This window comes from Heterocephalus glaber, unplaced genomic scaffold (genome assembly GCF_053883595.1).
Source record: "Heterocephalus glaber isolate CG9 unplaced genomic scaffold, H.glaber_assembly_v1.0 deba00001472, whole genome shotgun sequence".
In the NCBI taxonomy this organism is placed as follows: Eukaryota; Metazoa; Chordata; class Mammalia; order Rodentia; family Bathyergidae; genus Heterocephalus; species Heterocephalus glaber.
In genome coordinates, this window is record NW_028258315.1 from 85620228 (window position 1) to 85874396 (window position 254169).

At 43.1% G+C, this 254169-nt stretch overlaps 1 protein-coding gene and 2 long non-coding RNA genes across 7 annotated transcripts; 2 read left to right on the forward strand and 1 right to left on the reverse strand.

Moving 5' to 3' along the window:
* Positions 1-30897: 30897 nt before the first annotated feature.
* Positions 30898-232547, forward strand: Rftn1 (raftlin, lipid raft linker 1). 5 transcript variants are annotated; one of them, XM_004864258.3, is made up of 11 exons: positions 30898-31037; positions 43055-43238; positions 48393-48545; positions 108866-109052; positions 144757-144865; positions 175336-175711; positions 182794-182997; positions 193033-193148; positions 221729-221832; positions 223237-223318; positions 231222-232547. In XM_004864258.3, the coding sequence occupies exons 3-11, from the start codon at positions 48401-48403 to the stop codon at positions 231612-231614; spliced, it is 1716 nt and encodes a 571-aa protein (XP_004864315.1). In that variant the 5' UTR covers positions 30898-31037; positions 43055-43238; positions 48393-48400; the 3' UTR covers positions 231615-232547. The 5 variants fall into 5 exon arrangements, with proteins under 5 accessions (XP_004864315.1, XP_004864316.1, XP_021099652.1 ...); XM_021243992.2 differs by lacking the exon at positions 30898-31037 and adding an exon at positions 31265-31361; XM_004864259.4 differs by lacking the exon at positions 43055-43238 and having other exon boundaries at positions 30905-31037.
* Positions 68349-69235, reverse strand: LOC147826452 (uncharacterized). Its single transcript, XR_015439554.1, has 2 exons — positions 68690-69235; positions 68349-68516 (listed from the first exon to the last, which is right to left on the reverse strand). It is a non-coding gene; the product is annotated as an uncharacterized LOC147826452 (long non-coding RNA).
* On the forward strand, positions 183006-193026 carry LOC110345691 (uncharacterized). Its single transcript, XR_015439553.1, has 3 exons — positions 183006-187677; positions 188991-189077; positions 189290-193026. It is a non-coding gene; the product is annotated as an uncharacterized LOC110345691 (long non-coding RNA).
* Positions 232548-254169: the final 21622 nt, after the last annotated feature.

Here is a 254169-nt window from a genome sequence, read left to right on the forward strand (position 1 = left end):
ATAGAGTATCATGTCATCTGCAAATAATGACAATTTGACTTCTTCATTACCTATCTTTATTCTTTTTACTTCTTTCTCTTGTCTAATTGCCGTGGCTAATGTTTCCAAAACTATATTTAACAAGAGTTATGATAGTGGACATCCTTGTCTTGTTCTTGATTTTAGTGTGAAGGATTTCAGTTTTTGACCATTTAGTATGATATTGGCTGTTGGTTTTTCATAGATGGCTTCTATCAGTTTGAGATAGAGACCATCTATTCCAATTTTTTGGAGGGTTTTCAGCATAAATGCATGTTGGATTTTGTCAAATGCTTTTTCTGCGTCTATGGAGATAATCATATGGTTTTTGTCCTTGGCTCTATTGATATAGTGTATTACATTGATTGATTTGCATATGTTGAACCATCCCTGCATCCCTGGGATGAATCCCACTTGATCATGGTGTATGATCTTCTTGATGATCTTCTGCATTCTATTTGCCAGTATCTTATTAAGGATTTTTGCCTCTCTGTTCATTAGTGAGATTGGCCTATAGTTCTCCTTTTCGGTTGGATCTTTCTCTGCTTGGGGATCAAGGTGGTGCTTGCTTCCAGGAATGAATTTGGGAGTATTGCTTCCCTTTCAATTTCATTGAAGAGTTTAAACAGTAGCGGTAGCAGTTCCTCTCTAAATGTCTTGTAGAATTCAGCAGTGAAGCCATCAGGGCCCAGGCTTTTCTTAGTTGGTAAGTTTTTAATTACCTTTTCAATTTCATTGGTTGATATTGGGTTGTTCAGAATTTTTAGGTCTTCTTCGTTCAACTTTGGTAATTCATATGTATCTAGGAATCTGTCCATTTCTTCTGTGTTGTCCATCTTATTGGCGTATAGGTTCTGGAAGTAGGTACTGATGATCCTCTGGATTTCTTCTGGGTCTGTTGTGATTTCACCCTTTTCATTCCTAATTGCATGGATTTGGGCCTTTTCTTTCCTTTTCCTGACAAGGTTGGCTAAAGGTTTGTCAATTTTATTGATTCTTTCGAAGAACCAACTCTTGGCTTCATTGATTTTTTGTATTGTTCTCTTAGTCTCCATTGCATTGATGTCTCCTCTGATCTTTATAATTTCCTCCCTTGTATGAGCTCTGGGGTTGTCCTGCTTTTCTTTGCCTAGAAGCTTGAGGTTAAGCATCAGGTTGTTTAATTGGGCTCATTCTGTTTTCCTAACATGCGTACTCACTGCTATGAATTTCCCTTGTTAAGACCGCTTTTATTGTTTCCTATAGATTCCGATATGTTGTATTGTCATTGTCATTTAATTGAAGGAACTGTCTGATTTCTTCTTTAATTTCCTCTGTGACCCATTGGTTATTCAGAAGTGTGTTGTTCAACTTCCACATGTTTATGACATTTTTCCAGTTTCTTTTGCTATGGATCTCCAATTTCATCACACTATGATCTGATAATATACAGGGGATAACTTCAATTCCTTTGCACTTACTTAAACATGTTCTATGCGTGAGTATGTGGTCTATTTTGGAGAATGACCCATGTGCAGCTGAGAAGAATGTGTATGCTGATTTTGTGGGGTGGAAGACTCTGTAAACATCTGTTAAGTTCATTTGTTCAAGAGTTTGATTGAGCTCTAGTATTTCATTCCTTATTTTTAGTCTAGTTGATCTATCTCTTTGTGACAGTGGGGTGTTGAGGTCCCCCACTACAATTGTATTAGTGCATCTATGACTTTTCATGTCTGTTAGTATTTGTTTTATATAGTTGGGTGCACTAGTGTTTGGTGCATAGATATTTATGATTGTCATCTCTTCCGCTTGAATTCTTCCCTTTACAAGGATGTAGTGCCCTTCTTCATCTCTCTTAATCAGTGTTGGTTTGAAATCTACTTGATCTACAAAGAAGATAGCTACTCCTGCTTTTTTTCGGGTTCCTGTCGCATGGAGTATTATTTTCCACCCTTTAACTTTCAGTTTATGAGTTTCCTTTTGAATTAAGTGTATTTCTTGTATGCAGCATATTGTTGGATTTTGCTTCTTGACCCATTCTGCCAGTCTATTTCTTTTGATTGGTGAATTCAGACCATAAACATTGATGGTTATAACTGAAACGTATTGACTTGTCATTGCCATGACTTTTTCTTTTTGTTGGTTTCTCCTCCTTTCCATTTAATTTCTTGTCATGCCAGATGGGTTCATTCTGCTTTGCTTCCTGGGGTTGTGATCCTCAATGTCTGTTCCTAGGCTATTGTGTAAAATTCTTTGGAGTGCTGGTTTGGTATTCATGAAGTTCCTAAGGTGCTCTTTGTCATGAAAGTATCTTATTTCTCCATCCATTTTGAAAGATAGTTTTGCAGGGTACATCAATCTGGGTTGGAGGCTGTTTTCTTTTAGGGCTTGGAATATGTCACTCCAAGCCCTTCTTGCCTTGATGGTTTGTGTTGAGAAGTCTGCTGTGATTCTGATGGGCTTTCCTTTGTATGTGATTTGTTTCTTTTCTCTAACTGCTTGTAGAACTTTGTTCTTCTGTTGAGTTTCTGGAATCTTAACAATGATATGCCTATGTGTAGATTGTTTTTGATCAAGGCTATTTGGAGTCCTATATGCCTCACTTATCTGTATGTCAAGCTCTTTTCCCCTGCTTGGAAAGTTTTCTGCCATTATTTCTGTGAAGAGATTTTTTTATGTCATCTCCACTCTCTCCTGTTTCTTCATTGAGCCCAATCAGTCTTATGTTATTCTTTTTTGCATCATCTAGCAGCTGCTGGATTGATTTCTCATGTTCCCTTATAATTTTGAAGCAATTTTTCTTTTCCTGGTCACTAATTGCAATCTTATCATCTATATCTGAAATTCTGTCCTCACATTGGCTCATTCTGCTGTGTAGACTTTCAGCGGAGTTTTTCATGTCCTGAAAATCTATTTGCATCTGTTTTATGGATTCCATTTGTTTCTTATGTTGGGATTCCATCATGTTCCTGAGCTCCTCTCTAGATTTATTAATCATGTCTTGCACTAGGGGCACAATTTCTCCTGTTATCTGAGAAATTATTTCTAATTTCATTTTTTCCAGATCTTTTGTTGCCAGTTCAGTGGGTCCAGGTGGTTGAGTATCAGAGTGTTCCATCTCATTTCCCTTTGGGGTTGCTGTAGGTGATGTGGAAGTCTGCTTTTGAGACTTATTTACATGTTTTCTCATTTCAACTGGGGCGGGGGGCTGTTGGCACCTGCATGGATTACCTCCTCTGAGCTGGGAGAGGTGGGACAGGGGCCGGGAGCAGTGGTAGGGATGGTGACCCAAAAGCTCTTTCCTGTGGGCTGGGAGCAGCTGGAGGGATGGCGACCAGGAAGCCCCTTCCTCTGGACCAGGAGCAGTGGGATGGCAGCTCAGAAGCTCCTACCTCTGTGCCAGGAGCGGTGGGAGGGATGGTGGTCCAGAAGCCCCTTCCTCTGGGCCAAGAGCAGCAGGACAGAAGGTGGCCCAAAAGCCCTTTCCTCTGGCCTGGGAGCAGCCGGAGGGATGGTGGCTGGGAAGCCCCTTCCTCTGGACCAGGAGCAGTGGGAGGGCGGCTCAGAAGCCCCTACCTCTGGGCCAGGAGCAGCGGGACTCAGTACCGTGGTCTGGTGGTCTGGTGTCCTCTGCAACTTTGTAGTGTGGAACCAGGTGGCTGGCTGTCTGCAGCTGGGTGATTTGGTGTGTTCCGCGAGACTCGGGACCTCGGTAGGTCGTGGGCAGACCTGCCTGTCTGCAGCGGGGTGATTCAGCGTCTTCCGCGCGACTCCGCTGTATGATTCTTTTTAATTCTACGGGGAAGATACCCAGCAGGGGAATAGCTGGGTCCAATGGGACCTGTAGTCCTAGTTCTTTGAGGTATCTCCATAGTGACTTCCACAGTGGTTGCACCAGTCTGCACTCCCACCAGCAATGGAGAGGGGTTCCTTTCTCTCCACACCCCTGCCAGCATTTATTATTGGTTGATTTCTTGATATCAGCCATTCTTTCTGGGGTGAGGTGGAATCTCAGTGTTGTTTTCATCTGCATCTCTCGAATGTGTAGGTCACTTTTTTTAAGGGAAAGGAAAGAGTGTGTGTCAATGAGAAATAAAAAATAAAATGATATGATTTTTGAATGAAATTGTTCAGGCTGTAGTAGCTTCCTCAATGGGCAATTGGCCATGGATCACAGAGGGGAGTCTGTAATATTGGAAGCAAATAACAGCTCTATTAACCTCTGATCCAACGGATTGGCCATTGGGTTGACTTCCTCCAGAACCCCTGCCTGCCTACAGGAAAAGACTCATGCAAAACTTGGTTTATTTTGTATTCCCTGTGGTAAATAATGTATCACACATGCAGAAATTTATTGCTTGTACTCAGTTGAGGTTCAGATCTGTAAATGATGTGATTAGACTTGAAAGTTCTTGGATCTGTTTTGGAAATACATTCTTTGCAAAGCCAATGAAAATATCTTCATTCTCTGGAGAGAAGGTCTGGAGACTTATATTAGGCACCTCCCATATAACACACTATGCTCTGTGTTATTTCATTAGGTTTTTGCAATGTAACCAATTCCCATTTTACAGATGAAGAGATAAAGTCCTAGAAGGACAGAACTAGCCTTCTCTGTGTCCTCCATGCTTAGCATCCCTTTCCCTTTTTCTGGTGCCAACATCCTCGGTTTCTTTGAGGAAAATATCTTTCCCTGTGTTGATGGACAGATGCCAGAGGCCGCCCTCCTGGCATCCTGCTCTCCTCTGGACAGTTCTGTACTCTTCCCAAAGAATCCAAATCTTGGTGAAGCAACACACAGATGGAAATAGTTGAGATTGAAACATCCCTCTCGCAAAGTACCCACTATTACCATCGCTCTTCTTTCTGTCTGTGGCTCAGTTCTTCAACATGTCTCCTCATACTTCCTTTCAACTCCTTTGTCCAGAGTGGATTTCTGTTGCTTGCAGCCAGATAGTCCCAGCTGAACAAGAGATGAGTAGCTTGCCCATCTACACATTTTCTACTTCCAGTTCCTCACTTTTTCTGCTTAATCCCCTGTGCCTGTGGTTCTGATTGCCAGCCACTGAGTACTCGATGTATGCAGAGCCTCATACTTCTGAGAGGGCAGAGACGTGCATGCTCTGCTCTTGGGGCACAAGCAGTCCTGACCCAAGGCCTGGATTAGTATTTATCAGTGTAGCTATACTACACACCCATCTCAATGTGATTTGGAGGTGGTCAAATGCTCTAGTGGCCTCCAAAAATCCATTCCTTAAACTGCTTTTGTGTCTGAAGCTCTACCATGAAAGCTACTAAACTGTGGGATAATTTCTAGAAAGTTCTGGTTGAGTGGCATTAAGCTAGGGATTTGTTAATCCTTGAATATTAGTAGGTATGTATTTAGTATCTATTGATTATCTAATGCTTATGTAATGCCTTTTTTTTTTTGCAGTGCTAAGGATTGCACGCAGGGCTTTGTGCAGGCTAGGTAAGCATCCTATCACTTAGTTACATCACCAGCCCTCTAATGCTTTTTTAATTATTTTATTTATCATAACAGCATATACATATACATATATGTGTATATATGTTCATATATATGTATATATGTCCATATACACGTATATATGAAAAATAGAGGTACAGCCATGTGAGAGACATATAGGAGATTGAATCCCTAGAAAATAAAGCATACAGATAGATTTGAAGATCATCTGACAAAAACTCTGTGTTCCCCCATGAAGGCCTCCTGACCTATGGGTGGAAGCCATTGCATTAATCTGTACAGTATTCATTATCACATCAGAAGGATTCATTTGACAAAGAGCAGGGTTGGGGGACTTATCCCCAGAAAGACTTGTAGTGGCGGGGTACCCCTTTTCAAACTGACCCACAGAGAATGCCCACCCAGGGAGCTGGCCATGGGGTCTCCAGGTACCTGTGAGATGCTGTTTAACTTTGTGGGTGCTTTTAAAGACAAATTTTGTGCTTTATGTCTTTTGTTTATTTTGTCTTGTTTTGTGCCAACTGTTTTTCAAGAGTGAGAAATGGAAATGTAGGAAATGCAAGCCAAAACTGGACGTGGTGTGACATGCATGGAGTCTCGTACTCTTGGAAGCTCAGGCTGGAGGGTCACAAGTTTGAGCCCAGCCTGGGCACTTTAGTGACTTAAAAAGACCCTGTCTGAAAATTAAAAAAAAAAAAAAGAATTAAAAAGGGCTGCAGATGTAGCTCAGTGTGTGAAGGCCCTGGGTTAATTTCCCAGTGCAAAAAAAAATGCAAGCTGTGATTTTTAGGAACACCAGCTTTCTTGTTAAAACTCATGCTAGAAAACTCAGGCCTAGGGCTAGTGCTTGGCAGCCATGTGGGGCCTATTTGTTGCCTTCCAAGGTGCAGTTGAGTTGAATGCAGGAGGGATTTGTGTGAACATGGGTGACATCAGAGTGGAGAGCTTCCCGTACAAGAAGAAAAGGGGGTTTTGTTTAATTTTGTTTAGGGAGGGAGATTAGAAGAAATACGTTCCACAATGGAAGACAGGAAGCTATGGAAAAAGAAATAGCAGGTCTGACTGTAGGCCAGAGATGAAGGGTACACACTACCCCTTATTGATCATGAAGTGAGTGCCAGGCAGCGTGCATTCTCTAGCTCAGTTTGCCCTGCAACTCCATCATAGATATTACCACCATACCTGTTTTGGATGGGAAGAAACTGAGGTTTGTATGGTAAGCAATTTTCCCAGAGTCACATACACAAGATTCGTTGCTCATTGAAACCTGGCTTCCTGCCTACAGTGATGATGAAGTCTCCAGGGTTAACTTGCAAGGAGAGAGGCACTTACTTCCATGTCTGTGAGCAGAGCATAGCATGGCTCCAGGGCAGGGAGTGAAGCCTGAAGGGAATATTTTCTTGGCATTTCAACATTATTAGCTTTGGGAGGTGGGTGAATAAACTGCCTCAAGGGTGGAGCATTGTTCTCCTTGAGGAGCTAGTGCCCTCTGGCTGTGGAAACTCTGAGTCAGGTTTTTTGGTCTGTAAAGTAAGGATGGAAATATCTCATGTACCAAGATTGGATTCAGCTAGAATGACATAAAATAGAGTAACAGTCACTTAACAAAAAATATATATTTTTCTCTTATGCAAACTTTAAGATGTATAGTCTAGAACTTGTAAGGTAGCTCTGTGGTCATCAAGTATTTTTCTTTCGCTGTTCCCTCCACATTTCTTCCAGCTCATGATCCTAAACAGCTCTTCTAGCTCTAACCATTAAACCTGCACTGGTTCACCTATGAGGAGAAAAGAGCAAAGGAGGGAACACCTTCCTTTTAAGTCACTTGCATCCTGGAAGTTGTACACACTTCTAGTCATGTCCAATTGGTCAGAATTAAGTCACATGCCAAACCTAGCTATCAAAGAAGCAGCAGAAACCCTTACTCTGTGAGGTCCCATTTCTAGCTAAAAATCAGGAGGCTGGCTGTAATAAAGAAGGGAAAAGGGATATGGAGGTTGCTGGGAAGTGAGGGAAATGTACAAAAGTTATGTATCTAGATGTCTCCCAAAGCCTCATGCAGTCATAGCTGGGGCTTTTCAGAGGTGGCTGGATCTAGAGTGTGTGATGATGGAGTTAAGTGTGTGAGTGCTGCCCATCCTAAGGGCAGATAAAATATAAAAAGCCTAGATAAAATATAAGGGGCAGAAAGAGGGCTAGTGTGGTTGCTTGTCACTTGCTGCTTGCTGCCGTCTGCCTGCCTACTCTGTGATGCCCCTCTGCCATGCCATGGAGCAGCCAGCTATGGACTGAAGCCTCTACAAACTCTAAGCGGAAGTGCACCTTTCCTTCAACTTTGGGTGTTGACTATTTTGTTTCAGCAATGAGAAAAGTAACTAAGACAGTTAACCGAGCAGAGGGCTTCCCTGGCATTTGGTATGTACTAACTGTAAGTCTCTCCTTACTTCCTCTGGCACTTTTTCATTTGGTCTTAATATCTGCTTTATAAATGGACAAAAAGCTGATCAAGCACTTATCTTTTGGAAGTCTTATTATTTTTCTAGTATTTTACAATAAGAAAGCTTCTTTTTTACAATATGCCACTAGTTTGGTTTTTTTTCAAGTTTCTTGCTGTCTCTGAAGATTTCTTAGTAAATAAATTGCCTTTATTTCTAAAGTTGTAATCCTTGGCTATCCCTTGTTCTTTCATTATAATTAAGGCCACCACAGAAGACAAATAAAAATGATACCAGTATCATAATACATTGCGATAACCAAAACAAAAACAAAATATCATACTCATCTTCTATTAGTCTTGAGAATCAATATTATTCATGGCACTTTCCAGAAGGCAAAAATAGGGTCTTCTGTAGATAAGCTCTTGGATTTGGGACAAGTCAGTTTCTGTTTCTTAGCCTTAGTTTGCTCATCTAGAAAACCAACTGGTTGGGCTTGATGGAATGATTGATAGATGGAAAACTGAGTTTTTACCATATGTCTGAGATATTGTATGCCGTCCACAAAAGATAGCTCTTATTTATTGGTTATTTTTCTACCCACAAAGATATCAGGCTTAGCTGAAAATTTGTATTGAGGCTTCAAGTTCATGACATTTTGCTTTTGTTGTAACAAAAAATAGGACTTAACAAGATTGTTCCCAGCAGCTTTATTCATTATAGCCCCAAACTGGAAACAGCCCAGCCCATCAACAAAAGAATAGATAAACAAACTCTGGCCTATTTATACAAAAGAATACTGCTCAGCAGCCAAAAGAAATGATAACTAATATTTGCAACATGGATGAATCTCAAAACCATTATACTGAGTGAAAGAAGCCAGACACAAACGAACACATACTGTATGACTCCACATATTTAAAGTTGTATAACAGGCAAATTAATCTATGGCAGGAAAAAAAAATGTCAGAATAGTAATTGTCACTAAGGGTGGGGTATGGAATGATTGACAGTGGATCGGAAAGAAATTTCCAGAGTGATGGTCATGATCTGTGCCTAGGCTGAGTTTGAGCTGCATTTATCAGAGCTCCTGTGATGGTACACTTAGTATCTGTGCATTCATCATGTGTAAATTTTACCTTATAAGGTAAAAAGAGGCAAGGGACACTTAGTAGACATTGCTCCAAAGAAGCTATAAATGTGGTCAAAAGGCACATGAAAAGATGCTCAATATTACTAATCATGAGAGAAATACATAGCAAACCCACAACCAAACACTACCTTATAACCAGTAGGATGACTACTATGAAAAAAAAAATGTTAGGAAGATGTGAAGACACTGGACCTCTTGTCCATTGGTGGGAGTGTGAAATGGTGTAGCCACTGTGGAAAACAGTGTATTTTCCTCAAAAGCTGAAAATAGAACCACCCTATAATCCAATTCCATTTCTTGGTATAACTCAAAAGAAGTAAAAGCAGAGACTTGAACAGATATTTATACACTGGTGTTCAGAGGAGCATTATTCGCAATACGCAAAAGTGGAAGCAACCCAACTGACCATTAACAGATGAACAAAAACCCAAAATATGACATGTAAATAAAATGAAATATTATTGACTCTTTTGAAAGGAGGGATTTCTAACACCCATATAGCATTATGCTAAATAAAGTAACAAGCACAAAAGGATAAGAACTGTGTGTTTTTACTTATATGAGGTACCTGGAATAGTCAAACTCATAGTTACAGAAAGTAGAATGACCCTGTCCCTGGGTAGGCAGAACCAGTATTGTCAAAATGGCCACACTTCCAAAACTGATAAACAGATTTGATGCAATCCAATTAAAATACCCACAGAATTCTTCACAAAACTAGAGAAAACAATCATAATATTCATCTGGAACAAGAAGAGACTCAAGATACCAAAACCAATCCTGGTCAACAAGAGCAAAGCAGGAGGCATCACAGTTCTAGACTTCAAGTTATACTACAAAGCTACAGTGTTAACAACAGCATGGTATTCACACAAAAAGAGACATGTGGATCAGTGGAATAGAAAAGGGAATACAGAATAATTCCAACCACATTCACTTATCTGATCTTTGACAAAGGGGCCAACAACATATGCTGAATGAAAGACAGTCTCTTTCTCTTTTTTTTGGTACCAGGTATTTGATACTCAGGACCTTCTGCTTTCAAGGTAGGCAGTGGAACCACTGAGCTAAATCCCTGGCCCTAAAGATAGTCTCTTTAATAAATGGTGCTGGGAAAACTGGCCGTCCACATGCTGAAGATTGAATCTAGATCCTTATCCTTACCATGCACTAAACTAAAATCAAAATGGATCAAACATCTAATTTTAAAGCAGAAACATTTAATCTGCTGGAATATAAAATAGGTAAAACTCTTGAAGACATAGCCATAGGCAAAGACTTTCTGAACAGAACCATATTTTCTTTTACCACTGTAAAAGAAATAGTACCAAGAATCAACAAATGGAAGGACATCAAATTAAAAAGCTTCTGCACAGCAAAGAAAACAACCTTGAGAGTGAAAAAACAACAGAATGGGAAAACAATTTGCCAGCTATTCCTTGGACAGAGGATTAATATCTAAAATATGTAAAGAATTCAAAAAATATTAGACCCCCAAAATTAAAAAAAATCAAAAAATGGGCAACTGAAAAGAATAGACACTTCTCAAAAGAATAAGTACATACCAAAAAAAAAAAAAAAAAGAAAAGAAAAGAAAAAAGAAATACAAACAGCCAAGAAATACATGAAAAAATGTTCAACATCTCTGGCCACCAGAAAGATGCAAAGTAAAACAATACTCAGATTCCATCTCACTCCAGAAAGAATGGCTATCATCCAGAAATCAAATGATAACAAATGCTGGCGAGGCTGCAGGGTAAAAGGAACATTTCTACACTGTTGGTGGGAATGTAAACTAGTATAACCATTATGGAAATCAGGATGGAAACTCCTCAAAAAACTAAAGCTAGAAATTCCATTTGACCCAGCTATTCACCTCCTAGGCATCTTGCTAAAGAGTTAAAGACATCACATTACAGTAATACATGTATATCCATGTTTATAGCACCACAACTCACAACAGTTAACTCCTGGAAGTGGCCTATATGTCCATCAACAGATGACTGGATGAAAAATGTGACATTTATGCACAATGGAATACTGCTCTGCCATGAAGAAGCTCAGTCATTTGTAGGAAAATGGGCACCTTAAGATCATATTGTTAAGTGAAATAAATCAAATACACAAGCTTAAATATTGCGTGGTTTCTCTTATACGAGGAACCCAAAATATGAAGAGCAAAATAAAAGATAATGGGAAATAGGTAGCTAGGTCTTCTGCAAAAGGGAAGGGGACTGAGAGGTGGAAGAAGGGGGCAAGGGGAAGAGAAGGAGATAAAAAAGGGTTAAGATGTGTCATGCACACGGACCAACTCCCCACAAGAAATATAACCATTATGTACTGCAAACATGTACCCATAAAAAAAGAAAAGACCTTTAAAAAAGGAGTAGAATGGCAGTGTCCAGGGGCTAGGAAGGAGTTTTTGTTAAATTAGTAGAGAGTATCAGTTTTGCCAGATGAAAAGTGTTTTGGAGATGAATGGTGAAAACGTTTGCCCAAAAATGTGAATGTATTTAATGCCACTGACTGTATACTAAATAATGGTTAAGATCGTAAGTTTGATGTTATGTTTGTTGTTTTTTTTTTTTGGTATCAGAGATCGAACTCGGGACCTTGTGCTTTTAAGCTAGGCGGTGGCACCACTGAGCTAAATCCCCCGCCCTGATGTTCTGTATTTTGCCACGATGAAATACAAAAGATAAAGAGAGATACAAACAAATATTGGCCTCTAGGTAATGATGTGCATGCCGAAATGTTTCGGGGGAAGTGTATTTGCTTCAGCAACTTTACAGTGCACCAAACAATAAGACGGTGGATGGACTGGTGACAAGTAATGGTAAGCTTTAAAACGTCCACTGTAGGGGACAGTGTATGGCAATCACTATGTAACTCTGACATTTTCAGTGGGTTTGGAAATATTCATCATAAAATGATGGCAAACAACTCAGCACTTAAGTAGGACAAATGTCTTCTGAGCTGTGTAGTGGTTTCACTCATGCATTTGATGAAATTTCATTGCAGAGGAAAGATCTGTAACACAGCATCTCCGTCCCTTCTGAGGAAGTCCACACTGATGCCTAAAGGAAAGATGCCTGGACATGGGGAAAGCAGAAGTACTATTTTCCCTGAAAACTGCTCTGTCCCGTTGTCCCCTTTTCTGAGACTGCTTTGTCAGTGGGCTCTAGCCCCGCTGCCTCTCTCCTCTGCCCCGTTCGGTCCCACATCCACCAAAGCTCTGCTGTATTTCTACCTCCAAATAGCCCCTGAGCTGCTCCCGCCCGGGAAGGTCTGTCTTTCCCTCGAGTCTGCTTCTGAATGTTGACCACACCAGGGAGGCCCAGGCCAGGACTTGGAGTAGGAGTCCAAGACCTTGAGTGAATCTGAGTCTAGGAGGTTTTAGAGGCTACTGAGGCTTCCAGAAAGCAGAAACTCAAAAGCAACCAATGTCTGCATGAACTTGCATTATGTGGATTCCAAATAGCAGTATAAAAATATAGATAAAAATAAAATTATATGCAAGACACAAAATAACTCACCACCCTAAATTTAAAAGCTTGTCTAGAGGATCAGGTACTATTTCTGAGCTATAGGCTGAGTGAGTTAAAAGGTGGATTTATGCTGCTGGCACACGGAGGAGCCATTGCAGACATGAAACAGTTACACGTCCTCTTTTGGAAGATAGTTCTTGAATTACGTAAATCTTGAACTATTCCAGGTCTTCAGGGATGCATGACTCCTATAGCGTGCTGCCTCCCTGGAGGCTGAATCCAAACAACTGGACAGTGCTGCTGAAGCAATGGCTGCCAAGAGAGGGGAACGGAGGTGCTGGGGTTGGGAGAAAGAGACAGAGAGTATGAAAGAGTTCCTGGGGCGGGGGTGGGGGTGGGGGTGGGGGTGAGCACAGGCTCCCCCATGCGGGGCCCCAGCAGGGTGGTGCTTTTGCCTACCCTCCCTGCAGCAACTGCTTCTAAGCCGAGGGTCTGAACTCTGGTGAGTTGGTGAGTGGGAAGCATCCCTGTCACCTCCTGCCCCCACATAGGCTGCATCTCTAGGTTCTTCTGATGCAGCCTCTTCCGTCTCTCCCACTTGGCTGCTTTCTCCTAATGCCGCGTCATCTTTCCCCAGGACAAGTGCATTGTCAGCTACCCGGACACCCAGTTCCCTGCTTCCGATCGGTCCCCCAACCCACTCTCCATGAGTGAGCAGCACCCCCGGCACCTGCATGCTGAGGAAACGAAACCCCAGACACTCAGCAAACAGTTCCAAGGAGACTGGGAGTCCCTGTTTATCACACTGTGTTGGAAAATGGGACTGGATCGGTTTACTGGATCTACTTCCTTACTTTATGTATATATAAAACTGAAAAGGAGTCAAATAGAACAGAACAGGGTGCAAATACCAGGACTGATCACACAAAGTGAGGTTCGGTTTTGCTTCCTGCATACTAGGTTTCAGTATTTTTCCATATAGATACGTTTGGGCCAGGTTGTGGGGTAAAAATGTATTTCCTACTGTGGGTCATGGCCAAAACGGTTGGGAAAAGTCTGTGCTGTTCAGGATTTCTTTGGGATATATTTATCCTCATCAGACTGGGGGAGCAATGCTGAAAGAGTGATAGATTGTCCCAGAAGAACACTGCTTTAGCCCTCAGGCTGCTTGGAGATACAGGAGTTAAAGGCACGAAAGGCATTGTTTGCACTATCAAATCCATTGAACAAAGAATTTCCTGAACATGGTGGAACACAGAGTACCCTCTCCCTTTATTTTTAACCACGTACGCCTCTTTCCCAAGAGGTGACATCTGGGAGACAGTGACCAGGCTCACTCTCCAGCTCCATGGATTCCTCACTCCCTGCTCTGGTTAGTGTTACAAGGGGTGAGGGGGTGTCAGACATCACCTAAGCCTGACAACTTCTCCTTGGTGTTTGCCCACCTGCTCAATGATGTCTTTGTATGTCCCCTCCTGATCCACTCAGAGACCCACCACCACAGGGCATGGGTACCAAATGGATTTTTTTCCATTATGCCCCACTAGACCTCCAGGATGCATTTACACCCTGTCTCCTGGGCCTTCTGTGCCAAGTGCATGCATGTGCATGACAGCAGTCAGTCACTGGGGTAACTCCTGGGCCTAAGAGAGGGAAAAGAGTGACCCAGATGGGGACCAGACTTGCAGTGTGCTCATCCTTCATGCTTGGAAAAACGGATTTAGTCAGGAAGCTCTGCAATCAAAGAGGAAGTTCTAACAATCTAACAGAATCCAGCTTCCACCCATACTTAGCAAGGAAGTCAGTGTCACTCAGAGGACAGGTTGGAATCAGGAGGTCTTTGCTCGAGCCTGTGTTCTGGTTGTGTGATCTGAGAAGTCCCTGGGCCCTATGCACAAAGTCAGGGTATTAGTCTAAGTGATTGCACCAACACAGAACAGTAGAGGTGAAAGGGACCTCAGAAGATTTTAGGTCACACCTCCAGTGGAACAGGAGAAAAAACAGAAGCCCAGAGAGGCCAAGTGATTTGTGCCAGTCCACACAACCCTATAGTAGCATAGCACAGGTAAGGACTCAGTTATCTGTCTCCTATTTCAAGCCATTCCCGTCTGACCAGGCTGTCTCCCTAAGTCCTTTCCACAGCAAGATGTTCCAGGATGTAAAGTAAGGGCAGCAGTGGGGCAGCCAGCATATCCACTCATCCTAGAGCTCCTTAAATGATCTCTAAAGAAAGACAGGAAACAATTACAGAAATGTAATTGACTGCAGCACTTGCATACTGTGGTATTTCTAAGTGGTTAAAGAATCTTATTAGCTGGGAATAAATACATTAAGTATTTCCCTGGTTTCTCCTTGGAAAACTTTTTCCTTAATTTCAAATAAATAGCAGTTGTATGATTGGGTGTTTGTCTAACCTCTTACTTAACCAAAACTCTATCCATGCAGTGAATAGAAATCTAACAATACAAATTTGAGCAAGAAGGGGAATTTACAGCTTAAGTAGGTGGAAGTCCATTCACCACTGGATGCAGAAATTTAAAAGATTATCAAGATTGTAGTTCCTTCTCTTCCTCTTGCTCTACCACGCTCCCTAAAATTTACATGTCTGTGTGGCTGTGGCCTCACCATCTTCTTCTAAAGATATATCTTCTCCACATGGTGGGGAGATGTTGGCTACATAGGAGCTCCTGTTTTTAGATCTACCATCAAAAATAAGAAGAGCCATTTTTCTCTAAATCTAAGTAAAAAAAATCCTGGGGAAGAATATGTTTGGCCCCACTCAAGCCACCTGACCACCTGTACCTTAACCACTGAGACCAGGAAATTGGATTATTAGGAATGTTTCTGGGCCTACTTCCTGACCAGGACAACGTTCTTTTTTTTTTTTTTTGATACCAGGGATCGAACTCGGGACCTTGCGCTTGTGGGGCAAGCAGCAGAACCACTGAGCTAAATCCCCAGCTCCAGGACAATGTTCTTCTAGGATTCATAGTGTCACCTGAGTGTCATGATGAACCCTGGGGAGAAGAACTTCCCAAAACAACATAGAGAGCCAACTGTAAATGGTTCGTTAACTGGGAAAGCTGAGATGTGATCTGTGTAAATTCCAGGCATGACTATGGCAAATGTTTATTTGTCCACACCTTGTTCACAGGTAGGTATTTGCAGAGATAGTGTAGCTACTGTGAATTGGGTTGATCTAACCCCTATTCTCAATCTGTTGCCCATAGCTAACATTCAGCTGGAGATGGCCAGACTACATACTTCTGACCAATAAGACATAAATTCAGGTTCTTGGTCAGGCATATCGCTGATATCCCTGTTGTCTCTTTCCTCTTCCTTCTTCTTTCTTGTAATATCTGTAGTTCCAGTGGCCATCTTGCAACCCCAAGGGAGAACCCCAAAGCATCATGAACAGTAAATCAGGGCCAGTAGCTGTTGCCTTCAGACTTTTGTTAAATTAGAAAAGCAGCCCCTTATTTGTTTAAGCCACTGAAGTCTGGTCACTTACAATCAAAATATTACTAGCCATGTATACAGTAGATAAATCAGAATTGTTTGTAGCCAGAAATAAAATTTCAAAAGTTATGGAAGCTAGTTCAGGTCCCAGTCTCTCTATTTTTACTCTTAATGTTATCAGTTACCCATCCATTCAAACTTTGGAGAAGATGAAGAAGACACAATTCTTTTACCCAGAGGACTCTTACAATTAAATAGAGCTTAAAATTTAGGCCAATGTTGAGCAAAGAATTCCTTCTCATGTTTAATTCCCTAATGGTTCAATTAAGCTGATTTGCTTTTTATTTCATCCGCAGTAGAGCTCAAGAATGGCTAGTTACCATCTTTTTTTAATAGGGAAGATGACTTAATTAAAATACTCTTCCATTGCTGTTGTGTGGATGTGTATGTATCAGTTTGTTTCTCCTAGTTAATTAACAACCATTTCTTTGACTTTCTTCAGAGATCTCATTTCACAAACCTCTAATCTTTATAACAGATTTGATCAAACAAAAACTACCAGTAGAGTTTTAAAAATGCGTGTGCTTACTAAGGACCTTGTCTATTCTAGCTGGAGAATAAAATTGCAGTGAGTTTTTGGCTTGATTTCAAATCCTCCAGTCCCAAAGGCAGGGCCACACAACCTCTCATGGGCAATTTAAGTCTGCAGGGGCATGACTCTTGTTCCAAATTCTAGAATGAACATTTTCTCCTGACAAAAAAGTTGGAAGCAAATAAGACTCAGGAACATTTGACTCTGAATGGAATCATTTTTAACTTTTCAGGTCTACTTCACCAGTGACTGGATTCCTCACATGGTCATTAGTTTCCTTTGTTAGGAATAGTCTGGTCTTATACCACTTCTGGCAACTGCTGCCTGCTTTTCCTGTGACTTTGCTTCTCCTTTACACTTAATTCTTACAATTCTGGGAATTAAATTAAACTTTAGCCCTAAGAGTAGGCATGTGACCCAGGCCTGGCCAATTAGAGGATCACATCACATTAACTGCAGTGATTGGATCAGGGATAGCCATGTGACCAAGTCAGGCTAATCATAGCCAATGACACTCAACGGTGAGAATTTTATAAGTTTGATTGGGAAAGAAAAGTTTTTTTCTGAAAGAGCTTGCTTAGGAAAGAAAATATGAGCCTGGCATTACTGGCACTCATCTTGCCACCAAAAAGTGACCAGCCTCCTGGGAATGAAGAAAGGAGGGAGGGAGGGAGGCAGAGAGAGAGAGGGAGGGAGGGAGGGAGGGAGAGAGAGAGAGAGAATGAGAGACAAAGACAGAAAGAGACAGACATAGACACAGAGACATAGAGACAGAGACAGAGATAGAGATTCTGAAGATACAGTATTTTATATCCTGGATCCAGCTTGGATGATCACCTTCTATTGACTTCATTTCATGAGTCAATGTATTTTCCTTTTTGCTAAACCTAATTAAATGGATTTCCTGCCCTGGACCCCAAATGTCTTCAAATCCTATATGAGTTTGGATATATACGACACTTTGGATATGCCATGCATGTGCCTTCTCCTAACTCTTCAGTATCTTTTATCCTAAGTCCTGGTCTTACCTTGACACTCAGGTCCTTACCTGATAGTCACTATAGAGTTTAGCACTTGAATGTCACCTCATATCCTATTATAGCAGAGGCTCTTGGGGGTCACACTCAGATTTCCAGTGACTGTTTTTACTGATCACCAGTGAAGGCTCACTCAGCAAATCTTGCCTGAGAAGTGTCCTGGGACAGCTGGAGTTGCCTCTCTAAGAGATATCTGGGGGTTTCCTCTTCAATCTGGGGCTTCCCTAAGCTTCTGGCTGACTGATGTGGGTGTACAAAAGCCCTACTTCTCTGTATTGTGGAGTGACAGATACTTTGGGCAACACATGCTCTACTGCTTCCCAAAAGACCAGGCTGAGGGAGACTTCATTTGAAGCCACACCCTTGCTCAGCTGCTCCATTTATCCTCTTTCTTCATAAATGACACACCAGCATCTCTATTTCAACTTCTGCTTCTAGAGAACTTAACCTGTGGCAAATTCCATTTCCAAACATGGCGGCCACAAAACCTCTCGTTTCACATGCTCTTCTTACAATGTTATTCTTCCCGTTGGGTAGATATCTCTGTCCTCTTGAATCTTGGTGAGCTTGTTTTAACCAAGAGAGAATGGTGAAAGGGATGCCATGTGACTCCAAGGCTAGTCATAAAAGGTTGTGGACTATCCGCCTTGCTCATAGGAATACTTGCTACGGAACCTTTGGCCTCTGTATGAGTGCTCTGATTGGCCCATGCACGAAGACTACTTAGAGAGGCCTAGGAGTGAGGGAAGAGGGAGAGATTTGGCTTCCCTGGCTGCTCCAGCCTCACATTCTCAGCTCCAGCCACTGTCTGACAATAGCAACATGAGAGACCCTAAATGTAAACCACCCAGCTGAGCCCTTCCTGAGTTGCTGCTGGACAAAAACTATGCGTTGTTTTTTTTTAAATGGAAGTTGTTTTTTTAAGGTCAACATGTGCAGGAGGGATTTGTTATTCAGTGATAATACCTGAAATGTGACCTAAGACACCAAAACTAAGACTCTGTCAAATATGTATTTCAACCTGATCTTCCTTGGTCCTGCCTGGCACCCCGCAAAATCCAAAACAACAGCTGTTGATAGTCCCACTAGCAAATGCATGTGGAAGATCTGTGGCTCCCAGCATCTGGAAATGGAGTGACATGGACACTTGTGTGTGATCATTGTCATTCCAACTCCCAGGAAGTTGTGCATCAGGCATAGGCAGAGGTCGGCTTGCTGGGTGGTCAGGCAGATGAGTCAGGGCTGTATTTCCCCTCCCTGAACACATTTATTTCTAATGCTAAGAATGTATTCTGGGAAATTCCCAGATGCTGGGGCTTTGAAAATCCTGAAGCAGCTGCTAATTGTGTCTTGGTTTTGTTTAAGTAAAAAATGCTAATGACGGTTTCTTCTAAGTGTCATAATGAAAACCAAAAATAGGAACTTGAAGCCAAGATAAGACAGAGGTTTTCAAAAAGTAAAAGGAACAGTTTTTATCATTGTCCCTTTGTGGACCACAGGGCTCACTCTCTCTAAATGATTTGAGAGTTAATGAGTCTTAAGACAAGTCCTATGGAGCATGACTACATAAGTGTTTTAAAGGGCTTAGAGGTATTATTCTTGCATATTGCAATCAACATTTTTAAAACACAAAAATGAACACACACACACTCACAGGCCCTATCTTAGTTTGTTTTCTATTGCTGTAAGTGAATACCACAAACCAAGTAATTTATGAGGAAAAGAGGCTTATTCAGCTCATGATTCAGGCAGCTGCATCTGTGAGGTATTTCTTGCTGCTGAGGACTCTGCCACACAGGACATCTCATGGCAAGAGGCGCTGAGCGTCCTAGCTCTGGGCTTTCCTCTTCTTATCAGGACACAAATCCCATTGGATGAGGGACCCACTCTTATGGCCTCATTTAACCTTAATTACTGACTTCCCAGAGGTTTAACCTCCAAAAACCACAGTCAGATTAAATTTCCACCTTTTTAACGCCAATGGCTACTATAGATCCTCACTTTCGTAATAATAGAAATGAAAACTAAAGCAAAGTATGAATTTATAGGTAAAAGCTTTCATGGGAAGGTAAGAGAAGATAAGGAAAGGACTGCATCTTGAGGAGCAGTTGGAGGGGGCATACACTGATGATGAGCCTCAGACTGGTCTGTCCACAAGAGAGTGAAGAGCAATTTACTGGGGTTATGTGATAGGCTGGGGTCCTGTCAATCATGATCTCAGTCCTGGTTTCGTAGCTCCAAAGGAATCCTTATGAATGGAGGGGTAATTTCAGACATGTGAGGCTGTGCTGGAATCCAAGGTGATTGTAGGTTTAGGGCAATGGAGATTCTGCGAAGAGCCCACTGTCCCTGTAAATGTCTTCTCCTGGTGTCCTCAGTCTTAAAGGGTCATGAGATAGGCTGGATAAATTTGGGGCTAATAAATCTGTTTTGTCAGCTTTTAGACAGATACTCCCTAAATGACTAACATGCCTATATGCGGCATTGAGAGGGATTTGACCCAGAGGTTTACCAAATGAAGGTCAAGCCTCTTTAGTTACTTATTGGTCATTTGCAGGTACAAGTGAAGAGTCACAAGTTTTAGCAAAAACCACTTTTTTTAATTTTTAAATTTTTTTTGCAAAAACCACTTTTAAACCCACAAACCATGCTTTTAATGAGTAACAAGTTAGGAAGCCAGGAGTTTGTTTGTCCTTTGTCCCTCTAGTGGTTTCCATGTCATGATTATGTCATGAATACCTCAAAATGGGGATTAAATCTCAAAATGGGTGTCTACCCAGACAAAACATCACCTGATATCTTTGGCTTAGTTTTGGTGTATAGTGGGGACAAGTATGAATGGCAGTGGTGAAGAGTAGAGGAGAGACTCTTTGGGGGGATTTTTCCTTCTGATTAATTTTACCCTTAAGAAAACAATCTGAATTACAGATTTGTCGAGTGCACCTCCCTGGAGTTTCTATTATGAACGGCTTTTTGGCCTAGAAAGTGCCATCCAGGTCTGTGGCAAAGAAAGGGCCTGAAGTGTTCTGAAGGTTTAACTAATATTAACTTTATGTTAGAAACCTAAACTGACTTTCCAGAATGGTTCTACTGTCCGATATTTCAGAGTTTACAGTCATTGTTCATTTTCATATCTTTCTATGTAACCAGAGACTGGGCAGCATGAAGCCTGAGGTGGGGGGAATCAAGCTGATGGAAGGTTCTGTTTTAGCAAATTGTTTCTACTTTTTCTTACATTCCTTTGTTCCTGACTGTTCTGGTTGGCTATTACTGCATACTAGTGATCCCAAAACATTCTGCCTAAAGTAATATTAACAGTTTTATCATTTCTCATAAGTTTTATAAGTCAGGATCTGGGGAAAACTAGGGTGGGTGATTCTGGCTCAGGTCTCGCATATGGTTTAAGTCCATGAGGGGCGTATGGTTTAGGTCTGTCTGTCTGTCTGTCTCTCTCTCTGGTCTGGAGTCTTCTCTGTGTGGTCTCTGTATGGACGATTTGGCTTCCTCAAAACATGATGGTCTCCAGGAATTTGGACTGCTGGCATGAAGCTGAATGTTTCATGAGAAAATTCCAGCAATCTTAGTGGAATCTTCATTATTTTCTAGCCACAGAAGTTGCACAGTTTTACTTCATACAACACTGTATTTGTCACAGGAGTGTCACACACTGCCCTGATTCAGCAGAAGGGAATTGGAATCTACCTCCTGATGGAAGGATGGCAGGGCCCTCGAGAGCACAAAAGGCAGGAGACACTGTCATAGGTCATCTTTGGAAACACAGCCAGCCACCCTGCTCCAGCAGGGCTCCTCAGCATTCCCATTAATTCTATAAAGTACCTAAAAGGGTTTTTACTTTTTTACACTTAAAGTGACCAGGACCCATTTCTCTAGCATGCAGTGGGAACCCTGGCTGGCTCACTCACTCTTACTGGCTCACTCTTATAGTGAAATGTATTTACAGACTCCCACTCAGAATCTGGAACTGGGGTTAGAGAAAGGACAAGGGGAGAGGCAGTGTTTGGAGTCTGAGTTTCCCTCTTTAAGATAATCAGTACAACGATCTCAAGAGGAAAGGGGAGAAGAGAATAAGATCTTGTCTTGCTATGTCTTGACCACCAAAGTCCTGTCCTGCATGACTTAATCAGCTGCCTTTTCAAGAAATGGCAACACTTGTAAAATATTGATAATTCCTTAATAATAGCATTAGCAACAATGCTCGATACTAATGGCGGGAAAAGAAGCAGATGTTTGAGCCTGGGCTATTGCCATCCAGCTGTTCCTCAGCCGAGGCTGAGAGCCAAAACCAGGATTTTAGCCCTATTAGAAAGCCTCTTGTGTTCGTTCTCCTGACTGCCAGGGCTATCAGCCTGCTTCCACACATGGGCCTGGTACTCCAGGGCTGAGACAAAGGGCCTCAGCCATGACTGGCAGAGCACTGTCTTCCAACCCCCCCATTTCAGCTGAGTAGAAAGTCAGCCAGACAACGGGAGGGAGGACAGAGGGCTGGTGGCCATGAGCTCAGACCTTCTAAATGTCTGCAGAGAGGGCTGGGAGTGCAGGATGAGTCAGGAGGAGGGAAAGAGCAGACTTTGCAAGCAATGTTATTAACCCAGTAGAACAATACTGGCCCTGATAGGCGTGGTATTCACTTGCTCATTCCTTCGTTTATTAATTTATTCATCTTGCTATTTTATAAGCTAGGGCACTCTGTGCAATAGAGAGGTGACCAGATCAGGACCCTCATATGGACGGGGGAAATAGGAGAAGGATAAGTGGCTGTGCTGGCCAACCTGTTAACAAAACTTTGGAAGTCATATTGGAGCAGAGGAGGACCAGTATTGTGAGAAACTGTTCACATACACAGCCCGAACCACACGTTGACAGTTGAGGGGGAAACAAACTGGAGAGAATTTCTACGATACAAACCAGGAGTATAAGAGGAGGGCCTGATATCCGCTAATGGCCAGTGTTGATATTTAACTGTCTAACCTCCTCCCGTGGCTCAGACACACACATTTATCTCATAATAACATAATAGGTACTCAGATGTGCTAGGTAATGAAACTTGTTTTCTTTTTCTACACCCCGTGTCAGAGGACAGGAAAGGTGGGAGAAACTGACTTCCAGTCACTTCCAGGATTGGTCCCAGCTCCCTCAGAGCTGTAGGTGCGTTCTGGGACAAGGCACGAGCAGAATTACTGTCCTTGCTCTCTGTCATCCACATTCAGGATGGCACCCCTAGGGAGTCTGCATCCTCTGGTGTCTGCTGGCATTTCATTCTCTCTCTTCTGTGTTCTCCTTCGGGTCTGTCCCCAGGCCCCTGCTGGCCCATGTCTCTCAGTTAACTCCTGCTCCTTGCAGGACACGAGGGCATCTTGCTGCTTTTGTACCTTCAGTGACCATCGGAATCTTTGTGCCATTGGGCTGCTCAGGAGTCATCTATGTCTTCCCTGGTATATCAGGGCCCAGGGAACCTGGGGCTTCCTCAGGCCTCTCCAGTTAGCTGCTTTGGTTCCTCTAAACTCTGCCCTCTGATTCTGCAGCTGGAAAGACTGGGTTTCTATCAAGTTTTGGCCGAAGTTTGGTACTGAGTCCTCCCCTCAGGTGAAAAAGCCATTAAAAAGTGGGTAACTCTCCCCGTTTCCATTTGCCAGATGTCAATTCCTGGCTTGTTGTTGCTTTCTACTGCCTTCGGAGAGTTGCTTTTTAGACTTTTGCTTAGTTTGTCTGTAGGATAGTTGGTTCAATGCAAATTACCAAGTTGGTGTGAAATTGCTGTCCTTCCTCTTGAATAAACGGTAGGAGCAGGATATTGGCTCATCTTTTCTCAGGACCTACCCTGCCCTCATGACTGCTTCCCTTCACGGTTTTTGCTCTGCAATCTCGAGGGGCATGTCACCCCAGTCTGAGAGGATGGGGAGACTTTTTCTGCCTCTTTTTTTTTTTGTATTAAATTCTGAATCCCTTTGGACATTTGAAACTCAAGAGTCCAAGTTTTTCAAACCTCAAATGTTTCTTTTTTGCCTTTCTTCTGAAACAACCATTCCTTTAGATACACATACCACATAGTTTAGCTTGTTCCCAAATCAACAAAAAAAGGTGTGGGGGGATATAGCAGGAAATTATTACCTCAAATACTGGAATTATAATAGGTATCAATTAATATTTCAAAAATTATGCCTTCATATCAGGCATAATGCCTATCTTGAATGATGGTTTGGTGATGGTTAGGTATGACTGAGACTGAGTGCTTCTGATTTTTCAATCAATAGTTGTAATTATTCAAGCTTTCTCATTTCATTCATTCATTCATTCAAGCATGCTTTACTTGTTCAACAAACATTTAGAGAGTGCCTATTATTTGTCAGGTCTTGTTCTAGGTACTAATTATGGAATGAAAAGTTATCAGCAAACCTTAATGAAGGAGGCAAGGCAGGCTGGAATTACACTCTACCTACTCGGTAGAGCAAATTTGAGGCTATATTGGTGCTTTTATTTTAAGGTGGCTTGAAAGAATGAAGAAAGCACAAAACCTGGAACCAGAAAACTAAGTTCCAGTTGATTGTTTGCTAACAATTTCACCTTGGATAAGTCTCTCACTTTCTCTAGGCTGAATCTCACTTTCAGACAGTACATAACTGCAGATGTGGCTAGTCTGAAAGCTTGCTGAGAACAGGAACAGGGGCTGTCCTTCCCTGGCTGGATTGCCCGTTTCTAGCATAGTAATGGCACATGGCAGATCCACGATAGATATTTGTTAAATGAGTGACTAGATGAGCTCTGATTGCTTTTTGGATTGTAGGCTTGTCTTTTTTTTTTTGGTTACCGGGGATTGAACTCGGTTCCTTGCGCTTGCGCAGCAGGGGATGAAACCACTGAGCTAAATCCCTGGCCCTTAGGCTTGTCTTTTTTCTCTCCTGCCTCCCTTCCTTCTTTCCTTCTTCCCTCCCTCCTTCTTTCTTTCCTGGAGATTAAACCCAGAGGCTTTATGCTGAATTACATCCCCAGCCCTTTTTTATTTTTTTATTTTGAGACGGGGTCTTGATAAATTGCCCACATGGGACTCAAACTTATGATCCTCCTGTCTCAGGCTCCCAGAGTGCTGGGATTACAGATGTATGCTATTACACCTGGCTTGGATTACATGCTCTTCTGGTGGACACTTAGAGAATTACTAGGATTCTAGGTTAATGTGGGAAATGCTCTTCTAATTGGAACCCCTCCTCTGGTTGTACTGCTCCCATATATGTTCAGTTCATGACGCTTTGGAAAACATTCGATGGATTTTAGTAGGTTGTACTAGTTAGAGCAGGCAAAGTTACGCTGCAAAAACAAACAATTTGTAGTTTCAGTGGCTTAAAAACAAGTCATTTCTTGTTTATGTTACATACTTAGTACAAGACCGATGAAGGACTCAGCTTCCCACAATCCCTCAGGACCCCTGACTGATGGGCAGCCATCATATGGAACGGTGCTGATGGTCTTCCTAGAGGGAAGAGAGAGGGCAGGAGCTTATCCTGACAATTACTTCACTATTGGGGAAGTGATAGATACCACTTCTGCTCATAATTCATCATCAATAACTAGTCATATCATCTCCCAACCACAGGGAGCCAAGAAGAGAAATGATCACAGAGCCAGAAAAGGAGAACCAGAAATATTTGGGGAAACATCTGGGGGAACAACATGGATAATAATCACAGTACTGCCTTGTGAGGGAGGGCCTGAGCTGGTCCCTGAGGCTGTTCTAGGAAGTAGTGGGAGCATCTTGTCATGTACTTGGATTGTCTTTCTCACTGCTGCTTGGGGCTCCAGGGGCCTTCTCTCCATCTCAAGGGCTCATTGACATTTTAGGCTAATGAATGAAGGCTGAGCCCACGGAGTAGGAGTCAACCTTTCTAAGTGGTTCACAGGTTGCACTCTGGCTGCTGCTGGGACCAGGTCATTGCCCAACGACAGTGGGAAGGATGAAGAGCACATTTCCTTCCTCTGTGGACCATTTACAGTGCTCCCCCTGCACAAGTTCCAAGAGCTGAGAAGTTGTCCGTACGGATCCCAAGGGTTGGCGGGGTGATTTGCACTTGAGTGGAAGGTGGGAGGTTTCTGAATTCTGATTCTAGTCTGACCCTGAGTCCCAAGTCTTCCATACTGACATATCCCCTTTGTCTATCCTTGTTTCCTTTTCTCCAGCTGGGCAGGTATCTGGAAGGTATGTGTATGGGTTGGTGGGTGGGTAGCAAATGGAAAGGAGATATGGTGAGAGTAATGGTTCTGCTTGATTTTCTGTTTTTCCGTATCTTTTCATTTTATATTCGGACCTTGACTTTGGAAACATAAAGCCAGGACTTGACTTTTTTTCTGGTGTTTTTATGCTAACTCTCTCTTTTGACAACTATGTGTCCTTTACCTGTCTAAATTGGTGGCAAGAGGGTTGGTTAGTAGAGCACAGCCAGAAATATGGTGGGGAGAGGGAGGAGAGGTGGAAAGGAAATCATTCAATTAATTTATTAATTGATTAATTGAATCAATTAATATATCCAATAACATCCAGTCTTTTGTATAGTAATGTTCTCCCACAATCTCCCTTTTTTGACATCTGAGGAATCTGTCTGTCTGTCTATCTATCTATCAGGAGTGACCAGAATATATGGTGAATGTTTAAATTTTAAAAACTATCACTATAAAGGGCCAGGGATTTAGCTCAGTGGTTTCGCTGCCTGCTACACAAGCGTAAGGACCTGAGTTCGATCCCTGGTACCAAAAAAACCCACAAAAAACTATCACTATAAAAAAGACATTGCCACTAACCCCCTTCAATATACTCCCCACACTTTGAACACGCTTATCCCATCATTCTTGCCACTTTATAGAGCAGCTCTGAAAGTCCTCTTTCATGAGTGTCTTTACAAGGTGTAATGAAAAATACAGTGCATGCTGCTGTTAGGTGCCACCCCAATGAAAAGGCATTCTCATAAAAACATTATAGTGTGTCCTCATCTACCTTATTTACCAGATCTGGCACTGTGTTACTCCTGGCTCTTGTCCAGTGTTGAAATGACCATGAAAGGTGAATTTTTAAACTGATTTAGGACATCAAGGCAGCCACGACAGCACAACTAAAGACACACAAGAGGACTTTCAGAACTGCTTCAGAAAGTGACAAGAGCAATGGGATAAGTGTGTTCGAGGTGAGGGGGTACATTTTGAGGGAGATTAATGGCAATGTGTCTTTTACTGTAATAAATTTTATAATCTGAAAAATCTCCATATTTTTCAATCACATTGTTCCCTTGCCCCATCTCTGGTGATAAAGTTTTTACACAAACACAAGTCAACAAATGTGTCTCACAAACAAACCGACTAACCCATGAAGGCTTGTGGCTGTGGCTGGCTTTTGACAAAGCCAGGTGATTCCTCCAAAGATGTGAGGGAAAGGGGCTGCAAATTGTAGCATGCTTCACACAATATTCTGGAAATCCAGCCTCTAATGGCTCTGTGCTCCAGAGAGCAAATTTTATCTCAGCCACAGGAGGGCCCCTGCTCCCCTGAACTGCCTGTCTTCCTCAGACTGAATTCAGAGGGAAAATGAGGAGTGGATTCAGGAGCAGAATAACAATAATTTTTTTTTGTATGGGGGTGATGGAGTATTTGGCTCTTATCCAACATTTCTTCAAATCGGTGATGCCTGTGGGTGGCATTTTCAAAGTATTAGCTTGACTGTACTCTGGACAAAAGTCTCTGGCCGAGGCCATTAATGCATATGCAAAACATACCTAACAAGCTCCCTTCCCCCTCCCCAGTTCCCACTCCCACGCCACAGAGGGAGTCGGGGGCATGTTTTGACACTGGCACAAGTGTTGTTTCGCTCCAATGTGACCAGGGTGGAACCAGCTTTCCAGAATGGGGCCTGCAACAGTGAATGAAGGCAGAGGCTTCTCCCAAACCCCTAACCCCAGCCTCTGCCACCGTGTCTCATGGCAGGAACCCTTGCTACCCTCCCTGGGGCAGCTTCCTGTAACCATTTAGTACGATGCAGCAGCCAGACTGTGATCTCACTGTGACTGCACCCACTTAAAATATTAACTATGATGATAAAGAGCAATAATTCTTGCACCTCTGGGGCAAAGACGAGTTTACTTATCTCTTCCACCAGCCCTGAAATGCTGCCATTCAGCCGGTGGGTATAAGCTCTGTTTCTTAGTCCTGTAAATAAGCAACTTGGACAATAACACTTCAGGTTCCAAAGCTTTTGTTGGGTCCATTTTCTGCCAGAAGTTGTTACTGCATAATTTACAGAATAACTGGGACTGGGGACATTTTCAGCTCAGCCAGAAGCAGAGTGGGCCTGGGTGAGGTGAAATCGCGGGTTGGGGTGAGGCGAGGTGGGAGGAAGGTGCAGAATAGAAGTCGGACTGGGATTCTCCTTCCTTCCAAGCCTCAGAGTACTTGGGACGCAGCAAGACCGCTTCAGCGGGTGGCACCGATGGCCTCAGTCATCTTCAGAATGGGGGCAGGGTGCTGCCAAGGACAAGAAAGAATTATTCCAGCAGTGGGGTGATGGTGGTGGTGTTCCTTTAACTGAGCTTTTACACGCCTTGCACAGTCTGGCGGAGGCTGCTTCTTACACTTGCCTAGACTGGCTTAACTCTTCTTTCCACAGAGGGTGTGAGAAGAACCAGCTTCCCCATTAACTTGGGGCCTGCGTTTTATCAACTTCGATCACTCGGGACTCCAGTTCTGGGGACATCTGTGACCTATCGTGCAGTAATAGCTTGGTTTTCCCGTGTTCGGCTCCCTCCCCAAGTACTTAGTGTTAAATCATAGGGGGAGGAAGTGTGAGCAGAGGAAAAACAGCACTATTACATGACCCCCGATGAGACTGCTGTGATAGAATTAAAAGCTGCCGCCCTAGGACATTCTCACAGATGACATTGTGAGGTTGCCAAGGTAACCCACCAGGATACAGTTCCAGCATCTTTGGGGTTGATGCTGGGTAGATGAGGTCAGTTAGAGGTAAGGCCCAGCTGTCCAGGATCTCTCCCCTGGCTGGCCAGCCCATAGCAGGCAGGTGGAAAATCAACTTTCTATGCAACGTAAGTGATTCTAAAGTTTGGCTCCTCATTGGACAGCCCAGGTATAACATACTCTGGTTAATTGTTGAACGTAGGTTACAGGGAACTTTAAAAGATCTGGATGCTAATGTCGCAGTCATTCATTCTGTACCTATTCATTGAACACTTACTATGTGTCAAGTAGGAAAGGTCAAGAGTTCTAGAAAAACCTAAAAAATATGAATCCAAATAGAAAAAAAAATCATTGGAGACATTTACAAACCATTAGTTCTCAAAAAAATATTGAAGGGAAGAAAATGCAAACAATCAGAATAGCCTCAAGGACCTGTTTTTCTTTTTCTTTTTATAAACACACACCAAAACACAACTGTGTGCAAAAATTTTATAAGTGGAAATAATTTGCTTCAAAGAAATCAACTACTTCTTCAACTACCACCATGTTAAACTGCATCCCTTCCCCTGCCTTTTTTCTTTTAAACACCCTGTGGTTAAGTACCTGCTACCACCTATAAGTATCTTTTGCTTTCTCCACTGTAGTGGCCATCAAAGGATCAGAAAGATTTCACATGAGCCCTGACTCGCAGCAGCTCAAGGCCTGATCTGTAAGTAGCATAACGATTCCTCTCTTCGCCTTCCTAAAAGGGAGTTCAAAGCTATGGCCAGTGCCTCTGGACCTTTGTCCTCACACAGGACAAAGGACCTGGATTTGGCCTGTTCCCTGATCTTACTGTTTTCTCCCAGATGGCAAGCTCAAGTGTGGGAGGAAGGGAGAAAATCATGATCCATGATCGTGGTGGCGAGGGAAGGCAGAAAGTGGTGGGTGGAAAGGGAAAGGGGGAACTAAAATCAAACCAGTGATGGGAAGGGCTGGGGGCTGAACTGGGATGGCCACAGGGAAGAAAATGTCTGAGTAGCACTGGTAATAAGATGAGTTCCTGAAAACAAAATAGTGCTTCCTTACCCCCTAGGGTGTGTTATTAGTACCAGAAGGACCTCATTAAAACACTGGGGCCTAAACCAACCCTCCACCGCCCAGGGGCTCCAGCGCCTAAGGACTCCTCTGCCCAAGCAGAAAATGGAGATAATTGACTAAATTATTTCAGCCTTCTCTTTCCAGCTCCTCTTGTAACAATGATAATAATGATAATAGCTAAGTTACAGAGTGCTTCCTAAACACATTTAATAACGCCGAAGGAAGTGTTATATGCCAGATGAACGGGCCCAAAGTCCACCTACTTAACCGAGTGACACAGGAGTAAGGACAGAAACCAGGAAGCCAATTCTAACTATTTGGCTTTGCGTTCCCACTCTCAAGCTCTACACGGTCATTTTGCTTTGTTTAAACAGTTTCAAGGCGACAATCTTTTATGGGTCCACTGCCTCACATCTTCCCTCTGGTCAAGCAGTGCCGTTGTTCTAGCACTTCATGTAATTTTCTCTTTGGGCGACCTCAAGGTTTCAGGGTAGACGATTCCCCAAGTCTCAAATCTCAGAACACCTTATGTAGGTGGAATTCCAGGTGACAAGGGGACAGTGGCATTGTTCTTGTCATGAAGCGCTACTTCCCAAGAAATAACTTGGGCGACACCTGGAAGACGCATGGGGGGGGGGGGGAGCTCCTCCCACCTGTGGAACGGCGCCTAGGAAAGGTCCTCTCTCAAGGTCCCGGCCTCTCTCCCGCCCCCTCCCAACCAGCACCTCCATGGTGGTCACGCTTCCAGCATCTTGGCTCAAATCTTGGGGCATCCTAGTCTCCCACGCGCTCTCCTGACCGCACACAACCTGGTTAGGCGGATCGACAGGGAAGGTCGGTGAGCCTGGGGCGCCTAGATCGTGAGGTCACGAGGACTGCTCTCGGCTCGCCGCTCGGAAGTGGCGGCGCAGAACTAGAAGGGGCGCGGGGCGGGGGACGCTGGGCGGGCCCACGGCTCCCACTGCGGCTGTCACGGCCGCTCGGCTTCCCCTGAAGATGCAGCGCAGCATATTTTGCCCATGAGTTCAGAGGAAGAGGAAGTGTAGCCAGCGGACGCGCGGCGGCGGCGGCGGCTGCGGGGGCGCGTCGGGGCTGGAGCAGGAGCGCGCCGGGCGCAGGTCGCATCGAGCCGGAGCGCGGCGGCCGCGGGCTCTGGGGAGGGACACGCGCGGATCGCCCAAGGGACGGGCACGCGAGGACGCCGTGCCGCCACACTGCCCGCAGCCGCCGGCGCTCACGTTCTCCGCGTGCCGCCGCCGCTGTGTGGCACAAACTTTCCTCCCGGGACGCAGCACGCTGTCTCGAGCCCGCAGCCGCGCCTTCTGCTCCTCCGGTCCGGGAAGGTAGGTGGGGGCGCGGCAGGGCTCCGGGTGTCGGGGGCACGGGCACCTCCTTTTGGTCCTACAGACGAGGTCCCTGGCGAGCGGCGCGAGCCCGCCTGGCACCTCCCAGCAGGTTGCCCCGTGCGGGGGCTCCGGAGCTGCCACAAGAGCCCCTTGGCCTGGGTCCGATGGGGACGGGGGTGATCCTTTGGATGCCAGGGTATTGACCCAACTTCTTTTTAGGGGGAAAACACCCCTGGCGCGTTGGAGAGGCACTCGGAGCAGTACGTTGGGGGTCATGGGCTCTCCTAGGAAGGACTCGTTGGGGACGCTTTGAGGCCACAGGTGGGTCCAGGACACTCGCTACACGTTGTGCTCGGCGAAGGTCGGGCAGGATCCAGCCAGAGTCCAAGTTAGCCGGTGGGGTAGGGCGGAGCGGCGTCCGACGGCGACCGCCCCTCGGTGCGCTGCGAGGTGGGCTTGCTCTTGGCAGAGCTGCAGGGTTGGGACCGACCTGTCCAGCACTCAGAGGGGCGCCTCCCGCACTGGAGGCACAGAGAGTCGGGCATGGAGAGTCACCGCGATGAAAACGGGGACATCCCCTTTTGAAAAAGATTTTCTTCCCTTGCCTTAACCCCGTAAGCGCAAGGGACGCTAAGATGGGCATGGGACTGGGTAGGGAGGAGGAAGCCGGGTTGGCAGGCACGCGCGCCCAGTTCTGGGCCAGGCTGGTGCCCTTCACCTCGGCACTGTTTTTGGCAGGGAGAACCTCGTGGAGGCCAGGATCTGACCCTGCCTAGCTCCCAGCTGCCTGTCTGTCGCTCGAGCTCAGCTGCCCTGTGTGCCCGCGGGGGGTTAAAAAACAAACAACATATTTAGAAGTTTCTGTATGTGAGTGGCTGCCCTGGTTCCCAACAGCAGCTCTTCCTGCATCCATACAGCCGTTTGCAGATACTGGGCATATAGTTGGACCAGGCTCTTCCAACCCTTGCCATCCTGTGTCATCTCAGGATAAGGGAGGCCTTGCCAGGAAGGAAGCCGGTGTAATGTGAGCAACCTCTCGGGCTGTCTGTAGGGCCACCGTGGATCCCATGTGCTCCTGCCTGCCAGGATTCCTAATTTATACCTTTGAACAGCTGAATTCCGAGGAAATTCAAGTGACTCTGTGTTACCAACCCACAGAAGGGTTAAAGCAACAGGCTGTTGGGCACTTTGGTGCGGGTGTGCCAACCTCGGTGAAATCACTTTGACCTCAGGTGGAGCTCTGCATCCTCTTTTACCCCCAGTGGGTTTCTGGGCTGCCTCAGTGGGCCCCAGGGCTGGGCTGTCATCTCAGGCTCCGTTTGTGTAGCAGGTCATTAGGTTGCTTTTCTTTGTTCTGCTTTGGGCTGCATGGACATAGGGCAAATAGAAGTGAAGTACTGTACAGTGAGCTAACAGATTTGGTGCAGGAATTGAAATAGGATAAACTGGGAATACAATTCAGTGAGTTCTTTTTCTCCCTCTTGAGCAGGAATTTTTGGCTTACATTCAAATAATTGCTTTGTCTGTAGGGAAACAGGCAGAAAATCTTTGGCATGAGTGATGTGAGTTCCTGTAAAGCTACTTGTGCGCCTCAGATCTTTACTTTTTGTCACAATTGAAACTATGTGGTTCCATAGCTTGGTGGGCACGGGTGCCTTGCCAGATGTCTAACTTGGGCCAAGGAAAGGGCACTGTGACACTACTCCATCCCTTTTTTGAGGCAGAAGAGTTGCAGGAACAATAACCACCCAAATAGCCGTACCTGCAGTCTATAATGAGCATTTGTTGTGTTGATTTTATTATACATCTGTCCACTCATTCTGTTTTCCATCCAGCAGTCCAGCTTTTTTTTTTTTTTTTTTTTTTGGGTACTGGAAATCGAACTCGGGTCCTTGCGCTTGTGCAGCAGGTGGCGAAACCACTGAGCTAAATCCCCAGCCCAGTCGAGCTTTTTTTTAATGAATTTTGAAGTAAATTACAGACATCAGCAAAGGTCATGTGTAAATACTGTATTTCAGCACACACTTTATTAGAGTTCAATATGTTAATGGTTTTCTTGAGGTAAAATTTATGTATAGTAAAATACACAAATCCTTGGGAGTAGTGCTGTCTGTGCAGTGTTTCGCGTAGCAGTGACCTATGCATCTCTAGTCCCTATCAAGACAGGGAGCATTACCATCACCCAAGAAAGTTTCTTCATCCTTTCTGTCAGCTGGCCCCTGGCCCTGCCTTGTCAGTGGCAAATACTGCTGTTTCTTACCATTGGTTAATTTTTCCTTTCCTTGAATTTCATACAAATTGAATTCTGTGCTGTTGTATAAAGTTTCTTTCACTTCATATGTTTTTTCTAGATTCATGTGTGTTGTATATATCAGTAATTTTGACTTTTTTACTGCTGAGTTATATTCTGGAGGTATATTTATACCACATATTTTTTATATATTTCCTTGTCTATAAACACATGAGGTATGCCTGTTTTTTTGTTTTGTTATTGTGAGCAAAACTGCTAGGAACATTCATGTATAAGGCTTCCTAGGGACGTTATTTCCCCTTTCTCATGGATAAATACCGTGGAGTGAATTGCTGGGTCACAGAGGAGAGGTATATGTGAACCTTCTAAGAAATTGCCAGACCTTTTTCCAGACTGGTGATACCATTTTACACTCCCACCAGAAAAGGATACAAGTCTGAAATTCTGAGTACTTTATTACAAGCCTATTTTCCTATCCCAAAGTCAACACTGTGGTTTGATTAGTGTTCTCCTGGGACTAGAGGAACCCAGAAATTGGGACCCCCGGAGACAGTTTGGCACATGTTCTTTTTATAGGTAGGCTGTAGGAAGTCACTGACTCTGCCAGTAAATGGGTTTAAACTTAAATTATTATAGACGATTAGATGAATATTTTATCTTTAGAGATCTTCAGAGAAGGCAATTCCATCAGGGAAGATACCCTTGGTTGGTAAAGACTGATTGAGTACTTTCTATAAAAAGAAAAAATAAGCCCCAAGCCCCACAGAATTCCACTAAACTTCTGCTTAGAAACTCCAGTGGGGACTCCTGGCCTCTTGGTCTTGTTGATGTGAACTTGGTGGAGATTCCCCTTGGACTTCACCAGCCTGGGCAGCTGGCTGCTGAAAGGAGTTGTGTTTCCTTTGTGAAGCTGGTCAGCTTTGGCGTTTTGAAGACTCTTAGGATAGCTTTCCTGTGAAAGTGATTTGGCCTCTCTGCAAGGAACATGGCCTGTCAGCACCCCTCTTATTATCCTAGCTGAGAAAATGGCCCTGACCCCCTCAGGTCCCCTTCCACCTTAGTCCCCATCTGTGGGGCCAGCAACAGAAACCTAGCCCTTGTCCTGTTCAGGAAACAGGAAGTGAGCCTCTCTGCTTGGTGGAACCTAGGATGAAAGTTTTACATTTCCTCAGTGTGTCCCAGTGCTGACCAAGCTTTGCCAGGGATCAGATGACTGGTTGTGCAGTCCTGAGATACTCTACTGTGTTTTCGCACTGTTCCACTCATCCTAGCACAGTGAGTGTAGTACAGTGCCCGCCACAGGGTAGAGACACAATAAACATTAGCTGAATGACTTGGAGTACCCACCTGCTTCTCTGGGGGTTGACAGTGGTGCCAAGATGCCAAGGTTCTGGGATATGTTTTACTACAGAACCATTGCCCTAGCCAAGCAGACAGGCTCAGAGTGCTTGGACCTAGGAAACCTTTGCTGAATGTAAACTTTCATTGTCCTCAGCACCATCCTTTTTCACTACAGGTTTTACTTTTGTTATTAACAAAACAATTATAGCTACCAGATGCTAAGAGCTCATTACTCTTTGCCAAACACTGTTGGGCACTTTATATGCATTATCTGAATTTAATCTTCTTGAAAGTACTGATAATTATTTGTAGTTTAGCCTGGAGGAAACTGAAGTTTAGCAGGTTAATTTGCCTTAAATTCATATTTTCATATTTCCAAGACTCCTTTTGGGGGAGAGAGAACTGTGACATTTTGGTTTAGCAAAAGCAGAGACCAGATACAAGCACAGAATTCAAAACACAGCAAAGTCATAGGACAATAGAAATGTCAAATAGAAGAGCAAAGTTACAGGAAATGACACACCGGAGTCACTTTCTTTAGTAGGGTGTTCTGTTTTTCTCTTTCTGTTTTAAACTTGCAGTATGAGGTGCAGCCAGGGCCTGTACTGCTTTAGGTAATAATTTAAGATTTTTTTGATTGGTTAGGATTGTGATTTTATTGAAGAAAAAAAAATGCCAGCTGTTTGGTTTGAATGTGTCTCTGAGGTCTTCAATACAATAGCCACATGAATTAAAATTATGTGTAGGTATTAGTGAATTAAAATGAGATAAGATAAGCATGCAGCGCCTTAGTCTCGCTAACCACATTGCAAGTGGCCTGGAGCCACATGTGGCTGGTGGCTGCTAAACTGGTCAGCAGAGATGTGGAGTGTTTAGTTACTGTTGGAAGCTCTGTGTGACAGAGCTACTTTATAGTAGACATTTCCTTGTTTCCCTACAGTTAAGAATGAGCAACAGACGGTGGCAGAGGCTTAGGCTAGTTTTCACCGACGAAGAGATAAATTTAGCAGACATTTCCTTTTGTGTTTACCTTTTAAAGGTGTGTGTGTGTGCGTGTGTGATCTTTGCTCTTGTTCACATTTGGGTTTTGACGTCAGTTTGAGTTTTCCTCTTCTCCAGGGCCCCCAAAGAGGCTTTCATTATTACCATTGCATATTTCCTCAAGATGTGGTCTCATAAAGGATCAGGATAGCAGGTGAGCCATAGCCACGGCTTGATCCCTGTTAATTTCTTGTTCTCCAAATAAGAATTCGGTTCAGCTTTTAAGTATGCATTTGTGTGCCTTACTCCCTACCTGGGCTGAATTCAGGAAGAAAAATCGCTCTCAGCAGGCCACAGCCAAAGAGCTAGAAAATCAGCTCACATTCTATGGTGATGGCTACCTGCCAGGACCGAGATGGAAGAGACACCGTTTGGGGTACTCGAAGGCTCATTTGGGGTTTCCCTGGGTATGACCTGCCTCTGGGATGCAGGGAGTGGTGGAGAAGGCTAGCACTTTCGGTATCAGGGCTGTACTGTTTCACTTCCTGCCTCTGTGTGGGGCTCGCGACTCCAGATTCAGGGAGAGGGGAAGCCAATCCTCAGGTGTCAGCAGCCAGCCTGTACCAGGCAGAGGTGGAACATCAGCGCTGCTTTATGATCCTGTAAGGAGGCTTCTACACCTTTCAGCCAGGGAGCCAGGTGCCCTTCAGGACTAATTTTCCTTGGCTTTTACAACTGAAATGTCCCATTTTGTTGTACCATAGGCAGATCTGTGTGTGTGTGTGTGTACATGTGCACATTTTGAAACTACCCTACTTTGCACTTTACATTATCCTGAGGAATCCTATAGGCTTTATGGACTAGCTCCCAGATTCCTCAGATTTTGGGAAGCTGTGTAATAGATCTTATCCATAAAGTTGGAGAAGAAGAGATTTGATTAATCACAGCCTGGTTAGTGGAACATGAGCACATCATATATTAACAAATTTCTGAAATACACAGTACAAGAAATCATACTTTTCATTAATACTAATAAATGTGAGAAATTTTGGAAATTTTCTAGTGTCTTGTGCCATCTTAGAAATACTCATTTCAGTGTAATTATGGCTATGGGCCAGAGCAGGTTGAAAGCATCTTCATAATGGGTAACAAGTACTACTAATACAGCATTAAAATTGTAAACATTTGTACTGCTCATTCTACAGACCTGAGATCTTCTAATCCCTGTTTACTGTTAACATCGTATCTCTCCAAAGTGGCACGCTGGGTGGTTGCTAAGAAGAGCAGTGTGGGACAGAAAAGGAGAGTGGCGATGTCCAGTGTGATCTCAAGGTTTGAGAAGTAGTGTCCAGCTTCTAGTAAGTAATTGTGGTGCTTTAAGAAGGGAAGAAAAAATTTTTTTTCTTTCAATTTACGTGTACTATTTTTTTTTTCAAGAGGCTAAGTTATCAGGATATGAAAAGTTGTTTGAGCCTCACTATTTAATAAATGGAGCCTTAGGTGTTTGTGTGACCTAGACAGTGTCATAAAAATACACACTGAGAAGGTAAGGGCCACACACTGAGAAGATCTTGGAATCTCTTCTGTATGTCGTTCTCTGTCATGCATAGATGGTAAGTGTAAACGCAGGATAGAAGGACAGAGAGAAGGGGAAGGCATAGGGGTTGTGTCCACGCAGTTTTATTCATACAAAAAATGAAAGATGTGAAGCAGATAAGATAAAAAGTAAGCATTGGTTACACCCAGGTGGCAGGCACACGAATGTCTCATTTTCTGTACCTTCCATAGAGTTGAAGTGGTTTGTAATTGAAATAATTTTAGAAAAGTCAAACAGGAGAAGGCTGGGGATGAAACTTAGGGTGTGACTGTTTGGGAGGATGGCAGAGGAACCTGGGACCTGAAAGTGGTACCAGTGGTAGAAAAGATTCAAGAGAATGGGAATGGGGAAGCAGAGAGAGCTCTGGGCTGTGCTTCTCCGCCCAGGAGATCCTGTGCCTCCCTGAATCTTCCCTGACGGTCAGAAGATTGGACAGGGTTGGGAGTGGGAAGAAACTAAGTTTCCCAGTGCTGGCTGCATGCTAAGTCGCCTGGAAGGTTAGAAAAGTACTTGTGCTCGGTCCTTACCCCCATTGCCTGGATATCAGGACTTTTAAACAACTTTCCAGGATTCTTCCCAAGGACAGCCAAGATTGAGAACCACTGCTGCGGCCCAGAGCTTCTCAAACTTCGCCATGAGTCAAACTTTAATGAAGAACTGCTCATGAGAGTATAGATTCTGATTCAGCAGGTCTGGGCTGGGGCCTGGGAGCCTGCATTTCTAGTAAGCTTTCAGTACCTGCTGCTGGTGGTCGCAGGATTACAGTTGGGGTAGGGAGTTCTGAGGGGGAGCTATTTTTTAATGAGGGCTTTAGTGATGGAGAGAGCAGCTGAGACCATATGTACTGAGGAAGGGCCCCCCACGGAGATGGTGGTGGTTTGTGGGGTGGGGCTGGTCACGGGAGGCAAGTGTTTCCTTTTCACAATGTAAACACCACTTCTCTTGTTGTATAACAAATTACTCTAGAATTCTGCCCTGAAGAGTCTGTTCTCAACTCCTCTACAATCCCTCTGGGACAGGAGTAGACTTGGAATGTGAACAGCCTGTATCAATCACCTATGGATGTGTAACAAGTTACCCCAAAACTGAGAGACTTAGGATAACAACCAATCACTGTCTGCACGGTTTCCAGGAGTCTGGGCTCCAGAAGTGGCTAGCTGGGTGGTCCAAACTCAGCCTCTCCTGAGGTTGCAGTCACCGTGTCTGCTGGGGTGTAGCTCAGTGATGGAGTGCTTGGCTAGCATGCTGGGAGCTCTGGGTTTGAGCTCCAGCACCAGGGAAAAGAAAAATGTAGGCTAGGTAAGTCACTGTGGGACTAAGGGTGCCCCTCACATGTGGGCGTTGAATTAGTGCTGCCTTTTCAGGAGGCCTCTCATTCCCAGCCACGGCACTCAGGGAGCGATGGATAGAGTGACTTTACTGCATACTAGCTGGTTGCCCCCAGATCGAGTCATTCAAGAGGCCCCAAGGTGGAACCCATGTTGTCGCCTATAACCTAGCCTAGGAAATCACACTCTGTCATTTCGCAGTAGCCTATGGCAGCCCAGGTCAGCCCTGATCAGCATGGGAGGGGACACACAGAGTTCGAATTACCAGGAACACCCCTGAGGGACACCTTGGAGGCTGGCTATGTTCCCTTATTGTTTATAATCATGAAGATAATGTGTCCTCAACACAAGGAAACTTGAAAATATCTCCCATGAGCTCATGACCCAGAGGAAAATTCTGTTAACATGCAGTCTCTGTCCTATTTTAAAAAAATAATGTGGATTTTATATACAAACACATATGCACTTGAAAAGGTTGGTACCATATAATACTACTGTTTCATGTAGATTGTTTATTACACTTACCATTGGATTATAAATGCTTTTGATGGGTAAATTTTAGTTATTCTTGAGTTTCTTAAAGTATGTTTGTAGGATATCATAATTTGCCACCAACTGAATAGTTGTCTGATTTTTCAGGTTTTCATTTATGAAGTGTGATAAAAATACAGTGAATGTTTAAATTTAAAAAATTATTACACTAGGAGGAAAGTTAATCTCTTTAATAAATGGTGTTGGGAAAATTGAATATTCATAGGCAGAAGACCCATATATTTCATCATGTACTAAACTAAAATCAAAATGGATCAAAGAGCTAAATATTAAAACAAAAACAATCTGCTGAAAGTAGGTAAACTCTTGAAGACATAGGCACAGGCATAGGCATAGGCAAGGACTTACTGGACAGAACTCCAATTGCACAAGAAATAATACCAAGAATCAACAACTAGGATCATATTAGATTAAAAATCTTCTGCACAACAAAGGAAGCAGCTATCCCAGTGAAAAGATAACCCACAGAATGGTAAAAAAATTTTTGCCAGCTATTTCTCGGACAGAGGACTAACATCTAGACTATATAAAGAACTCAGAAAAACCAGACCCTTCCCAAATTAAAAGACCCAGTCAAAAAATGGGCAGCTGAAATAGAAAACGCTTCACAGAAGAAGTACAAATGGCCAAAAAATACATGAAAAATATTCATCATTGCTAGCTATTAGAGAAACGCAAATTAAAACAACACTGAGATTCCGTCTTACTTCAGAAAGAGTGGCTATCATCAGGAAATCAGATAACAGCATCCTGGCAAGGGTGCAGGGAAAAAGGAACACTTCTACATTGTTGGTGGGAATGTAAGCTAGTACAATCACTATGGAAATCAGTGTGGAGATTCCTCAAAAAACTAAAGCTAGAAATTACACTTGACCTAGCTAACCCCTTCTAGGTACCTTCCCGAAAGAGTTAAAAGACATATTACAAGAATACATGCATGCCCATGCTTATAGCATCACAGTTCAGAATAGCTGAATCTTGGAAGTGGACTACATGCCCATCAGCAGATGATTAGATAAAGAAAATGAGATATTTATACACAGTGGAGTACTATGGTGCCATAAAGAAAGATAAACTTGAGGCATTCATGGGTAAATGGATTCAACTTGACACCATAATGTTAAGTGAAATGAGTCAGACACACAAGCTTAAATATCACGTTTTCTCATATGTGAGAGAAAAAAATATAAATAAGGAACAAAGTAGAAAATAAATAGGAAATAGGGAGGTCTTTTACAAATGGTTGGGGGAACAAGACATGGAAAGAGAGTTGAGGGGAGGGAAAGGAATGGGAAAAAAGTGAAGAGAAAAATGATGAAAACAGAGCGCTTTTTCTTGGTACCGGGAATCAAACTCTGGACCTTGCGCTTACAAGGCAGGCGATAGCACCACTGAGCTAAATCCCCAGCCTGAAAACAGAGCTTTTGCAAATGGGAAAAGGACCAAGATTTGGAAGGAGCACGGAGGGAGGGATGGGGTAGGGGATTAAAAAAAAGGATTAAGGGCCAAGGATTTAGCTCAGTGGTTCTGCCGCCTGCCCTGCAAGCACAAGGACCGGAGTTCAATCCCCGGTACCAAAAAAAGAAAAAGAATTAAGATGTACAGTATTATGTATATGGGCCAATTCCCGGTGATAAATGCAATTATTTACTGCAAACATGTACTAATAAAAAATTATTACACCAGAAGACATATTGCCATTAATCTCCCTACAAATACTCCTTTTTCCTTTGAACACATTTATCCCATTGTTCTTGCCACTTTCTGACACAGTTCTGGAAGTCTTTTGTGAGTATCAGTTGTTGCACTGTCGAAGCTGCCTTGATGTCCTGAATCAATTAAAAACATTTGCCTTTCATAGTCATTTTGACTTTGGGGAAGAGCTAGAAGTCACAAGGTGCCAGATCAGGTGAATAAAGTGGATAAGGACACACTGTAATGTTTTTCTGAGCCTGCCTTTCCACTGGATGTCACTCAGAAGTAGCATTTACCATGTTTTTGATCACATCTCATAAAGACAGTCACAAAAGATTTCCAGAACCGCTCCAGAAAATGGCAAGAGTGATGGGATAAGTGTGTTAAAAGCGAGGGAAGTATTTTGAGAAGGATTAACGGCAGAATGTCTTTTACTGTCATAAAATTTTTAAATTTAAATATCACCATATATTTTGATCATCCCTTGTTTATTTCCGGATTGAGAGAGATGTTATTATGTAAGGACTTCCTAACTTGGATCACCAGATCTTTGAGTGACTGAATGATGTAATAAACACACTTAAGTCTTCAAATATGGAAAGTATTGAGTGTAGAAATAAGAGATGAGTTTGCCAGCTGACCCAGCGTCATTGCATGTAATTGCTCTTTCTCTGGTTGCTGGTCATGAGCTGTTGGCATTTGCTAAAATTAGCTTTACAGGCTGCCTCCGATTAGTGGCAAGTGTGGTAAGTGAGGGCTCACTCTTAATGAAACTCATTTATATTTGAAAATATAACTACATTTATTACCCCCATCATTTAAATGTGTGCATACTTACTTGACAGTAAAAATGAGCTTTTAAACTAAAGCTTTCATAAACTGTAACTGAATAGTTTTAGAAGGTGATCTTTTTGAAGTGGGTTTCCATTGTCTTATGGACATCTTTGGAAGCCTTTCAGACACAAATTAGAAATAACTTTTAAAATAGTGATTTCGACATTCAAAATGACAAAGGATATTATGTCCCATTGCTGTTCAGCTTTGTCTGGGGCCAAGTCTATGGTGATGTGCTCTGTAGCAGCGTTTTTCTCTGAATGCTCTGTGCTCTGTCCAGACTTCTAGAACAGCCAACCATACCACGCAGTGTATATCTACTCATTATCTTTGTGCTCCTTTCATCTGTGACCTTCATGAGGGCAGGGTCTGGCTTTCTGAGTTTTTCTGTTTGTTAATTGAGGGCCTGACTCTGAGAAGCCCTTGAGTAGATTTTGAATGGAGGGATGGATGAATTTTGGAACATGAGTTCTTCCCTTGTGAAGTTGACAGCTCCGATACAAAGTTGGTCCGCTGTGTACTGAAGATACACTGCACTTTAGCGTTGACTCGGGAGATGTTGATTTTCCAGGATGTCACCATTTGAGTGGTTTTCTGGCCATTTGCTATGTTTAACATCGTCTCCATGCAGTTGGTCTCAGAACCTTCCTCTGATTTCCTCCTTAAAAAGCATCTAGTTCTAATTACTCTTAGCCAATTTTTGCTGGAGAACTATATGCATATTTTGGCTGTTTTCACTTGTTTCACCACAAATGGGGAAATAGCTCTTCTCTTTCTTCTACTCTTTAGATCGTGTGGAAAGTTTCTCTTGGTCCCCTGATGCTCAGAAGGCTCATACACATAGCACAGGGATGGCTTTTGAGAAGAAAGAAAAAGAAAACCAAATGCCTATTCAACTGTCCATAAAAGTGGATGAAACAAACACCTCACACAAAATACATAGTCCAAGTTCCCTTTGAGGTGTCACTGTGAGGTAACTGTAGGGATTTGGAGGGGCAGACCTGCAGGAGCTCCATGGCAGATCTCAGGGTCCTTAGACGCTGGCCCGAGGTTTCTCAACCCCAGATAGGAAAGGATGTTGTAATGTTCCTTCCAGAACTCTCTAAGGGTCAAATTTGTATCCAGGACCATCTAGAAGCACAAGCGGCTGGCATTTGGGTCATAACTCAAGATGGTTCGTAAGTTAAAACTAAAATTCCTGTTGTAACCCAAGTTGTTTGTATGTAAGACCAGTCATGACTCGGGTCCACTGTACTTGTGTGTGTGAGGGGGAATCTCGTGAGACACAGGTGACTCTTATCATGTCTGCTTGGCCGTGCAGACATGGAGTGCGGACTGGGGAGATGACGTAGATCCACTGAACAGTGGGAGGAGTGTCTTGGATTTTGGAGCCACGTTTCAAAACCATCTCACTATTTACTTTCCACCTTACCAGACACCTTGACCCCTGAAGGAGCTATGCTTCTAGAGTGACAGTCCCTGAAAGTAGGTGAGGGGAGGTGCAGCCGTGCCTGGCGTCTTCTGCCTGGATGTGGAGTCCAGTTCCTTAGACTCTTCTCTGCTCCTCTCCCACTTCCCTCAAAGGACCAAACCCATCCAGCCTCTTGCAGGCTTCTAATGTGAGTATGCTTTTGGGTATTTGGCATAGTAGTGCTCAAGTTCCAAAACTCTGCAATGATGTAAAGCACTGTTGTATCTTATTTTTCTTCCTTTTTGTAACATAGATTTTTTGACTGTAATGGATATTTTTCGAATGATGTAAAAGTCTTTCCCATTTTGATGGGGTGAAGGTGGCTAGCAACTGCCCTGTGTGTCTCCCTTCTCAGAGAACACTGCTTTTAGAAAGCAGTTGCTTAAACAGGGTTGCACACACTCCAAGGAAATGAATCTCTAAAGTTTGAAACCCCAAAGATTCAGATATTAAAGGTCTTCTTTTGGCTAGTACTGTTTATTTTTTTCTGTGTTTGATCACATAGATGATTTGCCCAGAGTCCCTTTATATCCTCTGATATCAAGTACGTACCCCTTGGGTGAAACTTGAGCAGAGACTTCAAGTTTGGGACATTCTGTTGTGATTTGGAAATTTTTCTCATGCTTCTTGGTACCTGCCCCCTACCGTCCTCAGCTCTTTCTGAATGTATCTGACTCATCCTGATAACCATTTCCTTTCTGGTTTCAGGTGACTTAGCCTTCATGGAAGAAATTCAATTTTTAAATTAAAATTTTAAAATTAACTAGAAAATTATGGACAGAATTAAATCACACTAAAATGTTAGTGGCTACCAGGAGTCTTAATTTATTGCTCTTTCCATGGAGATGCTTTCGGTTTTGAAGGGCAACTCTTAGTTCACCGGAATAAGTCTCTAATGCTGGAATTTACAAAATAGAGTAGCAGAAATTGTTTCAGGAACAGGTATTTTCTTGGTGGTCCCCCAGTGCCCAGCCTTCTGGAGTGAGGCCTCACTGCTTCCCCTTGCTTGTCAACCTGTGCAACTTGGCCCATGTCCATTGTGTCCCAGCTTGGGCCCAGGATAAGCGTGCCTTGACACCATGCAGAAAACAGTCCTTCTCCTCCTAGCTCTGTGATGTACCTGCAAGTGACTACTGTGGACACTGACAGCAGATGAACATGCCTGCTGTAAACGGCGCTTTCAGTTTTCATTCAGAACTGAAACTCAGAATGTAAATTTTGTGTCTTCCTTTTATTCCAAGTTAGCATTATTGTTGGGCATATTTTTGTACAGCCATATGGCCACATATTATTGATGCATTTTTGAACATTTCAGTGAAATTTGAGTTTGGGGAAGTACATGAATCAGTAAGCAGTCTGCTCGATGGCTCAGTGATTGTCACAAAGCGAACACCTGCGTAACCTGAACCCAGGTCAAGGGGCAGCATGATGGGGACCCCAGAAGCCCCTCATACTTCCATGCAGTCACTGCCCCCCAGGGTGACCAGTACCCCAGCTTCTAATGCCACAGAGTGGTCTTGTCTGTTTTGGAACTCTACATAAAGGGAAAAGAAAGTATGCACGAAGAGCCCATATAGCAACATGGACAAGCGCCGACTCCTTTGTGGTTTGGGCCTTCACCCATGTTGTTATGTGTGCTCTTAGTTTCTGTATTTTCCTTGCCTCATAATATTTGGTTGTACGAACATGCCACACTTTATCTGTTCTACTGCAAGGCATTTATGAGGGGAGAGTCTAGCACTGAGCTTTTCTGAATAGTGATATTGGGAGCTTGCCTGCTTTCTTTTTCTCTTTCTTTCTTCCTTTCCTCTCCTTTTTTGTAGAGAAGCTTGACCCCAGGGCCTTTTCACTGAGCTACATTGCAACCAGCCCTTTTTGTTTTTTATTTTGCCAAGTCATAAATTGCCTAGGCTGTGCTTGAACTCATGATCCTGCTACCTCAGCCTCCCAGGGTGCTGGGATTACAGATGTGTACCACCACTCCTGGCTACCCTGAGCCTTCCAGTATGTACAACCTGACACATTTTTGTTGGCACATACAGTACCTAGGAGAGGAAGTTTGGGGGTCACCGGACACAAATAGGCCGTATTCGGTTTCCCCACACATTGCCAGTTTTCCACGGTGGTTGTACAAACTGCACCCTCAGGATCAGGGTAGGGGAGTTCCATTTGATTCACTCACCAGCACTTGGTACAGGCTGACTATCCCACATCTGAAGTGGTTGAGACCAGAAGTCTTTCAGATTTTGGAGCTTTTTGGATCTTGGAGTGTTTGCTTAGAATTTATCAGCTGAGCATCCCTCATCTGAAAATCTGAATCCCGTAATGCTGTGAAAGCTTGTTTTTGAGCATCATCTCTCAAAAAGTTTCGCATTTTGGAGCATTTCAGATTTTGGAATTTTGGATTGGGGATGCTTACCCTGTCCTGTCAGCTTTAAAAACACTTAAGTTGGGCTGGAGATTTAGCTCAGTGGTTCTGCCGCCTGCCTCTGCAAACTCAAGCACCTGACTTTGATCCCCAGTACCAAAAAAACATTTAAGCGGTTCTAGAGATAACGTACATGTGAAGCTTCATTGTGATTCTCCTTTCACTTCCCGGATGAGCAGTGACGTTGAGCTGCTTTTCATCTGTTCCTTGGTCATCTGCGTGCTTGTTCAGGCATTTTACAGATTCGCTTTCAGGTGTTCTGTCTTTTCCCTAACGGATTTGTGGGAGTCCTTTGATTGTGGTCACACTTGTGCTGGTGAGTGAATGCAGTGGTGCCAGGGTTCAGCTCATGCTGCTTGTGAGAGCTGAGCGTTGCATTTTAGCCTAACCCCGCTCCATGACGTCATGTCGGTAGCCTGAAGTCTGCACAGCAGGAGCGTTTATGCCACAGAACTTGGCTAACATTACCCATCAGAGCTTTCCCATTCTTGGAGAGCTGGTTGACCAGTTCACACCAGGTAAATGTATTGTGCTTTCACCCAGGCTCTGGATTGCCTTTTTACTCTTTAAAATGTGTTTTGAGGAACAAACATTTTTAATCTTTTTGGTACCAGGGATCGAACTCGGGTCCATGTGGTTGCGCAGCAGGTGTCAAAACCACTGAGCTAAATCCCCGGCCCCAGACATTTTTAATCTTAATCTATGCCACTCTATCAAGATTTTCCCTATTGAGGATGAGCTTTTGTGTCCTGTGTAAGAAAAATTTGATTTTACTGCCATGTTTCTTTATATGACTAGCTAATCATGATCAGTTTTGAAATGTATGCTTTGGGTAACTTTTCCCCTAGTGACGTGGCACTGTCATGAACTGTTGTACAGGTTGCTCACAGGGGGATGAGCAGGGCCCTAAATGTAGCCCTTGCTCTACTCTGTAAGCCACACCTGGGACAGGGCTGCGTTCCTTGGAGGAAAAACCACCACCTGCCTCCTTTTTTCATTCTCAGGAAGGCGCCCTATGGGTGAATGGTGGTGGCCCTGACTCCCTGACACCCGTACCCCCGGGGTGTCTTCCCGGCCTGCAGGACTACCCTGCCTCTCCCACCCCCGGTGCAGGCTTTCCTGCCTCCCTGCTTTTGTTCTTGGCTTCATCTCTACACAGTCACATTCCAAATTTGTGTGGCAAATCCTATCTGAAACTCCTCTCTGGGCTTCCGCCTCTCTTGTCTTGTCTTGTGTCGTAATTACGTGTCCTTCCTTGCTCACCAGCCTAACCTTGAGGGCGGTGGCCACACTGTCTGAATCCCTGATGGTGCTTTGCCCCTAACAGATGTGCAGGAGTCTGCCTGAATGAGCACTATGGCGAGATTCTGGCCTCTGCAGTCTTGTCCTGGTGGCAGTGGTGCCTTCTCACCCCAGCCGCCTATTCCCAGCACTCAGCAGCCTCCCTGTTCATTTCCTGTCTGCTTTGCCCTGGCTGATGCCAGTTGGCTTCATCTTCAACAGTTAAGTCTGCGGCCTCTGAACATCAGCTACTATATCTGCAGAACTCCAGAGTGTTTTACAAGTAATCAGTCCATGCAGACTGCCCATAAATCATGTCTGCTCGGGCCTTTGGACACTAATGTTCCCTTATTAAGGCGTAAGTAAGCCTTCCTGTTCCCATGCATTCTGTGAGACGCTTTTTTAATGACTGAAAAGTATGGCCTGTTTTCCACTTCACCACCCACCTCCTCCCACTCTCCCCGCCCCACACCCTCGATGCTTTTTTGAGGTTCAGTTTGTTTTTCTGCAGCTTGCCAAATTGCCTTAGGAAATTGGGTACCTTGTGAATGAATTGAGCAGAAGGAAATTCTTATCTCCAAGAGGAAGCAGTCACTGTGTTTCTATGTGTGATATTCTTGGCCAAATATATTAGATATTTTCGTGAGCTAGACCGATGGCGGTGGCACTGGGAGCTCATAGTCAGTTCACAACAGGAAAACACCTTCCCCCAAGTCTGGGGAGCAGATTAAAGGGCATCTCGTGAATGTCAGCCTGCCGAAATGAACAGAGAACTTGTGTTGTTTTGAATCCCATGAGAGAGTGGTAGCTCAGCTCACCCTACATGCACGTGATTTTAACGTTTTTCCATTTTCTTTTCAAACAGGAGCTACAGATCTTCCCTCTAATACATGTGAATTTCTGCTCCCAGTCTTTCTGGCCCTGCTATTAGTGTTCAGTTTTCATTTTGGTCTGAAATGACTCTAAGAGCGTAGTAGCATACTATTATGTCCTACAGATTGGTCTAAAAAAAGAAGAAAAGGGACTTTTAGACAAGGCCCATAAAAACACCGCCATCTACTTTTTAGAGATGTTTTATGAATATAAACTCTTGTCTAAATAATTATTGTCGAGGGTAGAAAGGACTCTAGAATTTAGAAATTGCAACAACAACTTATTATTCTCTCTTAGCAACCACAAGGAAGGTGACACAGCTCTTATTTTTCTAACAGACCAGCTGACACCGTAATGCACTGTATTGCTTTCTGGTCCCATTTTTTAAATCATGTATACGGATTATAGTGGAACCGAGGCACTCTGAGGTATTATTTTCCTCAGATGAAGAAACAAGGCATAAAACAGGTGTTGTTTTGTTGTCATTTAAAAACCACAGGATGGCTGGTAATGGTGTCCTAAGAGAAGGAGACAGCAGTCCGGGTCCTGCACATAGTGCTCTGGATTCAGGATCTATGCTAAGGGACACTCTTGAGCTCCTCTGGGCTGAGGCCCTCTGTGTATTCTTCAGGAGTTTTAGAGATCTTCTCTACTGTGGTGCTTAAAAACAAAATCTCTGAAAAAAAGTTTACCCCTTTTTTGTTTTCATTCTCCGGGCAGCTGCTGAAATGGGTTGTGGATTGAACAAGTTGGAGAAGCGCGACGAGAAACGGCCTGGGAATATCTACTCAACTTTGAAGAGGCCTCAGGTAGAAACTAAGGTAGACGTGGCCTATGAATACCGCTTCCTGGAGTTCACGACGCTGAGTGCCGGTGAGTACCGGCCAGCCAGCTCTGGCTTTCCTGGCGACCTAGCGCTTAGCCTTTCCACCATGCCACCCGCCTGTCTCTGTCTGGTCTCCTCTGGGGATAAGTGGAGAGGTGGTGGGCTTCAGACTGTGGGGTGCGGACTGTGAAGAACCGGGTGGGTGGGTCTGTCTAGGGGACAGCTTACAGAAATCCAGACTTTTACATAAAACCTCTGACTTTTTAAAAGACAGCAGCTAATTAAAATCATAACATACTAAAGCCATGTGTGAGCCAGGGAATACACATGGGTAGACCGAATCTGGCCTGTGGGCCGACAGTTTGGAGACCCTGGTAGCAAGACCTGAGGAAAAGGAAGGCTAGCCTTGTCTCCTTGTGTTCATCTGCCCATCTGCCCAAGTTCCCCTGCCCACTGTTGTCCTCTTATCTGTCTGGGCTTGTCTTTGTTATACTTGAGACAAAGGGAGTCAAGGTCACCTACTGTGGCCCAGAGTCCAGTGTCCGAGAGAGCAGGGAACGGCCATGGGGTGACAGGAAGTGATGGTCAAGGTTATCTTCCCCGAGTGTGTGCTGAGCCTCTGCTGGGTGCTGTGGTGAAGTCCTGACGCATGTCCTGGCTTCCTGTGGGAGAGAGAAGACTCAAAGGTGTGAAAACAGGAGCCCAGTGAGTTGGATGGTATATAAAATATGTATTTGGAAGAGAAAGATGGCACTCCTCCTTTTGGGTTTCAGGAAGTTAAGAGCAAAAACTGCACATTAGGGCCAGGGATTTAGCTCAGTGGTTCTAGTGCGTGCCTCGCAAGCGCAAGGTCCCAAGTTCGATCTCCGGTACCAAAAAAAACCAAACCAAAACAAACAAACAAAAAAAACTGCACATTAAGGCATCTTAAGTCACTTCCACCCTGGCTTCTGGTTTTAAGCTCCTCTGGACATAGAGGAGAATGAGTGGGAAGTGTCCCCATAGTTACGGATTTGAGTCCTGGCTACTGTGGAGTAACTGGGTAGGTCACCAAGCCTCTCAAGCCTGCAGCACCCCCACCTAGGTGGTTATGTAGATTGGAAGAGGGAATTCGTGTGAAGCTCTCTGCAGTCTGGCAGGGACCAGGGGCTTCTGGTACCCCCCCCCCCCTCCCCCTGCCTTCCTCCTTTCCTCCTCTTTCTCTCCCTGCTGCCATCATCCCTATGCTGAGACTTCACTGCTTCTTGAGCTCCGAGAGAGCTGGGCAGTCGGGCATCTCTGCAAGGACATCTTTATACCCTTCCGGGTCACTCAAACCAAACGCACCATCTTCCTCAGCCGGTCGCTTCCTTCTGGTGCCCTTTAAACGAGTGTCATCACCATCCTGTCACAGAGCCAGACCTGACTCATCTCAGTCATCGGTGACTCTGTCTTCTGTTTACCCACAGCTACTATTCTTTCATCTCAGCCCATGCAGACTGTGTCTGAAAATGCATCTCATGTAGCTCCTGTAACATAAAGAGGCTTGGAGCATTTGGCTAGGCATTTATTTGTTCAGTGACTGTTTGAGCGCCCATAATGTGCTGGGCACTGGAGAATGACTAAGGGAGGAATGAAGGCATATCTAGGAAAAAAGACTGGTGGGAAATGTTCCAAGATGTTAAATACCGATTGTTACGGTACAAGAGATTATGTACCTTTTTTTTCTCCTTTGCATAGTGTTTGGATCTTGGTTATGTTTCTTTTATCATTGAGAAGAGTAATTTTGCTTGTTATCAGGCTCCACGAACATATGCCATTCTGTTTCTCAGTGTTTCCGCCTTCATCTTTGGAATCACTTCTCCAACCTCCTTGTTTGTTTCCCTGGGCTCCTGTGGCAGCAGCCACATGGCTTCTCTGCGTTGTGCTGTCTTTGATTGCATTATCATTTGTTTTCTGATTGTAAACTGAATACATGGCCATTCTAAGGAGCTGGGGCAGCCCTGGGGAAGTCCCACCTGGCCCCCTGCTTCTGTTCTTGTTCTTCTGCAGATTATAGCTCTTCTGCTTCAAGCCCTCTGGGGCTCCCACCCACTTCTCCCAGAGGGGCTTCAGGCCCCACCCACCGCCTCACCTCCCTCCCTGTTGTCTTTCCTATTCTGCTGCTCTTTCTGGAAATCCCCCCACCCAGACCCTCTCAGGGCTTTTGGGCTGCCCAGCTCTCTGGCTGGAGATTCTCCCCAGAGATCCTCTAGCCTCATCTTCCTAACCCCTTCTCTCTGAAGCTTTTCCTGAGCACCTGTTTGAAATGTTTACCTTCCCCACAACTCTTCATCTTTCTCCTCTCTTGATTTTCGCTGTAGCGCTTCTTAAGAATCTAAGGAGCTGTATATTTTGCTTATTGACATTTGTTCCCTTTCTTGCTGTCTGCCTCCGTCATTAAGAGGTAGAATCCCTTCCCGTGGGGACAGGGTTGTGTCTGTTGTATTCTCCACTGTACCCTGGCACTTACAAGATAATCAATAAATATTTGTCAAATGAATACTCAACATATATTTTTGCATCCTGCTTTTTATTTTTGCAGCTTAACATTGTGGAGTGAGGCATGTACCCTGTCATCCATGTGCTGTGGAAGTATGATTTAATGGCCATGTATGTTTTAATCACTCAGCATACTGTAATTTATTCAGCAGTCCTCTTTTATTGGACGTTTAAGTTATTTTGGGCTCTGAGCTGTTATAAATAATATTGCAATAAGCAATGTTGTACATAAATCTTGGTGTACATTTCTGATGATTTCCTTGGGAATTGCCAAGTTGAGGGATGTCAATGTCAGGGCTCTTGATAAATTGCCAAATCACCCTCCAGATACAGTAGGACCTGTTTGTCTTAAGACCCACATCTGATCATGCTCAACTCTTTGGAGGTTCCCCGGGGCAAATGAAGTTGAGGTTCAAGCTGGTGCTCAGAGCTTTCTTTACCTTGGCCTTGCCCTTCATGAATTCTCCCCGGTCCGTCGCCTGGAGGACAATTGCTTTGGCTCCTTTACCAGCTTCCTCACTTCTTCACCAGCCCTCACCCCCTCATGCTTGCCAGGTCTCACCCACCTGGAATCAGTTCTTCTTGACATCTGTCCCATGGGAATTGCTCTCTTCTGCACGCCTGTAGGTTGTCAGTATCATCTGTATTGACACTCTTATTACATTACATTTTAAACCTATTTGTGTTCCCTTCAGGGCAAAGATTAAGCCCAGTTTATCATTTTGTTTATCTTCCTTGTTTGTGCTTTCTAGCTGAGAAGAGCCTGTCCTTACTAGTTGGGTCCCAGTAAATGTAAATGTGGGTGTACACGTTACACATTCAGACTCATTGCCCTGGCAGCTTCACCAGCTTCTCTGACGGGCTCGTTCACCATTCTCCAGCATGGAGCTCATGCTTGTTAAGTGCCTGCTGTGTACTCAACCCAGTGATGGGACATTATATTCCCAGCCTCAGTTTTGCCTACTTTTTCAGCTTTATCAAAGGCGGGGAGTACAGTACACTTGGACTCCACTGCATGTATTTGAAGTGTTCAAACCCATAAAGCCATCACCATGTTGAGATGCAAACATTTCCCTTGCTCCAAAGTTCTTCATGCCCCTTCCTCATCCTTCCTTTGTCCCAACCCTCCATCCTCAGGCAATTACTGAGTTGTTTTCTGTCCCTGATTTTAATGCCTAGAATTTTATATAAATGGAATTGCAAAGTAGAGATAAGGGGTAATCAAAAATACAGTGAATGTTTAAATTTTTAAAAATTTATTACAGTAAAGGACACATTGCCATTAATCCCCTTCAAAATACTCCCCTCACTTTGAACAAACTGAGCCCATCATTTTTGCCATTTTCTGAAGCAGTTCTGGAAGTCCTCTTTCTTAAGCGTCCTTATGAAGTGTGATCAAAAATACCGGTGAACACTCCTGCTGAATGCCATCCAATGGAAAAACAGGCTCAAAAAAAAAAAAAAATAAGGTGTGTCCTCATCGTCCTTATTCACTGGCTCTGCACCATGTGACTTCTGGTTCTTCGCCAAAGTTCAAATGGCCACGAAAGTAAATGTCTCAGCTGATTCAGCACATTGAGACAGCCATGACAGTGCAACTGAAGACACTCATGAAAGAGGACTTCCAGAACTGCATCAGAAAGTGGCAAGAACAATGGGATAAGTGTGTTTGAAGTAAGGGGGAGGAGGATCAATGGCAGTGTGTCTTTTATGGTGATAAATTCTTAAAAATTTAAATATACTCAGTATTTTTCAATCACACCTACTCTTTTTAGTCTAGCCTTTTTCACTCAGCTTACTCATTTGGAGGCTTATTTATGTTGTCTGTTTCCATCCCTATTGCATTGCTGAGTAGTATTTCATGGTATGGATGGACCAGTTTGTTTTTCTATTTGGCTGTGATGAACAGAGAGGTTGTTTCTAGTTTTTAACCATTACAAATTATGTTTCTATGAATATTCTTTGTGGGTTTCTTTGTGTGGGTTTCTTGTTTCATTTTTATCCTTACAATAACTTAGTAAGTTGTATGGGTATATTCAGACTTTGCAGATGAGGAAACAAATGTTCAGAGAGGTTAATAAGTAACTTTCCCAAAGATGCAGTGTCAGGAAATGACAGGGGTAGATCTCTTGGGCATCAAGGCTCTTGTAAACTATAAAACAAATAGCCATTGACACCAGTTAGAACGTTCTTGGTAGAAACTTGAGTTGTCATGTAAAAGGACATAAGAATACACTTCCTCCATAAAGTTTTGGCATAATCTTCCATAGATGATGTTAAAATGGCACTTGTCATGCTAATTTTTCATAGAGAAAATGCCCCTCTGACTCTTGGGCAAATACGAGTCAGGGAGCGGGTGTTGGCTTAGGCAGGAGGGGGACCATGTGCGCTTTTGTAAAAAATGGGACCAGAGTAATCACAGCTTTGTGTGTCCCTTCCACAAAGCTTGGTGCTGGTGTGGATGCTGTTGGAACCTGCGGCTTCACTTGTAGGGTTGGCAGAGGTGAAGAGCAGCGGGAATCTCACAGCAAAGCACAGAAGCTGCCAAAAATCTCAATTCTGGGTGATTTGATTGGGTCTTAAATTTTCAATTAAGTCTAGTCACCGAGGGATGAACCTGCCCTTTGATGGGCTTCATCGCAGACGGAAGCCCATAAAGCATCACAATTTCTGCAAAACGGTGCCTCATTATCCCTTTTATGTGTGTGTTTTGCCAGTCTCTCTGTGCCAGGCCACTCTGATACTACTTGAAAGCTACCTGTGTTGGCTCTGTGAGAATGGACTGTGTTTTATCCATTTGTTGCTGGGGACAGTTGGCGCAGCGAGCAATCTTATAACGAGCCCGCGCCCAGTGCTTGAGGCTTGCTTGAACTGTCTGATCCTGCACTGTCAAGTACAGGAGTCCCCAGCCAGATGGCTCTTTAAATGTAATCATTAATTAAAAGGAAATAAAACCAAGAATTCAGTTCCTCCGTCACACTAGGCACATTGCAAGGGCTCAGTAGTCACATGTCTTGATGGCTGCCTCATTGGGCAGTGTGGATAGGGCACATTACCATCCTTGCAGAGTACGTTGGGACAGCACTATTCTGCTCTATTTTCAAGGGACGAAAACTTGGCTTCAGGTCAGAATCTGCATTTCTAATTCAGAATAATGTACCATTTTATCATGAATGTTTTGCTCTTGGGTTCAGAGCAGCCGTAGGATGACGATTTATTAATTCCACAAATATGTACTGAATGTGGGTGGACCTTGGATCACGTGCTGAGTTCTGGAGACTTACAGGTGAACCAGACAGGAGACCTTCCTGATGCCTTGGTTGGCTTGGGCTGCTGTAACAGAATAACACAGACAGAGTGGCTTAAACAACGCACATTTGTCTTCTCATAGTTCTGGGAGGCTGGGAGTCTCTGCACTGGAGATGGGGCTGCTAGCTTGGTGGGTCCCATGAGGGCTTCCTTCCTGACTTGCGCACAGCAGTCTTCTCTCTCATGGGGCTGGGGCAGGCGGGGGAGAGAGCGCACCAGCACACATGCTTGTGTCTCATCTTACACGGACACTGATCCTGTTGAATTAGGACCCCAACTTTATGATCTCATTTGACCTTAATTACTTCCTTATTCCAAATACTGTACAAGTTACATTGGGAGTTAGGGTTCAACGTATGAATGTTGGGGGATACAGTTCAATCCATAGATTGGTCTTCTGCTACTCCGGATTGGTTCAAATTTTCTTACAGATGAAGAACCAGTGCTTGATGCTAAAGTGGTGGTAACAGAGCAGACTGTGGTCACCCCTTGTCTTGATGTAAGGGCGGAAGGACTGAGATCTGCATGTCTGTCTAGGGTTAGCCAGGTGAAAGATGATTGAAGTAAGAGGGTGAAAGGAGACGATCTTTCCAGGCAGAAGGAGCACCCTGTGGGAGGAAGCAAAACTAGAGATGATACTGTGTGGATGGAGAAATGGCAGGTGGCTCAGTCAGTTGGAGTGTGGCCTTTGGGAGAGGTAAGGGGTGGGGGAAATCACAAAAGGTCTTCTGTGTTAGGCTTTTTCAAGAGCACTGAAGGTTTTTAGAGTGGAGTTGCACGCTCAGAATCCCCTCTGGGTTGAGAATGAAGAATGGAAGGGGCAAAACTGAGGGAGGAAACTCATTTGGAAGCCATTGCAGTCGTCAGACAGTGAAGGTGGCCTGGCCCAGTGTGGTGGCAGCAGAGGTGAGAAGTGGGTGTCAGGAGAGATCAGGAGGTGGTCTTAGGCACTGGCAGCAGATGAGGCAGGGCGGGGAGTAGAGGAGGAGGGCTTGCTGGGCACCTGGGTGTATGGCATGAGGGTCATACACCAGACAATCTGATTCCCCTGTAAGCATTTTCAAACCGTGCTGTCACTCCATCACCCAAGTAGCCCAGAGAGGTGGAGGGAATCTCGATCTCTCTCTCCCACCTTGGGTGCCCCCCTCCCCAACTATGATCTTTTTGACACTATAGGTTTATTTGCTTCTTTTAAAAATAACGTATCAGGGCTGGGAGTTTAGCTCAGTGGTAGCATGCCTGCCTCGAAAGCACAAGGTCCTGAGTTTGATCCCCAGGACCAAAAAACAAAAACAAAAACATATCAATGGAATCATTCGGTATGTGTTCTTGTCTGGCTCCTTTAACCCTTTAACTCCACATGTTTTTGTGATTCATCTATGCTGTTGTGTGTATCAAGGGCCTTTTTGTTTCTGAGTAATAGTCCAGTGTTTGGATATATCACTGTTTGTTTAATCGCTTTCCCATTAACCATTTGGATATTTCTGGTCTGGGTCTGTTGTGAAAAACTTGTAGTGAGCACTTGTGAACAAGCCTATTTTTTTTTTTCTTTTTGGTACTGGGGATCGAACTTGGGACCTTGCGCTTTCAAGGCAGGCGCTGGAACCACTGAGCTAAATCCCTGGCCCTGAACAAGCTTTTTGTACATGTATGTTTTCATTTCTTTTGAACAAATAAAGTATGGTAGGAGTGGGATTGTTGGGTTGTTTGATAAATACCTTTATAAGACACTGCCTGTTTTTCAGAGTATTTGTACCATTTTACAGTTCCAACAAAAATGTATGTGAATTAGTAGCTTAAGTTTTTTACATACAATAATTAGAGCTACTGTTTATTAAGCACCTAGTGTTGTATTTACCTCTTTCAAATTAACAACAGTCATGTGAGGTAGGTGGAGTCACTTCCATGGTATAGAGAAATACACCGGGAGATGGAGTTTGGAGAGGTTATAAAAGTACCCTGCCATAGGCCACAAACATGTAGGAGGCTTCCAGAGCATACGATGGTCTTTCTGAGCAGCAGTTTCTCAGTCTTCTGTATGCTGTGGTGACACTGAACTAAAGCAAAGAACTTCAATGTGAAAAGTTCAAAAGTCTTTATGCTCCATTGCCTGTCTTTTCAAGCTTGTCTTCTTTTTCTCCTCCTAAATGTCTTGGGTATAAAACATTCCCATGATACGTATTGCAGTTTCTAGCATCAGGCCACATGGCCACATTTTTAAAATTCCCATCTTTGCGGTTTTCTTCTCCAAGGGGTCGTTAAGAGCTGACCTTTGGGTTGTTTTCTTCAACATTGCATTGACCACGCTCATACTTGGGTTTTGCCTGCCGGCATTTTGGGTGGTCGTGATAAGAACACAGGGTGACACTCAGGATTCAAAACATGCATATTGTGCAATGAATCATTTAGAAATCCATTTTTAATTTAACTTCCAGTCTGGGTAACATGAGCCCGCAACACAGCTACAGATGCAATTGACAGCCATTGTGAGTTGTCCTCTCACACTGCCTTCACAGCTGGAAAAAAGACTAAGCAGAAAAGATGGGCCACAATTTCTAAAAATTAAGAAATTGGGTTTTTTTTTTTAATTGCTAAGAGCTTGCTTGCCTCATGGTTAGTTATAAATCCTGGCACTTCTGATTTCATTGTTTGTGAAGTGAGGTGATAGGCCAGTTCCAAAGGAATCAGCCAAAATAATGTTAACCTGCAGGAAAGACTATAAGCAAGTTCAGCTCTAATCATTACTTGAACATGGTGGTTCTCAAACTTCAGTGTGCATTTGGTTCACCTGGAGAGATTGTTAACACCGAATGCCAGGCCCCAGTTTCAGAGTCTCTGACAGCTTTTCAGGTGCTACCAGTGCTGCTGGACTGGGCACCAGTTTGAGACCCTTCAAAGACTGTGAAATACAAATTTCTTTTACCTGAATGGACATGGTACAAATGATGATGAAGTTTGATCTTTTTTAGGATAAAATAAATTCAGTAAATACATCCCCACCTATATATTTATGATGAAGTTACAACTTATTTCCTTAAAGTGGCTTGTAATATATTTGGGAGGATAGGCCATGGTCACAGTCCTAAAAAAGAATAATAAAAGTTGACACAGTGATTCTGAAGCCTTGTTTAAAACTTGCCTGTGTCCAGGCTGCACACCAGACTCATTAAGTTAGTCTTGGGGAAAGGACCCAGATGTCAGTTGTTTGTGGCACTCCAGGTGATGTGACTGAGGTGAATTAGTTAATGGCGAGCGCTCTGGGTCAGTTGGTTGCTATGAGCATGGGCATCCCTAGGGTGACCCTCAGGTGGGTCACAGCGTGTGGAGATTTCACTTCCCTTCAGCCCTCAGGCTACTCAAACCTGCAGTGCCTCTGGTTCCTAGAAGCCTGGTCTTCTCCAGAGTGGCATGTGAGTGAATATTTGACCTGGCAGAGGTTGGGAGGCCCTGGTGTGGTGGAGTGAAAATTCACCATCTGTGTAGACGAGCCACCCCGAGGGCTGGGCTTTTATGGAGAGGCCTCCCAGAGGAGAGGAAGGTTTTCTTGGACCTTGAAGGAGGTGGGGGACACAGAGTAGCCTTGAAGTGGAGGAGGAGAGCCAGTCCTTCATGGGGAAGGGTGCAGCAGAGCAGAGGGGCAGGCATGTTGGTTCCGGGGGTAACTGCTGGGAGAGGACAGTGAAGAGAGAGTGGAGGAGGCTGGCTTTCCTGGTGGACAAGATGTAAGATGTCCTGGGTGGGTGGGTGTGCACTGGGGACAGCTGGGTTCCAGAGCAACTGAGATCCAGGGGACTCAGGTGAGGAGGATGTTCTTGACTGGTGGAGACTTTGTTCCCTATGGCCTGGCCCACTGGTTCTCCTGGTGTGGTCCCCCTAACAGCACCTGTGGACTTATAAGTACAAAATCTGGGCCCCTATTCCAGATCTGCTGGGCTGGAGACTAGGAATAGAGGTTCTGCAGTCTGTCTTTTGACAAGCCCACTGGGTTCTTCTGATGTTAAGTTAGAGAACAGCTAAGCTGGGGGTTCTGCCAGCCGCAGTGGAGGAACACATCCGGGAAGGGTGGGTGGGGGATACAAGAGCCTGAGTGGATGTGAATGAGCAAGGAGACTGCCAGGGCCCAGCTGAAGTTGGAGAGTTGGGTTAGGGACAGCTTCTTGCTGGCCTGTATGTAGGTTTGTAGCCTGGAGAAGCACGGAGTCTCAGCTCAAGGCAAGTGAATATCTGTACCCTTTGTCTTCCCCATGGGCAGGAGGGCATAGCTCAGGAGCAATATGAACTGTGGCTGTGCCCAGGATGCACTGGGCATGTTGACAGCCCGGCTGCATCCCATCTACACAGGTCATCTACTTCAGTTCCATGGCTCATCACACGAAACTCTAACTGCTTACTTCATAGCTTCTAGGCCTGCTTTTGTCAGCGAGACCTGCCTTCTCCTGGACTCTCTTTCTAGGGGTTTTTGCCTTAATTAGGTCCTCAGCACCTCTGTTCCCCCACTGCCTCCCTTGATACTCCTTTGCTTGCTGCCTGCCGGCGCGACCAGGCCCCACAGAAGTGTCCTGGGGTTGATGATACAGAACTAGGGCTGAAGGACTAAGCTTGTCTGTGAAGTGTCGGGGGGTTGCTGAGCTTGAAATCTGGGTTCAGTGCCTGCGGGTGTAGACCCCCTACCCCTTCACAGGGAAACCCCACAAAGAAAGCTAAGGAAATGAAGAGAGATAATGGGGGATGGGGAGTTATTTGCATTATAGGAGGATTCTTGGTTTAAAGTGGGTTTCACCATGGGGTTCCTTTAGATGGACCCTGAAGGACGCTGAAGTGTTTGTTTTGCCATCCCTTAATGAGATATTTATTACCTCTTTTAAATATCTTATCTGTAGCTTTAGAACACAACATATTCGGCGGTAATATTTGCAACTCTTCAGCAGAACTGAGCATAAAGGCATTGATGTTGATGGCATTTTTTTGTAGGTAAAAACACAAACAAATTTTGAGGTAGAATGTCAGAGGAGAGAAGGTAACCTGCAGGGGAGGCTCAAAGCATACTTTGATATTACACCGTAAGGCAGGAGGCCCTGCATTCTGACTTGGGCCTGTTGACATTTTATATCCTCCAAACCGTAAGCTCATCCCAGAGAGGGTCCTTCTGTGTGACAGCTCTTAATCTTATGGCACAAAGGCTGTTCTGCTCCACTGTCCCCTGGGCTTGTTGGGGACCCTTGCAGATGACTCATCCTCCTTGGCTTGGATGATGTGGTGATACTGTTGTTGACAGAAGAGCCCAGGTACTACACACCATGCTTAGTATAAATTAACCTCATAGGGATCCTGATCTTACAAAGTAAGACACAAGACTCACTGCAGTTATCCAATATGTCCACTGTTCTGCAGCAAATGTGTAATGGGCTGGGAGTCTGACTTGCTCTCTTTAAATCCTTTGCTCTTAAACTCTATGGACTGTGTCCAAGGTCTCCCAGCTATGGCTTTGAGATCTGGGAGACTTTGATCTGTCATTGGACAACTCCAGCAGTGATGGCTCTCCCTTTGATTTCGCACTGCCTTAGGGAGAACTTACTTTATCTGTGGGGGAATCACAGGTGGCGGGGATGTAAATAGGGACTGTGGCTGTCTCTTACACTTTGCTCAGATATCCTTACAGCTCCTGAGTTGCTGTTTCTAGCTGTGCGGGCTGGAGAGCAAGGCTCAGTTGCAGAGCTGCTGCCCGCACTGAGATCTGCCTCTGCATAGCCCATGTGTCTTACTGCTGCCTAGGGCCTCAGAGGGTTGGAAGCCAATTGAAAGGCCACATTGGCTGTCACCTATCGGGCACCACTTATGCCCAGGGTCATGAATGGAGGCATCACTGGAGCCTAGTGTTGGCCTCTCTTTATTGCTGGTTTTAAGTAGGGTTAGGTTTGACCTCTAGCTCAGATTTAGAAAGCTAAGTGTGAACTTGGGCATGTGTGGATGGCTGCCATTAGTCCCAGTTTTGTAAACGTGCCAAGCTCAGAGCTTATCCTATGTTGAATAAAGACTCCTCCTTTGCTAAAAATAGTACTGCAGTAGGGTAGGGAAACATTTTTCTTTCCTCGAAAATCGCTCTTTGGTCCTCTAGGTAGCATCGACTTCTGTGAAACCATCTGTTCCCTCCCATATTATTTCCAGACTATTAGATTAAACAGTTTCTTCTGACCCACTTTCGGCTTTTGTTTCTTTTCACTGTTCGTTAATAAATTGTGCAGCAGAGTTTTCCTGGAGATAATGTGTATATTTATTTAATTTCTGTTTGGGCAAAAGCAGTTGGTGGGTACCATGAACTTACTTAATTTCCTACCTGGGTTTCATTTTTGTTTCCAGTTTCTGTAATTGCTAAGGGTTGGTTTTTGTTCTTTTAAGACTCATGCAAGGACTGGGAGGTGTGCTAAAAACAGACCTTGTTTGAAACAGAATATGTAAAGAGTGGTAAGGCAATTAGTTCCCATAAGACATGTCTCACAGCAGATAAATATGCTCATACAGTTTGTAGGGCTTTTGTAAGATAAATGAGATAATGTGTGTGAGGTGGCCTTAAGGCTTCCTGAGCAAAGCTGCTATGTGTGTCTTCTGAATGGCTGCGTTTGATGTGGTAACCTCTTCTGCTATTAGTAGTAATGTTATTGTTACACCCTTACTAATGGGGTAATAAGATTAGATTTAAGGGAAGCCAGGCATTCTTTGCATTCCTCTCCTAATGTAAAAACTTTTCATGCCCTTTTCCCAGCTACTGTTATGTCCAGACCAAGAAGCAGCACTCAGTCTTGTGTGAAAATGGGCTGAAGGCTGCCTGTGTGTGTGTGTGTGTGTGTGTGTGTGTGTGTGTGTGTGTGTGTGTAAACCCAAGCTGTAAATTTCAGCAACTTAAGGCTGCCTTCAGTGAAATGAAATTCCTTGGTGGTGACTGTTATCTGTCAAAGCAAAGCCAAATTATTTTTCTGCAGGGATTCATAAAAGCAGCCCTGTGATGGTGGTAATTTTATCTAATTTGGTTAAAGCAGAACAGAAAATAAGCTAATGTTCTATGCACTCTGCTAATTATGACTATCTGTATTGCTTCAAAGAATTTTTATCCAAGAGGTTTTATCTAAGTTCAGTGGGGGTCCAGTATCATGTTACACCTTGGCCAGATTTCACTGATGCTTTAGAAAAAGGAGACTCATTAAATTTTATCTATGAATATTTTTAAGTGCAGTTCTGGTGTGACAAGGTAGATGAGTCTGGCTTCCAGGTGCATGTCACTGTCTTTAAGTCTAGAGGGTCATTTCCTCAGTTCTGTGTAATAAACACATTGTTCTTTGCAGGGCAGATCTCCTGATAAGTAAAAATAATGTAGGTGAGGAGGACTTTCTGTACTTAGGAGCAGCTGAATTTTTTTTTTTTCCATCCTGCTGTTTGAACAATCTTTTCAGATATATCTGTATGGCTTATCAGGGGGAGTATACATTATTTGAAGAGCCTCATTGGCTAGTCCTGTTAAGAGGAAGGGAACTGTTTCAATTAGGCATCATGTATGTAAATTAAGAATTAGTTCACGAGGCACCGGGGATTTAGCTCAGTGGTTTTCCCGCCTGCTGTGCAAGCACAAGGACCCGAGTTGGATCCCCGGTACAAAAAAAATAAAAAATAAAAATAAAGAATTAGTTCGCGAGCATGCATGCCGTATGGGACTATGAGGAATGCATGTTGCTTTTGACGAAAGATTGGTACATACTCCTAAAAGAGCTGGCATGCTTGTTGAGAGGACTTTCCTTACTGGAGGAAGCAGTCTTTCGACAAAATTTATTCATTATTTGCTGAAGACCTACTCTTTCTCAGGCTCTCTATTGAGCATTCGGGTGAACAACATGTTGCGATCTCTCAGTGCAGGAAGTAGAACCTAAAATATCCCACCAAATTCTGTTGTGATTAATGTCCTAATCCAGTGTCTGTTTTCTCATATTTGAAACCAGCCCAGCTTGGGCACAGCCCTAGGAGGATCTGTGTTATCTTGGAGAAGCATCTGCTTGCTCACTGTGGTTTATCTTTGACCTGGTGGGCTCTACATGCCTACAGATTTGTCTGTCTTCTCCTGGGTGAGTATAGGAAAGCCCAGGAAATCCTAAAGGAAGCCTAATCTTTGGGTCTTCCCAATTGTAGCTTAGAAACCCTCTAGGTTAGTCAGTCAAACCAGCTCTATCAAGTCAGCTTCCTGGGGGTTGGATGCTGATGCTGACAGACTGAGCTTTTGAGGTAATCCCTCAAAAAAGGCAAAAAAAAAGGCATCAAAGGCACCCCAGGCATGAACCTCCTGGGTCTTCAGTCCATCATGGCTTCCTGGATAAGAAATGGGCTTTCTGGCCAGAGTGAGATGAAACTTGTGAAAGAAAGTTACTGTGCTGCCTCTAACAGCCTGGGCTGAGATAATGCCAGAAAGATACACTAGGAATGAAGAGGAGAGCATTGAAATTTTTCTGGATTGCCTTGTTTTATTCAACAAAATGGTAGCCCAACGGCTTCTCTTCTTACTACCATTTCTGGCCAGTTTGTAAACTGTAAATGAAAACAAAAACTTATTCCCATTTCCTCTCAGTGGCTTCTCACTGTGGACTTCATATAAAAAGATTTGAACAAAACAGTTAAAATCCCAGAAAACATCTTTAAAGCAAGTGTTGGAAGACAGTGTCCCAGAGAGGTGAGCCATAAAGGTTTTGTCCTCCAAATGGGAAAGAATGTTGGAATTCTGTATCAAGCCAGGATTTGACAGCCAAGATAACTGAAAAAAAAAAGCAACTTTATGCTTTTGCTTATTAGTTGAGTGACAGTGGTGGACATCCACCGAGATGGCCGGCCCATTGATCTCTGATCTGGTATTCATGCCCTGGTGTGATCCCTTCCCCTTGAGCGTGGGCTAGATTTGGTGATTTGCTTCTAGTGAAAAGTGATGACTTGTTACTTCTGAGATTGGGTTACGGAAAGACTTTGGCTTCCATCTTGGTCTCTAGTTCTTTCTTGTTCAGCACCTCTGAGGGAAGCCTGCTGCCATGTTGTGAACTGTCCTATGAAGACCCATGTGGCAAAGCATTGAGGAGGCCTCCTGCTAATAGCTAGTGAGGAAAGGGGCCCTCAGTCCAGTATCCCTGGAGGAACTGAGTCCCACCAATAGCCCTGTGCCTGAGCTTGCAATTGGATCCTCCCCCAGGGAAGCCTTGAGATGACTTCAGCCCTGGCTGATCCCCTGAGGCAGCCTCGAGAGATCTTGAGCCAGAGGCACCAGTTAATCCGTACCTAAATTCCTGACTCACAGAAACTGAGATAATGAATGTAAGTTTTGTGGTAATTTGTTATACATCAATATATTAATACAGTCAGTTTATGTTAAAAGTATTGTTCCTCTCTGAGAGGCATCATGGACAATTGTTAGAAACACGTGCTCTTGAGCCAGACTGTATGATTTCAAATTCTGGCTTTGCCGCTTATTAGCTGTGTGTTTCTTGGGAAGATCACTCAACCTCTCCGTGCCTCAGTTTCCTCATGTATAAATGGGAAATACAGTTTTTGTCTTTCAGTCTTTATATTCCAGGAAGATTAGCTAGAAAGGGATAGAAATAGGTTTAAATTGACACAGTTCACAGTTTGTCACAGTGAGTATAAAGAAGAGGTGACATTAGTAGTGTTTTGTCTCTATCAAGCCTCAAGATTTCTCTTTGGCTGAGGATCATTTTCCAGAGGAAGCGGGTCCTTAGCAGCCAGCACACAGCACCTGGAAGACAGATGCACAGGTCCTTAAAGGCCATTAACAAGGGTGATCTCCACAGTGATTTTCTACTAGTCTGGAAGCACATGATCACTGTGTTCATTTTTCCATCCTCATCATTTCCTGGGTGCCATGGAGACACATCCGTAGCATCTGTAATTTCATGCCATAGGCCTGTGAAGCAGAGCTCATCTCTTCTCAAGACTAAATTACATGTTTAAGAAAAGGCTTCTGCTTGGACCACAGATTTTTGCCAGCCTGGCTGAAAGTTGCTAGCCTGGCTTCCATCTGCAGGAGTGAAGATTTGTGACATTTCAATATATTGACAAAATGCAAATGGCTTGCAGTTAGCCTTCTACAAGGCCCAGCACATAAATGTCATAAATAAACGACAGAGAAGTTGGAAGGGTGGGCAGTGTAGCCCTCCCTTGAACTTGGGAATTGTTCTTCACTGGATGCCAGCATCTGGTCACCACCGTCAGTAGTAACAAGGTTGGCTCTCCCCACAGGTGCTCAGTTCATTGTAGGCTGTTTACTGGTAGATAGGTACAACTAGGTTTTTTTTCTTTTCTTTCTAAAACTAGATTCTTTTAATTCTGTTTCCCTGTCTAAAAGAAATCAGTTTTTAATCTATAAAAATAAACACACATGCATATAAACACAAATAAGATAGCTCTCCTCAGTTTTTGAGTTTCTTGTATCTTCTTGCTATTTTTACTTTATCTGCTCTCTAGCAGGAAAATAAAATTGCCTTTGACTGACATGCTATCCTGCTGGGCACCCAAACGTATCCCAGTCTTTCCGTGTGTTCCTGGTCGCAATGAAATGGTGGAAAGTCCTTGGCAAACCTTAAATGAGGTAGGTGCTGGTCATTTATCCAGTATCAGAAGGAATGTCATAATTTACTCATTTTTCCCCATTAAAGGAACACCACATGAATTGAGGCAGCTGAAGCTGTGTGAACATGAGTCTGCTTTAATGGAGATGCCATTAATAATTTACCTTAATAGTGTAATAGTTGCCATTTTTGTGACCAAAAATTTGTTTCAACCACTGCTTTATGGATGAAAAGTAGGATCAATTAATATTGAGTGATGACAGCCTCCCTGTGGAGAGAAAATGGGAAATCTTGGTGTCGTCATCTGCCTTGTGACTAAGAAATAGCTTTTCTTAATTGTACGGAACACAGAAACCCAGGGGGATGTAATTCATTTCTCTCCAGCTTGCGATGCAAATTGAAAGTAAGGAAAAATAACCACATGCCAAAGTGGGGACATGAGCTCAGCCGTTGAGCCGTGGCTGACTGGAAATTGTGCTGCGAACAACCTTCCCAGCCCCATGATGGGGTCTCCTTTGACAGTGACATTGCTGCAAGTACGGCTTGTGTCATGTGACTAAGAGTGTTTCTTTGTAGTGGTGTCCTGTGCTTGGAAGGCTTTGTTCCAGGTCTTCCCATCCTCACAGACTTTGCTCAAATCACAAAACAACTTTCTCTTCCCACTCTGCCCCCAAACAGCCCCTCCTCTCTACCTATTCACCCTCCACTCCCTGCTTTATTTTTTTTTTTATGGAACTTGTCATCATCTGCGTTCTTACTATTTTGTCATTTAGCTGTTAATTATGGTGCCCTTGACTGTAATGTAAGCTCCACGAGGGCATGGCTTTGCCTTGTTCACTGCTAAGTCCTTAGACCCTCAGTGCTGAAATCATTTTTTGTGTGACTGAATGAGTAAAATGGTTAATGTTAAAATTCTGTAACACAGAATAATTTAAAATATCTTGCATGTCCACACCAACCTTCTTGAAAGACTTCAGATGACATTGTCTAAATTGGCTCTTTGAATGTTATTTGTTACCATTATCCTTATATATTTGTGTCCATGGCCAGAAATGCCAACATGTAACCATCTCATTGACATCATTCCCAGGCAGTGGGGCTTTGGACCAGACCTTCCACAACTGGCTATCTTGAGAATCTGTGGATGTCATGGTAGTGACTACTGTTCTTTATTTATTCAGTGTCTTTTTCATTTGCTGGGTTTTGAGTACCTTGAGGATAGAGGCCATTTCTGTCTCATTAACTGCTGTGCCCTCAGGATCGGCCAAGGAGTTAGGTGAGGTTATTCTGAGAGTGTCAGTGGATGTGAAGGTTGGCATCACCTGGGCTTCCAGGATGAAATGCTATAACAAATGCAGTCACGTCTCCTCTTCCCTGCCATCTTACCATCATCTCTACTGGAGGAGCCTAGTAGGGATTCAGCTGGCAAAGGAAGATTGCAGTTTGTGCAGCCCTAGCCCCACCATGCAAGTCAGCACCTAGAACGATGGATTTGGAACTGAAGATAGCAAACAACTGACCACACAACCTACCTGTCAGATTTGCAGGCTCTGAACATCCTTCTGACACTGTTTTGTTGTGATGTCAAGTTACCAATCTTGTTTCTCCCTGACATGATGCAACTGTGCTTCATACCTTCTCACTCTTATTAGGAGATGTAAAGTCCCCCTTGGCATGCTGTTTGTCTTTGGGTGGGGGCATGAATTATCTTCCCGTTCAGTTGGATGGATGGAATTAGCCTTGCTCAGATATGGAGACCACAAATGTTGGGACTTGCCTTTTGCTCTCAGCCAACCCTGTGCGTGGCTGTGGTTTTCTACCTGGTAGAATGATTGGAGGAACTAAGTATTCAGTGATTCTCTGTGCCTCATTTTGTCACTGTGTCTCAGTTGGTTTAGTTTTCTACCGATGGAGATGGAAGAAGAGACACTCCTGTAACTCTCTTGGGTCCAGGCGTACCATTTCTTGACCTGCTCCCCCACATTGCATGGCAGGAATCCAGCTTCCCCTTGGAAATTGGGATCACTGAGCTCAGCCAGTAGGGCAGTCATCTTCTTTGTCTTTTATTTCTGTAGCATTTGTAATCCACAGTGGCCAAGGGGCAGTCTCAGCTTCTAGCACCCTGAAATCATAGCTGTGTCTCCTAGAAGAAGCATTTTCCAGTAGCAGACTCAAAAATTGTGGGGCCAAGAAGCAAAATTCTAAGTACACTGTGCTTCAGAGGAGAGGTGGCATTCCTCCTCCTCCTCCTGCTGCATTGCTAGGCCTGTATAGTCTGGCAAGAGAAGAAATGGAACCTATTCAATTTATGTTCCTATCCTGTAAGAATGCACTTCAATTTGTTGGGATCTTGTCTCCTAACTGACTTCACAAGGAATGTTGGGTGGATAAATGATGCTTTGGTAAACAGTGTACAGAATTTTGCAAAAAGTGGTGGTAAAGCACTCTTGATTTTGATATTACATTGTGTGATAGATCAGTAATATAAGAATTGCATTGGATGGAAGCCTATTTTTCTTCTTTACCGCTCCTTGAGTGCTTTAAAGTGGCCATCAGACGCCCATAGATGTCCAGCCCTTTGTCTCAATGTCACTCATCATCAGAGTGTCGGCTGGCTTCCTAGGCCATGCTGGCATCTTTCTCATGGGCCCAGGACCAGCCTGGGTTTATCTTGGAGGAGGAGGGCAAATAGCAGCAGCATTAACTAATTAATCCGTAGCTATTTATCAGCCTGTCACCTTGCACGTCAGAAGGTAGAGCTGATGGAGTGATTAAAAGCATGAGCTCTGGTGTGCCACAGATCTGGCTTGAGCACTGCAGGCCTGGTGGGAGACGTGTTCCTTCTCTGCTGTGTGACCTTGGATGAGTTACTTGGTCCCTCTGTGTCTGTTTCTTATCTGAAATTCTTGGCATTAGAATTAAATAAATTCTTCCATCAGAAAAGACGTTGGCTAGGCCCACAGATAATTATCAGTAAGTGGTAGGTATTTTTATTACCCCCAATACAGGCAAGAGTTAAATTCCAGTATGGAATTTCCTGCCCAAGACAGGAATAAGTTAAATGATTCTTTGCACTGTCATTCTATCATCTGCAAAATGAGGGTGTTTGTACTATTCTACCTCTGTCCAGGTTCTCATCCACCTTTAGGATACTGACAAGTGACATCATTCTAGTGGCTGACAGCACCATAGAGTGGAATAGAATGGTCATCACCCATGTTGGTCAGGCTACAGGCATCAATCAGAGAAGTCAGTGTTGCCAGGCAAGGGCACCCCAGAGATGGAGGCCAGGAGGACAGGGCAGAATAGAGAAAAGTGGGGAGACTTCAGAGGAAGCTCTCTGCAGTAGGAGCCTGCAGGGTGGGGGAAAGTAGTAGGCTTTTATATTAACAGAGTGCTTACAAGAATCCAGAATGCTTTACGGGCCTTAGATTATTTAATCATCCAACAGTTAACTTTGAGTCTTGCTGCATTTGTCAGTAGGTGCAATACGAGGATCAGTTCTGGGATTTGGTGCTGGATAGCATTCCCAGTGACTCGATATCATGGCTTCTTGCCTGGTTGTTGGGTGGAGGGCGTGTCCTGTGAACAACAGAGTTGAATTATAGTGAAAGGACAGGAGATTGCAGTCTGAGATTATTATTTGCATGTGTATGTGTGTCCGTGTGCGTGCATGTGTTGATTGTGATGGTTGTGCAAGTTACTTCCTCAGAAAATCTAAATGAGAAATGGGTGTTATTGATGAGGAAACTTACGGACAACAGTGATTTCCTAGTAACCTTTAGAAGGAAGAGGAGCCTCTGCTCACCCCAGGCAAGGCCAAACTCTGCCGATGAGGAAACTGTAGCTATCGGCGTAGAAAGAATTTGCCCATGACCAGTCAGACTAGCTCAAGCTGCTGGGAGAATCCACAGAGTTCTTGGTGCCTCCTGGTGTCACCACGGCTCCACACTGACCTCTTTCCCCAGCTTTTGATAGTTTAACATCATATTAACATCTTTAGGCTCAGCAGTCCTTATTCCTGTGTAACTGGGAGACCAAAATGTAGGCCTGTGAATATCATCATGTGTCAAGACAAAGCCCGTCCATTTCAAACAGGAAATCACATTCACCTGGAGTTGGAAACATTATTGAGAATTCTCTTGGCTTTGCTGAGGTTCCATACCTAAGTCAGGGCGATTGTTCTTTGTAATTCCAGAATGTTCTAGCTAAATTCTCATCAGTGCCTCCTGGTCCAGTCCTCCTGCCATACACCTGTCAGAAGTTCCTGTGACCCTTTGGGCTCTCCAAGTTCTGTCCTCTTCCTGGCCTCAGTTGTTTAAGTGGGGTCTTGTTCCAAAAACCTGGTTCTTATTTCTTCTTACAAAACCAAGGACTGGGGCAGAGGTTCCTGGCTCAGATTTGTATCTACTTATTTAGATGTCTCTGTGGCTTCCTTATATTCAGGGCTTGATTAATACCTATTTCATTTCCAAGTCCTTTACTTGGTCAGAGGAGGAAAGGCTATGTGGAGAAGGACACGTCACCCCTGTCAGCAACTTCCTGTCCTAACACCTGGGTTTTTTTTTAAAGGCAAAGTCCCAAATTTTATAAACAATTAGAATACTCCTCACTGTGTGACTTTCCCTTCTAAACTCCTGAGGGAGTTTTTCATTTTTATTTTTGCTTAACTTTCTGTAATGCTGCTCTAGAAGCTGGGAAAATGAGAAGGAAGAGAAAAAGGTAAGTACAGGAACCATGTTCAGAAGCTGCTTGCCACAGATCGCATTGTCCCTAGCAAATGTTGCCACTAGAGTCTGTGATCTGAAGATGCTACGAGTATGTGTGAAGCGAACCCTCAGGTCCTGCGTAGGTGCCAGTGAAAGTGACTGGGGAAAAATAAAAAACTCATGTAAGTTTTCTAGGAGCATTTTTATAAAGGATAGTATCCTTCTGAACCACATCTTAAGATCTTTCAGACTCAAAGGAGTAGAAGTTTAAAATATTATAATTTTTATATGTAATTTTTGACCAAATATGTGCTATGACAGAATTATAATTTGTTTTTTACATGTTCAGTAATACTTAAGGAACCAAGAACAACCAATTGATAGTGCAATTGTGCCCACTTAAAGAACTGCTTGTTTAAATCCACGAAATGATTTACAATGGAAGAATGGATTCAGATTCTACTCCCAGGTCTATCATTGGCTACCGGTGCAAGCGGCCTCATGTCCTTGACTCCTTTTTCAGTGGCTCCTGTTTGTTGAGCAATGAGTGTGGACCAGGTTGGTACTTAGGCCTATATGTAAGTTGTCAGAACAATCTTGAGAAGCTGGTACTGTTTTCCACTAGGAATCTGAGGTGCATAGAGGATAAGTAACCCCTCAGGGAGACAGCTTTTATGCTGTGAGGCTGGGCTGACTTTGAAACCTATGATGGTAACCACTGTGCATACTCTCCCTTCTGGCAGCATAAAATAGACTGTGTCATGTGGGGCTCATTTCTGCTTTTTAACTGCAGAATGATTTATGGTGGTACATAGGCATGATAAGCTTTGATTTATAATAACATTATTATTTGTCTTTGTGATTTATTTAAAAACTAGGTTTTGGTCAGAAGTTCAGTTCTTGAGTATAACTTCTTTCTAGAAGTGTGATGCATATTAAAATGGTTTGCATTATTGTGCTGTTTCTGAGAACAGATATGAAGAGGGGGGAGCAGCTATCTATATTTTTTTCTGTGAGTACAGTGAAACTGTGCAGCATTGCTAAGCATTCTTTGCTTACCTGACCATATTTTAGCTTTGAACAACTCTGTGACATAGATTGGATAAATATCGAGAGTAGTTATAATAGCTGGGATAAAATCTTTGCCTGTGAATATTAACATTTAGGTAACCTGGAATCAGTCTTCAGGGATTGTCATTTTTCTGGAGTGTGGGGCATATTTTTTTGGATTATATCTTGGATGTTGTGATTGTTGTGGAAGTTCTGGATTCTGTTATATTCCTCGGATAGGCATTGATTTTGTTTGGGCAAATGAGAAGTTGGATTCCAGCTGCAAACTGTCCTTTGGGCGACACCAGAAATCTGTTTATTCTTTTAGCTTTAGATGGGTTGTTTGAACAGTGCCTTGGATATATGTGACTCAGGGATCACCCTGAGATCTCAGCAGAATTTATGCATATGATTTATGGTTTTTCCCTTTCGTATTTTAGCAGCTGAAGTAGTTGTGATGGTTACTCTTGACTGACAGCTTGATTGGCTTAAGAGATGCCTAGGAGATTAACAAATTACTCTTAGGATAACCTAGGAGACTATCTGGTCATTGGGCCTTTTCTCTCTGGCTCTTCCCTGGGACTCTGCTCTGCTCCTAGATGCCATGAGTTGAACAGCTTTTCCTCTGCTGTGTCTTTCCACCATTGATGGTTCTACCTAGGAAACAGCTGGCAGTGGACTGAAACCCTGAGCCAAATTAAACCTCTCTCGTTACTAGTGTCAGGTGTTCTGTCCCAGCAATGGAAAGCTGACTGATACAGTAGGCCTGTATCTGTTTTCGTCAAGCCAGTAAGACTGGGTTTCTCTCTGAGATTTTGCTTTGCCCCTGTGGTATAGGCTGAGGCTGTTCTTGGACCAAAAGCCCTCAGTAACAAAAACTCACCCATGCACACCTTTCTTCTAGGTATAAAAACTTCCCTCCAGTATCTGCCTGCCCAGTGGCTTCCTCCCTGTGCCCTCAAAAAGTTGATTTGGGGGAGGCGGGAGTGTCTGGACCTTATAGTTATCTGTAGGAGAGGTAATCTGGTAAGAGCATCCTTGGAAGAGGAGTGGAAGGGCTAATATTGCTGTCTCCATTTTAAAAATAGACAGATGAAGACCCTGTGAGATTGATTTCTGAGCTTGATGATGATGATGCAACACAGATTTCTGGTCTTCTCTTTTTCCGTATTGCTGTCCACCTACTCTCCATGCAAATGGTTTGGCTTAGCAGTTGTCCAAGGGAAATGTCTTCTCTACTTTGAGGCCATTGAGAATGTATCTGAGGTCCCCCCAGTCAATTCTGATAAAGTCTTTGCAAATCTCTTTGGAGGCAGGCACTGTGGTGGATGGTGCAGAGGCCATATTTTAGAGTCTGCCAGATCTAGGTTCAGATTTCCCTTCTGCTCCTTCTAACATGATCTTGAGTAAGATACTTCACCTTTGAATCTCCAGCCCCATGGACTGTTGTCAGAGTGAGTTGACTTATCTGGACTGCCTGGGCTGGGCAGGGAGAGCCTTTAGGAAATGTCTCCTGTCCACAAAGAGTATGCTTGGAATGTGTTTGCTGTGATGACTTGTTCTCTGTGGCCATGAGGCCAGCCTTGGCTCTATGTCCAGTCAGTACTGATGTGTGAGGAGGGGAAATGGAGCAACTTCGTGGTCAAGGCGAGCAAGCACAGGCAGAGATCATAGCCATCTCCCCAGAAACCTTGAGGAGCCTCAGACTTGGGCATCTGTCCCAAGCTCTTGCTCTTCCATCCTCTTCCCTTCCCTCCATGGAGCCCGGTCTCCCACATTCCTTGGTGTGGCGTCTTGGAGGTTTATGCTCCATGTCTCCAGCTCCTTCCTCCTTTGGTTGGATGCCATGCACCTGCCTTTGCCATGCCTCTTGGTATTGATCTGTTTTCTCTATTCCTGTGGCCAGTGACCCAGACTTGTCCTGCCTGGATGAGTGTGACAACTTAACAACTGCTTGCTGATGACAACTCTTGCTATTGTGGAGTACTTAATAATAATAACAACAATAGCTGTTCAGAACCTTCACATATATTAACTTTTGTAATCCTCATACCATTTGATGAAGTACATGCTATAATTACACCCACGTTGCAGATGAGAAAACAGCTAGGGAGTAGAGCACATTCAGGATGTGAACCTCAGTGTTAGACAGCTAACTCTGTTTGACATGTAACCAGGCGGGTACCTGTGGGGTAGAGATGCTGTCCTTTTTGCACTTATTTGGACCTGAGGTAGGTAAGGAACTCAGGGATTGTTGGTGGTTTTTTGCCAAAGGAAACCCCCCCTCAGTGGCCTGGTGCTGGAGGTGGTCCAGGCAGGCTGAGTGAGGGGGGAGCAGACCGGCCTTCTGCCAGGGTAGAGATGGCTTTATACCCGCCCTTACTGCTCAGCCACAGGAAGGGGAAGTGTACTCCTCTTTTCTGGCTTCATCTAATTGTGCACCTTTTTTTTTTTTTTTTGGTCACAGTTATAAAGATTTAATTGCTCCATTGTACTGGGGCATCAGGGCCTCTTATAAGTCACTTTTTATGATTGGTGATAATTGGCTCAGCTTGAATTGGCTTCAGCTAGTCACAGTTTCCTTCCCATTTTTAATTTAAGGTCTGATTTTAGCTTTATCTTTTTTTCTGAATAAAGTTTTTTTAAAAAAATTTAAACACTGGGTTGTATGTGAGGAAATAACTTTTTTCCTGACCCCATTGCTCTACTTGAACTGACTTATGCATCAAGTCAATCTAAAGACAGTGAAGATATGAAAAAACATCTTAAAGTGTTTCAGTGGCTTGCAACAGAAAATGCCACCAAATGGGGCAATGTGACCCTCACACTGTCGTGCTGTCAGGATCCAGTGCCTGATCGTGGGGTGAGGACACATCTGAATGTCTTGGGGTGCAGGCAGATAACCCGTAAGGGAGTCCTGCTTATCTGTGAGAAACTCGAGACGGAACTCAGTATATCAAAAATTTATGACAGCGAGGATTTGGCAAATCCTAAAGATAAGTTTCCAAATGAAAAAGGAAAAAATCCTGTCGCCTGAAAGGGAATGAGGTATGAGGCACATAAATTAAGCTGACAGAATTTCTAGAAAGTGAAAAGTGTGCCATGGCACCGCCAACTGTGGAATATAAATACATGTCACCCTGTTACCATTGTGGGGCTGTAGTCTCGGTATTGATGTTTGTGTTTTGAGTCAGCACTTCCTGAATGCTCCAGTCTTGGAGTCTGGCGGACTTGATTTATGAAGAAAAGATGACAGTAATGAATGGAAGGGTTTGCTGAGGAATTAATTTGGGGTGAGGCATAAGAGCCAGCCTGCATCCCCCTGCCTCTTTCCCCTAAGTGTAATCTGCATATGGGTGTTGCCAAGATGTCGCACAGTGCGAGTGAGGGACACAGGCTTTTACAGCTTCTTCCTTCTGTGGTCCGCTCCCTGCTGTCTGCCAGGACCCTTGGCTGTGAACAGCTGTCCTCCATCTCTCTCTCTTTCCTCCATCTGAATTTGTTTCCATTCACTTTTACCTGCCTAAAGCTTTCGATGTTCGTCCGCCACAGTTGGCTTCTGAACCCCTAGGTCCCATCTGTGATGCTGTTGTCCTCATCTCTTTTGGGGACTCATCTGGAAGTGCTTTCTCTGCTGCACCCCGAACTGTGAGCCTCCACCGAGGTTCAGGCCCTACCCTTCCCTTCCAGGGGACTCACTCTGGGGTGGGAACGTGATTCCCATGTGGAGGATCAGGACCTCTGGACCAGTATCTGGACCGGGAGAGGAAGGAGAGAGCCGTGGCCACAAGGTCAAAGGTAGCAGGGCCCATGGTAGGTGTGGGTCCTGTGAGCAGTGTGGGATTTCCTCTGAGGTCTCTGCCACTGATGCTGACCAGGTGTGGGGGGCTGTACTCTGCTCAGCTGGCTTTGTGAGCCACATGGCCTCTGCACATACTGTGCCGACCTTTTGCTCTTTGCTCCCTCAGACTGAAAGACAAAGATGCTACAATGTATTCTTCTTCTTTCCCACCATTTCTAGAATCATCATATCCACGTGGTTCTTTCCAGCATCTTTGTGTTCGTCCCTATATTTTACTCCTCCTCTGGCTCCCTGGCTCGGGCTGGAGCCTCAGGAGTACAATGTGGCAATAGCTTCCTTCTGCCAGAGACCCTCCCCTCTCTCAACACAAACACGCACACGCACACGCTGCTCACATGTTCTCCAGATCATCAAAGTAAGACTGACCTTGAGATCTGTCACACTGTCCCCCCCACCTGTCCTGGGTCTGTTTTCTCTTTGTGTTCTGCCTCCCTTTGCCTGTAAAATGATCACTGTGTCTTGGCTTGTTTTAGGCACTCATTGTCTAAAAGAACTTGGTACATATCATTTCAGTTATCTTTTGCTATGTCACCAACTACCCCAATGTTGAAACCATGCCTCATTTGCCAGATTCTGTGGCTTGGTCCGGCTTAGCAGGGTGGTTCTGTTCCATGTGTCAGCTGAGGCCATTTGTGGGGCTGTCTCAGCTGGGAGCTGGAATAGAAGACCCAGGGTGGCTCTGTCTGGCATACGTCTGGCAGCTGATCCTGGGCCATCTTGGTGCTCCTCCAGCTGGCCTCTCTTCTCATATATCTTATGTTCAGTAGTCTGGCCTGAGCTGGATCCCAAAGGGTAAAAGTAGAAGCTACCATGCTTTGAAGGGTCTGGGCCTGAAAGAGCATAGTATCTTTTGGCTACTTCTGTTGGCCAAAGAAAGTCACAAGGAAGGCTCTAGTTCAGCTGGATGGGAAATAGACCCTGCCTTCTGAAGGAAAGAGCACACAGGGATGGGGGAAGCTGCTGGTGACTAACTGCAGAAAAACAGACCTGTTGACAATATCAGCAGTTGTAGGACTAACAGAGGTTTGTTTTCATGCACTTACTCCAGGTTTGTTCGATGCTTGCCATGTCCCAGGAGGACTTGTGCAAAGGACAAGGCCTTTTTCTGAGATATCTTCCACAAAAACAAATGTGCTAGAGATTAATCTATAGGCCACAAGGCCCATTTCCCTGAGCCCTTTTCTCCCCAGGGTGGCATTTCTCTGACTGTAAGATTGAGCTCTTTTTTTAAAAAATCTGATTACTAATCACTTATATTTTTTAAAAATGGCTGGATTTTTTGGTCTTATTTTCTGTTAGGATGTGTGGATTTTGCTGACTGGTTTTTAAAGCTTTTTACATATTGAGGATTTTAACTTCTTCCTCTCATAACCATTGTTTAATATTTAAGATGCTCTTTCAAAGATATTTTAAAATGTTAGATTTCATGTTTTTCATGTTTTTGTTTTAATTCCTCAATTACATTCGTTTTTTGAGCTTAAGATACCATTATTATGCTTCACAATACTGTCTTGTGGTGCCTATGATTTCAGCTCAAAGTGTCTTTTTATGTGTCTCTGTGTCTCCTGTATATCTGTGAATGTGTGTGTGTGTGTATGTCTGTGTGTGTGTCTGTGTCTGTGTGTCTGTACACCTACATCAGTATGGTCCTTGCTTTATGAAGCTTTCATTCTTGTTTGGAGGTATGTCTTAATGGGTTATATTTAAATGTACCCCCAAAGCTTCATGTGGTCATAGGTGGGGCTTTTTGAAGGTGGCTGGATCTAGGGTGTGTGATACTGAGATTAAGGCTGTGATGCTGGGATTAAGGTGTGGCGCCGCCCAAAAGGCAAGTAGCCTGGAAGGGATGAAAGGGAGAGGCAGGCTGCTGCTTCTGCTGCTGCTGTTGCTTGCTGGTTGCTGCCTTCTGCCTGCCCTGCTTTGCCATGGACTGTTTTGCCTCCTTGGTGCCCCTCTGCCATGCCACCCTGCCTTGGAGCTAGCCAACTATGGACTGAAACCTCTACAAACTATGAGTCAAATGAACCTTTCCTCCTTTAACTTTGGGTGTTGGATATTTGTTTCAGTGATGAGAAGAGTTATTAAGACAGTATGCTTTTGAAATTCTCTAGAAACGGATTGGAAGAAACTCCTACCTATAAAGTGGGTTATTTTCTGAGGGTGGTTGATGTTTTCTTTGAAAATCAGGAGTGAGCCAGAGGGAGAGGGTGGGGAATGACTGGTTCTCTGACACTTCCTTCTTTGTGGTGTTTATCAGAGAGAACACGGAGTCCTCCTCTGCGTTCTTGTATGGGCATCATGAATCTCTGATTGGGGATTTAGAGTCAGTAATATCAGAGGTATCTTTGGGCTTTATAATTTAGTAATACTTACAATATTTTTACTGTCATAAGTAAATGGCTATAGAGAGTTTATTATACCTTTAAAGTAAAATGCTGTAACTTTTTCAAATGTAAAATTCTGTAGTAGGACTGCAGTCAAGTGTAATTATTCCTTTGCAAGTTGGGATCACAGATGATGCATTTAAAAAGTGTTCTTCATTGCAAGAACAGACCATTCAATCAGACAGTGTCTGGTAAAGGAGAATAATGAGAGACACAGGATTATGGAGCCCTGTATATGCCGTATTTAAGGGCGTGGACTCCAAAATTGGACGCTGGGGAGCTATTGAAGAATTCAGAGCATGAGAATGATATGGAGTGACAGGCATTTAATAGCTCATTCAAGGAAATGTGAGCTAAGTTTTACTTTTGTGCTTTGTCTTTAGTGAAGCTGAGCTCTGGGATAAACAACTATGGAATCTTGTCAGGGAGGCCTTGAGAACCTTTCCTTCCTTCCCTTCTCTACAGGAGTTATTTCTCTTTTAAGGGGATGATTTCTGTATTTTATAGTCTTGCTTTCATGTGTTGCTTTGCCCTACCAAGCCGTCCCTGGGAAGGTGGGGTTCCACAGTTGGCAGGACCTAGACACATCCTGCTAAGCCTTCTCCATAGGACGAAGTGAGAAAAGGAAGGCTGGCTGCTTCCAGGGTCTGTGTGCTTGGGATAATTTTGGTGATGTTATAATGCTGAGAATTTCGGCATCCATAATTGACATGGGGTGCTAAATTGCACCACTCATCAAATTGTACAGTTTTATTCAAAAGAAGCAAATTACCACGTACTGGTATTACGCAGAAGCAGGGCTGGGGGGCGGAAGATAAAACAACTGGCCTTTCTTTTAAATCATTGTTAAGTTTGAAACTGTATCAGATTCTTGAAAATTCTTTTCTTTAATCAGGCATGGCATGTTTGTGTGTGCGTGTGCGTGCGTGTGCCTGTGTGTGTGTGTGTGTGTGTGTGTGTGTGTGTGTGTGTGTGTGCATCCCCGAGCCACCATCCTCTGTTGGGAATGTTTCCCCTCAACTCAGAGAATTGCCTTGATGAAAGCTTTCAGCAATCACATGGGTAAAAATTGAACACATTTGTCAGGATTCTTCCCATTGTTCTGCCTTACGTCTTCATTTTCTGAATATCGACAACAAAAACCCCTATGAAATATTAAGATGTTCTTGCCTCAAAGTAGCATCGTTGAATAGTTGCCTTCTGTTATTTGCTTTAGCATATTCCCAAGGTGACTGTCAAAATCCCCAAAATATTCCAAAGAATTGTGTTCCCTGGGGCACAGTTTCTTCCTGCGACTATCTGCTCCAAACTCACCCCACCTTGTGGTACTAATCTTAAAAAATGGTAATAAATCATTGTGATAAGAAAATGAAGAGTAGGGAGGTGACTGGGATAAGAATTGGGGAACTTTGAACACAGTTGTCACTCTAAAGTTACCTTGCAAGTCACTGAATCTACCTCTGCTTCAGTTTATTCCATCGGAGACAGGACAAGGTGACAACTTTATTCCATGAAGAAAAAGAAATTTTAGGCTTTGTGGGCTGTGTGGTTTCTGTCAGAACTACTCAGCTGTATAAAATCTTTTGTAGTGCCAAAGCAGCCATTACAAAATATGGAAATGAATGGACATGGCTGTGTTCCAGTAAAACTTTACATACAAAAGAGGGCAGTGGGCTGAATGTGGCTGGCCCATGCCTAATCTAAATGATCAGGGTAAAAAAAATTGCCTTATTTTTTCTTTAGGTTTACAAAAGGAAATACTATAATGAAAGTGCTTTGAAAAATAACAGAGAAGGAATTTTTGCCTTTGGTTAGATTGGGTAGTTCGAGGCAGACTAGCGATCTCACAAAGAACAAGAAAGGCCATATACAAATTTTAGAGGTATGTTCAGAGGCATCTAAGAGATTGCAACAGTAAGGAATGAGGGGCTGAGATTTCCAGGAAGGAGGAAACTGGCAAGGTGAGTAGATGATCTGCAGCTCCTTTCTTCTGGGGGCTTTGATTTTGAGTGGCGGTAAGACACTGAATTCCTGTCTGCTACTCTGAGAAAAAGAAACCAAAAGAAAAGAAAAGAAAAAGATACCAGCAGAACTTTTGGTGATTTCATGGGATGATTGGAGAGACAAAATTGGAGTCTTTGGGCCCTCAAATATGCAGTTGGTTTTCTTTTCAAGGCAGTTGCTAAATTCAGAAGCTGCATGGGACATGGGGTTCTAAGTAGAAAGGCTGTAAAGAGCAGGATTGTTCAGCAGAGTCATGGTGCTTAGATGCTAAGGATTAGAGCTCAGAATCTGCCTGGGAGGATGGAGGGATAGGGAGGGGAATGGTGAACACCCTGGGTTGTTGATAGTCCTGAAGGGCCAAAGTCACAGCAAAAGGGATAAACCTGGAGTCTGAATCTAGTACCTGCCCTGATTGACTTAGGTGATCAGCCCTGACCATCATCCTCTGTTTTTCCTGCCTGGAGGAAGAAAGGGAGAGCCATTTCTTCATCAGAAATCTCTTCAGTTTTTTAATACATGGTGTCTAATATTCAATCATAAATTCCTGGGCCCGCCAGTGTGACCCCCAAAATGAGAGGAAAAAAACCAAACAAATGAGATTCGCAGATGATCTAGAAATAACTGAATCAGATTTGACAAAAAGGATTTTTAAATAACTGATTAAGCTGGGTGTGGTGGCACATATCTGTGATCTCTGCTCTCCAGGAGGCTGAGGCAGGAAGATTGCAAGTTTGAGGCCCGCTGGGGTGATTCAGCAAAACCTTGTTGCAAAATAAAAAATAAAAGAAGCCAGGGATGTAGCACAGCGGCAGAGTGCTCAGATCCTGAGTTCATTTCCCCAGTAACATACAAAACATCAACATTAACAAACTATGATTAATATACTTAGGAAAAAAATTAAAAATTGTTGAAATTTTCTATATTTTCATCTAAGAATTGGAATGTATATAGAATAACTATAAAGTCATTCTGTTATTAGGAAACATGTGAAATGAAGAACTCCATAGATGAGGGTTTGACAGAAGATTATATATAGCAGAAGAGGAGAGGGGTTAATGGAGACCATTCAAACTGAAGTGCAGAGAGCATACAGGAAAAAAACCTAGGAGACAAATTGGACACAATGAATAATCTAGTAAGATATGTATAATTGGAGAAGAGAGGGAGGTAATTTAAAGCAGTATTTGAAGAGATAATGGCTAAGAATTTCCCCAAATTTACAAGAAATATCAACCCATAGATTGAAGAAGTTGTATGAATTCCAAGCATAGTGAAGGCAAATACAAAGCATAGAGTGTTGAATGGAAAATACATTGGCATTTCGCTGTTGGTCATTCCACGTTGGCATTGTAGCTTTCTGTATCTGGTGGCTAAGATCCATTTCAGCGTGAACTTCCAGCCTCACGCTTAGTTCATTAAATTCTCTGGATCTTCTTTTTCAAACCTCATTGCCCCTTGCATTTTCCTGCTTCTTTACTTTTGTCAGGCTTGACGAAATAATTTCCACTTCCAGGCACTCTTCCTTTTGGCCTTGTCATTGTCATTGTCAACACCATCGTTACATGAATTAATGGTCCAATAAGAGGTGTGGCCACTAAGATGTATTAGTTTCAACCTGCTGCTATAACAAACCACCACAAACGCGGTGGTTTAAAGCAACAGAAATGTCTGTCACAGTTCTGGGGACCAGAAGGGGGAAGTCAGGGTGTCCCAGGACCACACACCATCTGGAGGGTAAAGTCATTCTTTGTTTCTTCCAGCTTCTGGTGCCGTCAGGATCCCATGGCCTATAGCTGTATCTCTTTTTGTTCTGCACACTGCCTTCTGCCATGTGTGCCTGTGTCCTCTTCTGTGTCTGTCTCTAAACTCCCTCTGCCTGTCTGTTAAAGGTTACATGCAATTGTACTTATGGTCCACCTGGATAATTCAAGATAATCTCTTCCCAAGATCCTTCACTTAATCGCCGCATGTGCCGTACGAAGTGATATTCACAGGTTAGGGGGCCAAAGGCATATCCTTTTGAGGGAAACCATTGAAGGTCATGAGTCTGTAGTAATAAAAGTAAGTGCTTAAACACAGTATCTGTGTGCCAGGAACTATGTTAAGTGCACCACATAGATTATCTCATTTAAATCTTGTGTCACCTGTGTAAATTGAGAATTCAGTATTACCACCATTGTACAAAAAGTCTCTGAGGCTCAGAGAAGTTAAGAAACTGGCTGAGGTCTTGTAGCTGGTAAGTGGCAGAGCTAGGATTTGAACCCAAAGTTTTGGGCTTTGGACTCCCTTCCCTTAATGGTGCAAGATTTCTGCTTGGGCTACTGCCAGTAGCTAGCTTTCAGATTTGAGTCCCTATTCAGTACTTTCTAGCTCAAAAATCCTATGGTCCTATGAGTTTTTGTCAGGAGGGGAAAAAAAAGAAAAAAACGAAAACTTCAAAACTGGATTATTAAGTGTATAATAAATTTTAATCTGTCCGATAATGGAGAAAATTTGCTTACACTGCTTGCAGACAAAGCTGATGTGAGTTTGCTGTTGTGCATTTTGATATTTGCTGATGGTAGAAGTGTTCTGGAAGGAAAAATTACTTCTAGACGCACAGGCCAAATCTATACTGTCTGAATGAATTGAGGTAATTGCTCAGATTATTTAGACCCTGCCTGCCAGATAATTGAGGTAAATGGGGTTATTAATTGAAGTAGCTAGGTAATTTGGTCTGCCTCCCTTTGATAATGTAAACATGGTCATATTGTGTAATTGTATAATTGGCTGAAAGGGCTCTATTCTTTCTCTTGAAGCATCTGCTATTGTCTAGGGCCTGGCCATTGGGTTATAGTGTGGTAAATTATTACAGACAAACCATAGGTACCTAGCTTGAGTTTCATAGTGGAAAATATATACACATATGTATATGTATTTTGGGGGTGTATATATATATATATATATATATTAAAAACAGAAATACAGGAGCATTTTAAAGTTTGATTATTGTTGGTAATTTGTGTAAGAGTTTTAAAGGACCGTGTACCTCCAATTTGAACTGCTTGAGAGTCTGCGCAAGGAGATTGGTGCCTTTGTAAAAGATTTTTGTTCCCTGAGTCCTGCTGTAAAGTCTGCATTTGAATCGCCTAGGAGACCCATTGCGGCAGAGCTTATTCCTCGTCCCAGATGGACAATTAGGTGCAGTTCATTAGCTTCTATGTATACCTTGCCTAATGGGGCCCATGTTGTGGTTATGCAGTTGGGTCACAAACGTTCAGCCTGACCTGTCTTACTCCCAGACCTGCTGGTGTTGTCTCTGCAGCTGTGCTGCCCTGAAGACCTCTGTGGCCCCTCCATTTCATGTTCCCAAATGAGTAACAGCAAGTTCTGAGACCCCTTCATTACGCTGGGGTCAAGCCTGCTTTGTTTGTTGTTTGAAAAGTCTGTCCATTGTGGAGTAGGGGACTGAGGTGTGTGTGTGGGAGAGATGGCTCATGTCACAGCTGTGGTGACCACATGTCTTAGATTTGCTGGTACCACCTGGTTCTAAAATATTCTTTATGGTTTTAGACTTTAAATCCTGAATTTTGGCTTGGAAAACGAAGCCCAAGAGACATGGGTTCACGTGTCTCTCACATTAGTTATCTGTATAACCAGCCTCTTATGTGGTATTTCTACCCTAGCCAAAAAAGGAAAAAACTGGGAAGATAATTCAGATTCAAAAAAAAAAAAAACATAGACTCTCCACCCAGCCTCTCACTGAAACGTGAAGTTTTTGGTCTTGAACAGTGGTATGGGATGTTGATATCATTGATCTAATTAGTCTGTTTCCCGCTTCACTTTGCTTGCCCAGATGTGGTCCCAAGAGAATGTAGGCTGTTCAGATAAAACCAGGCTCAGCAAATTCAGATGAAATGTCTACTCGAATCTCCTCAAGTCTCCTCTCTGGGCTGTGGGTTTATTTATAAGCCTATTAGTCCTTAGGGGAAGGAAAAAAGAGGAAAGGAGGAATTTGTTCCTAAAATGAAAGCCGAATTTACTTAATATGAAAGCTCCCCTTGGGCAACTCATTCTGCCAGCCCCCGATAAATGTACAAACATAAAAATAACACAATAAATAAAAGTTGTGTCAGAAGAGAGAAATTAAGACAATTCTGGTGTTTTGCAGGGCTAGAATTATCCACAGAATTTATTCCTTCTCCTGTGTTTGACCATGTTTTCCACTGTCTGACTTTACATAATATTCCTGTATAACTTCTGGATCAACTTTAAAACTCAAAAGTCCAGAACAAATGTGTATCCAGACAAAGTGTTGAAATAAGTCAATCATTTGGAAAATTGTTGCTCTCAAAAACATCTGTTACTTGAGAAGAAAAATCACATTTAATTTTCCATTTTAGTCTACAAATGTCTAAAATTTACAGGAACAAAAATAATGATAAAACTTTAAAAATCTGTTGTATATAAATTTTAGAATGTTTTCTAGCATTTCAGCAAATAACAATCACCAACACTTTTGTAAGTTCATTTTTCATCTTTTTCCTATCCAAGTTAACATTGGCTGTCATTTATTACAGATACAAGTGATAACTGTGTAAGCAAGTGAGCTCTGAGCATGGACTAGAATTTTTAAGACAAATTTAAAGAAAATTTCAAGTACAAAATTGAGTGTGGTTTTTAATTTTCAGTCTTTTGAGATGTGAGAAAATGAAAAATGGTCTTTGCTAGGGCAAGGACTTTTCATGTAGGAGTTAGATGTCTAAAATACTTCCTGGGCAGTAGTCCTTTCTGGTTGTGTTAAAACTAATTTCAGGAAACCTCGTAGCATTGACTTGTAACTTTAAAAGAATACATGAAGGTGAGTATCATATTTACAAATTACTCTGAGTTTTATACTTCTAATATGCTGAAAAAACCAGATGAGTAACTGTATGCATAAAATAATAACAGCTCTAGCCTAAGGGACTCTCCAAAGGGGACCAAAGTTTATGGAAAGTATTATGATTTTGACAATTACTTTGGCTTCTTGTTGTGTGGGCGGGTCTGGGTTTTTAGTAGCTGGAATTTGACATCTAAATAAGAGGCTGTTCCTAGGATATGTAAATAGAGTATGTGGGTCGAAATGCTTGTCATTATGGATGTTGAAAGGACAATTTACGATTTACAAAGATGGAAAAGCCCAATAAATATTCAGTATTGAAGAGCTGATGCAGAAGCAAAGCTGTAGACTTCTTGCTGATGAACAGAATTAATGACAAAGGAAAGGAACAATTCACTTCGCTGTCAGGAAGAGTGCTTTAACATAGCAGGACACATACTGTGACAACCTAGTCCTTGCCTTCCTGTGCTAGACTTTGTGTGACCCCTTGGCTAGACATCTTGTCTGTGTGGCTTTTTTAATCTTCCCGGAATATAGTATGTACTCAATAAATGTCTCTCTTGGTCCATTTTGTCCTGCTGTAACAAAATGCTGGAGACTGGGTTGTTTACAAAAACAGACTTATTTCTCTCAGTTCTGGGGGCTGGAAAGTCTGAGAACAAAGCATCTGTAAGTTTGAAGTCTGGTGAGGGCCTGACTTTGCTTCCACGATGGGGTCTTCCTGCTGTATCCTCTGGAGGGGAGGAATACTGTATCCCAACTTGGCAGAAAGCAGACAGGCAAGAGGACCAAGCTCTCTCTGCCAAGCCCTTTTGTAGTTGCATTAATCCATTTATAAAGGCTGAGCCTAAACACTTCTGAAACAGCCTCACCTCCCAGGACTCTTACATTGGGGATTAAGTTTCCAACAGGAATTTTGGGGCACATGTGCAGATCATAGCCTTGTTTCCTCGTTCTGCATGTAAGAATTACTATATACTCATTCCCCACCTCACAAGATTAGTAATTTCATTTTTGTTTCAGGGAGCATTTGCCATTTTCAATGAGGACTAAAACCAAAATTAAAATTTTATTACAGTTGTGTGCCACATAATGACATTTGAGGCAGTAGACTGCATATGGGACAATGGTCCCATGAGGTCATATTGCCTACTGTCTCTGTAGTCATCTTAGTCTGTGTAAGTACATTTTATGATGATTACATGGGAATCACCAGGTAGCTCATTTCTCAGAATATGTCCTTGTCATTAAGTGGTGCATGACTGTTTTTGAAATTTACAGAACTAAATATGTGGGTTTTTTTGTAGAAGTATAGTGGCAATTCTTCTGAAATTTGAGTGTACAGCTGTATTGAAACTTTTAGAATATCTTGTACATCACAGAAGAAGGTATGATGACAACTGCCAGTTTTTGAGTATTTATCATGTCTTAGGCATCTCTTTTGATTCCAGATAAATACTATTATTCTTCCTTTTTATCCTAGGAGGAAAGTAAGGCCCTGGGAGATCAGGTAACTGAGCCAGAGCCACTTGGCAAGTGACCAATCCAAGACTTGAACCCAGGAAGTCTAAAACCACAGGCTGTGCTCTGAACCACTAGTCTATAAAGTGCCTCTCACGGCTGCAGCTGTGTTGGTGCTTGTGTGAAGGAGTGCACTTGCCCACACAGGCTGCCCTGAGGCCGTCAAACACATGTGGTGGGCTGTAAAAGATGAAGGAGCCACTTTTCCTGTCAACTGCTGAAGATGGCATCTGTCATTTTAAAAAACTTTTTATTGCTAGTTAATACACTTAGTGGTTTTTGGAAGAGCTGACATCTCTGTATCACTAACGCATCCCTTGTCAACCAGACGGGTCTCCAGGCCACTGGTTCCGAAGGTCCAGATTGTTTTCAGAACAATATGTAGATCTTTGCTTTTTTTCGCTCTTCCTCTCTCAAACACACAGTGAAGTGTTCCAGAGGTTGAGTTACCTCTGATGGGGTCATCACTGATTAATTCTTGCTTGGATGTTCTTGTTTGTCTTAGTTTTAAATTTCCAAATATAATAAATACCTATAGACAAAAGCCACAGAAAGGAAAGCTCCTAGGGATTCCTCAAACATTTTTAAGAGTTAGAGGTGCTTCTGAGAGCTTGGTCAGTGGAGGGTGTTTATTATTGTTTTACAATGAGTTTATTCTTAGTATACCTGAGTTTCCAATCGTTTCGCGTCATGTGAAAGGTTGGGGGAGATGAAATGTACCTTAGAAAGAAAACTCATTCTCCTCTTTGGATCCTTGGCATCTTTTAGGATATTTCCTAAGCCCTGAGCAACTTAGTTTTTTAAAAGGGACTACATTCTTTTCAGTTCAGTTCCCTAAACATTTCTTCATTCTAACTAGCAGGGGATTTTTGTTTTTTCACAAGAAGAGCTCTGGTTACTGTAATTGTTAATAAGGCAGCCTGCTGAGTGCCGGGACCCATTTTTCTCTGTGATCAGAACTAAGCTCCTTTCTTCCTGACATTTCATCTACTCTGCTCCGTGGTTGTGGTTTTAAGATTAGCTGTGTGCGGATTAAGTGCTCTTAATCAGCTCATCTTACATTACAATGTAAAGTTTCTCTCTTGTTCGGAGAGATCTTGATTTTCATTTACTGTCCATGATCACAGGGTAGTAGTGGGCTCCCCGGAAATGTCATGAAGAGGAGTGATCATGCAGAGTGGGGAGGAGGGAGTGGGAAATGCTGAGCTACTTGATAAGTTTAGATTCTTCTCATTTCCATGAGGAACGGAGGAGCCCAGTTTGTGTTTCTCCTTCTTGGCATCGTATTTTCACAGATTGTCTGATGTTTTATATGATCTGAAAGAACAGGCGGTGCGTAATTCTGTCGAATAGGGTGTCTGTGGTGTTTCTGCCGTGTGCATTTATTCATGATGAGATTATTTTGACTCTATTAGTTGATTATCTGAGAGCTCGAGGAGTGAGTTAGATTGACAGTGCCCCTCTATCTGTCCTGAATTTTGAGTGCCACTGTCCTTTGAGCACAGTATACACCTCCTACCCAGTGCTAATGTACAAGACTTTGAGGACCAAAACCGACTGGTTTGATGACCTTTCCTAAGAAAACTTTGGGCAGAACTCCCTTTATTCAGAACTTTTCTAGTCTTTGCATATGGTTGACTGTCAACACTAACTCCTTACCGGGTTCCAGGGTTAATTTGCACCCTTGTCATTTTGGGGTTTTTGTTTTCCTGACCCCAACCTGTTTATGGAGTCTCTTCCCAGTGGATTTGCAAACTCCCGGCTACTGGTGTGAAGATTTCACATACACATGTGAAGTGGAGGTGAACAGATTGTGTTCATTTGCCAAGTAAGCCTCTTTGGTGTCTTCTACTCCCTAAAAATAACATCGTTCCTCCAAGTGATAGTTAAAACACCAGAGGGCAAGTTTTTCTCACAGATGCGCACCACCTAAATAAACTAGGATTTTCATGTGTGGCTGTTGCTGCAGCTGTTTGCTGATCCTAATAGTATCAGACATCTGTGAGCAGGAGTTTAGGGCCTGAAGGTCTCCATTGCAGGTGCCTGGAGAAGGCCTGACTGTAGGTGGATGCTGCTGGCTGCCGTCTTGGTTGATCAGCCTGCCTTTCTGCCATTGAAGGACCCAGATAATTACAGGCTGGCTTTTTATCTGGAAAGACTGTCCAGTGGGATTTTCAAAAATTGTGTAGGAGTTTGGATGTTTCATTGTGGGAGCAGTATCGTGCACGGTAGGTGTCTAGATTGTCTGGAACCTCAGTGATGACCTCCCAGTCACTGTGGTAGTTAATGCCCCCTAAGCTGGGCATGGTGATGCACACCTGCAATCCTGGCACGCTGGGAAGCTGAGGCAGAAGGATGGCAAGTTGGAGCCTAAGCTGGGTACTTTAGTGACTTAGCAAGATCCTACCTCGAAAAAAGGTGGCAGGGCTGGGGGTGTAGCTCAGTGCAAAGACCCAGTACTGGGTTCAATCCCCCATACTCCTAAAAGAATGAAAGAAGGAGGGGAGGGAGATAGGGCAGCTCAGGGGAGGGGCCAGGGAGAGCTGAGGATGTAGCTCAGTACGAAGGTTCTGGGCTCAATCCCTATTACCAAAATAAAGTGCCCCTAAGATTTCCAAAGCGTTTCCCAGGAGGCAGAACCATCCCCTGTGAGAATCACCAAGCTGGATGACAGGGTGGGAGTTTAGCAGGGGAGGGACAGGTGCCAGCCTTGTGTGTTAGCCAGCTCGCCCTCCTGCTTGTGCAGTCGTGTGCAGAGCAATGGCCCGGAGGTTGTCATGGGGAGTAGGGTGAGATGTGGCCCTGGAGAGGAAAGGGGACTTAGGAGAGCTCAAGAGGGAGACAGAATGGCATGCAACAATTAGTTGGATGTAGAGGCAGTTGTTTGCACTGTTTTCTGGATTTCAGGCTTGTGCTACTAATTGGCTGGCATGGTAGACACCAGGTGAAAATGCAGGAGGCGGAGGAAGTATTGGGAAGATGGCAGTGTTTTGTTTTGACTCTGTAGGATTTGGAGGTAGAGAATTTCTGAAACAGCTACAAATGTGGACCTGGAGCTCAAGAAGGTGGTCCCAGCAGGAGATGGAGGTTTAGGAGTAGGGGGCAAGTGGAATTGTCAGGAAAGGATGGTGGCTGGAGCCATGGCATGGATGAAATGTGGTTCAGGTTAGTAATTCACCCTAGGCCAGTGAGGAGAGGAGTGACAGGGACCATGACTCTATTGTCATCCTCTCCAGTGGTGCCCACATAGTATGAATCTAGGGAGCCTTGGTTTCTCCATGATGTAAAATGAGGGCTTGTTCTAACTCTGAATGTCCAATGCTATGTTTATTGAATTGCCAAAAAAAAATGTAACATTAGGCATGAACATAAGGAATTTTGTGATCCAAATTTAAATAGAGAAGGAAAAGAATCTGCTAATGCAGTAGCTTCAGAGGAAGGAAGAATCGATAGATATCTAGCTCGTTCTCTCATGGGGGTGCTAGCCCTGCTCAGGAATTGTGTCCCTAGACCTCAGCACATGAGCTCACCCTGCTCATCAGTGCTGCTCTGGAGGTCAAACTCAGGCTGTCCCCCCAGCGGAAACCTAGCTCCAAGCATTTATGTATCACCTTTAACTGCAGAGGCAGTTTTAAGTGTGAAGATACTTGTTCAGTCCTTTCCAGATATGCCCCATAACCCAGAACCCTCAAAGTTTTGACCAAATACAGATACCTACCTACCTACCTTCCTTCCTTCCTTCCTTCCTTCCTTCCTTCCTTCCTTCCTTCCTTCCTTCTTTCCTTCTTTCCTTCCTTCCTTCCTTTTCTTCCTTTTCTTCCTCCCTTTCCCTCCCCTCCCCTTTTGTGCTGGGGATCAAATCCAGGGCCTTGTGCATGCTAGGTAAGCACTCCACTACAATGCTGTATTCCCAGCCTTACCAACTTTTGTGTAATGGAAATACAAACGAAACTGAAATATGTGTAAAAGATAAAGAACTAATACCCATCTCACATAAAAAGTTACTACAAATCATTAAAAAAAGATAAGCCAGGTTATGGAAAAGTGGGTAGCCAGCACCTTAGATGGAGAATGAGACATATATAATGATCTATATGTACATATAGTATATATCCATATATAAAGAAGTATATGCAAGTGGAAGAAATATATGGACTAAGAAATATATAAAAGAGTCTCAGTTCATTACTAATTATAGAAATCAGATTAAAGCATTCTGGTCATTGTCACCTATTGGTTAGTAAAGTTGTGGGGAGACAGGCATGGTCCCACACCATAGAATGCACTGTGGAAAAGTAAGATTTGATGTAGGTAAATTCCTATCAAATCTTAAGCCTGCAAACATATATGGTCATAGGTTTTTAGAAAAATCATTGTTGTGATGGAAAACATTGGCCACTATGGAAATGATTACCACTGAGAGCAGTTTGGTTATTGAGGACACCTGGTCACAGTGGCTCCCCATTTCCTCTGAGGGGAGGCTCAGGCCAGGTCATGTGCACACTCTTTGTAGAGGTTTGGCCTGACACCCTGCTAACCTCTGGCTTTGACTTTTGTCTCCTATTTCTTCACTGTAGGGAGGAAGTCCAGGGACATAGAAGAGGTCAGTAATGTGCTATTTGCGTTTGCTCACCTGAATTACATCACTCCCTCTTCATGAATATCTTTGAATGTTAGTACTAAACTTCAGATTTGAAAATTGGATTTGCTTTTACACATTTGCTTTACTTTCTTGTGTCATACCCTGAGATTAAGCATATCTGGTTTACGGTGGTTATTTATAATCACTGTGTAGCTGTTTTTATTTTCTTGGCTTTCCCATTGTAGACTTCTGTGGCAGTAAACACGTGGCACACGTTCATACTTAATTTTTTCAAGCCATGATGACACTGCCAAACTCATTGAAGAAATAAACATATTGCTATGAAGGGCTTTCTTTTAGCTGTGGTCAGCTTTGCAAAGGAAACACTGAGCCCAAGCAGTTAGCTGACCATGGATGGAACCTAAGCCAAATGCAGAGCCTGGGAAGCAGCATTGGAGGCAGACAGCTGTGTAGAGGTATGGAGATGGCTCCCACTGCTTTTAGTTGACATTTTGTTTTACTCCTGCTGCCCTCATTAGTCTGTGGTACAGTACAAGGAGCCCAGAGATGGGAAGTCTAGAGTCTTCTGTAGTCCTGATTCTGCTGCTAACTATGTCCCTGTCGTCAATTATATGATCCCTCTGCATATCACTTTAGATCTGTAAAATGAAAAGATTGGTTTAGGTAGCTAGAGAAACTTCATAGGGTAGCAGTTAAGAGTATAGGCTCTACATGCCTAGGTTTGAATGTCAGGTCCTTTGCTTACTGATTGCACAACCATGGGAAAGTTACTCAACTTTGGTCCAGAGTTTCTTCCCCTTGAAGCTGAAATGATAATAGTACATAGCTGAGAGTTGTATGAGAATTAGATGAGATTGCCTATAAAGCACATTAAACAACGTTTAGAGTACAATACATGCTTACTGGAGGCTACTATTGTTATCATTGGTTTTTAATATTATTTCTGTAATACTGCTGTCATTGTCATCATCATCATCTTTAAGGGCTTTTTCAGCTATAAAATCTTTTGAAACCATCTGCTCAAAAAAGTAGATTAAAAAGCAGTAAATTCAAAAGCAAAAGAAGAAAAGATTTTGACAGTGGGGTAAGAAGAGTTAGTGTTATGGTTTAATCTAGATGCTCCCCCACCACCCTGGCCCCCTGTGCTCACAGGTGAGGCTTTGGGGAGGTGACTGGATCATGGTTGTAAGATAATCATCCGTGGATGAGTCCACTGAGGAATTCACAGCTAAATAATGATGTTGGGAGGTGAAGTCTGGTTGGAGAAGGTGGGTCACTGGGGGCGTGGGCTGGACGGGTCTGCCTGTCTCCCCTCCCTTGGTCCATCTCTGCTTCTCACTGCCGAGCCATGAGCTTATTCTCCCGGGCTGTGCCACCCTGCCATGCCACCCTCCCTTGGAGCCAGCGACTGTGGAATGAAACCTTTACAAACTGTGAGCCAAAAGAAGGCTTTTTTTTCTTTGAGTTGTGGGTGTCGGGTTTTGTGCCTCAGCAGTGAGAAAGTAACTAAGACGGGTAGTGAGGCTATCAGGCAGCAAGGTTGTCCCTTAGCTGTTGACTCCGTCCAGCCTGACTGCGCTGCATTCCTCCACTCCCAGCCGTCTGTCAGTCCCACACAGAGTTCCCATCCCTTCGCTTACTGAGCCGCTCCGCACACTGACTGCTCCTTCATTATAGCTGAGACCACGATTAGTCAGGAGATTCTAAAGAGTTGGTTGGCAATGGGGAATCATTTCGCATCCAGAAATGAATAGAAGTCACGCAAGCGTTTTAAAAGGGGTTGTAGGAAAGAGATGCAGGCCTGTGGCTCAGGCTGAGGAGTTAAGGTCCTGTATGCAAGTTAAAGAGCACTGGTGTAGCACTAGACTGATTCCAGACATAAAGATAACTTATGGGTGTGATGACCTATTAGGCTTGATAATTTGTGAGGTATTAGTTATTAATAATAGCAATGATAACTGTTTTAGCCCCTCTTATATAGAGAGAAGTTAGGGATTTCTGGCCAAGTTCTAGGGCTTTGTATGCATTATCTCTCTCATACCAGCCCAATGAGATAGGCATTATGTTTATCTGTAGAGGTGCTGAAGGGCTTATAACTCATCCAAAGTCAGGTAGCTAGTGTGAGATGGCTCTGAGATTTGAGCCCAGATGATCTGGCTTTAGAGTTGAATCTTGAGCCAGTACACTGCTCATCGCTCTGCTGTAGTCAGATTTGGTAAGTAACCAGCTTGCTTGTCCTACAATTCAAGCCCAGATGTCTGTTCTTTCTTTTGCATCTTTGTGTAGAACTGAGACAAATTGTGTCATAGTCATAACAAAAACAATAACTACTACTCCCATGTTAGAAATTTACGAGAGATCTGGATACTGTGAAGCTACTACCCACCCCCCTAAGGGACCTGGCAAGGAAGCTCTCGAAGGTGGAAAGCTATGTTAAGTTTAAGTTGAAATGTTAAAACCACAGATGCATTTATTAAGCATGTGAGGGAGAGGTTGCATTTCCGGAATGTCCCATAAATCATTTAGAAAATCCAGTATGAGCACTTCCAGGGACTCCACAAAGCAGACTGGAGGGGCCAGTCTAGCACTATTTCTGCTGTGCATAATCTCAGTGGGGACACAGGCCAGCTGACTGCCTCTAGCACTTTGGGCCCAGCTTTGATATGCAGTCCCGAGTGGGCCAAGAGATATGACTCAGGAGGATGTGTGGGACCTGGAAACAGGCCAGGGTCAAAAAAAGGTTGAGCCCAGATGCTCCTGAGAGGTAAACACTTTAAAAGCTGGTGTGATTGTGTTACTAGCGGTTCTTGAAGAGCGGGTATTTATAGGGCTTGGGAAGCAAAACATCAAACAGAAGCAGTAACAAGTTTTTGTTTTGTTTTTTTTTTCTCCAGTGTGGAATCGAGACAGCTAGTAAAAAGAAAAGATTTAATATGCTTGAAGGAAAGTTACTTATTTGAGCCCACCCTGTGAAGACTTTGGCAAGTTTTCACTGTTACTGGGTGTTACAGGTTTATTTGGGGAGAGAGAAGTGACCTTCTTCGTAGCTATAGCTGAAGGATGCTTAATAAGGAATTAAATTGGCACTGTTAAATATGTAGACAAAGGAGTTACGGGTTTTTTGTGGGGAGCCTGCAATAAAATGCATCCATTTAAAACAAAAGCAGACCTGTTAAATAGAAATAGAATATGGGCCACAGATGTCATTTAAAAATTTCTAATAGCCACATTAAAAAGGGAAATAGGCAAATTAATTTTAATGATATATTTAACCCAATATTAATCAAATGAATTAAAATTATTTTGATATGTAAATCAATATAAAGTTATTTTGAGATTTTTGCATTCTGTCTTTTGGTACTAAGTCTTTGAAACAATGAATATACGTATTTTGCACTTTCGGCTCATCTCCTTTCACACCTGCCACATGTGGCTGGTGGCCACTGGGGTCGAAGTGAAGACAGAAGAAACAAGGAGAGAGGAAGGGAGGGAAGAACAAGGTCGTGCACTCTCAAGATTCCCGTTAAGCACATGGATGTCTTTCGGCTACTCCTCGACAGTCTCAAAGGCCAAATTCCTCAGTGTTCCATTTCAATAAGTCGTCACCAGCAAGTTAGGGAAGTCCTTCCTCCTCCTCGGTTGAAATCCGTCCATCTTTGCCTTCTTGTGCCATCTGTTGATAGATTCCATTTGGGGGGTGTAAAGAGAAATGATTTTCTTCAAATTAATTTTGATTTATTCTGAAGATCTCCCTGGCCCTTGCTCTTGCTTCATTGTGCTCCTTGGTCTTATTCTCAGATGTCCCTGCTTTTCCACTGCAGTACATGAGAAGGCAGTGGGAAGGGACATCCAGACCTGTACAGACCCCAGACAGCATTAGGGACTCTTTTTATAGTGGGAATCAAAATGCCTCTTAAAAACTGGCTCCCAAGACAACATAGATGCCATCTCTTATATGGGCAAAAAATAAATCTGAGCGTGTTGATGACAATTTTATATGCAAATTGGTTAGTGGAGACGGAGCCACTCAACTTGTGTGTGTGATTTTCTATTTCCATGTATCAATTTGGGAGGTTTTGCATGACTGTGGTAATTGTTCATGCAAAGCTGAAAACTCAGGTGTGGAAGCCTTATTTAGAATGTGAGAACTGTCTGGTCCTGTTTGCACATGGCTGAGTTTTGTTGACTTTTTTTGTGTGTGTGACATTCTACATGGAAAAATATTATCTATTAAAATGCATTTACAATGAGTGGAGCTTTTGGTGAGTCTTATGAATGGCTTGTGTGACTGTGCTGCTAAATATGCAGTATGTTTCTACTCCAGTGAGAAAAAGATTCCACTTTGATAGGAATCAGTGGGTCTGATGGTGATCCTCTGAGCAGACCAAGTGGAGTCACCATGGGTAGAAGAGTGTTAAGCCCACAGAGAGTGGAAATTGTTCTGTCATTTATAAGCTTCTTGAAACTAGTGTTGTGTGTGGTGTGTTTTTATTTTTCCCAACCATTTCTAACATGCCTAATTGCATATTATTGAGAAAAGTTTGAAAATTCTCTTAGGTAAAGACTTTACTAAGAAGTCAGTGTGAATTTCTGTAACAGGTGAAATCCTGCTGATGGTAACTCAGGATAAAAAGAAAGAGTAATATTGCCTCGTGTCCCATGCGCATGCCAAACTCGAGTGCACTCCTACTTTCAGGCACCGTACTTTTTGGGACATTTCTTGTTTGCCATTTTCTGCTGTGTGGCTTAAGATTCTCAGTCACTTCTTTTGTACAACCATGGTCCTTGTCCTGTCATTATCTGGCCATCTCTGCACAGTATAGTTTTTCATTTCTTCCTTTGCTCTTGCTGTTGTACCAGACTTTGATTTTTCCAGGGGCACGTTGTGAATCGCTCCAACTCTAGGGAGCTTCTATATTTTGACTCTTAGCAGCTTTCTTTTTGCTACTCTCATCTCCTTCTTGTGTTAGTGGGCACAGAGAAAGGAAAGACGGTAAAATGAAGGTAAGGTGTGAAGTGGAGTGGCAGGTAAAGCTGAAAGGCTTCCTGGAGATAGGTAGAGGTGATGCTTGCACAGAAGTGTACTTAATGCCACATAAAAATGGTCAAATTGTACATTTTATATTATGTATTTTTACCATAATTTGTAAAAAGGTTTCCACTTTTCCTCTGAGGTTTTCACTGGGCTGGCTGACAGTTTTTTTTCTCTTCTGGCTGACAATTTTCTGTGAGTGATTATGTTGTTGTTTTAAATCTTAGACTCGTGGCCAGTCTACTTGGGACCCAGGGGGTGTGGGGACGTGAGATCACCATTCCCCCTGAATGACAGTGGGGGCCAGTTTAGGGTGGACTTTCTTTGATGGCCAAAGTGCTGAAGCAGTCCTGACTTGGGCCCCACCATGGCCTTATCAGCAGACCATATCTCCATTTAATGATGGCTGCTAATGAACCTTCTCTGGGTTGGCCAGCTTGTTGGCTAATAAACCCAGCGTGGGTCCTGGCCTGGTGGAATTTATTTATTGGAAAGACAGGAAAAAAAATCAGTGAATAATTTGTATAATTAAAAGATGTGATAGATGCTGTGAATCAAGTGACTGGTAAATACTGGTATAGAAAGATCAACAATATCCAATGGAAATACACTTCAAGCCACACATGTAAGTGTAAATTTGCCAGGAGCCACATTTTTAAAAGGCAGAAGAAGTAAAATGTAATTATTTAATCCCAGTATAGCCAAAATACTGTAATTTCAGCTTGTTACCATATGAAAAAAAATTAGTTTGCTTTCCTTTGTCCGTGGTAAGTCTTTGAAATTGTTTTATATTTTTATACTTTAGCACATCTAGTTTGGACTAGCCATGATTCACATTCTCAGCAGCTGCATGTGGCTACTGGCTATTGTCTTGGACAGCAGATGTAGGGAGCTCAGAAAAAGAGAGTTGTTAGGATAGTTAGCTGCTCATAAATAGCTGGTTATGAATTAAATTCTCTCTCCCTCCCTCTCTCTCTTCCTCTCTCCCCCTCCTCCCCCCAACCTTGAATTTTTCTTGGGGGGAGCCCATGAAATTTAGAGGATTATCCTGGTCCCTGAAATTGGCTGTTGAAAAACTTAGTGTTAATAGGGCTATAATAGTGTTACTAGGACTGTAATTGTCCTCTTAATCAGTTCTGTTTCATTAACATTATTTAGTTTTGTTGCTTTGAAGTGAAGCATTAAAAACAATTTTTAAAATGGTTGATCTTCGCGTGCTTCTGCCCCTGATTTAATGATGCTAACCTCCTAGTGGGTTTCCCTTCCTGCCTTCTGTGTCCTCCTGCAGGCCTAGACACATCTATGGGCTTTGGTTTGGTTTTGACAAAAATGGGTACTTGGAATGCATGTATTACTCGATCATACTTTTCTCAGTCTACACTAGATATCACTCAAGCTCAGCTCATTTTTATGATTTCCATTTGCAGTCTTTAGTAGGGATGAACTGTGGGATTTGCAGCCTTTCTACTGTGGAAGGGCTGTGCATTGTGTGAATGTGGGGAACTAAAACGATGCCTTGCTTTTCAGACTTTAAAAAATGCAGTGTCCCTTGTTTTTGAAAGAGCTAGTGGCCTTCCTAGCTCCTAGTGGCTCTTCCAGCCGATAGAAGAGTGAGAACATGTGTGGGCTGTGAGGGCCATGTGACTCCAGGGTCACAGTGGGCTTGGGACTCAGTATCTGCTGCCTGTGGGAGGCGCTCCATCAGCAGGATCTGTGACTTTCACACGCCTGCCTGAGATTCCTCGAAAACGCCATGCAAAGATGAATTATTTTTCTGAGATGGTGCCACAGTAGCATTATATTTTTGGTGCTGATTACATCTATACAAAGTCTTGAGACTTTGTCATAGAAATCCATATAGGGTCTCATTTACATTCTAAATAGTTTAATTTCCATATTGTTTGTACATATTCATTAGTGGCTGGTCTTTGATGCAATCAGTTTAATGTACTCTCAAAATCAAAAGAGAACTACCAAGAGTGTCAGCTATGGTGCTGTCGTACTTAATTTGAAAACCAGCATAAAATATTGATAACTGGCTTCCCTCTGACTTGTAAACTCTTCTTGGATTTGGTGTGGATGGGTCTGGTTAGCAATTATGAAGACTTGGTGATCTTTTGTGTCCTCCCTTCTCTCTCAGATATATTTTCAAGTGTATCAAACATTTTTATAAACATCCAATTTCAAGCTAGTTGTTTCTAATACTTGAGTACTCGCCACAAAATCTGAACAGCAGGGGCTTATTGTTTTTTAAAAAGGTTTATTAAAGAACCTTAGCCTGTTTGTTCTGTGACAAAATGGACCGGGGAGAGGAGCAATAATGTCATCTTTTGATTTTGATCAATGGGTACAGTCATGGGAATTACTCAGGTAGGCTGCTTTAGGCTCACAATGAAGCAATGAGGTTTTGACAGCCCAGTGTTGTCTGTAGTATATGTATGTGCATGGGTGTAATTCAGTGACTGTCTATGACCTTTTGGATTGACAAGCAAACCAATGGCTCCTTGACCCTCCCTCCTGCCACTCCCCCTCCTCCCCGTTGCCATGGCAGTCTGATGTTTTAACAGTCTTCTGTGATCTGCTGGGCTGCCTCTTAAGAACTCATTTGATGAGGCATCCGTAGCTTTGCCAATTACTCCCTGATTGACCTGCACAAACCTAGGTTTACAGAAGCTGAAAGAAGTGCTTTTAGTCTTACTGAGATTTCCCCTCTGTTCATCCATAATTTAGTTAAGGTATTAAGAATAGTGTCTTAGAACTTACACAGTTCAATATCAAAAAGCCAAATAGCCTGATTAAAATAATGAGCAACGTTATGAACCTGAATAGACATTTCTCCAAAGAAGACATACAAACACAGCCCACAGATACATGAAAGTGTGCTGATTAACATCCCTACTCATTGGGAAATGCAAATCAAAACCAGGATGAAATACTCTCTCTCACACCTGTTAGAATGGCTATCAGAAAGGCAGAAGACACGGAGTGTTGAGTGTGTTGAGGAAAAGGAGCCCTGCACACAGTTGGTGGAAATGAGTGTAGATCAGTGCAGTCACTGTAGAAAACAGCGTGGAGTTTCCCAGAGGGGGAAAAAAATAGAATGTATGACTCAGCAATCCCTCTCTGTATACGCACGAAGGCAATGAACTTGGCATCTCCTAAAGATATCTGCACACCATGTTTACAGTAGCTAAGATGTGGACACAACCCAAGTGTCAGTGGACAAATAGGTAAGAAAACTTATTTATATACAAGTAGAATATTATTTAGTATTAAAGAAGCAGTCCTAGAGGATATTGTGTTAAGTGAAAGAAACCAGAGAGAGAATGAAATGTACGTGATCTTGTTTATTTGTGGAATCTTAAAAAAAAAATACTACGTAGAAGTCACAGAACGGGGCCAGCTGAGAGTAGGGGAGGAAGAAATGTGGGTCAGAGGGAATAAAGTTGCACTTACCTGGGGTAAGGATGGAGATTTGTGCATAACAGGAAGACTTGCTAGTAGTATTTTATGCTGGGGATTTGCTAAGGGAATTGCTTTTAGGTTCTCTACACACAAAGGAAAGATACCTGTGTGAGATGATGGACATGTTAATTGGCTTGAGGGCGGAGATCACTAAGTACACATATGTCAGAATATGTCGTGTGCCTTCAATATATACAATAAAAAATTAGTTAAAATTAAAATACAAATAATGTCTTATGAAAGCATATTGGTAGTTATCAGAGGGGATGAGAAATAACTGCTTAGTGGATAAGGGTTTCTTTTCTGGGGTGAGAAAAATGTTTTAGGTCTAGATGAATTGATGATTTACAAGATTATAAGTGTGCTAACTGCCACCAAGTTGTTCATTTTATGATGGTTAAATTTATGTTCTTGGAACTCTGCTTCAATTTCAAAAACAATAGTGTTAGGATGATGTGGTCTCCCGAACCTGTGTGTCGTGTGTGTGTATGTGTGGTACTGGGGATTGAACTGGGCCATTGCCCTGAGCTGCATGTCCAGCTTTTTTGTTTTCCCCCGAGATAGGCCCTTGCTTGTTTGCCTCAGCCTCCTGCAGTGCTAGTATTACAGACGTGTGCCACCAGGCCCGCTTAGTTTGTCCTTTTAAGTTTTTGAAACTTGAATATAATTTAATGAGATGACCAAAACTTGAATTTTAAAAGCCCTAAAGTAAACGTTTGAATTTTTTCCACAGATTTAGAAGTGACACATATAAAACTTGGGCTGAAAATATTGTTTTAAAAATTGAATTCCTATGCCTTATCTATACATGAAAAAACTAAACATTAAAAAATGATTGATTTCAGTGTTTTGCTAAATTGGATCTAATACAAAGCCCAGGCAGATTGATGTTATAGAATTAGCAGTCTTTCAGGAATTAAAAAAAAAAGACTTGGTTGAACAGTATCATTATCAGCTTCACCTGTGAGGGAAATTACCAGAGGGGAGGTGGGTCTCTGTTGAGTTGTATTCCTTGGTATTGACAGATCCATTAGCAGATGTAATTAGAAAAGCAGAGTTGGACTTTGAATAATTAGGTTAAAGTCACAAATGATTCCTGGGCAAAATAATAGAAGTAGTTGCTGTGGCCTGCTGGATGGAGTTGGTTGCTGTGTGGGTTGCTGTCTGCCGTGTCTCTTTCTTTTGTTGGAGGCTGGTATGCTCCCAGTAATCGAGTCTGAAACAGTAAAGGCATTGCTCTTGCATAGATGTCTGAAGAGCTTGGTGTCCAGGGAAGAAATGGGGCTGCAGAATGTTTTTGCTAAACAAAACCTAGTCATAGCAAAAACAAAATTTATCCCAAGAGTGTTGAGAAATGTTTGGTTTTGTGTATTATGTTTTTCCCTGTTTTCATTCTTTTTTTTTAAACTCTTGAAATGGTGGCTTATTTACTTGGGGTTAATTTCTGAAAACAACAACAACACATTTATTCAAAAGACCTTTGGACTCTCATGCCCCCCAAAATGCATTTTCTTTTTATTTTATTCTTTTATTGGTACATTATAGGTATACAATACAGTTACATTCATCACTGGGAACTTGTACCTGTACATGATGTATCTTGGTTCTTAGTTTTTCCCCATTCCTAGCCCTCCCTTCACCCCCTCCACCCTTCCCTATTTACAAAGACTTTGTTTCCATTTTTTCCTTTTCTCATTTTTTCCTTTCCCTTCTTTCCTTTCCCCTACCCTTCCCACTTCCCCTACCCCTTTGGACTTTTTCTTCCTATTTAACATTATCAATTATTCGTTTTACACTTTCAGTTTCTCACACCAGAGAAACTATTCGGTATTTACACATGTGTGTCCTATTTATTTCACTTAAGAGCATGGCCTCAATATGCATCCATTTAGCTATAAATGTCTCTAGTTTGTCATTCTTTATGGCTGAGTAGTACTCCATTTTATAAAAAAAAAAACCACCACATCTTCTTTATCCAGTCTCCAGTTGATGGGCACTTGGGCTGTTTCCAAGCTTTAGCTATTACAAACTGTGCTGCTATGAACGTGGGTGCACATATATTGCTGTGGTATGATTCTTTTAATTCTTTGGGGAAGATACCCAGCAGGGGAATAGCTGGGTCAAATGGGACTTCCAGTCCTAGTTCTTTGAGGCATCTCCATACTGATTTGCACAGTGGTTGCACCAGTCGGCACTCCCACCAGCAACCCAAATGCATTTTCAACAGCAGTTTCAATATTTTGATTTTTTAAAAAAAACCTGTTGATGGTAGAGTCAAGAAAAGATTTCCAAGGGGCTCAAAATATAATTATGTGGTTCTAAACTCTTTGTTCACCTCAACACCAGTATAGATAAGGAAGGATTTAGGAAGTAGAGTCCAGTGCCATTGTCTGTCGTTTAGATGTGTCATTGATAGGCACACATTGATATGATATGCACCCTGTTGATATGGGAATGACAAGTCGGGCCTGCTCTTTAGTATGTGATTACTGATGCCCCTGCTGTGCCTTGCCAGTGTCAAAATGAAGGCAGGGAAGAGATGTGGGGTCTACATACTCCCGCGTTTCTCAAATGCCCCTTCTGCTCTACAGCCTGCCAGAACTCGGCATGGGCCTTATGGAGCTGAAAATTCAAAGATTGTGGAAATTAAGATTTGGGGCTTCTTAAAAGTAAGAATTAGAAGCTCTGGTGCCTTGGGCCCAAATGACCATTGAAGGTGACCAGGCTAGGACAAGACACTGCCGACTTGCTTCAGAGTTCCTTCTTTTCTTAGTGTCTGTTGTTTATTTTATCTGCGGGGCCCCTGGAGGGCTCAGCGTAGGCCTTGGAATCTGTACCAGGCCCTCTGACCCTCTAACTGTGTGCACTGTAGGCTATTTAGAAGCATTCTTGACATCTGCCCACTACCTGCTAATAGCAATTCTTCCCCAATTCCTGCAGATGTGACGATCAAAAATGTTCATAGGGGGCCGGGGATTTAGCTCAGTGGTTCCAGTGCCTGCCTCGCAAGCACAAGGTCCCGAGTTCAATCCCTGGTACCAAAAAAAAAATGTTAATAGACATTCTCAAATGTCCACTGATGAACAAAACTTGCCCCCAGTTGAGAACCATTGGGTTAGAGTTAAGGTGTGAGGTCGGGGGTCAAACTTTATTTTCTTCTATGTAGCTACATTTGTAAACAGTGTTTATTATATCAACATAACTTTGCCACTGAATGAAATGCCACTTTTATTAGAACGTGGATTTCCAAGGGATTCAGAATATAATTATGTGGTTCTACACTTTGTGCCTTAATCTATTCGTTATTCTTTATTCTTCCTTTGATTTATTTAATTTTTTGTGCCAAGGCCACCCTGTTTTGATGACAGTGAATTTGCAGTGTATGTATCTAGTGGTACATGAGGCTCTGCCGCTGCCCAGGAGGTGAGATAAGGCAACCAGAGAGCTGGTCTTTGCATTGCAGAGGCAGGGAAGGAAGGAAGACTTGTGGAGTAGGAGCACAGTGGGTGACCAAACTGGATGAGGCTTGTGATCTGATCACCAGACACAGGTTGTGGGGTGTGACGGATTCAGAAGCAGACTGTGTGATCAGCAACTAACGATGCTGCCCGCTCTGAGCAGAGTCACGTTCTCTTTCACTGGAGAGTAGCAGTGGCTAAGACAGTTTCATCCTCAGCATGTGAAATTCTAATTAGGAATAACTTGCTCCGCAGTGGTTTATGTGGTTTAGTCCCAAAGTGGGGTCCTGGTCAAAGTCCAGGAAGCCAAAGTAACTTCAGAAAAACTCACACCCTTTCCTGGTAACTCTCCTTCAAGATGAAGGGGACCCATCACCCCCAGGGATATTCCTGAAGCACCCCTTTCCTCCCCTCACTGCTCAGGCATCTCCCTCATTCCCGAGAAGTGCCCTGGAGAGCTCCCGCAGTGCCTCATGATGGTCACAGCTGCAGCATCCTCTCTAGTGCAGGGCAGGCAAGAGGTGGGTCCTTAGGTCAGCACCTTCCACCCCTCCCCCTTCTGCCAGCAGATACCATCCTGCCTCAGCCTACCTCCACCTCCCTCTTTTTTTACAGTACTGGATATGGAAACGCAGGGCTCAGTGCATGTTACGCAAGTGTTCCACTACTGAGCTAGTCCTTCATCCTTCTACCCACTGCGTATATATGTAATTGTCCCTTATTCTCCTTCTGGCCCTGATTTGGGAAACTGTTATAGTTGACATTGAAAACATTTGTGGTATTGTCCAATGTCATTTTTTAGACAGAAACCAATTCCTTAGTCTTCAAGTAGAAATAATAAAATTATTGCATTTTTAAAGTTGGAAGCTCCTTTTGCAACTGCCTATCTAGAGTCTTCATAAATAAAGGACCCCAGAGACGGGGAGGGAGTTATATGACTTATCCAAGGTTACATAATCTGTAAATGAAATCAGGCAACTATTATAAAACAAAGTAGTGGAGAGGTTTTTCTAATAGGAAGGGAGAGAAATAGACCAGCAGGCTACAGTTAGGATGTCCACCCAGACTTCTAGTAATAACACTAGGGATTGGTCACTTTATGAGAACTAGGTTTTTTGTATTTGTTATCATTTTCTTTTTTTTGGTACCAGGGATCAAACTCAGGATTTTGCGTCTGTAAGCCAGGCACAGAGCCACTGAGCTAAATCTTGACCCTTGTCTTTGTTATCTTTAAGGCTAAGGTTCAAATAGAAATATGAAATTAAGACTTTTAATCATATTTACAATATAGAAGCCTTTTTTATTATGATAAGGTTGTTGAGATTCATTTTTATTTATTTTTTTGACCGTGAAGCTAAACTTACTTTGACAGCATGCATACCAAAAATTAAAGTCATGAAACTACTGAGTTTTGACAGGAGATAAATCTTTAGATTTTAAGATAAAAATTTAAAAGGCATTATGTTTTATTCAGGAAGCAATTTACTATAAAGCAGCTGATTAATGTTTTTAGTGCACCGAGATGGGAGTATGGAGGCTAGGGATGTGGGAAGGAGTGGAGAATAACAAAGGCCCTGTCCCATACTGTCACCGTCATCCCCAAGCAGGCCTCTGCCAGGCATCCGCCCCCACACCGAGACACTGGCTCGGACTGTTCTGGGGCTTTGTCGAGTGTGTACGTTAGCCCTTCCCTCTCTCACAGCCACTCTATGGGCGGTAGACCGGCCAGAGCCACCTCAAGGCGTTTGCATGCCCAGACTAAGTGGCTGGTGAAGCATGCAGTTAATGTTAAGATCCTGTCTTCCAACCACATCCTCTGCTTTTATTCTTTATTACGGAGTGATGCATAAGACAAAACGAATATATAAATTATTGAAATCCGTGTAAAGGTTAACACATTTTTTAAAAAAGATTGAACTGTAGAAACAGATACACTGATGCCCTTTATGTGGAGTTTTATCAGAGAAGAGAGGGCCTTAGAGCTGCACAGTGTCTTTAGATTTGATGGGTGTTGTGAAACCGCCTCCCCGGAAACACTTCCTTCCACATCTGCCTGTGTACATTCAGTTTTCAGAGAAGCCAGCAGTGTCTCAGCCACACATGCTTAAACCCTTTTCAGTAGCTTTGTGTTCCGCTGAAAGCACATGCAGCCTGGCCCTGTCCTCCTTAAGGCCCCACCTAGCTTTTGCAAGATGACAGAAGGAGACCTTGGGGCCTGGCCAGCAGTAGGGTCAAGCGAGTGAGGCGAGGTTTTAAATAAATACAAGATAGGTAAATAGTGAGCTGTAATGATGCTTGAGTTGAAAAATCAGTGAGACTGATCCTGTCTCTGTTAGAAATTTTGATCCTTTGTTGATCGTGGATTTGGGGCATTTTTTAGTTTTTTACATATTGTATTAAATACTTATCTTACTCTTGGAGTTTTTGGTGCTCCCTAAATTCTGCACCTGTGATGAGTTTCTCCTGATGTGCTTTTAATCTCTGCCCTATCTTGAGACTAGGGGTGGACTGAGGAGAAAGCTTGCGTGGCCCTCAGAGAAGGCCCCATGTTGGTGGGGCAGGGAGTTCCAGGTGTGGACTGCATGAAGTGGGGCATGGTCGCGGGTGGACACACACCTCAGCTCCAGTGTCCTTGCCTGCGCAAAGGGTAGGTTGGAGGGGGCCCACGGCAAACTCCCAGGAGCAGTGGTTCTTGGCCCCCAAACTTCCGGGCAGGCTGGTGGGGATACAGATGGCTCAGTGAGTCTGTGGCCATGAGTCTTCATTTATGAATTCGTGGGGCCTGCTGCCGAACTGAGATGCATTCTCTGAGGACCCTGCTCTCAGATCCAAGGCAGGGGGTCCTCTTGCCTGAGTACAGTGAGCTGCTGGTGGGACATGTTGGCAGGTTTTTCATGCATGGGGAATGTGGAGGGGCTCAGCATTCTTTTTCTTTGTTTGGGGGGTAATGAGGATTGAACCCAGGACCTTGAACATACTAGGCAAGTGCTCTACCACTGAGGTACATCCCCAGCTCTTGCATTTATTAACAGACTAGCCTTTGGATTTTTTCTCTTTAGCGGCATATCCAAAACCTAGCATTCAAGGGAGAGAGAGATTGCTTACTTTTCTGCTTTCCTAGCCAGCCTTACATTTGTCATTATTATTAATGGAGGTTTCTTCAGGCTACTGGAACTTGATTTAGAGTGAATCATTGCTATGGATTCTTTTTCCTGTATATTTCTTGCATATGATCTGTGGAAATGAGAGCTATTGTGTCTTATGCTACATGGTATTTTTAAGTCTCTTAGATTTTTTTTAATTCATTTTAAAAAATAACACATTATTTTAAAAATACATTATAATATTTTTTACATATAAAGAAAAATGTAAAAGTGTCCTGTAAAGTTCTCACTGAAATGATCCCTATTTCTGGTAATAGTTTTGAAAATATAAAAACAACTTTTCCATTATTTTCTCCCTGTCCTAGTCTCGCCAATGTTTCTTTGTAATTTCCTCCAGAAAAAATATTTTTATTCATACCTATTTATCCTTTTAATTTTTAAAATATGAGTGGCCATACCATTAACAGGCTCCTTTAAAAAAAACCCTCAGTGATGTATCTCGGATACATTTTCATATTAACACGTAACAGATTTACCTTAACTTCCTTAATGTTTGTAGGACTCCTGATTGGGATATCCCAGTGTTAACTAGTCCTCACTCTTTGGTTCCAGATTTCTGCTATTAGAACAGCACTGTAGTGGATATCTCTGTGTGTATTTTAGTGTTAATTTTTCTGCAGTTTTTCTCCTTTAGGTAATTTCAGTCATTCCTAAACATCATGAAAGAATAGTGTAGTGTCATGCACTCCCACATTCCATCATTCAGGTCTAGTGCCTGTCCAGTCTCCCCTCCCAGGCTCATCCACCCACTCCCCTAGCAGCACATATTTAAAATGGATCTAGGATGTCTGTTCTTACCTGGGTCTGTGCATGTCTTCATATGCGTTTACTAAGTTGGGACTCTTTCATACATAATTACTGCACCATCATCACACCCGAGATATTACTGTAGCTCCTGAATTTCTAGCCAGTATTCCCATTTCCCCAGCTGCTGACCACTTTCTGAAACATTTAATCTGATAAGAAGCCAGGGGATTTTGTTGAGTGCTAGGTAAGAGGTAAAGCCAATGACTGCTGGGAGACACTCAAAGGGAGAGACACGAATCCCAGGTCTGCCAAGACAGATTGGGGGTGACTGTAAATAACAAGCAGAAAATGCATTCTATGTCAAGACTGACAATCCTGTCTCGGCTGGAGGTAGATGGACGCTATTCAAAGCCCTGTGCTTTAGAGAGACTGTCTGAAGGCAAAGAGGAGGCTGAAAAGAGGGACTTGATCCAGGTCAGCCTGAGGAACAGCCTGGGCCAGTGAGGAAAGACCTGCCAGGACGGCCACCCCAGTATCCATTGGGTATCCAACCATGTTGTTGTACAATGAGAAGTTGCCCCTCCTCCATCAAGAGTGGCTCTGTTCCAGCTGGAAACCCTGGTGGCCCAGTGGCTATGTGTATGGATGTGACGCTGCTGATTTCTCCACTTATCTTGAAAAACATTTGAGTCCAGCCATAGGATTAACATCAGTAATGGGATTTCTAGACAGAGGGTGGTTGAAGGCACCCTGCCCTCAGAGAGATTTGTTCCTACCAGCTGTGAGGAGTGTGCCTGCTTCCCCAGTGTAGGTCTTATAGAAGTAAAATAAAGAAAATCTATTCTAATAGAAATAAAATATAAAACAACGAGGAATACATTTGATAAATATGTAATATCCATGTGAAGAAAACTTTAATATGCTCCTGAGGGACCCAGTGGAAGACTTGAATAAATCAAAGTTATGCCATGTTCTCAGATAGGAGTGCTCAGCATGGTGAAAAATATTCATTCTCGCTCAGTTAAGCTATAATTTGAATATGATCTAATAAATATCTCAGCATTTGGGAGGAAGAGATGAGGGAATTTGATGAGCTGATTTGTAAAAACCATTTGGAAAAACAAATTAGACAAGAAAATTCAAAAAGTAAGTAGAAAGAGTCAAACAGCCTATCCAGATACAAAAATATATCGTGGAACTAACGTTGTTAAAAACAGTGCTATTAACACATAAATCATATATTTCAGTCTAAACTTAAATATATTAATACATGATAAAAGTTACATTTCAAATCAGTGGAAAAAATCTGTAATCTCTGGGGGATGTTGAATTCAAGCCTGACACAAGAGAGATTCCAAAAATATTCAAGATGTGCGTATAAAAAATATGTTCAAAATTGTTTTGTAGTCCCAGCTCTTTGTGCTGTGACATACATTTCAAAGCCATTGAGGACAGACAGGATTGATAAATTCAACTTTGTAAAAATTCATGGCAAAATCTACTTCATACGAAGTCAAAAGACAAGCAACAAATTGGGAAAAGTAACTGGTAGCAGAAGAACTAAATTGCCTAATATATAAAGAGTTCCTATAAACCAACATAAAAAGGGCCAATGATCCAATAGAAAACTCAGTAAATTATGCAGAGTTCACAAAAAAGGAAACACAGCATTTGAATATGAAATGTTTAATAAGATAAAATACTAACACCTAATAGAAATATAAATTGCTACCTCACAAGGGCCATATTTTTAAAATATGAGGTTATCCAGGTATGAGAAAAAAATATCATTGATGGGAGGAAAACCTGTACTACTTTATAGAGGAGAGATCACAATCTAACCCAGCAATTCCACATCTAGGAATGTATTGTTTAAATGTGCTATACATACACATGTGTGAAACCAGGTAGGAATGATATTTTTCATTAAAGTTTGATATTTTTAATTAAAGCCAAAATTTGTATAATCAATTATATGCCATGCAGTGGAACTGTTGAAAAATGAATGAGGAAGAGCTCTGTTAGTGCTATGGAATGGTTTGTAAGAAAAGGACATTGTTAACTGATAAAAATCCAGGTATGTGGTGTTATACTGCCGTATGTGTATAAGAAGGGGGAGGTATACAAGCCTATTTGCTTGTGTATGAATTCAGCAATTACCAGCATACATACAAAAATAGATAATCGTTGTCTCTAGAGAAAAAATTGGAAGGCAAAGGATAGGCTGGGATGTAGGCCTTTTACTTCATACACATTTGTATCATTGGACTTTTAAACCTGTGCTTCTTGCTGGGGATTTAGCTCAGTGGCACTGCACCTGCCTTGCAAGTCCAGGGTCCAGAGTTTGATCCCCGGCACCACAAAACCTGCAGTTCTCAAAGATAAGAAATCTAAATTTAAAAATAAGTTCAAGCTGGGAATTTAGCTCAGTGGCACTGTGCCTGCCTTGCAAGTGCAAGGTCCTGAGTTTGATCCCTGGTACTCCCTAAAATAAAAAATAATAAAAATAAGTTCAATAGGTAAAAAATACTATTTGTTTTGATGTGTGTTGTTCTGTTGAGTGTCTTTTCAAATAAAGAAATAAAGATTAGCCTGCATTTTTAGACACTTGCCTCTCCATACATTTTGAAGGTGGAATTGAAGGATAGTGGTTTCTTTGGAAATTAATCTCTCTTTTGTCTTACAAAAGTGTCATAGATACTTTGCTACACTTTGGTTTTTGACCTTCTTATGCTGTTTTTTTGCCACCTAGGACTTTTATATTTGTGTATAATCTTTTTCTTCTTTTCCCTCCTTCCCTTCCTGGGGGTGGAAATGACTCTTCTGTCGCGGTCCCTGAGAAGACTGGCTACAGCTGGAAGGCATCCAGTTATTGATGCCTCTGGATAAGTTGGAAGATGGTAGGCTGCTTATGAACTCTCCGAAGGCAGGAAAGGCAGGAATAAATACATATTTAGCAAGAAGTGCACCAGAAGGTCCTCCCCAAGGACAAGGCAGGAGGGACTTGGGTGGCATTCCGAGGTGATAATGGTGCGTCTCTGATGTCCTCTCTTCTCTCTCTCCACTCCCAGCGGAGCTCCCCAGGTCCTCAGCAGTGAGGCTGGCCTCCCTGCGGGACTTGCCGGCGCAGCTGCAGGAGCTGTACCAGCAGGGCTTCTCCCTGGCCGCCTTGCACCCCTTCGTGCAGCCCACGCACAAGCTGGAGAAGACGCCCCTCGAGCACATCTTCAGGGCCATCTTGGTGAAGAAAACTGACAGGTAAGGACTGTGTGCATTGGACGATGGCTAAAGTGTGTTGAATGGAGAAGTAAGGAGATGGGGATGAATTTGAGTGCTGATCCCAGAGCGTCTGCCCTCTGACAGGTAAGGCAACAGGTTAGAGTTTCCACAGCTTCCTGGGATGGAAAGCAAATGCCGTACCCAACTGCAAGTAGAGAGGTCTATTTTATATCTACTCCTTTAATTTATTGGATTAAACTCAGGTAGAAAAATGTGACCCCTGAAGAGGTGTACTTCCTGAATGATGCAGCTAGTAAAAGTATAATAATACTATTAATCTGAAAAGCACAGCTGGAAAACTCTATGATTTTATTAAAGGCTATATACAAACTTAATATCTTCCCCCAAGTCTAGAAATACTTTAAAAAAATTGAACTCAGCTATAAAGTTTTCTCAGTCACCTGAGAAGGAAAAAAACCCCACCCAAATAAAATATTGTCATTGGTTTTGTCTTGATTTTGATTTGTAGAGTGCTTGCTCTTATATTTTGATTGGACATAATTATGAAAAGAGGTGGAATTGGTCTTTCAAAAAGAGCAGTATTAATTTTCAGTGGTTGTTTTGGAATGATGAGGATGGAATGGAGAGCACAGTATGTTTTTGCTGCTTTTCGTAAAAGTAAATACTGGAATGAACTCCGGGAAAGGAAAACAGCATGTCCTTTGGCCAGCTCCCATGGAAGGAAGGACAACATGGACTCTATTTTAGAGTACAGTGTGACTGCTGATCTTTCTGTCTTTGTAAAAGTCGCTTTGTGGCAAGACAGTGACAGCTGTGTGGCATGAGGTTGCGTGAGAAAGACGGACTTTTCTTTATTTTTTCATGGCTGATTGGAGTCTGAGGCGCTTAGTCCATGTCAGCACATGTGAGGATTTGAAGTAAAAGGTGATGCATGTCTTTGTGGAGGGCCCAATCAGTTTTCTGTAGGTGAAGCTGCTCAGTGCCTGCATTTTTTGCGTATTGGTTTCTTTATGTCAGGTGGCATGCACCAATCTGTGTGTTGATCACAAGGGGAAATGATTGGGGGCCGTAGTGGTTTATGTTGCTGACACACAGGGGATGTGTAATGACTACAGCGCACAGTTACTGAGCACTGATTGTATGGCAGTATTATTCCATCGTTATCATCAGCCAATGAAATACGTGCTGTTTTTATTTCCATTTTAAAGGAGAGGGAACTGAGGCACAGATGTTACTTGTGCAGGTCATACAGGTGGCAGCAAGCAGAGCTCTGACCGGCTCCCAGGAAGCCTTACTCTAGTACCCGTGCAGACACCCCTTTAAGAAAAAGGTGAGGGAGAGCATCTTTGGTGTTAGGTGAGGTCAAACATTACTCAACCTGTCTCCCATTTTACAACTTAGCGGTGCTTGAATAAAACAATTTTGAACAGGAAAGAGAAGAAAACTGGCTTGCTGTATGGATCACGTAAGGCATGCACTAGGCACCAGTGATTCCCTTTCTTAGACCAGTCTTTTGGCCTTCGTGTTGAGAGGAGACAAGTCCACTAAGCTCAGGTCACAGGAACATCCTTCAGTGTGACTGCTAAAGGAGATGTTGTTGGGACCAGTGTGGGCATGAAGTCAGCACATATAATACATTGACTCAAAATGTGAAGCCGGGGCCAGGGATTTAGCTCAGTGAGTTTGCGGCCTGCTGCGCAAGCGCAAGGATCCGAGTTTGATCCCCAATACCAAAAAAAAAAAAAAAAAAAAAATGTGAAGCTATTTGTCTTCCCCTGTGTTGTGAGGAGCTCTCTCAAACTGTGATGGGCCTGTGGATCCTGGGTGTATTGTTTAAGAGCAGAGTCTGACTCAGAAGGTCTGGGTAAGGCCTGCATCTCCAGCACATTCACAGAAGATGCTGACACTGGGTCCAAGGACCACACTTCTGAATAGCAAGGTGTAGAGGACCCGACTGTTTCTTGTCTGGCTCCAGGCTTGGCACTAAGCAACATTATTGAGGATTACATTCTACTCCCAGGGAGCACTTTCAGTACTGGGGAAAGTGAGAAAGGTTGTAGGGCTCTTTGCCGGAGGGCTTGTGTTCCAGGCTGTACTTGGCTCCTAGTAAAGGGTGTGATCTAGGGGCACATCAGAGGGTTTTTCTGGGCTTCCCGTTCTCTAGTTGGTACAGTGATGGGTTTGGTGCCACTTGGTTCTTATGGGGTGAGATGAGCAGGTGAGGAAGCAGCTGTCTAGGAACAAGAACCCCAGCTTTGGGGTCCATTGCAAGCCAGCTGTGGAGCTGGGGTCAGGGGGCTAAATTGACATTCTTCAGTTAAACTGAAGACAAAGCATGAACTAGCGAACTGACTTCCAGAAGATAAAAATGGGTAAGAAAAATGAGAAAGGAGGATTTCAGGATAAGGAAGATGGCAGTCTCTGTGGGTTTTTAAAAAAATTTATGGGTATACTTTAGATATGCATAATGATCACATTTAGGGACTTTGTAGCTGTACATAATATACCTTGATAATTCTTTTTTCCCCAACTCCCTCCCCTCCCTCCATCCTCTCTTCCCATTCCATTTTCAAAAGCTTTCTATTTTTTTCCTTCTATTCTTTTTTCTTTCCTTTCCCCCTCCACCCTCCCTTGTTCTCCTTCCCATTTGAACATTTTTCCCATTTTCCAGTATCTATTAAACATTTTGATGCTTATTTACCCTTTTAGTTTCTCATACCAGAGAAACAGTGCAGTATTTAAACATGTGTGTCCAATTTGTTTCACTTAAGAGTATGGTCTCAAGGCGCATCCATTTACCTAGAAATGTCACAAGTTTGTCCTTCTTTATGGCAGACTCGTACTCCATTGTATGAAAAAATAAAGCCACATCTTCATTATCCATACATCCATTGATGAGCATTTGGGCTGTTGCCAATATTTAGCTATTACACATTGTGGTGCTATAAACGTGGGTGTACCTGTATCGCTATGGTATGTTGCTTTTAAGCCTTTTGGGAAAATACTAAGAAGGGAGACAGCTGAGTCAAATGGAACCTCTAGTTTTAGTGTTTTGAGGACTCTCCACACTGATTACCACAGTGTTTGCACCAGTCTGCAGTCCCCCAGCAGTGGAGCAGAGTTCCTTTTTCCTCATGTTCCCACCAGCATTTGTTATTAGTTGATTTCTTGCTAATAGCCATTTTTTCTGGAGTGAGATAGAATCTCAGTGTTTTAATTTGCATCTTTTGAATGACCAGTGATGTTGAACGTTTTTTCATATATTTAGTTGCCCTCTGTACTGCTTTGTCTGAGAAGTGTCTGTTCATTTCAGGTGCCCATTTTTAATTGAGTCTTTAAATTTGGGGGTCTGATTTTTTTTTTGTACTGGGGATCCAACTTGGGTCCTTGCACTTGTGCAGCAGGCAGCAAAACCACTGAGCTAAATCCCTGGCCCTGGGGGTCTGATTTTTAAAAATTATTTATATATTCTAGATATTAGGTCTTTGCAGAGCAGATGGTAAAAATTTTTCCCACACTGTGTTGTCTCTTCACACTGATGGTGGTTTCTTTTGCTATACAAAAGCTTTTTAACAAAATGAGATCCTATTTGTTGATTCTTTGTAATATTTCCTGTGCAACTGGGGTTTTATTCATAGTCTTTGCCTATACCTATGTCTTCAAGAGTTTTATCTATTCTGTCTTCCAGCAGATTTAGTTTCTCTTTCAGTATTTAGATCTCTGATCCATTTTGATTTTAGTTTACTGCATGGTGAGAGAGATGGGTCTAGCTTTAATCTTCAGCACGTGGAAAGCCAGTGTTTCCAGCACTGAGTTAGTAAGTAACCTCTTATTAAAGAAGCTATCTTTCTTCTAGTAAAGGTGTTTGGCCCCTTTGTCAAAGATAAGATGGTTAGTGCTGCTTCAGCAGCCCATATACTAAAATTGGAAAGATGAATGACTGAGTTTGTTTGGAGTTGTTTCTGCAACTTCTAATCCATTCCATGGATTCTTGGGTCTGTTTGACTGTACCATGCTGATTTTATCACGGTAGCTTTGTAGTATAATTTCAAGTCAGGGATTGTAATGCCCTCTGCCTTGCCTTTGTTGCACAGAACTGCTTTTGCTATTCTAGGTCTCTTCTGGTTCCAAATGAATTTTAGGATTGTTTTCTCTAATTCTGTGAGATACGCTATTGGTATTTTGATAGGGATTGCATTAAATCTATATAACAGTTTTGGAAGTATGGTCATTTTCACTATATTGGTTCTTCCTACCCAAGAACAAGAGATATCTTTTTATTTTCTGATATCCTCTACGATCTCCTTTTTCAGAGTACTGACCTTTCACCGTAAAGATCTTTTACTTCCTTCATTACATTGATACCTTAGGATTTTATTTTTTATGCTATTGTGAAAGGTGTGGTTTCCTTAATTTCTCAGTGAGTTTGTTATTTTTGTATGCTATTAATTTTTGAGTGTTAACTTTGTATCCAGCTACATTACTGAATTTGATTATTAAATATAGATGTCTTTTGGTGGAGTTTTGGGGGCCTTCTATGTAGAGTATCATGACATATGCAGATAATGATAATTTAATGTCTTTCTTTCCTATCCTTATCCTTTTTGTTTCTTTTTCTTAATTAATTTCTTTAGCTAATGTTCCAGAACTATTGAATAGAAGTGTTGATAGTGGAAGTCCTTGACTTGTTCCTGATTTTAGAGTGAAAGCGTTCAGTTTTTGACCACTTGGTATGCTGTTGGTTTGTCATAAATGGCTTTTATCAGATTGAGATAAAGGACATCTATTCCAATTTTCTGTAGGGTTTTTATCATGAATGGGTGTTGGACTTTGTCAAATGCTTTTTCTGCAGCTAGTGAGATGATTGTATGGTTTTTGTCCTTGGTTGTATTAATATGGTTTATTACATTCATTGATTTGTATATGTTGAACCAATCTGCATCCCTGGGATGAATCCTACATGGTCATGATGTGTAATCTTCTTGATGATTTGCTGGATTCTGTTTGCCAGGATCTTACTGAGGATTTTTGTGTCTGTGTTCATTAGGGAGATTGGCCTGTAGTTCTCTTTTTTTATTAGATCTCTCTTTGGTTTTGGTATCAGGGTAATGCTTGCTTCCAGGAATGAGTTTTGGAGTATTGCTTCCCTTTCAACTTCATTAAAGAATTTGAGGAGTAGTGGCATTAGATCTTCTCAAAATTTCTTGTAGAATTCAGCAGTGAATCCATCAGGAGCTGGGCTTTTTTTTGGTTGGTAGATTTTTTTTTTTTTTTTGGGTGCTAGGGATTGAACTCTGATCCTTGCGCTTGCAGGGCAGGTGGTGGAACCACTAAGCTAAATCCCTGGCCCTATGTTGGTAGATTTTTAATTACATCTTCAATTTCATTGACTGATACTGGGTTATTTAGAATTTTTATATCTTCTTGATTCAGCTTTGGTAGTTCATATGTATCTAGGAATCTATTTCTTCTGTGTTTTCCATCTTATTAGAATATAGGTTCTCGAAGTAGGTATTGATGATCTTCTGCAGGATCTATTGTGATTTCATCCTTTGCATTACTAATTGCATGGATTTGAGTCTTCCTTTTTTGGATAAGATTGGCTAAGGGTTTGTCAGTTTTATTTAATCTTTCAAAGAACCAACTCTTCAGTTCATTGAGTCTTTGTACTGTTTACTTAGTCTCAGTTGCATTAATTTCTGCTCTGATGTGCTCACTTCGGCAGCACAGATACTAAAAATTTCTGCTCTTTATGATTTCCTCCCTTGGATGAGCTTTGGGCTTGACTTGCTCTTTTTTTTTTTTTTTTTTTAAGAATCCTGAGGTTCAATGTTAGATTGTTTATTTGCAGTCGTTCTGTTTTTCTGATGTGGGAATTCACCAGTATAAATTTCCCTCATAGGAGTGCTTTCATTGTGTATCATAAGTTCTGGTATGTTGTGTTGGCATTATCATTCAATTATAGAAACTAATTTTGCTTCTTTAATTTCATCTATGACTCATTGATTGGTCAGGAGGGTGTTAATTTCCATGTATTTTTGTAGTTTTTATGGTTTCTTTTCCATTGATTTCCAGTATCATTGCACTATGGTCTCATACTATGCATGGGATAATTTAAATTCCTTTGTATTTACTTCAGTATGTTATATGAGCTCATATGTGGCCTGTTTTGGACAGTATCCCATGCACAGCTGAGAATGTGTATTCTTTTTTTTTTTGGTACCGGGGATCGAACTCAGGTCTTTGTACTTGTGCAGCAGGTGGCAAAACCACTGAGCTAAATCCCCGGCCCTGAGAATGTGTATTCTAATGTGAGGTGGAACACTGTATATATCCTATGTCCATTTGTTCTCAGGTTTGGTTCAGTTCTCATATTTCTTTGTTGTTTTTTTTTCATCTAGTTGATATATTTGTGACAGTGGGATATTTAGTCTTCTGTTACAATTGTATTAATGCTTATTTTTCATATGATTCGTATTTGTTTTATATAGTTGAATGTGCTGATATTTGGTGCATATATATTTATGGTTGTTATCTCTTCCTCTTGGATTGTGCCCTTAGTGAGTATTTAGTGACCTTCTTTGACTCTCTTGATCAGTCTTGACTTGAAATTTACTTTGTCTGCAGATATAATAGCTATTCCTGCTTTTTTCTGGGTTCGTGTCACATGGAATATTGCTTTCCATCCTTTGAGTTTCAATCTGTGAATTGCTTTTTGAATTAATATGTTTCTTGTATATAGCATATTGTTGAATCTTGTCTCTTGATCCATTCTGCCAGTCTGTTTCTTTTAATTGGTAAATTGAGACCATTTACATTGATGGTTATAACTGGTATGTATTGACTTATCTTTGTCATATGATTTTCTTATTGTTGGTTCCCTTCCTTTCCCCCCCTGTTTAATTACTTGCCTTTCCTGGTGGATTCATTCCATTGGGCTTTATAGAATTATAGTCTTCATTATCTCTTTCTATAATATCCTAAGTACATTTTGGAGTGCTGATTTGGTGGTCATGAATTACTTCAGGTGTTCTTTGTCATGGAAGTATTTCTCCATGAATTTTGAAGGATAGTTTTGCAGGGTTCATCAATCTGGGTTAGAGGTTGTTTTCTTTTAGGGCTTGAAACACTTCACTCCAAACTGTCTTTGACTTAAGGGTTTATGTTGAGAAGTCTGCTGTGATTCTGATGGGCTTTCCTTTATAGGTCGTTGTTTCTTTTCTGTAACAGCTTTTAATATTCTTTTCTTGTGTTGAACTTCTGAAATCTTGACTATTATATGCCTTAGTGTAGATGTGTTTTTTGATCATGACTAATTGGAGTTCAGTATGCTTCACTTATCTGTATATCAAATTCTTTTTCCCTGCTTGAGCAGTTTTCTGTCATTACTTTTGTGAACTGATTTTCTATGTAATTTGCACTATTTCCTGCTTTTTCATTGACTCTGATCAATCTTCTGCTATTCTTCTTTGTATTATCTAGCAGTTATTGGATTAATTCTTCATAGTCCTTTGCTGTTCTTAAGAAATTTTTTTTGTATGAAATTCTTTTATTGGTACATTGTAGGTATACAACACAATTACATTTCTCATTGGGAATTGTACCTTTACATAATGCATCTTGGTTCTTATTTTTTCCCCATTCCTAGCCCTCCCTTCACGCCCTCCACCCTTCCCTATTTACAAAGACTTTATTTCCATTTTTTCCATTTCTCATCATTTTTCCTCTCCCTTCTTTCCTTTCCCCTGCCCCTCCCACTACCCCTACCCCTTTGGACCTTTTCTTCCTATTTTACATTATCGATTATTCATTCTAATCATTGGTACATTTTAGCTATACAATATAATGACATTCGTCATTGGAAATTTGCACCTTTACATAGTCTCTCTTGGTTCTTATTTTTCATCCTTCCCCAGCCCTTCCTTCAACCCCTCCATCCCTCCCCATTTACAAAGATTTTGTTCCTGTTTTTCAATTTTCTCATATTAATCCCATTCCCTTCTTTCCTTTCCCCTCCCCCTCCCACTTCCATCACCTTTGTCCTTTTTCTTCCTATTTCACATTACCTATTATACATTTTAGTCCTTATTTACACTTTCAGTTTCTCACACCAGAGAAACTATTCCGTATTTACACATGTGTGTCCTATTTATTTCACTTAAGAGTATCATCTCAATGTGCATCCACTTAGCTATAAATGTCTCTAATTTCTCATTTTTTATGGCTGAGTAGTACTCCATTTTATAAAAAACCCACATTTTCTTTATCCAGTCTCCAGTTGATGGGCATTTGGGCTGTTTCCAAGTTTTAGCTATTACAAACTGTGCTGCTATGAACATGGGTGCACATATATCACTGTGGTATGATTCTTTTAATTCTTTGGGGAAGATCCCCAGCAGTGGAATAGTGGGGTCAAATGGGACTTCCAGTCCTAGTTCTTTGAGGCATCTCCATACTGATTTCCACAGTGGTTGCACCAGTCTACACTCCCACCAGCAGTGGAGCAGGGTTCCTCTTTCCCCACAGCCCCGCCAGCATTTGTTATTGGTTGATTTCATGATAGCAGCCATTCTTTCTGGAGTGAAGTGGAATCTCAGTGTTGTTTTCATTTACATCTCTTGAATGACCAGTGATATTGAACATTTTTTCATGTATTTATTTGCTATTTCTACTTCTTTGTCTGAGAAATGTCTTTTCATTTCAGATGCCCATTTTTGGATTGGGTCTTTAAATTTGGGAGGTCTGATCTTTTTAAGTTCCTTATAGATTCGAGATAGTAGACCTTTGTCTGAGGAAGAGCAGGTGAAGATTTTTTTCCCACATTGTGGGTTGTCTCTTCACACTGCTGGTGGTTTCTGTTGCTGTGCAGAAGCTTTTTAATAAGAAGAGATCCCATTTGTTGATTGTTTGTGCTAGTTCACGGGCAACTGAGGTTTTGTTCATAAAATCTTTTCCTACACTGATGTCTTCAAGAGTTCTACCTAACCTCTGTTCCAACTGGTTCAGAGTTTCTATTTTAATATTTAGATCTTTAATCCATTTTGATTTTAGTTTAGTGCGTGGTGAGAGATACAGGTCTAGTTTTAATCTTTGGCAAGTTGAAGCCCAATTTTTCCAGCACCATTTATTAACAAGGCTGTCTTTCCTCCAGTGAGGGTGTTTGGCTCCTTTGTCGAAGATGAGATGGCTGAGTTTGTCTGGTGTTGTTTCTGCATCTTCTAATCTGTTCCACTGGTCCTCAAGTCTGTTTCTTTGCCAGTACCATGCTGTTTGTATCACAGTAGCTTTGTAGTAGAATTGCAGGTTGAGGATTGTGATACCCCCTGCCATGTCTCTGTTCCCTAGAATTGCTTTTGCTATTCTGGGTCTCTTCTTGTTCCAAATGAATTTTTGGATTGTTTTCTCGAGGTCTATGAAGTATGCTGCTGGGATCTCAATTGGAATTGCATTAAATCTATACAGCAGTTTTGGAAGTATGGCCATTTTCACTCTATTAATCCTTCCTACCCAGGAGCAGGGGATGTCTGTCCATTTTCTGATATCATCTCCAATCTCTCTTTTCAGAGTACCACACTTTTCAGAGAAGAGGTCTTTGATTTCTTTCATTAGGATAATTCCTAGGTATTTCAGTTTTTTGGATGCTATTGTGAAAGGAATTATTTGCCCTGTTTCTCTCTCAGTGAGTCTGTCATTCATGTAGAGGAAAGCTATTGATTTTTGTGTGTTGACCTTGTAACCAGCTACTTGACTGAATTTGGTTATTAAGTCTAGAAGACTTTTGGTGGAGTTCTTGGGGTCTTCTATATAGAGTATCATGTCATCTGCAAATAATGACAGTTTGACTTCTTCATTTCCTATCTTTATTCCTTTTCTTTCTCTTGTCTAATTGCCGTGGCTAATGTTTCCAGAACTACATTGAACAAGAGTGGTGATAGCGGACATCTTTGTCTTGTTCCTGATTTTAGTATGAAGGATTTCAGTTTTTGACCATTTAGTATGCTATTGGCTGTTGGTTTTTCATAGATGGCTTCTATCCGTTTGAGGTAGAGACCATCTATTCCAATTTTTTGTAGGGTTTTTATCATAAATGCATGTTGGATTTTGTCAAATGCTTTTTCTGCATCTATGGAGATAATCATATGGTTTTTGTCCTTGGCTCTATTGATATAGTGTATTACATTGATTGATTTGCATATATTGAACCATCCCTGCATCCCTGGGATGAATCCCACTTGATCAGGGTGTATGATCTTCTTGATGATCTTCTGCATTCTATTTGCCATTATCTTATTAAGGATTTTTGCATCTATGTTCATTAGTGAGATTGGCCTATAGTTCTCCATTTCAGTTGGGTCTTTCTCTGCTTTGGGGATCAAGGTGATGCTTGCTTCCAGGAATGAATTTGGGAGTATTGCTTCCCTTTCAATTTCATTGAAGAGTTTAAACAGTCGTGGCAGCAGTTCCTCTCTAAATGTCTTGTAGAATTCAGCAGTGAAGCCATCAGGACCTGCACTTTTCTTAGTTGATAAGTTTTTAATTACCTTTTCAATTTCATTGGTTGATATTGGGTTGTTCAGAATTTTTAGGTCTTCTTCATTCAACTTTGATAATTCATATGTATCTAGGAATCTGTCCATTTCTTCTGTGTTGTCCATCTTATTGGCGTATAGGTTCTGGAAGTAGGTATTGATGATCCTCTGGATTTCTTCTGGGTCTGTTGTGATTTCACCCTTTTCATTCCTAATTGCATGGATTTGGGCCTTTTCTTTCCTTTTCCTGACAAGGTTGGCTAAAGGTTTGTCAATTTTATTGATTCTTTCGAAGAACCAACTCTTGGCTTCATTGATTTTTTGTATCGTTCTTTTAATCTCCATTGCATTGATTTCTCCTCTGATCTTTATAATTTCCTCCCTTGTATGAGCTTTGGGTTTGTCCTGCTCTTCTTTTTCTAGAAGCTTGAGGTTCAGCATCAGGTTGTTCAATTGGGCTCCTTTTGTTTTCCTAATATGCATATTCACTGCTATGAATTTCCCTCGTAAGACTACTTTCATTGTGTCCCATAGATTCTGATATGTTGTATTGTCATTGTTATTTAATTGAAGGAACTGTCTGATTTCTTCTTTAATTTCCTCTGTGACCCATTGGTTATTCAGAAGTGTGTTGTTCAATTTCCACGTGTTTATGAAATTTTTTGAGTTTCTTTTGCTATGGATCTCCAATTTCATCACACCATGGTCTGATAATATACAGGGGATAACTTCAATTCCTTTGCACTTACTTAAACATATTCTATGTGTGAGAATGTGGTCTGTTTTGGAGAACGACCCACGTACAGCTGAGAAGAATGTGTATTCTGCTTTTGTGGGGTGGAAGACTCTGTAAACATCTGTTAAGTTCATTTGTTCAAGAGTTTGATTGAGCTCTAGTATTTCATTACTTATTTTTAGTCTAGTTGATCTATCTATTTGTGACAGTGGGGTGTTGAGGTCCCCCACTACAATTGTATTAGTGCATCTATGACTTTTCATGTCTGTTTGTATTTGTTTTATATAGTTGGGTGCACTAGAGTTTGGTGCATAGATATTTATGATTGTCATCTCTTCCTCTTGGATTGTTCCCTTTACAAGGATGTAGTGTCCTTCTTTGTCTCTCTTAATCAGTGTTGATTTGAAATCTACTTGATCTGCACAGAGGATAGCTACTCCTGCTTTTTTTTGGGTTCCTGTCACATGGAGTATTGTTTTCCACCCTTTAACTTTCAGTCTATGAGTTGCCTTTTGAATGAAGTGTGTTTCTTGTATGCAGCATATTGTTGGATTTTGCTTCTTGACCCATTCTGCCAGTCTATTTCTTTTGATTGGTGAATTCAGACCATAAACATTGATGGTTATAACTGAAACGTATTGACTTGTCATTGCCATGGCTTTTTCTTTTTGTTGGGTTCTCCCCCTTTACATTTAATTTCTTGTCATGCCAGATGGGTTCAATCTGCTTTGCTTCCTGGGGTTGTGATCCTTGATGTCTGTTCCTAGGATATTGTGTAAAATTCTTTGGAGTGCTGGTTTGGTAATCACAAAGTTCCTAAGGTGCTCTTTGTCATGAAAGTATCTTATTTCTCCATCCATTTTGAAAGATAGTTTTGCAGGGTACATCAATCTGGGTTGGAGGCTGTTTTCTTTTAGGGCTTGGAATATGTCATTCCAAGCTCTTCTTGCCTTGATGGTTTGTGTTGAGAAGTCTGCTGTGATTCTGATGAGCTTTCCTTTGTATGTGATTTGTTTCTTTTCTCTCACTGCTTGGAGAACTTTGTTCTTCTGTTGAGTTTCTGGAATCTTAACAATGATATGCCTATGTGTAGATTGTTTTTGATCAAGGCTATTTGGAGTCCTATATGCCTCACTTATCTGTATGTCAAGTTCTTTTCCCCTGCTTGGGAAGTTTTCTGCCATTATTTCTGTGAAGGGATTTTTTGTGTCATCTCTACCCTCTCCTGTTTCTTCATTGAGCCCAATCAGTTTTATGTTATTCTTCTTTGCATCATCTAGCAGCTGCTGGATTGATTTCTCATGTTCCCTTATAATTTTGAAGCAATTTTTCTTTTCCTGGTCACTAATTGCAATATTATCTTCTATTTCTGAAATTCTGTCCTCACATTGGCTCATTCTGCTGTGTAGACTTTCAATGGAGTTTTTCATGTCCTGGAAATCTATTTGCATCTGTTTTATGGATTCCATTTGTTTCTTATGTTGGGATTCCATCATGTTCCTGAGCTCCTCTCTAGATTTATTAATCATGTCTTGCACTAGGGGCACAATTTCTCCTGTTATCTGAGAAATTATTTCTGATTTCATTTTTTCCAGATCTTTTGTTGCCAGTTCAGTGGGTCCAGGTGGTTGAATATCAGAGTGTTCCATCTCATTTCCCTTTGAGGTTGCTATAGGTGAGCTGGAAGTCTGGTTTTGAGACTTATTTATGTGTTTTCTCATTTGGACTGGGGTGGGGGGCTGTTAGCGCCTGCATGGATTCCCTCTTCTGAGCTGGGTGAGGTGGGACAGGGGCTGGGAGCAGCGGTAGGGATGGTGGCCCAAAAGCCCTTTCCTGTGGGCTGGGAGCAGCGGGAGGGATGGTGGCTGGGAAGCCCCTTCCTCTGGACCAGCAGCAGTGGGATGGTGGCTCAGAAGCCTGTCCCTCTGGACTGGGAGCGTTGGGAGGGATGGTGGCCTGGAAGCCCCTTCCTCTAGGCCAGGAGCAGCAGGACAGAAGGTGGCCCAAAAGCCCTTTCCTGTGGGCTGGGAGCAGCGGGAGGGATGGTATCCGGGAAGTCCCTTCCTCTGGACCAGGAGCAGTAGGACGACGGCTCAGAAGGCCCTACCTCTGGGCCAGGAGCAGCAGTACTCAGTACCTTGGTCTGGTGGTCTGGTGTCCTCTGTGTCTTTGTAGCGTGGAACCAGGTGGCTGCTTGTCTGCAGCGGAGTGATTCGGCGTCTTCCACACGACTCAGGAAATTTTTGTTTTGCTGGGAATTTAACTCAGTGGTGCCGTGCCTGCCTTGCAGGTATAATGTCCTGAGTTTGATTCCCAGTACCAGGGGAAAAAAGAAAAGAAATCTTTCTTTTCATGATTGCTAATTGCAAACCTGCCTTCTAGATCTGACATTCTGTCCCCACCTTGGCTCTTTCTGCTGTGTATGCTTTCAGTAGAACTTCTAATCTCCTGCATATCTGTCTCAATATGTTTTGTGGATTCTGTTTCTTTCCTGTGTTGGACATTCATGGTTTCCATCATTTTCCCAAGGCTCTCTATTTTTTATTGGTGTCTCTTCCAGATTCATTAACAGTGTCCTTCATTTTGGTCATCATTTCTTTAGTTATCTGAGAAATTATTTCTAGTGTGATTTTTTTTTTTCTATAACCTCATTCATGAGCTTTGTTTATTTCCACTGTTACCATTTCAGAGGATTCAGGTGGGTGACTTTCGAATTGTTTCACTTTCACTACTCCCTGGGTTTACTTCAGGCAAGGTGGAAGTGTGGGGTTGCATCTTGCTTCTGTGTCCTCTCATTTTGTTTTCTTTTTTTTTTAGGTTAGTTTCTGCATTGATGCTTGTCAGTTGCTTATGGTAGGCAGCTTTATTGCTAGTGTCAAGAGTTCCTTAGAAAATTATTACTTTTCAGAGATGTCTTCTAGGTGTAGCTGGCTTTTGAGTCTGTTGCAAGATCTATCTTCTTCAATTTATTGAGGATGAGAAGTTGCTGCCTGTTTCGCCTAGCCCCTGCTTGTTTGGTACTGGCCTATAGTATTGCTTATGACCCTCAGGCAATCTCAGGCTTGGCACACAAGGAAGAACAACTGGTTAGAACAAGTGTGTCACCTTAGCTAAAATAGTACAATTAGTAATGACAATATTAAGCACAGCCTAGAAAATGACAAACTGTGGCCATTTCTATTTGCCACTTTTAACTGTATGAACAGGATTTGCAGTTAAGTAACGAAATCTAAAACTAGAAAGTTATATACAGTAAATATCCCCTCAGTAAACTGATTTTACTCTCAGGGGAGAAGTTTAAAAGGGATAAGAGGAAAAAATAGAGAAAGAGAAGAAGAAAAGATTAGAAGCAAGACTGGAGGACAAAGGAAGATTATGCAAGCTTTGGGAAACCGGTGGAAAAAAACAGGAGGGAAAGAGAGAAGAAAGAAACAGAAATAAGAGCGGAAAAAAAGAACAACAAAATACCTAGAAACAATACTCACACTCATATAAAAACAAGAACAATCAATCAAGAAAAAAAATGCAAAGAAAGGAAGAAAAAAAGTGTCCACTTCAGGGTGTGGGCCGGCTGTCATTGGCAGACAAAGGGAGAAGACAGCCCAGATCTGCGTTGTCCCAGCAAGCATATAGTAGGGTTAGGGCAGGGGGTGGATGGCCCAAGAAGCTTGCGCTTTCAACTCCACTGAAGTTCAGACTGTTCCTGGTTTCTGGCTGTGAGGCTGGAACCTGAGTTGTTCAGCCAACAATGCTCTGGGTGCTCCTTGCCAGCTTGAACTCGGCTCTCTGTCCCACGGCTGCCCCTTAACCCCGACACTGAGAACCACTAGATGCAGCCAACCCATGGCTGTTCTGAGTCCCAGGTTCAGCTGGTCCCTTTTCAAAATGGCAACTAGCCAATTGCCCTTTGGTGGGGAGATCTGAACTAGAATCACTCACCAGCCGCTGTAGCCTGCAGCATCCACTGCTCTGTTCCACTGGTACATTTCTCCATGGAAACCTCTGGAGACACTAGTGGTTAACCATGCCTCTGTAGGTTCAAGCTATCTCATGCTGCGAGCTAGGATTCAGAGAGAAAGTGCCCTTTGCCACCTCCCTCTTCTGCATTGAGGTCCTTCTCCTCACTCTCCCTGTGGGCTCCAATTCTTGCTTCAGATCCTTGCTGGGTCCCAGAGGCCCACTTCCCTCCTCCTCCTCTTCCCCGCGTTGCTATATTCCAGCATCTGGACTTCAAATCTCGGAAAGACTGATTTGCTGCTGCTCACAACTCTGCCATCTTCCCGGAAGTCTCACCTCTGTGGGTTGAGTTCATTGTGGCCCAGAATACTTAAGCTTCCTGCCTTGATGACTTTAATGAACCTTGCAGCTCCTTCATAGGCAGATACGGAGGAAGAAATTCCTTTGTTAACTTTGTATTAAGTCTTTGGAACTGTCCGTTTTTTGCCTCCATTACGGGGGCCTTCGTTGTAAGCTACATATCCAGATTTCTTTGTTTTGAGACAGCATCTTGCCAAATCACTAAGATGCCCAGATTAGGCTTGAAACTGCTTTCTTCCTGCCTCATCCTTCCAGGGTGCTGGGATTGTAGATGTATTGTTTTTATTTTTTTGTTTGTTTTAAAGGAAATATTAAAAAGCCCAGTAAGTTACCAGGTAAAACAAGGCAAAAATGGAGAAAAGCATCTTCTTCGCTCCCAGCTCGGTAGAGTTCGGTAGGTGAACACGTAATGGTTGGGACCAGCGTCATTTTAACATATAATTTTGAAGAGCAGGTATTTTTTTTCTTAGCCAATGCAATAACCATGTTTCTAGATCATAAAGAAAAGACTCCTACACTACTAAAAATAAGCAAAAATCTTCTAATGAACTTTTTCTGTGTCAGTAAATAGTTTAAGTAGAAAAGACAATGCAGAGGAAACTTAAGTGATTGGTTTGTACTACAGATAGTTAGGGTGATTCACACAAAGATTGCCAGAGTTCTTGGCAGCTGCACATGGTGCTAAAATTATTTAGCTATCAGAAGGGGAGTAGAGGCCTTGTTAATATTTTCCAAGTAGAGTACATTGAAAGATGTCTAGCTAAAGTGTCGATACTGCTCTCTGTCCAAATGAAGTTCAATAGCAAAATCACTTTGGAATGACTACTTAAAACCTGGACATCAACCTAATGTGTTTGAAAAGTGAACACAAATTTTGTAGCAAATAACTAGGCCTTAGGGTATGCAACAACACCAGGAAAAAGAACAGAAGTATTTTATTTTGCATTCATTCATTCATTCATTCACAAACATCTGTTGAGCTTGTTCAGCTGTACCTTGGAGAGAGTATGGGTTTAGTTGCAGGCCACTGCTATTAAGCAAATATCAAAATAAAGTGAGCACAGATTTTTTGGTTTCCCAGTCATATCAAAGTTATGTTTACACTATTGTGTAGTTTGTTAAGTGTGCAGTATAATTATGTTTTTAAAGATGTGCATACCTTAACTAACTGTTGCTACAAGAGACTAGTGATTATCTCAGCTGTTGGGAATATGCCACTGCTCAACATGAGGTTGCCACAAACCTCTGATTTGTAGAAAGAAAACAGCTGTATGTGCAAAGCATGATAAAGTGGAATGCTGTAAAAGAAGGCCTGCTGTGCTGGAGCTCTGCTCGGTGGGAAGTTGAGGGTGCTGGTGGTTCAAGGCTCTTCTGTCTCACTGAGAACACTCTGTGGAATTTGTGTCATATCCATGCCATGGAGTTGGGCAGAAGGGTATGTCTCTCAACAGCCTGTTTGAAAAGAAACCAAGGAAATGTGTAAAGAGGGAAGAGCGCTTAACTTGAGCATCACAGTATTTCTTTTGAGCAAACCTGGTAGTAATGCGCATGCAGTGGGAAGAGTTAAGTCATAGTGAAATGTTTTCTAGTGGCTTTTGGGTAATTTGAGAGGATTGCTGACAATCTTAACTATGAGGGGTGATGGAAACATACTGATTGTTTAATTTTTAAAATGTATTAGTGTAAAGGACACATTGCTATTATTCCCCCCCATCTTTGTTTTTGTTTTTGTTTTGGTACTGGGGATCAAACTCGGGTCCTTGCGCTTGCGCAGCAGGTGGCGAAACCACTGAGCTAAATCCCCAGCCCTCTCCCCCAACTTTGAACACACCCATTGTTCTTGTCACTTTCTGAAGCAGTTCTGGAAGTCCTTTTTCATATCTTTAAGGTGTGATCAAAAATACAGTGAATGCTGTGGTTCAGAAATGCAGTTCAACAGAAATGCCGTTCAGCAGAAATGCAGGCTTATCAAATCATTACAATGTGTCCACACCCATCTTATTCATTGTGTGACTTTTGGCCCTTAGAGTCAAAATGACCACAAAAAGCTAACATTTTAAATAGAGTCAGTATATTGAGGCAGCCACAAAAGACTTGCAGATCTTCTTCAGAAAGTGGCAAGAGGGCCAGAGATTTAGCTCAGTGGTTTTGCCACCTGCTGCACAAGTGCAAGGACCCGAGCTCGATCCCCAGTACCAAAAAAAAAAGTGGCAAGAATGATGGGATGAGTGTGCTTGAAGTGAGGGGGAGAATTTTGAGGGGGACTAATGGTAGTATATCTTTTACTGTAATGCAGTTTTAAAAAAAATTTCTTCACTGTATTTCTCAGTCATATCGCATCGATTAGTGTTTGTCCAAAAGCAGTATGCTGTGCAATGATGTTCCTTTAAACTCTCTACCATTTTGACAAATTTCACTCAAATCCATGACGAAAAATTATCAGATCTTTTGAAAATTCTGGTTCATTTTAAGAGGCAGGCCCAGCTACACATCTAACTATAAATTGTTCTCCATTTAAGTATATTAAATGTAGTTAAAGTCATTTACTTTGAAAACTGACTCAAGAATGAATAGCTGACTACCAAATACTTAGAATAAGTAGAGAGAGTTTATACTTGCTTTCCTTAGTTCTTTCATTGGCCCAGTTAGTGATTTTTAATGAACAATACAAGTATAGTTGCATTCATTCTGAATTATAATAAATGTACTTAAGTTCTCCTTCATTTTAGGGGGATCGTTTTCTTTAGCATGAGTTCCCAAAGGTCTCAAAAGTTCATGGCTGAGAAGAGTCATTTATTAAAATGTCACTGCTCGGCTGGGGATTTGGCTCGGTAGTTCCGCTGCCTTCCTCGCAAGTGGAAGGTCCTGAGTTTGATCCCCGGTACCCCCCCCCCCCCGCAAAAAGTCACTGGTGATGTTTTACAAGTGTGGGTTTAATTCTGGGTTGTTTCATGATTGTTGATGGAAATCCAAAATTGTCCTCGTTTCACCCATTGAATTGTCATTGGTCAAATATAGACCTGGTTGAGTGTCATTGATGTGTTTTCTGTCACTGATGAATTGAAGCCATTTAGGTCCATGTTTCCTGGGGCAGTGCCTTACCTGGTGCAGGGACCAGGGCACTTGGGAATTCTGTATCTCAGGTACCTTTTGGCCTGGGAGGTGCAGAGGAGCTGCAGGTCATGCAGGGGGAGAAAAATGCATATAATCAGAATTGCCCTGGAAAATTTTTTTCAGTGTCCATGAAATGTAATCCTCTAGCATCCCTATAGCTAACTAATGCATGTTTTCCTTTAGGACTTGATCACATGGCTGTTTCCAGCAGTGAGCCCCTTAGAGAAGGAAGCTGGTTTGTAATGGGTGTTTATTGGAATCCCACCCAGGGTGAGAGATGCTTGCCCCTAGAAAGGAATCCATGGGAACTAAGGCTCAAGGAACAGGAACTCTATCTACGTCTCTCAGAGCCTTTAGATCTCAAACTCACCCACCAGGGCATTGTAAACTATATGTACAAATTATGACAATGCCCAGCTACTCCGTAGATCTTGGTTTGTATCTGTAGCAGGACTTTGCTAATTGGGATGCTTTAGAAAAGGAGGCCCTGTGCTCCAGTTGCTGTGGGTCTTGAATGTTGTATACGTTTGATCAAGGAGAGAGTGGTGGGAAGAGTCTCCCAGGCCGGCAGACTGCCTACTCTCTGGAAAAGCAGAACATGGACCATGGAGTAACCAGAGCACCAGGTCCCAGAGAAATGTGAGAGGCATGGGGGCTGGGGCTGGAGCTGGAAGGAGGGCTGAGGGAGGCTGTTGGAAAGCCACAATGCACCCGAGAGGGATGGGCCCGTGTTGCTATCTGCTGGTGTAGCCAAGTCTGCCTGTCTTTATTCTATATGATTCTTCCAGTCACTCTTCAAGAAGATGAGTTGGGCTGCTGAGAGCAATAGTGAGCTGTTTTGTTCCAAATTGACCATATGTGTGTAGTCTGAGGAATCTTTCCTTTTGACCATATCAGCAAGCTGTACTCCCAAGTACTCACAGCAGTACAGATTGCTGAATGAATCAGCCCTGGTCACCCAGTGTCAAGTCATGCAGAAAGAGACAATTATTTTGGCTCTTTGCTGTTTTATTTCCAGGAAAGCATATCTCGAGAGAGCGCTAAGCCCCTTGTTCCCCTGTTGGAGACAGAGTCTAAATTCCTGAAGGCTGACTGCCTTCCACTGAGAAGGGGCTTGCAAGCTCACATGCCTTCAGGGCCTGGCTGGTGGAGTGGCGACTCTGGGAATTGGAGACCCACTGCCTTAGCTCTGTCCTAGTATTGCCATGTGTTACCTGATCTTGTGGGGGTTTTTGTTTCAAGAAGAGCCAGAAGTCTGGACTTTTATATGAAAATTTCTCTTTTAAAAATATCACCTTACTTTTTCAAAATAGCATTGTGCATCCCTAACCCAGGCCATTGGCTCTTGTCTTGCAGCCTTTAAGATTTTGATGTGATGCCCACTTTGGTGGCATTACACGTACCCTTCGAGTGTTCTGTCCTCCATTTGACAAACAGCACTCATCTAACTTCTCAGATCCTCCTGTGATTGTTTTAAATACGTCAGCCCTCCTTGCTCCTTAGCGGATGTTACTCAATACAGTCTTCCTAAATGGTAGAGTCAAATAAAACCATACCCTGGAAATTTGCTACAGTTATTTACTGAGAAATCATAAATCCATTTCCAGATGGATCTGTCTTTGGTGTATGTATTTGCCAGTACCAAAAACATATCATGATAATACACGCATGCAGTGTGGACCCCACATAATGGAAAACACACATGCATGCACTGCTCACATGCACACATACATTATTGCCTGAATAATAGTGATTTGGCACAAAGGTAGATGGTATGTTGATTTTTGCTCCTCTTTTTCTTTTAAAAAAACATCCAAAGGATGGCCTTCACAGGAAAGAAAATCTTTGTGGACCTTAAGTGGAATATAAATGCATTGCATTGCCTTTTTTTTATAGCTCACGAAATAACATGAACATTTTCTTTGGCATTTGAAAAGGACAAAATTGGGAAAGTACAAAATTATATTGGAACTAAAAAGAAAATTCTTTTAAAAATTATAGTCAAAGTATCCTCTTTAAGTGGACTTGTGTCTCTTTATGTCTGGTTCTTACCAATTTATGTCTAATTCTTACCAATTACTTTGACTCTTGGGAGAATTATAGGTCTTCTAGAAAGGAGTTGCATAATTAAGTGAAATACACAGGAGTGGAAATGCCTACTGGGGTGTGCCCTAGAAAATGCTCATATGAGAGGCTGGGAATCCGCCCTGGGGCACACTGATTGTTGGAATCACAAGTGAGGAAAGAAAGTAACAGCTGGGCTTAGCAGTGATTGACACAAGTTACGGTGATGGGGAGACCTCAGCAGCCCGTATTCCCAGAGAGCAGAAACTGAGGCAGGTAGATTCGAATCTTTATTCTTTAATCAAAGGGAGTATGCAGGCGTTTGTTTACTGTGGAGGTTATTATTTTGGATTCAGAAATAGGGCTTTTCCCTGGAGCTGCCCCTTGTTTCTTATGTGTATCGTCCTTCATAGTTTTAAGTCCCCCGAGGAGTGTGGAGAGCATGATTAGCTCTCTGGGCTTCTACCTTGCCCCTGAGGAGCTGTCCAGCATCACCAAGACTACCTTGATTTATTCCTCCTATTTTCCCATCTTGCTCTGGCATGACACCCTTTTCTGGTGTGTTGAAGTTTCAGGATTCACTGTTAATTATTGTGTTTGCACTTTCCAATCTAATATGCCAGTGTAAAGCCACATTCTCATGAGGAAAGAGGGTTTTTTTTTCCAATCCACACCCCTAAATGGCTTGCCTGGTGCCTCTTACTCTCTTCCTCCAAAGTGTCGGCCTTTAGCCCAGAGGAGAGAATAAGAGAGACATGCTTGGTTTGGGTGAGAGCTCATTTCCCCCCAGGTTTATAGCCGGCCTTGATTGCCTGTGTCTTTCTCGACATTTTATTCTTTATTTTTATTTTTTATCTCCCTGAGAGAGAGAATTAGCATACTAGTGACTTCCAGGCTTTCTCCAGAAGTATTTTCGAATGGCAGGGAAGAGGGAGCAGATGACCTAAACACAGAAGCGCGGCACTAAATTTCTTTCACATTTCCTGTGATCTTAAAACTTATGTGAATACACAGTGCTCTGAAGTGTCTATATTTGTTTTTAAATAAAAACAAATGTCTTCCCATACATAAAACTGTTTAAATCAAAATGGACTCTAAGAAGATTTATTCTGTGGCACTGCAGGTAGACCGTAGGGACATTTAGATGTGATTTTGAGGGCCATCTGCACACGGTAGGTAGGTAATTTAGTTGCAAATAATTTTATTAAAGTGTTAGATTTTGGGGATTTATATGTCTATTCAATATTAAATTTAGGGACTCAGATTGTCTTTAAATCTTTCTGGTAAAATCTTTTTATTTTTTTTCTTTTTGTCAGTCAGAAGTAACTTATATTGTGTGTGCTTTTCAGGCTGAAAGAAATATAATGGATGTTACCAATGGTCAGTCCTGGAAACGACTAGAACTAATTGAATTTTATGTTTTTAGGTATGAATGCAGAAGCAGGTGAGAAGTAACTTTCAGATACATGTACAGACATGATTAGTGATTTCAGTGTTCTTGAGATTTTGATACAATGATTATCTCTATAATCTCAACTGTTTTCTATAATATTTTAAATGGTTGAAAGATGGAACCATTTTACAAAGAGGTAAATGCTATAAATATGATTTAGGGTAGTACCTCATTTCATTTGCTTCGTATTCATCAGCCATGAGGTGGAACTTAAAATGGCTACAAAAGCTCTGAAAACCAAATTAGCAACTTGTATTCATACAACACCTTTTTCGGAGGGCCTGAGAGCACTTCGCTTCATTCCTGTATGTGTTAAGTATTATAATTAATTCTTACTGTGTCCTCATGATGGTTGTTTTTGTTAATATTTGTTGAAAACATTATTATGTGTTCAGCAGAGGTTTTGTTCTATTTTATAGCTGAAAGATACCATTATCTTCCTTTATCCCCCACTTCCCACTTTATATCCTAGGAAATTGAGGCTGAAGAAGTTATTAATGACTTCTCAGTAGTACTGAAGTGTGGGTGGGCAGGAGGGAGTGAGCACTGAGTATAGAGCTTCAGTTCCATCTTGAGGCTCATGGTACAGAAATATTCCCTCTTTCACCTCATGGGCCTTGGAGCTCATGGGCACATCCTCAGAGGATTTCATGTGTCCTCTGAACTTCGCAGCACACTCAGTCTGCATGTCTAGAATATAGGACCAGAGGACGATCAAATATTCAGACTGTCCTGGACATAGAGCTGCTACTGCACACCCTTTGGAGCTTTCGGGTCAGCTGGCTCCATTTGGTAGGTTGTCTAGATCTTGTCACTTTCTGCAGTTGATGGTTTTAAGGCCATGAATGCATTATTTTATCTCTGCTCCCTCAAAATCAAAATGTGTTTATTCACGTCTTTTGTATGAACTCAAAATAGAATGAGGTGAACATAATCCCTGCAATAGGGAAGTTTATGAAATACCTAACTCAGTGGTGGTGAGCCTTTAGCATGCATGGTGCAGCGGACTGTTTGTATCATTGAAAGCTCTAAAAGGTTCACCATCACTGACCTAACTTGTGTCCTTGAAATGTCCATTCTCTAGCTTGTTCTGTCTAAATCCCCAAAATTGCTCTATCAAGCAACCTGGATCTTACCAGGAACAAAATCCTCTTTGTGAAAAAATTCATATTTCTAGGCACTTGTTAGTCTGATCCCTCAATTTTGGTGATAACCATAATAGCTATCATTTATTACTGCTGTGGCTGATGGAGACTTTGCTCATTGGTTCATGATCCATGTTGTCTTTATTCCTGAGGGTCAAGGTAATGAGCTTGAGAGTGGTGAGTTGTCCAAGTCAAAATTTACACATTTTGTGAATAGAAAAGTGAGGATTCCCATCAGAATCGGTCCACTTCTAGTTCTGTTCATCTTCAAAAAATTTTTTTGCTGTTAGGCATAGGGTACAGGTATTATGTTAAAGATTAGGGCATAGTTTCTCAAAACTATTAAAATTTGGGCCAGGTAATTGTGTGTGTGAGGAGTCGACTGTCCTGTGCATCATAAAGTATTGAGAAGCATTACTGACATCAACCCCCTACATGATAATAGTGAACTCCCCAGTCCCTGCAGTTGGGACAGTCAAAACTGTCCCCAGACATTGTGAAATGTCTCACGATGAACAAAACTGTCCTTAGTTGAGAACCACTGGGTTAGTGTTATAAAGTAGGGTTCTAACTTTATTTCCAAGTAGCTTCTTTTGGCAAAAGAATTTATTATATTAACCTAACTTTGCCACTGAATGAAATGGCACCTTTATTGTAGTTTGGATTTCCATATGTGCCTTAAACTATTCCTGATTTTTTATTGTTCCTTTGATCTGTTTATTGATTTTTTTTTCTTTTTTCTTTTTCCTTTCTTTTTTTTTTTTTGATACTGGGGATCGAACTCGGGACCTTGTGTTTTTGAGGCAGGTGCCAGAACCACTGAGCTAAATCCCCAGCCCTTGTTTATCGACTTTTATGCCAATACTACACTACTTTTTAATGCTGCAGATGCAGAGCCTCGTGCTTGCTAAGCATGTGCCCTCCCACTGAGCTGTACCTCCAGTCCTTTTTCCATACTGTTTTAATTATAATAAATTGGTAATGTATCCAATAGGAAAGTGCTGCAGTATTCTTCAGGATTTTGGAAATTTTTATACATTGATTATTTTTCCACATAAAGCCTAAAGTAATTTTCTCCAATTCCTAATGAAACCTGTTGAAATTATAATTACATTAATGCGCTAATTTGAGGATAATTTACACTTTGTATTTTCAAGAATATCAAGTTCATTGTTATCGTTGGAAGTAAAATTTATTTTACACCTTTATAGTCACTCTGAAAATTCTGTGTACTATCTAGGCCTGTGGTTTCCAAACTGGGATAGACAAATCAGTGTTGAAAGAAAACTGAGAGTCCTCTTTATATTGTTATTGAAAACGTAGGAGAGAAATGAAGCATCACTAGAGTGTTTAACATTCAGGTTGAAGGTGATGTCCTGGCTTGGTGTGAATGTCAGAGCCCACCTCTCCTGTGTGGAACAGGAGGGGCCTAGATGGAGAGGCACACCTGCAGTTTCGGATTGCTTGGGCTTTACACAGCATCCTGTAAAGTGATTCCAGGTTGAAGAGACTATCAGTAATGTAAATATGAACTCCCTCCCCTCCCCCCATGTGTGTGTGTCTGTCTGTCTGTCTCTCTCGCTCTCTTACACACACACACACACACACACACACATTCTCAAAGATTAGCGTCTAAGAGTTTGTTAGGCACAATGTGAGATTAAAACATCAATGCCTACCTAGTCACATCTGATTAAAAGAGATATGGAATCATCAAAACTTTTTCAGATATGGATTTATTTTCATTCTCATTCAGTGAATCTCATTTCAAGGGGGCATTATGACTTGATATATCAGCTACTAATAATTGTGATCATTTAAAGTTGTTGCTTATTTCATCTGTTTCCCATCTTTTAAATTTTGTGCTTTGGATGCATATTTTATAACTGTAAAATGTTAGCATAGTCATACTTGGGAGTTTTTCTCCCAAGTTATGTAATCTAAACTTTGGAAGTGGCACGTGGTGGCACATGCCTGTAATTTGAACTACTTGGGAGGCTGAGGCCAGAAGATCACAAATTCAAGGCCAGCCTGGGCAATTGAGTGAGATCCTGTCTCAAAAGTGAAAGGGGGGGAGGTGGGAGGTGGAGATCAATGGTAGAGTACCCTGGATTCAATCCTTAGTGTCACAAAAAGGGAGAAAAAGGAAGAGAAGGGGGAGGGGGAGGGAGGAAGGGGGGAGAGAATATGAATGAATATGAACAAACACGAATGAACAAGAATATACTCTCCCAGGTCAAGCTTGCAGTGACCAGGTCCACCAGGTCTCACCTCCTAACAGCACATTCGTCTATGAACTCAGCAATAGATTAATCCACTGATGAGTATATTGTCCCCATGATCCAATTTCCTTCCAAAAGCCCCACCTGTAAACATGAAACTTTTAGGGGACCTATTATATCTAAACTAATTTTAGATCTAAATTTCCATCACCTAACTCAGTCAGAGGGTGTAGGTGAGAAGATCAGAAGAAACAATAAGCAAACTTGAAATTTGGAACACATGCATTAAATACAGATGGAGCAGAGAATTCCTGTTACTTAATTGGCCAGGACCACAGAGTGTCTTGAAGACCATTCATGAGTAGTTGTTACCCCAGTGTTCTGAAAGCGTTACTATATTATTATTGTTTGCAGACACGTGACTCTTTGTGAAAGAGTAAATATCAAAAAGACCTGCTTTTATTCAGTGTTCTGTTTGTGATAAATATTAATTATGTATTATTACTAACATTAGTTCTTTCTACATCTATATTTTTCAAAGTAAAATGGGAACCTGCAGGATGTGAGAGCGAACAGGACCCTCCCCCAAATCCCATCCTTGTGGCTACTGTCCTCCTCTTTGGGGGAGCACTGAATTAAAGTGAATTTGTTTTCCTCTTGGCTGTTTAAGGCAACGGTGAACTCCTTTTATCTACCATGGAGCCAGCCCTTGCTGCAAGCCTTGAGATAGGATGTGGTGAGATTTTTCTAGAATAAACCGGTATTAGATGGTTAGATGACCCTGGTGGCAGGCACCGACTTGGCAGGGCACAGCTCCTTGAGAGAGCCCGCGGTGAGGGCATATCTCTTTTGCACATCTCTCCTCATCATTTCCAGAAGGTTTTTGTAGATCCCAAACCCTTTGAACTGAAATGCTAATGTCTGTTGGTGAAAGAGTAAGGGAAAGTCAGCAGGAAGGACAGTGACCCATTGAAGATGGGTTAGTTCTCCTCCTTTCTGCTTCCTCCTCAGAACTCTTGTGATGGACACTGCAGTTGGGTGCTTTGTTTAATGAATGATATCCTGGAACTTACTTACTTGACTAATTTTCTCAAGTATTTAAGCTTCACCATTAGGGGAAACTTTGAACTCCAGAGGTCTCATTTTAATTTTGTAGATTTGGTTCATTTTTCCAAAAGGGGTCACAAATTTGGGAAATCTTTCCCCAGTGTTCTGAAAGCATTTTGGGAACCTGCATTTTACTCCCTACCCCATATCCACCACAAACTGCAGGACAAGAAATACCTAAAATCTGTCTCCCACCCATCTACTCCCTGACAAAAATCTTGGCTCAGCTCTTACTCCTGCTTTCCTGAAATACTCTTCCTTTTCCTACATCAGATACAATGCCACCTGCTTAGCCTTCCTAAAATCTATATCTTCACATCTTCTGTCTAGCACCACCCGTGACTCACCTTCGTGTCAGAATAAAGGTGAGTCCCATCCTTTCTTTGCAACCTTCTTTCCCACTCCTCTGCTCTAACTACTGCTTTCCATCAGATTCATTCCAACAGTGAAGTCCTCATGCATTAGTTAGGTCATGATTACTGGTTCAGCTGAGTAACAAGAACTCCACCTTCACATACCTTTTGCTAAACCGACCTATTTATTATTTCCATCACAGAACTCATGCTTTTTTCCCACCCAGATCTTTATTAATTTCTCTTCTCAATGCTTAGAATATCATTTTATCCATGGCCCCATGACTAATTTCTGCGCAGGCTCAAAGATTCAGCCCACATGCTCCATGCTTAAAAAAAAATTCCCCTAATTCCTGACACTGGAAATTAACTGAACTCCCATAGAATTTGTTTCTTATATGGTTTAATCTTCCCTCATAGACAATACATATGTTTCTTGAGGGCAGGATCTAACTCAGTGCCTTAAATTCCTTGCGTGTGGTTGGTCATCAAGCTGTCGATGGATACATGAATGAATAAACCTTTTTATTGTCATTAGTTACACATAAATTGATAAAAGTATATATAGCCTTTTTCTTTTGTTGAAAGATCTTTTTCAGCTCACCTCTCTACTATTCCTTTAAAAAAATTTTTTTTGATCATTCTACTTGAACTTGGTATTTTGGAAGGAAAAAACGTCTTAAAATTTCTTCCTGTTTCCCAGAGATAAATTTCTGACAACTGACATTTAGCAATTTTTTTCTTGTTGGAGAAGTGCCTAGCAATCTAAGTTTGTGTTTGTCATCAGTTCTTATGATTATTTCTAAATGAAGCCAAAATAACCTTGTTGATGCACTTCATATCCTCTCTCCTTTCTTTTTATAACTGAAATTTAAATTATGTGCCTAGTGTCCTAGAAAAAGATGTTGTTTAAACTCAGTCTTTGAAGTGATCTAAGGGATTTATGTGTTGAAGTGAGATCTATTACATGTTTATTTAAAGTAATGTGTATGCTAGTTTTTAGTCATGTGCTTATTATTTAAAAGAATAGTTTATAGTAGTTTTTTGACAAGCGTTTGTCTTTTAGTAGCTTCAGATCAGATCTTCCCATGAGACCAAAGAAGTATTCAACTCACTAGTTGCTACTTCATCAGAATAATTTGATGCTTAACCCTTTTGCTTACATTAATGTTGAATATTTAATGCACTCGTAAGTGTGAACAGTACTTGTTAATGTGTATTTTTAATGACTTAAAAAAGGTTATGTTACAGGCACTGTGGGGACAGAGTTGGGCTATGTGAATGTACTGGGCCTTCTTTCTAGGGGAGGAATTTTTCTGTGTCATTACAGTGCAATATCTCCATTGTGTTTATGAGTTAGTTATTTTGACTATGGTACAATTAGATAATCTGTTCTTATCTGTCCCCTGGAATTCCACCTTCTATGGCTCACATTAGAGCTTTGTGTCTCTAACCTAGAAGCCACAGACCAGTGGCAAAGGTAAAATTCCATCCCAAAGACACTGGTCTACATAGCATTAAAAAAATGTGTGGAGCCAAAATTTGACAGTTGTGGCCTACATAAAAACGTAGTTTAATAGTGTCTTTTTAAAAATGTAGAAGATTTGGAAATCCTGGCCTGGAATTGGTAGTAATAGCTGGGGTGTAAATTCAGTTTATTATGGTTTCCACTAATTGCATTGTTCCCCTGTATTAATCTGGTTTTTTGTTGTTGCTGTAGCAGATTCTCTTTAAAAAGAAAGGTCTGTTATTTAACTCACAGGTTTGAGGACTGAAAGTCTAGACCGCATGTAACGGCTCTGGCGAGGCCCCCTGTCACCCAGGATCACATCATGGTGAATGTCATCCTGCAGAATGCATGTGTAGAGGCGGGGTCAGATGCTGAGACAGGAACCAAGACCGCAGGGAGGCGGTGGTCGGGCTCTTTTACACAACCCTCTCATGAGAACTAACCATGATCCCCCCAGAACTACGTTAATTCCATCAGAGAGAAGCACCACCATGGACAGATTAACTTCCCGCCAGCCCCAGCTCTTTTAAAGACTCCATCACTTCTCATATCACCAAGCTGGGGACCAAACTTCTAACACATAAACCCTTGCGGGGACACCCAGAAACCATATTCAAACCATAGCACTCCCAACACCAACATGCCAGACAGTATCGGTCTTGCCCTGTGACGTTCATTAGGGATCACAATGCTCTAGGAAATGGAGCTGTGAAAGCAAGTGTGATACGGCTCTGAAGAAAAATAGGAAAGCGTATTTCTTGGTGGACATTCCTGTATCTCTGTATGAGAACAGTGTGTCCAGGTTCCGTATCTTGGTTTTAAAAAAAAAACAACTTTGATCTTTTGGTCATTGCCTGTGGGCCTTTGAGTTTTCAACCTTGACCTGGCTGCGTAGAGAATGACCTTACAACTCTGCGTAGATGCAGCGTTTGTGAGGAGTGAGAATCTCCGGGTTCATGTCTGAGTTTCCCCAGGTTTCTGTCAGTTGGTGTTTGTGTGCGAATGAGGAGGTCAGTGTGACACAGAAGAGGTGCTCTTTTATTATGTTCGTAATGTGTCTTCTGTGGGCCGTGGTGTTGACCATTGTACATCAGCAGTGGACGCGGGCCTTGATGTCAGGGAAGGTGTGCGCGCAGATGCTCAGTATCTGTTTGATAAACATGGATTTTATTATTTTACTTGTTCACATGCAGTTTTGGCTCAGTCCTAATTAAAAGGTCTCCAAGAAATGAGGATTATTTGGGATGATCGAATCTGGAACCAATAACGGTTGCATGTGAATGTACTTAATGACCCTGAATTATATACTTAAACATTATTAAAATGGTGACTGCTATGTGATGCATATTTTACCACAGAAAAATAAAAAGAAATGAGGAAAGCAGGAAATACTTTCAAGTTTTTCTGATCAAAAGAAGCATAAACCCCACCCCTCTGTTTCTTTTATCTCTGGACCTTTTACTTGAAGGTTTCTTTTCTTCTGAAGGTGTAGGAGCCTGCATTACATTACTTTCTATTTTCCCTTTTCTGTGGAATGTCCTGGTTATTTCCTAAGAAACATCTTTAGGGGAGTGGCAGGTACCCAGCCTAGGAATAACCTTAGATTTAACCAAAAAAACAAAAGTTACAAAGATATTACAGAGAATTCTCATATTCCTGTCACCAAGTTTCCTACTATTAATAGCCCACATTATCATAGTCATTTATCAAACTAACAAATTGACATTGGTATATTACTATTAATTAAACTGCAGACTATATTTGAATTTCACATATTTTCCTATTAATGTCCTTTTTTAGTTCCAGGATCCAGCCTGGGGTGCCACACTGAATTTAGTTTTCATGTTGTGATGGAATTTAAAAACTTAACCAAGTTCTGATGTCCTCACTCTTTGTCTTCTCTGGTCAGAAGCACTGAACTTGGGTGCCTTGTTAACACTGTGGTGCTATGCTCTTAAGAATTTGAATTCTTCTTCTTCTTTCTTGGTGTTCAAGATACTGCATTTGTGCTTAGTAATATCCTCTTACTTCTCCTTCTTTTCGAAAATCCCTTTGGAATGGCTAAGATTAGACTCCCCTGAACTCTAGTCTGTTTCCAAAGGGGGTCCCCATGATGTGAGATGGGTCAGAGCTCTTTTTTAATTAATTTCCCAAGGTAGTTTCTGAGAAATGATCTGATATTACACCAGTAATTTTTTTTCAAAGACTTAAGCTGTTCTGAACCATACTGACGTATTAATTTGACAGTTTGCCAATTTGACAGGATAACTATATATTAAAGGTATTAATTTGGCAATCTGCCAACAAGATGGCCAAAAATTAACGGTAAACAGATTTCTTCATACCTGCTTTTATAGGATGGATCTCTTGGGATTTCAAGAGGATAAATAAGTTGGAGAGAAGATTATAAATTTGTTAAATGAAGCAATTGACAGGGTAGATCATACCCTTCTCTGTGATGCATTTCCTTGAATAATGTATCCTTCCGATTTTCTTCTTCCTTCCCTGATTACTCCTCCTTTGCTCTTTCCTCCTCTTTTTCCCTGACCTCTTCATGGTAGATGGTCTTGGAACTCAGTGCTTGACTCTTCTTTCTCCTTACTAATGAAGAGCTTATGTCTAGTCTTTGCTTTAAAAACTATCTGGAATCTAATGACCCCCCAGTATACATATCTAGCTGCCTCTTGTGAATTCGAGGCTTGAGTATATTTTCAGCTGTCTGGTAGATCTCTCCACTTGGATGTCTACTGGATATGTCAGATTCAACGTGTCTGAAACCCAGTTACTGACACTGCCCCCAGCCTGTGCCACCACGCCTTCCCCAACGTAATCATGGCGACCGCATCTGTTCGCTGGGAAAGAAGGATTCCTTCCTTTCACACCTACAACCTGTCCACATGGAAATTGTGAAGAATCCATCTCTTCTCAACAATGCTACCCTCCACTTAGAGCCACCATCACCTCTCATCTGAACACTGAGGTAGTCCCTTAGCTGCCCCGTGCAGCCAGGGCATGCTTAAAAATAAATCTGATCATTTCACTGTTCAGCACCTTTCAAGGACTTTCCCTGTTGTAAAAGCTTCTGTCTTTATTCTCCTTTAGGGTCTGTGTGGTCTAGTTTCTTGTGAGCTCCCTAGGAGATACCTGCTCACAGTATTCCCACTTGACAGAGAAGAAACTGAAGGCCAGAAATTTCCAATAAATTGTCCAAAGGCTCTTGGCTCACAAAGGACCCATCTCCAGTTAGCACTGAACCTGTAGTCGCCAACTAATGCAATCCAGTGGCATTTATTGAGTTGGGGATGGAGAATGACAGGGAAGCATATTTCACTTTAAATATGTTCTTCTCAGAGTGCCTTCGTTTAAGTGGAGAGTGTTTGGTGTTCATTTCCAGACAAGGTCGGCTGGAAGTTAATCCTCCATCTCCGCATCCCTCCTTTTTCTTACTATTTAAACTAAGACCTCTCTGTCCCTTCAAAAAGTGGAAAGCATCTGGGCTTCGGTCCAGGGGAAGTTTGGTGGTTTCCCACGTACTTTTCCAGGATGATACAATGACATGGCCTTTTGGGAAACAGGACTGGCCTTTCCCTCTCCCACGGGAGGATGGGCCACGTCTCCTCAGCTGAAGAATCGCAGGTTAATACTTAGAAATTCGATTGACTGCACAGTATCTGTTCCCTTGTGCTGTGGCCCTTAGATGGCCATGCCCTGACCCCTGAGCCTGTCTACAAGATGTCCATGCCTCTGTCCCAGGGTGAAGTCCATGCCATCTGACAGAGGCTACTCTCAAGTGTCTGACTGAACTGTGGTAGTTTCTTGTGCTCTGTAATTACAAGCAATTTAGTGACTCAAAAGAACCTATGAATTTATTGTCTCTCAGTTTCTGTAGCTTATGTGGTTTCTCTCTTTAGGGTCTCATCAGGGTGCATTGTTGGTGTCAGTGGGGCCTGTGGTCTCATCAAGGCTCAACTGAGGAAAAACCCACTTCTAGGCCCCCTCAGCTTGTTGGCCGAATTTATTTCCTTGCAAGGATTGAGATTCTTATTTGGTTGTAGCTCTTGGTCAGGGTCTACCTAACAGTTGCTTGTCCTATAGCCCTGTCATAACATGACAACTTCCTTCTTCAAGCCTACAAGATGGAGTCTTAGGACATACTCCAACCATGGGAGCGACATCCCGCCATCTTTGCCACAGTCTACTGAGTACAAGCAAGCCATGGGACTTGCCCCCACTCAAGGAGAGGGAATGCACAGTGTGTGAACATCAGGGCATGGTGGTCACCATGGCAATCATGCCCCCCTCAAAGCACTAAGTGACTCCTTATGTAAATGCAGTGGCATGGAGAAGGTTTTTATGTGACTATGGTCCTCTGCCCGGATCTTGCCCCTTCCTGGCCACAGCTGCATCCTCACAGAATTCTGCCTTAAAGGCTTGAGCAGCTGATATCCATCCTTGGGGAGTTTAGGGATCCTCACCTCTCCTCTTTTTCAACTCTTCGCAGTGTCACAATCCTCTCATGTCAGATTGTGGGGGCTAATTCCTAAAGGAAGGGGAAGACTTGTTAGTTGCTCATATAGTCTCCTAGTGTGCACTGGATTTGGTTTTCCAAGAAACTACAGGCTGAGATGTAATTTTCTCATAGTTCATCTAGAAAATTTATAACGCGGGTTCTGTTAATCCTTTGTCCTCCATTTGGTTCAAATGTAACTGAGTTAATTATTTGGTGAAGTGAACCAGAGCTGCCTTTCTTGTTGCGGAACCAAAGATGGTAGTTATTAGCTCCTGAGTTAAAGATTATTCTTACGAATCTGGTCTCTGGTTGCTCACAGACTCATGTTCTTTCCATTCACTTTATGAGTGTTTTCTATGGTATTGACTTATTTTAAATTATTACAGTTTTTCAACCTAATTATTTAAAATCTTAGTGGATATTTATAAATAACTTTATACAGTCTGATGTTATTCTCCATGTGACAGAGCAACTGGGATTTTACATTTTAGAATTCCCCTCCCCAATTCTGTTCTTTGTCATTTGAGACCTCACATAATACATGAGAGAGTGTCTTGGCCATATCTTCATTTTCAGAAGTCTGAAACTTTCTGTTTTAGCTCTTCTTAGGGAGAGAAATGAGAACCCAAGTCTAATCTTGGACCAAGCATTAAGGCAAGAAAACTAGGATTCAGAATTGATTTATTCTGCTAGAATTATTCTGACCTAACCCATGTTATGGTTTAGATGTAGATCTAGAATGTCTCCTCATGTCTCCTGTGTTCAGAGGTGGGGCTTTTGGAAGGTGATTGGATCATGGGGCAGTGGATTAATTCATTGATGAGTTCAAGGCCAACTGAATATGCTGTTAGGAGGTAGGGCCTGGTCAGAAGAGGCCCGTCATGAGCATGTGGCCCTGATGGATGTATTCTTATCCTGGCTCCTCCCTTCTCTGATTCCTGACTGCCATGACTTTCTTTTTTTTTTTTTTGCCGTACCAGGGATCAAACTCAGGACCTTACACTTTCGAGGAAGGCGTGGTGCCACTGAGCTAAATCCCTGGCCCCTGACTGCCATGGCTTGAACAGCTTTCCTCTGCCATGCCCTTTTACTGTGCTGTTTTTGCCTTGGAATAAATCCTCTGAAACCGTGAGCCAAATAAACCTCTCCTCCCTCAACTTGCGGGTGTTGGGTATTTTTTTCCCCAGTGACAGGAAAGTGATTAATACAACTCATTAGAAATCAGTGTCTTCTTTTACATTTGAAATGTGTGCACCTCATTACCCTACCCCAGAAAGGATAGGTTAGAAGCAAAAATAAAAAGAAGCTATTGAAGTTCTCTTACTGAACCACAGTTGCACACCTGGGGAAAACGAAACCCCCTCATTTTTTTCCGCTTTTAAATTTCATGTAAATCATACCCAGATGGTTAATGGTAGGATAAATTGCTTTTAAAGCTACACAAGAATCTTGGAAATTCATCTTTAAAATATTGTAACAAATATGCATGCAGAAACTGGCGAGATGTGTGTGTTTCAGGAGTACAGTGTGGAAGTGGCCACTTTAGGAATTTTCTGGCCAGCTTAATCTTGCAGGGGCAGGCAAGCCCTTTCTGGTGAAGCAGCATCATAAGTGGGCCAGGAGGTCCCTGCTCGCTCCTCAGCCAGTGCAGAGTAGCTGGTATGTGGTCTGAGCCCTGGGCAAAGCTCCAGAACCCTGGTCACATTTCCAATTCCCCTACCCTAGGGGAGGGGCACATTCTGTTGAACCTTATCTGTGTTTCTTGTTGCTGTGGTCCTGACTGGGCCAAAGATTCTCCTTCAACTTCCAACAACCACGTGGCTTCCAGGAGTTTCCCAGACCCATATGAGGGCTGCACAGAAGCCCACAAAGGGCTGACAGAAGGAGTGGGGTTTCTTCTGGTGACCACTTGGCTCCTGGCCCTCCTGATGGAGGTTTTGTCCTCTGTGCTGTCTCACTTAAGGTCTGGACAGGAGGAGTGTGGGAACCAGCCCCGCTGTCTGTGTGCAGAGATGGCAGGGTGCCCCAGCAAGCCTTGACACGACCCCAAGGTCCCCAAGATAAAGGCCTTTGCCTCAGACTGCCCTTTACATCCACCCTATTTTCCCAGGCTTTCTACTTTAGTTACCTGATAGTTTTCCTTTGATGCATCTTTAATTTTGATAGATTTTGCCAGATTGCCGTCTGTAGGGATGGAACCCTTTTAATGTCTTTTAAAGATCGATTTTAATTTTCTGAGTGAGATATGAATATATTCTCTTCATTAAAAATGGAAAAGTAGAGGTTATGGCTAATGTCACTGCTATTGTTGCTTGGTGTGTTTTACTAGGTCTTTTCCAATGCCCTGCATCTAAAGGCAATATTGTGTGTATGTTTCTGATATCTGTGTGCCTAACCTATATGTGCATTTTCTACTATGTAAGCCATATTGTACTGAACCTTCATCCTACAGTAATGTGTTGTACTTGGTCATATGTCTTCCAGGTCTTTCCATGCCATATAATTATACATATTCTTTGAGTTTACTATAAGCTATTTTTCAGCAGTGCTATTTTTGGCAGCTACTTCAGGAAAGAATTTGGGGTCTCACTGGCACTCAGTAAAAAACATTTTTAAGATTATTGTGTAAAATCTCAATCTTTGTGTCTTTTTCTCTCTCCAGATCTCAGAAAACTGATCCTCACAATGAAGGCTATGTCTTGGAATTGGATTGTTCCTCTTCCTTAGAACAACTGGCAGACCAAAAAATCATCCCAGAGTTCATTAAGAAGGTGAGTGTTGAGCTCGGGACTCGTTAGACAGGTTCACAGGCTGCAAGGGGTGCCGGGTTAGTTGGGCAGGTCAGATGCACTTTAGAGGCCTTGGGGGAGCCCCTCCTATATATCACACCTCACTCTGCCTAGAGCTGACTCAGCTCTGGAACTAGGTGGCTTCCTCCTCCCTCCTGGCTGGTGGGACCCCACATTCTGCTTTTTAGGATTGTGTGGTGGTAATAGCCACTGGGCCTGCACACCCACTGCTGGAACTCTTCTCATACCCTCAAGGGCATGTGAGCCCCGTATCCTATTCCTCTCTAGTCCTATGGGTCTTTGCTGCCGTAAACTGCTTTCCTTTCGTAATGCAGGAGCATGCCAGAGTCCTGTGGTTCCTGGCCTGTGATACACCAGGGAAATTGCCTTGTAGCAGGGAATTCAGATCTGCCCAGAAACATGTCTGGTTTTGAGTGTTTCTTCATGCACATGAGATTTCGTGCCTAATTGCTGGGTTCACTTGAGTCTCAATATGACATTTAGTGCAGCAAGAATGTCCTTGCCCAAAACTCGAGCTGTGCTATTTCTTCATATTTATCTTGTCCCCATTACCCAGGCTTCCAAAGTACAGCTATGCATCACATGATGAGGGGGATATATCCTGGGAACTGTGCCACTAGGCGATTGCTTCCTTGCACAAACATTGACGTGTACTTTCCATGACCTTCATGGTCTAAGTCAGTCACAACGTGGCCTCTTTATGCAACACCAGATGTATGAGGTGGCTAAGTAGATGAGGTATACTCTAAAGTAAAGGTTTAAAAAATACAGTGTGGTAAATATATAAATCAGTAACAGTGGTGTCTTATCAAAGATTGTGTACATAATTATGTGACTGGCAGCACAGTAGATATATTTACCCCAGCATTGTCACAGACACGTGAGTAACATGAAGATGCCTATGACATCACTAAGGATAGGAGTCCTTTAAGCTCCATTACCATCTTCTGGGATCATGGTGTAGTATATGCTGACCGTCATTTACTGAAATGTCATTAGGTGGAGCATGACTATACTCGATAATTCCCACCCTATATAGGTTGCTGTGGCTTGTCTGAGGTCCAGCCAGCCAGTTTATGAGTTAATAAACATTGTTGGCTGTCAGCTCCAGATCAGGATTAATGCTAGGTGCTGGGAAGCAGAGACAGCCTAGCCGTGGTCCCTCCCTCCTACTGTGATGGGCAGGCAGATGGACCCTGCCCATGAGCCTTGCCTGGAGGGAAGATGCTGGGCCGAGGAGCAGGTGGGCGCTGCTGCCTGCATGGTCCGGATGGAGAAGGTGCCTTGAGCTGAGCCTGGAAGGATGGAGATGAGGCTGAAAGGAGCAAGCAGAGTCAGAAGATCTGAGGCGCCTCTGTGAAGAGAGGGAGATGGTGGGGCAGGCGAAGAGGCTAGAGTGGGAGCCAGGACTTGGCTCTAAAAGCAATGGGAAGCCATTGTGCGCAATTTTGCAGAAAAGTAAAATAACTTGATTATCCCTTTAGAGCTTATTTATTTTCTTCCTGCCCTCTGCCTTCAACATTATTGAGCATTCAGGCTGTGGAGGTCCTGGACGAACCACTACGGAAAGAGCTGGGACCTGCAGACCAGGAATCAGATGATCTCTCAGGTCAAAATTTCTGATGATTCTACAAGGATGGTGGAGGCTCATTCTACATTGGTAGAATTCAGATGATTAAGAAATGGGAAAAAGTGGTTTTTATTTACACACATGCAAGTCTGAGAACGCAAGCATTTTTTAAGTCATGTAGATCTCTGTATAAGTAGGGCCATCTCTGTTAGATTGCTGCAAATGCAAAACTCTATGATCAGGCTGGGTAGAGACTTCCTAGAGGAAAAATTCAACTAAAGAACTGAATATTGGGGAAAAATAATGTTAGAAATGGTTTTGTAATTAAGATGCTTGGAGTATGTGAGGGTTATATAAGTTATATGAGGGTATGAGGCTCTGTCCATTCTGTCAGATATGCTCTTTGAAGAACGGGATGTGGTACCTTGGTCTTAACCAAACCAGGTCATAGCATGATTGCCACTGAAACACACCTGTATAAGATGTTAAGGAAGCGACATCCTGATTTGCGGGCTGTGTTGCCCTGTGATTTTGTAGTACTGAAGTGCAGATGGACATCTGTCCAACAGAAGATAGCCTGAAACTTATGGGTTTTATACGCTACAGGACATTAGGTAGTTCTTTTTTAACTTCTATCCCAGTGTTCTGTTCTTCTGCTCAGTATGTGTGTGTGTGTGTGTGTGTACGTGTGTACTAGTATCTGAGGAGTCATTCAGTAATTTGTTAAATAAATGACTTACACCTGCTTACTCTATATTTGTATTAGAATTTTGTCTTTAACATTGGGAAATGATACCCTTTATCATGCAGTTCCTGCCATGCCTTTGGTTTTTTAATTATTGCCTCCAAACAGACTAGACAAGTTGCACAGCAGCCCTGAGATTTCTGCCCTGGAGTTGGTCTCCAGGTGTGTATTCCAGGTGTGTATCTCACCTCTGAACACAGAAGGTGTTATGACCCTTGCTGCCTGGCAGGAACCCGGTGTGTTGTGGTTGCCCCTCTGCCTTCCTGCCATGGAGCATTGCCCACCAGGGGATGAGGACCCAGAAGGTTTTGGCATTCCTGGCTGTTGGTCCTGGCTGTGACTTTAGTCTCTAGGTCGAGGCTGTGATGACCCTGAAAAGAGAGATGAAACAATGCGACTGGGCTTCCTTCCTTGTGCTCCTCTTTTCTGTTGTTGACACAATTTCTAGAGAAAGCACCACCAGTGTATGAAGAGCAGATAGGGTCTGAATGCCCCTCTCCAGGCCCAAAGCTGTTCCCCTGATGGCAGAATTTTATACATGTATAAATTTCTTTGCCATCACACAGGTAGAAGACCACAGTTGTGTCCCAGAAAGAAGTAGACTAAAAGCTGTTTGTGTTTTTTCATTCATTTAATGAGTAGCTCAGTTCTTGTTTGTATGTAGGTAGCGGTGACACTTGTTAATTGCTGTTCAGTTAGGCCACGATAAAGCTGTGACACTGGCTGCTGCGGTACAGTCATTCCTTTTTATCTGGGTCATGATTCTGTGTGAAATAATGGCTCCTGCTTCTATGACAAATAGATCCGTCCTAGGGTGAGATGGTAATTAACCCATTTTGTCTTTGTACCATCATGCAGGATAAGTGCATACTCTGCTCTACGTGTTAGAATTAAACCCAAACTTATCAGATATTTTTTCTTCTTAACAATGTCCCAGTATTATTTTTCCCCCAAATATTTTAAATTAACAAAACCTTTGGCTAGAGAATGTGAATAGAAAGAAGGAGAGGAGATCTCATTATTTCCAACAATTAGGAAAAATAAAGTCATCTGTATCTGTGTCATGTAAAATTAGCCAAAGAGGCCATAATTTGTAGCTCCTCCCCATCAGGAGTTGTCAATGGAGGGTGAAAGGAATTGTATGAAGATGACTCTATTCCCTGTAATGAGGTCTTACGCATGGTTTAGGTGGCCCAATTAAATCCAGGTTGCTGTGTTGTGTTTTTTCCCTCATGTCCTGCTGTGCTTCAGCCCACTGGCCTATATGTAAATGATTTGTTATGGACCATCAAACATTTAAAATGGAGAGCTATGGGTAGATTTAGAGAGAATGTGTTTTCTAAGACTTAGAACTGAGTGCTCAAGGGACAGAGTTGAGAGGCTATGGGAGAATGGCATTGTCCCCCAAATTCCTTTGGGACAGAGGCTCAGCATTTGTCCCAAAGGTATAAAGGGAGCCACTTGTGTGGCTGAGTGTGTGGGCGCCCTCTGGAATTTCCTATTCTTCAAGGTTCCCAGAGGATTATATGGAAGAACTGAGACAAACTGACAAGTCTGTTCATTCATAAGAATGTTCAAATTACTTTGTTCTTTAGAGCTTCTAGGGCAAGTGCTTATGTGTTTGGAAAGCACTTTAAAGTTTTCAGAGTCACTGCACACATTTTTCTGGTTTATGCTTCATGATGATTCCATTCAAGAGGCCAGTGATGTCTCCCATCTAGACATGAGGACACTGCACAGTGGCTGGGACCTCTGAGCCATGGATGGGGCCTGGAGCAGGCCTTTAGGGGAGGCACTATGGCAGGAAAGGGACTTGGGAGCAGCATGGAGATTCCCCAGCCAGTGGCCTAGGGAGGGTGTGAAGAGGTGTGTGTGTGCAGTGAGGGCCTGACAGTTGATGTTCAGAGAGGCTGAGCAGCAAAGTGACAGTGCCATTCCTGATGTGGACAGGAGCATGAAAGAAGACTCAGGACCAAGAAAGAGCCAGGACTTGTTTGGACAAAGGGAGGGCTAGACAGAGGGAAAAGAAGGTCTGTTTTCTGTAGGGTTTTGATCATGTGGCCTAGAGCCCTACTCGTGTGAGCTCAAGTCAGGCAGCTTTACAGGGAAGATGCAGGGAATTACCGGAGCCCCAGGGCAGAGATACAGGTTGGGGGGCCAGACTTGTGCCCCCCATCTCTGGCTCTAGGCTGTGTTGCTGGCCCATATTTATGTATTCATAGATTTATGTAAAGTTAAAATGGATTCTGCACAAAGCAGATCCCCCTTATGTGCCAGGCAGAACCTGTACTAAGGCGCTTTGCATGCCCGCTAGCCTTAACCCTTATCCTTAACTCCTAGGAAGGCTTGACCCCATTTGACAGGTGGAGAAACGGAGGCAGAGAAACTGTGTCTTCTGCCCCTACTTGTAAATGAACAGCAGGCCTCGTGTTTGAATCCAGCCTGTCGGACCCAGAGGCTGTCCATCTGGCCACGCCGTTTGGCCATGCCACCTCGTCTACATAGCATGTGCCTCCAGGGGCAGAGTGAGGCTGGCCGAGCCAGAATGTGAGGCTGGGCAGGGGAGGCAGATGGGTGCAGCCCTGTCTGGGCACAGCTGGGGCCCCAGGCCCAGGTGCCCAAGTGGCCCTCATGGGTGTTGCTTTCTCCTACCCCTGGGAAAGAACCACACTGCTAGCCCTTGTCCAGCCTGGACTAGGAGCCTTCGCCTGCAGTGCTGGGCTGTGTTCCTGAGATTCTCTCCCTTTTGTGATAGAGCCCACGCCCCCCGAAGCCCACTTATGAACAAGGTGTGCTTTAAATTTCACCATTATGGGGAGATGGGGCCAGACCCCCGCCTTCCCGCCTTGTCTACTGTGTGTGTGTGGAAGGGGGCACAGTCAGCAACTCTGTGGCCTGGATTTAGCAAGATGCATTGGCCTTCAGAAAACCAAACGGTGCCACTGATGACTTAACCTACGAAAAGAAGCCCACAGTTTAAAAAAACCTCAGTGACTCCTTTTCATGAGACAGAGTCCCTGGGATTATAAAACATTGCCTGTGGTACGTAAATGACTCATCATTTACTTTGTGGTTGATTATTGAGTATTCAGAGCCTCATTTCTACAAGTGCAGTACAGAGTCTTAATTTTAATTAGTGCAAGACTCTGATTCCAAGTGAAAAACATTAATGTTAAAAAGGTATCTCGGTCCTTGCTCCAGCCCCATCTAGCCGCAAACCAAAGAAACCTGACATTTTAAAAAGGTAAACCTAGGGAGAGTTGTGGGAGGCAAAAAAAGGAGGGGAATCCCAGCAATGAGGGTGCCTCGTTGTGGAAGAAAACAAGCTAGAGGCCAGCAGAAGCCTTGTGGGGAGTGGTGGTCGAGATTCACAGCTGTGTCTGCAGAATTTAATAAATGTTTGTGAAGCCAGCGAATAAATTAAAAGAGAAATTCAGAAGAAGAATCATGAAGATTTTGTGTCTTGAAAGGGAGAAGAGACGTGTAAGATGACACTGGGGTGACTCAGATGTGAGGTGGGGTCGTCTCGGAGGATGTGGAACCCAAGGCATAAGGAGCCTTTTGGGAACAGAAGGCAATAAAATTGGCGATGGCCTTGTCGAGGGCCAGGGAGACCCTGGAGGGAACATTCCAGAAGGCAATTGTGGTTGTGGCTGGAACTTAGGAAGAGGCTAGGAATGGAGCTGCAGTTGTCTGAGGTACAAGCTCAGAGGCCCATGGGGACCAGACAGGTGGTAACAGTGAGGAAGTATAAGGGGGTGACATCTAGGAGGCACTTGGCCATTTCAAAGGGCACTCACCACTGAGTGTCACCCCACTGTGGCCTGGTGGAAATGCCAACCCAGCATCCTAGATTTCCTGTGGTTGATGGGTTAGTTGGTTTGCTTTGCTTTAGAAAAGTTGATGTTTGTATCATCTTGCTTTGAAGTCTGTTGGTTTTTCAGTGTGTGCATATACACAACTGCAAGATCTAGATCAGAATTTCTCAGTCTGTTAATGGAGAAGGAAGAGTTTTTTCCTTATGGAGTGATACTTTTATGAAACTCAGAGAAAGAGGAAAAATAAAAGAACTTTGATAAAATAGAGGGAGAAACCGTAGAGTGTGATGTTGCTGAATCTGGAAAGAGCATCCTTCATGAACAGATCAGACAACAGGTTCAAAAGTTAGAGAAGCAGTCCAGTTGAAGGGCTGCTGAGCTCGGCTACCCCAGATCAGTGATAAGTCTTGGAAGGACAGCTGTTGTGGGGTAGAATGGGCTGGGGCCTCTTGCCGTCATGGGTTTAAGTAAATACAGTTAAAGCCAGGTATGGTGGCACAAGCCTGTAATCCTAGCACTGTGGGAGACTGAAGCAGGAAGATCACAAGTTTGAGGCTAGCCTCGGCAACCTAGTGACTTAGCAAGACCCTGTCTCATGAAAAGATTAAAAAGGGCCAGGGACATAGCTCAGGGCAAAGGCTCCTGAGTTTGATCATGGGTACTGCAAAAATAGAAATTAAAAAAGTATTTAGACTGAGAGAAACAGTGGTGGCTATGACACATCCAGGGAGAATCTCTGTTCCTTTTCAGTAAGAGATTTGAGCATTTTAAAAGTTAGAAGCTTCCAGTAGAGAGGAAGTCAGAGATGATTTTTAAAAAATGGGGGCGGGGTGAGGATTTAGCTCAGTGGTGCCACTGCCTGCCTCAAAAGTGCAAGGTCCCAAGTTCGATCTCTGGTACCAAAAAAAAAAAAGGGGGGGAGTCAGAACCTCAAAAGGGCATCAGCTGCACATGTGGGAATGGATAGTGGATACTCCTTGGAGGCTGGAGGAGAGGAGGTGAAGAGGAAGATCGCAAGCTTAGATGTTTATGGTAGGGCAGGAAACTGTGGGAGCTGCTGCTTGGAGGCCTCTTTCCTTAGACGATTCCTCGCCCACCCTAGCTTCTTCTGATGGGCTGACCTCCTGCTATTTTTATTGGCTTGTGATCTTCCTGTTCTGCCCGAGAAGTTAGCTAACATTGGTTCGAGTCTATGGGGAGGCAGGAGGTCATAAGCCTGGCTTACTCACTGCTCCGAAAAGGGGCTACCTTCTTGGGCTTCTTCTTCTCCCCCTGCCTGAATCTGTGACCTGGTACTAGTAGGGGAGGGCTTTTTTGTGCTTCCTCAGAACAGATCTCGGGAGGCCTGCTCTGTGGCAGTAGCAGGGAAAGCATTTGAGCGGTACAGACCCACCCTGGCCCAGCTGAGGACACAGGCACGGAGCAGACAGTCGGATGGTGGGTGTACAGTCACAGGTGGCGAGTGCCCTGCAGGAGAAGGTGGTAAGGGGTCCCACCTAGGCTGGCAGTGGGAGTCGGGGAGTCCCTGAAGAAGTGTTTGCACTGAGGTTGGAGGGTGGGGAATGTGAGGGCTGGAGTAGCTTGAATAGAGACCCTGGGGTGGAAGGAGCACATTTGGTTTGAGGACAGAAAGTAGGTTCCTATGGCTTAGGTGACCTGGGGTGCGGCTGGAGAGTTGGCAGGGTCCCCAGTGCTGAAGCTCTCAGGCCAGGCTAAGGATTTGGGTCTTTCTCCCATGTACAGTGGAAGGAATCCATTCGGGGTGCTAAGGAGGATCCCACTTACATTTGGGGAAGACGAGAATGGCAGAAGGCAGTGACTAGATTGTGGACAGGAGTGGATGCCGTTCGCACCCTGTTCGGACAGCTCCTCATGGACCATTAGAGATTGTAGCTTAGCTTAGGTGGTGGCATTGTGGAGGAGAAGTTTCTTTGGTTTTAAGAAATACTGAAGGCCGGAATGTAGCTCAGTGGTAGAGCACTTGCCCAGTGTACATGAGGCCCTGGGTTTGATCCTTAGCATCTTTCCCTGCTTCTATCTCTCCCTCCCCTCCCTCCTTTAAAAAAGAACATGGAAGCAGGCAGCCTCCTGAGATTGTTTATGGATGGGTAAACTGGGGGCATGTAGAGAGGACCAGGCTCCTGGGCCTGTGCTGCTGGGCCCAGGGTGGAGATCTGAGCAGGAGGTAACTGCTGGGAGGTGGTAACTGAGACCCTGGCCATGGGTGAAATCACCCCGGAATGAAGGGAGAGTGTGAAAGAAGCGAGCCTGGGGGATTCCAGTGGTCGCACTGGGCGGAGGAAGCAGGCGAAGTAAGAGCTAGAGCGGTCAGAGGGGAACTGGGGGAGGGAGGACTTACCAGCGCCCTTGGTGCAAAGCCAGACACAGCCATTGCTGGAGGGGCCGTGAAGTCACCCGTGACCTTAGGAAGTCATTTTGGTGGCCTGTCCCCTCCCCGTATGGATTTTTGCCAGGCCTGATCCAGAATCGTTTGAGTTGCAATGAAAAACCACTGCCCTTGACCCCACAGAGTGTGTGTGTTCTTGTGTTAGTCCTAGGGTAGTTCCGAAGTCTTGTTTTCTCAAAGTTAAGGTGTGTTTTCTTTTCATTGGCTTGTTGAATTTTCTTTATAGTTTTTTTCTTAATGTACTTTTTAATTAGGCAACTCAATTTTAACATCCAACCAAGGGATTCGAACTTGTCTGTGTAAATAATTGCCATTCTATGTAATTACAGATTACGTATTCAGAACACATACCACGTGAAATGGTAACGATAGATAGAATGTGTAGTTAAATAAGAGGAAGACGTAAGTTGGGACCCATATGAATGGCAAGGAGATATGCCCAGAACAGGAGAGTGGTCTGAGGGTGGCGATGTAGGCAACCTGTAGCTGTCAGGCTTTTTGCTCCTTTGTGCTGTCTGCAGAGAACCTGCCCAAATCCCTGGGGTCACTCTAGCGGCTGGTGGGGTGGGTGAGTGACCAGCCAAAGGCACCAAGCAGATGGTGTCCCCACTTGTCAGTAGGAGGCTGATCATGCTTTGCCCGAGGCCTTGCATTTGGGTTGGTTGCAGAGCCACCCGGGAGACTGAAGGCAAGAGGGGACTTCTCCATGCCACTGGTGGCTGGATGTTTCCTGGTTCCTACAGTCCCTGAGAGGTGCCAAAAGGGTCTGCAGTGAGAAAGCTGGGAGGAATGATTTTTTTATTCTTTTCTTTTTCTTTTCCAATGTGTTTTTGGGCTGAGGATGAAGCCAAACAGGACAAAGATCTGGAGCTTTTCCTTTTAAACCAGCGATTCTCAGTGTGTGCCCTAGAAGGCTCCTTGGTAAAAGTTTATTGCAGTCCAGAATGTTTGGGAAATGTGCACGTCATAATACTCTAAGCCTTCTGGAGGGAGGGCTCTTAGAAACCCTCATGATGGCCTTGGAAAAGTCAAGACTCTGCAAAGGTCTGCAGTGAAAAACCTGCTTACTGAAACTTGGGATTTCTTAAAGATAATTTAAGAACCTTTTCCTTGCTTCTCTTCCCGGCTGAACACCTAGTTAGACATGGGGCATACTTAGGAAAATGCACTCAATCAATGAGGAATCCACTGATGTTTGCCAACCATGGGTAATCCCAGGGATGAGGGTCAGTATCCTCTCTTTTAATTAAAAAATGTTTTACTTATTTTTCTTGTGTATATTTGGGTAGATGGCATGAGGTTTTGATATATATAGTGAAATGGTTATTCTAGTTAAGAAAATTAATGTATCTATCACTCCTTACCCTTATTGTGGCAAGAATGGATAAAATCAGCTTTCTGGGCAAGTTTCCCAGGGTACATTACGGTATTATAACTGTCCTCCTATTTTATATTAGATCCCAAGACCTGTTTATCCTACATATCTGCAACTTTGTGCCCTGCAGCTCCCTATTTCCTTCTGACTTTCTGTGTCCTGCTAACCACTGTTCTGTTTCTATGTATTTGAAGGTTTGTTTTTTTAAGGATTCCATATCCGAGTGAGATCATGCAGTGCTGTACTTTCCTTCCTGTATTTGGTTTATTTCACTTAGTGTAATGTCCTCTAGTTTCATCCATGTTGTCACAAATGATAGGATTTCCTTTTTTAAAGCTGAATGATGTTCCAGCATACACACCCCTGCCACAGTTTTCCATCCATCCATCCATCCATCCGTCCGTCTGTCCGTCCATCTGTCAACAGTTTTTCTTCTTTTTAAAGTGAATTATTGGGCTGGCATGTGGCTTAGTGACAGAGCTCTTGCCTCCTACGCACAGGGGCCAAGATTAGATTCCTAGCACCACCACCACCAAAAAATAAAATAAAATAAAATAAATCTTGGCTGTCCCCAAATGTAAAGAATTGCCATGAGTCAAGTACTTCATTGAATTTTCTTCCACTGAAAGTTTTTTCTGGTCCAGATACTGGGTGCAGCTGTGTTGTTCTTGCCTTCACCCAAACCTCTACAGAGGGAGAACTGGAGCAAGGCAATTAAAAACTCCCTCCCCTCTTTTGTCAACCTTGAAAGGCATGAGCTCCACACCTCTGTCAGCCTTGTGTCTTTAATAACAGGCACAGTGAGCTTCTAACACATGGTCAGCAGAAACTGGGTCAATTGGATTTGTTGACAGCTGTGGAGTAGTAGATAGCATGTCCCTCGCTGTCTGGGCCAGTCCCAGCTAATCTGACCACTTCCCTTCTCCCTGCCTCTGCTTTCTCCCCACCCTGGGATCTTCTGCCATAGCCGTCAATCACATCTTCAGGATATCAGTTTCTCTCGCTTGGCTTTCTCATTTTTTTTCTCTTTTCCTTAAGGACCCTCATCAAAAATGGCATTTCATTCCTCCGCAGCTCTGTCCAATAGAAATATAATGTGAACCACCTGTGTATTTTTTAAATTTCCTAATAGCTGCGTGAAAAAGGAATGAATGAAATTAATTTTTTAATACATCTAATGTATTCCAAAGTGTCCAAAATATTATCTTTTCAACATGTAACACATATTTTACGTTCTTTTTTACTAAGTCTTCAAAATCTGGTGTCACTTGGCTTCACAGCTCCATTCAAATGCTAAATTTTCAGTGGAGTGAAATAGTCTGCCAATAAAGTTGCATTTAACAGAAAAATATTCTGCATTGCTTAATTTTTAAAATAATTAAAAGTCAATGTTATTTAAAAATTAGTTCCTTGGTTTCACTATCCACATGTTACATATTTTTTGATAGCCACGTCTGGCTACTATCTGCAGCATAGTTCTGTAGAGTTCATTTATTTAAGCAGTTTTTAGTTTATTTTTTTAGTTTCCAAATTGACCCAAAACATTTGTGATTGTAAAGACTGAAGGGGAGGTGAAACACAGCAGTATATAGCAGATACAGTATACCCAGATATAAGATAATTAAAGAAAATCTCCCATTTCCCCCATGAAAAAAATTCCAAGAAATGGTTTGATACCAAGTTTAACATATAACCTTTTAGGAATACATTTGAAATAGTAACATTTCTGCTTATAACATTAATTGTTCAGTTGTACATGTGAAGTTTAAGTGACACAAGTTGTATAGCACCTCAAATAATTTTTCATGAATTATTTTTGTTATTAAATGTATTTCCTTTTATAAAAACCAAGTCCATCAAATCACTGCAATAAACATCTCAAACTTGCTTTGATTAATGCATTTTCCCAATTGTGTTTTGTTGTTCAAATTAAAACGAGTCATTGTGAGAGGCTTTGTTAAGCAAATGTGTAAAGTTATTTCCTTTTTCCTAAGAAGCAGCAGTTAGAGGGTAAAATGATGGAGATACCTAATTCTATCCAGGCAGTGTGGGTGGGTGAATTTGTGTGGACTGTGTATTTTGTCTTCCTGCTCACTGTGGATTGGATAGTCCTGTTGGGGTTATTGAATGTTGGTCTAATTCTTGGTACCAGAGGTAATTTTATGTCCCTTCTTTCCCTAGATATCTGATTGGTTAACTTTCACTTCTTTCAGATCTTTGTTCAAGTTCACCGTCCCCCCCCCCCCCGTTTATTTTTGGTACCAGGGATTGAACTCGAGACCTTGTGCTTGTGAGGCAGGCGGCAAAACCACTGAGCTAAATCCCTGGCCCTTTTTTGTGTTTTTTTTTTGAGACAGGGTCTCACTATGTAGGTCAGGCTGACCTTGAACACACTATGTAGCCCAGGCTGGCCTGGAACTCTTGGCAATTCTCCTGCCTCAGCCTCCCAAGTGCTGGGATTACAGGTGTGCACCACCGTGCCTGGCTTCACTTCTTTTTTTCCACTTATTTTTAAAATGGCAACTTACCTCTTGCTACTCTCTCAGTATTTCTCATTTCTTTTAACTGCTATTTTTCTTTTACCTATAATTTGTGTCACTTCCTGAGATACTTTACTATTTTTTACTTAATTACTGTATCAGTTTTTGTGTTTTTTCCCTGCTGAGAACAATGTTAGTCATATAGTAGGTGCCCGGTGAATAAAGGAATCAAAGCATGAGAGGCCATGTATTTCCAAGGCTTGCAAGGCAGGGAAACTGGGTAGGAATAGATACTTTGGAAGGTGAAGAGAAAGGAGACAGAGGGTTAAGACAGTCATATGATTTCTTGTAACTATCACTTAGCTTTTTGGTTTGCAGTGGTTAAAACTTGAGTCAACTCTCCCTGGAGTGACTTGTGAGGGTTAGATGTCACCTGCTTCTACTTTATACTTCCTAGCAGACAGGTTTGCAAATGTGGAATTGCTGTTCTCACCGGGGCAGGGGGGATATACATAGAGAGAGAGAGAGAACTTTTTATGAGCTGGAGTATGTTTTGGGTGGTAATTATGCGCTGTCAGTGAACGCATGTGGAAGCTGACAGGTTTACAGCACAGGTTGAACCTCCCCATCTGCATGCTCAGAGGTGCAAAACACCCGCCCCTCCTCGTGATGCCGCGTTGTCTGGTATCCAGCGCAGATAATGAGTATGGGAGTCTGGACGAACCCTGCAGCGGGCGGAAGGTGGGGCGTCTCCTCTGAGAGGCAGAGTTGATCCTGGCAGCCAGTTTGGCTGCTTGTTGTGCCTTCCCCCGACACTGGAAACTTTCATTTGGATTGCTTGTGATGATGTGTGGAATCTTTTCCGAGGGTTTTAAGAGCCAATGTGACAGGATTACAACCCATGTAAGGTCTTCCTCTCTTCTGCCTTCAGGAGAATTCTGCTAGGATCCAATCCTAGCAGTCCTGAAGAGGGCTGGAGGGGTAGGGAGTGAGGGAGAGAAAACACTTGCACACAAGATGTCAGTTAATGAAACTGACTTGCCTTCTCCAGGAGAAATCTGGAACTTAAAAAGTGAATTCTAGAATTTTCTCCTGATTCTACTAAAGGAAACTCACTGTCTGGCAACTTAAGCCTTAAGGCAGGGTGCTTTATCTTCTCTAATTTTGGTTTTCTTCTTTGTAAAATGATAATCCCTAAGGTTGCCCATAGCTCTGATATTGTGTGATTCTGTTTTCAATCTGCTTTTAATTACTTTCTCCCTCATTATCAAAGAACCTATTTGAGTAGGTCGGGTTGATGACTGGGGAATACTGAGTTTTAACTCTGTATGCCCTCATTTGGTGAGTTTTGCAAGGTATATTTTAGTATTCTCTCTGGTCTTCATCCAATACAGCAATGTTTGTTGGTTGATTAGTAACTGGTTTTGTCCCCCTCCTTAACTAAATAAGTATAATTGGAACTTAATATAAGGGATATTCATTCTACAAAGTTTTTTTTCCTTTAAATTAAGGTTAAAAATAAACATTGTCTTCTGACACTCCAGTAGAACAAATCTGTTGTGAGAAAAATCTAAACTTTAATGATTCATCTGTTGGATCACTTTTGCCTTTTTAAATGTTTAAAAGAATGAAAAATAGGCTAGATTACCATTATGGGGGTGGTGTTAATACTTTGTAGAAGTAACTCAAGATATGTGTGTTGGACAAAGGCCCAAGTACTGTATTTTAGTAACCAATTATTATAAGGTTAGCCTAAGCAGTAAGAAAAAACAGAATTAAGTCAAGGTTTCCCATCTAATTACTTCCTCAATCTACATTTTCAATCTGTTAGCTCGATGGCAGCATTCCTAGATTGAAAAGGTATCTGGGACAGATGGGTAGAAGGGATGCTATTGGTGGGAAGATGGATGTTACTGATGAAGATGAGGAGGGGTTATTGGCAGGGATGATGGTGGTGGTATTGATGAGGAACTGTGGATCTTATTGGGATGGTAGGGTTGTTATTGATGAGGCTGTCACCAGATGGGGTCTACAGAGGTCCCCCAAAGCAGAGATGGGGACCTCAACTGCTCCTACAAATGGGATAGGTTGTAGGTTGCTGATTTGTTACAGAAAAAAATTGACATGTTAGTGACAGGCATTAGAAAGGCTTATTAGGCAGAACTGAGAAGTATACATGCAGAGAAAATGGTGCAGGGGCCCTCAAGAGAGGTACATTGTGGTCTGGGCTGGGGTTTTTTTTCTGTGGTCTTGGGGTGTCCTCAGGACATCTAGGATGTGTCTCCCAAGCGTCTGTCCGGTTGCTCGTTTGCTGGACTAGGTTAGAATGCAAACTATTGGCGTGTGTTTGAAGTTTAGAGGTAAGGTGCTCACTTAGCAGTGCTGGTTCCTTGAGGATGGAGGTCTGTGGGAAGAAAAGTGCAGACTCAATTTACAGGTGAAAAGCATGGCCTCAAATAAGAGGATTGTATCTTTAAGACCCTTAGGATTTTTTTTTCTGGAAGGGAATAAGGCCTTGTAACTTTGGATAATTGTGTCCAGAAGGTGCAGTTTTTCTTAAAAGTATAATTTTAAAATTATGATTTTTCATTTCTCCTTCTACCTGTCTTGATTTTTCTATCCTGCCTCAAGGTGGTGTGGGTGTTACTGGAGGTTATTGGTGAGGACAGCAGGGATGTTACTGGACAAAAGGCAAGGAAGCATTTAGACAGCTGTGATGTGGAGACTATATGGAATAGACGTCAGAAGAGAAATACCTGCACAGGTAGAAAAACTTTAAAGGAAAATGTTTAAATATAATCCTGGTGGGAAGAGTTTTTGGTGGAACTAGTCATTGTTCAGTTGTGGTAGAAACTTTATTTTCAGTGGTTTCCTGTTTTGAATGAGATGCAGTTGCTTCTCTAACTTCTTAGACATTCCCCAGAGGAAGACTGAAGCTTCTCTTTATGATGCCTGAGGAATAACATGGATGGATTTTTTTCCCCTAAGCCTCAAGCAAAGGGTCTCTGTGACCCTTTCTGGTTTCACTTGTGCCTGGGAATGTGTGCATTATTCTGTGTCACTCTTGAATAGTAAAAAATCATCATTAATTCATGCTCTGCACATTTGTAACTTGTGATAAACAAGAACGGAGCCTAAATTTGCCTACAGGTTTGCTAAGCTGATTAATAATGTAAGGCGCATTGCAGGGCCAGTGTTTGTTTACCTGAGGATGCCTGTTTGCTCCAGCAGTTTGAATGTTCTATCACAAACTGAGAGGTTAATTACATATTGTTCTTACCTCTTCAATTAAAGCACCTCCCTAAAGGCCCACTTCTGGGGAGCATTTGAGTTGTCCTTGTTTACATTTCTGCATATTTGAAGGTGCTAGTCACTGCATCTCTTGTAAGGAATTGTGGATTTTACATTTGAAGAAATCATGGAAGCAAGTATTTCCTATTGGTATGAATTAGTATTTCAAGAGATATCTTTTGCTGTGTAACAACAGCAGAACATACTGGCTTAAAACAACAGCCATTTATTTTGCTCAGAAGTCTGCAACTTGGCAGCTAATCTCTGCTGCACATGGTATCAAGTTGGTGGCCTGGTAGTGGCTGGGGACTCACTTTCAAGATAATGCACTCACATGCCTAGTGGCAGGCCTCTCTATAACCTACTTGGGTTTCCTCAAAGGATGCCAGCTGGGGTCTAACAGCAAGTATCCCAAGAGAACAAGGTGAAAGTTTATGGAGTTTTTATGATTGGACCTCAAAAATCTCATAGGGTCCTTTTTAGCCTACTCATTGGTTGAGATATAACAAACCTCTACTAGTACAGGGGACATGGACTCCACCTCTCTGGCAAGGTTCTGGCCCCTTTGCCACATGGAATGAGGGATTCTGTTGTTGTCATCATTGGAAAATAGCCTGTCATATGCATGAACTTAGATGTGCTGAGAAAACTTTTTAGAACATACAGGGTTAAAATAGAATCCATAAAAAATAAAATGAAGGCAAGAAATGAGAATAAGAAAGTGAGTATTAAATGTAATGCTTATTGGGCATTGAAAATAATCTTCATAACTGTGCACTTCTCAGACCCCTCCTCCCCCCCACCCCGCCCGCAGCCCACCCCATTGTTACTCAGAGGAATCACATATCTTCATGAGATCTGAAATGCTCTCAAAATCATTTCCATCTTCCAGAAAAGCCATCCCAGGGTTCTCCAGGGTATTTACAAAGTACAATAAAACATTCATTTCTTTAGCACATTGTAATGAAAACCATCCCCAAGTACTTAGTTTAACTGCCCTGTTTACCATGGGAGTTTCAGATGCCATTAGGACCCTGTTATTTTTTTGTTGGTCTGGAGTTATGGGAATAGTAAAGGTTTTTTTAAGTAAGGGTTAAAACTAGGATAAATGCCCACCCGCACCATCTAACATTTTGTTGAAATGCCTTTCATTAAAGTTTTTGAAGCCTATGTAAATCAGGGAATGGTGGGGGAAAAAGTCACGAATACTAGATGTTAAAGCAACGTGGTGTGAAAGGAAACATCTGCTCCTGGTTAAATTCTTTAAACTTGCATTCTTTTGCCGCAATAATTTAACTGTGCTGCTGAGATTTGAGTTCCATGAAGATGCTGTAGCTGGTTTTCCAGAACATTCCCAGGAGTCCTAAATAAGCCCTTGAGGTTCTGAACACCAAGCTTGTAATTTCAGGGTCACTAGTATTACCACTGTAAAAATCTGGGTCGCCAACTCAGCAACTCCAGGATTCTAGCTGTTTTTTGGGTGTTTTGTTGTTGTTCCTTTGAGGAAATGCATTGCCTGGTCTTAGGTAGTGCCTTTATAAGGAAAGCCCAGGAGAATGCCTGGCCCTTAGGCATTTTTCACCTTGATAAGAAGCACTAATGTTAACAAACTGTTTATTGCTGCCTTTCTTCTTTTTCCTGAGGGGAAGATTGTCTTGGCTTTTAAGAGATGGACTGATAACCAGAGGGCTGCAAATAATTTCCTTTTAACAGTGATGCTTTCTAGAGATGCACCCCAGACCCGAAACCTTAATTTCTCTAGGCCTCAATTCTCTTTGCTGTTAAAGATGACAGGAATAGCAAATAAATGTATAGATTTTCAAAATCTCACTTGAATGTATTTTCAAAACATGATTGGTCCCACATGGATATTTCCTAAAACGGAAGACTCCAGAAGTTCTCACTTGGGGGTAGCCTCAGGTGCTTAAAATTTAATATCTTGCCTCTTCACTCCTTAAATAAGTATTCCCTGTGTGTTTACTGTCCAGAGAGCAGTTCCAGGTCTGGGGACACAGCAGAGCATGAAATACAGGTCCTTTCCTCATGGAGTGCCCACTCAGCAACAAGTTGTGGACAGTCAAGGGCCCCGCCAGTGCAAGCTCTCTGATGGGGACCGACTTTAAGGATAAATAAATAACATGGGCTTGTGAATGAGGTGGGGAGTGAACAGGTGTGGGACGCGGCCGGAGAGGTGGGCAAGCCCCAGTCCGAGGTGGAATAGGGTGTTGGGCTCTGCAGGCCAGAGTCAGAACTTGGGATCTGTTGCAGAGTTTAAAATGAGCTGGACCAAGTCACATTTTGCAGAGACCCGGTCTAGCTGCCAGGAGGAGTAAGCAGGAAGGCACGGAGAAGCAAAGCCAGCTGAGGTGCAGCCTCAAGGTCAGGGAGGAGCACTTCTAGGGGAGGGAGTCCCAACGCCATGAAACACCCAGGAGAAGGATGGCAGTGAGCACTGAAAGGGCCCATGGGAGTTGGCAACACAGAGATCAGAAGATGATGGCTGGGGGAAGTTTCAGCCAGGCTGTCGTGGGTTTTGCAGGGATCAGAGGTGGAGTCAGCCAGGCTGGCTGCGGGGGAGGAGGATCACTTCCTGCTGCTGCTGTTGTTTGGTTGCTTGGCTGGCTTCTTTCCTCCTTTTTTTTAAGATAGCTTGAATTTGATTTTATGTGGGGCGGAAAGTGCCGGTAAAGAGGAAGAGGCTGAGTGCATAAAAGAGGAAAGTGGCCATCAGTGGGGTTGGGTCTTCCAGGGGGCCAGAAAATAGGAACTCAGGGCCTGGGCTTAGCCTTGGCCGAGCCTCACTGATGTTGGGGACAGAGAGGATATGCTTAAAGGTAAACAGAAGAGGCTATGGGGTCAGGGCTTCAGCCTTGATTTCCTCTTCAGATCATCTCTGAAGAACCAGAGGGGGAATTGGGGTTTGGGGAGGGGGTGAAGGAAAGGGGAGAAAGGGCCACAGGGGAAGCCCAAGATAGCTGGCTAGGGAGGCACGGAGAAATTGCCGGCCAGCTGAGTGGCGGCAGCCTAGATGGAGCACCTTGAGCCTTCCTCATGGCCCTGGCGGGGCGGGGCGGAGATGGGGAGATGGAGGGACATGACCATGTGGCTGGGCAGGTGGAGAAAGCCAGGGAGGTCCCAGCAGGAGAGTGATGGAAGCTGAAGCCCATGGGCTGGAGAGGGAAGAGTAAGAAAGAGCAGTCATCTGTGGAGCTCTGAAAGCACCTTTCGGGGCCCTCCCTGCTGGCTGTATTTAAGTAGGTGACAGTTGGCTTGGACAATCACAGCTCATGCCTGTCATCTTAGCATAATTATTAATTGTTTCACCTTTTTTGCTTTAAAACCTGTCTTCCTTTCCAGTTGTTTAGCCTAGTAGAGTCCAGTGGTATAGCAACTTTTAGCCAACAGACTACTCCCTCTCCTTTTGGCCTCCCGCCTACTGCTCCTATCCTTTCCCATGGCAAGCATAGGCTTTTCTGACCTCTCCCATGCACTCTGGAGTGACTTCCGGAGCTGCAGCCATACTCTGCCTCCTGTCTGCTTGCTGCTCTTACCCCCCACCCCACCCCACTGTGTCCATTCCACTTGCCGTGGACAGATTTACTTTCCTTTAGTTGGTTGCTGTTGCTCATAGACCAGGATGGCATCTCACTGAATAAAAAGTCCAGAATCTGAACATTCCTGACTTCTTTAAGACCTAGCCCCAGAATTTGACAGTATATCTTAGGGTAGAGGATATATTATAGTGAATATAAATGCTGAGCAGCATAATAGGTAAAAACGTGGGCTCTGGAGCCAGACTGCCTAGGTTTTCCTACTTACCCTTTACTAGCTGTATGCCCTTGGACAAATTGCCCAGCTTCTCTGTGCCTCAGTTTTCTAATCTATAACATGAGAATTAGAAGGGAATACCTACTGTTATGGTTATAAGGATGAAATCAGTGAATCCGTGTAAATCCATGTTGGGCATATAGTAAGCTCTCAGTAAATGTTTTGGATTTTCCATGCAGGTACACCACAGGTTTGTTCTTCCCTGCATAATTTTGGATACTTTCTCACCTCCTTACTTTTGCTAGCCTTGTTCTTTATGGGAATCCTTCCCCCAAATCGCTTCTGAATGCACAGATTTCACCTGTGGTAAGGTTCTTTTACCAACCATGGATTTAGGCAGCCACAAAACTAATAAACTGAAGTTTGGCTTGCATTCGTTGACCCCTGATCAAAGGCTGTTTAAATGCTTTGCTAACAAAATGTTTTAAGGTTTGCTTTATCCATTTACTTTGTGAGTATGCACTAAAATTGATAGAAGCCTGAGGGTCTTACAGCTTTGGTTAGAGTTAGCGGATCCTCCTGCCAGTTTCTGTTTTCAGTGCTCCTACCTGGAGGATGGCAGTTTTCCTGGGCTAAGGTCACTGTTTCACTCCAGGAACCTGTCTGAGGTTAGGCAACCACACCATACTAAAATCTGGAAATCTGGTGAGTGGGCCAGGGATTTAGCTCAGTGGCGCTGCACCTGCCTTGAAAGCACAAGGTCCTGAGTTTGATGTCTGGTAGTAAAAAAAAAAAAAATCTGGTGATGGGTATAAATTGAGGGAGTTCAAGGATTGGCTGGGCCAGTGAGAATTAGCTAGAGGTGACTCCTATCTGCTCCAGCGTGCTGGCTCTTCACATCGGGCCCCTTCCCCTGGCTGAGCATTCCTTATGGGAAACTGTGCAGTAGAATGGTTGGAGGTTGGACAGTGATTCCAAAGTGCTGTACCTCTGAGCTACAATGCTAACCCCAAAAAGTGTTCCTAATAAACAATCATGCGTGGTCCTAAGGAAGATATACAAAGGTAACTTCTGTGAAATAGATACATGCTGAGTCTATGCGGACTAACTAACCTAGAGCACTTATACAGAAACCGTTTTTGACAAAAATATATCAGTGTTGTTATGAGGGATGCAGATTTAAGAGTTACTTAGTTTTGTTTGCCTTGTGCCTTATGTAATGTTTGTCTGATAGCTTTTTATTTTATGTGGGTTGTTTATATGATTTAAGAATTTATTTTGTTTGCCCTGAAGTAATTCTTCTAAGAGCTTCTTTGTTCCCACAGTCCAGCTGTATGATTTCTATGGGAACACCCTGTACTCTGGCTAGAGCCAATTGGTCCAGAAGTGGGCACCTGTCCTAGGCTGGGCCAATCGGAGAACCCTTCCCAGGTATATTTTGCTGTGAGTGATTAGGAAGTTTAGACTTTCTGTCTCCAGTGACTAAGCTGTTAGCAGAAAAACTCCAAAGTTAGTGATGGTCATATTTTCTGCTACATGGAAAAAATTAGTCCTAGATAAGGAAAAAAATGATGTCAACAAATAAAGAGAAGCAAGGACAAAACATGGAGAAAGATTGCTGACAGTGCTGGGCATGGTTGTTCTGGGTCTCCCCAAGTCCAGCTCTGTCTGGCCTTGCCCTGCCTGTCACTTGCTTGCTCTGAGCAACTGTTGGGTGGTTCTTCACAGGAAGGCCTTCCTTTCTTCACCTCCCTTTTGTATCTTACTTAGACTTGGGACATGGGATGGGGATCTTCTGTTAGGTTGGTTCTGGGAGGCCACTAAGGGCTAGTTGAAAGTCTTTGGGGAGTAGGAGTTTCAAAGTCCCTGTATACTTCTCTTAGTTCTCAGTAGATTTCTAACCCCCAGTGCATTCCATTCTTTGTAAATTTAAGTGAGAGAACTGAGTCAACTAACATAGATAATGCAGCCATGTAGAGTTCCTTTTATTAGAAATGCCTGTCCTGAACAAAGCTACCAAAGGAAAAGTCCGTTCTCTATTTTCGCAAGAACTCTGGGCCCCATTTCTTCCTTTTATTTTTAAGGATATCTGTAGTTTGCTGAGTTCTTACAGCTTTGCTCATACTTCTTACCAAATCACGCTAATAGCAGAGAAGAATAAAGGAATATCCTTTCTCTTAAACCCCAGCCCCACTGAGAATCTGAGGACAGCAGGTCACACTGAGTATAGACAATTTGAAAAGGATGGAACAAAACTCTTCAGTGTCTTAATTACTCCTTCATTTAAATCAAATCATATGAAATCCAAGATGGCAGGGATAGTGTCTTTTTTCCCAGTTTATGGCTATTTCCACAGAACCCAGTACCCAGCACAGAGTAGCTTTAAGTAAGTAGTTAATGGAATGAATGAATGAATGGGTGATTGAATGACTGTTATTAGCCCCTTTGTATACAGAAGGAAATTGAAGCACAGTTAAATCAAGTGATTTAACTAGTAACATAGCTAGTGAGGGCCAGAGCTGATCCAAAGCTTTAGGTCCTCAGACTTGCAGTCCACAGTTCATTCTAAGCATTTTTGGTCACCAAATGAGAAAACTCCACCATCATAAGGTATACATGATCTTTCCTCATGGCCTTGTAGCAGAGCTCAACACCCAGCAATGCCTGGCAAAGCTTTTAATTCCTGAAGCTAAGTGTTAACACAGCAAAACGAAAGACAGATTCAGATGTGAGCTGAAATGTGTTATTTTTGAGCCTCCTTTTCAGAAAGCTGTACAAGAGTTTAGGTGACAAAAGATGGGAAGGGCTGCGTGTGTGTGATAAAATATTCACCGTAAAGATGCACATGTAACCGGCTAACCTCAAACAGCATTTTTGTGCCTGTCCTTGACATACAGTACATGCCTCTGTGGGCTCTGTGCGTATGTCACCATCTCCAGTGGTGGCCCATGAGTTAGGAGGGACAGAGCGGGCAGTGGTGTGGTGTAGGGTGTATTTCGGATGCATGTCAGTTTGAGTTGTGGTTTTTACCTCATTTTATATGCTTCTGAAATGATTGTCAAAGACTGTATTTCTGTTTTGTATGTGATTTATCATGCTATAGAGTAGCACTGCTCAGAAGAACTTTATGTGAAGACAGACATGTTCTATATCTGCACTGTCCACAAGGGTAGTCATTACCCATGAGTGGGTACTGAGCACCTGAAATGTGACTCATATGACTAAAGAATTGAATTTTAAAATTTTATTTAATTTGAATTAAATTTAAACAGTGATGCATGATTAGTACAGCACAGTTCTGTATTTTTTAAAAGCAGTAATTTCCTGATTCTTAGCATTAATTAGCTCTTAGGTATAAGAATTCCAGTAAGTTAATCATAAAGATAGACTCTACCTAGTACTTGTAGAAAATAACTACCAGTTACAGAGGTAATTTCCCTTATTTGGTGTGTAGCAGCTGTCCTTAACCTATGGTAGAAGTTTCCTTTACCTGGAGAAAAATGATCTCTGAAAACCTTCTAAAGAGGGTCCCCCCAGGACCTGGCCTCGATACCAGATTAAGTCCTAGTTGTCTCATTCCTATCTGGAGAACATACACTTACATCTTTCCTCTGATTGGATGAGGCCCATCTCATTATGGGGAAAATCAACTCATTGTAGATATCAATCATACCTATTCAAAAAAAAAACCTTTACAGCAATGTTTAGTGTTTTTCCAAACAACTGGCCGCCATAGTTTAGTCACGTCAACACATAAAATTAACCATGGCATTTTCTTCACTAGATTTAGACAAAGCAGCCTTTTAACTAGTCCAACCTTTGACCCATGCCATCCAGTATGAACTGTGAGGCTCTAGTTCTACTGGTGGGCAAGTAGCCTTATGCTCCTTTTCCCATGTTACATAGAGCTTCCATTTTTACTAAATCTAGCCCATCATGCTTCATTTCTCCCTAACTAGTTTCATTCAGACTGATATATATATATTCTAAAACACAAATATGTGTAGTGTCACATAGTGCATATCCTATATTTGCACTCATCATTAACAACATAATACTCATTTTGAAAGTAGAGTAACAGACAGTCCATCTTAGACTTTCTGGGATTATCCCAATGCCATGGTATGTTTTAACCACTCACCAGTGCAGTTATTTAAAATACAGGATAACCAAAAATTGCATTTTTGGTTAAATTTTATAAGCTAATGTAACAGGAAATATAAAATGACAATTTTATCAAATCCAATAATTTTTCTGTGTATGGTATATCTTAAAACATTCAATACAGGGCCAGAGATTTAGCTCAGTGGTTTCACTGCCTGCTGCGCAAGTGCAAGGACCTGAGTTCGATCCCTGGTACCAAAAAAAACCAAAAAAACCCCATTCAGTATGTAAGACAACATTACAGTCTGGTCAGCTGTATCTAGTCTCTTTCCGAATTCTTTCCACATTATTGTCTTTCTTTGAACAACACACTTTACACTGTCGTGTTGGCCTTTCCTATTTTTCTGTGGGTGGTATAATTTCAATTAACTGTCTACCCACTAAACATAATGATGAAGATGTCGATGATGAACGTGCTGGTTGGCATTTTGCTATCCTCTATTTTTCAGTTATTTGGTCTGTTAGACCTAATCTAGAATGTAAGTGACTTTTTGAACCTCCTTGTTTTGAATAAGTAACAAATGAATTCCATATTGTTTGGTCCGGAAGGTACATGAATATTTCATAATAACATTTTTCCTCTTTTTTATTATAAGATAATTTGTTAGATATTGGTCAACTCTATCTATCACCCATAGAATTACTAGAATCATTGACCAATGTTGGAAGTTTTTTAGTTTCATTTCTTCTTTCAAGTTCTATCATTTCTGTATTATGAGTAGTTGACAATAAGGAGGCGTTTTTTTTGTCTTTCCATTTCATAACAGACTTTTCCTGTCTGATATGTTGATATGTCTCCCTTTCTCTGATTTTTCTTTTGCAGATCTTTTGGCACTTCCTTCCTGTTCAGGCTCAGTGTCCCAAATGTGTCCATTTTGTACTGTAAAAGAATATCACTGAGTTCTGGAGAAGTATAAAAATTATATCTAATGTACTTACCATAAGAGTTTTCATAGATTGTGAAAAATAACCTATAATTTTGTGCTACAAATAAACACGAATTAATAAAAGAAAATAACCAGAGCTTGTTATTAGATTTCACTAGAAACAAACATCAGAGGTGAGTAAAACATTCTGAATAAAAAGTATGCAAAAATAGTCAATATAAAACAAACAGATGTATGAGTGTATCTCCTGCAAATTGGTTGAAATGACACCTGCCCGAACAATGCTCGGCATAATCAGTGTGCAAACTACTGCCTGAGTGACACTCAGGGTAAACTTCTTAGTGTTTAATAAAAGCAGTTTCTTGAATATATAACCAAAGATGATATTTTTTTGCAATGAGTTGAGACTTCGTATATAACTAAATTTTAAAAAGATCTCTTTAATAATACTACTCTGATTATAGTTACTATGGAATTTGTACACAGTATGGAGTAATCAAATGAAGTCTTGGGTCAATCAGTATGGCTCTGTTTCTCTTGGTACCTAAACCAATTATTACTCCTTTAAGTATTTGGGACAGCATGGTTCTTTTTTTTTTTTTGGTACCGGGGATCGAACTTGGGTCCTTGTGCTTGTGCAGCAGGTGGTGAAACCGCTGAGCTAAATCCCCAGCCCTGGAACAGCATGGTTCTTAAAGGCAGCAGAAGTGAAGATAAGGTACATGAGAATATATTTCAGTTTACACTGGTGTCTAAATGGTCACCTTGGCAGAAGATGCATAGTATAAAGATGAGACAATGGTGTCTTTGGAGGAGCATCAGATTGGGCTTAGAACGCTCAGAGGCAAATCTAGAGATTGCCTTTGATTCACTCTGTGAAGTTTGAGCAGTCGTAGAATCTTCTCTTAGCCAGTTTCCTTTTCTGTAAGGTGGTATTTAGAAGACTAAGCTAATGTTTGGGGATGTTCTTTGTAGAAGAGTTGTGCAATATTTGTAGTTGTTGTTGTCACGAATTACAGTTGTGGTCCTGTATGTGACGGTCCTTGGGAACTCCAGAGCTAAGGTGACCTGACTATTCATGATTTGTTCTTCCATGTTGATGTGATCCCTGGGGTGTGAGGGCATGAAGTCATGCTCATGTCCAGCCACAGATGACGAGGGCTACCTTCTATTCCAATCTACGTTGTTTTTTTTTTTTGGTACCGCAGATTGAACTCGGGTCCTTGCACTTGCGCAGCAGGCGGCGAAACTACTGAGGTAAATCCCCAGCCCAAGGGTTACCTTCTATGTGTGAAGAATGAGGGTAGGATTACAGAAACATTTAGGGATAAATCTGACAGGATGTGTTGAATGAACCCATGGAATTAGAGAAAGGAATGAACTGAAGAAGAAGCTACCTGGGACTCCAGATTCACAAGTGTGCTAACTTTTTTTTTTTTGGTACTGGGGATTGAACTCAGGACCTTGCGCTTGTGAGGAAGGCGGCGGCACCACTGAGCTAAATCTCCGGCCCCAGATTCACAAAGTCAGTAGTGGACTTATCATCTGTGACCATTGGCCTTATAGGTCTGAACCTCCAAGGGAAGTCAGGACTAGGCATCCAAATTTGGGAATAATTAACATATTATTAGTGACTAAACCCGTGTGAGTAGAGTCACCAAGAGGAAAGAAGAGTTGAGCCCGGTGGGCTGAGGATAAACCCTGACAGATGTTGTCTGGTGCCCACCATTAAATGTATTGGAAGAGTTTTTCAGTGAAAGTTATAAATGAGAAAATAAATGAAAAACAGTCATGATTCAGTTTAGCTATAGGTATATATATATATATGGTCAGTACAGAAAAAGAGAATCAAAAGTACACTAAGATACAGTAGAAAACCAGAAGAGTCATAGCCCCTAGAGTCTAGGCAAATATTGATCTTTATAGGACTTAAATTCAGTCTTCTGGTTAAAAAGAACTACTCACCCTTTCTGGTAAACAATTTGGCAGCCTACACCAAGCCTTTGAGAAGTTAATATCCCTTGGGCTATTAATTCTACTTTCAGGAATCCTCCCAATGGAAGCAAGCAGAGCTGCAGAAAAAGATTTATGCACAAAGATCCTTCCTCTTGAGGCACGAGTGTTTCTCTGAAAGGCCTGGGATGGACAGAGCATTTAACTTGAGCAGCTTGTAAAAAGGTTTGGATAGTATGAGACACCGTGGCACAGGACATAAAATTTTCATTGATGTGTAAGATAAAAAAATGAGTATTCAGATAAATCCTGTGCTCCGCTCTCAGGGCCACTCTTCTCTGCTCTTAGGGTTACTGTGGTGAGGAAGCTGGGGATGTGTTGGCCTGCAGGGTGAAGTCAGAACCTTTAGTACCTTGGTGTCCGAGGACATATGCTCCAGTCTTCATGATTTCTAGTCCAGTCTCATTTCTTGGTGCTCCTGGCTTCTCATGTGACTTTCAGAAATATTTCTGGAAGTTTCTTTAGCATACAGGCTGTTGTTCACCATGAAACTTTTGCTCAGGATAATTCTTTCTTGCCTTTACATGGATTGCCCTTCTCCCTTTACGTATTTGGTGAGCTCCTATTCACCCTTCAAAGCCTCCTGAATATTTGGTCCCCAAATAGATTTTGTCAAACACACTATTGTGGGGAAAAAAGGGATTTGAGTACTTCAAGTTGAGACATACATACTTCAGTTCTACCACACTCTTCACCTCTTCCTACTATATTGCTTTCCGTTTGTTAGAGCCCTGACCCTCTGTGAGAAACTTTTCTCATCCTCTCCTTTGGACAGAAGTAATCAATTTTTCAATTCATTTTGGAATATCTCCATATCCATTACTGCATTTATCATCCTCTATGAGAAATTCTTAAGATACTTTTTTCAACTCTAATAATAATAAACTTTGAAAAATTACACACAAATATAATCACTCAGAGCCTCACTTTTAGAATGCACTCCTGTTTTCATTTTGTTGAATGTTTCTATGCATTGTGTGTGTATGTGTGTAAAATGTTGCTTTAAAACTGTGCCTATAAAGTTTAAAATCTTGATCTTTTTAAATGTAACTAATGTAAATATAAATTTTATTGTGAGTGTAGTGTTTTGTTTTGTTTTTTTTAATAGTACTTGGCTGAATCTTCTTGAGAGCCAGGGCTTCTGTTTTGTCTCCTTAATACCTAAGCACAGTGTTTGTCTGGGCCAGTATAGGGATTTAATAAATGTTTGTTGAGCTCTAGAGCTAGAAAAATTAATGTTTCACCATTGTAACCTTCCAGGAGCTCATTTCTAGGGGAGGAGACACATGTGCTCATTCATTAGTTACTGTATTCATTCATTCATTCATTCAGCAGATACTTAGTACCCTCGTCCGGCCCTCATGAGATGTCTTCTGTGGCAGGGTTTCATAAACACCAGGCTGCCCAGGGTCATCTGCAGGGCTTGTTAAACAAGAGTGACTGGGCCCCTCTTCAGCGCTGCTGAATGTGTAGGTCTGAGAGTCCGCATTGCAAGCAAGCTCCCGGGGCACAGTGACGCTGCTGGTCTGGGGCCACACTTTGAGAACCCCTGGGCCAGAGGATGGATTTGGGCAAAAGAATATGATTGTCTAATTTGTGGTGGGAGAGAGCTGAAGTCTGAGTGATGTTTAATCCTCTCCAGTTCTTCAAGTCCCAGGGAGGAAGGAGAGGGCTAGGATGATACCCTGTGTCCAGCCTTCACCGCGCCTCTCTGGGTGACCCTCAGCAGTGTCTGGAGGGCCACAGAAGCCAGGGACTGTCCGAGAGAGGTCTATGTCGTTCTCATGGCCACAGTACCTTCTCTGTGCCCTGACTTCACTTGCTGTGCATGACGTTTAATCTTCAAAGCAACTCATTTTATAGAAGAGATCACTGAGGGCAGAAAGCTTATGTAACCCTCTGCGGGCCCTCATGCCACTGAGTAACACTTTGGGAGCCTAGGCCCAGCCTTCTGAAAGCCTTCAAAGCCATGCCGTTGCCATGACTCCAGGTGAGCCTGTCCTGAGGTTGAGCTTCGTCATCACAGCTGTTTCCTCTGTGGGAGGCTGTTTCTGCCTTTCCTTTAGGGCTGTAAAATCCATTGCCCTTTTCTTTTTGCCTATGTTGCCAGGAAGCTCTGAGCCATGCTTTGGTAAATAGTGGTTTTCTTTAACCTAAGGTTCTTTGATATTTTTTTTTTTGGTACCGGAGATCAAACTCGGGACCTTGCGCTTCCAAGGCAGGTGCCGGAACCACTGAGCTAAATCCCCGGCCCAACCTAAGGTTCTTTGATACAATTATCTCCCTACTCTTTTAAAACTGTTGTCACCTAGGTCTGCTTTGAGAAGTTGTCCAAGACAATTTCTAAAATAGGCAAATCAGAGATTAATAAGTGAAAGATGAATTGCTAGAATGAACAGGAAAACTTTAAGGATTTTCTTTCTTTTATTTTTTCACTTTCTAAGTGTGATTTGAGCCAACCCGGGACGGGTAAGTGGACACATACAGGCTGGTGGCTATGTATCTATTTGGTACCTCAAAGTGTATCCACTTGGACTTGCGTCCGTTTGGGCTTGGACCGGGCCCTGACTTTGAATCTGGCTCCTCAGTGCTTGCTTTATGACTTTAATACCCTTGCGTCTCAGTATGGAGATAATAATTCCTCCCAGGCTTGTTGAAGGATTAAAACAATTTATGTAAAATACCTAGTTCAGGGCCCCATGTGTCATAGGGGGGTACATTGGATGGCCTTAGTACTATTGTTATGCTATGTTTAGTACAGTCTAAATTTTATAGAAAGATTGAACTATACATTTGGAACTGCTCTAGATTTTTTTCTAGAATGTGCAGTGTGCTTAGCATTAAAGGCAGCTCAGCCACGGTGGGCTGCCAAGACTGCTTCTCCTTTGAAGGTAGCTCCAGGCCAGCCTTTCTTACTGACTCTTGGTGACAGTAAGTAGATGATTATTGCAGAAGCCTTAAGGGTTGCTGAGGCCATCCATTTAGGGGTTAGTGAATAAGACTTAGACAGCTTAGAGGTCTCTACCTTCTTATTTATATGACTTGAGAATCCTTGCTGGGAAAGTCCCCTGTAGCCTGCCAGTTTGGTGTGGCTGTTGCTGAATTTTATTAGGCTCTTTCAGTTTTTCTTTCAAAGTTTGAAGACTAAATGCAATGGCCTGGAGCTATTTTTTTAAGGAAGAGGGAGAGTTCAAGTGTCCTGAGACTCCTTGTGGGCTGCTTCCCTATGCGAGATGGTGGTACCTGCATGGGGAGGGCCCAGACAGGCCTGCCAAGACTGCTAGCCAGGTGTGCTCTGTAGACACCTTGGTGTGGGATCCTCCAGGCCTGAGCGTACCATGGAGCATGATGCCCAGCAGCCTTCACACAAGGTTGGGTTTCCCCACCTTTGACCTTCCCTGCCAGAACTATTGTGTCAAAAAGGAAGCTCTCTGGGTCATAAGATGCCATCTGGCAGTTCATATATATATCTCTATAAACACTTTTTATATAGTAGCCTGGTGGGCAGGAAGTAGGCAATTCATCAGAAAAAGAAATAACAAAAAGTAAACTGTTGGCAAAATAATGAACTTCCTCTTTCAAACTCTGTTTGGTGGTGCTTATCCTTTTATAACCTTTTTCTAGCCTGTTTAAATGACAGAAAGAAAAACTAACAGCAATTAACGCAGTGTTTTAAAGAAACGTGATCCCAACGCTTCACAGCCACATCCTTTGTGTTTCTCTCAGACAACATAGTGAAACACATTGTGAAACACATCAGGTTGGGATGGAGAGCGGGCACTGCCGCGGGGACATGGCCCCTCTGCAGCCTGGCATTCTGTTCTCGGAAGCCTCAGTAAGGTGCTGGGATGCTGCGCGCCTCTTTGATAGACCATCCCATTCACCAGTTCCCTTCATGTTGTTTGCCTCCCAGGTCCAGGAGGCCGCAAGTCGGGGCCTGAAGTTTGTTGGCGTTATACCTCAGTACCATTCCCCTGTGACCTTGGTGGGCAGCAGTGCCTTGACATCCCCTGCCAACAGTGCTGCAGGTGCCAGAGATGCGAAAAGTGCACATGGGGATCACACATCATTGGAGAACGAGGGCCCAGGGGCTGTGGATGTCAGCATTGCTCCTGCAGGGATGGACCAAAGCCTGGAGCCCAGTCCAGGCCCCACTGGGGAGGTTCCTCCCACTGAGGAACCCGGCTCACTCCAGGAGGGTAGAGAAGCCTCCTGGAGGGAGGTGAGCCCAACCTTGGATGGACCAGATGGTGACCTGTTGGATGTACATGAAGAATCATGCTCAGGAAGTAAGTATGTCAGCACTAGGAGCTTTGACCCACTTAGAGGCTAACAGCTTTTCAGTAATCCCCAGGGCATCTTAGGGGAAAAGAAAGGGAATTGGAGTGTAGACACAGCAGTCCATAAAACAAGAGAAACTTTGATATCGAGCAGTGATCTGGGCCACCCAACTATTTGTGTGCTGAAATTGTGACTTCTGGGGTGAGCAGAGCCACATGAAATTGACTTGCATTGCTCCAAAATGTTACCTTTGAAGTAGATTCTAGACTGTGAATTATTTCAACCCTTACGCTCTGGCCCTTGAACACCCTGACCTCATATAGAAAGTATTGGTGGGCTGGTCACCTATGACATTGAATGCTCTACTCTTTAGAATATCTGCCTAAAACAAGAAATCAGGAAAGGCAGTTGAGGGCAAATTGTGCAGGAAACCGATTCAACTCACTAGGATGTAAACAGCCAGATTTCAGGGAGGTCATGTAGTTGACAGATCAGCACTGAGCAGAGAACACTGCCAAGGGGAGGCTGCCAGTATGTGATCCTGTTAATCACATTGTAACAGCCATTAGAGCATGCACATTGGGTTGAGGATTTCAAATAACAACACAATAATAGCAAACATTTATTAATACTTCCTGAGTACTAGGCCCTGTGCCAATAAGCTTTTTAAATGACTGATCTCATAATTCTCTATATAGCCTTATCGTGTGGGCAAGCTCTGTTATCACGTACTTTTCCAGCTGAGTAATCTGAGGTTTAGAGAGGAAATGTGTTGGCCAGGCTGGAAAGGGGCAGATCTGGCAAGTGGGCTGACCCAGCATCCTCCATGATTTTCAACTTGGTCTTTCCTGTGTAGTAGACTGGCGAGGTTTCCTGAAGCCCTTGGTTGACAGGGAGCAAGTTTGACTTCACTCTCCTCCCCAGAATTCCCTTTTCTCCACTTTCTCCAGGAAATCTAGCATTCGGTCATTTCCTGAGAGCCAGGTGCTTACATTAGTGGTGGGGCCTCTACTGGCCTTTGGAAGGTAGGTGAGTATCAGGACGACAGTAGGGGACCTCCAAGCTTCACGAGGACTTTTAGGTCTTTCTTGATCATGTCCCTGATTAATGTTACTATTTATTTGCTAATCTTTGAAATTGACCTCTTATAAATGATAAGGAACATTTTATGCTTTGAGAGGCGAAAACAAGGTGACATAGTTTCTTTAGTTCCATCAGTAATTCTTGAAAAAATTATAGGATGGTAAATTCTGGGAGCTTATTTGCAAAGTTGCTTAGAGGGGAAGACTGGAGCTGCCTCAATTCTGGGCTGTCATTTAATCAAGCTGGATCCTTAAACATGTAAGGAAGGAGAGCTCTTCCTTTGTGTGGCTTTTCACTTGGTTGAAGTAGACTTCTGCTTCCTGCTCAGAGCAGCTGAGAGTGTGTGTGAGCAGGCCAGGACGGGCTCCCTGAATGTCCGGGTCTTAATCCAGGAGCCCTGTCTTCCCATGGGCAGGCTGGATGTATGCACTGAATCCTGAGGAGAAGTACAGGACTTTGAAGAGCCTTCTCGATAATGCAGGACTGCACAAGGGGTGGAGGGGTCAGGCCAGACACAGATGGAAGGGGCAGGAGCTGGGGAGGCAGGGAGCACAAAGGTTAAGAATCCAGGCTCTGTATGTCCCAGCCATCTTCTGAGGAGGCAGTGGTCTTGGACGAGACACTCCCATCTTACACAGGGAAAAGCAGTAGCTTCCTTCGGGAATGTTCGGTGAGATGGACTTTGCAAGTGCTGCTGACACGCCGGTGTAATTAGCATAGTTGGGCACTGACTCTGAGGTCCTGGCTCTTGTTCCGCACCTGTCTTGGAACCCTGGCTTTGAGAAGAATACTGAGGCTTGCTGGGGAAGGTGCAGTTACCCCTTTATTCCAGAATCCACCTTTCTTCAAAACTCCAACTAGACTTCCTACCTTCTGATACCAAGGAGCTTTATTAACTGGGAGACCTGCTCTTGGCCCCTCCTGCTGCCCTGTAACTACTTGTCCTGTCACTCAGACTCCCTCAGGGTTCAATAGAGTGTCCTGGCTTCTAGCCCATCCCAAGACCCTATTCTGTACTGGAAAATTGTGGATTAATGTGTGTTGATACAGGCATCACCTCTGAGGTGAACAGGAGTTTCAGGCTGGCCATCCCAACCGCAGTCTCCCTGGGTAGCAGTGACCCCTCCACGTGTGTAGCGGCCCACCCAGGCTCCAGTGGTCTGAGTTGAGGCAGCTCATTGTTGGCTTTCTTTCCTGGAATCAGTGCCTTTGGACTTCCCATCAGGCGATAAACTTGCAGGCCCGTGGTCATGGACGGACGGTGGTCGTGAGGGTGGTGGCCTGAGAGCACTGTCCTGACTGCTCCCTGGGGGTATCTCAGTTGCTCCCAAGGGAGTCCCCTCCGTGTCCTAGTGCAGGCAACTTCTTTTTGTCATGGCCTGAGCACTTAGGCCTCCCTTAAGGCCGGATGTCCAGGGGCCCTGTTGGCATTGGTCAAGGCCTTCACCTGACTCCCAGCTTGTCTACTAATCTTTCTCCTGGGGAGCCTTGTTGTTTCCTTCCCTGGGAAGTCTGCTCATCATTACCCCCAAAACACACACCCACACACACACACACCCACGCACACCCACCCCCCGCTTGCTCAGCTCTCACCTTGCCTTTCTTCCAGGGCCCCCTGAGGAGGATGAAGTGTTTTTACTTCTCTTTCTACCAGGTGAGCTTAAATAGGCAATCACAGCCAGGCAATTTTTTTAAAAATCCAGAGGGAGTCTCCCTTTTTCCCCTCCTTCTCCTCTGTTAATTTGTTTCCTAGCTAGAAGGGCTGTGGGAGAGGAATCCAAGCTGGGGTGCTTTGGGGGGTCTTCCCGGAAGTCTCCCGCCAGCAGGAGGGGCCGGCTGCCCTCCCATCTCTGCAGCTTGGGCCATGCCCTCCTGGGTTCTCGTCCTGCTCACTGACTTTAATTCTGGGTCTGGGGGAGTTTCTCTTGGTTTGAGTTCTGGCTGTGCAGTGAGCACCCTGGGCTCATGCAGCCACAGCCCCAGCGTCTCTGTTGCTACAACTTCGAACAGAGAGACAAAGGCCAGATAGGTTTGCACAAATTCTGGAATTTAAATAATCATCCTAAGAAGTCTTCTAAGCGTGGCGCTTCTTCCTTGCTTAGAGATGTCAGCCAGAAGCTGGAGCCAGTGGGCTCAGTTGCATTTCTGCTCACTGACTTTATTTCTTGGTCTAGGGGAATTGCTTTGTTCAGTAGACCTCCTTGGCAGCCAGCTCCTCGTGAGCATCTAAAACTCAGGCCCTTTTCTGATGTGTGGCCCCCTTCTGGGCCTGTGTCTTCCCCCCATGCTCATCCTGAGATCTGCCACCTGCCACCATCTTTCTGGCATTTCATTCAGTCTGCAAACAATCAGCCTTTGAGCCTCCACCCCTGGCCTCCAGCACCTGCCCTCTGTGTTCTGGTGTTAGACTTGGGAACAAGCCCAGGGTTTGGGGTTTGAAAGACTCTTGGCTCAGCCACTTACCAGCCGTGATTTGGGGGGATCCACTTAGTGCTTCTGGACATAGAGCTAGTGCCACCCCCTCCCATGGACGTTGGGAGACTCATATGAAATGATGAAGGTCATGGCCCCTGTCAACATTGTTCACAGGTCAGGGCTGCTCTGGTCCTCACATGTGGGTTCCTTTGGATTGCTGTATGCATAGAGGTCCCCACACTTTGCCTTCCCCTCTGGCCTGGTGGGTGGCCTCATGCTGGCCCAGTCAGTACCTGAACTAATGGAAGCCTTAGGTGGCCAGATCCAGGATCTGGATGGAACTGCTTCAGGACCGCTGCCCTCCCCACCACAGGCCCCGAAACCATGCCTTCCCAGTGGGAGCCTTCTGCCTCGGTTCCCCCTGTCCATGCTCTCCCCAGCCACCCCAGCTCAGGCTACCCAGCCACATCTGACTCCCATTTGTTAACTGTCCAGCTGCCTCCTCCTCCTCCTAAGTCTGGCCTTTGGAGTCCCACACTTGAAGTTGAACTCTGAGCTCTGTTCTTCCCACCAGACATGGGGCCCTGACCAGCCCCATGGCTCAGCTTCAAGCCATAGCTCTCTAGGGCCTTAACTGTAGGCAGATTGTAGACTTCTATGCTGGGCTTAAGTCCTTTCTCACAGGCTCAGGCCTCAGAACTGTGTTTGTTCCCCACTTCCCTTGGGCACAGCCCAAGCAAACGGGGCCACCCAGCTGGCTAAGCCTGCCATCCTCCAGCCTGGAACCCCACATCCCCAATCATCCCTTCCCTTCCTCTACTTGACTGATTCAAGTCAATCAGCAAACACATGTGTAGCACCTGCTGTACATAGTACAGGAGGACTTTGCTGCTGTATATGTGGGATCCAAATGAGACAAAGCAAGGCCCCATGTCAGGGGGAGAGAAAGACAAGGAGACAGCCTGATGCTCCTTGGGTGCCCTGCCAGAGCATCCTCAGAAACAATGCCTTCCGCCTTCCCTGGGGACTTTCTGTCCCATGGCTAGAAACATATTCCAGCTGGGGTCATGGCGGAGTCATAGAGCAGCTGAGAAAATTTAAACAGACTTTCGGCAGCTTTTTGGAACCATTGGTGCCTGCTCACGTGGGATTGTGTGTTGAGGAATCAGAAGATAAAAACATCAGAGGGCATCATTTTTGGATAGTTTCTCTTGGCCGGTTTCCAAGGAGACAGTGGGACAAGAGAGTTCACTCAAGGTGACGTATCTGAAGTCAGCTTTCTCTCAACATTTCATTGCCACTAATGCTTTGGAGGCTCTTCGTTCCAACAGCATTTCCTTTTCCTTCCTGAAAAATGTATTTCTGTCTCTGGCTTCAGTCCTGCCCCCTGGGGAGGATGGAGGTGGGAAGGCTGGGGCCCTGCTAGCACCGTCTACCTCGTCTGACAGTTTCTGTCTCCTCCCCCACCCTCGCATTCTCATTTCTCTTTCTGGCCTTCTCCCTTTTCTGTTTCATTATGTATTGATGAAAATTGTGTTTTTTATCTTGGCATGCAAGTGGGGGATCCTTCTGTGTGATCAAGTGTTACTATGTGTGTTAGACTTTGGCCAGCGTCTGATTCCCCACTCCTCCGTGTGGCAGCTGTGATTTCCTCTTAATTTTATTGCGTTTGTACTTGACTGTAACAGATCGTCGGGACCGGCGCACGTTAGTGTCAGCTGCGGATAGTTCTGGCCAAGCCCAGCCTCCTTAGACTCTTGCCAGCTTGCCAGCGTCCTTGGGCAAGGAACGTGCAGGCAGGCAGACGCCCTGGGGAGTGAACCCCTCAGGAGTGACTTTTGCTCTGTGAGGATAAATGCCCCAGCTGCTTTGCCCTTGGTGGGCCCATCTTGTATGTGTCACACACAGTATCTCAGGGTGTGGGAGGGATTGAGTACCACTTGCCCCCATGGTCACTTGTTCCTTAATGCACCCTTCGTTGACTTTATTTCCTCCTGACCTCCCATCTCACCTCCCTCTCTTCTGTTTCCTAGGATCACTTTCCAAATAAATGACTGGCACACAGCTTGTAGGGTCCACTTGTGGAGAAATTCAAATGAAGGAAAAGAATTACTAAAGCATTATTTAAACCTCTGGCACCTAGGACTGGAAAACACCTGACGGTCCATTTCACTTCTTGCCCACCCTCCAGCTCCAGTCCCTAACTTGATTCCCTCCATTATAAACTTTCCTCTGTATCACTCTATTCCTCAAATTTGTATATCAAAGTTAAGAAGAAGTGTGGTTGCTGGTTCCATACACCAGGGCCTTATTTCTTGTGTGAAAGCATTTCCTGGCTAGAGAGGACATCTTGAGTCGGCCAAATAGACTCAGAAAGAAAATCTGGGGTGACAGCGGTGACATATTTGGTGTTAATGTGCCTCCTCATTCCTCCCTGTTTCTGGCAAGTGGTAGTAATTTGCCTTTATGATCATAAAGCAAAGTTTTCTTTTAAAATGTATTTGTTTAAATAAAGGAAAGTGAGTCATTTTAAACAATAATTTAGCAAGTGTCTGAATACCACAGAAATTGTGAAACACTGAAATTTGGGTCTAGGTATCTCATACAGGGAGCATGACTGTGCTTTGTCCTTCTTACAAATGTCAACTATTGTTTGTGACCTTTAAATTTTTTCTTTGCGAGATGGGTGGGGATTTTTTTGTGATTCCAAAAGATATTTCTGGAAACCAAAGCATATTTCTGACCAAGCTGTGTAAGGCAAAGCTTTTTAAGGTGAGTCAGTTCTGATTCCTTGACTAAATGAGTATCACAAAAATAGACCTTAAGACTTAGATTGAAATTCCAGGTATTTGCTTCAGGAGGCGGCTGCTGCTAACTCGTGCCCAGCAGCACGTAGGGCAGGCGCAGATCTGCTGCTGGGTGCTAGTGATTATTGATTCCTGGAAAACTGAGCTATAAATGAAGACATGGAATGCTGGGAGCCTCACTCCTGGTGCCTGCTTGGCTGATTGAGCAGACCTGCCACTCCAGGCAGGAACCCTCATTTACGGGAACATATTTATTTTTACATATCAATGATGTATTTTTGATGTACTTGACTAAGTATTATGGGTTTGACCCCAGGAAACACCACTGCAGCTTATAAATAGTGAGTCCAGGGGTGTACAAGGTTCCTGGAATTAGAGCAGTATTTTTGTTTTTATGTGCCTTGGTATGTTTACCTTTTTTATTTTTTTTGAAGACTGGCTCTTACCCAAATATGTCTTTTATTTCGAGAAAAATCTCTTTGTGTGCATTTCTAGAAATGCCTGCTATGTCCTCCCAAATGCTGAACTATGCAAATGAATCCCAGATAACAGTTGTTCATAATATTACAGATTCAAAACCAGTGCCTCCCATTTGAGGCCCTTTTCTCCTTGAAGGCAGCTTCAACTTATTACTTGGAATGGGGTTTTATTATTTGGCAACACTTAAGCCTCAGTTTTACTTTTGATATCATTTCTTCAGGCTCCCAAAGACATTTCACTAAACCCAATGAGGCAGATTTTTATCGCCATCTGACCCCCTCCCCGCTTTTTACGAATCCCCACAGAAATGGAGATCTTCGCGCTTTTCAACAAACCGAAGAACCATGAGAAGTGCCGGCAGTACTACCCCGTCACCATTCCTCTGCGCATCTCCAGGAATGGTCAGACAGTGAGCAGTCTGGATGCCAACTGGTTGGAGCACATGAGCGACCACTTCCGGAAGGGGGGAGTGCTGGTGAATGCAGTCTTCCACCTGGGAATGGCACATGGTATGGAAGGCTTTGGTGGCCTTTGGTGGCCCTCACTAACTCTACTAATAACTTGCAGTCTTAGCCCCTCTTCAGAGCATGCTCTCTTCAGAAAGCTATACGGGCAGTAAACACGTGGCATTTGATTTATAATAAATGCACCTTGAGCAATTTCCATAAAGCCAAGGACCTGTGCTCTCCAGGCCTCTCCAGGGGTCAGCCAGGTGCCTTCTGAAATGCCAGGGAAAGGGCAGTGATTCTGTTTCATCAGTGGTGGCCTCCATCCCTGTTGCTTTTAAAAGCTTTTGTAAAGATGATTCCCTGGGATTGTTAATTACCCCCCGGAATTATGCCACTCTGAAAGTGCAGATTGTTTGTAGACACTGTTACAGTTTGAAGTAGCAGTAGCAGCACCTTGGAACTGACAGTAGAGAAACAAATTGCACTGCCTGCTTTCGATAAGCGCCACCGGGACACGCTCTGTTCCTGGGTCTCATGGCACCTGGTTCTCCCCAGAAACAGGTTATTTCTGGGGTTTGTTGCATGGAAGAGCATTAGTGATGTCAGCTGTCAAGGCAGAAAGACTTTAAGTCTGCCCACAGTAGAAAGGTGTCAAGCAAAGAAAGGCAAATTAAGTCACCCTCATGGTATGTTTCAAAGCTGGGGGGTAATTTGGGGAGTGGGACCAAGATGGAAGCATGTATAGGTCCTGAGGGCTGCCAGTCTGCACGATTCTTAAGTGACATGCAACACCAAATCCCAACAAAACCTGGCAGGGGCCAAACAGCACTGTGTCTTAAGTTTTTTTCTCTAAAGAACCAGCAGAGGTGAGAATGGATTCTGTATTACTTGCAGTCATTGAAATGCCAGCAAGCATCTTTAGACACTAGTGTTAATTCTGAATGTATATTCTTCGAATCATCCAAAGCCTTGGAAGATGACACAGCACAGACGGATCTTAATTTTGTATGCAAGTCACTTGTTAGTATCTAAATATCAGTGTCTAATATCAACATGTTACTATAGTAGCAGAAAGCATTGTAGGATTAGTGGGTCATAATCATTGTCAAATGGATGAATCACATAAGGAAGGCAATTACCTCATTAAGAATACATCTAGAGCAGCGCTGTCCAGTAGAACTTTCTGTGGTGTTGGAATGTTGTATATCATGCTTTCCAATATGATAGCTGCCAACCATTTGTAGGTACTGAGCACAATTTATTTTAAAAATTATTTAGTTTAAATTTAGATAACTGAACGTGACTAGAGTATTGGATAATGCAATTCTAGGGTGTATATTTCATAACTAAGGAGGAGTCACTTCTGTTCCCTGGCATCAAGGTCAGTAATGTCTCTACACAAGGAAATCCTCCAGGGTGGCTATAGGGGCCTGTGAAACCAGAGGTTGTCAAGCTCTGTTTGGAGATGCACCATAAAGCCCAGGGCTGTAAGTGCCTGGGGCAGGCGTTTCTGGCCTGATTCATGGGCCTTGGGAGTGGTGGGAAGGAGCGTTTGCCTCCCGCTTCCTGCAGGAACCCTCATTGTCCAACTTAGGTTGGAGCCATAGGAGCTCCTTTGAACGTCTCTGGTCTCCATAGATACCCTGTGTGGCTGCACATAGCTTTATGCTTTTCCCCAGGAAACTGATGGCCAGTGGTACTGACACCCTGAAGATATGCGGCGAGATGTTGGAGGTAGCAGCTACACAGGCTGCTATTGGCAACTTTTTTTTCTCTTAGGAGAATTGGGGCACCCAAAGGGAGGTTTTCTCTGGCCCCACTGCCTGAGCGTGTTGGGCAAGCAGAACCCCAGAAAGAACACCTTGAAAGTGCACAAAGCCATTGATTGTCTCTCTTACCGTTATGGTTTGGGCAATCCAGGCTGAGTTAACTTCCTTTGCTCTCTCTCCCCACCCTGCTTTCCAAAAGCACAGAAAATTTATGATCTTTTTCCTTCAGATTTGCCTTGAATGTTTGAAATGCTGTCATATCCTCCCTTGGCTTTAAGTGGCATTAAATCCAGCCTTCCCATCTTGAAGACAACGTGAAATGTCCTCTGGCAAGCGTAACTGTGAAGTCCTCCACCGAGCCTGTCACATCTTCCTCCATGCGGCCATGTCTAGCACTGCGCCATAGCCATGTGGCTGTGTCTAGGGAGGGTGGGCATTGAAACCCACCCTCCCTTGAAACGCATGTGAATTGGGGTAAAGTTAGTGGGTTTTAGGGTGTTGCTGCTCTGAAAAAGCTCAGGTTTTCCACTGACCAGGAAAGAAATAGGATAGTATGTTATTTCCCTAGAATTTTTTAAAAAGGACAAGCTAATCATAATCATAAAAGGAACCTATTTCTCATGAGGTAGTGTCTTTACTAATAAACGTGGCAGAGGTAGAAGCACCTTTAAGCTGTTTGCCATCTGGACAAGCAGCAGTCATGACTTTTCAGTGGCAGATAGTTGCAGTCCACAAAATCATAAAAATCATGAGAATTTTGTTCCAGGGACAAGGTGATGCTTGAGCCTGAGTTGCCAAGTTAAGACTTCAGCTTCTGTTTTCACTCCCAGGACATGGAATGACTCATCTAGTCCCCAGGTTTGGGCTCCCACTCCTCATGCCCAGGGCTCCTTCCCCAAGGTCATCTATCGATGGGCAGGTATTTTGGCCTGGCGCAGTCCTGCCCCCAGCCCTGCAAGCTCAAGGTGCAGCAGAGAAGTGCGCTGAGGGTGACAGGTCCTCGCAGGACTCTGTGGCAGTGCTGCTCCAAGCGGTTCAAGCAGAGCAGTTCATCCTGTCATTCTCACAGCAGCCCTCTTAGGAGCTGGGCAGTGTCAGTTACTGCTGCGGAGGCTGAGGCTGTGTCACTGCCAGGGTTTCCCTCTGATCCATGACAAGAAGAAGGTGGGAGGGAGAAACAAGAGCACGGCAGGGAAAGGGGACTCGCAGAGGTGGGAGAGGACGGGGTGGTGGAAGGTTATGCCCCAGCAGGGCTCCAGGTAGAGGAGGGCTCCAGGGTCACCTCGGGGAACAGCAGGAATGAGCTCAGGGTCCCCACAGCACAGCCAAAGGGAAGGGGCACTCAGGAACACTGCAGGCAAGAAGACAAAGGCTGGAGTGAGCTGGCTATTGAGCAGCGGGAGCCAGGTGCCACCATCTGCAGACCCAGCTCGGAGGCTGTTGTCTCTCCAGGGGCTCTAGGTCTGCCAGATCCCTGCCGCCATCACTGGCCACCGACGCTGTGGCTGCCCCACCACCTCTCCATGGCCTGCTTTGGCCCCTCCTGCCTCTGCTTGCCCTGCATTCCTCCTTCTGCACTCACCCTCACCTTTGTACGCTCTCGCCCTGCTCTCGTCTTGCCTCCCCCTGCCCTTCTCCCTGACCCTCCCTGACCCTCCGTTTGCCCTGCCCTCTTCCAGCCCCTGACCTGTCCTTGTCCTCTCCCTCCCTGGCAGTCCTTCCTCTCTTTGTTTGGAAAGATGGCCTTTGCAGCTGATTGTGCAAACCTGAGTCCACTCCAGCAACACACACTGTACATAGTGATCCTTTCCTCCTTTTTTTCTGTATATGATGATTTTACCCTCGCATTTCTTTTGTACATGGTGATCCTATCCTTGCTTTTTTTTGGGGGGGGGGTACCAGGGATCGAACTCGTGACCTTGTGCCTGCGAGGCAGGCAGCGGAACCACTGAGCTACGTCCCTGGCCCCTCTCCTTGCTTTTTTAACAAGAGTCCTTCATTCTGCCCCTGACTGCTTGAAACGGACCTAGTCTTGCATCCTGCAGAATATCCTTCATTATGGATTCATCTGGTCGCTGCCTGGTGGTGTCTTTTATTTTTCTAGCCACTGTTTCCTATAAACAGGAAGTTAGTTCTATAGACTTGATAAATTAAAATTTATGATTGAAATACATTCCAGGTGATGTTCTCTGCATGTTGTATCAGGGGTGCCCAGAGGCCCAGATGTCTCTCCATCCCTACCTTTTTCAGGAGATGAAATTATCCTTGAAACTCCCTGATGCTTCAGCTGCATCTAAATCCAAGTAGCATTGGGTATTTGTATCACTTTTTCTGGGACCGAGACCTAGCATAGCCTGCATTACCTTCTGCTTGCAAGCTACAAATATAAAGAGCACGTACATATTCCAAATAGAATATGTGTAAGTGGGGATATATATTTTATACACATACTTGCAAACCTCATCATGCCCTGAACACTGATGCAGAGAGCAAGTGTGGTACAGTGGTCAGAGGCACCATTCCTACTCCAGCCCCGCACACCATATGGCTGATCATAGCAGTAGCTCAATAAAAGTTTCGTAGTTGTTCAAAGAATGTAGGCTTTAGAATCAAGCAAAGTACATTTTAGATCTAGTTTGGCCCTTTCATTCCATTTGAACATGGACAGATTAATAAATTTTTGTAGCTTCCATAGTTTCATCCACTAAGAGGCAGTGATAAGTCTTGCAGAGTGTTGGGAAGGATTCCATGAGGGACTGTGAACCTTGTCCGGCCGAGTGCCACACATCCAGCCAACACTAAACCTGGGGTGTTTCTTCCCTGTCTGGTCAGTTAATGGTACTGAACCTTACAGGATAATCCCTGCTCTCAGTGAAGAAGAGTAGTATCTTTTCAGAGTCCCTGAGCTTTTCAAGATGAGAATGTAGGAAGGAAGGCAGGCACGACTACAGCACCAGTGGGAGCCTGAGAGGTAAGAGAAGGCACCTGGCTTGTGCTCTGGGGGAAATTTGCTGCGGCATGACAGAGAAGCAGCCTGAGATCAGTGTTGGGAATGGGTTGAATAGTGATTCTGTTCACCGTGGATTGCAAGTTGGCATGACCACCTTGCATTTACATCATGTGGTCGACCAGCACCATTCCTGGAGCAAGAGAGTTCTGAGAATGCTGTGCCACTTCCACTGGGGAGCAGGGGCCCTCGGGGAGCCAAATAAACCTGTGATCCCCACTGCCCAGTGTGGACAGTTTAGTCCTACCTAGCTTGATAAAAGTAGACAGTCACTTTATTTTTAGTCTCATAGAAATAGGCCAGATGCACTGATTGCTTGTCCTGGTCTATATTTTCCAGGCAAGACTTAGAGCCCACACCCAAGGGCTAAATCTGAAGGTGAACTTGACAGGCAGTCATGATGACTGCAGAAGAGTGGTTGCCTCCTAGAATTTACCTCTTGAGATAATATGGCAAATCTCCTTTGCCCACATCCTTTTTGTAAATCATAAGCTTGGAATGTTGAGGTGGCCTTTTGCCAAAAGACCAACATCAAATATTTATATAATACCAGGGCAAATAGCTTTTTGTGCACAGTAGGGAAGCATCTTTACTTTAATAAAAAATGCAGTGATAATGGAATGTTTTCCATAGATGGCAGGCGGCTTAACCTTTTTACTTGGGGAGCCTTTGCTCTGAGAGAGACCTATTTTTACCCAACTCGGTGGCACATTTCAATGAGGCAGAGCCATGAGGGTAACGAGGAATCAAGGAGTGGATGAGGCTGTCATAACAAGGGACTCTTTAAAAGGCCAGCTGTCTGTTCTCTCTGGTTCATTGACTTTTTTTGTTGTTATGGATGACCAAATTTTGACTGCCATCCTGAACTTACTTTGTAGTTAAGTAGGTGGATCAGCACTCAGGATTCAGGAGGCAGAGCAGCAGGTGAGGGGCTGGGAGGCAGGCAGTGGATGAGATGGACGGTGAATGAGGACCAGTGTGGTCCTACTTAGGACCCCGAGCCCGGCTGCACCTCTTTCCTGACCACACAGCCCTACCCTGGCCTGTAACTTGGAAGGAAGGAGGGGAAGTCTAAAAAGCCTCCACTGTCCCTTCCCTCTCCTGAATGCAGTTCTGCTGCTCGGTCTGTTGGCAGGCTAAAGACTGTCATCGTCCTATACATTTAGCTGGGAACTCAGTACTTACAGCACGTGTTGGGCACGTGTAGAGGTTTCTGTAGAGATGCATAGGTAGAAGTGTTGGAAATTAGAGATACTGTCATCCCTTGGTTTGCGCAGAGGACCTCCCCTCAGATGCCAAAATGTGTGCGTGCTGAAGTACCTTCTATGAAATGGCGTGTAAATACCTGCATCTTCCTGTATACTGTAAGTCACTTCTGGATTACTTATGATGCCTCATATGACACAAATGCTCTGTAAATATTTGCTATAGTATATTTGTTTAGGGACAATAATGACAAGGGGGAAAAGTCTGTACATGTTGAATATAGACTTTTAAAAAATTGATCTGCAGTTGGTTGAATCTGCAGATGTGGATCCTGTAGATTCAGAGAACTGACTACATCATATTTTTGTAGATGCCTTGAGGAAATATTTGCTGTATCTGTGGAATCCTGATGGAATTATTGAGTTCCTTCTGATCTTCAGGTCAAAACCGGGGAAGCTTTATTCAAAGGAGTTTCTTAGGGCACCCCTGGCTCCACCCCAAAGGGTTATTCAGAAACTCTGCTGGACTATGGTCCATGCTTGTCCTGGACCCAGAGGTATTTGTAATGTGGTTCAACTGAAAAGCAACTTTTCCTCCCTGGCCACCCGTGTAAAATGTCCGTAAGTGCCCAGTGAAAAACAGTTGGGTGAAACTTTCAGCAAAACAGATGAAAGGAGCAAGCTCAACACTTCCAAGGCTGTCTGATAACAAACTCTCAGAAGAAGAAACGAGTAAGAAACTGGAGTGCAGCATTGGGTTCCCCACAGGGCTCTTACTGGAAATAAAGTATCATTGTACTAGGTTGAGATGATGGCAGGATAAGGCTGCTGTGCTCCAGCAGTTGTCTTCATAGCCGTGGTTTGTTGGCTTTTGTCATTCTTAAATAATAAAAACTATACCCAGGCCAAGCAGAGTACACTAGTCTCTTGTTTCTTACATCTTGGATAGGCATTGTATCAGGCAGCTGTTGTCACAGTAATGCTGTGTAACAAACCATTCCAGAAGCCATTGGCTTAGAAGTGCGGTAATTTTTCCTTCAGATTTTCTGATTGGCTGGAGCAGCACTTCTGGGGGCTCACAGATCTGTAGGTCAGCTGATCCATGCTGGGCTCCATTGGGGCAGTTCTGCTTCATATCTTTTATCTTTATGGAACCAGCCATCTAGCTGGGGCCTGCCCTCTCCTAGTGGTGGCCGAGACACAGGCGTTCAAGGTCAACCTCACAAGGTTTTGAAGCCTCTGTCTGCATGTCCCCTGCTAGAACGCCCATGTGGACGAGCCTCTCACCCCTGTTCTCCCCACCAGTCATTTCAATCTTAGCTTTCTTCTCTCATGGTTCTGTGGTCATCTGGTCCTTATCTGCCCTTCACTCGCTCTGCATTTATTTGCATGCTGCCCCCTTCTCCTGGAACTCTCAAACCTACAGATTCACATCCCTTTGCTTGCTCTGGTCACTCGTGTGTGTACTCAGAATGGGGATCCCTAACCTGAACACCCTTTTCAAAAATAACCCCCACACCCCTCCACTTCCACTCCCCTTAGCCCACTTCATATTCCCATCGCATTTGTCACCTCTGATGTTCTGTTATTGTCTCCCTCCTCCACTGCAAGGTAAGCTCTGCAGGGGCAGGGACTTTATCTTGCTGCCTGTGAGGTCTCCAGTGGCCAGCAGGCCATTCAGAGTGAGCTTGTGTGCTTCTAGGAACATGCTGCTCCCTTCTGAGCCCAATCTTCCATTCCTAGACGATGAAACTTTTTGATTTTAGGTCTGGCTTCCAGAGCCACGTAATACAGAGAAAAAGAAAATTCTCTTCTTCTATGTTGTCCGTTTCCCTGTGTTGCACCTGCTTTAATTCTTAGATTAACCTCGAAGAGAATAAAAAAGAAAATTCAAATTATATTCAGCTCCACCACTCAGAACTGCTTCTGGAATTTTGTGCACTTCCTTCAAGTTTTATTTCTATAAACATTTTGAGCATAAAAATTCACATTTCACTCATAGGGAAGTTTTATATCCTGATTTTTTTCTCTACAGTATTGTACCTAAAGTGTTCTGAGTAATTACAGTCCCATGACATTTTTGTGGACAGTACAGTATTTAATTTATAGAAATCTAATTTAACTATTCCTCTATGGTTGGATTTTGGATTGTTAAACATTTAGATTAAGTTTTTGAGTAATTTTATAGGCAGTGCTGGGAGATATATATATATATTTGAAGGCATTGGTGGTTATTCCTTTGCCAGTCAAACAGGATAGACTTTTTGTGGCAGGCACTTCAGACATTATGAAATTGCTCTCTCAGAGATTGTGCAGTTAAAATTCCTATAAGCGTGGTAAAATTTCCCTTATCCCCATACCTCTACCGATGGTATTTTATTTTCAAAATTTGCCAATCTGATAACAAAAGAGATTGAAACATTGTTTTTAATATGTACTGGCCATGAAAAGAGAATTAATTGCTAGTTCGTGTCCTTTGCCCGTTTCTAATGGTATTTTCATATTTTTAACTTGATTTATAAAACTTTATATATATATAGAATATTAAGCTTAGCCTTTCATTTACTTTTGTTGCAAATTTCCCTTGTTGATGACCTTTTAATTTTGTTATGTAGCTACAGATTGTTATGTATTCATATTGGTCAGGCTTTTTCTTTGTGATTTCTGGGAAATACTGGCAGTTCCAGGGACTCCAGTGTGATATAGTGAACTTCCCAAATTTGTCTCCCTTGCCTCTTTGTGTGCATTTGTGTACATATCACATTATTATGTATTTGTCCTATTAAAACTGTCCTTTTAAAGTAGCCAGTCATTGAATGGGCTTTGTATGTGTTTTAGTCTACTAGGGCTGCAGACTAGGTGGCTTACACAATAAATAATACTTATTTTCTCCCATTTCTGGAGGCTAGATCAAGGTGCTGGCAAATTTGATTTCTGGTTAAGGCACTCTACCTGGTGGCAAGACAACTGCCGCCTCACTGTGTCCTCACGTGGCTTTTCCTCTGCTCACCGTGGAGGCTGGGGTGGGGCAGGAGAGATGGCTGATGTCTCTTCCTCTTCCTACAGGGACACCACCCTTACGGTCTCCTTTAACTTTACCTTCCTAAAGACTTTGTCTCCAAATAGTCACATTGAGGGTCAGGGCTTCAACATAGGAATTTGGGAGGGCACAGTTCGGTTCATAACAGCATCATTGAGCAGTGCTGGTAGACCAGAATCCGGGAGCCAGAGGGTTATCTGTTCACAACTCCATTTCACAGCTATGAGGCCAGGCCCCTGAAAGGGTCACAGCACCTTCCATGAAAGAGCCTAGACCCACACCGTTGGCTTCTGCGACAGTCCTTTCCCCCACAATCTTATTTAACTGAATCTGGGACAGTTGGGAGCTATGATCAAAGAGGGGGTGGGCAGAAGGCGCCTTCCTTCACATGTTCTGCAGAGGCAAGGAGGGATGTTTGATTTGTCTTTATAGCCTTCATTGCCTAGACAGTTCTTGGATCACGTTGTACGTTTAATATACAGTTGTTGAGTTGGACAGCACTCAACCTGGCACAGTGATGAGAGCAGTGCCTAAGGAAACATTCTCAGTGGTAAATCATTTGGGAAAATTCCCCCACCCCCAAGTTCCAGCTCTTGACAAGAGCTGCTTAAAATGTCTGTGTGGCAGCCACATCATGGGATCTTCAAGACTCGGCGACAAGTTCAGATCTGGTGTGTTGTATTTACCCCTCCTTTAAAAAAAAATCCCTCTCACCTAAATATAGTTTTGTTCTAAAAACTGTCTCTAAATGGCTGTGTTTTACTCTGGATAAGTTCTCCCCAGTGCATCCTGACGGAGCATGAAAAGGAAGGTAAACGGGTGAAATCAAACGGTGATTGCTAACAATGAAATTTGGGCTCATAAAATCAAGGATATTATTCAAAACTGTGAGATAAATTAGTCTCATTCATTCTGATGGGGCTACACTCTACGGCTGTGTGTGCTTCTTTAATTAACATGCTGAAAAGATGTTCTGATTGGGATTATTAATGAATGCAGTGAAAATTTTTGCTGCTTATAAGCTTCTGCTACAGGCAGCTTACACAGCCTCCGTTTTCGCTTTTTTTTCCACAGATTCCTTCCATGGCTTGACAGATGGAGTATTCATTTTTGAAGCTGTTTCCACAGAAGATAGCAAAACCATACAGGGCTATGATGCTATTGTTGTCGAACAATGGACAGTCCTGGAAGTAAGTGTGGGGTTGGCAGCAGTGGTTTTTCTGTTTGGGCTGTGATTGTTTCTTCCACTTGCGCCAAATGACCATGGAGCTGGTGCTCAGGGGTGACTTTCTCGTAAAAGGGATTCACCTGGGTCCCTGGAGAGGACTTCCTTGATTCCTTATGTGCCCCCAGGTGGGGGTGGACCCACTTTTCCCTTCAGGAAAAACCCATTGCACACGCTAGGCCATTGGGTGGAGAGAGAGTTGGCTCTCACTAATTTGCACATCACATATGAGGCAAGCACCTAGTTTGTGACTTCCATGATAATAGAGCAACACTGATAGTGGAGAAATTCACCCCCACGAGTTTGCTCAGTCATCACAGTGAGCCTATGAGGTAAGTGCCGTTACTGCCCCTATTTTGCACTTAGGAAACTGAGGCACAGAGAGGTTAAGTTTCTCATCCAAGGTTTTTCATGAAGTACTACAGGATATATTTGAGAAGTGAGGACCTGTGAGGCCACCAGGTGGCCGTGGGCAGAGGAATCCTTCAGGCCATGATCTGCTGGTGCTTTGGAATCCCTGCCTGACTTCTTAAGATTCACTGGCCTTTCTCCACCTATAAAGCATAGATGTTCAAGCTAGTCTGTTATGTGCATTGTCTCGGGGATGTAAAGGAAAGCTGTTTGGACCTAGAAGACTGATTTCTTCGTGCCTAGAAAAACACAGGCTTGGTACTGCCCTGAGAATTCCCAGGGCAAAATAAGACAGGTGGACGCAGCTCTTGGGGAGCAGGGCACAGCCAGTGCTGACCATACCTTTGCACCTGCCAGCTCTGTGCTGGACTTGGCCTGGTTGATGGGCAGGAATCAGGTGCCCCAGGGCACTGTTAACTCAGCTTTGGAGCCCCAGCAGTTCCCAGCAGGCTTCTGGAAGGGAACTGGGCTGCTTCGGGCATGGCTGCATCGCAGCAGTGATGAGGGATTACTGTTTACAAGCGTGACAGCCGGTGGAGTGCACAGAGAAACTGGAATAATCAAGTCAGCTGTTGCAGAGTCCCAGGATCCAGGGCCAGAAGTCCTAAGGACATGGGTAGTAAGGGAAATAAGGACTCAGATGATGACCTGGTTTGCAGTCAGACTCCACCAGTTACTCTCATGTGACCTTACTACCCCGGGGTCTTTCCAGCCTCTGTGCTCCTAACTGGAAGGTGGGGTACAGAGGAAGTGAGGTGCAGTCTAAACTGTAGAGCACAGTGTGGGGAGCCATGTCACCTCTTGGGACCTCACACTTCCTCCCTGTAGGATGGGATGGTGCTGTTTATCCAGCCTGCCACAGGTGGTAAAGTGAAAAAGGCTCTAGGTGGCGTGAAACATGAAACAACAGGAATACCAGGTTGGGGCTCTCAAGGACTCATTAACATAGGAGACCGTGCTTGTTGCCCAGCAGCCCAGCTGCTTCAGTGTGGAGGTTTGTCTGTAGCAGGAGGGGTGCATGGCTGAACCCAGAAACTGCAGGTATGGAAGCAATTGGAAGGCCACTGGGACACTTGTAAAATTTCCTGTTGTCTCCACATGGCTGTTAAGGGAGAGGGCTTTGTGGATGATTGGAGTGAATCACAGACCTCCCTCAGTTTAGGATGAGGTTATCTCCAGATAAGCCCATCCTAAGCTGAAGATGCATTTACCACTCCCAGACCACCCAACACCGTAGCTTGTAACAGCACACTGTGGAGTACCAGTTGCTTCCCCTCACGACTGCACGGCTCGCTGGGCGCTGTGGCTCACTGCTGCTGACCAGCATGGACAGACAGGGTGGTACTGCAGACTGCTAGCCTGGGAAAAGAGCAAATTCAAAATTCAAAGTTCAGTTTCTACTAAATGCATATCACTTTTGCACCTTTGTTCGAAAAATTGTAAGTTGAACCATCATGAGTAGGGGCCATCTGTATATAAAATGTTTGTAGGAGAAAGATAAGGTTCCAAACTAAGGACATAGTTGTCTTTATAATTTAAAAAGAGATCAGTTGCATGATTTAAGAAGTTAGATCAGGAAAGCTTAACATTTATTCAGAAACTTCCTGGATCTGCAGATTGGTTTCCATTAGGCTTATTTGTCAACTTTCTTTCTTCCTAAAATGTTTGAACTGTTTTCCTCTTGATGTCTTATTTTTGTGCATTAATCTGTTTGATAGCAGCTGGTCCTCCAGGGATGCTGCCTGAGCTTTTCTACAGGAACCCTTGGAAATACAATTGGGTTTTTAAGGACCTGTGGCAGGCACAGGGGCATGCACCAGCCCACAGTCAGTTCTGTGCATTTCTCCCAGCTGCACATTCAGTAACACCAGGTTGGTAGTTTGAGATCGAGTGTGGCGGAAGTATTTACACCATGAAAATTGGCAAACCCTAGATATTGCTACCTCACCCTCTTCCCTAGAGAGCGAGTTGTAAGCATTTACCAGCATAAACAGGCTGGACCTTTATTTCATCACATTATAACATTATGATATAAAGGTATGGCTAGTATCCAGCTAGGCAGAAACATATTCTCTTAATATTCACAATAATGATGACAAATGAATTGATGGTTTTTGACATTGTTGTTCACTAGTTTTCTCTGCACAAGTTTTCACAATTGCCCTTCCCTCTGGTCTCTGGAGCAGTCTCGAATTTCCCACAGAAGAAACAAATCTCTGTCCCGTTTAGCAGCACCAGCCTCTGAGATTGCTGTCTCCCAGGGGCAAAAGGAGAAGATTCTCTTCAGGAAAGACTGTTCCTCATGGTCACCGGTGTGTCCGCCTCTGTAGCTAGGGTAGGCAACCTTCAGGACTCAGCTCAAAGGCTACTTCTTACAGAAAGAAAGACCCCTCCTGTATGTCCCCTAATTCTCTGTGCAGGAGCCTGTCATGGCTTCTGCTGTCCTCTGATGATGTTATTTGTTGCTCACTTTGCTCCCCCTGTTCTGAGTTCTAGGCCTGGGACTGTTCATCTCTGTCTCCGAGGCACTCCTGTAAATACTTCCTGAGTTGAGTGAAGGTCTTTGAATTTAGCCCAGGAGTGGAGCAACAGTTCTCAGAATCACCTGGAGAGCTTTTGAAAACAGGTATCTGGAGTGTAGCCCCAGGGTTTCCTATCCAGTGAGTGTCTTAGTCTGCTAAGGCTACCGTAGCCAAATACCGCAGACCAGGTGGCTGACACAAATATTCTGGAGGCTGGAAGTCCAAGATCAGGGTTTGGTTTCAGGTGAGGGCTCTCTTCCTGCTTTGTAGAAGCTGCTTTGTCTCCACGCGGCCTTTCTTCTGAGCATGCTCCTAGGGAAGGAGCAGGCAAGCTCTCTGGTGTCTCTTCTTCTAAGGCCATTAACTCTGTTGGATCAGAGCCCCACTCCTGCAACCTCACTCACCTTAATTACTGCGTCCGAGGCCCCATCTTCACACTGAGGGTAAAATTGGGGATGATACAGAACATTAAGCCTATGATAGTGCATCTGAGATGGGCCCCAAGAATTTACACTTTTAACACTGTTCAAGTAAGCTGATGCTTCCAGTCTGGGGACTGCACTTGAGGATCCCTGCCTTAGAGGGAGCAAGTGTTGAGAGCCTCTTACCAGAACAGTGAGCAGTGTCTAGTTGGGGACAGTTTGCCACGGCTCAGTTCTTGAAGAGCTCTGTCAGATGCCCACTCTGACCCACAAGCTGCCCCACTCCAGGGCATGTGGGTGCTCACCCAGCCCTTACATCACCCACCCAAGTCCAGCTGCTTCCTCTCTTCCCCACCCTCTTGGCCTCTCAAAAGGGTTTTCCTGTTGAAGCCCTGGGCAGGTCCCTTTTGGCTCCTTGTTGACCTGGTTTTTCTGGCAACCACTGGCTTCCCAGGCCAGGCCCCGACCTATCGGGCCCTGACCAGGGAATGCTGTGTTCAGCTCTTTCCCCATTCACGTAGTTGGACTGCCTTGCCCTGTTCCTGCCTCTCTATTCCTGCACCTGTTCCTCAGCCCTGTGCAGCTCAGGGTTCCCACTCCACTTCTGCCTGACTTCCCTCTTCTCACACTCACAGACACCCACACACACCCATGAGCACACACACCTTTACCAGAAAGCCAGACTGGCCCTTCTCACCTCTGCGGACTGTGTGGCGTGTTGGAAAGAGGATGTGGACTCCAGAGCCTGGCCTGGATGTGCATCCCGATGCTCTTAATTCCCAGCTAGCAGCTAAGTATGGGAAAAGCAAACCACTTCCTCCCTGTTTTTCCATTTTTCAGTTTTATAAGTGTAGATACTGGTAACGATATCTTAAAGTCAGTGAGAATCAAAAGAGAAAATGTTTTAAAAGTCCTAAGTGTAGGATCTGGCACATAGTAAGCCCCCAATAAAACATCACTTTATCAATCACTTTATTACAATGAAACAGATCCTCCTGTCGCCCTCTTATTCTAAATGCACAGAGGAGGGTGTGCTTGGGAATGTGTGTTGTCAAATTTTCTCAGTTAGAAACCAATGGCCTAAAGTTATATGTGTGAGGTGGATAAAGGCCAACAATAGGGTATTTTGAGTTCACAGTCTAGAGTATGAGGTGGAAGGGTGATTCTTCGAGAGACAGATGGACAGATAATGAGCAGGACAGATGGACAGAGGCCCTCTTCTTCTCTCTGAGTCTGTACATCTGGATCTGACAGCCCACTGGTCTGGGGAAGCCACCTCCTACATGGGGAGGCTTCCACATCGTCTTCCTTCCTCCTGGGATTCATTTTACCTTGTCAGGACTTCTTGGCACATTTGGGGTCAGAACCAAACAGAAGGCAGTAGAGAAGCTGATGCAGTGGGTCTGGTGGCTGGTAGAACTGAAAAAATCAGCTACAAAGAATCAAAGATCTCATACTTGCATCTTATACATTTTATTTTAATGCAGAATATGTAAACACATACCTTTGTCAGTCACTTTAAATTTGGAGTTCTCTGGTTGGAATTCTCCTTTACCCATCTTGTAAATGTTACACTCACGGTGTTTTATCAATAACGTGCAGTGTTGATTTCTTTACATGGAAGCAAAGAGGTCTAACTGTAAGGCCCTTCTGTTTGATTTATTTCTAGTCTTTTCTAGTCCCTCTCATCTTATTTAGCCACAGTTGTCATTTCTTTTTTTTTTTTTGTAACTGTCCTTTGTTGATTAAAAACAACAGTTGTTTAACCTCCAAAGAATTCAATTTATTCTTCCGAGAACCAACTTTCTGTGCACTCTCAGTTTATCTACTTAAATAATTTCAATTAAGACCTATAATTGTGATAACGGGTCTCACCTACATAACCCGCCCTCAGGTGCTAGGTTGGGGAGAGCACAAGGACACAGCGGGCGTCTTGGAAGGCAACTGCTCCCTGTGAGGAGTTGGCTTCTATCTAGATGAGGACTTCTGCTAGTCCAGTTCAAAGGGGATTGGCCCGGTAACATCCCTGCCACCCTCTACAGCCTCATGGATTTAACCTGTGAGGTGCCCTGGGGGCAGCTCTTTTCCACCCTCCAGCTGTGTGTCAGTCTCTCGTTGAACCCTATTTCATCTCTTCCTCCCAGCTTCTGTTTATTTCCCCAGAGCCTGTTGGGACCTTGCTACTCAGGGCTATAGTGTCTTAGATTTGGAGGCTTCTGTTAGATTTGGCTTCTGGGAAGGTTTCAAATGCAAGGTGGCACCCATCTGATTCCAAAGCTAACCAGTCCCTTCTGTCAAGGTTTCTGATGTTCCTTTTGTCCCACCTTATATTGCCCCATTTTCTCTCTCCCTCAGGGAATCATGAGAGGCTTTTAAAGATAATATTTCTGTTATTTAAATCCAATCTGGTCTGTTACCCTGTGAAACACATTAGGTCTCTCTTGTTCTTCACAAATTTATGCAGGGTTCTGAGGATCAGTCTTTTTCTTCCACAGTTTTCCAACCACCTTTTTAAGAATCCATAGTAGGAGGTGCCAGCGAGTAACATCCATTTCTATCGTATTTAGAATTCACCACCTTCTGCTCTGACAAAGAAGCCAGTGTTTGTTCTTTTTAAACCATCTGGCATTGTTTTCATTGCCATGATTTTTCCAAGATCATTAGTTTGGTTTTTGAGATCATAGCCTTTAGTGCCAAAGTCAGCAGTTCTCTGCCTCTTTTGTGCGATTCAGATGATTTTTCGGAGAATAATCATTCCCACAAAAAGACCAGGAATCGAGACAGGAAATCCTAGCACAGGGGCAGCCCAGGTGGTGTTCAGCCTGACCTCACAGTGCTTCTCACGGCTCACTCAGTACCTTGACTTTCATCAAATCCTTGTGATAGTGACACTCTAGCATGCTGAGTGGCACCCATGAGTGCCTTTTCCTTAAATGTGACTCAGCTATGCTTGCACTCAGTTAAAATTTTCAGGTTTTCTTTGGATGGCAGATCACCAACATCTATTAAAATTTTTAAATGCCCACTTCACCCATGACTTAGCAGTTTCTCATACCTTATTAATGTCTTCTAGAGAAGCAAATGCCAGTTGTTCGCAAGATGATGTATACAAGGATGTTGTCTCAGTATTATTAGTAATAGAAAAAACGTAAGAAACAATGTCCATGTCCATCAGTAGGGGAATGGTTAAAGGCGTCTTTTTATGGATGAAGTCATCTGGTATAGACTGACTTCTAGGCATATTAACAGCAACGTTGCAGAATAATACTGTGATGGTTAATTTTATGTTGTCAACTTTCCCAGGCTTTGTTGCCTGGTGGTTTGTATTTTTGGATGTGGTTAGCATTCGTGTCAGTAGAAGGGTAAAGCAGATTACCTTTTAAAATGTGGGTGGGCCTCATATCAGTTGAAGGCCTTAAGAGAAAAGACTGAGGTCCTAGAAGAGGAAGGAATTCTGCTTCTACTACCACGGTCAGACCCAAGATTGCAGTATCAAGTTCTGCTGGAATTGCCATCCTGTCAGCTTGCCCTGCAAACTTTGGACTTGTCACTCCCATCATGATGTGAGCTAATTCCTCAAAACAATCTCTACCGATACAGATATGGATATGAATACACATGCATATGCACACACCCTGTTCATTTTGTTTGCTGACAAATACAGGTACAAATAGTGTGATGCCATTTATTGGAAAAAAACATTTCACAAGTCTCTGAGACTCTATTTAGCAGTGCTGGGGATCAAACCCATGGTCTCATGCATATTAAGCAAGTGCTCTACACTGAACTATACCCCTGGCCCTACACTTCAATTATATTTTTCTCCCCATAGAAAAGAAAGTAAAGTAAGAGTTGAATACTTCCGTTTTACTATCTATAGCATATCCTTTTATTGCACACTTTGCTTTGAGCCGCATGTGGGCGTGGATGAATATAATCCTGTACACCTCATCTCATTCCAGACTTAACCTTCTGTCCCGTTTTGGAATTTGCCTCACTTTTGTCACAATTCCTGGAGGGTTAGGTACCCCCATTTTGTCCTTGTAAATCCACACTTGATGTCTGCAGCCACAGTGTTTCCTTAGTTGCTTCCCAACTTTTATTTCAGGGTGGCACTTCTACCTGGAGCCAGCTTCCCTTTGAGTCTTTCTTGTCATGCGCATATTGAAATGTACTTTAAAAATTCTTTACTTTTTTGTCTCTGGAAAGGGCCTCTAGGGCAAAAGCTTAGCTTGCATGTCTGTGTTCCCCAAGTAAGTCATTTCCCTTACCAAAATTAAGAACATTGTATTTAAAATCGGTGACCTAGAAAAATGACAAAATCAGCTCATTGAGTCCTAACTTCCGATCTGAACCTTGATTCTGTGTTGTCTAGTGGAGCCCTGGATGGATGGCTGCCCCTCTGATACTTTTCCGACAGAACTTTCCATTTGCCTCCTCCTAGGTGCAGCCACTTAGTGTGTGGGTTCCCTATGTTGTATGAATTGTAGCAAGGGCAGGACTCAATGATGATAGTCTATTGAATCAACACTAGACCTCTGGCTTCCTGAGGGGGTGGTCCTGGCTCTGAGTGGAAAATTATGTAGGAAGAAAAATAATATAATGGAGATTAGTGGTTTCAAAACAGACCAAATAAGGTCCCCAAACATATCAGGTCCTAATCCCTGGAACATGTAAATGTTACCTTATTTAGAAAAAGGATCTTTGTGGATATGATTAACATTAAGGATCTTGAGATGGGAGATTGTCTTGGGTTTTCTGGATGAGCCCTGAGTGCAGTCACATATCCATAGGAGAGGAAATGTTACAGTTGTAGATCTAAAACATCCCTCAGAAGGCTCATGTGTTAGATGGAGGCTCCATCCTGATGCAGCAGTGTTAGCCATGGGGCTTTGGGAAGGTGACTGGATCATGAGATCTCTAACTTCAGTGGATTAACAGTTAGTTCCTGCTGATTTGAACCACTAGTGGTAAATGGATCACTGTCCCATGCTGCCCAATGGGAGAGTCCTGCGTGTAGGATTGGCAGTGAGACATATGAATTACAGCCCATCGTGAACATATTAATCCATTGATGGATTCGTAATTTGATGGCATTATTGGGAGGTGATGGAAACTGTAGGGTTGGATATAGGTCCCTGGGGGAGTGTCCTTGGGGACTATATCTTGTTCTAGGCCCCCGCCTCTCTGGCTGTTCTTCTCTCTTCTTTTGGTTGCCATGAGGAAAGCAGCTTTGCTCCACCATATCCTTCCAGCATAATGTACTGCCTCACCTTAGGCTCAGAAACAGTGGAGCCTACTAACCATTAACCATGATAAACCTTTTCTCCTTTAAATTGTTTATCTCATATATTTTGTCACAAGATGGAAAGCTAACACAGGGAGGTAGAGATTTTACATGAACTGAGAAGAAAGCAATGTGAAGCTGGAGCTAAGTTGAAATTGCTGGCCTTGCAGATTGGAATGAAGCTGCCACAGGCCACAGAGGGAATGCCAGCAGCCACCAGAAGATGGAAGAAACAAGTAATTGACTCTCTCCCAGAGACTCCAGAAGGAGCATGAGCCTGTTAATACTTTGATTTTGGCCCAGAGATACTTGCAGACTTCTGCCCTCTACTATGAAAGAATAAATTTCTGCTGCTTTAAGCCACCAAGCTGGCTATTATAGCAGCCCTAGGACAATAATGCAACACCCATGAACATCACTCTGTATAGTGCACTTGACAGCATGTTTGCATGTGAAGAGTCTGTGGAAAGCTTGGTTGATTCAAAAGCCTGAACTTCCTGCAGTGGGTTGAAGGGAGCTATGGTGGAGATTTTATCAGAGTCAAGTATCAAGACAGCCCTGAAATCGGGCCGGGGATTTAGTTCAGTGGTTTCGCCGCCTGCGGCGCAAGCGCAAGGACCTGAGTTCGATCCCCGGTACCAAAAAAAAAAAAAAAAAAGATAGCCCTGAAATCATGTGATTTGGTGAGATGGACCAGAACGAGGGAAAGGAAGAAGACAAAAGCCTGGGTTGTTTGTGTTGGGGTTGGGGGTGGTTTGCAGAGTGAGACAATAAAGGCAATGGTTGTAGGTATCAGGATGTTATTGTTTAGATTAAAATATCCCCCCAAGCCTTGTGTGTTTGAAGGGGGATTTTGAAGGTGGTTAGATCATAGAATACTTGAATGGGCTGTCAGGAGGTGGGGTATAATTGGAAGAAGTGGGTCCCTATGCACGTGCTCTGGCTCTTACCTTCTTTCTCTGCTTCCTGGCTGCCATGGGTTGAGAAGCTTTCCTACACATGCATTTCTGACTTGCCATTCATGCCATGAGGACAGCCTACCATTGACGGAACCCTCTGAAACCATGAGGCAAAATAAACCTTTTCTCCTTTAACATGTTCTTGCTTGCTTGTACCACCTGATGGGACTGTCTCACACCTTCTGATGGGACAGTCATGCATGTAACACTGGTGGTTCAAGCTGGTGGGAACATAACACATTCAAATCAGAGTTGCCCCTGCAGAGAGGAATATGAATTGTGGCGCTGTTGTGCAGGTGTTAGGTATTTTGTTGCAGCAACAGGAAAGATGACTAGTACAGATGCTTTTCTGACAATAGCAGTGTCTAACTAAAAGAAGCTTAGGCAGCAAGGATTTTCCCTCATCTCTGAGCAGGAAGCCTGGAGGAAGGTGAGGAGGTTGTACAGTCAGCCTTGACAGCAGCTTAAGGATGTCATCAGGGACCCAGGTGCTGTCACTTTTATGTACCCCGGTCCTCAGCTTGTCTGCAGGTCTCTCCTCATGATCCCATTCAGAAGGAAGCTACTTCAGGATCAAACATCACATGCAAACATGATGGCAACTGTGAAGAAAATACAGTTTTTTCCTGCCATGTGTCTCCTTCTGTTAGCAAACATACCCTTTCCCAGAAGGCCTAGTAGTTTCCTTTACCAGGGCTGAGTCTTAGACCCATATCACTGGCAAGAATCAGGGTCATCTGGGGCTCAAGAGGGTGTCAGGAAGGAGGACGTTGGTGTCCAATGGCTGTTGGCTCTGGCAGCCAACAGTATTTGTCACTGAGTGGGACTAGACAAGGCAAGGATGTTCCTACAGGTCTTATAAAGAAGATTGACGTCGTTGGTAACTTGGACAGTGGGATGACAAAAGGAAGAATTTGACTTTTAATCTGTCTCTGCACTTTTTTCTTCCATAAACTTGATTGTCTCATTCTCTTTAACACCTGTTTCATTTCCTGTACAAATACAAGTTAGATCTTCTAAAAATGTTATTCAACAACTAAATATTGAGTTCCTGCTGTATATCAGCCACTGGGAGAACATGATGGATGGAGGAAATTTGGGCAGGAAGGATTGATTCCCTTTATCTTGAGGGAGAGTGTAGTCATTAAAAATGAATGCCCCCCCCAATGCCTGGTCTTCCCATATCCATCAATATTTTTTCTTTGTTAAGCTTCCTGTGGGGTGGTGAAAGACTCTAAATCACAGAAACCTTTTAAAGTTGATGTGAAGGAGCAGGCAAGTTTGCCACTTTGGTGGAGATCAGGGGCAAAGTGAATTTGGAGTCTTCCTGCCAAGGAAGAGAGAGTGAAAGAAATGATCACATGTTCAAATCTTCTGACAAACACAGTTTTAAAAAATAGTATTCTTTAAAACATTCAGCATATGCCCCAGAGTGACAGGGAGGTGTATTAGTCAGTATTCTCCAGTGAGACAGAAGCAGTAGATTTTGCATGCACATGCATACCCGTACATGTACACACACATACACACACACACACACACACACACACACACACGAAATTGATGTAATTATGGAGGCCAGTTACTACAGTCTGCAAGCTGGAGAGCCAGGGAAGCTGGTGGTGTAGTTCAAGACCCGAGAGCCATAGGGCAGGTGGTGTCAGCTCCAGTTAGCCACAAGGAGGGTGCTCTTATAGTTAAGTGTTTACTTGTTGCCACTTCTTGGAATATGTTCTTTTTGAAGTTCACTTGATCAAGAGTGTTAATAAACCTAAATAAAAAGGAAGGGCCTTTGAAGCATGACTAGTTGAGGCTGCACTCAGCAAGGATGTGGTATAGTCAGAGGCCTTTGTTCATGGGTCCTATAACGCCGTCCCGTGCCTTTTATTGGTTCACGTCTTTCTCAGGCACTTGTACAGTGGTACCTCTGTCTAGGGACGCGTTTGTTCGCAAACCGTTTGGTTCGAAAATAGAAGTGTTTGGCACAGTTCTGTTTTTGCAAATTCTACATCAGGTGACAAACACGACTGCAGCCGTATTTCCCACACAAAGACAAATGTGGCCATCTTTTCCAAAATCATAGAACAAATTAAGTTTGTGAACCAAGGTACCACTGTATTGGGATCTAGAAGGTAGTATTCTGGCCAGAGACCCAAAGCCAGGAGGGCATCAGGATGTAAAGAACATGGATGCCGTTGGGCTCCACAGAGGCGTTCCAGTTGGCCATGGGGCAAGGAGGTGAAGAAGTCAGGAGGAGGGGCTTGGGGAAGGCTCTGGACATCTCACACATGCCAGTCCAAACCAGGCCTGCTTTTCCCAAATGTATCTGTTTTTACATGTCAGGTATCCAAGTTAGATTACAATTGATGTTTTTAAGCATCCTACAAAGAGGAAGGAAGAAGAAAAACAAGTCAAGAAACCTTGAAATTTACTGCTCTAGTTTCTTGATTTAGTAGATTTTCCTGACTACTTAAACCCCTTCCATTCTCATGATCTATTATTTTATAAATGTTGGCCCCAAACCAGACCAATAAAATGTAATAGGGATACATTTAAGTATCAAAAAATCAATGGCATTTAAATTCAAAAAAATCAATAATACAGAATGGGGATACCTGATTTGACAGCAATTATATGAAAGAAAGCTTAAGGAAGGCCAAGAATATACCTGCTACTCTCCTCCAAATGTTCTGGGCTGTGGCAAAGTGGGGTTTTCTGTATTACACCCAGTGTTACTTTGTTATCGCCCACCTGTGCTGATACCCCCCTCTGGATCAGGTCTTTATCTTTGAGACTCTTAGCCTTTCTCATACCCTAATGCCACCAGCTTTGTAGGGCCGTCTTTGAGGTCATCAGCTGGATTTGTTCTCTCTTCCTCTTGAAATAGCCACATTTCACCTTATCTTAGAATTGTTTAAGTTTGTAAATGTTATGCACATTCATTGAGTCAGGAACCAATACTTAACATTCCTTGGATCCAGATTAGTTCCTTCTATGTAACAGGTTATTTTTTTTCCCATTAAGTTTATTGGTACATTTTAAGTATAAAATAGTTACATTCATCATTGGGAACTTGTACCATTACATGAGTCTCTTGGTTCTTATTTTTTTCCCCATTCCCCTGCCCTCCCTTCACCCCCTCCACCCTTCCCTATTTACAAAGACTTTGTTTCCCATTTTTTTCCTTTTCTCATATTTTTTCTTTTCCCTTTTTTCCTTTCCCCTACCCCTCCCACTTCCCCTGCTCCTATAGACTTTTTCTTCCTATTACACAATATCAATTATACATTTTTAAAATTACAATATCAAGATCTAGGAGACATTATCACAGATTTTACAGAATTTAAAAGGATATAGAAAGCATATTACAAAAATATTTTATGAAATAAATTTGACAACTTCTAAGAAGTACCTTGGAAGACAAATTAATGAAACTAACTCTGGAGGAAATATAAAATTTGAATAGCACCGATTAAAGAAAGTATATTCCTAGCTTGAAAACCTACCTATATGACAACAGTAGGCTCATATACATTTTAACTGATAAATTATATCAAACAAAGCAGAAAAAAGAAGGAACACTTCTCGCCTCATTTTAGGAGCTCAACATTGTGCTAATCCTAGAACTGAATAAAGATAATAGAAGAAAAAAGTATGAACATAGATAGAAATTTGTTTAACAAAACAAACTCTTAGAAGTCAGATCTGGCAGGATGTAGAAAGTGGTTTTGTTATAGGGATGGCAGTGTTGGTTCAGCATTGGAAGATCCACCCCCAAAAGTCATCATTTTAACAGAGGAAAGGAAAAAGCCATATGATCCTGCCACTAGTTGGAGAAAAAGTATTGGACCGAATTCTACAGCTGTTCATGATAAAAGCTATCAGGAGACTAGAAGTAGGACAGAACCTTCTCAACAGATTAAAGACATGTACTCCATACTTCCAGTGAGAATGCCTTATATGAATGGAGAAGATACAATGCTTTCTCCTTAAGGTGGGGAACACGGGCAGATATGCTTACTCTTTATCTGTCTGTTAAACTTTGAAACCTAGGGCCAACCAAAATAGTCTGGCAATAAAATGACACAATTAGGATAGAATTGGCAAGGTAGAAGAAAGTCTTTATATGTAGATGAAATGATCATCTACAGAGAAAATACTAAGAAATCTCTAGGAGCCCCTAGAACTTGTATTTGAATTTAGCAGGATTAGAAAACACAAGGTATATATAAAAATTCAGGTCTATGTATACGTGCTATAAATGAAGAATTGGATATTGAAATTTAAAAGTTATGTAGGAGTACAAAGGACCCAGAAAAGTTAAAAAAAGAAAAAAGACGACGTTTGGAAGATGTTTAGTACCTAATTTTAAGACTTCTTCTAAAGCTACAGTAATCAAGGCAGTGTTGGTATAAGGAAAGACGTATAGATCATTGGAATAAAACAGAGAATCTAGAAATAGAACCACACATATATGGTCCACTGAGTTTTGAAAGATTATTTAACATTAGCATTTTATAGAATATAAACTCAATTCAAGAGCCAAGGAAGAGATAGTGTTTTCAGCAAATAGCACTAGAACACCTGGTATCTGTATATAAAAAATTAACCTCAGCCCTTTATTTCCATACATAAAAATAACTTGAAGGGATCTATGAACCTAAATAGGAAAGCCTAAAAGTATAAAACTTTAAGGAGAAATTATAAGGGAAAATGTTTATGAATTTAGGGTAGGCAAGAACTACCTAGGATACAAATAAACATGATATATAAAAGAAAAAAATTGATAAATGAGATTCCATCAAAATTTAGAACTTTAAATGACATCATTAAAATGAAAAGTAGTCCTTAAACAGACTATATTTACAATGCATATAACCTATGACCAGAATATATAAAGAACTCTTACAGCTCATTAATAGACAACCCAATTAAAAAGTAGACATAAGATGATAAATAGCCAGTATAGCACAAGGAAAAGTGTGCAACTCTAGCATCAGAAAAATAGTAATCAGTACAATAACAAGATTGAATGATAGCCTCATTAGGGAGATGAAGTTAAAAGTTTTAAAAGCCTTGTCATGACTTTTTGTTTTTGTTGGAGTCTCCCCCTCTGGATTTAATTTGTCATGCTCAATGGATTCATTCTGCTGTGTTTCCCGAGGTTGTGATCCTCATTGTCTTTTCCTAGGATATTGTGTAAAATTTTTTGGAGTGCTGGGTTGGTATTCATGAAGTTCCTGAGGTGCTCTTTGTCATGAAAGTATCTTCTCCATCAATTTTGAAAGATAGTTTTGCAGGGTACATCAGTCTGGGTTGGAGGCTGTTTTCCTTTAGGGCTTGAAATACATCACTCCAAGTTCGTCTTGCCTTGAGGGTTTGCATTGAGAAGTCTGCTGTGATTCTGATGGGCTTTCCTTTGTATGTGATTTGTTTCTTTTCTCTCACTGCTTGTAGAATTTTGTGCTTCTGTTGGATTTCTGGAATCCTAATTATTATATCCTTATGTGTAGTTTTTTTTTGATCAAAGCTAGCTGGAATCCTATATGCCTCACTTATCTGTATGTCAAGTTCTTTCCCCCTCCTTGGGAAGTTTTCTGCCATCACTTCTGTGAAGAGTTTTTTATGTCATCCGCACTCTCTCCTCTTTCTTCATTGACTGCAGTCAGTCTTATGTTATTCTTTTTTGCATCATCTAGCAGCTGCTGGATTGATTTCTCATGTTCCCTTACAATTTTAAAGCAATTTTTCTTTTCCTGGTCACTAATTGCAATCTTATCTTCTATATCTGAAATTCTGTCCTCACATTGGTTCATTCTGCTGTGCAGACTTTCAGTGGAGTTTTTAACCTCCTGGAAATCTGTTTGTATCTGTTTTATGGATTCCATTTGTTTCCTATGTTGGGATTCCATCTTGTTCCTCTGATCCTCTATTTTTTTATCTGTGTCCTCTCTAGATTTATTAATCATGTCTTGCACCATGAGCACAATCTTTGCTGTTATCTGAGTAATTATTTCTGATTTCATTTTTCCCAGATCCTCTTTTGTTGCCAGTTCAGAGAGTCTGGGTCATTGAGTATCAGATTGTTCCATCTTGTTTCCCTTTGGGGTTGCTGTAGGTGATCTGGAAGTCTGTTTTTGAGGCTTGTTTACGTGTCTTCTCATTTCCAATGGGGGGTGTGCTTCTGGTGCCCGTGCGGCTCACCTTCTCTGCCCTAGGAGCATGGGATGGTGACGGTGGAGCTTCCTTCTGGGTGCTGGGACCGGCTCAGCTTTTCTGCCCTAGGAGCATGGGATGGTGGCAGGGGAGCTTCCTTCCAGGTGCTGGGACCGGCTCAGCTTCTCTGCCCTAGGAGAGTGGGATGGCGGTGGGGGAGCTTCCTTCCGGGTGCTGGGACCGGCTCAGCTTCTCTGCCCATTGTGTGGTTTCAGAGTCTCCCAGAATCCTTCTCATGCAGCGTGCAGCCAGTTGAAGTCATAGAAGGTGGTCTGTAACAGGTTTTTAACAAACATTGGTTGGATGCATAATTGAATAATATGAGGTTGCTACTGCTTAGAAAGGACATCTTTGGCCATATTTATGAATATGCACACAGGAGGTACTTCTGCTTTTCATTCTGTTTTGGAGTCTCATGTTCTACCATAACTGCCATATTTGATAAGAAACATGGACAGATTTGGGGAGAGGTATCAAGGAGTGACAGCAATGCAGGATACACGTGGAAATCGTTAAAACAATTGAGCATATTTATCTTGGAAGAGAAGAAAACAGGACGTTAAGGTAGCTGGCTTCCTATCTTTGAATAGCTGACTTATGTTAAAATAATCAGACTATTTTTGTTGGTTGTGAAGGAAAATCAAGGTCTTGATGGAGAGTTGACATGGAACTCTTGAGCAGTGAAGGGCTGGAGCCTGGGGTTGTCAACTCCCAAATGCCGGTGTGATTCAAGTGGGCAAGAAGGACTAGAGCAGTGGTTCCCAAACCTTGTCAGTCCTCAAGTTCACTTGAGTATGTGTTGAAAGCACCCGTTCGGAACTTTCACTTCCCTCTGGAGAGTCAGTCAGTCAGTAGGTCTGTGGGTAGGGATTAGGGATCTGCATATAAAAATATTCAGCCAGGCCCAAGAACCACTGACCTGAAGGAACTCCTTGATCCCTTCCGGCTTTGGTAAGCTGAGATGAATGGTTGTACCGTGGCCTCTTTGAGGCAGGATTCTTATATACTCCATTAGGAAGTCAAAGAGGGCATTCTGTTTGCTTGTATCACCTGGAAAATTTGACTTTTAAGAGTCTGGGGAGCTAGTCTAATGAGGACAAGAGGTTTGTGTTTTCTTTTTTCTTTTTCTTTTTTTTTAAGACAGGGTCTCACAGTATAGTCCAGCGAGGTCTTAAACTCACTATGTGGTTCAGGCTGGCCTCAAACTCATGGCAACCCTTCTGCCTCAGCCTTCCCAGTACTGGGATTACAGGCATGAGCCACCATGCCTGGCTTGTGTTTTCATTTTTATACCTTTTCTCTTTTTACAAAAGTGGTAAGTGGAGAACTTCACCTCCCATTATATCCAAGAAAATGAAAACACATGTTCATAATGTATATATAATGACCTACATATAAATGCTCACAGCAGCTTTATTTATAATATCCAAAAAGTAGAAAGAACCTAAATTTCCATCAAATGATTAAGCGGTAAATAAAATGTGGTGTATCCATATAATAGAATATTATTTGACATATAAAGGAATGAGAACTGATACTTGCTACAGTATGGATGCAGCTCAAACATTAAAGTGAAAGAACCAGTTGCAAAAAAATCACATATTAATCCATTTAAATAAAATGTTCAGACTAGGCAAATCTGTAGAGACAGAAATTGGATTCGTGGTTGCCTAAGGGGCAAAAGAGAGTGGCTGCTAGTAGGTATGGAATTCCTCGGGTGTACAGTTGGGCAGTTCTTCTACTTGGGTGGCATGGCTGTTCTCTGCTGGCCTTCTCACGTGTCAGCGGATGGTTAGGTGACCTAGTGGTATCACTCACATGCTGACCCTCAGCTGGCTATTGGTTATCTTATCCAGTTAGGCTAGTCTGGGCTTCTTCACAGGATGATAGTCATAGGGTGTTTCCAAGAGGAGCAAATGGGCAAGAGCAGTTTGCAAACTTATTTCATGCTTTAGTTTGGCTAAAGGAAGTCACGAAACCAGTCTCAGTCACATTGGAGAAATAGATACCACCTCCTGATAGTACAGTCGGCAACACTGCCGTGGTACCAGAGCAGGGAAGGGATGAGTTTGAATATGGCCAATATAATAATTTATCAGCTTTTATTAAAATGCCCAGTGGCCTTGGAGGCTGGGTGACCAGTATATGATTCTGTGTTTAACTTTCATATATAAATATGCTTCCAACTTCCATGTACAGAATACTTAGGAAAATGGTAATGTGGCACCCTGGTAGATTAACTTGCCTTTGTAGTGTAGGCGCATGTCTTGTTATTGGTATTATTTACAGCAATTTTGATAAGATTTGGAGAACACAAGACATGGTGGCAGAACCTACCCCCCAAACACTAGGACAAGTAATGCGTTCACTCCCTCAACAGCTAATTATTGAGCAGACACTTTCCTGAGTGACTGCCTAGATTCCTCGAGGACGAGATGAACTCCTTGTCTTTGTGGAGGTTGTATTTCCAGTGCAGAAGACAGCAATAAACAGAAAAACGACCAGGTAGTGATCAATATGTGTAAAGAAGGTGGGAACAAAGGGTGGTGGGATGATTTTCTAGAGTTGATGAAGCCTTCTGAGTGAGACCTTTTCATTTTTTTGCCTTTGGTTTTTGTTCTGTTTTTTGTTTTTCATCAAGGCATCCTTTGGTGGGTCACAGTCCAGATGCTGACTGGAACCCAACAGCTCATCTGCTGTAGGCGCTGCTGGATTTTATTTCCGGCAGAGCAGGGAGCTGGAGAGCTGGTGGTGGACTGCAGGACTTGTCACAATGCAGGGTGATGGGTAATGAACAGTCAGGGGTCCATCTTGTCCTGAAGGCTGAATATTCTGGTTCCTGGTGCTTCAGAAGCCCCGTTAGACTTGTACTTACCAGGAGCAGAGCCCTCAAGAGAACATGCTGTGGAGTTAGTGCAGTGTAATTTGGTTTGAGGAGAAGTGGACATGAGATACGGTTGAGTTAAAGAGGCAGTAACCATAGCAACAAGGTGCTACAGTTGAGTCACTGGAAAGAGAATATTGACCGACTCTGATTGCCCCAACACTGATTGGGAATGTGGCACTTTGAATTAACCAGGTGCAGAAGGTCGGAGTGAGAAAAATCACAGATGCTTTGTGTGGCTCTGCCCCCTGTTAGCTTGGATAGTGAAATGGCCTTTTAATGTCCATTTCTTCCTTCCTTAAGATTTTAAACGAGCCGCATGCTCGCTTTGGCAGAACATATACTAAAAAAAAGATTTTTAAACCAGTCATCATCCAGATACATTAGCATTTTGTAATGATGGGTAAGTTATCACGAATCTATTGCCAATAGGTAAAGGTGATATCTGTGACATAATTTTAAGTTCTAGAGCTTTTGCAAATTGGCTCCCTTCCCTACCACCTCCTCTTCAAAATAAAGCTCTTTTAATTGTTTACTTTACTTTGGAAGGGCTCTTTTTGCAATCCTTTCTCTTTTCTAACAGATAAGGGTAAAAATGAGAAAGAAAGGTTAAAAATATAATCCCTCATCCCCCTCAAATTGTCTTAAGAGAGAGTAATAAAGTGATAAATCTCATCTACTCCCAGAAAAGTCTAATTTTCTTCTCACGCTTCAAAGCAGGAGGGAGGAACTTGGCAAGTCCCTGGATGGAGAAAATGTTTCTTGTTTAATTGTTATCAAACAAAGCTGTTTCCACATTTGCAGAGAGGACAGGCCTGCCTGCTGCATTTGGCATGTGTGTAAGATGTCAGCTTTTGAAGGCTGTAAGCCCGCGCTATCCTAGGATATGTAGCCCTGCTGCGTGGCTGACAGCATGGAACAGCTTTGAGTCTCTTAACTGTTTGCACTCAGAGTAGCAGTGTCTGTTCCTACTAATGGTCAGAGTCCGCCCCAGCCATCACCCCTGGATCTCCAAATGTCCGGCCTCATTACCTGTGCCAAGATCTGGGAGCCCTGCATTGTTACCCAGGTCGCCTGGTGCCTGCGCAGGTGCATGTGAACAGACACCTGTGGTGACGCGGGCTGTGCACTGGCTTCTGCTCCTCCACCTTGTTAACCCACCCCCGACCCCCCTTCGGAGTGTGACTTCAGAGAAACCACGGCCCCCGGGTGCCCAGAGTCCAGTTATCTTACACACACAGGTTTGGTTCTCCTGCCAACTTGGCACTGTACTGTACGAGGAGCCAGGGCAATGCCTTGAGCTAGCATATTCTTCCCCAGTGGGGGTTTTTATCTCTCGCTCCCAGGATATACTAGCAGCCATGCTGGGCCTTACAGTAGCTTACCATAAATGAGACATTAGGGGTCCAGAGGTAACACAAGGTCATAATGTGTCTGGCTTGGAGGAAGTGAGGGCTAGGTAGACCTACCTGCTGGGTCCCCTCCAATAGAAGCTATTATGATTTATTCTCTCAAATCAAATGAAATGATTTTCACCAAGATTTTCCTCTCAGACATTTGCTTAGGTATTTGGCTCTTCCTAGAATAATAGTTCATTTCTGCCGTGTAGTAAAGCTCCCCAAAGGTTAATAATGAACCGAGACAGCAGTGGTTTATAGTTGGTTGGCGTACCTGGGCCAGCTGTGTGACCTTGCTGACATGGTGAGGCTCCACTTACCTCACCTGGGCTCCCTCACACATCAAGTCACTGACGGGTCCTCTGGTTGCTGACTAGTCCCCGTGGCATCACCCATGTGTCTGCTGGTTGGCCAGGCCATGTGACTGTCAGCCAGCAGGCTAGCTCTGGCTTGTCCTCATGCTGTAGGCAGGGTTCCTTGAGAACAGACAGACACAGAAAGGCCTTTGAGGCCTGGCTTCAGAACACCTGTAGTCCTGTATATCAGATTCTGATCGTCAGAGCCAGGCCCCGGACCAGCCTAGAATTAGTAGGTTGAGGAGTGGACTTCCCTCTTTATGGGAAAAGCTACAGTTATGTTGTAATAGGGGCCTGCACAGGAGGTCATCATTGAAACCACAGTTACGAACAATGTTCTTTAATAGTAAGTATTATCCATTATTGTGTTGTGCTCCTAAAAGGCTACAGTTTGCTTCCTTTCTTACATAGTAGAGAAAGTCAGGCAAAGATGTGAATTCACCAGCTGGAATGGGTGGGTGAGGAGTCTTGGAACTAAGCTTTATACACATTACATGTATTTTCATCTGTCCGCTTTTCTACATCTAAGAACTCGGCTTTTTTTTTTTTTTTTAAACTTATTCTCTTTGAATGTTTTGAAAGCCAAAGTTGTCTAAAAAGAGATGACTGCTCTCTTAGACTCTATTATGTTGGCCTAATTACATATCAGCAAAATGTTTTTCTGGGGCATTGTGTGTAAAACAAAGGGGAAAACAACATCTCCAGCCGGCTGGCCAGCGCTGCCTGTCCCTCCCACTGGCTGCCAGGCACAGTGGTCCTGGCAGGGGCCTAGGGAAAGGATGAGGATGAGGAATGTAGGGATTTGCGCTTTCTCAAGAGAGAATGGAAGGGAAAGTCGTTCCTCTCCCTCCCCTCACCACAGCTCCTCCATGGGCTTCTGTCTGACAGGGCACCATATGCCCAGTCTCCTGACCCTGGGTCTGGGAGCTCCTAGGGCAGAAGCTCACATGTCTTAGCTTCCAAGAGCCAAGCTGCCTGAGTGTGGAGATTGGTGAGTGAACTTGGATACCAGGTGCAGCCTTGCCCTTTGGGATGCCGAGGGATGTGCTCAGTTTCCTGCAGCACTGCCCCAGTGTTGTAATGTTCTTTCCATTTGCTCATAGGGAGTTTTCGTCTGCCCTGGGTCTTCTATCCATTCTAACCTTTTGCTGACGTTGGGTTATGGATCAGGTTCCCTTTCCTGCTGTAACAAATTACCAGAAGTTTAGTGGTTTTAACAGCACAAGTTTATCATTTTACACTTCTGGAGGTCAGAAGTGTGGAATGGGTATTAAAGGCTAAAGTCAAAGTGCTGGTGGGACCGCATTCTTCCTGGATATTTCAGGAGAGACTTGGTTGCTTGCCTTTTGCGGCTCTTGGAGGTTGCCCATGTTCCTTAGCTGATGGCCCCTTCCGGGGGTGACTCTAGCCTCTGCTTCTGTCATCACATTTCCTTGTCTGACTCTGACCTTCCTACCTCTCACTTATAAGTGCCCTTGTTTTTACACTGGACTCACTCAAAAACCCAGGATAAACTGTTCCATCTCAAGATCCTTAACTTATATTTGCCAAATCCCTTTTACTATGTAAGGGAACCTACTCCCAGGCTCTAGAAATTATGATGTGCAGATATTGTTGTGGGCCATTATGCTATTACAGACTGTTTTATTTAGCTCCTTCCTAGGCAGCTCTACAGCTCCTCAAATTCTGCATACCTAGAGTGGAGTTCATCCCTTGAATTGTCCCTCCTTGTCCTATCTGCCCTGGCATACATGTGGGTAGCTGTTCCCCAATTCCCCAAGCCACTGTATGGAGGAAGCATAATGGATTTAACAAGTGCAGCATTGATGAGCACTTGGGTGGTTTCCAGTAAGTAACTTTGTATAGTTTTCATTTTTTATACATAGAATAAATTCCTAGAAGTGAAATTTTTGGTCAAAGGGCAAATGTGTTTGTAATTTTGAGAGATACTGTCAAATTGTTCTCCATGAGGGTTGACTCAGTTTGCCCTACAATCAGCTATAGGAATGCTTGCTTCCTGACAGCCTTGTCAACAAAGGGGGTTGTCAGATTTGAACATTTTCCACCCGTTTTATATGTAAAGGTAGTAGGCTATTAATTAAACTACTCAGGGTAGTTTAATTTGCAATTCTCCTAACATTCTCCATTTTTTTCACGTGTTTAATGGCCATTTGATTTTCCTTTTCTGTGATCTTCATGTCCTTGTCCATTATAAATTTCCATTATTAGACTTTTAAAATTAATGTGTAGAAAGCTCTGTAATATAAACTACATATATTGTCCCATTTCATCATTTGTCTCTTGAATTTGTGTATGTCTTTTATCATGCAGGTGGGTTTCTAGGTAATTTAAAAAATTTTTTTGGCTTCTCAAGTAAATTATTTAGAAAGGCCATGCATTAGGCCCTTTGAGCATTAAATAATACAATTGTGTTCAACACGGGTAATGGACATAGGCATCTATTTTCTGAAAAATCCCAGTGAAATGATACTAAAGAAATTACATAAATAGAAGATGGATGCTTTGATAATTGATCTTTGTGTTCATAGATTCTGTATTTTCAAATTCACCTAACTAAAATTTACTTGTAAATCCATAGTCAACACATGTAGCATTTCCATGGTCATCTGTAGATGTGCAGAAGAGCAAAACATTTGAGCCACTTGCTGTACGTTTCCAGCTGAGGTTGAATGAGGGGCTGCTCTGCCTCACTGTGTTGGTGCTCATGCTGTGAACAAGTATCCTTTTCAGAGTCTACTTAGTACTGCATTTTCATACTTTTTATTTGTGATTTTTGGACTAAAAATGATGTCTAAGAATAGTGCTGAAGCGCTCTTTGTTGTTCCAGAGCACAGAATGCTAGGATGTGTTTTACACAGCAAATATGAGTATTAGACTAGTTTTGTTCTGGCTTGAGTTACATGCTATTGCTTCCGGTTCAGTGTTGATGAATCAACAGTGTATATTAAACACGATGTCTTTAAACAGAAACAGACATAAAACAAAGTTTTGTATTGATCACTTGACAAAAAATGCTGTGACCAGAGGCTCACATGAACTTAACCCTGTATTCTTTTTTTTTTGGAGAAATGATTCAATATTCACTAATTCAGTATTCATGATGGGTTTATAAAACATAACTACCAAGAATAGTGAGGATCAACCCTGGAGAGACAGATACCCAAGGGAACGAAGAGAGTAGAAGAGAAAGTAGAGACAAGTGACTTTTAGAAGAAGGAACAGATTTTTAGAAGAAGGAAAGCAGATAGAAAATCTAACTGGTTCAGCAAAGTGGAGGACACTGACACCTGGATGAGAAGGGAGCCATTGTTTTCTGCTGCAGAACTCAAGAAAAGCTCTGGTCTTCAAAGCCCAAATCTTCAGGGGACAGAGGAAGTGGTGAAGTGCAGAACTGAAAGTCAGGAAATTGGTTTAAAGTTCTAACAGGACGTGGTAAGATCCCGAGTTCTCACATGCAGCCTGGTAACTGAAGGTAATGCAGGGAGCAGAAGGAACTGCTTAAAGAGGTAAAATGTATGTATTCATGAAAGAAAGCCAGGATGCTATAAAAAAAGAACAAAAACATAAGAGCATTGCGGTGTTAAAAATATATCAGCAGAAAATGTAAAAACATAATAAAAAGGCTGGAAAGAAATCTCTCAGATGGTAAAATGAAGAAAAGAAAATGGGGAAAAGGTATTAAAATTAAAAGATTAATACCATATTTGGACTAATAGGAAAAGGAGATGAAGAGAAAGAAGACAGCAAATGAAAGGGAGAAAAGTTCTCAAGTGAAACAAATAATAAACCAAAAACCCCAAACCACTTTACAGAACTAAAGGATAAGAATCTTCACACTGCATGCCCATCAAGTATACAGTCTTTGAGTAAATAAGACCTGCACTAAGGCATATTTTGAATTTCTGGAATGTCTCAAAAAAAATTCTAAAAACTTCCAAAGCATTACAGGATTCATTCAAAGGATTAATATAGTAATAAGACCATCCTAGGAAACATGTAGAAGCTAGTGCAGCAGTACTTTCAAAATTTTAATGGAAAAATAGATTTCAGCCCAGATTTCTTTACTCAGACTTTTAAAGTGAAGACAGAAGTATCTTTAAAAATGCAGAGATTCAACTGACTTTTAAGAGATTGTTTTCTAGGGAGCCACTGAAGGATGTATTCCAGAAAAATTAGAAGAAACCAAAAAAAGAAAACACACTAGTCATAGATGCCAGTGTGAGGGAGAGCCTAGGCATGGAAAGAAGCCAGACCAGATTTGAGCACGTGTTCATAGAGCTTCAGAAATAAGGTTTCCAGTGGAAAAATGTGGGACTTACATATTCAGGCTCATGGGATAGTTACTCATGGCATGAAATAGAGCACTGAGCAATATTTATAAAGTTGTAAGAATGAAAACAGATTTGCCATTTAATTAAAATTATATAATAACCACTCGGGGACACAAAGAAAGAAATGAGACATATGTATAGGAACAGTACTCCGGTATTTCCCGTAGCGGGAAATAAAAAGATACCTAAAATTGATCAGTAAAGTAGTAGTAGTAGAAATGTATCCTGACAGTAAGACAGTAACATCCAAGTAAGTTGGACGTTAGTGTTTTGGTAGCAGTTTTACAAAAGATGCAGGCTTTCCAGTGCTCTTCCTTTCCACGTCATCTTGGTGGAAGTAAGGGCTTCCTCTGCCCTGTGGATGTCCGGAACCGAAGCAGAGTGCTCTTCACTGTTCTGGGTGTGAAAACTGTCTTTAAGACTTGGTGCCCAGCACCTTTTGGCAAGGGAAGTTTAATTCCTGTCTTCATTTACAGTCATATATTTACAGCCATGTACAAGAAGCAAAGTATTTTCTTTCAAACTGCTGTATATTATGTTGTCGTAATTTTTGGAGGGTAAGGGAAGGTTGTATTGGATGTCTTTCTTTAGTTGATTTGCAACCACAAGAGAAATTATAGGGAACAATGGGGAAAAGAACCATAAATACAAATGAATTCCTTTTATACGAGTTGAAAAACCACAGGACATGCTCCACTTTTTTTTTTTAACACTCCAGGTGTGATGGGAGATTATGTATCCACCACAGGAGAGTGGAGAGTTAATTAAAATTTTTGCTCCAACTCACAGAAAGAAATGTCTTTTCATTTGATAAGCAGGCTGGCTTTTGAGTGCTGTTCGTGCTTTCTTCTCTTCTCACTAGAGTGTCACAAAAAAGCAGATCAAAGAGAGCCTTCCATCCCGATCTGTTTCCTACCACCCTTCTTAGCTAATGGACTTAAAAGTGTCTTTCACTGCCTGCGTGGAGCTCATCCCATGTTTTAGAAATGCCATCTTCTTACTGCATTGATAATATGCAAACAGACTTCGATGGATACTTAACAAAACCACAATTAACATTAATTAAATCAAGAGCGTCCCAAACAGTTGAAGTGGGAGAGCCTGTTAGAGTGTGACACCTCACTCCCACTTGTGTTTTGCTCATCAACTCACCAGTGATTGGCGGCCAGAAATTAGCACTTAAGATTGAACTGCCCAAACACCCCTTATGTTTTGTTTTCCCTTTTCCTTTTGGTCTTTATGATTTGGCACCTCTGGCTGACATCTCCTACCCTAAGGCGGGGAGGGGGGAATGTTGGGGAGAAATCCTGCTGTTTTTCTCTTTGAGATAGTGACAAAATGAAATAACATGGGGTAGAATAGAAGCTGCCCTGGTGAGGCCTGTCTGAGCAGGCGGGTTGGGTCGGGTCGGGTGCAGCAGGGGTCGGTCATTGTCTTGCAGCTCTGGCACATGCAGAGAAAACCCGGCCAGGGTATAGCCACCAATAAAAGGACTCCATTCTGCCACTCAGGGCTTTGTGAGGCGCAAAAGCTTGTCCTGGTTGCTATGGCTACTGTCTGATTGTGGCAGGTTTGTCACAGTGCTTGATAAAGTGGGAAATATTCTTGATAGGCTCAAGTAATCATAACCTCGCAAAGCTGGAGACAGTGGATTTAAATTTCTCTTTCCCCCTCCTCTCTTTAAACTGGGAACACAGATGGGGGCAGGGCATCTCTGGATACAATAGCCACAGGACTCTTCTTCAGCCTGTGTGAGGGCCAGGCTGGAAAGGAGATGCCCATGTGCCCAGAGGCCCACTGAGCCAGCTGCTGAGCCTTCTCTGGCCTGATTTCGGCTTCCGGAGGGGCCACAAGTGCATCCTCTGCCAGGCCTCCCAATTGATCAGATTGTTCCTTGCTCCTTTCCTCCCTTCTCTAGGTCCCTTCCCTTTTCCTTTACCAGTTTTTCTTCTTCCCTCTCTCCCTTTCCCCTGTGCCCCGCATTCCCTGCCACTGGCAGTATTTCTCACAGACACAGTTGATCCTGTAAACATCCATCTATTTTTTTGTTGTTGTTACATGGAGAATGGGAAAGGTTACACTGGAGGTGACAGTTGATGGCTTCTGGCCACAGAACCGCAGGCTCTACTTTTGCCAGAAGAGACCTGAGAGCCTGTCTAGCAGTGATGCTCTGCTTAGATGAACTACAGAGAGGCTCTTTAGAGCACAGATTCCAGCACCCTCTCCCAGACTTCCTGGTTCGGGAGATCTGGCCTGGGATTAGAATCTGTATTGTTCACAGTGTCCCAGGTAAGGCCCATGCTGCTGGGTCCAGGACGAGCCAACACTTATTTTATACAGTTGAGAAACTGAGGCTCCCAAAACAAAATGAGATGCCAAGGGTCCTGGTGACGTGGTACCACACAGGTTTGGTGCCCAGTTGGGGACACTTTAAAAGCCAGATGAAGAGGCCTGACAGGCTGTTCCATCCCCTTTTCTGGCTCTCCAGCCCAGGGCAGCTGGATGAGGTGGTTTTGTTCCCCAAAGGCCACAAGCAGGCCAGCTCTGCCACCCCGGAGGATAGTCACTAGGGCCAGGCCCTCCCAGGCACAGTGCTCCAGCTGTGTCACACCCAGTGCCTGCAAGTGAAGCACACCCTGGTTGGTGCACGGGGCTCAGGCTCACATCTGCCTTGCAGTCTGCACATGCCCAGGAAGTCTGCTTGGACCATGGCCAGGATCCCTTCCTTTTTTGCTGCCATTTGAAGCCTGGTGGCCCTGACAACAGACCATTTCACTGTGGTGGCACACATCTTTGAGTTCTGTGAACTCCAGGAGCAGGACTGTCACTGTTCTCCTTTGCACCCGCTACAGCTCCAAAACACTAGCAGAAAGAGTCTGTGTGGGCACGTCAGTTGGAACAACTCTGCATACATATTTGAGGTTGTCCAAAGCCATCGAGAAGAAGCCAACTAATGGAGATTCGGAGTCCAGCGTATAAATGAGTTGGGAAGCATGTTCATCCTGGTGAGGAATGCGGAGTAAGGACATGGGACCTGTGTAGAGAGGATACCCCCGCAGCGAGTCCCCCAGTGCAGTGACCACACAGTAGGCTTGTTTTCTTGTGCAAACAGGGCTGTTTTGTTTTTTTTTCTTTGGTACCTGGGATCGAACTGAGGACCTTGCGCTTGCGAAGCAGGTGGTGGTACCACTGAGCTAAATCCATGGCCCTGGCTGTTTTTAAATAGAAATACAAGTGTTAGTCCCCTGGCTCCTGATATGAAATTGAGCATGGGTAACATTGGGTTATCCCTGGATGGCAAAGTGTGTGACACAGGTGTCTCCATGTGTGCATGTGTGCGTGCACATGCATCACTGCTGTGGCTGGATGCAAATGACTCGATCATTTGTCAAGTGTAATTTTACTCCCCGTGACATGCTCTGAGATCATCCAGATCACTGTGTGTTATCATGCCTCAGCATGTCTTTGAGGCAAGGTAACTGTGTTTCAGTGAAACTCACAGGAGACTGTCCAGACAAAAATAAAACAAAATTAATGGATTAATCTTTTGGCTCTTAATTCCTTGAAGACTACAAACTGTGCCAGGGGCCCATAAAGAAACCCCAGGTTGGCAGTCTGGCATGAATTGGAGTGCCCTGAGTCTTCTCTGCTGTGTTGGGCTGGTAGATGGAACAGCCCACCATTGCTGGGATGCTGGCCTGAGGTGGCAGCAACGCTAACTGTGGCTTTTATTCTGCAGGGTGTGGAGGTGCAGACAGACTATGTGCCTCTGCTGAACTCTCTGGCAGCCTATGGCTGGCAACTTACCTGTGTGGTGCCAACTCCTGTCATCAAGACGACCAGGTAACAGTAACACTAGGTATTAGTATCAGACACTTAACTCTGTGCTAGGCACTGTTCCTGAGACACACTCCATGTGGATAACTTTACTTAATGCTGCGACAGACCTGTGAGGCTGGTGCCTTACCACTTAAGCGAACACCCCAACACCCACGGCATGCTCACCACTGCAGGTGATAGACTGTGAGAGAGGGCTGGTGACCCTGAGATGACTGAGGGTGGAGACCAGTGGTGATGACCGATACTTTTCTGGGGTCCCCCCTCTGGGCCATCAGCACAACTCTCTCCTGACTGTGGGTCCTGACAGTCTGGTCTGGCCACTGGGAGCCACCATATTATTTTTCATCTAAGATTCCTACAGGCACAGGGCAAAGCAGTGGAGCAGAGAGCATCCTGGATTTGTGGCCCCTGAGTTTGCCACTTCCTAACTGTGTCATCTTGGTCAAGTCATGCAGCTTCTCTGAGTCAGTTTCTGGAGGACAAGAACCACAATAATAGTGAATTTGAACACAAAGTCCCAGCTGGTCCTGAGCCAAGCCCAGAGCGTCCTGCTCGACCCTCTACTTTCCCCCTCCTTAGGGTGGAATGGAGAGAGGGATCCGGACCAGGCAGATCTACATTTTCCTCTTGCCCATGTAGCTGGAACCTGTTCTTGAATTCATTTCCATGTAAAAGTAGTCGGCAGCCTCAGAGCATCTTGGTGAGGCTTAAAGGAGCCCTTATGGGTGAAATCACCAGCCCTGGCTCCTGGCACAAAACAGGTGCCAAGCAAATGCTTTCTGCCACCTTTCTCAGAAAGCAATCAGAAAGGTAGAAGTAGGAGAATACTTTCCTTATGCTACTTCTGTCATCTTTAAGGGCAGCTCCATCGTGTCCTGGCTTCACTGTATCATAGCAAGTGAGCTGCCCCTCACTTCTTCTGTTAATGTGGGTCATGGCTGATTAGCGGGCACCATCTCACTGCCCACTGGCATTAGCATCCCTGTAGAAGCTGTGCCATGGAGGACCCCAGTGCCAGCCATGCCCTATGCCCGCCTGTCTGTCCCAGCCACCATTACCAAAGATGGACTTGGAAGATGCCCCGCCCCTTGGAGACTCACTGAAGCAGCTAGTATGTCCTCATTTGGCTAAGCCACCAGCTGCTCCCTCATGGCCGGTCCAAGGAAATGGAACTAGCAGCAAGGAAGCTGACTGACTGCAAGGACAGCCAAAAAACCTTTGCTGGGCATCTAAAATAGCCCCGTGGGCCTGGTGGTGGGAGGGTGGAGTGGGGACACTTCTTGACTTCCTCTCATAGTTTGGTGGCAGCTTTCCTTTTCCTTTAATGGAGTTAGGGACTCCAATGTGTGGGTCGGGTTTTGGGTGCTTCTAGGTACACCATGCCTCACTCAGCTCTGTGTGTTGTAGGGAGGGGAGTGTATCCACCAAGCAGATTGTCTTTCTTCAGAGACCATGTCTACCTCAGAAAATCAGGAAGAAGGAATCAAAGGTAAGAGACCTTGATTGCCTTACTGTTTTTCCTCAGCAGGGCTTTGTCGACTAATGGATTTTCTGTAGCAGTTGGGTGGGCAGCTTGCTCCAACTTTTACAAGGGCTCTCAGAGCCAAAGAAACACCTGAGCCCCTTAGCACACTGCTAAAATAGGGCAGCCGAAGGGGCTGGTGGGCTGTTCTGGGCTCCTGCTGGCTAGGCTGGGAAGGCGGAGGGCAGAGGCTCCTCTAGACACTTGCACTTGCCAGATAGTCCCACAAGTCCCAAAATAGGAGCACAAAGTAAGCTGCAGTCTGACCAGGGCTGGGAATGGCTTAAGCTCATAGCCAGCTTCCCTGTATAATCTCACTCCAGGCTGGTTGGAGCTCTGGCCTGATTCCTCAGGAATCAGAAGTCTGCTGATCTTGGCGAGGGATCTTGTCAGAGCAGTCCAACTCAAAGGCCTTAGAATGACAGCTGGTGATGTGGGCAGAGGCCAGCCATGGCCTGTGGCAGTAAGTCCTCAGGCAAGGTTGTACTCAGGGATCCTCAAGGTCTGTTTTCTCTCACTGGGCTTCTCAAGAACTAGGCACAGGGCCGGGGATTTAGCTCAGTGGTTTCACCGCCTGCTGCGCAAGCGCAAGGACCCAAGTTCGATCCCCAGTACCAAAAAAAGAGAACTAGGCACAATTGCACATAGAGACCCTGGCCATTCCCAGAACCTTCTCCATGTTTCCTGAGGCCCAGTTCCAGTTCTTCCCTTGTGTCAGAGGATTCCATGCTTTGCAGCCTGTGGGTGTTCTTCCTGTATGTTAATGGTTTGGATCTTAAATATCCCTCCTAAGGCTCATACATTGAAGGCTTTTTCAGCTGATTACACTGCTGGGAAATGGTAGAACCTTTAGAAAGTAGAGCCTCTTGGAAGTTGGTCATTGGGGCCCTTGAAGGGGATATTGGGACTTGGTCTCCTTCTCTCCTTCCCCCTTTCCTGGCTGCGATTATTGAGTGGCTCTTCTGTCAGATGCTCACTGCCATGATGTGCTGCCTTGTGACAGGCCCCAAAGCAGTGGAGCCAACTGACCATGAACTCTGAAGCCTCTGAAAATGTGAGCTAAAATGAACTTTCCTTGTTTTTGGTTGATTTTCTCATGTATTTTTGTCACACTAACCAGTTGCTCGGGAAGAGAGGAGTTGAATTGAGTGAACCCGCCAAAGCCCGTTAGGTCAGCCGGATTTACCATGCTCGTCTGCTGGCCAAGGTCACACTTGAGAAAAATCTGCCCCAACTGGTCAGCTCTGCACACTTGGGTCCATCCCCATGTTCCCATTCTGAGTTCCTCATGTTCTTTGCTTTTTTTTTTTTTTGATACCAGGGATCAAACTCAGGTCCTCATGCTTGCGAGGCAGGTGGTGGAACCACTGAGCTAAATCCCTGGCCCTTTACTTTTTTTTCTTTGGTACCAGGGATCGAACTCAGGTCCTTGGGCTTGCGCAGCTTCCTCATGTTCTTTGGACACAGAGCCCTAAACCCTAAGCAGGAGCACTCAGCAAGCAAACAGACTGGAGTAGCCCCTCACCAGCCAACAAATCTAGGGGGGGCCCACTCATGGAAGGGATGCCAAGGCAATGAAGACACAAAGCCAGATGGGCTGGGGTGCAGAGGAAGATCCGTATCCAGGCTTTGAGATTGTAACGTGACAGGTGACAGCAGCAGTGGACCAGAAGGCAGCTGCTGATCCACCATTAACCACCAGGAGCATTTGGCTGCTGGCTGGAAGATGGATAGCCACAGACCACTGTCAGGTGCTGCTTGCTCCATCACGAGCTCATGGAGATGGCATCATTCATAGAAGGTGACATTCAATAAGTGGCACAAGGTCTCCTACCAGACGCTGGAAGGAACTGGCTTCGGCTCTAATGAGGGAGATGGTACTACGTTTCTTGTCAGCTGCCTGCCTCTGGGGCAGCTTGACTTTAGTGGGAAGGCCCTGACATCTCACAGAGGGGAACAAGTCACTAGCAACTTGAGCTAGCAGAAGATTTGAGAGGTAAATATTTTAAAGCTGCTCTAAGGAGAGAGAACTGGCTTTCCTTGGGAAAAAGAGGATGAGGGTCATTTTTTCCCTAATCAGAACTTCTGATCTTAATCAGCTATATAAATACAAGGAGACCCTTTCTTCTTTACATACCTACTTCCTGCATCATTCCAGGATCAGGTGACTGTACCACGAACTTGTTCTCTGCAAGGCCTCCGGGTCACCTCACTGATGGAGAGGGCTTTGACTTTGCAGCCAGACTTCTTGGAAGAATCCTCTATGCTCAGGGTCTCTCTGTTGCTGTCATTCATGCCTCAGCTGCCCCAGTCAGTGTCCCCCAATGACACTGCCAGTGATGACCCTTGGGATGATCCATGATTCCACCTAGTCCTCATGGTGCCTGGGCTCCCACAGCTCTGGCGGTGTGGGCTGCAGCTTTTTCTTTTAGTCCCATGCTACCGCCGTCTCCTGATTTTCTGTCAAGATTTTCAGGATTCAGAGGGCGCCTCATTTCCCCTCACTCTTAGCTCTTCCTTAGAAAATCTCTTGTATCCCCAGGGCGTCACTTGCACCTCTGTGTTGACTCGGTTTGCACTGTCAGCCAGCTCTTTGCCCAAGACTCCAGCTGCATCTGTCCTGCTGCTTGCTCCATCTTAGAGTAGTCATGTGACTTTGCCCCTTATACCTGGCCCATCTGCCCCCCAGCTAGAGGAACAGCACCCACCCAAGGGCCATCCCTGATTCACCCCTCTCCTTCCCTATCTTCAGTCTGTCCTTAAGACCTGTGTGTTTTAGTTTCCAAACACTCGAATCCCTCCACTTCTGTCCACCATCACTTGCCAACTACTCTAGTCTCCTAGTAACAGGGCTTCCCCTTGAATATGCTTTCTATGCAGAGCCAAAGTGACCTTTTTAAAAAGCAAATTGAATCACATCACTCCACTGCTTAAAACAGTTCTGAAGCTTCATATTAAAGATAGGAATCTGTACTGCGGCCCACAAGGCTCTGTGTGATCTGGCATCTCTCATGCCTTCAGCCAGGCCCCTACTCTGCATTCTGTGCACATCTGCCTTCATGATCCTCTGTGCCCCACTGACCACAGGGCCCTTGCTTTGGCTGTTCCCTTCTGTCTCCACAGAAGCATAATCTTTCTAGATGTCTTCTCGTTGGTGAGACACAACACCCAACACAATTTAAAAGAGGAAAGGTTTATTTTTGACTCATAGTTTCTAGAGGTTTTCAGTTCATATTCAGGTAGCTCCAAGGCAGGCGACCTGACAGAAAAGGCTCATGGCATGGTGGGAAGCAGAGACAGAGGGTGATGGGAAGAGTAGGGAAAAGGTCAGCCCTTCCAGGCCACACCCCCAGTGACCCACCTTTTCTGACCAGATTCCACCGCCTAACAAGTCAGCTATAAGCCCTTTAATTAAATCACCTCCCCAGAGCCCCACCTGTAAGCGCTTGAGGTTTTGGGGGACATTTTAGATCTAAACCATAACACCAGGACACTTTTCTCTCCTTTGAGGCCATGTCAGGCTCCTTTGTAGTACACTGGGAAAGAACTGCCTCCCTTCCTTGTAGAGTGCCCCTCTGGATTTGTGATCATTGGTGTGTTCCCTCCTGGTAGAGTCCAATATTTGCTCCAAGCGAGCAAATACTTTGTCCCTCTATTCTTTGCCCAGTACCTGGGTTTCAGCTGGTGCTCAACGAATACCTGTTGAATCAATGAATGATGACTCAAACTTTGGAGCCTGGAACACATGTCTAGCATTGAAACTTAAGAAATTGCAAGATAGGCACCCCAAGGATGTGGCATTTTCAGTCCTCTCTTCATTGGCAACACAGAATTCTCTGAGTGTTCAGCATTTGAAAGAAATCGCCATGTATGTGTGATTTTCAAAGCAAACATTAGACTCCTTCAAAAGGAATAGCTGATTTCTATACCAGAGAAGTCTTCCTTCCAGCAAACTACTTGGACACATAAAGGAGTTAAAATGTGCAAATTAAACCCATTAGCCCTTGCTGACACTGAACTCTGAATATACACTTCTGTAAAGAATTTTTTTTTCTTTTATGCAGTTTGAGCTGGGTGGCTGCCTAGACTTGGTGCCACAGCCCCATCAACACTGGCCCAGAGGGGCCCTGATTCAGCCCAGCTGGTCATCCTGGCATTTGTTGGCTGTGCTGAGACTCTCCCTATGGATGCTCAGAAAGTGGATTCCTCTCTAAGTAGGCCCACTTGCACTCAAAAGTGTGGATGCTCCAGACCACCCCTTAAAGGCTCAGCTGGAAAGACAGGCTGCAACGGTAGCCTCTTCTTGCTTGCTGAGATGTCTCCTTTTGGGGCCTTAAGAACAGTTTCTGTTATTCGTTACAGACTGTCACTGCCCTGTGCTTAAAGGAGAAAGCGAAGTCACTGTGAAGGGAGACAAGTGTAAAAATGGGAGGGGGGGCACCTTTCCCTGGGAGGTGTTATTTCTTCCCAGATGTGTCTCTCACAGCGTTACCTGCCCAGGTGGTGTTCAATCTGTGGCCCACGAGCCAGCAAAATCTGCATCACCTGTTAAAATGACAAGTCTGCCTCTCTGCCTCAGCCCTCCAGGTGATCCTTATGCCCCCTCAGGGCTGAGAGCCAGGGTCTTAGCTGATGCTTCAGGTCTTTTCACAGGCTCACCTGTGGCCCTCCATTCAAATTTTATCATAACTGATTTTTTAAAAAATGGGCCCTTCAGGGAGCCTTCGGTGTAGATTTTTTTTTAATAAGCTGAACCGAATTATCTTTAATGGCACTTAAGTCTGGATTTCCATTAGCTGGCCACTAACCTTAATGAGCCAAGTACTTGACCTAGCAGATGCATTTTGTCCTCAAAGCCTGAAGGTAGAGGCACTTACATCTTGGGCTGATTCACCCCAAAGGTATGGCCTTTCCTGGCTCTCCTCTGGAGCAAAAGATTGAAGCCTTTTGCCAAAAAGAGGCTTCCAGGGTAGAGCTGGAGAGATTAGTCTGAATTCCGGCTCTATTTCCTGGCTGTGTGAGTCAAGACAAGTTGCTTAGCCTCTATATGATCACCATAAAAACAGTGCTAATGTGTATTGAGGAGGTTCCTTTGGGAATTTAGGGAAATGTGAACCCCCGTCACAGTGTAAGACAGTAGGTGTCTCAGTTTCCTGTCTTCCTCGGCAGGTTGGTCAGTCTGCCTTTGCAGCAACTCTGAACATTTGGCTTCCAGATGGTGCCATCCCTGAATGTGGCCACTGCTCCTTCCCTGAGTCCTAAGAGCCTCCCTTGCAAAGCAGAAAAGTCAGGGCCTCCCGGGGGTCTGGGTCTGGCTATGGCCTCTGTGCTGCTCGTGGTGAGCTGGGGGCCCAGCTGGCCCCAGGAGTCAGGAGCCACCCACAGACCCATCTGAGGACACAGAACACTGTAGTCCTAGGTGACGTTTGGTTTGGTAGATTTTTCTGTGGTGACTGTACAGGGTAACAAATGGCTGAATGAATCTTACCCCGCTCACACTGGCAGTTCCAAGTCCTTCTCTTCCCAGCAGCCTGGGAAGGACCCTGCAGAAAGTGGCCATGTGCTTGTTTGGGCCTCGCCACAGTCTGTGTTCCTGACAGGCTGTATCCGGAGGTCAGAGAATGGGAAACTGTGTGGCTGGGCATCCAGAGGGAACTGCAGAAGCGCTGCTGTTTCTTTAGCAAGAGCAGCCCCTGAGAAAATACCTGGGCTTATCTTAGAAAATGACAGGTGTCCAGGCAAGGTCTGGGAGTGTGCCCTGCTCACCTGCAGAGGGTGCTGTTCACACCAGCCGCAATGCAGACGGGCCTTGGAGCAGCAGCTAAGGAGTACCAGGACTGGAGTATGAACTTGAGGCTTAGAAGACATTACAACGCTGTAACATTTTAGCATGTGAGGGCCCTTCAGCCAAAACAGTCACACTACTTGTGGCAAAAGTAAAACTTCTGTTTTCCCAGATAGCTGCCTCTCAGAGGAATATATAAAGGCAGGCTAAACTGACACTTTTCTCTAAAACATGTACAATGACATAAAATGTGAAGACTATTTTGGGAAAAAAAAAAAAAAAGGCTGTTCCATTTGGGCTGGAATTGAAATGGTCATGGCAGCTGTGTATCACCACGCAGTGGTTATAAGCCATAGTAACATGGTGCTGGAGACATGTGAGGGGTGATGCTGGAGGCAGCAGCTGTCACGCTGAGGTCTGAAATCAGCGTCATCTGCTGGTGGGCTGTGAAGTTCAGATACCTGCTAGGTGGTTGGGGTTGAAGGGGCCATATCTGTAAGATGAGAGGGGTCAGAGGTACCACTTATGCTGTAGAGTGATTCCACCATGGGATACACAGTGTGGATGGAAGGAGCTCCAGCTATCCCCATGGGAAGTCTAGTTATGTAGCATGAGTGTGTTCCAAAAAATGAATGACAAAAGGAAAACACGTCAAACGCTAAGTTCCAGGAGGGTAAGTTAGGGAAAGACAGGATAAATGTCAAATCCTAATCTCAACTACTTTTTCTCTGCTCTGATGGAATATTCAAATTGGCCAGTCTTGTCCAGAAGGTATAAAATCCTGTAATCCCATGATGTGTTAAACCTCAGCACCTTGTGGGTGTTTAGGCAAATGTTTTGTTCAAGGAAACTGATCTCTTCCATGGAAAGCTCTGCAAAAGTGGGCTGGTCTTTGAATATTTACATAGCACATTTTCGGGCTTTCCTAGCAAAGCACTCAGAATGATTTACAATATGGCAGGTTTCCCACTGATGGTGCAACTGCATTCCTAGGTATCCCTCCCCAGCCCTGTATGGCATCTCAAGAACTCCTTTTGTTTCTTTCGATCACAGAATAAGATTTAAGTATGTATTTGGTGTAACCAGTGTGGTGCAAATGAATCGGAAGGAAGCGACCGTGGTGGAAACTTAAACCTAAAGTCCCAGTATGTACTGGGGGCCACTGAGATGAGAAATGAGACAGAGAATCTGGCCAGTGATTGGCAGGGCTGGGCCTCTGCCAGGCAGTCTCACTCCATAGCTTTGATAAAACCAGGATTCCTGTTCAGCTCTATTACTGGCTGTGAGACTTTGGGCTCTGAGCCTCTGCTGACTTCCTGTCACATGGGGAGATACTTGGTTGAACGTCATGTGCCCTGGGAAGCAACTGCTGAGATAGATTAGGGTAGAGGAAGCTTGAAGAGGACATCTGCAGGAGCGAGGCTGACACAGTACAACCCCTCAGACGGCTCTGCAGCTGGAATGGTCCTTCAGGGTGAGGACATGGAGATGAGCTGTTATAGGGCCACCCAAACTGATTGCTGGCTATAGGTTACCCCAGGAGGGAAGAGACTTTAGGTAAGGTGGTGGCCAGAAGTCAAAGAACTGTCAGCCAGTAGCAATCCTGGCAGCTGGGGGAAGAAGGCTGCCATTCCTTTGCCACTGGGTAACATAGCAGACAGTCTGTCCCTCGTACTGTGCCCTGCCTCATTCAAGGGAGCTGGGGAGAGATTGCCAGCCCACAGCTGGGTACCCTCCAGCAGATTCAGGATGGAAGTGAGCAGTTGCAGTCCAGTCCCCCCCAGGACCAGGAGCCTGCCATCTTTCCCCCTATCCTGGCCCTCCAAAAGATAGGATTTCAAGACCCCCTTTCCCACTTCAGCATGGGGCCCATCAGAACACTCTCTGGCCCCAAGCACCCCAAAATCCACATCTGGAATCCATGCCAAGGGAAGCATGGGGCAGGGCCGTGATTCAAGTCTAATGCTGCTGGAGGAATCCTGAGAATTGTTTCGCTCAGAGACATGGGGGAGCGAATGCACACAAGCCTCAGATGAAGCTCTGGGTTCAGAGCCTGCACTTACCCCCACTTTCTCTGATCTCTAGTTCCACTGGCGCTTCTCCCGAGAAGAAACGCACAGCAGGCAAATGAAGAAATCCAAAGGTAAACTCAGAGACAAACGACAAGCGGAAGAAAATGAGAAGAATTTAGAAGACCAGTTTTCCAAAGATGGAGATGTGGGAAACTGTGTGCTGGGCAGGCCGCAGGAGGGCAGAGCCTCCGAGATGCGATTCCCTGTGGAAGAGGTCAGGGGAGAAAAGCTGTCCCTTGCCAGCCAGCCAGGTGGCAAGGCCCTGGAGGGCGTGGCTGTGCAGAACGGGCCTGCTGTTTGCAGCAGGGCTCCGTCAGCCCCTAGGCACTCGGATCCCGGAGAGGATCCCAGGAATGGGTGTGCCGAGGAAGCTGATGGTGAGCCCACTCCAACAGGGGAAAACTGAGTTTGTGCTGAAGCTAGACAAGTGGGCAAACCCGAGGCATCCTGCCGGCAGCTGGTTTGCCCTTGTGTTGTTACCCTTTGGCTTGGCTTAACCTGTCCTTGTGAGCTCACCTGGGCCCTCCCAGGGCCAGTTCCTGACAGTGTTGGTTTCCGCGCATCCATTCAAAAGGTGTGGTGACGACCCTGTGTTAGAATGCAAGGTCAGGGTACTTCTCTTTTAGACCTCAGGGCTGAAGGCCCAGCCCTGGCTCCACCACTCCTCTCAAGGGAAGATCTGGACCATCCAGTGCCTGTTACTGCCCCACAGGAGATCCATGGCACATTTGGTCAAATCCATGGACATCCTTGGCTCCCAACAAAGCTGTTGTTCATTCATACATCCTGCTGGGGCAGTGTCCATCCCCAGCTTTGTGCAGCACTCAGTGACTTTAAACCACCCCTGGAGCCCTGTCAGCTGCCCTTCTCCACCTAAACCCTGCTGCTTTGGCAAAGAAATGATGTCAAGGGGGGAGGTGGCCAGCCACTTAGCTTTTCTCAAAGTAGTCCTATAGCTACTGGTAACCTGGAAATGAAGAGGTTAATTCTGTGTGCACCTGCTGTTGCAGAATGTTCAAGAAAGTATCCTGTGTTAGTATTAATGCCAAAACAATTTTTTAAAGGTTTTGTATTCAGCACACCCTATGAAGACAGGTTACTGTTGTCATTTCAGGGCCCTGGGCTGTTGTGTGCTATTTCAGCCAGTGTAGCATCGGCCAACTTGTTACCTGTGTATGCTGTGTCTATCACGTGTTTATACTGTCTAGAAAGTATTGTTAAAGCTTTAAGTAGATGCATCTGGCAAACCTTGGAGAGAAAATGCCAATTGTCTTGACTGAAAGAGCAGCCTGCCTCTTCTCCTGTTTAGTTACTTAAAGCAATAAATCATCTGAGTTTAGTGCCTTGTGAGTAGTATTTATCCTGTCACAACAAAAGTCTTGGCCTAATGTCCCAAGGACTCCACCCCACATCCCCTGTGCAGGTTTTACAAGTTTCTAACTCCTGTCAGCATGAAGATTTGTGGGAAGAAAACAAAGCTCCAGTGGGAAACTGCAGAGCAAGCTACCTCGTAGTTTTCTCACCATCTAACCAGGTAAGGAAGGGCACAGGCTGCTGGAGACAATACCTTTCAAAACAAAAACCCCACATCAGTTGGTAAGCATGTTTCCAAGCTTTTAACTGTATTTAATCAGGCAATCTTTTCAATTTGTAAGTTTTTAAAATCCTGTTTGTAATATATGTTTACAACATTCAGTCATTCTCTTTCAGAGCTTAAAAAGGTTGATGGCCTTGTCTGTCATCTGTTTTTTTTTTGCAGTACTGGGGATTGAACCCAGGGAGGACTGAGCTATATCCCCAGCCCTTATTTTTTGAGACAGGGTCTTCAGTTGCCCAGGCTGGCCTTGAATGTGGGATGCTCCTGCACCAGTCTCCTGACTAGCTGGGATTAGAGGTATGTGCCACCACGCCTGGCCCTATTTTCCAAATGACATTTTCTACAATTATACTGTCATTAATAACTTTATAGGATTTTGACTTAATAAAAAAAAATCTCTTGGCACAAAGGTTAAAGGATCACTACTTGGGAAAAAAAAAATGCTACAAAAACAATCCCAGGCTACAGGGCCTTATATCACCCAGCTTTGGGTACAGTTTTCAATAATTAAGTGACATTCATGTTGGCTATATTTGCTGTGGAGAAAAAAATTAAGGTGACTGTAGCTAACTTGAATTCCTGAAGGAGTGTGCCCTAGTGTCAAGCTAACAAATAATTATGGAAGGTCTTGTTTTTCTCCCTTGCTTCTCTCTCACCCCTCCTAAGTCTGACAAATTATCAAGTCTACAGTGGAGGTTCTCAAATCAGCTACACCTGGGAATCACTGGAGACGCTTTTAAAAAAATGCTGATGCCCAGAACTTGTAAATGAATGGTCTGGCCAATGGCCTGGCTGTTAGGATTTTAAATGCTCCTAGAGTTACCCGAGGTTGAGAGCCACTGGCCACAGGATCTCTGAATGGAATCAGGTGTTTACAAAATGAAATGGTTTTTCCAAACAGTACACAACCAAGGCCCTAAAACCCACTCCCAACATCCTGCATGTGCATTTCAAGTTTGTGTACGTGTGTGTGTGGTGGTGGTGGGGTGGCTCTGAATAAAACCTTTTTTTGTAATTAGAGACAAGGTAAAAAGCCCATCCTTTAATGAGGCCCCACGAACTAGTAAAAGCCTCAGACTTGTGCTGTCAGCATGAAGTGGTTTGTGCATGTGGTGTTAATTTGGGGGGCTGGCTGCGACTTGTCACAGGGGTCTATAAGGAATGGGAAGTTGGGGGTGATCAGGTGACTGAAGTATGACATTCTTATGAAGCCAAAGTTGAATTCTGATTCTTTCACTATGCAAATGTTTGCAAGACCCATTCTTCACTTCTAGAGAGGTTCAGAAGAGAGCAGTGGGTGGAGTTTTGCCTCACTCGTAGGGCACTAAAGGGAGTGAAATGAATTCTTACCAAATATGCTTAAAGAAATGCAGGTGTATTGCTGCGAGTGCACACGACTCAAGGGCAAACGATCGGCAAGCCAGAGGAACCTATGCTCATGAAGTGGTGATGCTGTTTTATATTGGGCTTGGACAGTGCTGGATAGGATGCTACCTACACAATGGACACTCATAACCTCAGATTAATTTCTTCAATCTCAAGTCTGAAAAGGGGCCAGAGGCTCTAACTTTTCGATTTTTGCGAACATAAATAAGATGTGTAAAGTGTTTGGTCTGTAGGTAGCAGCCAGTATGAATGCTGACAGGTAATAAATGTGGCAGAGGCTGCTAGTGCCCACCCAGTATCCACAGGCTTTGATACATCCTACCCCTCTGGCAGTTTGGGACCATGACCCTGGGTTCTGGGATGTAAGCCCCTTCTGGGCCTTACCTTCATTTTCAATACCTTGGCTCCAACCTTGGTCCACCATGGTTTAAGGATCATGACAAGGTGTTAAATAACTGTGCTCCGCTAAGCCACAGTACTGTTGAAGTTCATCTGTTACTGAAGCATAGTATATCCCATTTTAAGTAATAGAAATACTATTGGTAATAATGATAAAGTCCTAATTTATTTGGTAGTGGTCCTAAGTAACAAAAAGCTAAACAGCAGTTGAATCCTTGCCTTTTTCAAAACTCAAATTGACCACACTTTTCTAAGAGTTGTTGATGCTTGACAGGAGCAGCTTCAAAAAACACTAGCAAGAAGCATTCTGATTCATTTCTAATGAAGCATATTTTATCAGTTCTGTAAACAAATTAATCATGGCCAGTCTATACCACAGAATGACTTTCAGGAATAGCTCTCTGGTGGCGGTACTTAGTAGGAAGACGCTCACCTCAAACTCGTCACTCACCCAACACATTTTGGTTGAGCTCCTACCCCAGTGTGGGCAACATACTGCTGGGAGCAGCACAATCTGGGCTCTGTCCTGCCAGGCACACAGCAGTCTGGGATTAAAGATGAAGTCTTAAGAGAACTGGCAAGAGGAGGAAGGAGGACACAGGGAGCTCATCACCACCTCTGGTTGCTGCAGCAGCTCTTGTTCCCATCATCCCCATCAGAAGTGCTAGGAAGCTGACTGCATGAGCAGCCCAGGGTGGGCCCAGGTGATTAGCTCATTCTGCTCCATGAGCCGCCAAAATGACTGCTGCAGCTTTCTAGGAGTTTGGAACAGGGAAGTGAGTAGATGTTAGAGCTGAGGACGAGAGAATGAAGCAAAATGTTCACCACAGGTTCCTGTTGACAGGCTAAGAAAACTAATGTGGTTGCACAACACCTGGTTCTAAGAACCTGGTGGGTGCCAGTTTCCCCAGGCCTGCCAGTGTGGCAGGGAGCTTCCCTCCAGCAGGGGCAGCCAGGCTGTGTGACAGACCTGAGCACAAGGGGTCAAGTCATTACCTACTCTATGTAGATGTGTATTTTAATTCCTACACCACTGTGCTAGTACTGGGAAGACAACCTTGAAGGAAGGCCCTGGGAACTGAAATAAGAATTCTGCTCCAGTGGTAAATGCAATGGGAGACAACTGCTCAGTTTTAAACAGGGAAGTGACATCAGATTTTTTTAAAGATCCAATGGCTACTGCATGAAGAATAATGTCCAGGGGGTCAAACAGGATGCAGAGAGGCAAGTTAAGAAAGTGCTTTATTCCAGGCAGGGAATGGTGGTGGCTTCCAGCTAGAAGGGGATAGATTTGAGATTTAATAGCAAAAGCCAGCTGGAATTTATGATGGGTTGGGAGTAAGAGAGACAGTGAAGCTAACAACCTACCAGAACCAGCTGAATGTTGTCCTTATTAAAGGCATTTTCTCAGAGTAACAAACACTCCAGTGATACTATTTGGAACTTTTCTAGAGCCACTTGCATGGATTCATGGATTTGTTGACAAACCAATTCAACATTAGCAAACAACATCACTAAAACAGAAGTCTTGACTCAACTATATTTTTACTTTTTGGAAGCAGGGGTGTTGTGAAACAAAGCAGCAGGGGGACCTTTTACAGCTTTCGGTGATACAAGCAGCCACTGTGACACACACCAAAAGTTTGTCACCACTGGTCTGGGGCACAGCCTGAGTTCTGGCCCCAAACAAATTCTAATCATAAAGCTGGCACTTACAGCTGCACCCTCAGGCAGGGGGCAGTGGTGAGCCACTTGTCAACTGTGGGACTGTGTGGTAGTAGGAATGGAGTAAAGATATACTTCATTCAGAGATGGTTTTTAAGTCCATGTTGGCTAACTGGTGAAAAGTTTGTTATCTTTTAACCAGTGCAATAAACACTTATGCATTTAACCGTGTTGCTCACTCACTAGTCATTAAATTCAGGATCAATATGGATTTTTCTGGTGCCTTTAAGTAATATGAAGGCTTAATAATGCTAAGAAATATATCAGAGTGACCAGTGAAACACTTTGTATAATGGATCGGTGTGTTCATGGACCTTCAATCCTGGGCACCTCCAACCTGTAGATTCTTCATTGAAAAAACAAGAACATCCTCTTAACCAGAAAACTGACACATTTCCACATTCATAAAATTCATAAAACTCTTCCTTGTTACGAAGCCAGGGAACTACCACGTCAATGCCTGTATCAGTCAAGTCTACTTTAAGCCCCAATATGCAAATGCTGTCTATCCTATTTCTTATGGTGATTCTACCATTTCTCCTGGACTCTGAGCGCAGGATTTAACCAGCAATATACTCTAAAAGTCCTCTACATCAAACCAAACTTTTCCCTTGCTTCATCCCAAGACAATTTCTTCTTACTCTGTCAACACTAGAGACACAGGAAACAATTACTGCAACAGTTACTCAAATGTTTGAAGATAGTTAAGACACTCCTTAGCCATCTCTTCACAGAATGGTCACCCTCAACTCCTCCTGATCTCTAAGGCCCATTTTTCCACCATCAAACTGAAGTGGTAAAGCTGAAAGGAATTTAAAATGCAGCGTCCTATACCCTTGATCAGTAAGGAAAGCAGCTTACAAAGAGGTGGTAAAAATCACACAGGCATTGTATGGAAATGGAAATGACCTAGATCTCCAGATGCTGGGCATCGTGTTTCTTCCAGCCATTTTTTGTTTCTTCTCTCTAGGCTCCTAGAGGTAGGCCTAGCTCCAATGTTTAAAAAAAAAAAACAACCAACTGGAATGCTCTGAAGGTTATTTTTTTAACTGAGTTAAAAATAAAATGGAGGGGACCAGGGATTTAGCTCAGTGGTTTTGCCGCCTGCTGCGCAAGTGCAAGGACCTGAGTTTGATCCCTGGTACCAAAAAAAAAAACCAAAAAAACGACGACCTGGCTCAAGTGGGAAGGGTTTTTGGAAAAAGCCTGGGACTAAAAGTCCTCTAAGGAGAGAAAGAGGATTAAGTAGCTGGCTTTGCACTCTCCCCAGTCAAGTGACCTCAGGCTAGCCCTCTCGCCACTCTGTCTCATACGCCTTTATGGTAAAATGAAAGAGAACTGTTCACTCTTGCCTACCAGAGATACATATTATAGGGCAATTTCATGGATAAAACAAAGTACTTATCAAATGCCAAGTACTACAGTGGTGTTCAACTGATAATAGAGCTCCAACCAAAATCCAAACCGTCAATGAATTCTGTTTACCCCAGAGTTACTATTTTCCCATCATCTTAGCATTGTAACTTTGTGCTTAACTGACTTGAAAATGAAAAAAAGGTAGTAAAGAATATACTAAAAACCAAAAGTAATTAAGGGAAGATGGCCACGTAGAAGCACTCAACACTTAACCTGCCCCTCGAAGAGGAAGAACCAAAGCAACAGGTGTGTGTAGCTCCCTACTGGGTGAGTGATAGAACACAGAAATCCAGAGACTGGGGTCAAGGACACAGTAAGAGAAAAATATCCCAATAGCATCCCAATAGCTGCAGCACAGCTCCACAGCCTCGGGAGAGGAAGCTCCACTCCACAGGGTTAGAGTCCTGTAAATGCAGACAGTTGACAGTCCTCGCTATTAGAAAGTTCTGCAATCCTTAGAGGCTTACAGCCCCACTAAGTAAGTAACCTGACATTTTCAGTCCTCTGGCTTTAAAGGAATTCCTGTCTCCCAGTGAACCGCCAGGGTGCTACAGCCAGGAGCCATCTTGAGAAGGCTTATTGGTTGAACTTGGACCAATACTAGGGGGTCAGCAACCCTGAATGTTCCCATCTCTGGGGCCCCATAGATACTCCATGGTGGGTAGCTGTCTCGGGAACCAAATTGGCTCTGTAGAGTGTACTGATACAAGTACTATACTGGAGATGATTGTGACATGGAGCAGATGGGGAGCCTGTCCTCTGAGACTAGTGACACTGCCAGTGTGTGTGGTTTCACACTGGTGCCAGGGCTAAATAAAGGCAGTTCCCCATGCAGTTCTCACCTTCAGGTACCTGTCACAAGGAGACTAATTCTGTGATTTCACTGACTCAGCTGGCTATTTTTTTTTCCTAGAACTGGGGATTGATCCCCGAGTCTTCACACTGAGCTACATACCCAGTCCTTTTTTATTAGGAGACAAAATAATCTAGGCTTGAACTTGTGATTCACAGTGCTGACAAAACTGGGTGTGGGTGCCACATGGGTGCTCTGATTCTTGCCCCTTCCCTTCTCCATGAAACCCTGGTTCTTCACCAGTATCTAGTGACAGGACAAGTGCTTCCACCCCTCACTACTACCAATGCAGCCAGTGCCTGATACCCTTATAAGAAGTACAGCCGGCATCACCAGTGAGGAAATCCCCATCACCCAACAGGGGCTAACACTCCCATTGTAGGCACAACCTCAGAGTGTGCCCCCCCCCGCCACTGTTACCTATGCCACACCTACCTGAACTGCTGGACTGTTCCCATTCTTGCATGACACATGGAGACAATGGGCCTCTGATACAGTACACAAACTATGCCCAAACTCACTAATCACACTCAAATACAGAGATCAGGCTATTGTGCCAATCTGGAAATAAACTCAGTATTGTGTAACCAATTCTAATGTACAGATCTCAACACAGGAACACAAACATGGAAAACAAAGACAGTAAGGTACCTCCTAAGACCACAAGTCTCTATTAGGAGATTCCAAAGATACTGACATGGACCAAATGCCGGATAATTCAAGTGAATGATTTTAAGAAAGCTGGATGAAATTCAAAAAATACAGACAAACAGTTAAATTAGTGGGAAAATTCAGCAGGGGCAGATTTTGAAAAAGAACCAAATCCTGGAAATGAAACACTAAACAAATCAAATAAATTTAGTTGGAAGCTTCAACAACATCCTACATCAAATGGAACAAAGAATACTGGTATGTAAAGATATCTTTTGCAATATATCACATTCAGACAGGAAAAAAGGAAGAATAAAGAGACCATTCAACATGCACAGGGCACCATTAAATAACCAAACATCTGCAACACTGACATATCCTAATAGGAGGAAATAAACCATAGAAAACCTATTCAATGAAATAGCAGAAAACTTCCCTAATCTTAGGAAAGATGTGGGTTTCCATTATTCCATCTATGTTGTATAAGAAGGCTTATAAAACCCCAAATAGACATGACCAGAAAATATCTTCACCGTGACATTTTATAGTCAAGTTGTCAAAAGTGTAGGACAAAGAATTTTTAAATCTTCAAAAGTAAAGTGCCAAGTACTTAAGGGGAACCCCCATTACACTAACAGGTTTCTCAGCAGAAACCCTAGAGGCCAGGATGGCATGGAATGACATATTTCAGCTCCTTAAAGAAAATAACTGCCAACTAAGATTACCAATACCCACCCAGGCTATCTTTCAGGAATGGAGCAATAAAGACATTGCAAAATAAGCAAAAACAGGGAAATCAGGACCATCAGAGGAGCCTTACAAAAGATGCTTAAGGGATTCCTATATCTAAAGTAAAGGAAAACTACTGTCATGACAGCATGAAAGTGTAAATCCCACTAGAAGAGTAGATACACAAAAGAGAAATAGAAAAGACTGAAACATTATCAATGTAATAAACCATCAAATAACAAAGATGAATAAATATTCCAAACAACTGAAGAAAGTCAACAAAATGGCATGCCTAAGCCTGTAACTTTCAATAACTCTGAACATAAATGACCAATTGAAAAATACAATTGACAGGGGAGGGGATGTAGCTCAGCCTGCCTCGCAAGCGCAAGGTCCTAAGTTCGATCCCCAGTACCAGAAAAAAAAGAAATACAATTGACAGACTGGATTAAAAAATAAGACAACAATATACTCTGTACTAAAAAAGTTCATCTCACTAATAGATACAATCTGAAAATGAAAGGATAGAAAATGATATTCCAAGCAAACAATCCTAAAACAAGCAGGAGTAGCTATATTTGTATCTGACAAGACAGACTTCAAGACAAAAACAGCAAGAAGAGACAAAGGTCACTATGTATTTACTGATCAAGGGATCCTTTCATCAAAAAGATATAACAATTACAAATCTCAAACACTCTTAGACCTGAAGGGAGAGATAGGGTCTAACACATTAACAGTGGGAGATTTCAATACCTCACCCATACCAGTATCATCCAGACCCCCCCCCATCAGCAAAGAAGCATTAAACTATAGACCAAATAGACTTTATATTTACTGAACACTCCAACAGCTACAAAATGTATATTCTTTTCATCAGCACATGGAATTTCTCTAGAATAGACCATATATATTAGGCCACAAAAAAAGTGTTAACAGTTTATTTTTATTTTTTTTTAGTGTTAATTTTTACAAAATGAAATCTTGTGTCTTTCTCTGATAACAATGGAATGAAGCTAGATGTCAATAACAAGAAAAACTTTAGAAATTAAACACAGGGAGAATGAACAATACACTTGAATCAACAGTGGATCATTGAAGAAAATCACTGAGGAAAAAAAGGGAAATAAAAAAATTCCTTGAAACAAATGTAAATGAAAACACTACCTACCAAAACCTAAAGGATGCAGCAAAAGCAGTACTAAGAAGAAAGTTCATACCAATAAATGTCAACGTTTTAAAAAAAAACCTCAACCTAATAATGCATCTCAAGGGCTCAGAAAGCAAGAACGAATCAACCCCAAAATTAATAGTTGGAAAGAAAAAAAATCCAAGAAGAAATAAAAGTAAAAAAAATAGAATCAATGAAGCAAAGAGTTGATTCTTTACAGATAAACTAACCTCTAGGTAGGTACCTAGGTAAGAGAGGGAGGGAGGGAGGAAGGGATTTAGAGTTGAAAAAGGAGGCATTGCTACTGGCGCCACAGAAATAACAAAAGATAATTAGGGATTATTCTGAAAAACTACATGTTAACAAACTGGAAAATCTAGAAGAAATGCACAAATTTCTGGATACATATAACCTACTAGAATTGAAAAGATTAAAAAAAACCTGAATAGATCAATAACAGGCAGTAAGACTGAATCATATAAAGACTCTCAGCAAAGAAAATTTCAGGACCAGATGGCTTCACTGCTGAAGTTCACCAAACTTTCACAAGAACCCAGTGCTTCTCAGGTTATTCCATACAACCAAAAACAAGAGAAATTCTCCAAACTTACTATGAAGCCAACAGGACCCTGTTACCAAAACCTAACAAAGCCAACAAAAATATAAAATGACAGACCAGTATCCCTGAAGAACATAAATGCCAAACTCTATCAAAATACTAGGGGGCCAGGGATTTTTAGCTCAGTGGTTCCACCACCTGCCTTGCAAGCACAAGGACCTGAGTTCGATCCCCAGTACCCAAAACAAACACAAAACAAAAAAAACTAGTAAACTGAATTCAACCACACATCAAAAAGATCCTACACCATGATTAAGTTGTTTTTCCCCCAAGGTTGGAAGAATAGTTCAACATATGCAAATCAATAAACGTAACAGTACACAGAAACTGAATCAGGAATAAAAATCTCATAGCCATCTCAATAGCTGTAGAAAAAGCATTTGATAAAATTCAACATTCCTTCATAATAAAAGCCCTTATCAAATTAGGTAGAGAAGGATCATATAGCAACACATATATGACAGACCCATAGCTAACACAATGAATGTGGGAAAAACTGAAAAGCATTTCTTGTAAGAAAAGAATCAACACAATGGTGTCCACTCATACTGCTCTTAATATAGTACCAGAAATTTTAGCCAGAGAAAATGGGGAATAGAAATAAGACATTCAAATAAGAAAAGGAAGTCAAACTATCCCTCTTTACACACAAGATCCTCTACGTAGAAAAACCTAGACTCCATCAGACTATTCCCACTGATAAATTCAGTAGAGTGGACACAAAATCAACATATAAAAATCAGTGGCTTTTCTATGCACCAATAATTTGTTGAGAACGAAATCATGAAAGCAACCCATTTACAAAACACACCAACACAACACCTAGGGATAAACTAAGGACGCTGGAGACCTCTACAATGAAAATTATGAAACAGTGATGAGAAATTTGAAGACAACACTATAACGTAGAAAGATATCCCATGTTCATGAATTGAAAATATACCATTAAAATGCCCAAAGCAATCTATAGAGTCAAGGCAGTCCCCATAAAAATGTCAGTAACATTCTTCACAGAACTAGAGAAAACAATCATCAACTTCATATGGAAGCACAAAAGACCCAAAACACCCAGAGCAATCCTGACCCAAAACAGCATACCTGAAGGTATCACAAAACAAATTTCAAAACATACTATAGAGCTACAGTAACCCTAACAGCATGGTATTGGCATTAACACACAGACTACTGCAACAGATTAGAGAATCCAGAAATAAACCCACACATCTACAGCCGATGGGTTCTTACAGTGGAGAAAGGACAGCCTCTTCTGCATGCAGTGTGGGGAAAACTGGATACATCCACATACAGACACTTGACCCTTAGTGCCCTGTACAAAAATCAACTGAAAATATGTTTTAAGACCTGAAATTGGGAAACACAAGGTAAACATTTCAAGATACCAGTGCAGGCAGTGCGTTTCTGGCTAGGACACCAAAAGCACAGGAAACAGGCAGAAACTGACAAGTGGGTTCCATCAAACTGAAAAGCTTTTTCAGAGCAAAGGAAACAACAGAGCAGGAGACAACCTACAGAATGGGAAAAAATGTTTACTGGCTAGTCATCTGATGGAATTAACATCCAGAATATATAGAGAACTCAAAAGAAAAAAAAAAACCTTTAAAAAGCCAAATAACAGGGCCAGGAATTTAGCTCAGTGGTGCTGTGCCTGCCTCACAAGCACAAGGTCCTGAGTTCGATCCCTGGTACTGGGGGAAAAAAACCCCCAAATAATTGAATTTTAAAATGGTCAATATATGAAAAAATCGATCATTGTAATTAGCTGTCAGGGAAATGCAAATCAAAACTATAGTGAGATACCATCTCACCCCAGTTAAAATGGTTATGAAATATAAATAAATGCCAGAGAGGCTGTAGAAAAAAAATTCTTATATACTGCTCATAGGAATGTGAATTAGTATATAGACAATCGTGGCAAACAGTATAGTGAGTCCTCAGAAAACAAAAATAGAACTACCATATGATGTAGCTATTATACTTCTGGGTATACAGTATATCCAAAAGAAATGAAGTCCGTGTACAAAAGAGAAACTTGATGGCCATCTTGTTCACTGTGGCAGAAGTCAAAGTAGCTAATGTATGTTATCAACCTATGTGCCACTCATCAGATGAATGGATAAACAAAATATGGACTATACACAAAGGAATATTATTGAGCCATAAAAAGAATGAATTCTGATATTTGCAGCAAAATGGATGGAACTGGAAGACATCATATTAGATGAAATAAGCTAGACAACAGAAAAGACAACTCCATCAAGTACAAAAATTAATCTCCAATAAGTTAAGGACCTACAAATTATAAGAAAATATATCCAAAGAAAACAAGAGAGGGCCGGGGATTTACCTCAGTGGTTCCGGCACCTGCCTTGCAAGTGCGAGGTCCCAAGTTTGATCCCCCGTAACAAAAAACAAAAAAAAGAATAAAAACACCCAAAGAAACCAAGAGAAAAGACAGCATGGTGCAAAATAGACACAATTTTTAAACCTCTAGTATAAGTTACAACGAACAATATAGGTACTAGCAACAGACTGTGGAAAAATATTTGTAATATATAGAAAAGACAAAAGATTACCACTATATAGTTACAAATTAGTAAAACATTAAAATGGACATAAAACATGAATGTACCATTCTCAAAAGTAAACAGATGGCTTAAACACTAAGTAAAAAATGCAATAGAATAATCAGAAAATTGTTAATTTAAAAAAATCATCTTTCATCCAGCAAGTTAGGGGAAAAATTATTTAAAGACTGAGGATACCTACTCCTGGCCAGAAATGGACACTTTCACACCTTATTAGAATTAAATTGTTTAGGCATGGTATACAGTAATTTGGCAATAATTTTTGATCCTTAAGTGATACTTCTAGTAATTCTACAGGATTACATGTATAAAAAGTATATAATCAAATTTATTTGCTATAGTATTGTAATAGTCCAAAACTGCTATCTAAAGGTCCAGCATAGAATATGGGTAAATACATAATCATATACATCCACAACCTAAATGTGTAAAGAAGGAAGAAATACACAGGAAATAAGCTGTACATGTATACAAGGTCAATGCACCATAAAATGTCTTAATGGATGACTAGTGACCTCTTTACACAGAGGCTCCTCCCAGTTGTGAGAATGGAATGGGAGAAAAGGAGACCTCAGCATTTTATTGTGCATTACTTTCATAGTATGTAAATTTTTAGTCATATTTATCAAGTAATTAAAAAGAAAACAGTCGGAACATTCTGGGCCATGGTACCACCGCCCCCAGTGCCAAGGAGGTGAGCCGCACGGGCGCCAGCAACACAACCACCCCCACCCCCCGTTGAAATGAGAAGACACGTAAACAAGTCTCAAACCCAGACTTCCAGATCACCTACAGCAACCCCAAAGGGAAATGAGATGCAACAATCTGATAATCACCTGGACTCCCAGAACTGGCAACAAAAGAGGATCTGGAAAAAATGAAATCAGAAATACTTTCTCAGATAACAACAGAGATTGTGCTCATAGTGCAAGACATGATTAAGACATTAGAAAGAACACAGATTAAAAAATAGAGGAGCTGAGGAACATCATGGAATCCCAACATACAAAACAAATGGAATCCATAAAACAGATGCAAACAGATTTCCAGGAGATTAAAAACTCCACTGAAAGTTTATGCACCAGAATGAGCCAATGTTGAGGACAGAATTTCAGATATAGAAGATAAGATTGCAATTAGTGACCAGGAAAAGAAAAATTTCTTTAAAATAGTAAGCACCCATGAAAAATCAACCCAGCACCTGCTAGATGATGCAAAGAATAACAAAAGACTCAGAGTCGATGAAGAAACAGGACACAGTGCAGACACAAAAAAACTGTTCACAGAAGTGATGGCAGAAAACTTCTCAAGCAGGGGAAAAGAACTTGACATACAGTGAAGCATATAGAACTCCAACTAGCCTTGATAAAAAAAAAAATCTACACATAGGCATATAATAGTTAAGATCCCAGAAATCCAAAAATCCAACAGAAGAACAAAATTCTACAAGCAGTAAGAGAAAAGAAACAAATCACATACAAAGGAAAGTCCATCAGAATCACAGCAGACTTCTCAACACAAACCCTCAAGGCAAGAAGAGCTTGGAGTGACACATTTCAAGTCTTAAAGGAAAACAGCCTCCAACCCAGACTGGTGTACCCTGCAAAACTATCTTTCAAAATTGATGGAGAAATAAGATACTTTCATGACAAAGAGCACCTTAGGGACTTCATGAATACCAAACCAGCACTCCAAAAACTTTTAGACAATATCCTAGGAAAAGACAATGAGGATCACAACCCTAGGAAGCTCAGCAGAATGAATCCATCAGGCATGACAAGAAATTAAACACAAAGGGGGAGAATCCAGCAAAAAGAAAAAGCCATGACAACGCTGTCAACACATATCAGTTATAACCATCAATGTTAATAGTCTCAATTCACCAATCAAAAGAAACAGAATGGGTCAAGAAGCAAGATACAACAATATGCTGCACACAAACACACATCAAAAAGAAACTCATAGATTGAAAGTTGAAGGATGGAAAACAATCCTGCATGTGACAGGAACCCAAGAAAAAGTAGGAGTAGCTACCCTCTTTGCAGAGCAAGTGGATTTCAAACCCACACTGATTAAGAGAGACAAAGAAGGACACTACATCATTGTAAAGGGAACAATCCAAGAGGAAGAGATGACAGTCATAAAAGAATCATAAAAGAACCTATAAGCCAATAAGATGGAAAACACAGAAGAAATGGACAGATTCCTAGATATGTATGAATTACCAAAGTTGAATGCAGAAGACCTAAAAATTCTAAATGACCCAGTATCAATCAAGGAAATTGAAAATGTAATTCAAAACTTACTAAGAAAAGCCCGGGTCCTGGTGGCTTCACCACTGAATTCTACAAGACATTTAGAGAGGAACTACTAGCACTACCTATTTTAAACTCGTCAGTGAAATTGAAAGGGAAGCAATACTCCCAAATTCATTCCTGGAAGCAAGCATCACACCTTGATCCCCAAAGCAGAGAAAGACCCAACTGAAAAAGAGAACTATAGGGCAATCTCACTAATGAACATAGATGCAAAAATCCTTAATCACATACTGGCAAATAGAATGCAGAAGATCATCAAGAAGATCATACACCCTAACCAAGTGGGATTCATCCCAGGGATGCAGGGATGGTTCAACATATGCAAATCAATAAATATAATACATTTTATTAATAGAGCCAAGGACAAAAACCATATTATCATCTCAATAGATGCAGAAAAAGCATTCAACAAAATCCAACATGCATTTATGATAAAAACCCTACCGAAAAATGGAATAGATGTTCTCTACCTCAATCTGATAAAAGCCATTTATGAAAAACCAATAGTCATTATCATACTAAATGGTCAAAAACTGAAATCCTTCACATTAAACTCAGGAACAAGACAAGGATGTCCACTATCACCACTCCTGTTCAATATAGTCTTGGAAACATTAGCCATGGCAATTAGACAAGAGAAAGAAAAGGAATAAAGATAAGAAATGAAGTCATAAGGGGGGAAAAAAAGAACAGAGTATATAAAGGTGCATATCTCCAATGATGAATGTCATTATACTGTACACCTAAAATGTACCAATAAAAGGATTAAAAAAAAGTCAAATTGTCATTATTTGCAGATGACATGATACTCCATATAGAAGACCCCAAGAACTCCACCAAAGTCTTCTAGACTTAATAACCAAGGTCAGTAAAGTAGCTGGATACAAGGTCAACACACAGAAATCAATAGCTTTCCTCTACACAAACAACAGACTGAGAGTGAAATAGGGCAAACAATTTCTTTCACAATAGCATCCAAAAAACTGAAATACCTAGGAATCAACTTAACAAAAGAAATCAAAGATCTCTTCTCTGAAAACTATTATGCACTCTGAAAAGAGAGATTGAAGATGATATCAGAAAAGGGAAAGACATCCCTTGCTCCTGGGTAGGAAAAATCAACATAGTGAAAATGGCCATACTTCCAAAACTGCTATATAGATTCAATGCAATCCCAATGGAAATTCCAGCAGCATACTACATGGACCTTGAGAAAACAATCCAAAATTTCATTTGGAACAAGAAGTGACCCAGAATAGCAAAAGCAATTCTAGGTCACAGAGACATGGCAAGGGGTATTACAACCCCCAACTTGAAACTATACTACAAAGCTACTGTGATAAAAACAGCATGGTACTGGCAAAGAAACAGACCTGAGGACCAGTGGAACAGATTAGAAGATGCAGAAACAACTCTACACACTCAGCTACCTCATCTTTGACAATGGAGCCAAGCACCCCCACTGGAGGAAAGATAGCCTCTTTAATAAATGGTGCTGGAAAACTTGGGTTTCAACTTGCCAAAGATTAAAACTAGACCTATATCTCTCACCATGCACTAAACTAAAATTGAAATGGATTAAAGATCTAAATATTAAAACAGAAACACTGGGGCCGGGGATTTAGCTCAGTGGTTCTGGCGCCTGCCTCGCAAGTGCAAGGTCCTGAGTTCAATCCCCGTTGCCAAAAAAAAAAGAAACACTGAACTGGCTGGAACAGAGGTTAGGTAGAATTCTTGAAGACACTGGTGCAGGAAAAGATTTTATGAACAAAACTTCAGTTTCCTGTGAACTAGCACAATCAATCAACAAGTGGGATCTTTCCTGATTAAAAAGCTTCTGCACAGCAAGAGAAACCACCAGCAGTGTGAAGAGACAACCCACAATGTGGGAAAAAATCTTCACCTGCTGTTCCTCAGACAAAAGTCTACTATCTAGAATCTATAAAGAACTTAAAAAAAATCAGTCCTGCCAAATTTAAAGATGCAATCCAAAAATGAGGATCTGAAATGAACAGACATTTCTCAAAGAAGTAGAAATAACAAATAAACATATGAAAAAATGTTCAACATCGCTGGTCATTTGAGATATGCAAATGAAAACAATGCTGAGATTCCCCCTCACCCCAGAAAGAATGGCTGCTATCATCAAATCAACCAGTAACAAATGCTGGAGGGGCTGTGGGGAAAGAGGAACCCTGCTCCACTGCTGGCGGGAGTGTAGACTGGTGCAAGCACTGTGGAAATCAGTATGGAGATATCTCAGAGAACTAGGACTGGAAGTTCTGTTTGACCCAGGAAGTTCCTGTTCCCCTGCTGAGTATCTTCCCAAAGAATTAAAAGAGGCATAGCACAGTGATACATGTGCACCCATGTTCATAGCAGCACAGTTTGTAATAGCTAAAACTTGGAAGCAGCCCAACTGCCCATCAACTGGAGACTGGATAAAGAAAATGTGGTTTTTGAATAAAGCGGAGTACTACTCAGCCATAAAAAATGAGAAATTAGAGACATTTATAACTAAATGGATGCACATTGAGGTGATACTCTTTAAGTGAAATAAATAGGAAACACATGTAAATACTGAATAGTTTCTCTAACGTGAGAAACTGAAAGTGTAAATAAGACTAAAAGGTACAATAGATAATGTGAAATAGGAAGGAAAGGGGCAAAGAGGAAATGGGAGGGGTAGGAGAAAGGAAAGAAGGGAATGAAATTAATATGAGAAAATGAAAAAATGGAAACAAAATCTTTGTAAATAGGGAGGGATGGATGGGTTGAAGGGGGGGCAGGGCAATGGGGAATAAATAAGAATCAAGAGAGATTATGTAAAGGTGCAAATTTCCAATGATGAATGTCATTCTATTGTATACCTAAAATGTACCAATAAAATTAAAAAGAAAAAAGTAGACAAATTTAGGCTGAAGTGCAGCAAAATGAGACACGGGAATGAGATGGCAGGGACTAATCTTATGGGGCCCTGCAAGGCTTTCAGAGTTCAAAACAAGAGGGCTGATCAACACCCAAGAAAGAGGACTCCTGAGTACAAAACATTTTAAAATGCATGCCTTGATTTAATGATCGGTTAGTGGATATCTTTATATATCATCACCAGACTGATAGCTTGTGTATATATTAGGGAAGAGTAATATTAAAGAGAAGACATCTCACTATTTTAAGACGAGAACAATATACTTCTTTGAATCTAATTTAAAATAAAAATGAAATAACACACCTCAGGTCAAATTATCAGTGTACGATCATCTACAATACCCAGGAATGAAGGAAACTGTTTTCCATTCTGGAAAAAAAAAAATCTCAGGAGACATATGACCTTGAATTGTTTGACAATCACTGCATGCACACACGTGTCTGTACTTGTAAGCATGCCTGTACACATACTTTTAAGCCATGAGCCCAGAATTAATCCTCCTGAGCACTGTCTGCACAGCATGGTAGAAAAATGTCCCACAGCCCTCGCCTAGTCTAAGAAGTTTAGAAAACAAACAAACAAAAGATGAGTGAAATAAATGGCCATTTTCTTGACTCTACTTCCCTTTCCAGCTCTTCTCTTTCCTTTCCTTTCCTTGAAATTATTATCCATATTCCCTCAATATATCCTCTCAATTGTTCCTAAACCCACTCCCCATCTTATCCAGATCACCACGACCTGGCTGCCAAGGCAATGGTCGCTGGTCAGAATGCATCTTTTCTGTCATAGCAACACCCACAGTGTTAATCAGTCCATTCTCAAAACTCTTCACTTTCTGCATCTCTTATAAGCCCCAAACCTAACTAACTCCTGTGACTTAGTGTGGGCCACTAACATAGCAGGGGGAACCTGAGACAGGGTGAACAACAAAAAATTGCCTGCAGTGAATGAAAATGAATGTATAAAAAGCCTTGGGTTCACACGGTCAACTTAAAAAGATCTCATTAGTCACCTTTTGGAGACTGCTAAGTCACCATGTCATAATATGTTAATTGATAATAGGAAAGAAATCCAGAATTGAACCTGCAATGTTCCTTTACTGACTCATTTCAGGGTAATCAAAGTTGATAAGGGAATGTTCTTTACAAAAGAATCACAGGTAATAAGTGCAGGAAGTAACAGATAATTAATCCTTAATGAAAGAAAAGATAAGCAATGATCAGTGGCTGTTAAGACATTCAGGCAAAAGGTTGGAGAACTTTATATTGGATGGATGAGCCTGACAAAAGTCGAAACCACTGATCCACTCTGACAGTGGAAGAGACTGAAGAGCCAACACGAAGTACACACACCAATCTATAGTGAAACATTGCCCCCCCAAAAAATCTTGACTGACTCTAAGTTCTAGATTTAATGACCAGTTTACATGCAACACAGAAGGTAAAGGATCATGTTAAATGACCTCAGATACAGTAAGCTGGGCTCAAATTGTGGAAAACTATAGGACAAAGGAGCCAGTATCTTCAACAAATGAGTTATGAGGTAGGAAAACAGTGTGGGGGTTAGGAGGGTGCCACTGATTAAAAGAAATTTAAAAGACATCAAACTAATGCAATGTGTGGACTTTTGAGGCCATGGGATAACACAACATAGTGGGTCTTAGATGGTATTGAGGAATCATTAGTACTTGGTGAATACGATGATGACACTGTGGTCATGTGAAGTGATGTATCTGTTAAGATATATGTAAGAATTTACAGGTGATGTGACATAAACAGCAGAATACTGAATTGAAGTTGAGTGATGGATACATGGAAATTCATTTGCTTTCTCTTCTACTGTGATATATATGAAATTTTTCATAATTTTTTTAAAATAGGAGCTACTGACAAGAACTAGGATCCCAGGGAACATCCTTATCTCAGGGCTCCACATCCACCTGCAGACACCCCGTTAGTGATGAAGTGCTCCTTGCCTTACAGAAAGCCCCTTTGAGGGTAAACTATTTGTGGAAGGTCAAGTGTTTGCTCCATTTTCTAGTGAACAATGGTGTTCATATACTTAAACTTTGAGAAAGATTCATCCATCATATTAACCTAGTCTGTCACAAGAAACAGTCTCACAAACTGGCCCTTAGTAAAGGCCAGAGGTCCTTACTAAGTCCTTTACTCCATCTCATCTGCTCTGGGAAGGCCCTTACATAAAGAAATGCCTATTATATGCCAAGTACAGTGCTAAACAAGACTGGTTCTGGGCTGGGGATTTAGCTCAGTGGCACTGCGTCTGCCTTGCAAGCATAAGGTCCTGAGTTCAATCCCCAGTACCAAAAAAAAGACTGGTTCTTACCCATAGGAAGCTTGTAAGTTAGTGGACCGAATCTAAGTCATTCAGCCCTTTGAAATCCTTCCTGAATAGGACAAAGAATAGCAAATAATGACAATATATCCATGCATGCTCTGCTAGTATTTTATATGTATGATCACATTTAATCCCCACAACAGGCCTACAAAGGACATAGTAGTATCACCCTTTCACATGTAGGTGTGAGTGTGTAATTTTAAATAAGGCATAAAGCAGTCAAGTGACTTGCTCAAGGTTATCTGCCTCCTAGGTAGTATAGCTGAGATTGAAACCTGGGGAGTCTGGCTTAAGGACTCTCTAATCTATACCATTCAGCCACCACACTATAAATTCCAAGCCACTCTTGCTGGAGTGCATTCAATTTGAGTACCAAAGAGATCTGGACTGGCTTGGCAGGCAAGGTCAATAGGACTTTCTTGGCCAGCAGACCAGAAAATGCTATTCAGCACTTAGCACGGGAGTGACAGAGCTTTAAGGAATTACACTGCAGGCAAACAGAGGCCATGCCCTGGCCCATCGCAGTGGTTCACAGATGGTGACAGTGAGTCAGCAGCAGGTGGCAGCAGAGTTGGACTCCTCAGGACAGGTGGCCCTACCTCTCTGACAACGTCAGGCACACAGCACGGTGCTGGCTAGACAGAGGCAGAGGGCAGCACCTCCTTACACTCCCTTCCATCCTGTGATGTGCCGAGGACATTCGCCCTGCCCCTCCACTCCTGGCACAGAGGGCTTTGCTGGGCTTTCTCTGCACCTTAGGTCTCTCCCCTGCCAGCTGCCTTTACTAGTTGGCAGAAGAGCCCCTGACAGCTCCACAGCCCTGAATCACAGCATGCTGTATCCTAGGCCTCTCCAGTGCCCAGCTCTGAAGCCCAGCCCCAACTGGAATGCTTTGAGACCAATCGGTAAGTCAGGGTTCCTTGTGGCAGCTCAGAGTGTCTCACAGGCCCTCACCTGTGAAACGCAGATGATTATTTCCTGGAATAGACTGTGATATGCCTATCAGGTCAACAGCCCCTCTTTTCCTCTTACTGAATTCAAATCTGGGATCACATACAGTCATTCTACATGATGTTTTAGTCAAGGATAGACTATATAGACAACAGCAGTCTCAACAGCAATATGTATCGCCTGGAGACACCACAGACATCTTAGTTTGTGAAGTACAGTCTATGAATACTCACACAACAGAATCACCTACACACACATCTCAGAACTTATCCCAGTCATTAAGCAGCACTTGACAGTAGCTGACCAAAACCATCTTTGTTTAAAACCTGACACAACTCAAAATAGGGAAGAGGCTACAGTGGTGACGCCAGGCCCATTCAGGTCCCATTAATCGATGATGTGTTTAAACACAGAAGCTCCTGCAGCAAGAGGTAAGAAAGGGCAGCCTGTCTCCTCTCATCAGCATACAAACAATGAGCTCTAGTACTGGTCTGTCCTCCCTCGCAGGCTAGCTCCATCCTCTAGTGTTCTCCAAGCTCACAGCTTTGGGCCAAGACTGTCACAAAAAGAATGCCCTCACTCAGGCCATGGTCTTATCTAAACAAAGAGAAGAAACAGTCTCTAGCAGTTTCTCCAGAGAAACCTGGGGATGAGGCGCCACCATTCTTCCTATCCACCCTAGGGACTGCCTCTCAACTCCAGACTTAGTAAGGAGCTAAAATGTTAATGACTTTCTTTCGGTCATTCAGCAAATGTGCACTGCATACCTGCTGGTGCCAGGAACAACCCCTGAAGAGGAGGGAAATAAAAAGCAGAAGCAAGATTTGGAAATGGCTCTACGCCCCTTAATCAATCCTATGCACAGTTCCAAAGCCAGCCTGCCCAGCCATTGAAGGCCGATTCAACATGAAACACAACAGGCACCAGAACCTTTCTCCCAAACAAGAAGAGGCAGTGGTGAGGCAGGCAGCCAAGACACAGAAAGGATTTCGTTAGAGAAGAGTCAGGATACGTACTTGGGATATTCAGTACCAAGAAAGAAAATATGTTTGATATTTAACTCCCTACACCTAATATGTTATGCTAGTCTACCTAATAATTTCCCATTTCTAAACTCAACTCTGATGGTTCAAATAAGGCAGACATAAACTAAGACATTAAAAATTGAGACTTTTGAAAGTAAAAGAATATCTAAATTTTAAGTTCATTGAACATAAGCTATATGGACTGCTGTCAAATTTAAAGACAGTATA

Bases quoted from the DNA above. Each gene is read 5' to 3' on its own strand.
- Rftn1 (XM_004864258.3), top strand. From the start codon at position 48,401: ATGGGTTGTGGATTGAACAAGTTGGAGAAGCGCGACGAGAAACGGCCT. The intron at 109,053-144,756 runs GTAAGGACTGTG...TTCTCTCTCCAG, and splicing joins TTGGTGAAGAAAACTGACAG to ATCTCAGAAAACTGATCCTC. The intron at 175,712-182,793 runs GTAAGTATGTCA...GAATCCCCACAG, and splicing joins TGAAGAATCATGCTCAGGAA to AAATGGAGATCTTCGCGCTT.